Source organism: Cydia fagiglandana, chromosome 2 (genome assembly GCF_963556715.1).
Source record: "Cydia fagiglandana chromosome 2, ilCydFagi1.1, whole genome shotgun sequence".
Taxonomy (NCBI): Eukaryota; Metazoa; Arthropoda; class Insecta; order Lepidoptera; family Tortricidae; genus Cydia; species Cydia fagiglandana.
The window spans coordinates 5,959,643-6,248,000 of NC_085933.1; the positions used below are offsets into that span (position 1 = coordinate 5,959,643).

At 37.5% G+C, this 288,358-nt stretch overlaps 18 protein-coding genes and 2 long non-coding RNA genes across 21 annotated transcripts in view; 12 read left to right on the forward strand and 8 right to left on the reverse strand.

Annotated features, from left to right (window-relative positions):
- The first annotated feature begins 710 nt into the window (after window positions 1–710).
- Window positions 711–41,182, forward strand: LOC134674647 (peroxidase). Its single transcript, XM_063532772.1, has 14 exons — window positions 711–920; window positions 9,744–9,893; window positions 19,093–19,169; window positions 19,370–19,460; window positions 32,602–32,793; window positions 33,041–33,237; window positions 34,006–34,179; window positions 38,248–38,326; window positions 38,908–39,053; window positions 39,463–39,704; window positions 39,941–40,073; window positions 40,165–40,627; window positions 40,709–40,855; window positions 40,942–41,182. The coding sequence occupies exons 1-14, from the start codon at window positions 886–888 to the stop codon at window positions 41,084–41,086; spliced, it is 2,271 nt and encodes a 756-aa protein (XP_063388842.1). The 5' UTR covers window positions 711–885; the 3' UTR covers window positions 41,087–41,182.
- Window positions 41,183–43,830: 2,648 nt separating this feature from the next.
- On the forward strand, window positions 43,831–46,482 carry LOC134674659 (myb-like protein X). The gene is made up of 2 exons (XM_063532782.1): window positions 43,831–44,700; window positions 44,911–46,482. Exons 1-2 carry the CDS (start codon window positions 44,154–44,156, stop codon window positions 46,416–46,418), a joined length of 2,055 nt encoding a protein of 684 aa, XP_063388852.1. The 5' UTR covers window positions 43,831–44,153; the 3' UTR covers window positions 46,419–46,482.
- Window positions 46,483–61,174: 14,692 nt separating this feature from the next.
- LOC134679596 (prefoldin subunit 6) lies at window positions 61,175–61,753 on the forward strand. The gene has a single exon (XM_063538548.1). The coding sequence runs from the start codon at window positions 61,277–61,279 to the stop codon at window positions 61,643–61,645; it is 369 nt and encodes a 122-aa protein (XP_063394618.1). The 5' UTR covers window positions 61,175–61,276; the 3' UTR covers window positions 61,646–61,753.
- Window positions 61,754–62,401: 648 nt separating this feature from the next.
- On the reverse strand, window positions 62,402–81,613 carry LOC134674737 (testin). Its single transcript, XM_063532866.1, has 6 exons — window positions 81,499–81,613; window positions 81,289–81,418; window positions 80,989–81,141; window positions 70,570–70,649; window positions 69,241–69,399; window positions 62,402–64,624 (listed from the first exon to the last, which is right to left on the reverse strand). The coding sequence occupies exons 2-6, from the start codon at window positions 81,416–81,418 to the stop codon at window positions 63,023–63,025; spliced, it is 2,124 nt and encodes a 707-aa protein (XP_063388936.1). The 5' UTR covers window positions 81,499–81,613; the 3' UTR covers window positions 62,402–63,022.
- A 743-nt stretch (window positions 81,614–82,356) lies between these two features.
- LOC134674883 (ras-related C3 botulinum toxin substrate 1) lies at window positions 82,357–96,163 on the forward strand. Of its 2 annotated transcripts, none has more exons than XM_063533040.1 (6): window positions 82,357–82,543; window positions 82,625–82,740; window positions 89,096–89,245; window positions 89,704–89,786; window positions 90,563–90,723; window positions 93,119–96,163. In XM_063533040.1, exons 2-6 carry the CDS (start codon window positions 82,625–82,627, stop codon window positions 93,194–93,196), a joined length of 588 nt encoding a protein of 195 aa, XP_063389110.1. In that variant the 5' UTR covers window positions 82,357–82,543; the 3' UTR covers window positions 93,197–96,163. The 2 variants fall into 2 exon arrangements, with proteins under 2 accessions (XP_063389110.1, XP_063389119.1); XM_063533049.1 differs by having other exon boundaries at window positions 82,365–82,448.
- On the forward strand, window positions 83,398–86,901 carry LOC134674928 (uncharacterized). The gene is made up of 3 exons (XR_010099666.1): window positions 83,398–83,490; window positions 83,800–83,946; window positions 85,956–86,901. It is a non-coding gene; the product is annotated as an uncharacterized LOC134674928 (long non-coding RNA).
- Window positions 84,977–86,063, reverse strand: LOC134674920 (uncharacterized). The gene is made up of 2 exons (XR_010099664.1): window positions 85,944–86,063; window positions 84,977–85,411 (listed from the first exon to the last, which is right to left on the reverse strand). It is a non-coding gene; the product is annotated as an uncharacterized LOC134674920 (long non-coding RNA).
- A 3,534-nt stretch (window positions 96,164–99,697) lies between the features above and the next one.
- LOC134674754 (leucine-rich repeat protein soc-2 homolog) lies at window positions 99,698–103,579 on the reverse strand. Its single transcript, XM_063532889.1, has one exon. The coding sequence runs from the start codon at window positions 103,295–103,297 to the stop codon at window positions 101,594–101,596; it is 1,704 nt and encodes a 567-aa protein (XP_063388959.1). The 5' UTR covers window positions 103,298–103,579; the 3' UTR covers window positions 99,698–101,593.
- Window positions 103,580–106,864: 3,285 nt separating this feature from the next.
- Window positions 106,865–111,359, forward strand: LOC134674900 (uncharacterized). Its single transcript, XM_063533059.1, has 5 exons — window positions 106,865–106,972; window positions 107,445–107,637; window positions 110,254–110,406; window positions 110,511–110,687; window positions 111,211–111,359. Exons 2-5 carry the CDS (start codon window positions 107,575–107,577, stop codon window positions 111,319–111,321), a joined length of 504 nt encoding a protein of 167 aa, XP_063389129.1. The 5' UTR covers window positions 106,865–106,972; window positions 107,445–107,574; the 3' UTR covers window positions 111,322–111,359.
- A 3,713-nt stretch (window positions 111,360–115,072) lies between these two features.
- LOC134674667 (cleavage stimulation factor subunit 2 tau variant) lies at window positions 115,073–121,413 on the forward strand. The gene is made up of 12 exons (XM_063532793.1): window positions 115,073–115,163; window positions 115,272–115,393; window positions 115,465–115,733; window positions 116,423–116,548; window positions 116,916–117,023; window positions 117,362–117,458; window positions 117,719–117,778; window positions 118,163–118,292; window positions 119,137–119,166; window positions 119,724–119,818; window positions 120,177–120,256; window positions 121,107–121,413. Exons 2-12 carry the CDS (start codon window positions 115,330–115,332, stop codon window positions 121,227–121,229), a joined length of 1,182 nt encoding a protein of 393 aa, XP_063388863.1. The 5' UTR covers window positions 115,073–115,163; window positions 115,272–115,329; the 3' UTR covers window positions 121,230–121,413.
- A 2,109-nt stretch (window positions 121,414–123,522) lies between these two features.
- On the forward strand, window positions 123,523–129,623 carry LOC134674677 (protein CREG1). The gene is made up of 6 exons (XM_063532804.1): window positions 123,523–123,656; window positions 123,835–124,029; window positions 124,276–124,430; window positions 126,068–126,187; window positions 127,655–127,736; window positions 129,327–129,623. Exons 2-6 carry the CDS (start codon window positions 123,849–123,851, stop codon window positions 129,482–129,484), a joined length of 696 nt encoding a protein of 231 aa, XP_063388874.1. The 5' UTR covers window positions 123,523–123,656; window positions 123,835–123,848; the 3' UTR covers window positions 129,485–129,623.
- A 12,180-nt stretch (window positions 129,624–141,803) lies between these two features.
- On the forward strand, window positions 141,804–142,283 carry LOC134672426 (activating signal cointegrator 1 complex subunit 2 homolog). Its single transcript, XM_063530321.1, has one exon. It carries the CDS (start codon window positions 141,804–141,806, stop codon window positions 142,281–142,283), a length of 480 nt encoding a protein of 159 aa, XP_063386391.1.
- Window positions 142,284–144,155: 1,872 nt separating this feature from the next.
- Window positions 144,156–147,308, reverse strand: LOC134674687 (golgin-45). Its single transcript, XM_063532813.1, has 6 exons — window positions 147,034–147,308; window positions 146,109–146,596; window positions 145,663–145,800; window positions 145,488–145,549; window positions 144,943–145,327; window positions 144,156–144,319 (listed from the first exon to the last, which is right to left on the reverse strand). The coding sequence occupies exons 1-6, from the start codon at window positions 147,059–147,061 to the stop codon at window positions 144,176–144,178; spliced, it is 1,245 nt and encodes a 414-aa protein (XP_063388883.1). The 5' UTR covers window positions 147,062–147,308; the 3' UTR covers window positions 144,156–144,175.
- Window positions 147,309–148,019: 711 nt separating this feature from the next.
- On the reverse strand, window positions 148,020–149,981 carry LOC134674697 (glutaredoxin-3). Its single transcript, XM_063532824.1, has 4 exons — window positions 149,739–149,981; window positions 149,148–149,316; window positions 148,693–148,961; window positions 148,020–148,256 (listed from the first exon to the last, which is right to left on the reverse strand). The coding sequence occupies exons 1-4, from the start codon at window positions 149,786–149,788 to the stop codon at window positions 148,079–148,081; spliced, it is 666 nt and encodes a 221-aa protein (XP_063388894.1). The 5' UTR covers window positions 149,789–149,981; the 3' UTR covers window positions 148,020–148,078.
- Window positions 149,982–150,393: 412 nt separating this feature from the next.
- LOC134679597 (prefoldin subunit 5) lies at window positions 150,394–152,427 on the forward strand. The gene is made up of 3 exons (XM_063538549.1): window positions 150,394–150,622; window positions 150,721–150,930; window positions 151,679–152,427. Exons 1-3 carry the CDS (start codon window positions 150,521–150,523, stop codon window positions 151,850–151,852), a joined length of 486 nt encoding a protein of 161 aa, XP_063394619.1. The 5' UTR covers window positions 150,394–150,520; the 3' UTR covers window positions 151,853–152,427.
- A 1,058-nt stretch (window positions 152,428–153,485) lies between these two features.
- LOC134674747 (homeotic protein proboscipedia) lies at window positions 153,486–229,364 on the reverse strand. Its single transcript, XM_063532877.1, has 4 exons — window positions 228,927–229,364; window positions 210,885–211,517; window positions 155,555–155,697; window positions 153,486–155,451 (listed from the first exon to the last, which is right to left on the reverse strand). The coding sequence occupies exons 2-4, from the start codon at window positions 211,351–211,353 to the stop codon at window positions 154,036–154,038; spliced, it is 2,028 nt and encodes a 675-aa protein (XP_063388947.1). The 5' UTR covers window positions 211,354–211,517; window positions 228,927–229,364; the 3' UTR covers window positions 153,486–154,035.
- A 50,493-nt stretch (window positions 229,365–279,857) lies between these two features.
- Window positions 279,858–280,826, forward strand: LOC134672433 (homeobox protein Hox-A4-like). Its single transcript, XM_063530333.1, has one exon. It carries the CDS (start codon window positions 279,927–279,929, stop codon window positions 280,824–280,826), a length of 900 nt encoding a protein of 299 aa, XP_063386403.1. The 5' UTR covers window positions 279,858–279,926.
- Window positions 280,827–282,237: 1,411 nt separating this feature from the next.
- Window positions 282,238–284,861, forward strand: LOC134672443 (protein zerknuellt 1-like). The gene is made up of 3 exons (XM_063530344.1): window positions 282,238–282,256; window positions 283,101–283,201; window positions 283,893–284,861. Coding segments are annotated over exons 1-3 (1,071 nt in total). The 5' UTR covers window positions 282,238–282,255.
- A 1,268-nt stretch (window positions 284,862–286,129) lies between these two features.
- Window positions 286,130–287,798, reverse strand: LOC134679598 (homeobox protein Hox-A2-like). Its single transcript, XM_063538550.1, has 3 exons — window positions 287,643–287,798; window positions 287,285–287,351; window positions 286,130–286,847 (listed from the first exon to the last, which is right to left on the reverse strand). The coding sequence occupies exons 1-3, from the start codon at window positions 287,694–287,696 to the stop codon at window positions 286,234–286,236; spliced, it is 735 nt and encodes a 244-aa protein (XP_063394620.1). The 5' UTR covers window positions 287,697–287,798; the 3' UTR covers window positions 286,130–286,233.
- Window positions 287,799–288,053: 255 nt separating this feature from the next.
- LOC134674812 (homeobox protein Hox-A13a-like) overlaps window positions 288,054–288,358 on the reverse strand; it is a 1,792-nt gene continuing 1,487 nt past the window's right edge. The window contains exon 4 of the mRNA XM_063532967.1: window positions 288,054–288,358. This exon is cut by the window's right edge and continues 374 nt beyond it. Within this exon, the coding sequence (XP_063389037.1) occupies window positions 288,149–288,358 (210 nt within the window). The 3' untranslated portion in view covers window positions 288,054–288,148.

The window sequence follows — 288,358 nt, forward strand, 5'->3', positions numbered from 1 at the left end:
CACTTGATCTTGTTTGTCAGTTTGAGTTGTTTGTTTGGGAGTTAAGTCCCGTTGTGCAGTTTGATAATGTTTAATAATCGTGAAAGTTTAAATCAGTGTAGATGATATTTGTTTATCAATTAGATGCGTTTATCAACCTATCGTCACAGTGTAAAAAGTAACAGTGGACCGTTGCCTTTGATGTTTGCGCAAATGCCGACACCGCACAAGAAGACGGTAAGGTTGTCACAGACTTTTAAACAATAACACAAACGTGCCAAACATTTCAAATAAGACACGCTACGCTGTAGTACCGAGCTACTAGTTAACAGTGACGAATTAACGATATATGCAGCTTGGGTGAGCGCGACCCACCCTGCCAATTGCCCTGTCTAGACGGCTTCGTCAAATGACTGTATTGTTTTATAGACTATGCTATCGTGATAGGTATAACGATTTTTTTAATCTGACACCACGTACGAGTCACGAATGAAGTCTGACAATTATTTTACAAATACAAATTGCGCGATCATACTAGACATTGATAATAAACAATGTATAAGAATTCACGGAATTAGATTTACAATTATTATATTACTTAGCAAGGAAGCTATGTAACAAAATCTTGCCTAACCGTAACGCTCGTCGTCTTTCGGCACAAGTGAAGGTCGAGCGCGAAGCTTCCAAAACGTCACAAACGGAAGCAACCGAGGGTTGGGACTCGCCGGCTGGGGGTCGCCACTTTCACGAGCCTTCCACGCGCGCCGAGAGCCCGAGTCGATCAGTGCTGTGACCGGCGCACCGCACGAAGCACGAATCGCGAATATAACAATTAAAATTTATTTTTAATTCGTTTTGTGAACTGGAGTGATCCATGCCAGATAAGATAGTGTTGTGCTCAAGATAATGTGGCGAGTGTGGGATACGAGAATGATAACAAGGTAATTTTATATTTTTGTTACTTTGATTTATTGCAGTTTATTTTATTTCTTACAATACTAATTTATTATTTGGTAATTCCGAATGTCGAAAACTGTCGGATAATTCCGAAATGAGACTGTTATTATGATGGAATTAAGGGTGATATTCATCTGAATTTCGGAATTATCAGACATTCGGTATTACCCGAATACACCTTATATGATTTTTATATTTCAAAGTAGATTATGATTAAGATTTATCGGAATTTTAATTTGACTCATTATTATGAAATTAATTTAAACAATTAAATTCTAATGTATACGTCTTGATAAAAGTGATAGAAGTAGTAGTACAAAATAAGAAAATTTTAAATATTTTGTAAATGTACATTCACTCTCTCGTTGAAGTCTATCGTACGTATAGAGTGAAGTCACGCACACATGCACAGGGTCTACGCGCGCCGCTGCTACGGAGCGTAGCGCGTAGCTTTACTCATTTAAATAAAAATGTTTCAGAGTTTCTAATTGATAATTAAAAGCTAATTATGACTTATAATTTAAATTTTAATTATAAACAACTATGGCATAGCGTTACATTGTAATATTAACGAAACTTAAATTAATATTTTAATAAAATTACTAAACCTTCTTGTACGGTGTGTAAAAATTACGTTTCGGTTTATAAATATACCGGTACTATAGCAGTTATTATAATTATATTGTAAATTGTGAAAGTTATGCACCAATTTATTTTTAGAATTTAATAGAGGCAACGCTTGAATCCGTCCGTCTAATTTCCGCAGTATGTTAGTGTTACTGTTTTAATTTGCATAGTTTACATATTAAGTATGTAAATTTTGTTTAATAAATTACTTAAATAGTCTAGCGACTACAACAGCTAAGATTAATCAAAAATCGGATACATTTTGATTGTTAATTTTTAGGAATTTTGAGAATATCTTAACTACGAGTAATTATTTTCTGATACATATATATATATATGTATATATAAATGTTTTGTGTCAAAAATTTTGCTAGGCAACTGTTATTCCATGCGTTTGGCTAAAAATTATTTAAAATCGTCGATTCTTGTTTAAACGAATATTTCCCAGCAAGCTGGAAATCGTTTTGATATTTTCATTTGGTCGTACATTTTGGGAACGTTAGGAGATCATTTTTTCCTTGGATGGACGAACCACTCGATGTAGATGGAACCCTCCATCAATCACAATGACACTACTAGCAGGGTTTAGTGGATCAGACACTGGTGAAAAGGTGTTTTCGGATTTTTGACATGATTTTACCAAAAATACAGAAATTCAAAATGGCGGCCATTTTTTTACAATTTAGACTTGCTCAGTCCCAGCTAGCTGGGAATTAATTCTTCGAAAAAAAACTAATTTCATTGTAAGTGTGGCCTTGACGTTGAGAGGGATAATGTTTGCGTCAAAAGTCATTCAAATAGCATCTGAAAGTGATTGGAATTGCATGATATTAAAAATTAACTAAACAAAAGGGGTGAATATTATTAGCGTCATTCTTGAACCATACGCAAATGAATGATAATATGATGTTTATGCGTATCAGACCAAAGCTCTAGTGTTATTATATTATATTATATGAAATATAAACAATAAACAATTTAATGCAAAAATATAATGATGATTGCTCAAGTGCGCATTATTTTTAAGCCTTTATAAGGCAGAGGGAATATATTTCCCACCTAATTTTGAACTTTAACTTGAAGGGATAGGGTTCATATTTGCATAATTCCTGACATAAGCCTTATAAAGGGTTAACACAATGTTGAAATTATTAAAGCAAGATATTTTGTTATAATATATTTACTTCACCAATCTAATTGCAATAGCTGCAAGTTGTTTGCAACGCTCGAAGGATGCAATCGGCATTGCTCTAGCCGGCATTAATTATTAGGACTAATCCACTCTAGATTTACGACGTGAAAGGAAGCTTTAGTAGGCGAACTTATAAATCTGGCCGTATATTCACTTGAATACGAATGTTTAGCAATAATGCACTTTCAACGTATACAGAATGACCAAAAAATAAGTGCCAGTAAGTAGCTCCCGTTGCCAGGGAGGTTTCGGGATTATACTGAGCAACTTTTACTATGAGACCAACCCCGAAATCGCGAAAAAATGTACCCTCCCATAGAAGATACACCAGCCAAAATGTATGAAACAGCCAATTTTTTTTTTGTAATTTCGAGATTAGTCTCGTAGTGAAAGTTACTCAGTATAATCCTCTATTTTTTAGCCTGTATACAAGTAGCTCATGATCAAAGCTTCTAATGGATTTTCCTGGATAGTAAGAAAAACACTTATTTATACATGTTAGGACTACGTGAAAATAGTATGTGTAGGTAGTATATTTTCCAAAACTTATTAAATATTTTCGTTCATACCTAATTATCACTGATATGAATAAGTAATATTCAATTCCTAACTTGTCTTACGCTGCGCTAATTAAATTGCGCGTATGCTTTGGTCTAGCTGAATATGAAGTTTGATCAATTAGTTACAGCTAGGTTATCTGCCGTCAGAGCTAGGTACCAAAAGTATTTTTCTTTGTACTGGTTTAAAAGTTAAACATAACACAACACTGCATAATATTTCCATGTTTTAATCCTTGCGAAAAATCAACATTGCTGAATCTACAAAACAGTTTGGAAACTGTTTACTTAAAAAGCATATTTTGTAGGAATTAATATTACAGTAGCCGCCACGAGTTAACAAACCAAGGTTACTAGTTTAAGGTTGTATATACTTAGTTACGAAATATTTTGTTTGTTAAAATAAGAAGCAACCGCGAACATTCTACAAATTAATAATTAATACATACCAACAGAAACCTGTACATAATTTTACATGCCAACAGAAACTTATTATTTTATTAATAAAATAAATAAGAAATATAAATAAATAATAAATATTGGGGACATCTTACACAGACGATCTTACATCGACCTAGCCCCTAACTAATCATAGCTTGGGTACTAGGCGACTATATAAACATAATTGTAACAACCATTATGACTCGGGAACAAATATTTGTGTTTATCACACAAATAAACGCCCTTACTGGACTCGATCCCGAGACCATCGGCTTCGCAGCAGGGACACTACTCACTACCCACTAAATTTTCGTTAAAATAGCATTGATCGTTTTTGTTTCAAAACGACAAATTTAAGATAAATCCATTACCAAAATTTCTAGACACCTAGAGTTGTAATCATATATATAGTTTAGGTGCCTTAAGGAATTTAAACCTAAGGAACAGTCGCGTTAAAATATTTTTTCATAGTAAATGTCGAATAATAAAAAAAATAAGAAATATATCCAATACCACTGATATACAGTAATATTGTTGTCAGTTAAGACACTTATGCTCCAATATTTTTCCACATTAAGTGATCGCCTTAACTGTTTACAATTGACGACAGCCGTGACGCAACGCGGCGCGCGCGCATCTCGACTGTTGACCGCTTGCGCAACCGCCAGAATCATGCGGTTCAACCTAACCGTCACAGAACTGTGACCACCAGATCTCGCACTTACTGCTAGTACGAAATTTGGCGCGACCTAAAATGTACATGTGTAAAACTTCTTGTTTAAGAAGAGGGTCATAAGGACCGAATTAAATAGAAGTTACATTAATAATGTTAAATTATGATCATAAGTCTTAACCTAAATTAGCCTGAGGTATTGAATTTATATTAATATTCTATAATTTACATACAGAGTGTTTTTTCAACCTTTAGCCATAATTGTGAATATAGGTCATACTGAGCAACTTTTAGTATGGGATCAACCCCAATCCCCATACCCCATCATTGCGAAAGCTTTCCTGTTTTGAACGGGCTGTATTTTTCGGGGTTAGGTTAGGTTAGATTAAGTATGTAGATATAAAAATTACTCAATTCGTAAAATGTGGAATTGTCGTAAAAACGACCCGTATATCATTGAACACACATATGCCGCAGTAAATACAGTGTGATTCATGAGACGTGAGCAGGACTAATCCTGCACACTCAGTAACTGATAAATTGATCGATCACCGTCGTATTTAGGTGAAACAACGACACTTTTTCCTATTTTTAACTTTTAGGTGAGTGCAAATTTAACTTTCTACAATCATGATGGTTAGGTACCCTACAAGACCTAATTAATCGTTTGTATAAATATCCGGTAGGTACCCAAAGACTATGTGAAATAAACTGTATCTTGCTATTACTCGTACTTCACCTTTGTATTTTCTTATTGATGCCATTGTTCGTATAACTTTATATACGTCTTATATAAAACGAACCTTCTGTAGAAAAATATAACCTGTGTCGGTCAACGATGCGGAGATTGCCCGCTTTACTGTTCACAACGAGTCCAAGTAAGGTGCGGCCGCGGAATCTGCCTTTCAACCATGTGACCATTGCATAAGAAGAAAGTTGCAGACGATCCTGCTAACTAAACTGCCATAATCCATAAAGTACGTAACACGTACTTAAATAAAATATTTATTTCATATGACAAAAAATAACAATTCATACTTTTTGTTTATCAACGCAAGTTTCGTAATAAAAAGTAGATGCAAATCAACTACATACATGCAAATGATGAAATCAGCAAAAGGATTTGTCTAGTAAAAATAAAATTAAAAGTTCACCCCTGACCGTAGCCGGCCCAAACGTCACAATTACTATGCAGCGCTACCCCGTTGAATTGCCAAGGAGATTTGTTGGACTAGGTACGATCGAAATAAAGATACTTTATATATTTTAAGCATTTAATAACTGGAGTCGGCTTACCCCTCTGCTGGAAAACTTGCACAATTGTGCAAACTTTTGTATGGTTGACATGGCTATTTGTACGTTACGTACAAATCATGTAGAAATAGCAATACATTTCACGTCCCATTCCCCGCAAAAATCGGCAGACTGTTTTATAAAGAAAATGACAGCGATGACATCTCCAAGTTACTAAATGCTCTAAGATATTAAGGGATTTACAGGTATTATATATCATATTGACTAACACGACATGATTTACTGCAACTGTGACTGGCACATTCATCTGTGAGAATAAAATAATACTCATTGCACAACTGCGTGTAATTTGGTGATTCCTAAATCAAACTTGTATTGAGAAAGAATATAACTTACAGTTTTATTGGTCAGGTTAGTAGTCGGCAATAGTTTAAAATGTATCATCGTATTTATGGACTTTCTGCCTTGCGGCTAGGTATTAGTGTTCTTCATTAACATCTTAAATGCGAATAGATTATGGTTCTTCCAATACATTTTAAAGTGGCTGCAATTATAATATAACATAAGTTACTTTGCGTAGTTATTACCCTACAGCTAGTTTTTTTATTTCCTATAGCGCGAAATTATAAAAAAAACATGAAAAACATGTTGCTCTATTATTTAACTGATTCTTTTAACCAACGTGATGATTCTTGGAGAGCTTTTATTTAACAAGTTCTGAAGTGCTAAGCTAGCCCATGCTGCCATAAAATAATTGGAAGCAAAATTCTGTAAATGGACAAGTGCCATTGAGGCCCTGTTCGATATAGATCATAGGTCAGGTCGTAGGTCCATCGCGGATCATCAACATTCGGCGCTCACGCAACAGATCGGTCACTGGGCCGTTATGTAACGTAATTCGAAATTAATTGCGACTTCAAATTACCCTCAAGCGAGAAGAGCCATGACTCATTGTCAGATGATTCGCGTACAGCAGTTATTGAAAGCAAATTTAGGTTTGATTAAATACCAAGTTACAAGTAACTTCCTAGGCGATTTTACCGTTGCATTCAAAAGTTTGTCAGTGTTCGAATTTGCTAGGGATAAGCAAATGGCAGGTCATGTAAGTACGAACGAAGGCGCTAATTTGCGGCTATTAATGGCTTTATGTGCCGTTATCTAAATACGTTGTTCAGCTTAGATAGTTTTATATTGATAAATAAAGTAAATATCCCACTATTCGGCGCTACTGGGCGCTACCCATTGTTGTCACTTTTATTGGAATAAAGTTGTCAAACTTTTATATACTTTGACGATGCCTGTGTTTGAATTCTAATAATGTTAAATTTTGGACGACGTTTATTAAGGATGCTCTTTGTGCATGATGCTTGCTTATGAGTTTTAAAAAAATACCACTTTACACTTTTTTATTGCAAAATTATCTTAATTAAGTAGGTGATTTACCAACATTATTCAGATATAGTACTTAATGTAAAGTACCAATAAAGCCCTAAATAGTCTATCAGGTCAATTCGACTTTTAGTTATTCGATCTGTTTCCGATATGACACTGACAGATCAGTATCATATCGGAATCTGATCGAATATCTAAAAACTCGAATTGGCTTATATTTCTAAGGACATAGCTACTTTTCTCAGGCAAACTGCTTCGTTAGGCTACGCTCGGCGCCGACACATTGATTAATATCAATGTTAGTTTACTTGATATTTATACAAACGTAGTAAACATAATGAACGACCAATTTATCACAACACTATGCAATTGACATTGTCAATTTGTATGTATTAAGTCATAGTAATAATTTTATATGTAGTTGGATAATTTGTTTCGGTATAATATATGTAATTACTTTTAACATAATAACGTGTGTTATTGCCCTATGATCAATGATCATATTTTCTAGATATATGTAGGTATACATATACAGTGCTACCCAATTATTTAAGTTAACTTAACTTTTGGTATCTACCTACTCTACAAAAGAATTTATTATTGTATCGTAAATTTATTAACAACTAAAACTATCGAACATTTATCAATTTTATAGCGAAGGATTTTAATTGGTAATTGTTATGTATTTTATCAAATAAACACTCCATTTCTCAACGTATCGTACCAGTAGAATACTACTTTTAAGGGGGTACACGGTAATAAAACTTTACGATCGGTCACTACGTGACGAGAATTTCATTAGTGGAATTCCAATCACATGCGTATAAGTACAGTGTGGTACAGTTACATTTATATTATTTACAACCGAAGATGCAGACTCTACCTTACTTACAATTTGAAAAATGCCTTGATAATCTAAATAGTTATAAGAATCTAAGAAGTCATCGTATAATAAACGATACCAGCCTGGATATTGTTAAATTATTTTAAATTAATGAATAAATTTTAATTTATATGGCACCAGTACGCCTTTTCACACAAGTCCTAGTCAGCTAAATTTCCGTACACGTTACGCTTACACTATCTATCACCTATTGCCAAGCTCGATAGTATTTGTACACACCCAATCGTTAAACAAAGATAAGTGGCCGCGTCACTAAACCTAATGGGTCTGTTAGCAGCATGATTGGTACCCACGATCTTAGGTAAAAGCTCCAGACTTGCGAAACCAGCGCATAAGCACAAGCTCTGAGCACAGGTGTTCTACTTATACTTACTTAAGAACACACACACGTTGTGGACCGATTTTGAAACCTATACTCGTATACCTATACCAATAGATTGATCTAGATTCTGACGCGTGCGAGATAAAAAGTTGTTCGCATTTACGGACCTACCATATCTATGTCTAGCAAGAATAGCCTCTATATCCATGCAGAAAGATCTTGAACTCATTACTGATTAAACCGACGGCTTGATGTGAGCCATTAGCAATAAATGTCTTATTTTGACATTTCGGCCAGAGCCAGGTGTCGGTGTAACCGTGTAACATTACAAAAATTGCATTTAATTGGGATAAAAAACGGAGTTTAAGTCGTTGTAAACTGTCATTGCAGAATGGTCGAGTTTATTAAGCAGGCCACTGACGAGCCTTCCAAATGGACTCCTAATATTAAACATTCTACGTTTTTGACATACACGGACCGATTTTGGATTGCAGCCACGCTATTTGGACTATTGGAAGGCTCGTCAGTGACCACTTTTACGATTTCATCTATTTTAAGAGCAAGCAATTCAGCGTGAAGTCTAAACATAGTTCGTAGTCTATTTTTAACAGTAGTAAGCTCGGAAACATTCATTTCATAAATATACAGTATTTATTAGCTAACTTAACAGCCTTCGAATGTATGCATACATAACTAACATAGATACAAAAAATTACAAGAATGTCGTGCCCACACACATCACATTTGTAACAGCTGTTAAATATGTGATTCACGTCTTACATTTGTGAATGACTCCAACTCAATACCCATCAAGTCAAATTACATGAATGATGGTACTATGTATGTGCTGTGCACGATCATTATATGGTCTTAAGGTCGCTAGGCGGCTCTTATTGGTTTTGGCTATTGAGTTATTATATTCATAACAACCATGACAGATTTATAATCTGAATACCGCTCCAACTCCTCCACGAAGCCTTACAACTTTAGGTCTCTCCAACCATTCATTCATTATTAAGGTGGTATTTTTATCTGTTATGTTTCTTTTGCTTCGTTGTATCCTGCTTTGCCCTGTGCGACGTCGCATTTTTGAATAAGGGTAAGAGTGACATTCCATTTCCAACTGCAGCTGCAATACTGTGTTCATTTTACTATGGAAACGCGTCGCTGTCATTGTCAATTTCCATAGAAAATCAACAGTATTGCAGCTGCAGTTGGAAATGGAATGTCACTTTAACATTCCATTTCCAACGCCAGCTGCACTACTGTCAATTTTACTATGGAAATTGACAATGACAGCGACGCGTTCAGTACCGGTAGTGCAGCTGCGGTTAGAAATGGAATGTTACCATAAGTCGTGTTCTTTTTCCTACGCGGTAATGGATCTTTGTATCTAACTAATGAAATATTAAAAAGATTTTTTAATAACCATTTTTTTGTTACAGGGCGCTAGTTTTAGCGCTATGGTGCGCCCACACATCGGCGCTGACGCCACTCTCGGCGGCGGCGGACGACAACGAGTGCGCGCTGTACCTGTCCGGGCCGGGGCGCACCTCCGCCTTTGACTACAGCCTCAACCTGCTACGAGGCAACTTGTGAGTACTAATACGTGGAAAATGCATTTGATTAATAAAGAAAAACAGGAAAGAACTACGGCGAGATACAAACTCAGATGAATTGGAAATATTGGCTGTCAACAAGTAATACTTGGTATGTCAGTGTGTAGAGGAACGGACTGCAATCCCGGAGTCGCGAGTTCGGGTCTCACCAGAGACAGTGATATTTTCCATTTTTCTAAACATTGAAGTACTGTTGTGCAGTTGTGTCTGCTCAATACAAAAAATAGTTACGCAAAGCTTTAAACTGGCTTTACAATATGATCAACTGCATTGAAATTAGAGCATTCATTTTGAAATATATTCGATTGCAATAGACTGATATGCACAAAAAATTTACTTACCTAACCCCTTTTTACATCAGCGGTAGAATCCATAGCATGTAGGTAGAATCAGACCAAGCTAAGTTGGCAGCGATTTTGATAGCCCACACGGTGCAAGTGTTATTTTAAACGTCAAACTTCTATGAAATCATGACATTTACTTAACACTTTCACCGTCTGGGCCTTAGCTAGAGAATATAACCAAACGGAGACGCCATGTCTATAATTTTCGGTACAAAATAGTCTGCCGTTTTTTGCGAACATCAAATGTATGCGTAACGTCACAATTGCCATGTCAGATAAACGTCAGTCCATACATGTGGTTGACATGTTGTTGACCATTGGCCGCCTATTTTCGACAGAGGGGAACGCCTGTTAATGACCACTCCGTTTGGTTATATTCTCTAAGGTCTGGGCTATCAAATTCGCTGCTAACATAGCTTGGTCTGACTCTATTAACTATTTATTACGACGAGGAGGGGCAAAAAATTACCGCAGTGATTTAATCAACGAACTGAAGATAGGATATGCGAGATATATTATTATATATTTAGTAAACACACAGGAAAATCTTAAAATTAAACATTTTATGATCCACTAAATGGATTTAATTGTACTTGCTTACATAACTACGTCTCATTTTACAGTTGCATCTGCGTATTTCAGTTTAATTGCAGTATTATGTAATAAAGTTTGTAAATGCAACATTATCTCATTTCTAACTAAGAAGCTACACTTACACGTAACAAGACCTTTAACAAATGCTTCACTTTCATGAGCAACTTCTTAATAATGTCGAATATTGCATAAGTCTGCACCATAATAGAAACAGTGTTGATTAAAGAGCACAGAGATGCCGTCAGAGTGACCAGAAAATAAAAAAACCGGCCAAGTGCGAGTCGTACTTGCGCACGCAGGGTTCCGTACCATTACGTAAAATAATCACATTTGTTGTATGGAAACCCCACTTACATATTTATTATATTCTGTTTTTAGTATTTGTTGTTAAAGAGGCAATATAGAAATACATCATCTATGAAAATTTCAACTGCCTAGCTATCACGGTTCATGAGATACAGCCTGGTAACAGACAGACAGACGGACGGGCGGACAGACAGACGGACCCCTTTTTTTACCCTTTGGGTACGGAACCCTAAAAAGGGCGTTCTGAACGTCGACGACCTTCCTTTGTTTATTCAAGTCGAGTTCGAATCAAACAGTAGATACAAAATACTGATAACAATGAACCATCAAAACTTTCGGCCCGATTCGAACTTTGATATACATCAATTAATAGATCTAGAAACGATATGATTAGATGTGTCAGTGTCAAAAGTGACGTTTTTGTTTGAAGATATCGTTCCTAGATTTATTAATTGACGTATCTTATAGTTCGAATCGGGCAATAAGTTACTCGAAGTGAATCGATAACTTGAAATGAACTTGAACGAATTCCTACATTTTAGATCGCTTATCGTATCACAATCGACTAAGCAACCAGTTGTCAATATCACAATAGTGTAGTACAATGCAAATTTCATGTAACAATAGTGTCAATGTAAATTGTTTAAAACTAGTACCTACTGGTAGTTCGATTAGTGTGTCAACAAGACGAGATTCTTGTCAAGCGATCGCTTAACATCTTAATCGATGATAAAGTTTACACAGTAAGCTATGAGTAAACTAGTCAAGTATAGAATCTAGGTACTACTGTCTAGACAGTACGTACTTATTTTAAATTGTTTATACGACAACGGTTTCACTCACTTGAATTTTTAGTCGCTATTGGCGACATGTTTCGGGCCCGTCGGGGGTCCTTCCTCAGGCTCGAGTGCTCGCGGCGGCTGCAACTCGTGCGTGAATTTAAAATATGTCTCACGAAAGTTTAATATCGACGTACTTATTTCTTAACAAAATATAAAAACACTTTTATGACAAGAAATTTGATATCAAACAGGTTAGTTTTCATTTATCAAAACCACTGAAAGCTATTGCCATGCCCAACACGGATAAACAAACTCACTAACAGATCGAAATTCGTTCATTCGTGCCCTTAACTAGAGCGACAGTCAGCCAGCCAGACCTATAGATAAAAGTGATTCAGGCATTGTAGGTTCAAATGTTGCTTTGTACACCGCCGCAAAATTGCATGGCCATTTTATGAATGAATTCATTTAATAATGTGTCCATGCAATCTAGCAACTCGCTGTTCTATAGTATTACAACTACACTGCCGTATTCGAACTTCAAGATATTCACAAGAGACGACACGTACTAGATCCATTCTAGATACGTTATAGTTTAGATATCAACTAGTTCTCTTTTGCAGCGGAATTCGGGCAACCAATGTCACTTTTACGTTAGATAGAGTAACATATCTATTAGATGTGAATTGGATCTCTAAGTCATATCCTGTGGAAATCGTTCAAGAGTATCTCCAGAATCGCGCAAATGTCAAATTTGACAGGTTAGATCTTAAACATATCATTATCGTATCTTGGTGATGTCTAAAAGATATCTAATAGATGTCTATTTCAAAATCCGAATTGGGCCCACAGACACTTTCCAACGGAACACCGACCGATTTTTGAACTCAGTCTAGTTCTTAGTTTCGAGAACAGTAGAATAGATTTGTGTGGGTTGGACCACGCAGCTTACCGTTGGGTGCAATGTCACCTGCGCTGCGCCGGAGCGGGTTCTTTCTCCGCCGCGGTTGCGTCACGCCGATGCGACGCGCGCGCACTTGACACACTTACCTGGCACCGTTTGCTTCCAAAGCTTTACTTTGCACCAGATTTTTTTTATGAGTAGATTATTTTATAAGTATGTAGGTATATGTATTATCATACAACAAATAGACGTGTGGAATCCATATAAGTTGTTTCACATTTACAAGTATAGACTAATAAATATAGAACCTACAAATTACATCGTAAAAAAAATATTATTTTAATATTTTTGTAACAAATTTGTAACAGACGCGATTCATATATTTCAAGTTATTTACCTGCACATTTATAATACAGGGTTATGTATCGTAATTGAATATACCTAATGTAAGAACATTATATGTAGGTACCTATATTGTAATGACCTATAAACCTAGAATGTGAACTTTTTGGGTGTTGATGCAACTATTAACACCAAGATACTTAAAGGGAATATAACTACAAGTGTGAATAATACAGACAACGTAATATAACAGCCAAAACAAATCGTGCGTAAGCGTGCGAAACTAAAGTAATAACACGCATAACAAACTGTAAAGAATGTCTTTTGTTTCAATCTCTTCGTCTCAATCCGTTTCAAATTTAACTACCTACCTAATCTCAAACAACATCAAGAGCGCGGTCTCGGTTTAATGTCTTTGTTTTACGTGACATAATAGATAAAATTGCTCAGGCTTTACGCCACCAGTTTATCTGATCTTTGGTAGCTTATTCCGTGCCTCGCCAGACAGATTACTGACCTACAAATGTTGTAATGCAAGTACAGTATCAACAATTGCTTTCATCTCGGTCTCACGCATCATATTAAGCAACTTGGACGCTCACTTTCAAAATCCTTTCGCTAACGCTACGTTAACTGTTTAGAACAGGGATTCCCAAACTGTGCGCCGTGGCGCCCTGGTGCGCCGTAGACAGTAAGTAAAGAGGCGCCGTGCGGTAATCCTCCTCACCATGTAACCTATCAAATTTGAAAAGCCTAGCCTGCGCCGCGGACTAAAAAAGACTGGGAAAATGTTATGGGGTAAGCTTCGTTAAGTAACAGTAGTCTGCGTTGTTTCCTTCAATGTCATCATAACATAATATTGCATTTTGTCATCAGTGTTTTATGAATTTGTGCATCACCGGAAGAGTAAGTACCTAATGCCTATTTTAAAGTAAATTCCGTGGGATGACGCACGTGACTAAGTAAACTATATGTACATATTAATAGTAGAGAAAATATGAGAGTGGGAATGTTCTAAATATATTCATGATAATGATTTAATAATATATTTTGAAATAAGCATAAAATGCAATATAAGGGTATGTATTTGTATGATCATCACAATTAACGACCCTCTGTTATTGCTCCACCTTACTATGGTTAGGTGTCCTCTCGACATCCAGATAGGTATACATATTTTATAAGTCAAAACTTCGAATTAGGTATTTTACACTTCATCAGTTAGACCGAGACCATTACCCTATGACAACAAATAATGTGGTTATCGTCAACTTTAACCTCCCGGAGATAAGTGACGAACGGGGTAAAGGTGAAGAGGTAGAGGTTCATTCATGGCAGCTCACGGTACCATTTCAACTTAACACTGAGCTCCTTAACACCTTGGTGTTAAGTGCCGGTACTAGTAACAAAATCTGTGTTCATATTAGTTATACTCATATTTCGTGAGTCATTTACGAAAATAACCTACATCATAGGTCCAAAATTGCTGAGGTACCTATAGTTGTTATGTTTTCCGAATTATTTTTCTCATTGCACCCACATTCGAGAATTTCTGTTTTTTTCCTATGGTTGACTGTTAGAGAATGCCTTAAGGCATTAAGTCCGCCATTTGTACTTATTTTTATTGTGCAAAAATATTAAATAACATAAATAATAAATAGGTGTCAGTTATCGTACAAAATAATACAAAATCGTTTATAATTTTTATCCCATCATTTTTTATTTTGTCGATGTATGAAATTTCTACATGCACAAAATATTAAGATTAAAGGATAAATTTCCAGTTCCGGGTAAAATCAAGTCCTAAGTACCTGACTTACATTTGAGTTTCGAGCTCTAGGAAAACACAATAGAAAATAAGGGTCACCTTTAGCTACGCAAGACGTGGTTTATTTGCTGGGCAAGCTTTTCAGAGTTAACAGCTTCTTGCAAATCACGTCACATATCCACAATGCAAGTATTTCTTGCAGTAGAAAGACTATACATAGTAATTAATCTCACCTGGTCCTAGGATAAGGAAAATAAGACCCAGTAGCTTAAGATGATGTTTGTAATGTACAATTCAAAAGTGCCTTACTTGATAAAGAATATTTTCAATCCATGAAATTGAAACTGATAATGATGAAATAAATGCTCCTTCTGATAACATAAGACACAAGTTGGAAATCATGGTAGAATTTGAAAGCATACGCTTTAAAAATAGATAATAGAAATGTTTAACAACAGGTATTGAACAATAGACTAGGTATTGAACAATTGTTACTCCAATGAGCGTATGCACTTACAGCAACAAAAACCCATAGATAATGAGAATGACATTCTCATGTAAATACCTAGTAAGCCAAAGTTGCTAAATGAACATTTGTGTAAAGTCAATATGCTGTCAATACGGTTCCATCTCAGCATAGGTATTGTGTATGTGTACCATAGCGGCTCACATGTTCTTGAATGGTTATAACGGTCTCCGGGCCATTACCGGGCTGACCTTCTTGCGGCGTTTGACCAGCAAACACTAGAAACAGCAGTCATTATTACTCTAGGGTTAATGGAAAATATCAACAACTGATTCGTAGTGCGGAACAAACAGTAAAAGCAGGCCGTTTAAACTTGAAATTTGCTGAGTCAAAACCTAAACGCGGGAGTTATTAAATAGGTTATTACATATAGATACTCAGATCAAGCGACTTTCAAAGCCGTTTACCTACTTATTAATTACAATATACTTACGTAAATAAAAATGAGAACCCTGAAATATACTTCCCTCCTTATTATAAATTATACGTATAAGTACATTTTACGCCGTGTTAAAAAATCTTAATTTAAATTGAATTACTATCATGCTATTCCTACTTACTGCCGTGGCGCAGCGTCCTGAAGTGTACGATATTGATGTACGGATCATGCTATAATTAAATCAAAAAGAAGTGAAAAGTTACGTACATCTAATATCTTAGAGCGGCTAAGGTGTTCCACCAAACCTCTATCAAGGCGTTAAAGAGCATGTTCAGATATTTTTGAGAACCGCCCCGAAATATCTGATGGTGACCTCAGGTCACAGCTATGAAGGACCTATATATATAATAACCGATTAACCGACTTACTTAGTAGAAGATTTGGTTCAAATCGCGATATCCAATCTAGATAAGACACGGATGTTACGGTTTTGTTATAGATGTCGTAACGAGTGTCGTTACTTTGTTACGGAGTCGTCTGATCCCACGGTATTGCCGGAAACCCCGTAATACGATAAAAAATATGCACAGAATTTTATATTTTGCTTTTGGTTGAAGTTACTGCATGATGGCAGCGTTTTGCTTCAGGTGCCTCTAGTTTTATAATTGTAAGCGTTTTTAGTGATTGACAACTTTTTTTGTATAATTTAATTTTCCATAATTGTCAAGTCAAGGGACTCTGTTTCCCCACTGCTTTTTTATGGAAACCATAATTATAGTAAGTGTGCAATCAACGTGCTATTTCCGTGGTAGTTACATTCCGATATTTAGTAGGTTAATTTTCAAAACCTAACTATTTAAATATAAGTAGTTTCATTTACAAATTAGCACCTACTAGTAGATCTAAATAACTTAGTTCTAAATCTAATCATTTCAACATGTGGTCTTACCTAACAAATCATAAGAAGATCGCTATCACATAGCAAGCTAAAGACAGTTTATGTTACGAGTAGAGAGAGTTACTAGACATGTGGCAAATTATCGTAAGTCTATACTCCGGGTAAGATTAAATTGCCCGTATGATTGACATATTCTGAAACCTCAGTGTTTTTGATACTTCCCTGTCAGTTATACGTACCTCGTGTATTTATATCGGTGCCCTAGATACACCTGTGACAGTAGCTCTTACGCAGTTAAGATGTTTGGAGGATATTTTACTTGTCATCAATATCACGACTATCAAATGAATAACAGGTATTACTTATATTACACTCTTAAATCGAATAACGTGTTGCGAAATCGAAATTGATTCGTACCTACTTTATATTAATTTTCGCTAAAAAAATACAGATACGTTTGTTTCATTTGATCTACTACGGTACACGTGAAAATAAATAAGAATGTCACAGAAAATAATATAGCTAGGATCAGTGGCGTGCAGTGTAGATAAGACTTAAATCGGGCTCTAGAAGAGTCATTCTTGAAGGAATGTAACGCAAACTATAAAAATCGGCAACTTTTTTTTTGGTCATTTTGTATGGACTGCCTACCCTAGTGCCTACCTTTTTTTGTATGCACTGCACGCCACTGGCTAGGATGCATACCATTCATACCAAAATTGGTAAAAACGTGATGTTTATGGGATGAACCAGTACCGTTACTCGTACTAATTAAATCATAATTCTTGCTCTTTTTTTAGTATAGTTCGAAAGGGACAATATCGTTTGGAGTGGAGTGAAGTTAGGAACATATGTAATATCGTAAAGAAACGTAAAACGTAACAAACGGCACGTTTATTCACTGAAAGTAAGTGAAAAATACTCTGCCAACTGATGGTAGAGGCTCAGTATTTTGACTTGGCCACCTTTGTCGGTCGGTATAGGGTTTTTTATTAATTTTCACCTTTGTTATAATTTACCAACGAGTGTTTATGTATCTATTGAAATTTAGTTATTAGGTACAACTCCTTTAACTTATCGCGACTTTTAATAATGTCTGTGAACGTACATGTTGTTACGGTAACGATGAACCTTCTCAATATGCACACAAAACTTACAGTAAAGTAACATGCGATGAATACTCGTAGGTACATGTATTATTTACGAATACCACATTTATAGACTAACTAAACAAAACCTTTATGCCTCTTGACATCAAATAGGCCAAAATTAGTTACCTATAATCCAGTAACTTTGTCGAATTTTGTAACTTGGCTATTTTGCGTCAAATCCGGTAGCTCTGGTTTTTAACAAGCTTGTTTATGATGTTGGCCCAATGAATAATCCAAGTTTGTGACTTCGAGCGCCGAACGCAACTTTGTCAAAAATCGAATAAACCGCAATTTTTTTTAGATTTGGGCGATTATAACCCTAAAGTACTAGTTTTTGGTAGTAACTTCCTAAGGCGTTTTTAAAGTAGACTAAATTTGCTACAATACGACACTAGAATTATCTCTGTACATCTAATATTTTCCGAGATAAAGCCTTTCAAAATTTTATAATTTTACATCAGTTCTTAGCTATAATTTAAGGGTTAGGTAGGTAATTTATATGGAATTCATCACCGCCACGTTCTACAAAATATTTATTTTCAATAAAAATATATTTTTTTTTCAAAATAGGCACTCGTAAATTTTTTTATGGAATATAAATATTTTGTAGAACGTGGCGGAGATGAATTCCATATAAATTACCTACCTAACCCTTAAATTATAGCTAAGAACTAATGTAAAATTATAAAATTATGAAAGGCTTTATCTCGGAAAATATTAGACGTACAGAGACAATTCTAGTGTTTTACTGTAGCAAATTTAGTCTACTTTAAAAACGCCCTAGGAAGTTACTATCAAAAACTAGTACTTTAGGGTTATAATGGCCCAAATCTAAAAAAAATGCGGTTTATTCGATTTTTGACAAAGTTGCGTTCGGCGCTCGAGGTCACAAACTTGGATTATTCATTGGGCCAACATCATAAACAAGCCTGCAAAAAATCAGAACTACCGGATTTGACGCAAACGCAAAATGTATAATTTTACTGTATTACTAAGTGTGTTGTGTGTCTAATGTCTATCGCAGCTGCCCAGTCTCGCTTTACTAAATATGTAACATTTCCTACTTTCGAACGGAAGATGTTTGTGCTGTGGATCCACTTTATTAAAAATCTGCCGCGGGAAAGATAATAAATGCATACTTATTTCATAGATAAAAATGTTAAATCCCATGTTTGTTACAGTGGATACGAGGGTCAACACACGTGCATCACCTATGAAGCTGTTAACCAAGCCTACCTGGACGCACGGAAACGAATTTGTAAGTAAAACCTCTGTATAACTTTTAAAAATACGTAATAAAAATAAAAGTCCGATAGATTAACCGAAGTAGTTATAGATATTTCGCTTAACTTACTCCAACGATGGCCTATGGCCAAAGGGGGTACATTACGAGTATCTCAGCAGCTGACTGTACCTTTTAAGACCGTACCGTTAATTTAATTCAACTCTTGTCCGCAGTGGTCGCTCAGCCCAAAGGCGACTGGAAGCCAGAGGACTTCGCCAGTGCGGGCGAGCTCATTCTTGACATTTCCATCAGTTTGGCGCGAACGTAAGTAGAGCCTTTTACTTTCTCATCAGATAACATAATTAGCTTCGTCTAGACTAGGACTTCTCAAACGTTCTGTGGTACGCGAAAGTATAACTTTCTTAAATACCAAACGGAATAAAAAAAACATTTTTCGTCATGTGGTTCGCAGACGTCTGGGGTACGCTGGGTTAAAAGTTCGAGAAACGCTAGCCTAGGCCGTCTACTTACAATCTATATTTAGCAATTGATAACTAATTAATCAGATAACTTTTTTTCTTTTCTGCTTGAATAGGTAACTAAGAAGAAAAAGATATATTTGAAGCATGCTCCTGAAAATTAAAAAATAAATACTTTGAAAGTCGAACGAGTAGGTATACGATGTAACTAGCAATGTACAAATTGCAGAAATGTTCTCGGAAATTTATCATGTAACTAGAAGAAGTACTTAAGTATAGGTACCTACTTAAATGAATGAAGGCCTGCAATGCATCGATAAAACTACCATAAATTTTCGCCGTAATTACAGTATTGCAAAAACCTTGCGTTGGTTCATTCGTATTAGTTAATACGACGATGCAGGTCATAGTTGAGGTGACGTAAGTTCGTGACTTACCTAATGTCTAACGCGAGTCATGTGATTTGGGATGTTTTGATATGTTCGTCAAAACTGCTTAGAAAGCTTATTTAAGTTACTTAATAGTTACAAGATGCATCTATGGGCCCGATTCGGATTTTGTAATAGACATCTATTAGATATCTTTTAGACATCACCAAGATACGATAATGATATGTTTAAGATCTAACCTGTCAAATTTGACATTTGCGCGATTCTGGAGATACTTTTGAACGATTTCCACAGGATATGACTTAGAGATCCAATTCACATCTAATAGATATCTTACTCTATCTAACGTAAAAGTGACATTGGTTGCCCAAATTGCGCTGCAAAAGAGAACTAGTTGATGTCTAAACTACAACGTATCTAGAATGGATCTAGTACGTGTCGTCTCTTGTGAAAGTTGTGAATATCTTGAAGTTCGAATACGGCAGTCTTATTATGTTAGTTATTAGCACAGTCTAGACGAGAGGGGGTCGCTCGCACCCGATCTGCATACATCACCATCATCGCCATTGTTCGTAGCTCGGTACACGGTCAAGGGCTGTCGGACCACTGCTACTTTTTACATTGTTAAGTAGATGTTTTCAATAGGTACGTTATTATGAAATAAATTTTAAAATAAAGTCAAAATTAGCGCGACATGTTCGAATACATTGGTTACACTGTTACCTTCAGCGCACACTGCGACTGCGATATACGTATTTAATTTTAGTCCCAATATGACCCACTATAATAAAAAACACCACTGTCTACTCATACAGGAGTGAATAAGCTAACGAAAAATTGGAGCCTGAAATACACAGGATCAAAAATGTACAACCAATACCTATCTAATGAGTTTTTAGAAGTATGTACTACGTGCCTATGTATAAAATATAAAAGTACCTACCTATAGGATCTATTGTAGGTAGACAGATTGTGGCCATAGCAAAATAATAAAGTATTTTAATCGTTTAACTCGTTTCACTATAATTAGCAAAATCACTAAGCTTAGGCAGCTTAAAGATTAAGAAGACGGATAGCCCAGCGGTCACGGAACTGCAAATGACCTTAAATAAACGATTGGTCTTTATTCTTATGTGGATCAATTGAAAAAGATCAATAAAACCGGCTGCGAAGGCCAATTCTTTCTCAAATCTACCAAGCTTCTTTCATCCTGGACAGTCTACCTATTCATGACCGACACTGATCACGACGTCTTTGTAAAAATGTAAAAAAAACTAATTACACAACTGGTAAAAAAAAACTAATTACACAATTTTTTTATGGGCAAGGGTTGAAATCGTTCATAAAGCTACAGTCAGACCGAGAAAAGTCTGCAGGGATTTTGATAGCCCACGCAGTGCAAGTGTAATTTAAACGTCAAACTTCTATGAAATTATGACGTATAAATAACAATTGCACTGCGTGGGCTATCAAAATTGCTGCAGGGTTTTCTTGGTCTAACTTTACCTTGAAATTGGTTGATTCAATGATGCTACATGTCATGTGATCACACGGTAGATAATGACAGATTTATTCAGACATCCCTTTTAGCCATGAGATATGAGATCATTGTGTTCTATCAACGAATTTACATATGTTTTATTATGATCGTTATCGGTATTGCGTAGGTATTACGTACCTAGTTATATAAATTGTGAGTCATGGTTGACTACCTGCAGAAAACTTTAATGGAACAAATACTGAAAGCTCCAGCGATTGCAGCGATTGTGGGTTGCTGTTCTGTCGCTCACGAAAATACTAAATCAAATGTTCTCCATATTCACCTATGAACAGGGGCCCTAACGTGAAAAACGAAAATCGAAACTTCTTTGCTGCTTCTCTATTGCTCGAATAGGTATGCAAGAGTGGTAGAGAAGCAAATAAAGAAATTTCGATTTACGTTTTTCGCATTAGACCTTCAGTTCTTATCAAGGATCCAGAGGCGTAACTAGGGGGGGGTTGGAGGGGGCACGTGCCCCGGGCGCCGTCCTAGGGGGGGCGCCAAAATGGGCAAATGACTACCTCTCCGCCTTGCCAAAAGGCAGCAGGGAAACTTTTGTCAGTCGTATTTACCACCACTGTGAAGTGTGAAATGCGGATGGTATTCTGGCCCACAGCGCAAAAGAGAAAGCCGATCTCTTAGGTAGTCTTTTTGCCTCGAACTCGACCTTGAAAGACGACGGTAGCCCCCTACTGCCCACCATCCCGCAGTGTGAATACTCTATGCCAGAAACTTCTATTTATTTAATCGTATGGCAATAGCCATATGGCAAATTACCATCTTATGGACTGTCCAAGAGACTACCTATGCAAATGGATCACTATCCCTTTGTCCGGCAGGCGCATATGAGCCGTAGTAGACGGAACCTGGCCGCGTAGTCACTGTCACACTAATAAGGAAGAGTGATAGAGAGACATACTCGTAATGCTTTTCGTTGTCGAAGCGATAGCGATTGTAACCTTGGCTAGGCCGGCTGCTCCAATAGCTGCTGCTGCTGCTGCATATCGGTGACATGTTGTCTATCGACGACATTCATCAATATGCGGACGACAGTACTATGGCTAAAAAATAACTACATTCCCGTTGCCATGGAGGTTTTGGGATTATACTGAGCAACTTTTACTACGGGACCAACCCCGAAATCGCGAAAAAAAAGTTAACCCTCCCATAGAAAATGGACCAGCCAAAATGTAAGAAACAGCTAAATTTTTTTTCGCGACTCAGGGGTTGGACTCATAGTAAAAGTTGCTCAGTATAATCCCAAAACGTCCCTGGCAACGGAAATGCAGTTATTTTTTAGCCACCCTGTATACAGGCTGGTCCAAACCTTGACGCCCAAAAATTTTTTTAGAATCCTCGACATGGGTTATCAGAATATTCCCCATGTACGAGTATGTTAGCCGATTTGCGTAGTTTTCGAGACTTTTAACTTTTGTTAAGAAATTGCGGGGTGAAGCTTTGCTTTGCTTAAATTATTAAACACAAGTTCTATTTAATAAATAATAATAATAATAAATAATTTCTTTATTCAGACAAATACAGTCCACATTTGTTAGTCTGTTGCTTATAAACTAGGCCTTCTAAACTTTAAAATTATGACTTCTAATAACAAAAAAGGATTTTTTTTACAACTTATGACTATTAAGTATCACTTTTTTGACCTTTTAAAAAACTTAGGGTCTAGCAGTTTCTAAAATAACCAAAAGTCCTTGAAATCGCCTGTATTTTTTATTTATTTAGGCAAGGGCAACATCTAAGCTTGACATGCTTGAACGTAAAACTGTCCTTTTTTCCCAATTCAGCCAAGTGAGGATGCTGTTTTTTTTTAGCAACTGCGCCGTTTATCAAGGATTATGTTACAAAAAGAAACATTGAAAAAGTTCAATAGTTTTTTTAAATAAATTAATTGCTTCACCCCGGAATTTCTTAACAAAAGTTAAAAGCAATAACTAGAAAACTACGAAAATTCGGCTAACATACATACCTATTCTAATAGCCCACGGCGTGAGCAATATAAAAAAAAAATTGAACGTCAAGGTTTGGGCCAATCTGTATAACACATGCCGAGCCAACATCACTCGGTCTGTGATACTAGGATGTCGTGAAAAACCTGTGTCAGGTATCGAGAGCATTCTATCCAGAGTTACGGTGTGGGATCGGGACAATTCAGTTCAATTCAATCCCACCAAGACTCAATTTTGCGCGTTTACCGCTAAGAAAACCTCATTTTTCAAGGCACAACCCTTCCCATGTCAGGGAGTATTGGGAGCCTTGATCGGTGTTGACATCTCCATCAGTGACGTCCAATAATTTCGTAGCCACCTTGCTGGGTAGGCTGCGCTCGTATCCAAAAAAAACTCGGTGTGCTCAATAAAGGGAGGCGATATACTTTACTCTGGGGTAGACTGATCCCATATATTGAGTACTGCTGTCACCTTTGGACAGGAGCACCTGGATGCCACCTTGGACCCTTCAAATCAGTCCAAAGCCGCGCTGTACCTATGAATAGTCTACGATCCCAAATTCACAAGCGATATTGAACCTTTAAGTCTAAGGAGATCTCCACAAAAGAAGTTTATAAGTTTTAAAATGGTCGGCAACGCGCATGTAACACCCCTGGAGTGTAGACGTCCATAGGATGCGGTGACCGCTTACCATCAGGTGGGTCGTAAGCTTGTTAGCCATCGATGTACTAAAAAAACATAGGTACTTACACTGTATTTGTCTAAATTAAAAGTAAACTTTAATAAGCAAAAAAATAACCCTTTCGTTTCGTTAGTTCATTTCGTTTGGGGAGGGGGGGGGGGGGGCGCAAATTTGGTGTCTGCCCCGGGCGCCATATCCTCTAGCTACGCCCCTGCAAGGATCTAACTGCCTGAACTACTCTAGTTCGCTTGAGGCACTGCTTTAAGCTGCGGCAATGACAGCCCTGACCACATGCCAAACCATACGTAAAAGCGAACACAGCCTTACACTTTGAATGATAAAGCCACAAGACGTGATCCGAAATTAGTTTGCTAATAGACTGGGGGTCTAATCAGATTCAGACCAACCGACCTCTTTCGAGTCATACAAATCATACACAGTCACTGACATGCAATTGTGTGAAATGTAATTATGAGAGGTCAAAATTTGTATTAAAAGATGTAGCAACATCGTAATGTATCTAATTTGGAGTTAATTTAAATAGCTCTCCTAATAACGCTTCGACAATACATACATCGAGTATTATTAAACCACTTCATAATCATGGCCATTGAGGGCCTTTATTAGATATACGTATTTTTAAGAGCTTTTTAAAAGCTTTTTTACTTATTTTAGGTACCTATGACGAATATCATTGTTGCGTTTATTGTAGGTGCTCGTACCTGTCTAAATATAAAATTAAACCGCGGTTTGTCGGTATAGCCAACATACCATTTACTCTAAATAATTCACTATTGTCCAGAACGTATTGAGACTTTAAATGCCGTACTGTAGGTGTAGATTCATGATCTAAGTGTCATTGTAACATGTTTGCAAATTGGCCTTTGAAGTGAGCGGGGATGTAAATGTCATCGCGATCGCCGCTACGACGAAGACGGAAGCTAGGCTTCAGACGTGTAATGTAATGACGGTGTAATTAACCTTTTTATAATACCAAATCACTTACCAAATGCATTAAATTTAGAGCGATTAATCGCCGCCAGCTGACTTTATTATGAACATGATTGGTAACTTTGGTGTACCTATGCACAAATTTTAGAATAATTAGAAGCTAAACTATAATTGGGAAAATTTAATATCTTAAAAATACTAAGTACAACTATGTGTTAGACAATTCCAACGCTATTTATGCTATGTTCATTCGCTAAAAGTGTTAGGTAATAGGTAGAGGGCGACCGGAACACTTGACCAGGTGGGAGACTTGCACCATTTTATTAAAAAAAGTGCCAAAATCATATTATTTATTTTATCAGCACTCCAATATCACCTAACGATATCTATATGGCCATGAAACACGCATGCTAAAAAAAATATTTAGATTTTGACACTTTTCTTTAAATAATGGTTCAAGTCTTCCACCTAGGCAAATCTCCCGGATTCCCCCTATTTATAAACTAAAACGAAAGCTAAAAGTCACATTCAATCAAACAGCAGGGTATGTGGCCCAATTGCCCAAGTGGCACATCCCGCACATCCCTATCAATTTTTTTAATTATTATTAAGGACGAGCGTTAAATTACCTACACGATGTGTTGAGATCAGTTGAGATTGATGGCCAAAGCTCTATAAGTCTCGCGCATAAAGAACCGTAATCTAGATTTCATGCGTACGGCGTGCGAGTGTATTCTTCCGAAGGGCAAGCATATCACGACCTCAAGGTATGAGGTACTTTGCCTAACCTCAGAAATGAGGAATGCGGCCTACCCTATTGATTTGAATTTACTGGTTCCTAAATCACCGGAAATCCTACTAAATGCCGTTATGTTTGTATTTAGTTACAGTATATTTATTTATTGGTATTTTATTTATTGATTTGGTATTCATAATTAGGCAATCACTAGACAGCTCTGTGGCTGTGGCTATTTAACCCGGCTACTTCATCATTCTAAATTAAAGATGATTTAAGCTAACGAACTTCATTAATTTTAATTTTTTCACGTTCTATTTACCTATGAATCATCATAATATGAATTCTTGTAGATTGACATGCCTGCAATTTATAATGTAATCTGTATTATGAAATAAATAAATCTAAATCTAATCTATGCAGATTTGTAACTAAACCTACTTATGTAGAAACAACATGTGTGTGTGTCGCTTAACTTCAAACTCGGGTAAATCCATTCGACCCTCTCAGCAAATATCTACCCTGTTACCTTTTCTTAATACCAAAATCGCATAATCTGACAGATGGATTTACCTGAGTTTGAAGTTAAGCGACTCATGTTTTTGTAACAATCTTTTACACGTATAACAAAGATGTACTTCTAAGTAAGAAATATGTATCGATACCTACTTAACCTAAATCCAAAATGACAAACGATGTTAATGTCTCTGAAAATAGGTGCCTCAAGTTATTTTACTAAATAAACGGTCGAAATCCACAATTACAAAAATAGAAAGCATTTAAATGTTTTTGTTTTATTTTAGTGTATGTAAACATTGAAATTATTAGACCATGCATCGCCTAGACAAGGTTAATGCAGCGATAGAACTGAACTCACTGATATCATTGGTACTTACTTAAATCTACAATTAGCGTAGCGTGCCATCTTGAAGGTTACCTACTACTAATACGAGTTTTGCATCCGTGTGATTGGCGTATGTAGGGCACGTCAAACAAACTTACGACTTGTCTATTGTTTGATAAATCCTGTCACACAGCTTCTGTATGCTCGAATTGTTCTACTTTAATTTCCAAAGACGTAATGAGTCATTTGAATTAGTCTGAAGACAGCTGATAACACAGAGGCTTATGCATTGTGACTTAGGTTAAATTAACGAACATTAATCATACTTAATGTCGTAGGTAGGTAAATAGGTTTTAAACCCACCGAAGCCCGCATCGACAGAAACTGACATCGTACATTTCTGGTTTTAAATTTTTTGATCATTACACTCGTAGTATAGGTAAGTACATTTCCGGCTAGATGTGTCGCTTGTAACATTCCATTTCCAACGACAGCTGCACTACTGTCAATTTTACTATGCCCGTATGGACCATTACGACGAAACGGGAGCTGAGCTAAAAGTCAATTTTGAGATTTCAAGCTGAATATACCCGTCGCTCTGACGGGGCGTAACCGCGGCGTGAGAGACTGTATTTGTGTGTGTAATGCACGCACACAGACGCGTGCGGTGCGCCCGTACTCGCGCTCCTTGATTGCAATTTGCATTGTCACTTTTTGTTACTGCTACTACTAAGTAGGGTAATTCGCCAGTAACTGGCCACTTTTAATAACTGGCCGCCCTAAACTAAAAATGAATCCTATTCACCTATAAACAGAATTCATTTTAGTATAAGGTTTCAATAACTGGCCACCTTATACTAAAATTAATTCTATTTATAGGTGAATATAATTCATTTTTGGTTTGGGGTGGCCACTGACGAATTACCCTATTGCGATTGAACTTTTTTACTTACCCGGCTTAAGTTTACGGAACTCGATATCGAATAGGGTAATTCGCCAGTAACTGGCCAAGTTTAGTAACTGGCCACGTTAAGTAACTGGCCGCCCTAAACTAAAAATGAATTCTATTCACCTCTATACAGAATTCATTTTAGTAGGTATAAGGTTTCAATAACTGGCCACCTTATACTAAAATGAATTATATTTATAGGTGAATAGAATTCATTTTTGGTTTGGCGTGGCCAGTTACTGGCGAATTACCCTATTTATGTATTTAGTGGTTAATACTAGTATCAAGTAAGTATTTTTTTAGGGTTCCGTACCCAAAAGGTAAAACGGGACCCTATTACTAAGACTTCGCTGTCCGTCCGTCCGTCTGTCTGTCACCAGGCTGTATCTCACGAACCGTGATAGCTAGACAGTTGAAATTTTCACAGATGATGTATTTCTGTTGCCGCTATAACAACAAATACTAAAAACAGAATAAAATAAAGATTTAAATGGGGCTCCCATACAACAAACGTGATTTTTTTTGACCAAAGTTAAGCATCGTCGGGCGTGGTCAGTACTTGGATGGGTGACCGTTTTTTTTTTCATTATGGTACGGAACCCTTCGTGCGCGAGTCCGGCTCGCACTTGCCCGGTTTTTTTTTCAATAATGCTCAGAAACGAAGTATAGACATGACAAATATAAATATTAACGTCTTTGTAAGGCAGGATTGGACATTCTATAGAGTAAGAGTAAGTGTATGAAACAACCAATTCAGCTAAGACTAGGAAATGCAATCTAGATCTCGCAATTTCGAGATCTCGCTAGATCTCGCACGTATTTTCGAAATTTAATCTAGTTGACAGGAAATCTCGATATATGCAATCTCGGTCGAAATCTCGATTAATATTTTCGAGATCTCGAACAAGACTGAAAGTGATATACTTTGTTTTAAGTAATATATGACCTTAGATTCATGTTGTTCAGGCAGTGCTATTATGTGTCCGGTTTTAGCTCTATTATTCTTACGCAGTTTCTAAGTAAAGGTAAATAGTGGTTTAACATCGATAGCATTTCATACTATCAAATGCTATTTCATAGAAGTAAAGTAAAAATTAAAATTGATTTTATGTTAAATGTCAATTTAATTTGTTGTTGTTATTTTCAAAATATAACATGAGGTACCTTAAATAAGTAGTATGTCGGCGGCATATCGTAAAATCGTAATCCTAGGCGTATCATGAAACGCCACCATTTCCTGATCTAATATTAACCCAGGCATATCACGATCTTCCTTATGAAAAGACGGCAGATCCATCAGAGCAATGCATTCTTTGATATTCCTAGCTTCATAGCGGGCGCACTGTAAAATAATTGATCGAGAAATCATATATTTTCAATGATTTTGTAAATGACTACAGTTATGACTACGGTTATTAGAAACCAATTATAGTATGTTTAATATTCTTTCTAATGGTATGCATCACCAATTGATCAGTAAAATATAACCCGAGAAATAATGATCAGTTGAGGTCGGTCGCCCGCCATTTACGTGACGGAACAAAATTCATCATTACTTTGTTATATTATAATATCATACAGCAATAAAACTTGTTTTTGGAAAGCTAATGAAATTTTTCGTATATTTTATAATAACATTAATTGCGGTAAAGTTATAATTTATTGAGTTAGGCGCATGTTATGTCAGTACTTATGCCATCCATGCACGGTAAAAAAATCATATATTTTAAATATTTTGTAAATGACTACAGTTATGACTACGGTTATTATAAAACAATAATTGCACGTTTAATACTCTTTCAAACGACATGTCACACGAACCGATCGGTCCCATTGGACTAAAGACGTGAACAAATATCAATGCTGGTCGGCCGCCCACTTTTTCCTTCCTTTTTTTCGACACGTCCCCCCCCCCTCCATAAAATAAAAAAAACGGAAAAAAATGCAAAAAGAAAACGGTCACCCATCCAAGTACTGACCACGCCCGACGTTGCTTAACTTTGGTCAAAAATCACGTTTGCTGTATGGGAGCCCCACTTAAATCTTTATTTTATTCTGTTTTTAGTATTTGTTGTTATAGCGGCAACAGAAATACATCATCTGTGAAAATTTCAACTGTCTAGCTATCACGGTTCGTGAGATACAGCCTGGTGACAGACAGACGGACAGACGGACGGACGGATGGACGGACAGACAGCGAAGTCTTAGTAATAGGGTCCCGTTTTACCCTTTGGGTACGGAACCCTAAAAACCGGTCTATTCATATTCTGGAGACCACGAGGAACACGTCCATACCAGTTTTAGGTATTTAGAAGAGATGTCGACGAAAATCGTGAAGGAGACGACTTTTGTTTAATTTGCCTATAGACTATAGGAATATCAGAATATCACACCTTGTGGTTTGCACAAAATGGCTGATGTTCGCTAGGCAGACCATGAAATGTCGGCGTTTCATTATATTCCTAGGAATATCTCGATACGCCCGATTTTACGATGTCTATATGTATGGAATTCTTAGAGATTTTTGATTAAAATAACACATTTTTAGTTACTTTGTCAAATTCGATCTCGTCGAGATATTAATCTCGATCCCGAAAATCTGACTGTCGAGATCTCGAAACACCCAATCTCGATTCGGATTTTTCGTGCGAGATCTCGAATCGCCAATCTTGGTGCGAGATTGCATTCCCTAGCTAGGACCTTAAATTGCTCGACAATTACGGAGCGTGACTGTACCTAAAAATTTTGTAAACCCATATATGAAATAAAATATTTTTGATTTTGATTTCTAATTTGAAATATTAGAATCAAAAAGTTCAAAATAGATTGTACCTATGTAACTACAAAAATGTGTTCCCTCTCAACGCAAAACCCCTTGTGTCTTAGGAGGATCTAGATATTTTCACACAAGACGGTTTATCGATAACTTCTTACATCACTAGATTATCGACATTAAATGTCGACTATTGCCCATCACTTTTCTGGCTGTGTACATATTTAGAAACCAGACTCCGCCCCTAAAATTAGTGCGATAGGGACAACTGCAGCTGAGGCGAAAAATCCTGCGTAAAAATGACAAAAATCGAGGTTTCGTACTCCTCTTTTTCCTCCTCCAAAACTTAACCAATCGTAACCAAATTTGGAAATCTAAATGATTATAAAATTATCTGTGTCGGACCGTTTTGCTTTTTTGGCTAATTGATATCAGTTTTGAATACCACGCCTCTCATTGCGGCATAGTCAATTAGGCCATTTTGGCCATTTTTGAAGGGCTCTAGCGCCTTAAAAAACTAAAATATCACAAAAAGCAAAACGGTCCGACACAGATACTGACAATATTAATCTGTGTTGAAAAAATCATTGCTCTAGCTTCAAAAACCACGGAGGAAAACGAGGAGTACGTTTGTATGGAGGAATGACCACTCCTGTTGGCTCTTACCATTTGCCATTTACCAAAACTACACTCTAGCGAGTGTGGGGTGGTCCCAACAGCAGCTACAAGCAATTTTTACAACTACTTTTGTGCGAGTATGGGCGTTCCAAATTAATGATATCCCCGCTAGTGCTGACGTCTTCATTTATATGCTCAACCTTCAACAGCGTACCAAATATTTGTCTCTGGCCTCGATATAATATGCATTGATAAATTAATTATTATTAGAAGTCGTGTATTGAGACTCATTACCATAAATATATATGGTTATAACTGTTATAGTTACTGTAAATTTCAAAGCCAAACAAAACACATTAAATACAAATTCCAAACTGAATTGGAGACTTTCAGTCAATTAACTTGCAAATAATAGTTGCTGTTGCTGTGAGGATTTCAGGAATAGGTATTGAAACCTACCTCAGGATCATGGCCTAGTTTTTAACCTTTTCATTGACACTTATCCAGTTATGAAGTATTTTTTTGTTTGGCAGCTTACACCACGATACTAGTCGCGTAAGAAATATTATTACTGCTAGGGCTGAACATGTTGAAATAGTTAAACACACTACCATAGGCTGGATAGTTAAAAGTCTCCAACTACATCCACTACAAACCCTTAAATCCCATTTAACAACCCACTATACAGTCTCTATTACCTTTTTAAAATAAGTAGGTAGATATCTGAAAGTAATTAATTGCAACACTTTATTCAAAGCCGTTATATATTATACTTAATTAAAGGAAGCGGTAATCTTCAGGATCAGTTGAATATTTACATTAAATCATACTTAATTAAATGTGCATTCCTTTAAAATATTTTCACGCCTAATTTCAATGATACATTTTAATTAATTATGTAGTCACTTATATTTTTTTTTATTGCTGCGAATTGAAGTAAACGGCAAACCTTGGCACTTGGCATTTGAAATAGGTATCGAATACGAATGGCAATGAGGCTACTTTGTAAATTAGATCTTTCAATGATGTTATTAGATGCCGAGGATATCTAATGGTTACATTATTGGTTACGTTACATCTTCACAGTGTAAGCTATACAAGATTTTCTGCACTAATACGGCAATATTGATTTAATTTAAAGCATCCATTACATTATTTTCAGTTGACTTAGCTATTTATTTCTTATAGTATCTAGAATGATAACAAATCTAAATGTTTTATGGATAAACATTTTACGTCTCTGTGTAATCTGCAATGAGACAATTACACAGAGACGGTTTTACAGACACCAGTTACTTTCTATTCTCAATTTCCATTTTCTCTGTGCAAAACTAAATAAATCTATACAATAAGCCCAAAATCATTTACTGTACATGGGTAGGTCATATAAGTAGTATTAATTCATCGGGACTCATCGGAAGCTGGACAGCACAATGCTGGGAATAGTCCCCTAAAAATATATGTATATCTCTTCTATGCAATCAGCTAGATTTTTTGGGTAAAAATTTACAAAATATTTAACTTAACTTGTTATTTCCAGATACGGCCTTACATACGAAGAGATCGAAAAAGGCCTTCCTCTCATCGATACATCGAGAACGCTCATTCGAGAAGTGTGCCCGCCGGTGTTCTCCCACGTAGAGTGCCGCGCCGGCAAATACCGGCGGCTAGACGGACTCTGCAACAACTTGGAGCACCCCACGTGGGGCGCCACGAATGCGCCTTTCCAGAGGTGAGAGCTTTGAGATTAGATGGCCTAATAATGAGAAGAAACTGCCCGTTGGCATCGCTGGTTAGTAGGACCAGGAGGAGTAGGTACATAGTAATGTCTTCTCACGTCTCCGAGCCGCGTCAGTAAGTACATACTGTAGCTACATAAACTCATTTTTTATATAAAAAAATATATATATCAGCGAAGCTCATGATGGTAGTTCTCCAGTGTACTCTAACGTAGAGCGTACAACTATTTTTTTTTTCAGACTAATCGGCCCGCTATTCTCCGACGGTATAAACTCTCCTCGTATTTCGCACACGGGTCGCGATCTGCCACTGTCTCGGGTGGTCTCCCGCACCATGCACCCTGATGAGGGCTTCCACGACCATGCTGGCACCGTCATGGTCATCGCCTGGGGCCAGTTCATGGATCACGACTACACGCTCACTGGAACGCCTTTAGGTGAGTCTTATTTCTTTCTTATCATTCCCCTTTAAATGTGCACCCTGGATCCGGGTATGTCCTTAAACTACGGCCAAGACCACCGTTAGACGGGCAGCAGCTTCCCTCAAATTCGGTGTACTCGACTGCGATCGCCAACTCGCCTGCCAAGCGTGGCGATTATGGCATTCACCCCCCCATAAGGGGGAGGCCTATGTTCAGCAGTGGACGTCTTATGGCTGAGATGATGATTCCCCATTAAGCGTCAGCAGAACTGACAGAACTAACTCTTTTCGTGACTCTCACACGAGTCACGATTTTTGCTCTCACCCTGAAAACTTCCCCGAGGGCTTTTTCGATACCTAGTTTTGGACACTCATGGCCATCGATTGCCTGAGGCTAGTATATGCAACAAGACAACATTTTTACCGGCACTCCGTTATCAAGCGGAATTCTACGTAGGCATCTACCTAATTAATCATAATCATTCATAACACTAACTCATTAAATATTATTCATGTGTCCATCGTCATTTGATTAATGAAATCAATAAGTTATCTCATGCTACGATAGTTGTGGGTGCACATTTATGCATATTTATCTTTTTTCGGTTACTTACGCATTTTATACACAAATATTATAAATTATTATTATTTTACCGATATTTCACCTCTCTTACTGACAAATCATACTTATTTAGTCATTGAATTAGTTAAACAAATACAGACTACAGGAGGAGGTACTAAGTTCGTCACAATACTTACAGCAGTTCTTTGCCAAACCTCACAGACCCCCGTAACCGTAACGACCCCGAGGAGTGCTGCAAGCGACCCCCGCACCTGAAGCACCCGTACTGCAACGAGATCCTCATCCCTGATGACGACTACTTCTACCGCCTGTTCGGCGTCAAGTGCATCGACTTCGTGAGGGCCTTCCCGTCCCCGAGACCTGGCTGCCGTCTGGGTAAGAACCTAACCAAATATCACCTCTTGCAATGTTCCTGGTAAGGTCTGCAATTAATCTGCCTCTGGATCAGATTCGACGTGTTGCCTCTTTGTCGCAATGTAAATTAGTACGTAAGTGTGACAGGGAGGCAACCGTCGAACGTGCTGGTTCACGGTAGGACATCTGAAGTATAAATACTGCATCTGCGTCCACATCAACAAGAACGACTGACCGGTTTTTAAGTGCTTCCATACGCGTCACGTTCCGTTTATATGGTAATAAAATGAGCAAGACCCATAAGCATTAAGGTTGACTCACGCTAGACCGGACCGGGGCCGCGCCGGAACTTCCGGTGCATCGTTTTCTACGGAAAGCACCACGTGATCATCGATCAGCCATCATAGAAAATGACATGTCTGACGCCTCGCCCCGGACACGGCCCGCTGTCTAGCGTGAGTGATCCTTTAATGACTTTACTTCAGTTAACGTTTTGTATATTTTATTTTATTTTTATTTTATTTTATTCATTTTAGGGATAACAAACAGCTATACAATACAGTGTTACGAGTACATTAGTAGTAGAATTAAAATTAACTTAATGCATAACCAACGACATTATCCACGGATTACAACAAAATTATGCAATGGTTGGCACAAAAAAGGGAAACGGATAATTATTTGATGTACATTGTAGTTAGGTACCTACTTATTTAAACAGGTCAAAATTATGTGCTAATTTAGTGACGTCATGCCTGACGTATATGGTCTAAAGACTAATTAATTATTTACTATAAAATATATTATAAATAGGACAATCAATAAAACGAGGTTTTATCAATTTTATTAGTTATGTAAGTATTTACAAAAATTTGTAATTTGGTCCGAAATTATTACGATATTTTAAATCTCCGGATGTTGCAAATCTTACCAAAAAATCTTGAGCCATAAACGATATTGTACTAATGTTTAAGGCCAATTACCACCATCAATTACAAAGTGTCGCAATATTGCAATAGTAAATTTATTTCGTCAGACTACTTAGGAGACTCAACCGACCGGTCGACAAAGGTCAGTTATGTTTTCCACTTCATGATCGCGGTGTCAACATTCATCATCCCACGTTGAATATCATAATTACTTATCTCCGGTACTGAGCTATGTAATTAATACCTACCGGGTTGTTCCTGGCGCAGAGGTTGTCCATCGCGGTTCAACGCGGTAACGCGGCAAGTGTGATGGGCACCTTTGCGCCGGGGGCGATGCGGGGTGGGTTGTTTGAATAGTTTTTTAGGTTAGTTTAAGTTTAGGTTTAGATGTAATTTATAGTTTTAGATTTAGTAGTTTTTAAGTGAAATTAATGTTTATTAAATTTATATGTTGTGTTTATAATTTAGTATATGTATATCTGTACAAAAATATCCTGATCGTTAAATAAATGGATTAATACCTATTTCAAGAGCATGCGAGCGAGCTCGAGATGGGACATGCCAATCATGCCATGCGTTTCCGATGCATTTGCACCTTACGGACATCGGCGCGATTTGGGAAATGAATTACAGATTACCCGCCGCCCGCCGCTCGCCTACCCCCCCCCCCCCCTACACCTACGGCGGCTTTGCCCGCCGGTACCTTTTGCCGTGGAACGTCACATATCTTTACTAATTCATATCTAGTGAATCTAAGTCATATCGGTATGTTTAGTGAAACACATTTTCGATTGTTACAGCTTGTGGAAAAGTACGAGTAGCTTAGTCGAATAACACTAACACTATTCGTAAATTATTTTGAAGAGTGACGATGCTTAATGCTTATTATTCTTACAATTTAATAAAATGTAATGACCAAAGAGAACTAAAGTAAACTCAATTTGTGTCGTGGGTCGTGGATTAAGTTAAGCAACCCAACTCGGTCAGCTCGCGGTTATTTGCGACATTTCATACCGAAGCAACTATATTGATACGTGAAACACTTCTTAAATGACAACCAAATTCTCATATTTTATTTCGATCCTGAAATAATAATAATAATAAAGCCATTTATTCCGAACTAAATTAAATTACAATTTTTTCTTATAATATATCCCTCAGTTCGGTGTGCCGTAAGGCATAGGCCTCCTCCAACTGTCTCCATTGGGCTCTGTCTGATCCTGAAATACTTAATGTGAAAGTTAGATAATTATAATAAAGAAGTGTTTGTGAAAGCAAATTTAAGCTACATTAATTCGTCATTACGTACCGTACCTAACGTATCCAACATGCCAAAACATGCTATGTCAGAGTTACTTAGGTTACACTTCTCGGTTTATGCCTCTCACTTTAAGTTTTTTTTTACTTTCTTTCAATTAGCATATGTTGTTGTTGTCATTAGAATATATTTAGGTAGGTGTTATACATACGTTTCTGCTATCTCTACTAGAAGACTGTCCCGGGCGGTACTAACTATGTAAAACATTTGCCTTTTCTATTATTTAGCTAATTTAGAAAGTCTTAAAATATTAATCGACTTTCTTAGTAAATCCATATCGCACTCGAATCATGCATGTAACAAAGTGAAACTGGTAGAAGCCCACTCCCGGTGTCCAAATCTATACTAAATCTACTTTGTGTAACAGACAAATGACGATGTTTGTTCAAGATAGAATATACAAGATAAGTAACGGCAATTCGTTTCCATGTCACTTAAAATACACAGATATTATGATATAATTTATTTTGCATAGTAATCTTATGTATCGGCGAAGTTATCTTGATATACAGGGTGATTCATGAGACGTGAGCAGGACTAATCCTGCACACTCAGTAACTGATAATTGATCGATCACCATCGTATTTAGGTGAAACAACCACACTTTTTCCTATTTTTTAACTTTTTGGTGAGGACAATTTTAATTCTCTACTATCATTGTCACCCTACAAGACCTAATTAATAAACATAAAACCTCTTTTACGAAGAAAATAAAATGTCAAACCTGAGTGAGATACGAGTTTTCAAAAGTAACCAGACCGTGATGACAGTGATGACATTCAATTTGACACAGAATATCGATAGTTTACTATTCTAATGTTAGGGTGACCATCCATGTCGTAAATAAATTAATAACTTTTTTTTTCAATACGACTAAAAAATTAACGTTATCCTCACTAATATTGATAGGAAACAGTTGCTTGTAATTTACGAAATGCGCAGTGTTAGTCCTGCTCACGTCTCCTGAATCACCCTGTATACTTAATATAAACTAACTAGAATAATTTACTAGACGTGTGCAATGCTATTAAAACCAATGGAGTGCAGTGCTCGTATGGAGCAGGGTGCTTAATTTAGGTAATAGGTGTTTAAGTAACTTAACAGCATCGTAAAATATAGGAGGTTATTAAGATATGCAAAACACTGAACGAAACTAGGGCAATATTAAATTGAATAATCGAGATGAATTTATTTATAAACAAATTAACCCTTTATAAGGCAGAGGCGATATATCGACCACATACGCTCAATCAGAAATTCAACCATACTGTTTTAATAATAGGGCTCAAAATCGTTTGCATTAATTGAATATTCAACTTGCTTTTAAAATAGATTTTTGAAATGTAGGCTTCTGATAGCTGCAACAAATTCTGCGATAGCACGTCCCTGTCAACGGGCCTTATAAAGGGTTAACGTGTAGGTGTAATGAGTGCAGGTTTATGGTACTAGTGCATCATGACCATGACTCACAGCCGTATTCGAACAATGAGATACGTCAAATACTAGATATTGAAACGATATGGATTAGATATGTCAGTGTCAAACAAGTGTCAAAATTGACATTTCTTCAAACAAAAACGTCACTTTTGACACTTGTTTGACACTGACATATCTATTCCATATCTAGTATTTGACGTATCTCATTGTTCGAATACGGCTGTCAATAGCATTTTCGGCTAGGTACTTATTCTGTACAAATTCCCTACCCTAGTGTTTTTTTTTTCGACGGCAACGGAGGTGGCCTGAACAATCTTAACATAGCCAATCAATAGTAATATAATTCGGAATATTTGGATATCTTACTTACAATTTTTTGATCTGAGTGTTTATTATTGTTCATAGGCTCTCGAGTACCTTTCAACACTCTGACCGGCGCTATTGACGGTAACACTGTCTACGGAGTCACTGATAAATTTGCCAGGTGAGTACCTAATATGGTTTAGAATTTAGATTGTTATTCTTGTGAATGATTTCTAATTTGATTTGACTTCAACAACTACCACCATCAGTGAAAGCAACATCGGCAACTAGGGTTGCCAATTTTACTATATTACTCGTGTATAGTATTGTACTATATTTTGGCTCTCTGTACTATATACTTTTGGAAAAATATATAGTATGCTAAAATACTCTATTTCCGATTAAACGTATATTACACTCATGTTTAGTATTTTATCTACAAGTACTATATTTTTTTGAAATGTACTATATATTTTTGATGCCTTATTCTGGAAAATACTATATTCCACCAAAAAAAGTTGGCAACCCTATCGGCAACCCATCTACCTTGATAAAGTGTCTCTTTGTCAGTTATCAGACATGCCAATATCTGCTAACATCTGCTTTGCACATCGCTGCTGTATTATCTCCATTGATCATGATTATGAATAATTATTCGAGAAGAAAGATATGGAACCATGGTTCCTTTCGCCGCTAGCTAGTTTTGGTTTGATAATGAATTCATTCCTTATAATAATTATTTTAATCTTTTACGTAATACAGGAAACTACGTACCGGCTATGGTGGTCTGTTACGCATGAACCCCGTCTTCACGGAGTATGGCCTCAAGGACCTCCTGCCGCTGAAGCTTGATATCCCCGATGAAGGTTGCACAAGACCCAACAAGAACATGTACTGCTTTGAGGCTGGTAAGTCATTCCTTGCACCTAGAGCTTGGTAAAGTGAGCCCTGTAGTATTTATAGATCTGAGAACCTTCTTACTACTTACTGTCTTACTGATTTTCTGTCTTTGAGTAGGTACAACATTATATTATTCCTTAATAAATGTCCCCTTTCAACCTTATGTAGATAATGACGGACATGAATGATAGGTAGATTTTAGATTAGATTTTATTTTATTACACCTTAGTTTAGGAGAAATCTTTATAATTGGTATTTTATCTTACACGGACTACCGATAAAACAGTATCTCAGAACAACTGCATAGAGGTAGTAAAATACGCTGACGATCGATGATACAATTTGCATCTATGCAAAACCGTTCTATAGAAAACCGTTACCCAGTTTATAAAATCTACAGTAAGTTTTTTTTAATAGGTGAAATTCGAGTCAACGAGCAACTGGTTTTGACTGTGATGCACACCCTCATGGCACGAGAGCACAACCGCGTGGCAAAGGGCTTGGCCGAAGTGAACCCTCACTGGGACGACGAGACCTTATACCAGGAGGCCAGACGAATCAACATTGCAGAAATTCAGCACATCACTTACAACGAATTCTTGCCTATCCTGCTCGGAAAGGATGTTATGGAAAAATTCGGATTGGTTCTCGAGAAAGAAGTAAAAAAAAGTTCTATATGCGTGACGACTTACGTCACATTATTTTTTTCAAGCTTATATTTTATTTATGGCGCTATCCATAAATATGTTTTTCAATTGCATTTTAATGCAATGTATATTTATATAATTAAGTATGTTTTAACATGGCACAAACGCTGGCCTACTATTCAAAATATGTCTTATTCATAAAAAACACGCATATCTTTTCAATGTTCCTAATAATGATTTGGTTTTAGGGTTACTGGGATGGATATGATAAAACGGTGAACCCTGACGTCATAGATTCCTTCGCCTCAGCCGCGTATCGGTTCGGACATTCACTATTGCCCACGGCTGTCGAGAGATGGTCCAAGGCTCACAAGTTTATCGGTAAGTTAAATCGTCAATGTCTGTGTCTCAGATTAGCATCTCATTTGCATACGTAAATTACTGAGCCAATTTAATCTTTCGTCCTTTACAGCTTCCAAGAGACTGTCCGATCTGATCCGAAGACCTTACGATCTGTACAGAGCAGGAGTGCTTGATGAATATGTCATGGGCCTCATGAATCAAGTAGCTCAAGCTATGGACGACTCTATCACGCAAGAAGTCACCAACCATCTCTTCAAGAAGGTCGGCGCTCGCTTCGGAATGGACTTGGTATCATTCAACATGCAAAGAGGCCGAGAATTTGGCATTCCTGGATACATGGAATTCAGAAAGTTCTGCGGTCTCGGTGGAGCCGAAAGTTTCGAGGAACTTCACGGGTCTATGCCTAACGAAACTGTAAACAAATACGGACAAATCTTTGAACATCCTGTGGATATTGATCTGTGGTCAGGGGGAGTGTCAGAGAGACCGTTGCCAGGTTCCATGTTAGGGCCTACTTTCGCCTGTATTATCGCTACACAGTTCTCATATTCGAGAAGAGGAGACAGATTTTGGTAAGTTTAAGAGCCGATATTTTATTTCAAAGTATGTAATGTTTCTATATGTACCCATATTATTAACATTTATTTCCGTAGGTTCGAATTGCCAAACCAACCGTCGTCGTTCACTCCGGAACAGCTGACGGAGATCAGAAAGTCGCGACTTGCGCGCGTCATTTGCGATAACACGGACATTATTGACACCGTTCAGCTCTACCCCATGGTCTTGGCGGACCATGAATTGTAAGTCACCCTTTTTTAACCTCTAGAACGCATAGAACACATTTCATTAAAAGTCGCTTTAGTTAAAATATTAAAACTTTTTGCAGAAACCCGCGAGTACCATGCCGAAGTGGCATCATGCCCTCAATGGACTTCACGAAGTGGGCGGAGCCCGCGCCCTCGCCCTTCCACGGTGCCGCTAAACAGTTTGTGAGTAGCTTCTCGCACAACCCGTTCTTTGGCAAGAAGTAGTCTCAAGCACCGAGTATTAATTAGAGTATTTATGGTCTTTTAATTCATTATTGCAACTTGAAGTTACAGTCCATCACTTTGTTTGAGTTAGGTACTTAACTATTAAAAGTCAAATGTTATAGCCAACTGCCTAAACATTATGTCAGATGCGCAATCGCTAATAAATAGCCGTAAATAGCAGAGCTACCCTAAATTCTCGTGACAGCGACTTTAGCTAACACCGCCAACAAACTGTCTCACAGTTTGGCGAACTATTAGATTAAGGTACTAAATATTGTATTTTTTTCTGTAATATTTTCAATAAAAAAAAGCTAGCGCTGATAATAATTGAGTCTGACGGGTTATTTAAGATTTAAAAAAAAAAGTATTAAAGAGTTATTTTAATGTACATTAAAACGGATTATAAAGTTGCAGCAATGAATTGAAGGACCTGGTTGTAATAGTCATCACGTAACCAGTCTGTTGTTAAGTAGACACGGTCGTAGACACACACATATCAGATCACATATTCACAGTAAATGTATAACTTTTCCAAATGAACATAGTGGTTATGTTGCTTTGTGTTTAAGTATTAAAATATTTTTAGAAGAAATTAGGTATGTAAAAGGTTTATCCACACCAGCTTGACTAAATATGAAGTACCTAAATAATCATAAGAAATACCCGCCCACTAGGTCTTAACAGTTTCAAACATATATACATTACTGTTTTTTCTGACAATTTAGGTATTTAATACCTAATTATCTACCTATCATTTACGTTTCTGACCTAGAGGGTTAAGAGGGTTTATAACTGCCCTATAAGTTCATTTTTTTTAGCATTAGAAAGAACTTGCAAGAAGGTAAGCGATCTTGACATGTCTTTTATTTGAAAAACTTTTATGAAAGCAGAAGAATATAAATGAATCGTATTAGATTCGTAATTGTTACATATTTGCCGTAACTTATTTTTAAAATGTATTTTCAGGATTGTTTACCTTATTTCTAATGCTAAAAAAAACGAACTATAAGTACATTTTTACAAAAACTGTTGAAGTCATAGTTATATCACCACAATTTCCCGTAGATTTAGTACCTTCAGCTTACGCAATTATGTTCATATTGAGGCGACTTATTTATACGTAGAATAGTTAACGTGTACAAAATTAATTAAGGGGCGCAAAGCCAAACGCTTGAATGCCATATTTTTATATGTAGATGAAATATATTTCATAATAAAGAATACCATATATTATACTTGTTAGGTACAGGTACCTACTATTCATATTTTGTAAGTCGTGTTATCTGAGATAATAAAATTAGATGATGAAATAATATATGTATCTATATGAATACAATATAATACTGTTATATTATAAACATGCAAAATGATGACTGATGACAATGGAACTAACAGGTACCTATTATGGTTTACAGAAAAAAATATTTATCTATATACGATGGTACCTACATAACTATATACATACTTATTCATTTATCTGTAGGTAGGTGGTTGTTTACCTAAGTCAAATATTTTTCTGTGATTCACCTACTATGCATTATTTTAAATTTTAAAAATATGTATCACCTCTTTAATACCTGTATTTAGTTTTTAAGACTATATTGATAGCATTTGTAGATCTGGTCGGTTCATTAGTCACATACACGAAACGTACTTATTTTTTTTAGTTTTTGTACCAGTCAGGAGCAGTATTCGATTTATTAATGATTTCTGGTTACATCTAAAATCGGGTAACATCGTAGTTGAGAATAAATCTAGTACTAGCTCCAGGCTACTTTAAATTTCACCCATATGCACCATCACTCACAGTAGAACTTTAGATTTCACCCAGTTTGTTATTTCTTATCTGTTTTATTGGTCATAGTAGTAGAGTAATTTTGTGTTAGAGTCTGGCTACTGAAATTTTACCTAAAGATTTGGCGGGAAATTCAAAAAATCTTGGACTGGTCACACTTTGTGTAGTAGGAATTATAGTTTTGATACTAGACAATATTTTTGATATTATCTGCAAAGGTAAGGTACCTAAGGAAATAAGTTAAATAAACGTTTACGTGCACTCAAAGTCAGCTCACATTATTTCTACCACTATTTAAAGTACAGTCAACGACAAACACATATGTTTACTTTCAAATATGAAGATTTTATAGATATTTTTCAGAACTTTTAGTTTATCCGTATCTTTATTCACTTGTCCTATTTATGAGATTCAGGCATTAATAAATTCACGTAATTAATCAAAGTAATAGGCAAATGTTAGAACCAGTACATAAAGTATCAAACTATTTATAGAGCACCAACCTCCTAATTTGTTTACGTTTGGTTAGGAGTTGTAAACATTGCAGTTTTTCGTCATACAACGCTACACATCGACTTCGCACATTGTCGTAATTATTTACGAGCTTAAATAATAGTTGCCGCACCACACTCAGTATAGAAATTATTAATTTTATTTAAAATAAACCCCTTATAAACCGCAAACAATTTGAATGAATGACATAAATTGACAACTGACTTTTAGCTTTTTTTTAAATCATAGACAATTGGTGATACAACAACGAAATATCTGTCAACAATTTTTGGCTAGCCAGACTCTAACAGAGCATGCAAAAAAATGTAGTATTGTGTAAATATAATTACAATATAAAAGATGTATGAAAGTTTTATATTGTTTTATTATCCCTTTTGTGTAAATACTAAATAGACACTAACTAGCAGGTGAGTTGTGTAAAAATATTTCTAATAATTAAACTCTATTCGCTTCATAATAATATACTTATAGATAAAATTATATTTACAGAATGTAACAGATGCCATAATTAAGGCGGATAGCAATATCACTTCAAATGGAAATGAGACTGTGGAAGATAAATCTGAAGAAATTGTTAGAGAATCAGCCGAATTAGCCCAAAAGCATGACCAACTAAAACCAATAATTCTTAATGCAACCTTGTGTAACAACGATGAGAACAAGACGACTAGTGAATGCATAAATAATACAATCCAAGCAGCACATAACACTTCTGAATCTACAAATGAGTTAAATGATACTAAAGATAAAGATGCGGTAATGCAATACGTAAGTGGTAAAAATGACGACGTACCCTTAAAAACTAGTGGACATATCAGGAACAGTCTTAGAAGAAAGAAGCGCTCTTTGAATCTTGTATTAGATAATATAAGAAGTAACAGTGCCCCAGAAATACTTCACTACGAAACCAGACATGGCCCCAGAGAGAGAGAACCGTTATTACCCATACATAAACTGACGCAAAATAAAATACAAAGTGCCAATTTAGCGGATTTTAATATTGAAACGTTACACGAGCCTGCTGGAAATCTTGAAGCAAATAAGAAAGAAAGCTGGAGAGATAATATCCAACTATCTCAAAAACATCAACCGCCAAAAGATGAGAGTGATGATAGCAGAGAAAAGGGTGACAATTTAGAAGAAAGGAAACCTTACAATGGTGAAAGAGATGACAATTTAGGAGAAGGGAAATCTTACAACGATGAAAGAGATGACAATTCAGGAGAAAGGAAACCTTACATTAGTGAAAGAGATGACAATTCAGGAGAAAGGAAACCTTACATTAGTGAAAGAGATGATAATTCAGGTGAAAAGAAACCTTACATTAATGAAAGAGATGACAATTCAGGAGAAAGGAAACCTTACATTAATGAAAGAGATGACAATTCAGGAGAAAGGAAACCTTACATTAATGAAAGAGGTGACAATTCAGGAGAAAGAAAACCTTACATTAATGAAAGAGATGACAATTCAGGAGAAAGGAAACCTTACATTCGTGAAAGAGATGATAATTCAGGAGAAAAGCAATCTTACGTCAATGATGCAAGTGACGAGTCTATTGAAACAAACAATGATGCAGGAAGAGAAAGAACACATGATTCACATACACGTTCGCCTGAAAATAGCAATGAAAGCTTAGAGAGTGAAGATTTGAAATTGCCTTCAAAAGATGTCGACAGGAAAGAAAATCAAGAAAGTAATGAAAGTAACGAAGACAGCAACCGCAACTCAAAGCATGTTGCGGCGCATGCTAGAAATATAGACAGTGAGGAAGTAAATGACAATTCGGATGAACGTGATTCTCCTCAAGAAAAGAACTCTAAAATTAGTAGAAACTACGACGAATCGAATGAAGAAAATGAAAAACCTAAACATGAACCTAAGCAACTGAATTTTGATGCATCAGACAAGACTGCTCCAAAGGGCATTCAAGACGTTGATTTAGGTGATTTTAGTTACGAGAGAATACAGGTCGGTAAAGACGGCAAAGTTGAATTAGCAAAAGATATATATGGTAAAGACGATGACTCAGGAGAAGAAAAACCGTTGAATGATAAAATAATAATAAAAGAAACAGAACCTCCTCAATCTGAATATATAGAGAAAGTAAATAATGACGAGATCAAACCCGTTATAGAACTAAATACTGAAAGTAATAGTAACGAATATAGTGATGAAAACGTAGATACTGATATAAAACAACCACAAAAAGCACAATTAAACTCAGATGATGCGGGCGTTGAGGATCTATCTGATGCAAAGGAAAATGATAGTGGAGAAAAAAGTGACAAACAAATCGCACAAAACAATGAACAACAAAATGGCAACGTAAAGCAACAATTCGAGCGCATACCTTTGAATTACAAACATGACAAGAAGACTGAAAATACTGAAAATAATAAGAAAGAAAATGAGACACCCACAGATGATTCTCAAAATGAAAAAGACGGAACACTAGATACTTTAATACCCAAAGAAGAGCGTTATGATGAAAAACTAAATTTCAAATTTGACGATGTGAGTATAAAATTACCGGATATAAAACTTCCTGAGGACATTTTGTCATACAATTATGAGAGCTCGCCTTATAAGAAAAGGAATAAGAAAAAACGCAAAAACAAAAACAGATTTTATCACTACAGTGATGAACATAGTGATGAATTTCCCAAAGAAATTTCTATTCCTCAATATGATGATGATGATGATAGAGGGTATTACAAATATGATGATCCTTATGAGAAAAAGCAAGACTACAAAAAGAAACCTGCGCAAGATGACGATGAAGACGACGAAGGCGTGGATTTGTACGAAAAATTTGTGCGTGAAAGATTTGGGAAACGTGGTTCATTTGAAAAAAGATCAGAAGCACTTAGAAACGAAGTGTTCAGGCCATCAGACCCAAAGTTAAGTGAGACAATTCAACACATTCTCAAAAAGTCGGCAGCTAATCTAAAACAAGCCGAAAAGAGTGGAGACCCAAAGGCTGGTTACATGTGGACCTTAGAGTACGGTCAAAATTTATAAAAGTAAATATAGGTCAACAAATTACATAAGTATTTATAAATTAAGTTTTAATTGTAGTCATTAGCATTAGGCATAATACTGACTTAAATAAATTGGAAATTTAACTTGTCTCTATTTTATTTACATCTCATTCTCCTATCATTCTCATCGTCATCTTTGGAGCGGGCGTCGTCATATCGTCGCATGGCAGCATGGCACCTGATACCATCAACATGAACAGGCACTATACGCGGTACAGGTAGGTCGTGTAAATAGCAACTTAACAATAACATATGGGGCATTATCTATGAAAAGGGACCTTATTGTCGATGGCGCTTACGCCGTCCAGCGTCACGCGGCATTGTATTTATATCGGAGCATCGATAATAATGGCGTAAGCGCCATCGACAATAAAGTCCCTTTTCATAGATAACGTCACATACAGGTACTAAAGTTGGTCAAGTAAATCTTGTCAGTAGAAAAAGTTATATCTGCACTTATATATATCTGCAAAAAAAAAAATCTAAGACCTAATTAGAGTAATTGTTGGTTTTTGTAATGTAAATTCTATATGTGACGTTATCTATGAAAAGGGACCTTATTGTCGATGGCGCTTACGCCATTGTTAACGAAGCTCCGATATGAATACAATACCGCGCGACGCTCTGTGGCGTAAGCGCCATCGACAATAAGGTCCCTTTTCATAGATAATGCCCCATATATTGTTATGCTTTTTGTAATATAAACTACGAGCATTTATTGTAATAAGATTTTAGTATAAGATTAAAACTAATTGCTATACCCTGTCCGGGTTCATGTTCACATATGTGTGTACCTTGTATACTTATAATGTTGTACATGATTGCAATGATTAAATGATTAAATGAAAAGCGCCTACATTTTTCTAATTTGCCGCCTTTTTCTACTGACAAGATCTGCCGGCCTAGCCAAGGTTGCAATCGCTATCGCTTCGAAAGCGAAAAACTTTATGTCTCTCTATCTCTCTTCCATATTAGTGCGACAGTGACAGTTGCGTATCGATCGCTACGGAGCGTTAGCGATTGGCGTCTTGGCTACGCGGCCTGCTTGACCAACTATAGATCGTGTCAGTAGAAAACGGCTGCAAATTTGAAAAACGTAGGTGCGAAGGGATATCGTCCCATAGAAAATTTGAACTTTGAGCCTTTTTCTACTGACAAGATTTGCTTGACCATCTATAATAAAAATCAGACAAGGAGCGTATGTACTCGGACAAGATCGCAGAAAATTGTTGGATGCACACTTAAGGACACTGTGTATATTCTTAGGGGAACCTTTGTTTGCAAGAAACATCTTTTTCCTCAGGAACAGTCAGTAAACATTATCTGATCGTACTAAAAAACATACTAAAAATGCTTACGGGTCAAGTGTATATCATCTATGTATTTGCTTCTCTATCGCTCAAAAAGCAACAGTGATAGAGAGGCAGATATAAAGTTTGGCATACCAATTTGTCCGTAAAATGTAGGCAAGATGGTTCCACCCAAAGAATATAATACTCACTAGGAGGTTCCACCTCTTATAGTAGTTTTGAATTTCACGCCTTATAGTAGTTTTGAATTTCGCGCCTTATTCTCCTGACAAACCACCATAACACCTAGGGTTAACTTCTTCGAAGAAAATAAGAGAATAAGAGAATAAGAGATGTTTATTAGCACAAATAATAATAACTAATAACACAAAACTAAAATTCAATTACATAAATATTTGTGCCAAAAGGTCCTCACTCAGCTTATTGTCACGTTGTGTATCCTAGGACACACAACGTGACGCTGATTTTCAGTGAGGCCTACTTAAAGACAAGCTAAAACTAAAACTATAAGGTGGCAGAACCAAAATAATAATTCAACAATGAATATAATAAAAAGGCTGAATCAAGATTTTATATATACCGATGTATCTACTTTTGTCGAGCGCGTATGTGTGTGTGTGTGTGTGTGTGTGTGAATGAGTGTGATGTTTATTTGTTGGCACGGTTGCCTAAGTGCTAAATTTTTTGTTTATTTAACAGAAAGTTCCGGAGTTTTACTTTAAAAGAGGCGACTGATAAACAATTTCGTACTGGTGGTGGCAAGTCGTTCCAGCACTTTGTAGCAGCAAAACGAAAGCTGCCACGGAAGGCAGCCGTGCAGTGTGTTGTGCGGTGTGTTAGTCGTGTTGCATGTCTCATAGCACGTTGGGAAAAGTTTATTTTGTCATAAAGGTATGAGGGTTCTCTATTTTTTATAATTCCAAAAAGTAACGTCGCAAAATGGAGAGATCTACGGGAGGCCATGTTCATTAGGTTGTATTGATTTAAAAAAGGAGTAACGTGAGCACGGCGAGGGATGGGAAAGCAGAAACGGGCACAAGCATTTTGAATTCGTTGCAGCATTTTCTTAGTGCGATATAATAAGCGTTCACAGATGACTACATCTGCGTAATTAAGTTTTGACAGTATGAGCGCCTCACATAGCTTAATGCGCATGTCAACGGAGAGACACTCACGGACTTTGTACAGAACCTTGAGACGATAAAAACAGTTGCGCATTGTTTCCGAGATATGTTTCTCAAATCTCAAAGACTCATCCATTAACAGACCTAAATTACGAGCCTCAACAACTCTCTCTAAATGAGATCCATTGATTGTAACTTGTGGGTTATGTCTTGTAACTATTTCAATCTGTTTCTTTGTACCCAACAACATAAATTTAGATTTAGAGGAGTTTAACTGTAAATTATTCTGGTGACACCAGTTGACTATGCTGGATAAATCATCGTTAAGTTTATTTACAGCTATGCTTGTGTCACTTGCTTTGAAAGATATATATAATTGAGTGTCATCCGCGTATATGTGATACTTACAATTTTGTATATTACTAATTACATCTGCACTATACAGACTAAATAGGATAGGTCCTAGAATTGAACCCTGTGGAACACCTCTAGTGACCGGTAATGTGCTTGAGAGTAACTCAGAGCCATCCTCATGACAAATTTTGACATACTGCGTACGATTACTAAGGTAACTATGAAACCATTTTAGAGCCAATGTGTCAAAACCATAGAAGGCTAATTTAGATAAAAGTAGAGTCGTGTCAATCGTGTCAAATGCGCGAGAGAAGTCAAGTAACACCAGTATTGTTGCCTCACCAGCGTCTTGTGCAGCTAAGACATCATCTACCACATCTATGAGCGCAGTGGTAGTGCTGCGGAGCTTCCTAAAACCGGACTGTTTTTTCGGCAGGATATTATTTGCCTCAAGGAACGCCGACATTTGAACGTAGACAATTTTTAGGGTTCCGTACCCAAAGGGTAAAACGGGACCCTATTACTAAGACTTCGCTGTCCGTCCGTCTGTCACCAGGCTGTATCTCACGAACCGTGATAGCTAGACAGTTGAAATTTTCACAGATTATGTATTTCTGTTTCTGTTTGATAGTGTTGCGGATTGCGCCCAACGCGCTGCGAACTCCGGCAATCTCAGGGAGATGTACAAGGCAACGAAGACCTTGGCCGGGAACGGCAACCAGAGGAAGAAGAAGCCCTTGAAAGACAAGAATGGCCAGTTAATTGTGACATCGGAGGGGCAGCTTCAACGCTGGAGGGAGCACTTTGAGGAGATCTTCCGAGTCCCGAACGACCCCGTTAATACACACACACCTGCTGCCAGCTCGCCCGCACGCAGCCTAGACATTGATGTGTCTCCCCCTACAGGAGAGGAAGTAGTGAAGGCCATCCGATCACTGAAGAACGGCAAAGCCCCAGGAGTCGACCTCATTACAGCGGAAATGCTGAAAGCTGACATCCCAACCGCTGCAAACGCGCTGACGCCTTTACTACGGAACATCTGGTCAGCCGAAGAGTTCCCCGACGACTGGAACAAAGGCCTTCTTATAACCGTGCCCAAGAAGGGAGACCTCAGTGATTGTGGCAATTGGAGAGGCATCACTTTGCTTTCGATTCCATCTAAGGTGCTCTGCAAGGTCATCCTAGATAGGTTGTCGAAGGCCGTCGAACCTCTTCTTCGCAAAGAGCAGGCTGGCTTCCGACCCAACCGATCGTGTACGGACCAGATCAACACCTTGCGCATAATACTCGAACAGGCATCAGAATGGCAGAGGGAAATGTACTTGACCTTTGTGGATTTCGAAAAAGCCTTCGACACACTGCGGTGGAGCTGTATCTGGGACCGGCTACGCGAAATTGGAGTCCCCGAGAAGATCACGAACATAATTAAGGCCATCTACGGGAAGTATTCTTGTAGGGTAACTCACGACGGCCTAGTCTCGGAGGACATACCGGTTCATGCGGGTGTTCGCCAGGGGTGTCTCCTTTCACCTCTCCTCTTCCTTGTCGTCCTCGATGGCATCATGAACAACACCACTAACAGCAAGCGCCGCGGCATAGAGTGGGGACTGTCCAACGTCTTGGAAGATTTGGACTATGCCGATGACCTATGCCTATTGAGCCACACGCGCGCCGACATGCAAGCCAAACTGGACGACCTACGGCGAGAAGCTTCGGAGACGGGACTAAAAATTAACACCCGGAAGACCCAGGAGATGAGGTGCGGAGCGACGAGCTCGTTGCCGTTGCTCATCGGCACAGAGGGTGTGGAGAGGGTTCACAAGTTTACCTACCTCGGAAGCGTAGTGTCGGAAACCGGAGGGACCGAAGAGGATATCGCTTCGAGAATCGCCAAGGGAAAAGCGACCTTCGCACGACTCCGTCCTGTATGGCAATCGCGGAAACTGACTAGGAGAGTTAAGCTCAAGATATTCCAGTCCAACGTGAAAACCGTATTGCTGTACGGATGTGAGACGTGGAAGGTCACAAACGACATCTCACGTCGGCTCCAAGTCTTCGTCAACCGCTGTCTTCGCCGTATTCTCGGTGTATACTGGCCCAAGAAAATCTCCAACGTAGATCTGTGGGAACGCTGTGGTGAGACTCCGATCGACCAGCAGATCAAACGCCGCAAGTGGAACTGGATCGGCCACACGTTGCGAAGGGATTGCGATCACATCCCGAGGCAAGCCCTCGACTGGAATCCCCAAGGAAAGCGGAAACGTGGCCGCCCTAAGCAATCCTGGCGACGGACGATCATCGCAGAGGCGGCGACCATTGGCAGGACGTGGAGCGAAATGAAGCGCGTAGCTCAAGACCGAACGGAATGGCGTAGCACTGTGGATGCCCTCTGCCCCATCTAGGGGACATAGGATATTAAGTCAAGTAAGTCATGTATTTCTGTTGCCGCTATAACAACAAATACTAAAAACAGAATAAAATAAAGATTTAAATGGGGCTCCCATACAACAAACGTGATTTTTGACCAAAGTTATTTTTTTTAAATTAAAGTTACAAGACTATATGGTTGGATTTGGGGTTGAACAAAAGATATTAAAATTTTACAGAAACGGTTTTTTTTTTCATCTCTCTAGCTCTAAAAATAAAGATTTTAGACCCGGGTCAAATTTTTATTTTTAATTTTTTGTTTTTTTTTGTCCAAATCGGTCCCAAAAAAGGTCTATGTATACGGAAATGCATTAATCGTTTAGTACTTTGTACTAACGTCAGCTCAAAACTGAAGTCCATTTTGCTTTATCTCTTACCGTTTTCGAGATATATCGTTCTGAAGGTACGAATTTACGAAAAAACTTTGCTATTAACTCCATCAGGCGCTGATGACTTTTTTGTATGGATATATTGAAATCCGACTCGCACTTGACCGTTTTACATAGATTAATTTTTTTTTGTAATTTCGGGTTAGTAAGTTCGGGTCATGATTTATATGGTAATCATCATCATCATCATCATCATCATCATCATCATCATCATTTTCGCTTTCAGTCGCCCACTGCTGAGTATAGGCCTCTCTTCGTGTACGCCACTTATATACATGCATTTATGTGTATGGTAATATTTAGTAAGTGACATGGCATAATGTATATTGACATAATCTGTCAAACTGTCAAATTTTTTTTTTGTCAAATTTAGTGTAAAGTATTATATTTTGTCATAGTTTAGTACTAAATGTCAATGTTGGGTAATTTTTTGTAGACTGCATTTCTCATCTTAAGGGCCGGCAACGCACTTGCAGCCCCAGTGATCGCTGTGGTCCGAATATCAATGCCTTTGTCGAAGATGTGAAAAGAATAGGTAAGCGCGGGCACCGACGACCTATACAAATTGAGTTAATCAGCAAACGCATGAAAAACTATATACTAAATAATAAGCACAAATTTAGGAACACAGGCCTTGGGATCTCGGATTTTTTGGACAACACTGCACTAAAAAAAAGACAAGAACTAAGGTATACTTTGAGAGAAGCACGCAAGCGTGGTTTAAATCCGACCATAAGACATGAAAAAGTATATGTAAATGGCTATGAATACATTCTACCACAACAGATGCAACATGGCCATAATGATGATGAAAGAAAAATATCGGACTACTTCTCACAAAATCAATCTAACAGCTCAATACCAAAACATTCAGCCCCCGTGCCGGCTAAGCAAGATGAGGGAGAGCCAGTTACTCGGGGCAGAATCGAGCTATCTACTTCGCCGCAAGGACAACCAAGTGAAGACTTTTTTCGTGAACAAAGGTTTTAGTGTATTGCACCAAAATATTGCAAGCTTCTTATACAAAAAAGATCATCTAGAATTATGTTTATCAGAACTATGTGATTCGGGTATTAGCGTAGATGTAATCTGCCTAACCGAGACATTTATTAGATCAGGCGAAGAAAAAAACATATTGTTGCAGCATTACGAACTAGGATCACATTTCTCTAGGAAAAGTAAAAGAGGCGGGTCTTGTATCTTAATAAGAAAAGGTCTGAGACATAAAATTGTAAAACCGATAAACAATCTAGCTGAAATGTTCTCATTTGAATGTTGTGCTGTAGAGATTCCCTCTATAAATTTAATAATAATATGTATCTATAGAACACCGTCATCTTGTTTGAGTCTATTCTTTGAGAAATTAAGGTTACTACTATTTATATTGTCAAGAAGATATTCAAGAAAGAAATTTATATTAGCAGGGGACCTTAACGTCGATACGCTTAAAACTAATAAATATAGTTGCGAGTTATTAGATATTATAAAAAACTTTAATTTGAACGACCACATTAACAAACCGACCCGACAACACGCGTGCCTGGATCACATCATCAGTAATATTAAGGACAGTAATGGCACAGTTATCCCCTTAGGGCTCTCTGATCATGACACAGCCCAATTGTTCTCATTTAAACCTAAAAAAAGGCCTGTGCCACTAAAAACTGTCACTGTCCTTAAAAAAGACTACTCCGACGAAAATGTACGCAAATTTAAGGACAGTCTAAGCAGTTTATCTTTCCAAGATGTGTATAGTGAGACAGACTTAAATAGAGCCTTCGATAATTTCCACGAGACAGTGTGTCTATTTTATAAACTGTGTTTCCCACTCATAAAAATTAGAATAACAAATAGTAATAAACTAAAGTGGGTAACTACTGGACTAAAGATAAGCACAAAAAGAAAAAAACAGTTAAGATTTGCTTTCTACAGGGATAAGTCGACTGAAAACAGAAATAAATACATTGCATATTCAAAATTATTGAGACGTTGTATTTCACACGCCCAAAAGAATGTAAATAAAAAATTTGTTTTAAATAGTAAGAACATATGCAGGGCCTCATGGAAAATAATAAAGAATGAGGCAGAATATTCTAATTTTGACCAGTATATCGATAGCGTTAAATATAATAATCTGACTTTCACTGACCCAACTAATATTGCTAACACATTTAATAATTTTTTTATTGAAACCTCTAATAAATTGAATTATAAAACCTTAAAGACGCTCAATGGAAATGTAGTTAATAATTCCATATTTTTAAAACCTGTATATGAAAAAGAGGTCCACAAAATCATTACCTCACTTAAAAATTCCAATACAGAGGGCTACGATGGTATGGCAACGTGTATTATCAAAAAATGTTGTTCTGAACTAGTTCCTATCTTAACTTATTTAATAAATAGTTCCCTAGAGACAGGAATTTTTCCTTCAAATTTAAAAAAGGCTACTGTCGTCCCCATGTACAAAAATGGGGAAAGACAAGATATCGGGAATTACCGCCCCATTACGATACTTCCTATTATTTCTAAAGTTTTCGAGAAAGCAATGCATCTAAGATTAAGTGAATTCTTTCATAAATTCAATGTTATTGCACCGGAACAATATGGTTTCCAAAAATCGAAATCTACTGCACTTGCGGTTTTTAGCTTAGTACGCGAAATTTCTACTCACTACGACGACCGCACCCTCACTACCGTCCTGTTTTTCGATATGTCTAAGGCATTTGACTTTGTTGCACATGACTTACTTCTGGCAAAACTAGAGTGCTACGGCATCAGAGGACAAGCATTACAATGGCTAAGATCATATCTGGAAAACAGGCAACAATGTGTAGAAATTAAATGCGTAAATGGTTTACATGAAACAGAGGCACACCAATCTGACTATAAATTTAACCATTATGGAGTTCCTCAGGGGAGTGTTTTAGGCCCACTACTATTTTTGGCCTATATTAACGATTTACCGAAAGTGACGCCCCATAAATGTATTCTATTCGCTGACGACATTTCGATTATTGTCACAAATAATAAGATTGACACTATATCAGATCATGAAAATAATGTAAACAACACTATAGCTGCCGTAATTAACTGGATGCAATATAATAATATGCAAGTAAATTTATCCAAGACTAATTATATGAATTTTAATAGTTTAAACTTGACATTAAATATTAATTATAGTGGACATAACTTGGAAAATGCTAATGTTATAAAATTCTTGGGCCTGATTGTTGAGAGTGATTTAAAATGGAATGGACATATCGAACATGTATGTAACAAAATTAATCGATTTGTTTTTGTCATGAACAGACTGCGCGCAACGGCAGATCAAAAAACAGCATTAATGGCCTATCACGGCTACGTGGAATCTGTGCTTCGGTATGGACTGATAGTGTGGGGAAATGGGGTTGATGTTCAAAGGGCTTTCATCTGCCAAAAAAAATGTATTCGTGCCATATGTGGAGTGTGCCCAATGACTTCTTGTAAACCTCTTTTCTCTGAATTAAATATTCTCCCTCTACCCTGTCTCTATGTGTTTGAAGTCTCTAAATTTGTAAAATTGAATATGAACTTGTTCAAGACAGCAAAGGAAGTGTTTCCTAGAAACACTAGGAATACAAACAGGCTTATTGTACCTAAACAGCAAAAAACTGCTGCTTTTAAGAAAAACTGTTATTGCATGGGTGTTACCATATACAACAAGCTACCGCAGCATATAAAAGATCTGCCATATACTAAATTTAAAACAACGCTTTTTAAATGGCTACTGGCAAAAGCATTTTACTCTGTGAATGAATTTATTGTGTATGATAATGTATAAAATTAATTTGCGTCAAATTTATATTATAAATATTTTATTTTCATTACTTTAATGACATACTCAATAATTTAATTATCAATTGCTGGGACTGTATGTGTAAAACCTATCTTGTAAAGTTAACTTATTGTGCATTCCATTTTAGTTTAATTTAAGTTAATGTAGTTAGTAATTAAGTCAATTTAAGGTAGTCTTATTTAGTACAAATTTAATGTATTATAAGGACCCATTTGCATGCTGTCAAAATCAGCTAAAAAGGCTTGGACATGTAACTCTATAACACCTTTATGTAAAACCCTTTTTATGTGCAAATAAATGATTATGATTATGATTATGATTATGATTATGATTATGTGCTTATGTATTTTTGGGCGAGTTTTTGGGTTTCGTATGGGAATATTTGGTACAAAGGGACATGTTACAGTATCCCAGTGTATATAGATCTGTCAAACTGTCAAATTTGACAGTTTTTGTCAAATTTAGTGTAAGATCATATTTTGTCATGGTTAAGTACAAAATAAAATTACTTAAATATTATTATTGAATAGAATAGAATAGAATAGGTAATTGTATGGTAATCATCATCATCATCATTTTCGCTTTCAGTCGCCCACTGCTGACCTATAGGCCTCTCTTCGTGTACGCCACTTATATACATGCATTTATGTGTATGGTAATATTTAGTACAAAGTGACATGGCATAATGTATATTGACATAATCTGTCAAACTGTCAAATTTGTTTTTTTTTGTCAAATTTAGTGTAGAGTATTATATTTTGTCATAGTTTAGTACTAAATGTCAATGTTGGGTAATTTTTTGTAGACTGCATTTCTCATCTTAAGGGCCGGCAACGCACTTGCAGCCCCAGTGATCGCTGTGCGTATGTATTTTTGGGCGAGTTTTTGGGTTTCGTATGGGAATATTTGGTACAAAGGGACATGTTACAGTGTCCCAGTGTATATTGACATGATCTGTCAAACTGTCAAATTTGACAGTTTTTGTCAAATTTAGTGTAAGATCATATTTTGTCATGGTTACAAAATAAAATTAATTAAATATTATTATTGAATAGAATAGAATAGGTAATTATATGGTAATCATCATCATCATCATTTTCGCTTTCAGTCGCCCACTGCTGACCTATAGGCCTCTCTTCGTGTACGCTACTTATATACATGCATTTATGTGTATGGTAATATTTAGTACAAAATGACATGGCATAATGTATATTGACATAATCTGTCAAACTGTCAAATTTGTTCGTTTTTGTCAAATTTAGTGTAAAGTATTATATTTTGTCATAGTTTAGTACTAAATGTCAATGTTGGGTAATTTTTTGTAGACTGCATTTCTCATCTTAAGGGCCGGCAACGCACTTGCAGCCCCAGTGATCGCTGTGCTTATATATTTTTGGGCGACTTTTTGGGTTTCGTATGGGAATATTTGGTACAAAGTGACATGTTATAGTGTCCCAGTGTATATTGACATGATCTGTCAAACTGTCAAATTTGACAGTTTTTTTGTCAAATTTAGTGTAAGATCATATTTTGTCATGGTTAAGTACAAAATAAAATTACTTAAGTATTATTGTTGACAGATACTGTCAAATGGGATGTTGTTTGACAGAATCTGTAAGAATCTTGAAAGTTGAAAGTTTTTTAATAAATATGGATCTTGCCTACGCAGCGTCTTATGTAGGCGAACATCGCGCGATCCCGAAGCGAAACGGCGGGACGCGGCGGGACGCGGCGCGAGGCGGCTCAATCAATCCTTTGATGCCCATAGAAGTGTCCTATGTAAGCGATCTCGTTGTGACCGCGGTGCGGCGCGATTTGATGAATGCTGATGGTCCTCGTTATTATGCTCAAGGCATTAGTCTTAAATAGTAGGTACTTAAGATAAGGTGTTGTATAGTAATCAAAGTGAATGAGGTTCAGTCGGCACGCGTTGATGTCTTTTTAAATTTTGTTTGTTTCATAGGAGTTTCTTTAGGAAATTTTGTTTTTAGGGTTCCGTACCCAAAGGGTAAAACGGGATCCTATTACTAAGACTCCGCTGTCCGTCCGTCCGTCCGTCCGTCACCAGGCTGTATCTCACGAACCGTGATAGCTAGACTGTGTGATAATCTTGTGTGATTTATATAAAAGACAAAATATGTCTCCTAATTTTCTGATTACACACCTTACAAGCAATTTCACATTTGTTATAAAAGCATTTTTTCAAACACAACTCTAAATAAAGCAATTCACATGACAATGAATAAATAATTTAAATTTTAAATGAACAGGTATTAATATACATAATGTTTGTTGACTATTCTCATAACAAAAGAGAATAAGGACATAAGTATTTCTCAAATAAAGGTATTCATGTAGATGTTGTCTACTCGAGCAGTAGAACAAAATTAGTGACCTAGTACTGTACGAATGCTTCATAGAATCTAAAGCACAAATATCATTATTATTGCTGGAAACCATGTTTAAACATGTGACAATTACTCATAAAATCTTTAATACCAGTATTAATATAAAGTAAATTTGAATATGTGATCAAGCAAGCGGGTCAGTGGCTTGTTCCATTGTTATGAGGTGGAAGGCTTCTGTGCCTGAGCCTGGGCTTGCAGCTTCATTTCCATCATCATGCAGATTGCTTCTCGGACCTTTGATTTCTCAATGCCCATGGCTTGGATTTTCTCCATTTGCTCTGTTACAAACTGGGTTTTTCTTTTGAAATAATCTTTAGCACCTTCTATGTCCTGTGAATTGAAAAAGCACACTTGAGTTATGATCATAGACAAACAGAAATGAAAAAGATAGACAAGGCTTTTACCCTGAAGGGATCACACAATATGAACATATATAACAAATGAAAAGTCAATCTTAAAAAGAATGTGTGAGCTTAAATAAATAATTACTATATTCAATACCACTTTGTTGCGTTTGGTGTTGAGATACTGGGGCCGTGGGGTCCAAGCGCACATGTTCAAGCGCACATGTTCTTTTCAAAGAACTATGCACAAAGCTCATCGATTTCACTAGTAACCAGAGAGCTGGCAGCTTTCTCTCTTAGTGCAGTATTGCTATTCAGCTAGGGAATGCTGTCAACATCTTTGGCAAAATGCTGCAAGGGCCTTTTTAGGGTTCCGTACCCAAAGGGTAAAACGGGACCCTATACTAAGACTTCGCTGTCCGTCCGTCCGTCCGTCCGTCCGTCCGTCTGTCACCAGGCTGTATCTCACGAACCGTGATAGCTAGACAGTTGAAATTTTCACAGATGATGTATTTCTGTTGCCGCTATAACAACAAATACTAAAAACAGAATAAAATAAAGATTTAAGTGGGGCTCCCATACAGCAAACGTGATTTTTGACCAAAGTTAAGCAACGTCGGGCGTGGTCAGTACTTGGATGGGTGACTGTTTTCTTTTTGCATTTTTTTCGGTTTTTTTTTTGCTTTATGGTACGGAACCCTTCGTGCGCGAGTCCGACTCGCACTTGCCCGGTTTTTTCTAATACTTTTGATAAAACTGGTAGTATGCTAATTGGGCGAAGTTCTTTGAATTCATTAGGGTTTGGGGTTTTTGGAATGGGTTTGACAACCGCTACTTTCCACTCGTCAGGGAATATTCCAGTCTCTAGAGATTTGTTGACTATGGCAGTTATTGTAGATAGTGTTGTTGGTAGAGTCGTTGATATCATATTTATGTTGAGTCCGTCGTTGCCCTGTGCATTGGTGCCAATTTTTTTAATTATATTAAATATTGTTAATTAATTAACGGGCTCTAATTTAAAAATATTATTGCCAAATTTGTGAAATTCAAAGTATGTCAGATTCGATATGCTAATGCCATGAGTGATTGGGAGCTTCAAAAAGTGTTCATTTATTTTGTCAGCATTACAAAGAGATTTAGGTAATTGATAATCAGTTTTCTTAAAGTTAGCCACGTTTTGTTTAATGTTCTTCCATAGATTGCGGGGATTTTTTATAATATTGATATTGTGATTGAAATAGGCGGTTTTTTCATTTTGCAATGCTGCGTTGACTATATTTTTTAGCTCTTTATAGTACGTTTTATGAGAGTCAAGTTTGGTCAGTCTATATCTGGAATAAGCTTCGTCGCGTGTTTTCATCATTTCCTTAATGGTGTATGTGATCCATGGGTACGAGCAGTCTTTTACGTATGTTCGTCTGACAGGTGCATGAATGTTGAATAACATGAGTAAGCCATGGTTAAATTGCTTGACCATGTCATTCACATTTCCGGTCAAAAGATTATGCAACCCCAAAGAGTGTATATATGTCACAATTTAAATTATCCTGTACAATATCCTTGAGTGGTCTGTAAGTCAAAAGTCTGCGAGGGATTCGTTGTTTTTTTACGTGTATTTCACACGTGAGGAACGCGTGACTACTTAGAGTTGGAATATAATTTACGTTCATATTGCTTACGCGCATGTTGGAACAGATAACATCAATTAATGTTTCACTGTGATTCGTGAAGTGAGTTGGCTGAGCTACATGTTGTGTAAGATTCATATAGTTTAGAAACTCCGACATTTTCTTAGTGGGCGCGCGGCCTTCCTCGCCAGCGCGCAGCCATGTCACGTTGATCGCCATTATATCGACATTATACCTCGACATAGCAATAAGAAACTCGTCGTCAGGGCTGCCAGTACATAAATCTTGATTATGCGATCCTGTGCCCGCAATTATACGAAATTCGATTGCATTATACGAGTATAAAAAAAACTATTATTTTAAATCGATTTTTTAATAACTGGTGAATTTCGGTTTTTGCGGTAAGCCCCCAAATTGCGGGGATCTTTCTCTTTTACTCCAATGACAGCGTAATAAGAGTGACAGATAAAGATGCCCGCAATTTGCGCACTTGGATTTTCGCGGTTATAGCCCGCGTTGACGTGTATTTAAGTAGTTGCCGTTCCATTAAATCGTATAACAGTATTGCACCACTGTTTTTTTAAGCATTGACAGTAGTTTAACATCGGTGTTTTTTTCGTATCCAATTATACCGATTGACCAACTATACGACATGTATACGAAAATAATTTCATTATACGAATTTCGTAGCCTATTATACGATCTGGCAGCCCTGCTCGTTGTGACGCGTGCCAAGAGATCCTGGGTTGAATTTGAATTTCGCGCCTTTTTCTTCTGACAAAGAGAGTGTGTTTGAGTATAGGTTTTGCCTGAGTATATTTTTGGGATAGCTCTCCTGTGTTTTGCCTTTTTAAACGGGTGCCGAATAGTTTTAAAAGCACTGCTCAAATGTCACTGTCATTTTGGTTAAAATAACCTCAAAACCTCCAGTCAAATTAAGAAATTAGCTGTTTAATTTCATTGGAAAGTTAACTATTAACTTTATACAACTTTAAACCAATTTTTACATCACAATGACTGAGGAAATACAAAAGAAACTTCAGAAGGAGGTGGAGATGATCACCAGCGTCCAAAAGGAATATCATAAGGCGGTTTCCCAGAAACAACAGTTAGACAGCCAGTTAAATGAAAATAAAGCGGTCAAGGAAGAACTGTTGCTGCTCAAGAAGGATGCTGAAGTCTACAAGTTGATCGGGCCGGTGTTAGTCAAGCAGGATTTGGAAGAAGCGAAACAGAATGTCGCAAAACGAATGGAGTTTATCACAAAGGAGATCAAGAGAACTGACGGTCACATTTCAGCACTAGAGAACAAGCAGGAAGCACTCCAGGAGAATGTTAATAAATTGAGAAACGATATGGGAAAACTCAAAGTCAAAGCTTGATGAATTAACCTATAACTCCTATAAGTAATGCTATTTCTCTACTCTCCTCTAATATTACGCACTGCAAATGTATTTTATATCGAAATATATGCTTAGTATTAACAATTACTTCCTGGAGTTTTAAATTATTACCTTTAGTGATATTTATTCAGTTTTATAGGTACTCACTCTCTTCAATTAGCAATATGGCTGCAACTATGTAGTTCTTTTCATCCTCTGCTGGGGTGTAGGGCTCAAGTCTCGAAGGGTAGGGAGGAGTCATTTTCTTCCACTGACTCCGGTCCTGGGCAGTTTGGGTATCCTCCTCTACCCCATCCCTAATACACCCAACTCCCATGTAATGATGACATTTTATCCATAGGGGCGGCATCAAATAAAATTATTAATTAGGGCTTGGTTAACTCTTCATGTGCCACACCTACACCATAGCCATGTGAAAGGGTAAGCTTTTACTTTTAGGATCATGTGCTTACACGTCTAATTTGCTCAAATGAAGATTCAAGATTGACAATCCTTGTTTGGTAAAATCCCCTCTCTTTAAGTCCTGAGGACATTAAAGCAAATCCCCCCAAACTAAAGTTAATTGATGACGCTCCACCAACACCTACTGTGTGTGGAGCGTCATCATGAACCTTATCGGAATGCACAATGGTGGACATTGGGGCAGGTTTTTAGCGTTTAGCTTAGGTGGACATTGACTAGCCGAGGTTCAGTTGGAATTGCGCTAGAAATGCAGAATGATAATAAAATGCAGAATTAATATATATATATTTTATTGTACTTCCCAAAACATTCATAAATACCTCACAATGGCACTTTTCAAGGAATGATAAGATTGATAATAATATGAAGTTTCTCTTATATCACTATCTATCACATAGATTGCCATGGCTTTAGAATACTTTGTCTAAACATCACAAGATACCCAACAGCGAAAGCTGTTACGACTGCTTGCTTACTGTTACAAATATGTAATTGACAATTTTATATCTAGTTGCTTGCTAGATGAATACCCAGCTTTATAGTAATCAGTGTCACTATACACTTCATTAGGCAGTCAATTACCTTAAAATGCAATACAAAAATATATTAAGTGTAAATTATGCAACTTGTTTTAAAAAACTTACATGTCTTACTTTAGTACACCCAATAGGTTGATATTTGATAATGATCATCTCCTACACAATATTATGTATAATAATACTTCTACAGTAAAAACCCTTTATAAAAAAGATATAATTTTACATTGTATATCATATAATTGGCCCCAGTAATATTGCATCACACATAAATAATATCTTATGAGTAATTTTAAATGTCATGTAAAAATACCTATCTATACATTGGCATATAAAATCTCCGATGTAGTATTTAAGTCTATTTAACCCTACTCTGAACACATGGAACGCTGCAGAAGGGCATCTCCTGTTTGACGACAAACCGCCCACTCAAGAGGCTCTTTCCGCACATTCTTCCCGAACATATGAAGCAGTCTGCGTGCCAGTGCATGTTACTCCACGACACCCCCTGCTGCTCGGGCCCAATAACGCCGCCGCATGCACGGCAGCGCTCCGCGTAGAACTGATCATAGCACGACAAGCAAATGGGTAAACCTGTCTTGTCATCGGGCACATACTTCTTCCCGCCGAGTGGCGCGTCGCAGTGGTAGCAACAGAAATGTTGCACGTGGAACGCGCGGCCCTCCGCCGCGGTGTACGGCCGCGTGAATATCAGCTCGTCGCAGCCGGCGCAGCGGGGAATCTCTAGCACGTTAGCCAAATCCCTGGCGCAGTAAATTTCGTCTTTGTAGAAGAAGTAGACGAGATCCGCCAGCAGCTCGCCACATTTACTACAAGTGAAGCATTGGGGATGCCAGATAGCCTCTTGACCGGCCCTCTCCGCCTTCACGGCGACTTCGCCAGCGAACATAGACTTCTTGCAGCGTTGACACGGCACCCCCTCGTTGTAGAGTTTCCTGTTGAATTCCATCTCGGCAGGGCTCAGAGTCATCTCAGAGAGCTGATCAATTATTGGATCTATTTGTTCGCCATATAGGCTGTCTTGCGGTGAGACTTGATAGCTCATGTTGTCGGGAGCGCCGCTGCCGGCGGGAGGGTTGTTCCAGTCCGCGGCCGCGGCCGGCGGCGGCGCGCCTCCCGGGTAGGTGCTGTAGTTGGGCAGCGGAGGCGGCGGCGTGTCTTCTTCCGACTGGCTCCTAAGATAGTCCCTCAAAGGAGCCGTCTGCTGAGGCTCCACCTGATTAGGCGGTTTAGTAGTTGTAGAATACTGGGGATTGATCTTCGTAGAGCAAATTGTGCCGCTGTGCTCGGGAGTGGTGGGTTCGTGCTTCCAGCTCCAAATCTCTCCGTTGGGAGCGAAAATAGTTCCCTTTTGGAGCCTGCTGTCCAGCATCTTGGCGGTGCCCAGAACGTTGTTATTACTGGTCGGCCAGAGGTCCGGCATGGCGTGAGCGCCGAGAGCCTTGGCAAACTCGTTGGTCTCCTCCTTAAACTGAGGATTTTTATTGTACTCTTCACGGAAGAGTTTGATAGGGTGTAAGTAGACATCATTTGTGACAGGAATGTTTAAGTCGTTCAGGCTTTTAAGTAGTTTATCGTAGACAGGGCCATGCTCGATAGCACTTTTGATTCTGTCAGACTCGATACGCATCACGTTGAGCTTGTCTTTAACGACGTGACTGAGAATCGGGCTATTTTTGTAGTCCGGCAAGTTGGCAGCGCTGCTGACAACATTTCCCTGTGAGTCAAGAACCAGTTTCTTGTCTGAAGCATTCTTCGGAACTATGTTGTACTTCACGCCCCTGGAAACGTTGGATATCTTCAAAGGCAGAGCGTAGGACTTGGTACCGGAGTGGGACTTGCTGTTCTCGACTGAGTAAATTTCGCCGCTCTGAAGAGGCCCCACTCTGACCACGTTACCCATACCGACGACATTCTCTTTGATGCGCGTAATGTATTCCTGAAAACAATGTAATTTTAATTTTAGCTTTAGTCGTAGAGTACACTTACAATACCAGTATCCAAATGTATGCCCATTAGGACCGCACTCTTGAATGTCTGCTATTTTAATTGATATTGCATAATTTAAGACCGTTAAGACGTATGAACATTTAGAGAATTGCGGTGGATTACAGGCATTACAGCATATGGCCTAGTTGACAGCATTTATTTTTGACGAGCACGGAAACGCATACGGAACTGCGCACACCGTGTACAGCAAACTGTAAAATTCCATGGACAAATTATGGATGAGTTCATTTAAAAAACGGACAACGGTTCGTGAGATACAGCCTGGTGACAGACGGACGGACGGAGGGACGGACGGACGGACGGACAGCGAAGTCTTAGTAATAGGGTCCCGTTTTACCCTTTGGGTACGGAACCCTAAAAAGTGGCCATGCAATTTTGCGGATGGCGTAATTTAATCGGGTTCATTGTTGCCCATAAAGCTTTAGTGGAGAACGACAAATATTTATACGTCTACGGCCAAACAACAATAGCGTTTTCTCTGCTACTTTTACTGAAAGTTCCATAAGATCATCTCGTTCGGTCATCTATCCCCTTTCCTCTAGTAAGCTCTATAGTATTATTCCCCTGATGCCACCTCTACACTATCGGCGTGTGCTACTCTGCAGCGGCGCCACCATAACGAATACCAATGAATTATATGGTGAAATGATGTACCTAAAAGGTACATCATGTACATATAATGTTTATGGCTGTACCTGTGATAGGAAACGAAATAATCGGCATTGAAAGTGGCGCCGCTGGGGAGCATACTCCCCAGCGGCGCCACACAGTACTCATAGATAGAAATGATATTAGCTATTTTTTCTTATGTAAATTGATGTAGTAATGCTGTTTATTACGTACCTACTGAAAAAAAGAATCATTTTGCATTGATTAGTGATTTTATTTACATTTTAATTCCGCATTCCGCCTAAACGGTATGAGTTGTAAGAGAGGCGCGCGGGTGAGCGAGATAGAGATAGAAATTCTTCTTGCGGGACCGCGCTCCCGCGGCCCACTCCTGTTTTCAACAATAAATATTTTTGTTTTTGCTTTCGTTATGTTTCTGTGTCTGTACTTCTGTATCAAAAGTAAAATTAGATATACATATTAAGTATGTTGTATTTTCTATGTTTAAAATTATACACCGTGTTTTTATTGAATTCCGTTAACTTCGGGGTATGGTTAAGTAGGTTTAAGAGAACTAAATGGCATAGTTAATTAAATTTTTTTTTTTGTTTTTTTTAGATTTTTTTTTAAGTTTAAGCAGTAATTAAATGTAGCATATAGCGTTGTTATAACACGGGCATTACATTTAACTCAACCAAACAATTGAAATTTGTGACATATCAATGTCATGTCGAACATCGGTCGACCGAGATTGTACTTATAGCTGGTTTGTTAGTGCACACCGTTGTATGGGGACCTTGCACTTTGTGACTATGCGCTGAAACTTGGCACAGTTGATTGTTAGCTGGTCTTGAGCAGATACAGACCGGGAGACCTCAAGAGCCACGTCTCATTTAGTGGGGGGGAGGGGGGAAGTTCGACGCAGCCGCGCTTCACTTGGAGCAACATTTCTCTAAAACTATACCTATTAGGGCATGTGATATATCATTTTCGGATTAATTAAGGATGAGGAATCTATTTTTGGAACCAAAACAATGCACATACTAACAAAAAAAACAATGTAGAAAAGACAAAAAAATGTATCTTTGATTTATTCATATTTACCAATTATTTTTTAAAGTGTAGTAGGAATCTGGAAACAAAAAATATAGTTATAGAGCTACACAACCTACCTACATGAATAATTAGCATAAAAGTTCCTACAAAAAAGGTCTTTAAAACTTTTTCGCTAGGATCAATATTAAAAACGATATTAAAGTGAGAAAATAAATTCTAAGGTCCCCTTTTTAAATATTTATCCTAGCGAAAAAGCTATTGGCCATCCTTTAAGAGTTATTTACGAATGACTAAAAAGGGGTCATCCATTAATTACGTCACACGTTTAGGGGGAGGGAGGGGGTCAAGAAAATGTGACATATTGTGACATGGGGGAGGGGGGAGACACAAACTTTGTGACGTCACTTTAACTTCATCAGTAACCGAAAATTTATTTAAATTATTTAGTTCGCTGTACATTTAAATAACAAGTTTTTAAAACGAAAATTATTTACGAAATACTAAAAATATAAACGATTGTAGAACAAATTATAAGTAACTTTCCCACATTAATAATATGTTGTATTGAGATCACTCTGACCACGCTTAATATTATTTTTTATCTCTCATGTAACAACAGTTTTGTGTAATAAACTATTTTCTTAAACGTAATAAGTGTAGCTTTATAATTATATTTTTTGTTTTCAGATTCCTACTACACTTTAAAAAAAAATTGGTAATTATGAAAAAATCAAAGATACGTTTTTTGTCTTTTCTACTTTATGTTTTTTTTTTGTTAGAAAGTGCATTGTTTTGGTTCCAAAAATAGATTCCTCATCCTTAATTTATCCGAAAATTATATATCACATGCCCTAATAGGTACAGTTTTAGAGAAATGTTGCTCCAAGTGAAGCGTGGCGGCGTCGAGCTTCCCCCCTCCCCCCCCACTAAATGAGACGTGGCTCCCGGTCTGTATCTGCTCAAGACCAGCTAAGAATCAAGTGCCCAAGTTTCAGCGCATAGTCACAAAGTACAAGGTCCCATACAACGGTGTGCACTAACAAACCAGCTATAAGTACAATCTCGGTCGACCGATGTTCGACATGACATTGATATGTCACAGATTTCAATTGTTTGGTTGAGTTAAATGTAATGCCCGTGTTATAACAACGCTATATATGCTACATTTAATTACTGCTTAAACTTAAAGAAAAATGTAAAAAAAAACAAAAAAATATATTTTTTTAATTAACTATGCCATTTAGTTCTCTTAAACGTTCTTAACCATACCCCGAAGTTAACGGAATTCAATAAAAACACGGTGTATACTTTTAAACATAGAAAATACAACATACTTAATATGTATATCTAATTTTACTTTTGATACAGAAGTATAGACACAGAAACATAACAAAAGCAAAAACAAAAATATTTATTGTTGAAAACAGGAGTGGGCCGCGGGAGCGCGGTCCCGCAGAAAGAATTTCTATCTCTATCTCGCTCACCCGCGCGCCTCTCTTACAACTCATACCGATTAGGCGGAATGCGGAATTAAAATGTAAATAAAATCACTAATCAATGCAAAATGATTCTTTTTTTCAGTAGGTACGTAATAAACAGCATTAGTACATCAATTTACATAAGAAAAAAATAGCTAATATCATTTCTATCTATGAGTACTGTGTGGCGCCGCTGGGGAGTATGCTCCCCAGCGGCGCCACTTTCAATGCCGATTATTTCGTTTCTTATCACAGGTACAGCCATAAACATTATATGTACATGATGTACCTTTTAGGTACATCATTTCACCATATAATTCATTGGTATTCGTTATGGTGGCGCCGCTGCAGAGTAGCACACCTATCGGCGATGATTGTTAATAGTATCATCGGCAAGATCATCGTGCAAGCATCCGCATGATCGCCTGTACAATGCAACCACCCGGCGATTCCCTTTGATGCGTGCCCAAAAAACCGACAAACTCACGGGTCTGGCGATGATAGACGATGCCTGGCGTGGACTGCCGAAGGTGCCCTCTATACTATCGTCCCTGCTAGTCATCGTCTATCACAGGGGTCTCCAAAACGCGGCCCGCGACGTGTTCCAATCCGGCCCGACAACACCCAAAGCGAGTGCCCACTGTCCGGCCCGCGGGAGCCAGGCTCCAGGGGTTCAGCATTAATTCAGAGTGGAACTGGTCCTAACAGCAGCAACCGGACAGGGTGTCTGTCAGTCCCCCGGTGCTGGCCCGCGTAAAAGTTTCTGAGGGGCAATATGGCCTTCAGGTAATAGTACATTATTGTCGAGGCTCGGAAGGAGCTACTTGCAGGCTGAGGATTCGTTTTAAACGGACGACCTTGGGAGTCCGTTTAATCGAATCCGAAGCCAGCAAATAGCCTTCCAGCCGAGTCATATATAGTGCTTGTCTCAAAAATGGTGCAAGAAATATAAATATCATAGAAATATTTTACAAAAGCAACGTTGTTACGTATATATTTTCACAGAAGAGAGCCCTTGCCACCTTTTTATTTTTTTAATAAAAAAATAGAAGTGTATTTTTCTGCCGAAAATACGCTAACCTATTTGAGACAACTAAATAGTCGCGGTACTAATCATCTATTTGGCTGTTTAATGGGCCTGTGCCTTCAATTGATATGGCCATTTCAACTTTTAAAAAGTTTGGAACTCGACAAATAATGGGATTTGTATGCAACATTGCAGTCCCAAAATCGAGACTGCAACGTTTTTAACTTTTTAATTTTTGACTGACCATTAACTAAGCGCTTCGCGACCTATTTTTTAGATGGCAAAGTCGATTTTGCCGTCCATTTTTGAGAAAAAAAGTTTGGAGACCCCTGGTCTATCATCGCCGATAGCGTAGAGGAGCCATGAGATACTGACCGTGTGCTCGGACTTCTCCTGGTCGGTGGCGTGGTTGCGGATGGCGGGCGCCACGTCGTGCGGCGGCAGCTGCGTGCGGAGCTGCGCGCGGCGCCGCCGGGCCGCCTCCGACCCGGACACCGGCGCCAGCGAGCCCAGGCACGACATGTACTCCGACACCTGGTGGCACGTGGTGAACATACTATAACATTTAAGACTGAAAGGTGCATAAGATTAAGAAGTTTATAATTTGATAATAGTTTTTTTTGTTAACCCTTTACCAGGCTAAGGGATATATCTTTCTCACCTCTCTCACAACATAATTACATAATTACGACGGTACCTACTTCAAACATGTGTTCAATTTTCGATCAGTAAGATTCGATTGTCATCTGTGAACTGTCAGCCTGGTAAAGGGTTAAAATACAAATAAACACGCAGATTAGGATCTCGCTCCTTCCGCGCACGATGCGTGCATCGGAATATGGATATCAGCTTATTGTAAGAAATCTAGAAGAGCACCATCTTTTTTTTTTCTTTCCCTGGGCTTCCCCATCATCACAGCTGTTTAGTATATCATAATATACCTACCATACCATCAGTTCTCCATTACCAAGTGCATTAAGTATACCCGGGTAAGATCGGATCGGAGAGTAAGATTGTATGACCGCAATTGCTTCTAAAATAGCAAATATTTTACATATTTTATTCATAAAGCAATATGATAACAATTATTGCAACTTTCACATCACATTTAATTAAAACTTGCCACGACAAATGCAATTCTGATTTGTCAAAATAAATATCCTCTGAACGGTTAGGGGATAGTATTGTATGTATATAATATTCTTTATAATTCCAAGAGATATGCTCAGAATCTCAGATATGATATGGCTAGGTACTTCCATTCCATTGATAAGGATGAACCAAATATCAACGTCATCTCGAATTTACGTCAAAGTTACTGATATATATTTTATCATCAGCATTGGATGTCCTGAAACTCCAGAAGATAATTGTTAAGGTATTTAATTTTATAACAAGTATGAAGTGATATAGTATCCCACGAGCTGTCCTGTACTATGAAGTGATATAGTATCCCACGAGCTGTCCTGTACAAACACATTTTATTTTGTGTATTTGATTTTTTTTAGTTTCAATTATTTTTTAAGCTTTGTTACTGAAAAAAAACTCCAAATATTCGGCCGAGTATTCGGCAAAATCCATATTCGGCCCATCTCTACTAGCCATATGGAATAGGAGCATTCCATGAAATTGTAAAATAATATGATATTGCCATTATCCATTACCAATTTTAATAAATTTATACCAAGTTTAGAGGGAACATACCAACTCAGTAGAAGCATTTGGAGGCACCCAGTCAAGTTTAACAGGCTTGTCTGTCACTCCACGAATCTTGATAAGGGGCACTGCAAAAGAACAATGACATGAAATAAGAATGAAACTCTTATTTTGTACTTATTTACCAGAAGAACATATGGAAAATAGTACAACAACATAAATATTCAAGAAAAGTAGAGTACATTGAAAGGTAATAGTTTGATATTATTACTACTAAATAACCAAGAAGGCTTGATTGAACATATTATAGATCAGTTAGGTACAGGAAAAAAAAAACAAAAGTGGAAAACCATAAAATACAGGAAATGTAGATAGCAAATCTATTAAAATTAATGTTTTAGTAATATGGGGAAAAACTTTTTATAATTAGGACTAGGAATGTTTATTGTGGTTTTGGTAAACCATTGAATTTCCACATGTGGTCTAGCTTCCACGGGATTATTTAACTCTATTATTGTTTTCCTTTTATTAGCCTGTAATATCCTATTATTGGGCAAAGCCCTCCCTATCATTCTTCCACACATCTCCTACTTTAGCAATATAGGCATGTTGACATGAATCGCGAATATATAACTTGTTATGTTTATACCATAGCGGAATATTAGAATGCTGAAAATCATATTTTGCAAGTGTAAATATGCGTAATAAATTAATTAAAAATAATCAAAAGTATTTAAAATAATGCCCAGTATCACGTGACTGCAAACGCCAATCGGAGAGCGTGACGTAATGACATGAGAATCACCACAGACTAGTCGTCAAACCTGATCGTAATCCATACGAGACCGCCAAAGAGTTTGGATGTTCAAAAACTGTATGTATTTTTTATTTCGACAATAGGCATTTATTACGTACAAAAATAGTATATTACTACAGAGGCCGGGACGAAAGGGGTTGCCGGCCGAAGACATATAGACGGCCGAGCGAAGCGAGGCCGGATAGGTCTGAGCGCGGGCAACCCCATTTCCCGCCGAGGTATGTATAGTGCTTTTCTCAAACATGCAATGAAATAAATAAAATAAAAAATCCACGAAACCCAAGTTTTATTTATAGAAAAAACTAAAAGTAAACTACACCCAAAATATAACCAACACGTACCTATATCATTATCACGCGTATGTTTTACACGAGTCGTGTATTTTTACTACCCGTATATTTTCATATATCTTTGATTTTTTCGCCTTGTATCCGTCTAACTGTCGTTTTCGTCACATAAATTTACATAGTCTTTCATTTTGATATCATGTTTCACATAAATCGTTGCTTTATGCATGGAGTAAAGTATAATTATAATAATTAAGTATAATTTCCACACTGTTGGCGAATTTGTAGTTACATTCATTTAAAATATGCCACAAAACTGTTTCTAATAAACTGTAAGCAATTTTTCTTAGTTTCTCAAATAATAAAATTGCCATAAACAACCATATACATACTTCGTCTTTGACTTGGCGGCAGAGGCAGCAAGTTATTTAAAATCAATTCTGCTTACGCTGCCAATTCCAACACCTACGATTACAATTAATATTAATTTCATTATTTCGTCGGAACTCATATTGAAGTCAAAAAATCAACAACGCACCACAAATCCAATAAAACAGAATGAATATTTTTCAACTTTACCTCCATAACAATTAAAAAAATATAACTACGCGTGTTTGAGTAGACCTTTTTACCGCAAACGTTTAGATGAAATATTATAAATGTTTTTATTTGTGTAGTTAAATTTATAATTTAAAATTATAAAATTATAGAATGTATTATTTATTAAGTTCATGTTGATTTTATACAAATAAAACTGCAAATTATAGCAAACATTGTTTTTTGTTTTTTTTTATAGGCGTAGTGGCAGTGTCATTACGAACCATAAATTTCAAGAACGATCATCGACCTGACACTCATGTTGAGTCGGTTAGTTTGTGTGTTGCTGACACGGTAAAATGTGCCGCACGCGCCGCTGCACCGCCCGCGCGCCCCACGCGCGTGCGACCGCCCCCGCGCCCCCCGCGCGTGCGACCGCCCCCTGTCACCTCGAAGTCACGTCAGCGTGCATATGCTGACGTCGCCGGTCAGCCTGTCGCAGCTAACCGGGTCAACTTGCCTGTTAAGGTGAATGAAGCACGGGCTCCACTTAAGGAGAAGTCCTCCCGCACCGATGTGGATAAGGAGGGATTCACACTGGTGGAAAGGAAACGCAAGGCGCGCAGGGCGCCTCGTAAGACTCTGTGTGGCACTGCGGAGCCGGTTAATTCTGGCCTACGAGTTGCGACACCGAGTAAGGCGCTATACGTGTCACGCTTACATTACTCCGCCGTGGCCGACGAGGTGGTGGAGTACGTCCGCCGGAAGACTGGCTTCACGCTGAGGGTGCACCAGCTACAGTCGCGTCACTATGTGCACTTCAGTTCATTTGTGGTGCGCGTGCCGCGGTCGCTGCAGGACACCATCGCAAGCGCGGACTTCTGGCCGAAGGGTGAGGTGTTTCGGCGGTTCCGGGGCAACCTGCCGAACCCTACGCCGAGTCAGACGACGCTACGGAGCCACGCCGTTACGTCGTCGCCCAAATCTAATGTTTAGTTAATTTAATTTTTTATGTGTATTGTTTTTCTTTGTCTTTTCTTTTACTTTGTAGTTTCACAGTGCCTTGGTTTTATACTGTAATGCTGTGTTACTTATTTGATCAATAAAATAAATAAATAATAAATAAAGCAAATACTGCCTCTAGTTTTTTAGGGTTCCGTACCCAAAGGGTAAAACGGGACCCTATTACTAAGACTTCGCTGTCCGTCCGTCCGTCCGTCCGTCCGTCCGTCTGTCACCAGGCTGTATCTCACGAACCGTGATAGCTAGACAGTTGAAATTTTCACAGATGATGTATTTCTGTTGCCGCTATAACAACAAATACTAAAAACAGAATAAAATAAAGATTTAAATGGGGCTCCCATACAACAAACGTGATTTTTGACCAAAGTTAAGCAACGTCGGGAGGGGTCAGTACTTGGATGGGTGACCGTTTTTTTTCTTGCTTTTTTTTGTTTTTTTTTTTTTGCATTATGGTACGGAACCCTTCGTGCGCGAGTCCGACTCGCACTTGCCCGGTTTTTTTAATGGATGAATGCCACGATGCTGTGTCACAAATATCTGTGAAATGAAAATTAAAAAAGAGGACTTTGCCGGCCTAGGCCTGTAAGATGTGTATGAAATTCCATTAACGATCTTTTGTCCTAGCCGCACCTGAAACGTCATACTTCGCAGCCTATTATAAGGAACATAACATCAATATTTCATTGCATGTTTGAGAAAATATTATTACATGATATATGCTGAATGGAACTATCATCGCCATATTGGCTGTCGGAAACAAAAATAAATAAATTTGAAAAGTTATATCTGGGCCCACTATATTTGCGCTCACTATTTTAGTTGGATCATAATAATTCATTTTAAATTGTAACTGTAAGTGTTTTTGTGTGAAATCAGTAATTAGGATTGTTCATTTTTTTTCAAATGTTCTATTTCGAAAACCATTTCGGGATATAAGGTTTTTAAACAGTTTCCGACATTTGCTGCGATATAATAATTGAGGATTGAAGATATTTCAACAAATATCCTTATGACCTTAGTTTGACCTTCTCCTGGGCTGAATGTAAAGTCATTGCATAATAAAAGTTATCGAACCATAGTAAATAAATCCGTCACTCACGTATTGTCAAAGTTATCATTGTCATCGATTGTCATAACAAAATTTTTCAGTTAAACCGCTGCGCTTGTTTGTTACAATTTGATTTATAATTAATACCTAAACAGTAGATTTCATTGCTTAATAATATATCAAAAACCTTGTTCCTATGTGTGGGAATGATTCACAAAAATAATAGTTCCAATCCACGAAGACCTACGACGTGAAAGATGGTGCCGTGAATTAAACTTGGAATACCTACCTACTTCACGTGTTACACACAGTATTGCTGTGAGAATCACGTCGATGTAAGTATAAAATTAATATTAATTTACTACAATTAAGTATTTAAAAGCTCACTTTATTGGTAGGGTCGTGGTATCTATTTATTTTCTGTGGTAATGTAGCCAGAGTATCTAAAGGCAAACCGTTACGTTTAAACAGAGATGGTGCCTACTAGAAAGAAGGAATATACAAGAATACATAGCCATACTAGACGTGCGCGCCGACCTAAAATTTGCCGGCGGCGGCGCGCCGGCTTTTTTGGTCGGCGCGGCGCGGCGGCGCCGGCGTGTGGCAAGTTTTTTCATTTAGGTATTACCTACTAAAAACTGCAAAAATTAACTATCTATAGTTTTTCACTAGCATTATACTTACGCACACGCTGTTCTTGTACATATCCCCGATTCTAACATACATTTTTTTTTAAACAAAAGGGGGGTGGCTGTCTTCCGGCTAGCCACCCCAAACCACTTTTTGTAAGTTTTTTTTGGTCTAGATAGCAAGATATTCGTTAGTTCATGATTGTTCAGGCATTAGAATCGTTAGGGCCCCGATTCCTTAATTTTTTTTAATTTTTTCAAAGTGGGGTGCCTGTCTTCACGCTAACCACCCCACCCCGAAATCAGCCAAATTAACTAGGTATGTCCCAGATTATAAAATAGTTCTTACGAACAGATACTTATCTCTCAAACAAAACGCAAATACCTACCGTTTTGATACCTACACAAAAATACAATGGAGTGACCTTCAACGCGCCGCTCCCCGCACCGCGCGCACCGGCACAACACTAGGGTTGCTGACACTTAGAAATGATAAATAAATACCTACTTAAACAGCGGAGTGAAATAAAAGGAAAGCTAAATCTTAAATTATACCTAATATTCCGATTATGCGTTAGTGTTTGCGAAATAGTCATTTTAAAAGGTCATATGTCCCTGCAGTAACCGCAGTGTTTACGCCGTTTTATAAACCGCGCAATAATCCCAGCAAGAATTAGTATTAAAACTTCGTGTTATTTAAAACCACATAGAGATTAATGTTACACAATAAAGAAAAATAATAGAAACCCCATGAATACAGGTAATTAATTATAAGTTAACCAGAGTAAAAATAAGTTGGCACTTTCCGGTGTAAAGTTAACTTACTGTCGTTAAAATAAACATTTACCAAAATAAATTAAAAATTTGCTACCTATTTCAAATAGATAGATATCTAAAACTATACATTTGTCATACATAATAAACATTACATGTTTAATTAAAGAAATTCAATAGTAGGTAGGTACCTACTACGTAGCTTGTAACTATCGTAAAAATCGACAGTGCGGCGCGCGGTGACGTGCGTACGTGAGCGCGTGTGGCAACCAACTGGCTTGTTTTTCTACCGTGAACGGGAGCAGATTCGTAGGTATAAATCCGAGCTCGCGCGGAGAGTTCCATAGGCCTGACTATGTGAATTCATCGGACGACGTTAGTTCACGTTTGTTCAGGCATTAAAATCGTTAGAATCTCATTAGATTTGCCATAAAAAAATAAAATCGAAAAATTCATATATATGGCCGTGCATCGGCGCGCCGAGTGGATGAGCCGGCGGCGGCGGCGCGTATGAATGGCGGCGCGGCGCGGCGGCGCCGGCGCGGCGCGCACGTCTAAGCCATACTCAAAATTCAGCCTGAAACTGCTTTAAAAAGATATAATTTCTAATTTCCAGGTACATGTTGCAGTTCAAGCTGCAGATATCATGGTGGACAAGACTTAATAAAGAGTTGTGAATAATAAAACATATTTTTGTTTACCTACTTTTTTATTAATTTGGGAAATATGTATGTTTCCAAAAAAAAAATTGTAACTTTACATTAAATGTATGTTTATCATGTTCTGCACGAGCATCTGACAATGATGGCTTCTTGTTGACCATCCAGAAGAGAAGTGTATGGTTTGTTATTTACTCTGTTCCCAGGCATTATTTACGGTCGTAAAGTATTACGACGATTAATAATTAATATGACGTTCGTTTCAATACAAAATGCTCAACTTTGTTCTGGGCCCAAGTGCAGTTACATATCTCACAGCTGTATCTAAATAGGAATCACGATGACCTGAAATAATAGGATATAATTAGCAAAATTGGCATGTTGTTGGCAATAGTAGTATATAAATATGTAGTACAATATCCAAACAATGGTGACAAGCCGGTAGAAAGCACCCACTGGGTGCTAAGCTACCTTTAGCAATGGACGCTTGTAACGATTTTATGAATCCAATCTTCTTACAAATCGAATCAGTTAAAATATATATGATGTAGGTAACTTACATTTGTATTTTTGCTCCCTTGATTTCAGCCAAGTTATGGTTGGAGTTGGATGCTATATGGATACATACTCCAATAAAACTAAGTTATATTATATAACTAACGCTACGTCTTACGTAGGCGAACAACGCGCGAACGCGGCGCGGCGCGGCGCGGCGAAATCAATCCTTTGATGCCCATAGAAGTGTCCTACGTAAGCGATCTCGTTGCGAACGCGGTGCGGCGCGATTTGCACGCGAATGTCAGGCGGCGCGGCGCGGCGCGGCGCGGCGGCGGCCGCTTTCGCCGCGCCGCGTTCGCGCGTTGTTCGCCTACGTAAGACGTAGCGTTAGGCAGATTTCTGGAATCAGCTTTCTCAAATTTATAGCGTAGGTATTTTGAAATTAATGATTCAAAATAAACGAGTTTTCCATTCCAGACGATTGTTATTTATAGAAACACGTGACACTGACATTGTCGACAGGTGACATTACAATCAATTGACAATGACAACTATTTTTTTAATGCTTGTTGTTGCTTGTGCATTATCCTAATCAGCCGACGACATGTAATTTACGAGAAGTCGTATCTCATATTTTCAATAAATTATAAATATTCAACCGAGCCACGAATTACTAAATCATTCAAATTGGTATCTTAAATTAACCTATATTTTCAGAAAATAAAATAAAAATGGGGGTCTAAAAAAAATGAACAATCCTAATTGTGATTCATTTTTGAAATGGTTTTATCATCGCTGAACGTAATATGTATACATATAGTTCGCAAGTAACAATATCATTCAAGTCAAAATCCGTAACTGCAACGTAAGTATCATGTAACAAATATTTGTTTTATACTCTAGGGTCTTGATTGTTGTTCTTTTACACATAGGCACTGCATAAGACATGTGCAACTTGTTATTCATTATTTTAGCTTATATATTTACGTAATAGTGAACTTTTAGAAAGAGAGATAAATTAAATACTACAGCTTTTGTTCTACGCTAGGACTGACATTTTGGCAGCAGTTTGTTTATTTATCTGTTCGTGACGTCACGTGACAGCTTGGAACGTTTAGGCTCAAACTTTAAGCACTAAACTAATTAAGCTCTATTTAGTATTTAAAATTAATGAATAAAAATTTTAAATATTTTTTTTTTGTAATTATTACGAAATGAATGAATGAAAAAATTATTATAAAATGAATACAGTTCTAGAAACTTGTCAACATGCCTATTGGACCAATATTTTCGGAAGTCAACAAGACCTGCTGCCATCCCCATCAAATGCTGCTATTATTATTTTTTTTATTTATTAAGCCTTTTATTCCTTAAATATACAGGGTGGAAAGGCACGACGATCCTTCCCGGAAGTATTAGGTCGTTTAAGCGATACAGAGCAGATTGGTAATGGTAAGAATCGTTAATTGAGTAAAAAATAAAAATACCAAATTTTCTACTTTTTAACTGTGGTGATAACCCTATAGCATGTGCACATGATGGCTAGATTAAGGATCCCCGTCGGGAAAGCTCGGGTCTTTACGCTTTTTTCCGATCGTTGACAGAATCGCAATGATCTATGAATGACGCATAAATGACAAATAAATCAAATTAATGCAAAAATATTACATACAATTTTATTACTTTCTTAGATAATTACTTTTTGCCAATATTTAACACTATCTTCTCTTTACATACGGTGTTCAAATGTACCTCGGTGTCTTATAATGTACGTTGTACGCCGCAGCCCGCACCCGAGCCCGCGCACATTGCCCATGCGATAGTGTAGGTATGCTCTTCGTAATTTTTCCTTCGCAGATTGTCAAAAGCAGCAATTAGCCTTTAATGTCTCATTTCGTCCGCAGTTTCACATTCCGTTTGGTACACCATATCTTTTACACAGCCAACAGATTTAAATAACCACGAGCATCTAACACGGCATTTTTATTTGCAGAATATGACATTAGATAAATAAAGTTCAATGACAATTTAATTTCAAACATCAGACGTCTTGTCTATTTCCTACCACGCAAGAAGGTTTGTTAGTTAGGTATTTAAGAAATATTTATTCTTGATTTATTCTTAGTATTTCATTTTTGCAAGTTCTTTAATCCATCAAACACAACCTACTTGTAATTTTTTTATTATTTTAGATAGTTTCCAATTATTCGAAAATAATTTTGTGAAACGTATTAAGAAACTAAAACCTTTTTATCAGCCAAGGAAACCAGAGATATTTATAAGACAATTGCGTACTTTTGAGTGGTTGTCAATGTCACAATTTGAACTGTCGTTGTAAACAATGTTAATAATATTAAGGAATAACTACTTAATTCAAGTATTGAACAAGTGGAACCACTAAGAAAGCGAAAATCCTGCAACGATTCTTACCGTGTTGTAAGCAGACCTAAGAATGGTTAGATGGAAACAAATTAGCATAATTTCCTGTCGTATACTAATTGTTTACAAGTAAGTTCATTGACCCTGTCACCTGTTAGGGTTACAACAAAGTAGTTTTTTGCACGGATGTTTAAAAGGTCATAATTTAGAAACGGTTGCTCATATTAACATAGTTTCTATGGAGAAAATATAGAGCTTAGGCTAAACAACCCCCCTTTTGCGGAAAGGATCGTCGTGCCTTTCCACCCTGTATAATAGTACTTTTAATTTTTATTTTTATTTGTAATTTAAGGACCCCTTTTGGGTATAGGCCTCCTCCAATCTTTTCCAGTATATCCTATCTTTTGCATCTTGGGTCCAATTAGGCCCAAATATTGAGACAATATCATCTATTGACCTCGTCTGTGGTCTCCCACGGTGTCTGGTACCTTGAGGTCCTTGCCATTCTGTGACCGTTATTATACCAGACTAATGCTGCTATTATACCAGATTATAATTTGATTGTTGTCAAGTCAGTACCATTGGTACCATATGGTACCATTTAACCTGTGGTTGCTGTGGTTGGTCATAAGAATCCTGACAGAATATGTGACGTTATCTATGAAAAGGGACCTTATTGTAGTGATGGGCCAAATCGAAAAAATTTCAAACCGAATAAGTCGACTCCGATTTAAACCCAAATCGGTTTGCAAACCGATTTAGCCAAGTCGATTTAACTTCTACTTTTTAAGTATCAGTAGTTCAAACCGCTTCGTAGTCTTTGAGTTGAGGAAATTGAATTGTCAATTTTACGCTTTGTTCGATCCGATCGACAGCAAAAATTTTGACTTAAAAGTTTTGTAATATTTTTTTAGTTTTGTTGCGCGGTAAATCACAATTTTATAATTTCTAAAGCTAAAACGGGAAAGCACTATACGAGAAAGCAGGAAAGAGCGTGCGGTCTCGTGCGATTTCGTGTCATTGTCGCGAATCGTTGAGTTAGCAAATCGACGCGGCGCAAAACTGCCAAACCGATCCAAGTATACCGCCAAATCAATCGCTTTAAGCCCATGCGAAATTGAACCTTACAACATAAACAATACGTTTCATTTTACTTTACCTGTAGATACCAAGTTTCGACTCGACTCAATAATGGCGGCAATGTGAATGGCAACATTTTTCTTCGTGGTTTGAAATCGATTTGCGTACATTTTAATCCTCAATATGTCAAATGAAAGTGACGCATCAACAAATATGAAAGGATGCGTTTAGAGCGGGTGAACGTATCTTAAGTCGATTTACGGAACACTCACGTCAATTTAGTCGACTTCAGACCTAAATCGGTTTGAAACGATTTGTGAAGTCGAATCGTAACATCGCTACCTTATTGTTGAAGCGCTTACACCTTTATTAACCCCTGGAGCGCCCCAGAATTACCGTAGTATGGAACTCCTATACTAGTTACCAGCACACGTGTCTGTGTAGGGCGCTCCACGGGTTAACGATACTCAGATATAAATACAATGTCTCGCGACACTGTGTACAGACACGACAGATAAACATATAAAAGGTTTATATCACAGATGTGCAACTTGTATTGATATTTCCAGATAATAAACAAACAAGTAAACAAGTTTCATTCTGGGAATGAAACTTTTTCTTAAACTTACCAACAACATATAAGTAGTTAAAATTAGCTCTTAGGACTACAGGTGCTCTAAGTGAACACATATCACACGTATGTGTAAACTAACAATTTTTTAATCTAACTACTCACTTGAAGCTTTCTTGGGCTTGGCCGTCCCAAGGAGCTCAAACTGCGCCCAGCCAGAGAGGTCATCGTCCTGGACGTCGTGCACGTCTTTACTGCAGTGGCAAGAGCGGCACACCTTACGCCAGAAGTGCAGGTCTAGCCCAGGACATGATGGACCTGGCAAAACATTCATTTCTTTAATTGTTGCCACTTAAACAAAACAGGTACGAAACGAACATGGACAACAGTAATTTAATTAACACGTAGTTTACAACCAAGAATATGTAAACAGAATGCAACAGTGTAAGTGACTCCCAAGCTTACCACAGGAATTACAAGGAGCACCAGCGCCGCTGTCGTGCCCGAGCCGGGCTTTGCTCAGCTTCTCACGTTGGCTCTCAAGTTTCGATAACCAAGCCGGCGCTTCAGGAGTTTCTACACATGACTCACTCATCTGAAAACAAACTTCTTTGTCCAATATCCAAATAAAAAACACTTACTGTGAGGAACACAATAATCACCATAAATACTTACGTTTTCAGGATAAAGTTACATTTGATTTCATGCGCGTGACCGTCTGAACAACAGTTTGTAATTAATTATTCCGCAAAATAATCTACACTAATCTACAAAGATTTAAGATTGACAGATAACAATACAGATAAAGTGTAGTTTGACGTTCAACTGGTGCACTGAGTTCTCAGTAGAACAAAATCGAATACCAAGTTAGCCAACTTATAAGTCTAGACGGGAATCGGTCGGTCGATTTGATCAGAAATGTAATTGGAGTCAATCTCCAATTCTGATTTTAATGGTGATATTAGAGCCCTCTAAATTGAATCTTGATTGCCCTCTAAATTGAAAAAAATGCCCCAGAACGAAAATACTGGCCTCACAAATTGGTATTCTTGCGTCCGCACCTCATTTTATCGGTAATATCGGTCATTATCGGCAGTTTAATTCGGCGAGCCAAATTTAATCAGTATGGTGAAAAATTTACTAGTCTGGATACGCCTTAAAATAAAAATGTATTCAGATTAGTAAATTTTTCGCCAATCTGATTCAATTGCCCGATCGAATCAGGACGTGCGAACGCAAGACGCCAATTTGGCTCCCTGAATCTTGGATCAGCGCAAAAGAGTGAGATGGAATGCATCTAGTGATTAATATAGAAGTGCCGTTCGCTTGCGCCGTAATTAAAATAGTTTTTTACGATACAAGTACGAAAATTAGGAAATTCGCAACCGTCTTTCAACGTGTCGCGACCTTGGTGCGGTGCGGTAGTGTGTTATGGCTATTACGATTGGCAGTATGTATTTCATCTCATTATTTTCACATGATTTTCGCGTTGTGGCAGATTACCATAGACAAATACAAATGTTGCTTAATCTGCAGTCATGTCATTAATCCACAGATTACAGAAATCATGATGTCCAGCCATAATCCATCTTTGCTGTGAATGCGTTTCCTTTCCTTCCCAAAAAGTGAGGTTTATTCCTATTTATAGATTTTGTATAAGTTTTGGTGTGTTACTTATAGTTTTCCGTTTGTGATAATTCGTAAGAAACTTAAGGAGAAGGTAAATATTAATACATTTAATGTGTCTTATTGAAATGACTCATAGTTTGGATCTGGTACGTTTTATGTATTTTCTTCGTAGATGTCTTCAGGAAGACCAATCAAGTGCGTGGTTGTCGGTGATGGCACCGTCGGAAAGACGTGCATGCTTATATCGTACACCACAGACAGCTTTCCTGGTGAATATGTACCCACAGTGTAAGTATCAATGTTAATCATATTGGAATTTTACGAAAAGTAAATAATGGACATCTGTTGTTGCTTCGCATTTTATAGAGGCCTTTTAAATGTTCTAAGTAAACTGAATATATGTAGACAAGTGAAAGTTAATAAAAGAATAGTTATTATGAATATTATGGTATACGTATACACACATATATATATTACTTTTTTTTTTTTTTTAATGGCATCGCGCTCCTGGCGCATTCAGCCAAACGAGTAAAACGGGGAAACGGAATTGAAGGATTACAATATAACGGATAATTCGGAATTTTGGACTAGGATCAGGGAAAGGAAAAGTATAATAAATTATAGTTTTATATTATGACGTGAAAGGAATGAATATAATATTTTAAATACATATGGAGAGGAGTCATTAATATGCAGGAGTGAAGTAATGGATGTAGGAAATGGAACTTTTATATCTGACAGCTGTCTTAATAATAAGGAACAATCATGTAGGTTGCAAGCAAAAAATATATGGTTAAGATCAGCGGGATCAGCTCCGCAAATACATGCAGAACTGGCCACGCGATTTTGCAGTTTCAGGTGTTGTGGAGTACATACGTGACCCAACCTCATTCGGATTAACATACTGGTAGCCGGTTTTGACAAAGAGATTTTAGCAAACCATGGTTTGGCAGGAATTGAAGTTTGAATGCTCCGATAGTGTAACCCAGGAGCAGTACCTGCACCCGATGTCCACTGTTTCGTCCACTCCTTTCGTAGGTATAATTTGGGCAGAGCTAATAGGTCTTCAACAACATTTTTAAATGGAAACATGTCTCCACAGCTAATCGCATCTCGAGCTAATTCATCAACTTTTTCATTGCCTTTAATCCCTCTGTGACCAGGAATCCAAGCAATAGAGACAGAATACCCTTGTAGATGACATTTTAACAATAGGCTACGAATTTGATAAATAATTGGATTATGAGATTTAGATTTGAAAGGAAATTTAGATATTGATTGAAGAGAACTTAAAGAGTCTGAAAAAATAATTGTTTTCTTAAGATGCATTATGATGATAAATTCTAGTGCTTTCAGGATTCCAAAGCACTCGCCACTGTACACAGAGGATTCTGGAGGCAATTTTATCTTTTGGTAAATATTGGATTGAATGTGAAGAACACCAATACCAACACAGCCATTGGTGGACATCTTAGAAGCATCTGTATACATATGGTTAGCACCCTGACAGTCGGTACCAATAAAACCCAGAAACTGTTGGTTTTGATCTATATCATTCTTTGAAATACCTATATTCAGGAGAACCGGAGGGACTAATGTAAGAGACTCATATTCATGCTGAAAAATGGGAAGTGTAGAAGAGCTAACAGAGGGGGCTGAAATAGATTTAAGTTTTTGAAAACTTTTGATTAAACAAGGAGGACTCTTGTGTTTCCAATAATTGGATGTAGTTATTTGAAGAAGGAGGCTAGACAAGATAAACCAGAGTTGGTGATTAGAAAATTGGGAGCAACGGAAAAGAAATCTATCACAAAGATATTGGCGTCGTAAATGGAGTGGAGGCTCAACACACTCAACTTGCATAGCATTGATAGGGCTTGAATTCATGGCACCACAAATTATTCTCAGGGCTTTAGATTGAATGCGGTCTAGTTTTTGGAATCCAGCTACATATCCAGGCTCTAACAAAAATGTCCCATAATCTAAAATACTTCTTATTAAGGCATTGTACATTAGTTTCATACAAAAAGGATGTGAACCCCACCAAACACCAGAAACACACCTAAGGATATTAATATTTTTTTCACATTTAGAAACTATGTACTCACAATGTGGGAGGCCTGTTAATTTACTGTCTAAAATGACACCAAGGAATTTAGTTTTATCTTTTACTGAAATGGAGTAATTATCAAATTGCACCTTGATTGGAGGAGGAAATAGCTTTCTAGTAAATAAAACCACAACACTTTTAGGAACAGAAAGTTCCAAGCCATTAAAAACTAACCATGACTTTAAGAAACCTAAGGAACAAGTGACGGATCTACTGGCCTGTTCAGGAGAAAGATTTGGTGAGTAAAGTAACAAATCATCAGCATACTGTAAGACCCTAACTGTACCATTTAGAGACGACTCTAAATCAGATGTATAAATATTGTATAACAATGGACTTAATACAGATCCTTGTGGTAGTCCTCTCCACACTAAACGAGAAATTCTATTATTGTCGTCTATAAGAAGACTAATGGACCGTTCAGATAAAAGGTTTATTACAAAATTACTTAACATTTCTGGAATGCCTAACTTGAGAAGCTTTTCTTGTAACACAGAAACCAGAACATTATCATAAGCAGCACTTATATCCAGAAAAGCGGCTACTACTGACTCATTTTTAGAAAAAGCCAAGCGTATATCTGCAATTAATATTGCCAAACTATCATAGGTAGACCTACCTTTTCGGAATCCAAACTGACTATGAGATAGTAATTGGTTCTTTTCAACAAAAAATTCTAGTCTGTTCTTAATTAAGTGTTCAGCTATTTTTGCAAATACTGAAGAAAGGGCAATAGGGCGATAGGAAGAAACATCTGATGCTGGTTTATTGGGTTTTAAAATAGGAATAACTATTTGGGATCTCCATGAATCTGGGACTATACCCGACTGAATAACTGAATTTACTATGCTTAGATAATAAGAAAGTATGCCATCACTGGCATTTACTAAAAATGAGTAAGGCACTCCATCTTCACCAGGAGCACTATCTTTTAAATTGCTTAGCACACCTTTTAATTCCTCCATTTTAAAAGGGCAATTAAAGGTGGAATCTAAGGAAGGATTATATAAAAATGTTGCAGGTCGGAACACAAACTCTTCAGGGACAGACGAAGGTGCTAGTCTGTCTATGAATTGTTGTGCAAGATTAGGAGGCAGTGTACGCCTTGATGGTTCATTGAATGCATGTCTGAACCTTTTGATGTTGTTCCATACTATGGAAGGTTTTACATTGGGATTGAGAGACGCACAAAATCGTCTCCAACCTTCATATTTCTTCCTACGCAACAATTTCTTGGTCTCACGTGCAACCTGCATGTACGACTCAAAGTTTTCAGTTGTCATAGCATGGCGATAAAGTTTCTCAGCCTCCTTTCTATTTTTAATTGCTTGGGAACAATCCGGATCCCACCAAGGTGGAGAGGGAATTTTATTAATTACACTATTCTTTACAGGAAATACATCATCAGCTACTTCTGTGATCACCCTGGCCAAAGCAACCGAGCAGCCAACTATGTCAGTATCATCTAAACTAGGCAAAAACAACAATTTCTTCTCTACACAGCTTTTGAAATTTTCCCAGTCAGCATTACATAAATTGTATTTAAGCCTAGGGCTAGGTTTCGGAGATGGACGTGTAGATGAAGGAAATGAGACTATAATTGGATAATGATCACTACCAAATGTAGAATCAAGAGTTTGCCAGGTGAAAGAAGATGCAAGTTCAGCAGAGCAAATGGATAGATCAACAGCGCTGGGTGATTCTGTAGGCGCTGTACGGCGAGTTGGAGAGCCAGTATTAAGAACACAAAGATTGTGATCATCTAAGATTTTTAAAACACGAAGTCCATTATAATTGGATACTGAACTGCCCCAAAACTGATGATGTGAGTTGAAATCTCCTAGAATCAACAAGGGCCTAGGTAGAGAGGAAATTATGTGTTCTAATTCGTTAAAAATAAAAGATGATTGATGAGGAATATATACAGAGAGAATGCAGATGTTATTTACAATGGCAGCAACAATTGAGAAATCATCACTGTGAGATGGAAGCTGTACAGATGAAAATGATTCAGAATTCCTGACGAGTAAAGCTACCCCGCCCCACCCATCAGGACGGTCCTCTCTGAGGCATGAATAGCCAGTAGCTCTGAGGAGAGCTCCAGGCTTGAGCCATGTCTCAGATAGGGCAAAAACACATGGATTAAATTTATTTAATAAATGAATTAAATCATGTTTTTTATTGATTATGCTTCTGCAATTCCACTGTATTATATTGTCCATTATTTTTAATTGCAAATGTAAGTGAGTCAATCATAGGGGCAACGTGGGACGGTAAAGTAAGGTTTGGCTTAGACAATAGAGTTCTTAGGGCCTCAATAGACTCAGCGATTACTACTCTGTCTTCTTTTTCTGTTTCCTGACGTAGAGCACAGCCATTTTGAGGAGAAGGGATGAAGTATTCACTTATAATGGCCCGATGTGCAGCCACATCATAGCCATGTGTAGTCTTTTTAACAGAAGAACGAGGTTTCAAAAAAATTGTTTTTCTACTGCTATGGCTAGGAGGGCGCATATTCGAACTTGGGCCTGGAACTGAAGTTTGGACACTGTTACGAGGTAAATCTGATTGAGTATGCGATGGTGACACTTGTGATTTGACCATGTCTGCAAACGATTTCGATATGGCTGGGTGCAGTTTAACTGCTTCTCCATAGGAGATGCAATTATTAGCCATAGTGACTTTTATCTCTTTTTGTCTTACGTATTCTGGGCAAGACCTGTTTGTGGCAAAGTGGAAGCCATTGCACAAACAACAAATGGCATCCTCCTCCTCCACAAGACAGGTATTTCCCGCATGCATTTCTCCGCATTTAAAGCATTTGGGCTTTGAACGGCAATTGTTTTTTGTATGGCCGAATTTACAGCATAAAAAACATTGAATGGTGGGAAAAATGTATAATTCGACAGCAAGGGAGTTGTAGCATGAAAAGACTCGTTTAGGTAATACTTGACCATCAAATGTCAATACGACTGTCTCGGAAGGTTGCCAGGTAGTAGAACCGTTAACCACAACTCTGTGATTTAAACGACGTACTTTTAGTACCTTTCCACACCCAATGGGCACGGAAATGTTGGAAATTATTTCTTCCTCCGACCACTGTGCAGGAATACCACGAACCAAGCCCATACGGGTCACCGAAAATGACGGGATGTATGCCGTAAGATTTTCTGACTCAAGACACGTATCAGTAACAAATAAGTTCGCATCTATGTAATTTGAAAACGACATTGCAATACGTGTCCTACCAATGCGCTTAACACTTCCATTTATAATGTTTTTGAAACCTTTTTTGACCAAAAATTTCCCAAAGGAGACCGGATGTAAAGAAGATTTTGCATCGGTTTGTTTAATTTGAACGTGCACCGTAAAGGGAGCAACATCTGATGATGAAAATAAATTCCTGCCAACCTTGGCGCTAGTAGTGTCATTGTTTGTATTTAATTTATCCGAAGAATTTATGTTAGGCTGAATATTAGTCTTTAAAGGAGCTTGGTTATCTTGTATGTTCTCCTGACAATCGCACGAATAGTCCCCGCCATTATTCTTCCTTCTTTTTTTATTACATGCTTTGCATCGTTTTTGACTTTTATTTCTTTTACGTTCACTCCTGCTTTCCACAGAAGTGTCCGTGTCCATAGCCGATTCTATTGTTATATTACTTCCGACCTGGAGGTTTTCACCTCCAGGGTCGGGGGGATCTTTGTCCCCCATTACATATATACAAGTAAAAACTTACCAACTACGACGAAATCACACTAATTATATATACAAATACAATAATATATACAAACTATGCGAAAAATTATATACAAATTACCGATTCCCTGATCTACAATATTAAAATTGAAATTAAATTTACGAGAAACCTAAAACTTGACCGCCACGTTTCACGTTTCCCGCGCTTTTTCGATTTGACGTTTTTTTTTCTATATATTACTTAGCCTCAGGAATTTTGTTTTTGATATCTCAAACATTGTATGTCACACCTAGCTATGTTCAATGTTTACAAACCTCACTGTCATAGTTATTCTACCTCTTGGTCACAATCCCACTAACAGTTTTGTAACTGGAACTAAAATGATCCAAGTATGTTCAAATGCATGGAAAGATGATTGATTGATGATTGATTGAAAGAATTTTAGTGTAATTTTAAAGTGGTTTATTCACTTAAGTTATGAAAATCTTGTAATTACAAGTTCTCAACAAGTTTAAGTTCTTAGTTCTTTCCCTATTGCATTTTAATTCTAGTCTTTTTTTTTCCACTGAAGCAACTGCCATCTAATCTTCCATCTATGAGAGAACCTAGTAGGGTTCTGTTGGCATGACAGGTTGTCACAAAAGAGTGGGACTGGACTGTTTGAAGTTCTTAAACCCATCAAATGTCCACTCAACAACTGCTTTTGAAATTATTTCTCTGTTCCCCTTAAAACAAACATGAGCAAGTTGTTACCTATGATTACAAATAAATAATTTGTCTTGTCTTGTGTTTGTTTGCACATATTAAATCCCACAATATTACTCTATTCACAGATTTGACAACTATTCAGCACCAATGGTAGTGGACGGAGTAGCAGTCTCTCTAGGCCTGTGGGACACAGCGGGGCAGGAAGACTATGACAGACTTAGGCCTTTAAGCTATCCACAGACCGATGTCTTCCTCATATGCTTTAGTGTCACAAGGTAACTCATACTAAACTTGTTTCCCTTTGACTTACTTTAGATGTATTTTTAGCAAACTTCCACAATGGGAATGGAAAAAGAGTTGCATGTGTTTTAGACTTGTGTTACAGTAGATTGGCTGGCTGTTTGGAGGTACACAAGATAGGCAACTTTTAAAGATTGGCCGACATTCTTTTAAGGCAATATCAGTTTTTTAGTTTTGTGTAGTTTACTTTATTTGAAACATGCATACTTTATGAAACTATTTCTTATATCCTTTTATTTGATCAGTCATTTGTTGAATTAAATTGTTTACTTCCTTAATTTAGTTGTTAAGAATTAGCTCGGTCATTTCAACAACAACTGCATAAGCAGTTGTTTACTAATTAGATTTGTCTCATCTCAACAATACAATGACTCATTGTTAGATATGAATGGTATGCAGTATGAGGTCAACTAATAGAATGGTTTTGTTTCAGCCCATCATCATACGAAAATGTTACTTCCAAATGGTATCCAGAAATTAAACACCACTGCCCTGATGCACCTATTATTTTAGTTGGTGAGTAAAAAAATAAAACATGACCCTTATGTTAACATGTAGTACGATAAAAACCGGGCAAGTGCGAGTCGGACTCGCGCACGAAGGGTTCCGTACCATAAAGCAAAAAAAAAAACGAAAATGTTACTTCCAAATGGTATCCAGAAATTAAACACCACTGCCCTGATGCACCTATTATTTTAGTTGGTGAGTAAAAAAATAAAACATGACCCTTATGTTAACATGTAGTACGATAAAAACCGGGCAAGTGCGAGTCGGACTCGCGCACGAAGGGTTCCGTACCATAAAGCAAAAAAAATACAAAAAGAAAACGGTCACCCATCCAAGTACTGACCACGCCCGACGTTGCTTAACTTTGGTCAAAAATCACGTTTGCTGTATGGGAGCCCCACTTAAATCTTTATTTTATTCTGTTTTTAGTATTTGTTGTTATAGCGGCAACAGAAATACATCATCTGTGAAAATTTCAACTGTCTAGCTATCACGGTTCGTGAGATACAGCCTGGTGACAGACAGACGGACGGACGGACGGACAGCGAAGTCTTAGTAATAGGGTCCCGTTTTACCCTTTGGGTTCGGAACCCTAAAAACGACGATTCTTGCAGCAAATGTGTTATCAAATCATTCAACAGCCCAAACATTTAAAAACGGCTATTTTAAACGCTTAAGCGAGTAGGGATAGCCTTATAAACGAGTATTAGAGAGATCCCGTTTCACCTTCGGATATTTTCCGTTGCTCTGTATTTGAAGTAACTTAAGCCTCATTCATATTCCAGGTACAAAGATCGACTTGCGAGATGACCGCGAGACGCTCAGCCTGCTGTCCGAGCAGGGCATGTCACCGCTGAAGCGAGAACAGGGACAGAAGCTGGCGAACAAAATTAGAGCTGTCAAGTACATGGAGTGCTCGGCGCTAACGCAACGCGGACTCAAACAGGTCAGTTACCCATACACTTGTAGTTGGTAAGCATACCGCAGAAAAAGACATCATGAATGAACGCAGTGGTTCACAGTAGACCTCTGGAAACACAAAGGTGCCTAGCTTACAAGTGTAGGTGAAACAAGTAAATCCCTCACATTTCTGTCTCGTTTTGCTATAATTAGTTCATGACTTGTTCATTAGGGCCGTTAAATATATGGAGGGCTTCAGGTAGCGCGTGCTCGAACTTGTGTGTTATCAACTTATCAGGTTTATGATGAATGAATAAAATGAAAGGAACCAATATGGTGGCGGTATTTCAATATGGTGGTATATACACTGTTAGAAATAAACAGCTGAAGGTAGGAAGGTAAGTAAGTTATCTCGCGCCTGATATGATGTCACGACCAAGATGAGCGACTAGCGAGAGGTGCTGGAAGAACTGGATTATCAAAAGATATTGTTATTATCATTTCACATTTAATGGAAAACACAGTATCATGTATCAACATTTTGTTAATAACTCATACTTCTTTATTCTAATTCCAAACAAATCCGCTCAGTTTAAACTTTCCTATGAAAATTGAGTCAAACACCTTCGTCCCCGACGCCAGCCCCGCCGCCCCAACGTTCACTATCAACGGCATCAGGTGGTCGGCTTCTCCCTCCGGGTGCGCTTCCTTCGCCCCTCTCTCTTCCTCCCACCTTAAAATCCTCTTCAAATCTTCACCCGTGCACACATCCGTCAAGTACTCATCGAACTCCTTATTGACTATGACCCCATCACTATCAATATCGGCTTTACGAAACTCCGCCATGTTGTGGTAAGACATCCCAGAGCCGATTACCGCGACGCCCTGGTCACGAAACTGACGTAGAACTCTTCCTAGCTCGAAGTGCTGCGAGGCGTTTTGGTTTTTCAATATAGATATTTGAAGAATCGGTATTCGCGCGGCGGGGTCCGCGAGCATCATAGGGATGAATGTTCCGTGGTCCCATCCGCGGACCGGATCTAATGTTGCTGGAATACCGGCGCGCGTAAACGCTGCGTGCACGCTGCGTGCCAACTTTGGCGCGCCGGGCGCCTTGTGTTTCCACACGTAACTCTCCGCCGGGAAGTTGTTATAATCGTACACCATCCCGTGCCGCTCGCCTGACGATATCGTCACTACATCCTCTTCTCTATGCGCCGTCACCACTATCACTGCTTCCGTGCGATTAAAGTCTATATATTTCGACACATTCCTTAAGAAATCTCCTATTTCTTTATTGTATTTCTGCCCTAGCACTGGCAATGGGCCGCCTCCGTGGTTCAAGAACAAGGAAGGCGCTTTATATGATTTTGAAATTTCACTAGGACACGCCATTGCAAATGTTAATATTAATATCGATAGCTTCATTGCCTTCGTTATACGTCTTTAAAGCGTGATTATATGTGGGCAATAAGTAAGTGTAGCTACTTATATAGGCTAAACGATATCTTACGGACACTTTTACAAAGGTTGTGTATCATCTCATGATGCCGTGGTACAAATAGAGCTCTACTCCATTAAATTAAAGTTTATAATGAAGTCCGTTTTGGAGTACAACGCAGAAGTTGCACCTTTGACCTCAGAAGTTATCTTATTTGATTTATTGGGCTCATTTACACGGCGCGAGAATTCGCATGCGAGTTTAGACCCAAAACTAACGGACAACTGGGGTCATATCTCCATCTCTCTCACCCTACTCTCACTCGACCACGCGAGCGTGAATGAGAAGTTTTACAACTCCGGTAGTCCGTTTGGCCTGGGTCTACTATAGTTACATTGCGGACTATTGAGGTGACATCCTTAATTCAGCCGACCGATCAAATACAGCAATGCAATAAAAATCGCATGCGAGTTCTCGCACCGTCTAAATAAGGCCTTAATGTGTTTATTGTAAGATTGTGATTTAAATGCATATGTTTACCATGCCAAAAATACATATAATCGATACTTTGTTATCTGTATGCAATTTCACTACATTCATTCGGATAGCGACTGCACCAGCGTTACTGGTGGTACTACTTTATTCAAACCTAGATTTACCTATTCTCCTGAAGCCCCCTCCAGACTATGCGCGTGAATCGCGGCTTCGCGCCGCGATTCGCGCACTAGTGTGGAGGAGGCTTGAGACCCAGAAGCAATTGTTTTGTTTTTGAAATGGGAACCCTTAGTTACACAATAAAGCCGGATACTCATTAGGTTTGCGTAAACCTGCGAACCACGTACACACTATGTTTTTTTGGTTACAGTACATGCAACGGTTACGGTTACGGCTCGCTAATGAGTAGCTGGCTTAAAAGTTCAAAATAGATTTTGGAATATGTACAAAAAATGTACGCAGGGACTTAGGAGGCTATACTTATTTGTCGTTATATTTCTTGCAGGTGTTCGACGAGGCCGTGCGCGCGGTCCTGCGACCGGAGCCGCAGAAGAGGCATCAGCGGAAGTGTCTCATCATGTAAATATGCCAGGACAGCACTGAACGTGACTGCAGTTGAATCTCCAACAGTAATAATCTGTTTCTACACCGGTCACTTGCTCACTAATGGCTCATTTAGACGGTGCGAGAGTCACATGCGAGTTTCATTACATTCCGGCTTTTAATCGGTCGGTTGAATTGGACGTAACCGACAGTCCGCAATGTAACTAAAATCGCATGCGAGTTTGCGCGCCGTCTAAATCAGCCTTAATCCGTTATATAGTGCTCATTCGTGAATACTCGCTTAGTTAGTAAATTAACTGCAAAACTCAAAATGCTCTCTGGAACAGGCGCTATTTCCTTCTCAAATTAAGAAATGGTGGCCAATTTGTTTTTTTAAATAGAACAATCGTGATCGAAATCTCACTATCCAGGTTGTTTACGAATACGAATGGATCAGTATTCAAAATTTGAAATAGAAACCGTTGTTTTGATTTTTATTTATTAGACTGATTTCTTTCGCAAACAATGTCTCATGCTCCAATTCAGCTATTAACTTTTGGCTTTCCGACCTCTCTAGTGAGAAATATTTAATGAAAATTGGTTTAATATCACATCTTGTGTTTATTACATAAAAATTAAATGATGGTTTTCATGAGAGCATATTCAGTAAAAAAAATCTGTATAGGTAATTACCAAATATGTCAAATGTATGCCAATATGATATGATATAATACTTCCTTCCGCAAATTCTTTGAAATTGAATCAGTACCACTCCGTTTTAAATGTGCCATAGACAACATTCAACTTTTTTTATACATGTGATATTCGAATCATCACAATTTATACATTGCTGCAGAAGCAAGCAAATGGTTATGCCAAAGATTTATGAATAGATATAAGTGTCAGTAAATACGTGTAGATATTATTGTAAAGAATCTCCAACGGTTAGAAACAAATTGTTACTGTTAAGAATAAAATGAATACTATTATTTTTGTACATGCAACCTCGATAGGAAGCTTTGAGATATTATATTCTTATGCGACTTCCGAACAAGGACTGACCTTAGACGCTAGTTATATTGACATACTCAATTATATGTTCAATAATTTAGTTGCGAAAAGATTTCCAAAGGACGCTATCTACGAAGAATTTCGAACATTGAACCGCCAGTTCCTATCTCTATCACAAGCGCATCATGATATTGCTGTCCCGTTCGCACAGTGGTATTGTCCACCGGGATCATGGGCGAGACAGCAATATACCTAATTACGCGCGTGCAATAGAGATAGGAACACTCGGGTCAATGTCCGAATATCTTCATGCTAGCGTCCTAACTTTATGAGTAAGCATTTATATTTGTATGAGTTTGAAGAAATATATTTGTTGTGGTTATTTAGGAACGTATCATATGCTTTATAAAATAATCTATAGCTTTAGTAGCTAACAGTTTGTACGGGCGTGCTCGAAATAACCTGTAGGTATGTCTTTTGATACGTATTTTCATTTTGACTTAGTATTTTTACTATTGACAGTATACATTGCAGCTATTAAGTGTTTATCTGTTTGGTTGTTTATAAGAGAGCGAGATTAAAGTGTCCTTAACTTAGACTTGGGATCTCAGTGTATATGTGTGGATCAACTTTTTTGTGTTGTTATTCTGTTTCGTTATCCAGAGGACAATAGTGGCACAGTTTGTTAGAAAAATGTATCATATTTAACATGCTTAAGTATTGCTTAGTCACCTACGGTGCCTAGTCACTTGGTGTGCCTGTCTACTGAAGCGGAGCGATGAGCGAGATAAAAACCCACCAATAGCGCAAAGAGGAGCGGAGATTTTATGCAATTCTATTGGTGGATTTTTATCTCACTCTCCGCTCCGCTCCAGTAGGCAGGCAACCTTATGGAAAGGGCTTATAACTACCACAAAAATGTATGTTTTACTAAATATCTAAATTCAGGACCATGGCAATGCGTGACAAAGAAGTTGATTCACCCATTTATATACCTATAAGCTATAAGAGGAAAAAGAATCTCACAGTAGCATTACTGTAAGGTCCCTTTTTCACCTTATCACAAGGTACAGTACGGATCTATTTGCAAAGGCATGACACATTATAAGAGAAACCATTAAATACAAAATACGGTACGTAGCGGCCTCCTTTTTTAAATATCTTTCGTTAAATTTAATCACGATTATTTAGCAGTCGCGCTAGTGTGCACGTAGATGGGCTCTTATCCGTCTACGGAAGGCCTAAAACATGTTTAGTCAGACAAACCCTGAACACAAAGTCGCTCAGGCGCTTTTGACACCATAAAGCACTTGCTAATGCCAGTCAATGGCAAGGCAAAGTTTCCAGTATATGCAATCTAGACGGATCAAGGACTGGCAACAACTAAATAGGATAAGTATAAAACTTATGAAGAAAGCTAATATATGGGTAATAAAGATTATGAAAAAAAGGGCGCAGCTAACATTTAAAACCACATTATAGTCAGGTTACAACACAGATAGATAAAACACTAACGTACGAAAACTTTCTATAGAATTACGCCCTGAATTTTAGACCGTTAATTTTCTTGGTCTAAAGTTAACCATCCAATTAATTACCCATTAGTTTAAATATCTACTTAACCCAAAGCCGATAGTGCGGGACCTGTATCATACTCGAATGGTTTCTCATGGTAAATGGTGCACTTTCCATGCGCGATTATGTTTATAAAGGTGTTTATCATTAGTCATTCGTTTGAACAAAATATTTTTGTATGCATGAGAACCTAGATTAAGAATAACAAAGCATTTACAATGTATCGTGACGAGTACGGCATTTGTTTTATATAATTTCATAAAATCGTTTTGTACTAGGCCGCTTTTATTTACAGAAAACGCTTTGAAAGTAACGATTGTGTATATAAATAGGTACCTATTCAATTATTTATATAAGAACAAAATGCGCAATTTAATACTAAATCATGTGTAAAACTGCACTTAATAAATTATTGAATTTATTATGGTTTTTTCCTTGTTAACGACATAACCAAACGCAACTTCAAATGTTGGAGGATATTGTACAAGGATGTTATGGTTGCAATAACTTCTACCTATAGGTAGGTAATAATAGTACATTGTGCAACATGGGGCGTAAGTTAAATATTGCAAACGAGAGTAAGTTAAATCCCGACGGCTTGCCGGAGCGATTTATAGACTCGAGTTTGCAATATTATTACTTACGTCCCGAGTTACACACAATGTTTTACATCACACTAGCGATACAAAAATTAAGTATAAAGACAAAAAACTGTTAATTATGGCACTAGAAACTTCATAACTCCCCAGGGAAAATGCTTTTTCTATAACTCCCGCTAAACCTGCGTGCAATTCCACATGTACTGAGCGAGTGTGATGAAATAGTTATTTGTTATACAAGGGTGCAAAGTTGTATTTTACCTGCGAATGTGGAATTGAGACACGAGCAAGCAAAAGCGAAAAAAATAATAATAACGGAAGTAGGTACAGACTCCGCTGTTACACACGATGCGAACTAATACGAAAATTATAAAAATAATCTTCGTCATTAGATACCTAGATCCACGAAAACTTGAGTTTTTGCTGCAAGGAACAATTTTATGTCCCAAGCAAGTGAAATAATTAAATTCAGAATCTTGAGTGAAGAAAAGGGCTCTAAAGCACAAGTGAAAAAAATATCACAACGTTTCATCAATTTTATTGTATTGATATTCTTGTCTGTTAAGCTAAGCTCAAGAGTTCTAAACGGTCACCAGAGTTCTGAACGTGTCACCATAGCACGTAATCTCGGACTACTCGTTGACGAACAGCTACGTTTCGAACAACATGTACTACAAGCTGCTAAAAGCTGTTTTTATAGACTGCAAGTACTTTACCAGGTCCGTAAATACCTTAGTGTTGACATTAGAATAAAATTATGTGACACGCTTATATTATCTAGGCTTAACTATGTCGACACTGTCATTAACGGCTGCCTACTAGCTCGCTCTAAGACACTCCTCCAACGCATCCAAAATGCCTGCGCTCGGTTCTGCTTCCCCATCCCTCCACGGACTCACGTGACTCCCTATCTTAATAGTGGTAGGATGCTGAAAATGGATGCACGACGTTCGTTGCATTTTGCGTCTCTGCTTTTCGGTGTTGTCCATCTTCAACAACCTCTGTACCTCTTTAACAAATTAAAGTTTTCCGCCCGCCCGACTAGAGAAGCCATTCGACTTATCTGTCCGAGACACGGCAGTTCTGCTGCATTTCGTGGCAGTTTTCGCTACTCTGCCACGAAGTGCTGGAATAACATACCCCCGCCTATACGTAACTCCAAGACACTATCCTCATTTAAACTCCAGTTTAGAAAATATCTCTTTAGCCTGCAATTGTCGTGCTCGTTGCGTCCCATGGATTTCTCAAATTGTCAGACATAAAAGTTTTTTATTTTTATTTGCCAGAGTTTTACATGAATTTAAACCAATTTTTCGAATTTTCCGAATGTGACTATAAGTTATATTTATATTTCAACCTCTCAACCTCGAATAATGTCTTATACTACATATATATAATACCTATCCTTACCATCATAACAATTAAGCCAATTTGTAACTTTATTAGTAATTATATTATCAGTATTTTTATATATTTTTCATATTAATATGTTTATTTTGCAATATTGTCTGGTTGCCACTACCGTTAGGTAATTGTTCTAAACTACCCTCCGGCCTGGGGCTCCACAGAATACCAGCGCTGTGGTATTTATACCAGAGCATATGCTGAGTGGTGTCCTTTTGTAGCCACTATAGCGGCGCCAAATTGAATTTTTGTAGTTATCTTACTCCTTTTTTCTTTTCTTTTTTTTTTCACGTTGCTGGTGGACTTGTCTATTTCTGTGTAACATTTACTTAGAAATTACCCTGTAACTAGCTTTAAGTGTTTTAGTGAGTAAGTTCTTCTCTCTCTTTTTTATAAATGAAATGGCGCTGTATGTAGAAGGTTTTTACAATAAATGACTTTCTTTCTTTCTTCTTTCACCTTAAAAAATGTAAACTATAGGTACATATGTGGGTCGCTAGATGGCGCGAAACAACACATTAAAAACCGGGCAAGTGCGAGTCGGACTCGCGCACGAAGGGTTCCGTACCATAATGCAAAAAAAAAAACAAAAAAAAAAAAGAAAACGGTCACCCATCCAGACGTTGCTTAACTTTGGTCAAAAATCACGTTTGTTGTATGGGAGCCCCATTTAAATCTTTATTTTATTCTGTTTTTAGTATTTGTTGTTATAGCGGCAACAGAAATACATCATCTGTGAAAATTTCAACTGTCTAGCTATCACGGTTCGTGAGATACAGCCTGGTGACAGACGGACGGACGGACGGACGGACGGACGGACAGCGAAGTCTTAGTAATAGGGTCCCGTTTTACCCTTTGGGTACGGAACCCTAAAAATGGGGTACTTTAACACTTTGACTGCCGAGAACCCACCTGGTAGGCACTCGTAAAGTAGCTAACACTATCGCACCGCACCAAGGTCATTGTGGGACACACCCATAAGTAAGAGGGAGAAAGAGATATCGCTTTCTCCCTTTTACTTATGGGTGCGTCCCACAATGACCTTGGTGCGGTGCGGTAGTGTGTTACCACTTTAATGTTTGCTCAGATGGCGGACAACCCGCCCAGCGGGTTGTTTTGTACGCAGATATAGACGACCGGTTTCTGGGGTAGTGCGCCGATTTTTTCCCGGTTGCGAAAGTGTTAAAAAAAACGAATAAATATAATCATATTTTATTATATATAATATAATCATGTTTACATAAATTCAAAACATTGTTACCTACACACGGATCAACATTATTAGAACAAGTTTTATTTGAAGACTCTTCATTCAATATCTTTGTAACAAAGCACTTCCCTAATAAAATTTTGGATCAAAGCAAAGTTATGTATTTCATGCAATCTTAATTATTAATTATAAACATTTACTGTCTTAAACATCCAGAGAAATATACGTTCTAATAACATTTTACTACTGGAAATCAGTATTTCGGTCTTGAACAAAGTATGATATCGATTTTCTCTAATTATAATTGCATTGGATTATATTGGTTAAGTATAGGTACATTTTAAACATAAGAAAACAAATAGCCTCACAACAACGTCATGTTTGTAATTGCTAAACCCAATAGGAATAAAAATACCGCTATAAATGCAATTACAGCACAATTTAAGAGAACAATCATCCGGTAACTAAATCCTAACAGGCCGCCGCCTCAACCATGGCTCTTTTTAGCCTTACGCTACGTCTTACGTAGGCGAACAACGCGCGAACGCGGCGCGGCGCGGCGCGGCGAAAGCGGCCGCCGCCGCGCCGCGCCGCGCCGCGCCGCCTGACATTCGCGTGCAAATCGCGCCGCACCGCGTTCGCAACGAGATCGCTTACGTAGGACACTTCTATGGGCATCAAAGGATTGATTTCGCCGCGCCGCGCCGCGCCGCGTTCGCGCGTTGTTCGCCTACGTAAGACGTAGCGTTAGGGTAATATGCCTCCCATTTGATCTCCTAAGATTCAAAATTTGACTGGCTTAAATTAAACACTCCTAGTACCTACAACAGTACGATCGGCGACATAACAGTTTCAACCCTATTGCAATGGAATAAGGTACCTAAAATGCTCAGACTTCTAGAGAAAAAATTGTGCTGATGGTACTTTCTTCTGCAGCAAGTATACAGTACCACAAACATGCCCTTTCGTATCATTACTTATGATTATGTATGACCATTATAGTCTACAGAGAAGTAGTAGTAAAATATTTTTTTTATTTTTTATAGACCAAAAACTCAATGACTAGTATAAAATTTATATCATATCTAACATAGTAAATTTTTGAAATTAAAGCAAAATGTGACCATATGCACAACTATAGTTTATTTTACAAGTCTTACCATAACATGTGCGCATTCACGCTCTGGACATGAGAGCCAGTAAAGCCGGTAAAGATTATTAGCAAATAAAACATTGTGATGTGAGAATAGAACATATCCCATCCAACAACTACACAAATTATATGAATTACACGTTTATTATTAACAAAATGTGATATACACATCTAATATTAATGTAGTATACTATTTATTTTAATGAATACGAAAATAAATGCAATAAAATAGGACAGCACACCTATCAACATTTATGATAGTACTTACACAACATCACAACAAATAAATTGTGACAAAAAATCAATAAATACCTCAACTATCTTAGTATAATCTGGAGAAATGAAAAGTACCTAGTATCAGAAGCGTGAATCGGGCCATAAGCTGAGGAGTTGGGAATGAAAATGAGAAGGAGGGGCATGAGTGACATGGGTTCATAATTTAAGCTCATTTCCTGCTATCTACCATCATACCAAGGGATATTAAACTAATTTAAAATATTCAAATGCTTGTTAAATATAGACAGTACTATCGAAATAACATTAAAGACAGCTATACAAACATGAGCAAGTTCTACTATGACACTTAATATGTACTTCGTACTTCTATCAGTAAACAAAATGATCTTCACAAACTTATTCTACACATGACAAAGCGTTGAGATCCGGCTGGTTACAACATATTACTAAGGGAAGATCAATAAGAACTTCACAATTATGCATGACTCATCACATTATTAACATACTTTCACAAGCTGCAGATGCTGACATCATGATTCATGATTTGATGTTGAAGTACTATAAAACTTCATATAAGTACACAAAAAGTGTTTAGCCCTGTAGAAAAAGATAAGATTATTTTTATGTGTATGCAGCATGATAAATTGATAATCATTATTTTGACATTTGCTTATACAATAAATTGATTGAAACTAATAATTGTGCTTACATAATGATAATATGTAACAAAAAAATTCATTTGCAATTACATAAATTACATTACATAGTATACATATTTTATTTTAATGTTTGCTAAGACAAATAACATTTTAAAATTATCATATAAACAAAAATTACAATATCTATACATTGATCAACATCATTTAAAAAGGTATAACTGTATCTTTAGTACACTTATTAAAATAATAAACAGTACCTTGGGAAGATCTAATGCTTAACATAACTATTTGTTATTATCAAGGAAGCTCGAAACAATTTAGTCATACATAAATAGGTAAGTTTATATTGGAATTATTTAATCAAGGAAATTATATAAAATTTGATTTCCTTCTACCTATTGTTATTAGAAAATTCCTAACAGTTAATACTACATATAATCTTGCTATTTTATTACAATAAAACATGTTTTTCAAATCATAAAAAGGATATTGAGTATACATTTTTACTTGGAACTTGCCTGAAAGTTTACCCCTCACATACAAGTGAAGCTTAAGTGCCCTCACTGGCTGGTAAACAATCATCTTGATATCACATCGCCCTATATGGACCCTGGGACTTCAAATACTGGATGACAAGGGACGGGCCAGAGGACACCACCTCAGGGGGCAAGGCAGTTAATGGACAGTTCTCAATACTCATGATTTGTAGACTAACACATAAAGCCAGCTCAAATGGCAGATTGCATAAATTGGGATTGTCATTTAAATATAGCGACTCTAGGTTCTCAAGAGTGCCAATTTCTTCTGGTAAATACTGTAAATTATTCTCCCCCACACTCAGTGACGTCAGGTTAGTCAAATGCCCAAGTGAGCGAGGCAGGGTTGTCAATTGATTAGACTGTACTATTAATTTTTGCAAATCCTGGAGGAATCCTATTTCATTTGGCAACACTTCAAGTTTATTCTCCTCCAAATCTAAAACCCGTAATTTTCTAAGACTTCCAATACTAGGGGGGATTCTTTTTAGCAAATTATTAGAGAGTATAAGCACTTCCAAGTTCTGAAGACATTGTATGTCATCAGGTAACTTTGTTAACTGATTAGTGCCCAGGTTCAGCTCCACCATGTTGGCCCAGGTACCAACATCCAGTGGCAAAGAGGTCAATAAATTTTCTTTCATATTAAGCTTTGTTAAATTCTTAGCCCTTGTGAATATACCATACGGGATTTTATCAATTTGATTGTGTTCCAAGTTAATAGAGAAAGCATTAGTGAATTGTGCGGGTCCTCCGGCAGGGTAACTAGCGAAAGAGTTACGGGACAGAGTGATACTGGTGAGTTCATTGAGGCAGGAAAGGAGACCTTCAGGGAGTTGAGATATGGAATTACCTTCTACATTAAATTCATCCATATGTTTGCAATTGCTTAGAGTGGACGGTATGGCCGTCAATCTATTGTAACGCAAGCCCAAACGTGTCAGTGACTGGAGGTTCCCAATAGTTTCAGGTATATCTAGGAGATCATTGTGCTGTAGGTCTAGAGTGGACAAGTTTACACAATTCCCAATTTCCTGGGGCAGGTGCTCCAGGTGATTGTGGGACACATCAAAGGTGACCAGATTAACAAGTTTTCCAACACCGGAACTTAGCTCCTTAATTTTATTTTCTCTTAAACTCAACATAGTAAGATTTGTTAGGTTGGCTATGCCATCACAAACCACTCTGATTCTGTTGAAACGTAAGAACAATGTAGTAAGTGAAGTAAGTTTATACACAACTTCAGGTATGTCACTGAGTTTGTTGTGACGTAAGTCTAAAACCTTCAAACATCGTAAATTAGCGAGGGAATCTGGAAGGCTGGTCAGGGAGTTCTCGTTTAATGCTAATGTTTGAAGGTTAGTTAAACATCCAAACTCTGCTGGTAAGGCCACCAGCTTATTTCCATATAAATAAAACTCGACCAGGTGAGTCAGGTCGCGGACATTTGGAGGCAGAGATGTGATAGAGGACTTACTGAGATCGAGTCTGCGCACCCCCTCTTCTCGGCATCGCACGAACTCTTTGATAACATCGAGATCGGCTTGTATGGGCTTGTTCTTCTTGGCAGTGGGCTTGGGCTTGTTGGACTCGGGATGCTTCACAGTTACCACCTTCGGCCGCGCCCCCTCGGTGTTCGTGAGTGACGCCGTCGATAACTTTTTCTCCCTCATGCCGTGACACTTCTCCCGAGGGCTCACTGTACCGATGGAATCTAATGCTTCGGAATTTTCTCTTGAAGAGTTATCCAAATTCATTCCGTTTGTTTTTGTCACCGTTTAGCTTTAACAGCAAGTTTTTATTGATAAATTAAAACACACTTGACATTATTTGTCATCTCATTGGATAGGCAACAATCAATATTTTGTGGTTCCCTTTACGTCTATTACGTAGATTATTTTTTCTTTGTCACAAGGCTTAGTAAAATAGTGCACTATCTTTAATATTTGCGGATTGAATAACTTAACATAATTAGTTTCTGTAGTGGAAAATTAATTGAAAATAGACATCACAGACATTGAAGCAGGCAGTCGCAAATCGGTGAAAATCTACTTTTTTTTTCTTTTTAAAATTTCGGATTCATATAGTTTAGCCATGCTTATACTTCAAACATCTTTTTACATTTTGGCGTTTTACGCAATGACTGAAATAGCTCACAGGCTCACAGAGAGTTCTAAAAGTGGTAACACACTACCGCACCGCACCAAGGTCATTGTGGGACGCACCCATAAGTAAAAGGGAGAAAGCGATATCTCTTTCTCCCTCTTACTTATGGGTGTGTCCCACAATGACCTTGGTGCGGTGCGATAGTGTGTTAGCTACTTAAGCAAGTTCTAAGGCCCCATTCGCACGACAGCTTAAAGCCCGCTCCACACTCGTGCGCGAATCGCGGCGCGAAGCCGCGAACGCGAGTCTAGAGTCGATTTCGCATATCAGCGAACTAGACTCCACACTCGCGTTCGCGGCTTCGCCCGCGATTCACGCGCATAGCCTGGAGGGCGCTTGAAGGTTAGCTTAATTAATAGCGACAGCTTAATGGTGACTCGAAATAGATAATTCAATGTATGTACTTCTTTGTTAAGTTTTATTGACATTTGTTATTGACATTTAGATTTTATTCTAGAAACATTCTAGACTAGTATTTTTTATACAATTTTTTTTTATGTTTGACGATCTTTTTGTGAAATTCTTAGTATTAAATTTGATCTGTATAATAATCCAATATTACTATGGAATAATATTAACTTCAATAAATTGCTCTGATAATTAGCTTAAGATAATATATTATTATGTAAAACGTTCATAAGTGCTTGTTACTAGGCCTACATGAATAAAGTATTTTTGACTTTTGACTTTTGAAGCGTTGCGTTAAAACCCGCCGTTGGCGCTTTTTTACCGTTTTCAATACTTGTGTTCATATGAACGCTTAAAAATCACTTGTGAGTCGTACTGCCACGTACGCATCTAGCCCCCTCCAGACTATGCGCGTGAATCGCGGGCGAAGCCGTGAACGCGAATGTGGAGTCTAGTTCGCTGATATGCGAAATCGACTCCAGACTCGCGTTCGCGGCTTCGCGCCGCGATTCGCGCACGAGTGTGGAGCGGGCTTCTCAGCAAAGCCATACTTTATTTGCTATTACGATGTATTATTTGACTATAGCTTGAATATTTCAGGAATTAGTAAGCATAAGTTGACATTTTTAAGGTGAAACTAATAATAATCTTGACGATTGACACCAAAAATTGACACTTGACAGCCAACTGACAGCAGCGCCGGCGCTTTTTTAACGCTTGTGATATGGAGTGTAGAAGTAAAGGAGAGCTATCTTTTAAGTTGCTAACACACTATCGCACCGCACCAAGGTCATTGTGGGACGCACCCATAAGTAAGAGGGAGAAAGAGATATCGCTTTCTCCCTTTTACTTATGGGTGCGTCCCACAATGACCTTGGTGCGGTGCGATAGTGTGTTAGCAACTTTATGATAAGACGGTTGTAAAAGTGTCCAGCTGTCAGCTTAAAGAATAGTTCGAAATCTCTCCGGTGGCGCTAGTAGGTAGTACCGGGAACTAACATGAATTTAGACCTTATTGACTGAGTGAAGTGCGCTGTCAGTTTTTTAAAATTTTATTAAAAATTTTCATAAAGTGATTTATTTAATTTAGGATTTCCTTGTGCAGTAAAACTAGCCGCCCCTGTCTCAGTACGCATCATATAGACTGCCACCTCTGTTATCTAGCCACCTCGGGCCTGGGCTTACCAGGCCTTAAGCCCCACATTCACACTCCTACCTTGTAGGCCGCCTCGTAGTCCGCCTCGTTGGGTAGGATTGTGTATGGGGGTTGCGGACTACGAGCCGTCCTACAAACGGCTAAACGGTAGGACGGCTCGTATTATCGTATTATCGACTACGAGGCGGCCTACAAGGTAGGAGTGTGAATGTGGGGCTTTAGGGCAAATCCACCGCTATAGGATATATTTTCTATAGTAAAAATGGGAAAAGTTTGCATCGTAAACAGTTGCCAAAGTGGGCGTAAGAGGAAAAAACAGAAAAATGTTACGAAATCCGTATCTTTTTTCCAACCAACGGTAAGTATGTAATTTTCACTACACCTTATAAAACAAAGTCCTCCGCCGCGACTGTCTGTTCGTGGGTTTGAATGTATCTTTGCGATAAACAAACTACTGGACGGTTTCAGTTCGATTTTCATGCGGTTTTCACCTATCAATAGAGTGATTCTTGAGGAAGGTTTACGTATATAATTTGTTGACTATAGTTCGTTTTTTTTAGCATTAGAAAGAACTTGCAAGAAGGTAAGCGATTTTGACATGTCTTTTAATTGAAAAACGCTTTTTAAAATTCAAAAACTATTACTGATGAAAGCAGAAGAATATAAATGATCGTATTAGATTCATAATTGTTACATATTTGCCGTAACTTATTTTTAAAATGTGTTTTTCAATTAAAAGACACATCAAGATTGTTTACCTAATTTCTAATGCTAAAAAAAACGAACTATAGTGCGAAGCCGGTCGCTAGTTATTTAATAAAATATTATATTGTGATTTTTATATTTTTCTTATAAAATTCACAATTTCACTTCAACAATTCTTCATTTTTCTATTAATTCTCAGACTCCGGCACGGTTAGAAAGTTGGAAAAAGTCGTTAGGAATTGCATTAAAAGCAAATGATTATATTTGCCATCTTCATTTTAAAGAAGAAAATATAAATATGTACGAAAAGTTAACTATTAAAGGAGAGCTCAAATATATTCCTACACAAAGAAAAACGCTTAAGGAAGAAGCTGTGCCCACGATTGAGCATCAGTTTATTCCCATTCCCGAACATGAACTCCAAGCCAATACTATTCACATAGAGGAATCTTTCGAACCATACCCCAATCAACCTAAGGACGAGCAGCAACAACAAATCAATGCCGAGCAACAGGAATTATCAGAAGATCAAAATGATTCTAATAATTTAATGGATTATGAAATGATACAACAGGACTTTGCGGAACCATTGTTTAGTCAATATCAGGATACTAATGTAACAATAAATCCAATAGAGAATTTTAAAAGTAAGTTTCGGGCATTTTCGTTGTTGCCGCCTTTTTGGCTACATGCAGAAAATCCTAATGGGCTGGTATTTATGCGAATGGATCCAAAAACTCAGAAGATTAAACATCATATACGTTTAAACGATGATCTAACTGTCACTGTAAGTGTTTATTAATGTAACAATAAAATTCGGTTGGCATGATTTGAATTTGTAACGAAACATAATTGCTATTTAATTGCAGGTAATTTTTCCCAAAAATGAACAATTGCCACTAAATGAGAAAATTAATTCATATGACAACACCTACGATTACTTAAAATCGGTTGAAAGATGGCCTTTGTGCGTTGGTACTCAGATTGACGACAATAAGTAAGTTTTGGTAGATTGTTAACCAAGGGATGAACGCAGTGAGAGTATAGTCCGAGGCTAAAATGATGCCATTCACCCGAGTTAAACACTCTACTTTTCATTTCGAATACGAGGAACCTAGCCCCAAAGCTTGTACTATGGGTGTAGGCGATAATACAACTGTTTGCAGTTGTCTTATGAATATATATACCATAATGTAACAGTTGTATTTAAAATAAAAGGATAACTCGTAAGCCTAACTTTGATTTTATTTAACATTTTTGTCATTCAAAATATTGTATGTAACGGTACATTAAATAGGTCTTAATTCTTGAACCTATCCTATTAAAACTCGACTTTTATGTGTATTTTAAGAACCCTTATTATGTAGGTACCTGTAGATTAAAGCACTATTTATACATAAACAATGGTACAGGAGAATAATAAAAGATAAAAACGAATTTATCTAATATATAATTACATCAATTTTCAGATTTTGTAAAGGTGTGATTATTGGTGATGATACTTACGAAAGAAATCAACAGTACCCAAGATGTAAATCTTGTCGAATATTACGAAATCGTTTGCAGAACCGTAATTCCACTTCAACTCTATTACAAAAAATGGCAGAAGCAAAACGGCGCGCTTCAAATCTTGTACATAAATGCAAGCGTCTGAAGAGGACGGTAAGTCTTATGCCAGCTACATACGTACGATAAATCGTTGCGATAAGACTGTGCAGTCCGACTGTGCAGATAAATCGAACCGTGTGTATGACAAATCGTTACGATAATCGACAATCGGACAATCGGACTGCACAGTTTTATCGCAACGATTTATCGTTACGTATGTAGCCGGCATTAAAGCCGTAACAGACTACCGCACCGTGCCACGACCTTGATGGTGCGGTTAAAATATCTCTTTCACGCTCCAAATTATAGCTACATCCTTAGCCCCCTCCAGACTATGCGCGTGAATCGCGGGCGAAGCCGCGAACGCGAGTGTGGAGTCGATTTCGCAGGTCTGCGTTCTGGACTCCACACTCGCGTTCGCGGCTTCGCCCGCGATTCACGCGCATAGTCTGGAGGGGGCTCTTAACGCACGTACGGCGACCACCTTACGACTATCGATACGTGCGCCGCACCGCACTAAAGTCGCGGTATGGTGCGGTAGTCTGTTACGGCTTTTTATCAAAAACATATTAAATAAATAAATAATAGGGAACATCTAAAGGCCCCTGTACATAATGGGCCAGCGCCGGCCAGGCCAAGGGACGCTGCCATGCGGTAGAATGAGGTAGCAATATCACTTGCTCCCTCTAACGCATAAATGCGTCCCCCAGACTGGCCCACGCTGGCCCATTGTGTACTGGCCTTTACACAGGTCAACCTAGCCCCAAACTAAGCAAAAGTTGTACTGGGTACTAGGCGACGCTATAATATACTGTATTTGTATAATTGAAGACGTAAAATAATACAAAAAGAAACTTGAGCATGAAGTTTTCATACATATTTTTTGAAATCATTTCGAAGTCCCTTAAGGCGTATCCAGATTAGTAAATTTTTCGCCAATCTGATTCAATTGCCCGATCGAATCAGGATCGAAGTGCGGATGCAAATACCAATTTGGCTCGCCGAATTCAACCGCCGATAATGACCGATATTACCGATAAAATGAAGTGCAGATGCAAGAATACCAATTTGTGAGGCCAGTCTGGATACCATTTCTGGATTTTTTCAATGTAGAGGGCTCTAATATCACCATAAATCTAAAATTAGAGATTGACGCCAATTTCATTTCTGATAAAATCAACCGATTTGATCAGTCCCGTCTAGATACCACTTTACTTAGCTGTTGTTTTTTATTCGCACACCCGCTTATAGACCAACAAGAAATTGTAGAAATTAAAAAGTGGCAACATCGTAGTGTCGTCCCTTTCAAATCAATCTAAGAAAACGGGACGACACTACGATGTTGCCACATTTTAATTACTACAATATCTTGTCGGCTTATAACTTTATACATTGTACCTACTTGAGTAACGTTAACGAATTTCATATCGACCGTTCATATAATTGCAGAATATCCAATTAAGAGAGAAAATTTCCTTGGCTAAGGCGCAGTGTGCAAAGAAATCGGATACCGTAGTACAAGCATCTATTTCAAAACTACCTGAAGAATTTCAAAATGCCGTGAGATCATGTTTTGAAGTCGCGAAAAAAAATAATACAAAAGGTCGTCGATATACGTTAGAATGGATTTATGAGTGCATGTTGATACGTATAAAAAGCAGGAATACGTATGAATTTATACGTAAAAGAAATATTTTACCCCTTCCTTCTGTACAAACTTTAAATAAGTATCTCAGCAAAATCAGCTGTTCTGCATATGGATTCCAATCCTCTACTTTCTTTAGTTTAAAAGAAAGATGTGAGGCGATGAAGAAGGAGGAGAAACGAGGAGTTATTTTAGTGGATGAAATGAAATTAAGTGAAGGCGTTTATTTTGATTCTCAAACCATGAAATTTAATGGTTTTGTTGACCTGGGGCAACACACTCCAGATAATTTAAAAAATACAACAGCGGACCATGCTTTGGTGTTCAAGTTTGTGCCTTTTCGAGGTAGATGGGTTCAAGCCTTAGGTTGCTTTTTATCGAAAAATTCATGCAAAAGCGAACCGCTACATAAACTAGTTTTAGAGTGTATTGTTTTAATGGAAAACAGCGGAATTTGTGTTGATGCTGTCGTGATGGACGGTGCACCTTGGAACCGAGGAGTATGGAAAATATTCGGTGTAAATGAAGACACTGTTAGCTGTGAACACCCTTGTGACTGCTCACGACGGTTATGGATGATTTCAGATTTATTAAAATGATTACATTTAGTGAAATGTTTTCGAACATCTACTTTGGATGATAAGCTACAAGAGTTCAAGGTTAATTAAGAGTAATGCATGAGTAATGATAATTTTAAAAATATACAAGGTGTAATTATTATATCTGACCAAACTCTGAGGGGTGAATATGTAGGTCATACTGAACAACTTTTACTATAGCCAACCCTGAAATCACGAAAAAGAAATCGCCTGTTTAATAGAAAACATTGACTCTACTGATTCACCGCAATATGTATGAGACAGCAGATTTTTTTTCACGATTTCGGGGCTGGTCCCATAGTATAAGTTGTTAAGTATGACCTATATATATTCACCCCTCAGAGTTTGGTCAGAGATAACAATTTCGCCTTGTATAAAATGATAATACGAAGTCAAACTAATGTAATATTCTTTTTTCAGTTTCAGACCCCTTACGGAACTGTGAAAAAAAGACATTGGGAAGCGGTATTAGAGGAAGAGAATTATCGTCAGCCTAACTTAAAAATCGCTTACAAGTTAACACCAGCGCATTTGAAACCGAAAGGTTTTCAAGTAATGAATGTTCCTCTTGCAACTGAAGTATGTACCTATAAATATAATCAATAATTTTCATTGATTGTCCGGATTTATTTCGTAGGAATTTCGGCTCATCAAAACTAATATTATTAATCTTATAAAAACAGGTGTTTGGTCACGAAATTTCGGTCGCCATGGCTCACTATCAACCCTATTGCGAGGAATTGAAGGATTCAACTGCAACACAAAAATTTATTGATCTTGTATTCAATTTGATACAAGCTATGTCTTCGCGTATACCAAGAGATGCTCTGTACGTGAATGAAAATTGCAGACGAAGAAAGGTAAGAAATAGTTGGCGATTAAAATTAAGGTCAATGCGGAGAAGACCGTCTATCAGCTAAGTCCGTCTACTCACTATAACATTTAAGGGAAGACCGTCATAAAGAAAGACCGGCCGGACGGTGCCTTAAACCAGAAGTAGCCAACCTTTTAATGTATTTTTGTTAGTAGATACCTCTTATAGTGAAGAATATTTTATGCCGATTATAATTAGAATTAATATAATTATGCGTTGCTGGTAGTGAATATTATGTGTTAATGTTAATATGCCGGAACCGCCGCCGCCTCGCAACCTGAATATATCCCTTGGCACCTATACAGCCTATACTGTAATTTCTAGTTTAATATAAAAATTAGGAACATTTAAAAATTTGTATGGAATATATTTTTTGCTCCTTACTAATATCTGTAAATGTCTACTACTGACTATACTTTTGTGTAGAGAAGCGGCCGTCCCCTTTCCTCTTAATATTTCATTGTATAGCTTTGAATCTTGTTTACTTAATGAAGAAATACTTTTTTCAGGCGATCCAGGAATTTTTAGAATTCCTTGCAGACTGGGAAAAGCTCGAAAAAAAAATACCTGTGTCAAGGAGCACGTTAACTGGATTAAAAGTAACTTGTAAAGTTTTGTGATACAACAAATTGTAGACTTGTGATACAATTTACATATTTGTAAGAATTTTCTACTACAAATTTGTTACTTGTGGTACGCACATTTGTATTATTACAAACTTGTAACTTGACACTTGTAAAATTGTAATTGTAAGTTTTGTGGGATAGGCCACTGTCCTTACATGCCTGTTGCAAAGTTAGTACTATTATAAATGCAAAAGTGTGTCTGTTACCTCTTCACGCTTAAACCGCTGAACCAATTTAGATAAAATTATGGAGATAGTTTGAGACCCGAGGTCCTATATTTTTTATTGAATAATAATTTTGACTTGTTTTCAGAGATTTTTCTCCGTCATGAGATATTCGTGTGGAGGAAACGATCACCCTGATCCCAAAATGTTTGCACAAGTTTACCGATTGGCGTCTTGTTTTTCCCTAATACGCCCTCCGAAAGGTTGTAACGTTTCCGGCAAAGATTTGCTGAAGAACTTACTAGGAGCAAAGGATATGGTAACTGGTTCAAACGAGGCTAAGCAAGCATGGCTGGAAAGCCTCGACCATATACTAGATAATGGTGAACCATTGATTGATGGTTATGAAGACCATGACTACAACGAGGCTGTCACCAGTGACGCGGTGCAGTCTTACATTGCTGGGTACATCGTCCGCAAATTGCGAAAAATCGTAAAATGCAATAATTGTTTGAAACTCATACAAATGAGTCCCAATGAGGGAAAAATGTTAGTGAGAAACGACGTAATCGATAAAATGGATTTATACGGCGGGTTAATTTATGCTAGTGACGATCTATTCAATCTGACCAAAATGATAGAGAAATGTGTGTTAAGAGCAATAAGCAAAGCTTTAACCAATATGGAGACGATCAGTGAAATTACGCAAGAATTACAAAAAGAAACATTGATAAAAGTTGGATGTGCCGACCATTCCAAACAAGTATCAAAAAAAATTATCGATATGTACGTAGTTATGCGAGCCCACTTTCTGGCAAAATATGAAAATAAACGTTACGACGCAGCCAAAACCAAAACTAAAATGAACAGGAAAAATGCCAAGTTATTGTCTTAATTACTAGTAGTTCGCCCCGAACTAAGAACTCGTATTCGCTGAAAACTACTGCGCACACTCAGGTTTTGATTTCCAACTCAATCTCACTAGTGATTCCTACTAATACTTTATATACGAGATTACCGCCACGTGGGATGTTGACTCGACGATCATTGTTGCGATAGTCGTCTCGGATTTTTTTCCGTCATGAGATATTCGTGTGGAGGAAACGATCACCCTGATCCCAAAATGTTTGCACAAGTTTACCGATTCGCGTCTCGTTTTTCCCTAATACGCCCGGTTGTAATGTTTCCGGCAAGGATTTGCTGAAGAACTTACTAGGAGCGAAGGATCTGGTAACCATTGATTCATGGTTATGAAGACCATGATTACAACGAGGCTATAAACCAGTGACGCGGTTCAGTCTTACATTGCTGGGTACATCGTCCGCAAATTGCGAAAAATCGTAAAATGCAATAATTGTTTAAAACTCATACAAATGAGTCCTAATGAGGGAAAACTGTTAGTGAGAAACGACGTAATCGATAAAATGGATTTATACGGCGGGTTAATTTATGCTAGTGACGATCTATTCAATCTGACCAAAATGATAGAGAAATGTATGTTAAGAGTAAAAAGCAAAGCTTCAACCAATATGGAGACGATCAGTGAAATTACGCAAGAATGACTAAAAGGAGCATTGATAAAAGTTGGATGTGTCGACCATTTCAAACATATATTAAAAAATGTTATCGATATGTACGTGGTTATGCGAGCCCACTTTCTGGCAAAATATAAAAATAAACGTTACGCCGCAGCCAAAACCAAAACTAAAATGAATAGGAAAAATGCCAAGTTATTGTCTTAATTACTAATAGTTCGCCCCGAACTAAGAACTCGCATTCGCTGAAAACTACCGCGCAGCGCGCACACTCAGGTTTTGATTTCCAACTCAATCTCACTAGTGATACTTAGGTAAGTAATACTTTATATACGAGATTACCGCCATGTGGGATGTTGACTCGACGATCATTGTTGCGATAGTCGTCTCAGCGGACGGTCTCATAGCGAAGAGTCTCGACCAACACCTAGAGACTGGATCAAGGGTCAGATGCAGGCAAATTGTGACAAAACATTCGCTGATGTTAACAAGAAATAACTCAAAATGTAGTCAATATGATGGGTGCTGAGAAAGGGGCGGCTACAGGGCCTGGGGCCTAGGGCGGCAAAGACTGCAAATCCGCCACTACATTATACATATATAAAAATGTGTTCGGGTGTTTTTTTTTTTGTTTTGTAAGTGTTTTTATATTTTACTTTTATATTAATATTAAAAACGAAAAACAAAAAAGAGCCTTTTATTTCTCGCCGGTAAAACAAACACAATATTATAAACTTAAATTTACATTAGGTTTAGTATTACAATAATATTTAATATTCCTCAAATCAATGTTCTATTATGCTTGGTTATGTAATAAGTAGTAAGTAATTATATTTTTTTCTTGTAATTTATTCTGCAACAACCCCTCCTGTGAGGGTGAAGGCCTCCTCCAGTGATGCTGGTCATCACAATTTCTGTTCTCTATCTTTTTCAACTTACATATGTATATCAATATTAATTTATATATTGGTATTAAATACCTACAAATACAAATAATAAAAAGCTAATAAATACTCTTATCGGGATTCGAACCCGGGACCTCCTGCTTCATAAGCGGGGTCACTACCGACAAGGCTAAAAGACCGTCAATAATTGGTTCACGATGCACAGTGGCGCCGCGGCGCGGCCTATTTAATGTTTTTGAGGGACACTTTTTAATACATGAAGATTGTTTTCCTCATCTCTACCTTCCATAGCTTGTGAGAACAGATACACAGAGTTCCGTATGTTCTATTCAATTTGACGCCAACGCTCAACGCCGAAAATCGAACAGTGCTCGATAAAAAAGCGCCGCGCTTAAAAACCGCCTTCGTGTGAATACATACATGGTTATCCATTTGCGTCATTCAAACGCTTTTTTAACGCGCGTTGAAAAAGCTGCCGTGCGAACGGGGCCTAACAATATCCGATCTGGCCATATTTAACCCTACAAACCAAGGGATCCGTAGCAGATTGGGTTGTATAGTCCGATACCAGATACCTTTGCTTAGCGATCTTTCATTAAAATATTCTTTCCACATATCAAAGCATTTCTGTTTCACTCCATACAAAAGATCACTGTGACATGGCAACCACTTAGTAACAAGACCGTCCGTTACCGCCTCTTTAGCGAGACGGTCTGCCGCCTCATTACCCAATATCCCAATATGTGATGGTACCCATTGCAAAACTATGGCAATTTTATTTGCTTGCAAGTTACGAATTGACCTTAATATGCTATAGGCTATCGGTGCGCCTCGATAGTTTGAGGTGCATCGAGCCAGGTGTTGTAAACCGCTTCTTGAGTCTGTAAACACCACAAACCTACCAGTTTTGAACGATTAAGACAGGGCTTCAGCAATTGCCAGCAATCGTGACCTTCAACTGAACTAAAAATATTATTTGGAAAATTTATACCCCGTTTTAAATACCGACTTGAACAGCTTGGTATTTCCAATTAATATCTCTATCTCTTTCTGCTCCAAAGCTTACCACGAGTGCAAGAATAAGTAATAACAAATGCGAAGCTTGCTTGACGCATGTTTGACAAATCACACTTGACACTGACAGAGTCGGTCAGTGAGTGTTGTTTGAAGTGATTACAGAATATTGAAAGCCGGAGAAAACTACGATTTTAATTACTATCGTGATTTCACAAGTTTGTTTCCTGACTTATTAGTTTACAAATATATGTTTTAATATTCCCAACTTATTAAATGCCTGTGTATTTTCCTACCAACAACTATGCAATTGCACTACATTTCAGGTTATTTGAGAAAAGGACGCCGTCAATTTAAGTTCTATATAAAAGTAAATCAGCAAAAATGGACAAAAGCAAGGAAAAGGAGGAACAGAGTATCATGGATAAATCCATGAGATCCGTTTTTGGTACGTAACTGTTGTAATAATTTCATTTGCCCGGTTGGAATTGAATAATAATAATTATTTTTAATTTTTAGTTGGTAATATACCATATGAAGCAACGGAGGAAAAGTTAAAAGATATCTTCAGTGAGGTTGGGCCAGTGCTGTCATTCAAACTGGTGTTTGACAGAGAGACGGGCAAGCCGAAGGGCTATGGGTTTTGTGAGTATAAAGACCAGGAGACGGCCCTCAGTGCTATGAGGAACCTCAACGGCTATGAAATCGGTGGCCGTTCCTTGAGGGTAGATAATGCGTGTACGGAAAAATCCAGGATGGAAATGCAAGCTCTAATGCAAGGGCCCCAGGTAATTCTGTTACATTTTTTAGGGTTCCATACCCAAAGGGTAAAACGGGACCCTATTACTAAGACTTCGCTGTCCGTCCGTCCGTCCGTCTGTCACCAGGCTGTATCTCACGAACCGTGATAGCTAGACAGTTGAAATTTTCACAGATGATGTATTTCTGTTGCCGCTATAACAACAAATACTAAAAACAGAATAAAATAAAGATTTAAATGGGGCTCCCATACAACAAACGTGATTTTTGACCAAAGTTAAGCAACGTCGGGAGGGGTCAGTACTTGGATGGGTGACCGTTTTCTTTTTGCTTTTTTTTGTTTTTTTTTTTTGCATTATGGTACGGAACCCTTCGTGCGCGAGTCCGACTCGCACTTGCCCGGTGTTTTTATGTATTCAAACCTAGTAAGGGCAAGTTTTTATTATAAATATAAATACATTACATAGTTTAGAATATTAATTTTTTTACATTATGCATATCTCATCTAGTAGTTGCCCAGCAGAAAGGTTTAAAAAAATGGTCAAATTATAATAATTAAATTATTGTGGTTTAATTTAGATTTTTGTTGGTAGTTATTTAAATTATATTGGTGTATTAGTAAGTGTGCTGTATGCATAATAGGGTTTATTTGATAGTCCAGAATGATTTGAAAACCTAACAAAATTCAATGTATTCTGAAACCAGTATTCTATTCTAGGTAGAGAATCCCTATGGGGAGGCAGTGGAACCAGAGAAAGCCCCTGAAGCCATCAGCAAGGCTGTGGCAACCCTGCCACCAGAGCAGATGTTTGAGCTGATGAAGCAGATGAAGCTTTGTGTCCAGGTGAGCAACTAAGCCTTCCTCATTCTCACGCTGGACCGGAATGGCGAAGGATTTTGCCTTCAGTCAGTGCACATTAGGCGCTTAGATACTTTGGCATCTATAGAATGCAGTGTCGACTAGCTAGTCTTAAATGGCACTTAATTTGAATTCTTAAAAAAACCCTAAACTAACCCAACAACTTTATATGATGCACCACCATTGTTAGACATGCATTAACAAATTCTGTACAACATAAATAATATTTTCAAGTAGACTATCAATGAACAAATATTAATTTGTGTTAATAAAGTTCTGTTGTACAGTTCTGCAGTAAACAATATTTTTGAATTAACTTATAAATATTAATATCATCATTAATATTTTTCAGAATAATCCAACAGAGGCAAGAAATATGTTACTGCAGAACCCGCAGTTGGCATATGCATTGTTGCAAGCCCAGGTCATCATGAGGATTGTAGACCCGGCCACTGCTGTTGTAAGTATAGAATTTCCAGTGAATCAGGAAAAGGCAGTCACTGGGGGCCTTGCTCTTGCAGGGACTTTGCATTAATACTAGCCACTAGTAATGCTGTCAGGTGTCTCCTATAGGTTTGTTACTCAGCAGATAGACAAAATGGTCTCATGTAGCTCAAATAGATACAGAAAATCCCCACCGGGCACACATCGGAATTGGTGTATTCATACGAATCATTCCCATCTGTCCCCGCCTCGTGGCTCAAGGGGACAAATGGGAATACACCAGACCATTATTGTTTACAACTGATCAAACTTATCTTAAAAACTGTCTTTATAACAGTGTAAATATTGTTTCAGAGCATGCTTCATCCAAGCAATCCCGTGCCGCCCGTCATTCACCCTGGCGACAAGGTGCCGCTGCCGAACCCTTACATGCCCAGCATGGTACCTCCAAGTAATTGCTTTCAGTCAACTTCTACTAAATAACTTGATTAAGTAAATAACATTCATTATACTTGCCGCAAAACTAAGTGGCGAGTCGCCCCGCCCGCCTGGCGGCTGTTAGGCATACCTATTGAATGGTGTGTCGTAGTCGTCTTCTTTGGTTGTCTGTTGTCTGTCGTGAACTGTCATTATTTGTCTGCTATTGCATGACGACCCAATTATTATTAGAAAGTCTGCATGGATGAATAATATTCCGTATTTCTATTATAGATCAACAACCGCAGCCGTTGTTGGCTAATCCAGTACCGCCGCCGTCTAACCAATACAACCGTGAGTATAGTTTACAAGTTATTATTTATTAAGACAACCAGTACGAATGGAGGTCCAAGGGGGAGGCCTATGTTCAGCAGTGAACGTCTTATGGCTGAGATGATGATGATGATTTATTAAGAGCCCATCAAAGTGTACACTAGCGCCACTGCTAAATAATCGTGATTATTTAGCAGTGGCGCTAGTGTGCACGTTGATGGGTTCTTAAATAAAAAAACAACAGTATTTAGCAGTTTTATATACTTACATGTAACTTTACAGGTGTTTGGGCTATATTAGCCACGAAGTCAAAAGAAGTAAAACTAGTCGTCAGCTAAATTTTTGTCTCAATATGAACGCAACGGTGTAATTAGTTGTGATATTATCTACTCTGTGGTTGCACAGCGCGGCCGCCGCCGGCAGCGATGGCGGACATCGACCTGCGCGGCGCGCGCGCGGCGGCGCCGATCCTCGACCAGGACATGCGCAGCCTGCCGCCCATGCCGCACCCCGTGCCGCCGCCCATGCAGGACAAGTACGTACACTCCGTTTGTTATTCTATGACTATAGTTCGTTTTTTTAGCATTAGAAATAAGGTAAACAATCTTGATGTGTCTTTTAATTGAAAAACACATTTTAAAAATAAGTTACGGCAAATATGTAACAATTATGAATCTAATACGATCATTTATATTCTTCTGCTTTCATAAATGATAGTTACTGATTTTTTAATAAGAGTTTTTGAATTAAAAGACATGCTTAAATCGCTTACTTTCTTCCAAGTTCTTTCTAATGCTAAAAAAACGAACTATAGGTATACCGGCGTTCAAAAGTGCATGGAGATGTTTCAACCGTAATATTAATGCATTACGGTCGACATCTATCCAAGCACTTTTGAATGCCACTGTACATCGCGGCAGTGCGCGGCATATGTATGTGTACAGTCACCTGCAATAATATGTTACTCTTAGGCGGCAAACATATGTGACACTCTCTTATGGCTCTAATAATAAGATTGTGTCAGATATTTTTGCGGCCTTCGTTGTGTAACATATTATTGCAGGTGACTATACAGTCCTATACAAAGTAATGCTGCATCGCATCATCTCATATTGTACAGTCAAGTGTATAAATATGGGTACATATAACCTCAAATATATGTCCCATAGGAGGTCTTAATTCGCTGATATAAGAGCTATGGGAAATATTTTTGAGTATGATGTGTGCACCCATATTTTTACACTCGCGGAGCGGATCTGATCTTTAAGACGTATTTTGTGAAATACCTATTGTAACATTTCTTTTAAAAATGTACGTTGAACAATAACTAAAATAATGATTTGAACAATAAATCTTACAATTAATATTTCTGTCCCAAGTTGTGCTCCCCTTGTGGAAACACAAGAAATGTAAGTTGTTCTTAGACTTCCAGTACAGTACCATCCAATTTTCTTTCGTATATTATTGTTTTAAATAGCCTTAATACTGTTTTATTATCGTTTCCTTTTCACGTTTAGTGGTGTCTTTTATAGTTTACTTTTAATCTTATAAAATGTTTAGTTATTTTTAAACACACAAGTGTATTTTTCGTACAGTCAGCACCAGAAGTTTTAAGAAATTATCGACATTTCTCAGCGTTACACATTCGCCCTTGATATCCCATCACGATTACTGTTAACCATTTGTCGAATGACCAGTGTGAAAATGCAGACAACAGACGTGTTGCTTGTATAGTTTGTGCGTTTTTCTCGTATCTCGTACGAGTTCAAGATAAATGGCGAGTTGAATGATGAACGTCGAACAATGCGTTCTTCATTCGCCTCACCCCGTGCGCGAGTGTAAACCACAACATTAGAACAATCAACAACTAACTTAAAGCACTTCGTATTCGTAGCTACTTCCGCCGCTGACTGTACAAGTTAGTATAACTAGCCACTCTAGCCAGCCTAATTAATGTTTTTCTCAGCTCGTACCCCCGCGACCCCCGCCTGGCCGGCAACTTCAACTCGGACCCGCGCGTGAGGAACGCCGACCCCCGCACGCAGCCCAAGATGCCGCAGCGTGAGTAATCAATAGAAAAGTGTATTACAAAAGGGAGTAAGACGTAAAATAGCTTCATTTGTTGGTCGCATTTATAGCGGAGTAATGAAGAAACCTAAAGGTTGTCTCTCTAATTTCGCTTCATAGCAAAATACACTAGATATACACGATTGTCATAATTGCGTTTTTCAAATCGAATTAAGTAACGAATATCCATTCTGTATCTTTTGCTTCGATAAAAACCGAAAAACTCCTTCGAATTTAAACTAGCTTATTAGATAGAAGAGTTGGTGGAGGTAATTTTTTGTGTCATTCCAGACATTCATTAATCTTTTAACGTATACCTGACCTAGGCCTATATCATGTTTATTTCTCACAGAAATGCCGCCAGGAATGCCGAGCGTCGCACAGGCTAGAACCATACAGGGTATTCCTTCCGGAGCTTCTGATCAAGAAAAGGTACGCTTCCATATCATTTCTATTCCAATGCTCATAAGGTTCAGATTTTAACAGTTTGACATTGTAGTGTCATTTTTCTGTGTAGGTACAGGAATCTTAAATATAAATCCTTCGTAAAGTCAAGTCTATCGCGACATATTTATTTTATAAAGAAGGCTTAAGGCGAACACGAAAATAAACTTCGTTATCTGCCAGATTTTCTTTTTTACCGTTCTAGCCATAGAGAGGCAGATAACGAAATTCGATGTTCGTGGGTTCGTGGTAGGCCCAAACAATTCTGACCTACTGCATAATCTATACTCAGTGTCATTTTGCAGTGGTTCCCAAAGTTGACTGGGCTCCGATCCACCTAACAAATACTGCCACATTCGGGACCCACCTCTTCGCAGTCTTAAAAAGGGGACATGAAATACTAATGTTAACACTCAGATTCGCTAGTAGTTTCAGGGCCCACTAAATATTCGCGCGCGGCCCTCCAAAGGGTCGCGACCACAGACAAAACATCCTCCAGACTGAGCATAGTCGCGCTACCCCCTCTGCCACGCATACGGTAATTTTACTCCATGTTCGAGTCGAAAGTGTCTTTGTGTGACGTCCGTGTCTTTGAACGGACCAATCACGGCACGGGACTTCGCTCACCTCGTCCCGCGCACCGCCGCATTTTTGGCATCATCGGTTGCATGAAATAATTGCTCTAAACTCGGTGTAGAGGATTCCTAGTCTATGGTCGCGACCCATAGTGTGGGAAATGCTGAACCTTATCTCGTTGCAAAAAGGTTTATTACGAATGTGTCAACGATGGTGCCGAACAATGATGATGATGATGATGAATAATGGTTTCTTTTCGCAGGCGGCGCTTATAATGCAAGTGCTGCAGCTATCGGACGAGCAGATCGCACTGTTGCCGCCCGAGCAACGCGCGAGCATTCTCATGCTCAAGGAGCAAATCGCAAAGAGCACGCAGCAACGCTAGTAATTGCTACATTGCCCTTTGCCCTACATTATTCTATCTTACCATGAGTTCTTTATTCGTAATAAAATAACTAGCAATAAGAAAACAACTGCGTAGCCCATATATTAATTCTGATTAGCTCTTCGAGATACCGCGAAGAACAAGCGAGACGTATTATAAAATTAAATAAAAACTTCAAAATTAATTTGTTTTTGTTTTTACAGTCACCTTAGGCCACCGTATCAATACCTGAATAAACATTTTTCAAGGTGTTTATCATTGAATTTAATAACATTTTAAGTAGGTAAGGTAAATAATCTGCCATTTCAACACACCTACTTGCATATTGATAAAGAGCGAGTGCGAATGTGTGTGACGGTAGCGCAGCCAAACGTAGGGGCGATTCAACGTCTGCCGAAATAAAATTGCATACCGATTTGCATGCAACTCCATATATTGTCGGGTCAGATACACAAATACTAACATGATTTTGACTACCTAATCTGCAGCACAGAATAAATAATAGTACTACCGTACAGAAAGGAAGCTTCCTACAAAACCGAAGTTTGACAGCGGTTCAGGGTCGAATCATGCTATCCCTTTCTAATATATGACACTATCCCTTTCGGCTATTTAGGGTTGTCAAAATTCAAGTGATTATCTTATCTGTGGTCGTGCACGCAGAAGGTAGTCAAGTGGTGCCAACCCTAATAATTGCTCGGAGCAATGCTGAGCCGAGCGGAGCCGAAATTGACCGATTTCAGGAGTTTCGCACCCCTGTCTGCAGTACGAGCTACTTATTAAATAGGCCCTTAATTCACATTTTATTTTAAGATAAAAGGCAATAAAATGTTGTGATTACTAAAAGCAACTAAAAGTAAAACAAAATTGCAAGATAAGGTATCATTGGTGTTATAGGTCAATTGATTATTTATTATCATCCGTACGTGACGTTTTTATCATTATTATATCAGTTTGAAATACAATCTAAAATTCGGGATAGATTGTCATTTGACTAGTAGCTTTTCGACGGTTCATAGCTGAAGAGAAAAAAGGTAGGTAAGATTTTTCTGAAATGATTCGTGAAACCGCCATCGGAACCGTGAATTAGATCTGTGTTGACCTTTTAATGCAAAACTATATAGTTACCAACTGCATGAGATTTTATGTAAAGGTTTCTTTCCAAATTGTCATTTCTCCCCTAATACCACTAAGGTTACAGACGTTACTGTACTAGGCCGTATAAACGTGAAAGTTTGTACTGTTTGGATATTTATTTATAGTTTGTTCCTCCATCACGCAAAATCGGCAGAACTGATTTCGATAAAATTTGGCACGCATAGCATATTAGTGTATCTCGAATTTAGACAATTTAGTACGATACGCAGACAGAGTCGCGGGTAGAGGGTAGTTAGTATTAGTATAAAGTAACGCTTTCTATTGTTTACGTTTTTGGACTGGTATTTATAAAAAATCTTCATGAATACCGTGTTCTGAAAATCTTATAAAATACCTACTTACCCACTGGAAGTTAAAACCATTATTTGATAGTTACATGGTTATCTATGTACCTATAGTACCACAGAATAAATAATAGTACTAGGTACAGTAGGGCTACCGCCAATACCGAAAATCGTCAATTGCGGGGATTTTTCTCTGTCACTCTAATTACGCCTTCATTGGAGTAAAAGAGAAAGATCCCCGCAATTTGCGAATTTCGGTTTTCGCGGTAGCCGCTCAGAAGACTCACTCTCTAACAAAACGCGTCTGTCACGATCAGCACAGATATGGCCGCTAGGTGGCGACAGCGCCACGCGAGGCTTATGGCAAACCCCAAAATTGGGGTCGAACGGATAGGAAAGCGACGAAATTGCGGAGTGAGCCACGCCTGCTAGTACCTACCTATATTAAATTCAAATCAAGGCTATTGTTTTACTTTAATGAAATAAAAATCTTTAATTGTTCACGATTTTCAAAATTGCCGCATTTTTAATGAAGCATATTCCCGGCTAGATTACAGTACTCGCTGCTTAGCTGGGGAACCCCCTACCTATACCATTTCGCACCACCTACAAAAATAATTGTTAGGGTGGCCACTGCTGCTTCGTTATTTGACTCTATATTGCTCGAATATGCAAGAATAGAGAGGCAAACAATGAAATTTACATTGTAATGGTTGTTTTGCTACGCAAATAAATTGAAAAAAATGTTTTATTTAATATTATTAACTTTTATTCCAAAATCAGTGAACGCGGCCACAATTAATTGACGTTTGTCACTTGTTTCAATTCAACTGTCAGTGACGAGCGCGCATCGCATTTTCGTACGCAGTAAAAATACAGCACAACAAGTTGACTTCGAGTTTGAGTCGTATGACTTCGCATATTTTATTTTTACGACCCAGTGTTTCGGTTTACTTAATTAACAACACACGTGCCCAGTAATCCGGTTAGTTTACTATTTTAACTTAACTTGAGGCATAAATAGTATTGCTTAGCTACAAAATTAAATCTCAAAAAGTTTAACTATCTCGTAGAATTAATTTAGTTTTTTGAGCATTTATTTGACAGTACCTTATTGCTTGCATATATATCAAGAATTTAAAGATTCGACATTTAACTTTCAGTGGCATAAAAAAAAATGAAGTTCACGCTGTTTTTATTCGTGACGCTGTGTGTGCTGAATTTCTACGTAAACGGCAAATGGACTGCACGGGAAGCAGCGAATGAGATTCCTACTCGTAGGCCATATAAATATGGTTCTGATCCACCACCGCATACTGAGCTTATTGCTATGGCCAGATATACGCTTCATAATGCAGGTATAATTTACAATAAGTATTTCCTCTAGAACTAGATTGTACTGTAGAAACTTTGTGATAATATTACTTACTGTGTGTTGTATCATTATCCTGTTTCTGATTTCACATTTAATTCCTTACAATTTAACATTGCCAAAATATATACCTATGGTTTAAATATATTGAAATGATATACTTTTTGCAGGATGATATATTCATTAAGTATGATAATGAGCAACTAAAATATGTAAACAAATTCCTTTTCAGATTGGGCCTCTATCGCAACTGTATCCGTGTTGCCTGCTATTGAAGGTTTCCCATTTTCTAATGTGAAATCAATTGCTGATGGATACATTAAAAACTCAACTGGCATTCCTTATTTCTACATGTCACCGTTAGATTTTACTGCTAAGGATTTATCGGTAAACTATTTTTTAATTCTTTAACCTCTTTAACGGCTCATCATAAAACAAAAAATTTGCTGTCAAATTTAATCAACAGTATTAGATTTTTATTTATCTAATGAAACAAAACAAAAGCAACTGTGTTCTGTTAAAATTTCATTGAAGGTAATTTGTACTAGCATTAAGACTGGAACGCTACAGGTTAATGTCTCATTTCATTAACCGACTTCCAATTTACTAAACTTAATTTATACAGGGTGCCCCCAAGACCATGGTAAATCATTGGGCACTGTTAGAACAGCTCATAAGCTATTGATAGACAAGATAGGGATATGTAAGTTTACCAATTTTAGTAGTTTTAAAGTAATTTCCAGAGTTATTCATAGTTGTAGTTTCTGTATAACTTTTCCTTATAAGCTTGTTCTTTAATTTGTTCCCTAATTAACCATGTGCCAGGTTTTTTTCAGACAAGCATTATTAGTAATCACCTAAAGTTACATTTTCCTTAGTAACATTTCCGGTGGATACTACTAAAACCAGAATAGTACATGAATCAGGAAGTATTACAGAACAAGGTCATATGGAAATACAAAAACATTTCTTTTTATATTTCGGAAACTTCTAAAAAAATTTGAACTAGGTTTGAGCATCTTTATTAGTAAATATAATTGTTTGCCTTTATGCAAAAAGCCATCTAATGATCTTCCACTTATATTTTTTATACACTTATCTTGTTTTTTATTATTATTACAGCTTTATTTATTTCAGCGAATATAATGTTTGTTTATATGTTGTTGTATTATTTGTTAATTCTTTTCACTGATCCCTATTGGGTAAAAGCCTCCTCGAGTCCCTTCCATTGTTCTCTATCTGTAGCTAATTTCATCCAATTTATTCCTGTTTTTCCAACTATTTGAACTATGTCGTCTGACCAGCGCTTCTGTGGCCTTCCTTGATGTCTTTTTCCAGGTGGTCCTGTCCATTCAGTCACAGTCTTAGTCCATCTTTTGTCTGTATATCTTGACACATGACCAGCCCATTGCCATTTTAGACGCAGTGTTTGTTTTAGGACATCCACAAGTTTAGTTCTTTTCCTGATCTCTTCATTTCTGACTTTATGTATTCGTCTTAACTTCAACATACTCCTTTCCATGGCATGCTGACATGTGGAAATTTTATTTTTTATTGTATTTGTGTATGTCCATGTTTGACAACCATATGTCAGACAAGGTAGTATGCAAGTGTCCATTATTATCTTTTTTAACTTTGGATGGTAGTCGCCTTTAAGTACTTCTTTTTGTGACCAGTATTTTCTCCATGTGTTGTTTATTCTTCTGTCGACTTCTTCTTCATTTTGTTTTTTATTGAAGGACACTTGTTTGCCTAGATAAATATAGTCATTTACGTACTCCACTTCGCTTCCATTCACTTTTATTATCCAAGTTTTAGAGTTGGTCATTACTTTAGTCTTTTCTATGTTCATGTACAGTCCGACGCGCATGCTCTCATTTGCCAGAGATTGCATCATTTCTTCTAGTTTCTTTGATGACTCGGCAAAGATGACAATGTCGTCTGCAAATCTGAGATGACTGAGATATTTGCCCCGTATCCACTGCTGGACTTATCTTGTTTATTACTACCATTTTCTTTTATAGAAAAACAACCGCGCAACAGTACTTGTGAGCTTAGAGGAGACAAGATACTGTGAGAGCCAACAATGGGACCCTGAAGACCCTCGCTGCACCAGACTGATGCTCACAGGTATCATGAAGAAGGTAAGCATATTTACACAATCTGAATTTTCATACAACACACTATTTATGTGTTTTTAAAACAACAAAACTTTAAACAATGTATTAATTTAATGCATCATCATCATCATCATCATCTCAGCCATAAGACGTCCACTGCTGAACATAGGCCTCCCCCTTGGACCTCCATTCGTACCGGTTGGAAGCCACCCGCATCCAGCGTCTTCCGGCGGCTTTAACAAGGTCGTCCGTCCATCTTGTGGGTGGACGTCCTACGCTGCGTTTGCTAGTCCGTGGTCTCCACTCGAGCACTTTTCGACCCCATCGGCCATCTTCTCTGCGCGCAATGTGGCCTGCCCATTGCCACTTCAGCTTGCTAATCCGGTGAGCTATATCGGTGACTTTAGTTCGTCTACGGATCTCCTCATTTCTGATTCGATCACGCAGAGAAACTCCGAGCATAGCCCTCTCCATAGCTCGTTGAGCGACTTTGAATTTTGAGATGAGGCCGATAGTGAAAGACCACGTTTCGGAGCCGTAAGTCATCGCTGGTAACACACATTGATTAAAGACTTTCGTCTTGAGGCACTGAGGTATGTCGGACGAAAAGACATTACGTAGTTTCCCGAACGCTGCCCAACCGAGTTGGATTCCGCGGTTGACCTCCTTCTCGAAGTTGGACCTACCTAATTGGACTACTTGTCCTAGGTAGATGTACGAGTCAACAACTTCGAGTACCGAGTTCCCAACAGAGACTGGGATGGGCACAACATTGGCATTTGACATAAGTTTCGTCTTGTCCATGTTCATTTTCAAGCCCACCCGTTGTGAAACTCGGTTGAGGTCATCGAGCATCATGCTGAGTTCCTCCATCGACTTTGCCATGACTACGATATCGTCGGCAAACCGAAGGTGAGTGATGTATTCGCCGTTGATGTTGATGCCAAGTCCTTGCCATTCCAGGAGCTTGAAGGTGTCTTCCATTACGGCAGTAAACAGTTTCGGAGAGATAACGTCTCCCTGCCTTACGCCTCTTTGCAATGGAATCGCCTTCGTGCTCAGCTCCTGTACTCGGACCGACATGGTGGCGTTACTATACAAATACTTCAACACTTCGATGTACCGATAGTCAATATGGCATCTTATGGCCGATAGCAATTTAATGCATATATATTTCAAATAGTTCAGAAGTGAATTTTTGCATAAGATTAATATGACTTGAACCATACCTTGAAATGCTAAGGTTGAAATTCTATTGTGTATGTATGTGGTTAATTGGAAAAGGGTTACCAGGGGTAATAAAATATAATTATTAATTACATACCTAGGTATAGGTATATTGAAAAATTTAATCGTGATCGTGACAAAAACCATGTTTCTTAGACAGTAAGTATCTATACCTCTGCCCTACATACATGAGTACTGTCTTTCTTTCTCTAGTAGATACTTGTTGGTGAATAGAAGACTGTTTCATTGCAATATTATCGGCAGGTCAAGGAGGGCACCCCTGAGTACACTTTTGCGAAAGGCGCGTTGTTTGAGCGGCATCCGGCTATGGCTAACTTCCCCTCTGGTATGTATTATTATGACTATCATGTATCAATAATAAGAGAAGAAAACAAAATCGCAGTGGCACTCATTTTCGCGGGACCTCCCAAGTTGTTGCGTTCGTGGATGTGACCTAGTAAAGGTAGGTTTACAAAATATATACCTACATGATATCTATAGACGCAAAATAGGCACGTCGATTTGCGGAAAGTGCCCAGCAGAACTAAAACTACTATTTTACGACATGTGTAGGAATAAGCCGAATTAAAAATTCATCGCAACAAATGCAAAACGGTCTACGGGTCAAATGTCACTCCCATTCCAATATACCTACCTACTCAAAATATACGTTTCGGATATATTCGATTCCCAACCATCAACAACAATTTCATACGAGCAAATTTATGCAATCATGTACTGTTTGCCTCGCAACATGTAAGTCACCTTCAAAAGTCTATTGTGGTGCGTGAATCATTAAGAGAACTTTTTAAAGAAATTAATATTTTAACTGTAGCTTCCCAATACATATATGATAGTATTATTTATGTTGTTAAGAATCTAGACTCCTTCACTAAGAATTCTGATGTCCATAACTATAATACTAGAAATAAAAATAAGCTTGCTATCAGAAAGTTTCGTGTTCGTAAAGTACAGAAGTCATTCGTTGGGCAATGCATTCATTTTTATAACAAGTTACCTGAGGATGCTTTAAGATTACCCTTTCCAGCTCTTAAGAATTACTTTAAAAAGTCATTGATGTTGAAGGCTTATTACAGAGTCGAGGACTACTTGACAGACAAACATGCATGGTCCAAACCAGAAACTGTAATAACGACAAGTAGCAATTAAAAACATTGTATTATGTGTAGAGTTAAAGGTGACTCAGCTCAGGTAAGAAAGCACATCAAATTGTATGAAAGCATCTCATAACAATCAGTTAGATTCATATAATATGTATTCTCATTTCTTTTATTGATTTTATTTTCTTTTCCTTTTGTAAGATTTGATTTGTTTTCTGAAAGAGCTACGTATTTGTGATTTCATGTGCATATATGTTTATTTTTTATATCAAATTCTATAAAGTTATGTACTCACTGAGTATAATTGCATGAATTCTATAGTAATTTAAATTGTATTAATTACTCGTAATGCATGTTAATTATAAGATGTAATAATGTTTTGAAAAGATGTGTCCCGCCGAGTTTGTTGCCGGTCCCATATTGGGATACCCTCCTCCAATTGAGGGGGGATTTAAATCTTCTCGGGGCAGAGGTGTACGGTTGGAGCCGGTAAAGGTTTATTTGACGTTCATAAGCGCATTGTAATATGCCTACTTGAATAAACTATTTTTTATCTTTTATCTTTATCTTATCTTTATTGACCGCACGCCGAATATTGGTGAATTAACTTGTTTGTCCACTTTAAAATAAATCAGTTTTATTTATTATGCCGGGACGAAGGATTGCGGAAGAAAGGGTCTATAGTTGGGGCCCATTTCTTGACTTCATCAAGAAATTCAAGGATTCAAGGAAGTCAAGGATTCGATTAACTATTGGTTCTCAATAAATTAATTTTGCAAATATTCGTGTTAAGTATTTTAAATCGTCTGTTACAGATCACGACTGGTTCGTTGCGAAGCTGAAAATTGCCCAAATAGCAATGGTGGACTACTTTGGAGGTGCAAAATATATCCCTGTTAAGGATTATCTCGCGTACAACTACACACAAATCGTTAACACGTCAAGAAGTCAAATCTTCAATGACGAAAGTTAGAATTTTACAAAAGTAATCTACACATACCTACGTAGTACATGTTATTTTAAATATTATAATGTAACAAAATGTGATATTATGGAAATGAACCTAGAAGGTTATTTTTATAAGGAATATGAAAGAAAAACGTTTTTTTTTACCAATTGTTTTTTATTTAAATAAGATTATTAAACATACAATTGGAATTATATACTTGTAAATAACGAAATAAAAGCACCATTTGGCATTCACCCGTGTTGGGCAATAAGCCAAGTTTCATTAATTACCTAATACTTACATTTATATAACAAGCCATTAGTCCTATCTCACCCACCAAATTGCTTTCATAATTACATAGGTTAATCGGATTGTTTTTCCTATTAATCGATGTTAAACAACGTTTTACAATCGAGTAAAAATAGCATCAAGTAGCAAAGAAAATAACAATTGGTCTAAATACGCAGTAATAACTTATTGTAATAGTAATTATTATGCTTTTAGACGAGTGAGTTAAGGTTTGCAATAAATAACAAGTTGTAAGTTACAAAATTCTTCAAGTCAAAAGCATTTATTATTTATTATCTAAGATATATAGATGGTCAAGCAAATCTTGTCAGTAGAAAAAGGCGCGAAATTCAAATTTTCTATGAGACGCTATCCCTTCGCGCCTACATTTTTCAAATTTGTTTTTCTACTGACAAGATCTGCTTGACCAAGTTTAATAGTTAATACCAGGTACCAACGTAATTTCTTATTTCAAATACCTACTATATCTTCGCACCGTCATGCGCACTTTTTTAGTCATGTCCATATAGTCAAAGTCGAAAAAGATGGTTTTTAGTCCCTACAAACAATAATCTCATTCATTCATTAAATTCAATTTTTATAAACTTGTCTAAAAATTAAGGTACATAAGGTACATCGAATGCAATTATAACTTTACTGCGGGATCTATAATTTATAGTTTACCTCTAAAATCTAACCCCCTTATTCATAAAACTTTACAGGACTGATTTATGTTTTGTTAAATTATGTTTTATCTCTTACAAATATGTACATAAGTTAAAATGACAGTTAGGATCATTAGCTAATAATTGAGGTTTGTAGCGCGTTTATGCATAAGGGGGTAAATCATGTTGATTGCTCAAAGTTGGTTTGAGTTGATAATTTTTGTGTGCGTCAGGTATATGGTGTATTCGGGTAATTCCGACTACTTCAAAATGTCGGCTAATTCCTGAAGTCACCCATTATTCACATTAAAATATAGTCCATTTTTAGTGTTCCGTACAAAACTTTGTTTACGGAACACTTATGGGATCACTTCGGTCTTGCAAATCAGTTAAATACGTTTTTCTCAGAGACCGTTTGACATAGATACCTAATATTTGGAACAGTTATAGCAATTACCACCACTCATATTGTAAATAATTCAAAACTGCTTATTTCTTATTAAAGGGGGAAATTTAGGGGGTTGAGAGGGGTAGGCTGAAACTTTTTTCATTTGTAAGAATCGTGTGGGGTACCATTAGAAAGCTTTCAAAAAATTGAGTCGATGGACTGATTTTGACTTCATTTTAGACTGCAATAGTTTCGTCAAAAAATGCATTTAAAGTTGCAAGTTTTCATACAAAAATTTTCACCTCTGTCCTGGCGATTTTCGCGAAAACTATAGCTAATAGGCAGCTGACCAGTCAATACCCAACTTGAAGAAGCATGGAGACGGCGGGAAAATTATCAGCTTAACTTTATCTTTATTAGTTTTTGAACTGGGGCCTGGTCTTTGGTTGCTTAGGGCTAGCTAACTAATGCTTACACTGGTCATTTCATATTAGGCAGAGTAGCTTTAATGAGAAAGATCCTTAGTTAAAACTTTGGCATTGAAATTTATGACTTATGTCTTTGACACAAAGTTTAATTCTGCTTGCTTATTTTTGTGGGATATTTAATTTTATCTGAATAGCCTACTATAAGTATGAGAGAGATCTACAAAATATTTACAACCTTATTGTATTGCAAATAAAGATTAAATTTCGAACGGGCTTTCCAACCAATGGACTAGGTGTCTCAAAAATATGAAAAATTCAAATTAAGAATTCCGTTCTTCACTGTCGTTGTGTTTTTTTTTTCACAATATGACACATAGAGTTTGTAAAGCGTATAGAGATAATAAAGTCATTTAATATTTATTTACAGCTATGGCCTCATCTATAGGTTTTATTGAGAGTATCTGATTCGTCGAAACAATATACACAATATTCGGAAGGCTGAGCTCTGCGTAGGACCGATTCGAAGGTCCGAAGCGTCCGACAGGCGCTTGCCTCCCGTAACTTTTCCAAGTATTTTAAACATAGATATATAATATACAAAGATTACGTCTAAGCGAGCTGTTACTGTTACCACTTTTGTTTAGTGTACGATTAACAATGTGGCCCACCTTGTTGTAGCCATGTCGATAAACTATCGACATTTCTTGCAATTTTAATTTTACTTCAAAGGTTTAACGATACCTAAAATGAACAAAAACACTTTTATCGTTTATTGTGGTTATCAGATCACAATTTTATCGTCACGTCACGCCCCAGCAGGGAACCAAGGGAAAGTTCAGCTATTATTTAATTAAAATACATAAATACCTACTAAAATATGTGTTCCGCAATAATTGAATTATTTTATTATATCACAATATATTAATTATCCATTAGCATTTCAATTATGTTTAGGTTTAACGAAGATATTGAAGCTTCAATTAATCGCTATTTCGTTCCGCCAGGCGTGGGCGTGGCTCACTCCGCTTTGCTACAGGTAGCTAAAAGTACATCCGTTCGACCCCAATTTTGGGGTTTGCCATAAGCTGCGCGTGGCGCTGTCGCCATCCAGCGGCCATATCTGTGCTGATCGTGACAGACGCGTTTTGTTAGAGAGTGAGTCTTCTGTACCTAGTACTATTATTTATTCTTTGGTTCCGCTGTGTAGCGTTTATCGATATATAACATTATTAAAATCGAGTTTTCACATCCCTAAAAGAGCACACATATACGTTTTTACGCACACATACACAACCTGGTTTCACCTAAAACGATAACACCTTGATTTGAAGTCCATCTTGTCAACAGTATGGTTGTCCTTTTTTGACAAACGGCATTTTTAAAAGAAAATGGAGAGAGAAATTATACTAGTTGCTGCGCCGTCAAAGAAAACAGGCAACGTTGGGGCCTTGATTTTAAAGTACAAGTGTCTAAATCGCAAGATCCAAAGGCTGAAGTCGCGTTGGGCCGAAAGCCCGAAGCATCCAGGAGGTCAGTTCTAAACACAGGTCATTAGTACAAGTGTCTAAATGCGAAGGCCGAAGGCTGAGCTCCGCGTAGGGCCGAAGCCTGCAAGATGTCAGTGGTTAAACACAGAACTGACAGGCTGTACGCTTCGGGCCTTCGGCCCTACGCGGAGCTCGGCCTTCGGCCTTCGCACTTAGTCACTTATCTTATACTATTGTTCTGTGTTTAAGTACTAACATCCTGGACCCTTCGGGCCTTCGGCCCTACGCGGAGCTCGGCCTTCGGCTTTCGCATTTAGACACTTGTACTATTGTTATGTGTTAAAGCACTGACATCCTGGACGCTTCGGGCCTTCGGCCCTACGCGGAGCTCGGCCTTTGGCCTACGCATTTAGACACTTGTACTATTGCTCTGTGCACGCGGAGCTCGGCCTTTGGCCTTCGCATTTAGACACTTGTACTATTGCTCTGTGCTAAGGCACTGACATTTTGCTAAAGCTCTGCCTTCGGCCTTCGCACTTAGACACTTGCACTGTTGTTCTTTGTTTAAGCACTGACATTCTGGACGCTTCGGGCCTTCGGCCCTACGCGGAGCTCGGCCTTCGGCTTTCGCATTAGCTGTCTACACCACTTTTCACGTCAACCATAGCGCCTGTGTCCCTGATACCGCCTGTCTCCATTTTATTTTGTAATATTCCGAATTCCATATTTACATATGTTGTTGAAAGTTTTTTCAGCCACCACAAACAAATTTTGTCTCAGAATTAATGATATATTAAATATGTAGTAAAAACTACAAGGGTTGCGAAACTATATGGGTTCCTATAGGGTACCTAATTGACGAATACGGTATCCTAAAAACAGGCAAACAACCGTTGTAAAATGTAACGATGCGAGCGGTACACATCGTGAACGTAATTTAAAAAAGCGGGTAATAATATATATATCTCTTTCGCACTAATATGTCAGTACGAGCGAGATGCATAGAAAGTAAATTACGTTCACGGTAGCGTTTATGTCAATACCAAACTGATGGTATCCGTACGGAACACTAAATGCCTCGAGCTATCTCGGGCTTGGCCAAATTATTGGTATAACCCGACAGTTTGAACTCTTTGGAATTACCCGAATATATAACATAATAAAATCTTGAGAAAAGGGAAAATTCAAAACTTAATAATTTTTGGAACACCTATATATTATCAATTCCGTAGCAGTCCTTAAAAAGCGACAATAATGCCATGGTGGCGTAGGAATTCCTCGGCTTGCATTAATTGACTTATCTCTTTTTTGGTTTAATAAGTTTAATAAAATTAGGTTCTCGAGTCTCCACTGACATCAACAATGCATTGAATCGAGATTCTCCAACTGAAGTTTAAACCTCATTTACATAATTATTATCATCGATGTGTTAAACATTGATTTAAATTTTCACGATTTTTACTCATTATTAATTTATTATTCACAATCGACGGGACTTAATTAGTAAAATTATGTTTTAAATTTAGCTCCGACGTGTCGAGAACGGCGTATTAGACTTATCGACGCTTAAGAATCAATACTGTCTAAGTAACAAATAATTTAAAATTTAGACAATTATGGCATGCTATTCGTTGTTTTTTTCTGCACCTAACTGCAAGGTAAAAAACGTCAAAAATGTTAGTTAGACACAAGCGCGAGCGCGGATGCTATGTCTTGTGGTTAGACAGTATTGATTCTTAAGCGTCGTTATGTCATATTTGTAAGAAAAAAATTGAAAAAGATGAAACTTATGTAATGGACCATTGTCATTAAACGGGTATTATAAGAGGCAAAACACACAATTCATGTAATTTTAATTACCTAATACCAACATTTATACCGGTCGTCTTTCACAATTTAAGGGGTTACGATTGTCATCTATTCATTAAAGAATTGGCCAAGATTAAGGGAAAGTTAACCTGCATTCCCAATAAACAAGGACAAGTATATTTCATTTAATGACAGCGTTTTACACAAAAATAAAACGCTAATTAAATAACTTACCCTATTCGGAACCTAATAATAATATTGAGAGTGGCAACACCGTTGTCGGTCGTATTGTCCTTTTCTAGCATATACGTCCCTCTCTCTCCCACACTCCCACCACACAGCAGTTTGCTTTTTGGCGGTTGTCGCAAAAACAAATTTCCAACTCATTGTCTCAAAATTATACATATTTACACCAGGCAGGATTAAAACTTTAGGTTCCGAATAGGGTAAGTTATTTAATTAGCGTTTTATTTTTGTGTAAAACGCTGTCATTAAACAACTGTACCGCTATTCGGAACCTAATAATAATATTGAGACGTGTTTGTTATCGCCTGGTGGTGGGAAGACGCCAAGCCAATGTGATTATACATGTACTTATTATGTATATTATGTAATATTATTATATTATGAGTGTTTAATTAATTATGCAGTACACCCTTTATTTTAACACCTGTGAGGAGAGAGGTATTTAGTAAAGCATACAATTTGATATTCCATTATATTATGATACTAACTTAACATTTTATAAGTATACGTACTTAATGTACTTATAATTGTTCAAAAAGAATAAGTGAGTCACCACAAGGGTGCTATACTTAATTACTTAAATGTATGTGAAAACTAGGTAAAAGAAGATGTGATAAGTCAGTCTACTCTTCAAGGAGCATACACATCTGTTATAAGGAGTAATGTAATTCAAGTATGAAAATATAAGTACTAGAGTAATTTTTATTTATAAGTCGCAATTATTATCAAATTTGATAATAATTATCTATAATAGTAAAGTAAGCAGTTGCAGGGATATAACAAGGACAGGACATTTCTTATTTCCAGAATCCCTCGGGATTAAGTAGACGAATATTTAAATGATTCGTTATATCACTATCACCACAAACAGAGTTAATAAAATTAGGTACTTATTGAAATGTCATAGGGAATCACTAAATTTATTTAATGACTGTAAGCCATATACTTGGTTATAGGTTATAGTTATAGCTATAAAATGCATTTAACCCTTTTAAACGCTTTACTAAAGGGAACGCAAGTCAGTGTACATAAATAAACCTTGCTTAAAAGTGTGAAGGTTACTATGAGAGCTTAAGCCACAACACTCATGTGTTCACTGCGATGTGGCACTAGTTATGACGCTTTGTGGTGTTCTTGTGTAGAATTGCTGCAGAACTTTATCAATAATATTTGCAGTCATTCTAATTAAATTCATGTTTAGCTACCATAACCTTAATTTTACTCAAAAATTTGTATATATGTAGTAAGAGTAGTTTCTTAGTGGTTTACTTTATCTGGTGCCTACTGGTAGACATAAGCCTTAAAACTTTATTGGTTCTGACCGCTAAAGTGGCTTAATTCCTGTAAACTATTCATAGACATTGCTTAATTCTGAATATTCAGTTTTCTCTATTCAGTGTGTAAATTATAAGGAATCAGGTACTTAATTCGAAACCCTAGCTCATCGCATAGGTGCTTTTAACCGAAATACAAATTTATGTGCTTATTTCGTGATTTTACATTATTTGCTGTGGGAAACCAGGGGGTTCCCTACCATTTGCCGGGCGCCTGTGGCCCCAAAGCCAACAGCGCAGAGGCCCTTTAAGAGGGAGCTATTTTATCCAATGCTAGAATCAACACTTTGTCGAATCTATTAGATATTTAGGTATACTTATCCTCCTTATGAACTAAGGATAATTGTTACTTGTTTATATTTCAATAATAGCAAGATTGTAAATTATTTTATATTCTGAAATATAATATTACTTAATTTGGGCCAGTGTACTTTTCTATACTATATCTCTGGCCTACTACCTACTATAGGTTAGTCTAATAACATCCCGCCCCCTGGGAGGCAATATACAGAGTTCTTGGATATATATTCACGATATCGCTAAGTCTGTGGACCTAATTTTCCGACACTTGACTGCATGAAATTATTGTGTACATTTTTTACAGGTCTCGAGCAAGAAGGGTACCTATATATAGGTTCAGGTCCTTAACTTGTGGATTTGGTAATAGGAGCAAGACACAGACGGGGTGTAAATTAATTGATCCACCATGTTTCAAGAGATTCATGTGCATTTATGCCTTCAAGTTACACTGTACAGACAGACTATATAACTCTTTTGCAGAGTTTTGCCAACATATTATAATAAATGACTGCATTTGTTTGGGTGTACTTGTTCCACGACAAAAACATATTTATATATATTACAATGTATTTTTGAAAAGTACTCGTCTTTCAAAATAGCTTCGCCTTTTCGAAAGGCTTGCTGCTGTTTCACATTGTGCAAAGCAAACAGTATCGCAATGCTATAATTTTGTATAAATTGAGAACTAGAGGGTCATGCCCTAGACGTGACCGCCCAGAAGTTATACTAGAATCGTTCGTGCAAACCATTAAGTCACTGTTTATTAAAAACCTTATGACTGGGTACATTACATTCCACGGTGGGTACATTTGTTAAACGTATAGTATCAAACTATGACGAATAATGATAAGTGAATTAAGTGATAACAATATTTGGTCCGTGCATAGAAGCACGTGCCCTTGAGATTAGTGCATGGGTAGTTTAAAATTTAATCTGTGCATAGGAGCACTTACGATCAAGGTGATTCGAATCCTCAAGGTTCACAAGGCAGACATAAGGGTGTAAAATAAAGCATTCATAAACGCCCCGTTAGGTCAGTTTTGTATATTTTTATTTCCAACATGCTTGTGCAGCACATGACAATTTTCCCATACCATGCCAGTCAGGGATATAATAATTAAATAGGTAACCTTGGTTATGTCGTGTACCTACATAGGTAGGTACTCGTAAAAATGTTAACTGAAAGACTAGTGCTCTCGAGGCAAATATAATTTATATTAATTTCTAGTCTGTTATAGCAGGCATAGACTTCAAAGGTTTTTAGATATTCATAGGGCCGCTAAACGGAACCCTTTGTACACCTTGAGCAGGCTGTTTGTGCTCTTGTAATTTTATTTTCACACCATGAGTGATATTAAACATAGCTTATTTCAGAATTGAACCGTAAGCTATGTTGTGTCGTGAGCTTAAGTGAGCCTGATTTAATTAGAGTCCACAGATTATCTGGACCTTGGAGGATTGACCACACCTTATTCTAAATATCAATATTCTTCCTGGGCTTATGGTCGAATTTAGGTGACTAAATCTCTTAGTGTTATCCATGCCACCCACGTTATGAGGCTTAGCGTCTCCAGACCACAATTTTATATTAGGGTGCAAAGATTTTTTCATCTTTAAAATAAAAATGAGTCGAGATAGGCCTGGAATCTTAGGTTATTTTATACCTATTATATTATAATTTTAGAAATGTTAATTAGTCCAATTTTGGGTTTAGCCAATAGGGTGTCCGGGACCCTTAAAATAGATTGGTAAACAAAAATGAAACCTCGAATAACGAAGCCTATTTCGACTGATTTTTACCCAGAACATTATTTTGTTAGAACCCTTTTCACTTGTCCTTTGTCCAAAAGGAGGTATTTACATATTCATCTTTGTTATATTTTTATGATTGTGGCCTACTCGCTCGCCTGTGTTATGACCATATCATTTAATTTCTGACATGCCTTGCGCAGGCTTATATAGGTTGTAATATCATCATCAATAACTTGATATCAGTTTGTGAATGAATCAAAGATTCTTTGGCACACCTTACGCAGGTGGAAACATGGCAGCCTTGCGCAGGCTTAAATAGGTACACAACATATTGGTTTCATCACAAATAACTTGACGTTAGTTTGTGACTGAATAAAAGATTATCTTAGGCACACCTTACGCAGGTGGAACCATAACAGACATAACTTAAGAATATCATTCAAATGAAGTTTATGGGTAATATTCCCTTAGTTGCGAGTTCTTCGCTCGACAAGAGGAAAGGATTTACTTTAATAGGCACTTTTAGAAAGTGTCATTCACGGTGACGAGATTTGCCATAACTTAACTTTAACTCTACAGTTAGCGAATATAATTTGAAATTATGAAGCAAACCATGCGTCTTCGTCAATGAATCAATCTAAACATTCCCATATCATTAATGCCCTTTCAAGTCACAGGCTTCCGATTTTATTTAAAACGTTTACAAGTGTAGGTACTATTTATGTAGGTAGGTAGGTAGGTAGGCTTAAAGATTGACCGTCTTGTATGTACCTATAGTTATTTACATATAGAATGAATAATCAAGTTATTCAAATCCAAAATAATACAAGCACATATAGCAACTACATGCAAGAGTTATTTTAAGCTGTTAGTACCTGTTATTTATTTAAAGAGATACCTATCTACCTACATTTTAACCTTTTTTTTTTTTTTTTTTAATCAAAGATCAAGTTGGAGAGATATAAATTGATAAGGAGTGAAATACTTAAGGATTTCCATGTCATTCTTGCGCAGAGCCATGCTAATCTCTCTCTTTATCTAGTCAGACTTAAGTTTACGTACTGCCGAAGTACTCACTTTCCACAAAAATAAATGCAATGCTTGCGATGTAGGTTTGTTCGTTACCTTGTGTCCCTCAGAGCGGAAATAGAAGCCCCGCGAAGCGGGGCTTCGTCGACTCCTAAGCGGGTACACGTTATTTATCAGCAAGTTTATTACCAAACAATTTTGCAATATTATATTTAACCCGGAACGGGATAAACCGACAAGTTGCTGATAGATACTTGGACAGATAAACCCTACACGTCTATAAGCTTCTACCTTAATACGTAGGTTCTATGTAACACGTATTAACTATCCGATCCTTTCGTATTCGAAAACACAAATCACTTGAAAACTGAAGGATATGCCTCCACACATCACCATTTAAGTATTATACCTAATTTCAACCGTTATTATAGACACACAAAGATTTAAAGTGATAAGTAATAAGACTCAGAAGAGACTTAATGTAGGTATATATTAATTAAATTCTAATGGTGACAAGTGCACGCTTTACCAGCTCGATGTGTTTTCTAGCATTATGTGTTTTAGTATTTTCATTAGCATAGCCACGGTGCGCGCAGGCAGCCTTTGAAAACTTACACATTACTATTCCGGATCGTTTTTATTTGCTAGATAGTTTAACGGACACTAAATTTAAATGTTTATTTCGAACGGCAAAAGCCGTTAGAAACTGTTTTTCAATATAGTCAGCTAAACTGGGGTACAAATTCAAAAACTCACCAGCAGTTTAGCTTCACGACCTTCCAGATGGAAAAACAGCAAGCCAATGAGTTGGAAATTTGTTTTTGCGACAACCGCCAAAAAGCAAACTGCTGTGTGGTGGGAGTGTGGGAGAGAGAGGGACGTATATGCTAGAAAAGGACAATACGACCGACAACGGTGTTGCCACTCTCAATATTATTATTAGGTTCCGAATAGCGGTACAGTTGTTTAATTTAGAGATTAACGAATACAGTCTAAGGTTTATCGACTCGTATAAATTCATGTCAAGTAGCTTGGATAAACTCGCTTCAAACCTTTCACGGCAATTCAAAATACTACCACATTTCTTACCACCATCCGATAATCGTAAAGAGAGTGAGAAGTATATAAGGATACTTACGCATAAGGGAGTTTTCCCTTAATGAGTGACTGGAGCCGGCTTGAGAAAACTGCATTACCCCCTAAGTAGGGTTGCCAGATCGAAAGGCGCTAATATCGGGAAATAATATCTATTTTTCGGGATTTTGGGACTTAATTCGGGAAAAAAAAATACATTCATATTAAAGTGATTATATTAAAAACAACGATATTTTACATTATTGGCACTACGTCAGCTCGCTTGCTCGGCGACAGTTCGGAACTTGAAATTATTGTTTTATAACGTGAAGCTGTTTTTCGGGACAAGTTTCACTTTGTCGGGAATCGGGAACACATGCTAAAAATCGGGAGAATCCCGCCAAATCCCGACCATCTGGCAACCCTACCCCTAAGGCCACTTTCTGTAGGTACTTAGCAGCCTTACCGATTAAAATATTTCCGATGAGGATTACCAACATGCAAAGATGTTTGGGGCGCATTCAATATTAGAACTCTGGGTGAATACTATATTTAAAGACTGATGTTCTATAATTGGCTGAAGTGTTTGAAAACTTAAGACAAGCGTGTATAGGTGCGTATGAATTAGATCCGTGTCAATATACAATGCACCCGGTTTGAGTTAGAACGCAATGATGAAACATTCTTCGGATGGCTAGAATTGTTTACGGACTATGAAATGATTCAATTTATAAAGAATGGTAGGTATAAGAGGTGGCGTCTGTCAAGCGTCAATTCGCTATGCTAAGGCCAATAATATATTTACGCATGGAATATATTAACAACATCAACCCTCACAGAACAAGCCTAGTTCTTAGAAAAACTTTCAACTTTGCGAAGTACGAAATTTCGTTATTGACGGAATTGGTCTCCAAATATAAGTTAATTATAGAAAAAAAAACGACGCCGTGACTTGCGACGATAAAGAAGCGGCATGGAATTCAATTGCGCAGACCTTTAATGCTGCTCCTAGTGCTTCAACGGTCAGGTTAGCGAAAACCTTGAAGCTCGAATATGAGAGAATTAAGAAATCCGTCAAGAATAAAATAACCGCGCACAGTCAGGAGTCCAGCTCTTGATTGATGTGATAGAAGACAAAGTTCTGTCTATATGTGCGAATATATCTGGATTAGATGCTCGGAATGACAGTGATATCTTTACTGGTATGTATCGGAACCTTACCAAGGCATTTGATTTTTTTTTTGGCTCCTCGAGCTTTTTCATCACTGAATATTATTTAGCTAGCCGCGTCCGGCTTACAAAAACGTTGTCAGACGAAATTTGGAAAGTTGAAAATGGAACGCACAGTCGCCCAGATAAGACGCCACAAGTCAGCGCCGCCCATTAATGTCCATCAACAACAACAACAACCTTTGGAGACGTAGTTCAAGCAGCAACAACAATCGGCGCAGCTCCCGCATCAATCCGAGTCTCAGATTGATAATGCAGCATACATTTACTTTACAACAATTATATTCCCGTACAACCCAATCCGGCCGCACAGATGCATTCTAAACAGGAACAACCCGATCCGGCCGCACAGATGCATTCTGAACAGGAACAACCCAATCCGGCCGCACAGATGCATTCTGAACAGGAACAACCCAATCCGGCCGCACAGATGCATTCTGAACAGGTACAACCCAATCCGGTCGCACAGATGCATTCTGAACAGGAACAACCCAATCCGGCCGCACAGATGCATTCTGAACAGGAACAACCCAATCCGGCCGCACAGATGCCTTCTAAACAGGAACAACCCAATCCGGCCGCACAGATGCATTCTGAACAGGAACAACCCAATCCGGCCGCACAGATGCATTCTGAACAGGAACAACCCAATCCGGCCCAGATGCATTCTGAACAGGAACAACCCAATCAGGCCGCACAGATGCATTCTGAACAGGAACAACCCAAATCGGCCGCACAGATGTATTCTGAACAGGAACAACCCAATCCGGCCGCACAGATAGATGTCCTCTGAACCAGAACACGTGCAGACCAATTCCCAGTCACAACCGTTTACTGAACATCAACCGCCGACACCGTACATCCCCTAGCCGCGTATAACGAGTGACTCGGATATACCCGCCGAACTACTAGAGTTCATAGAGCCACAATCACAAACAGGCACTCGTCACCTCGCTAATATCGCCCCTCAAAGCTCCCACGCTGCCGTCTACAGACAGCTCGAAAGCGGAACCCCCAGCAGTAGAGCCAGCACACCCCGACAATGAGAGCAAAAACAGTTCTTCCAGCAGCTCCAGTAGCAGCAGCTGCTCCGAGGGCGAGGAAGAGTTTCCCTTAAATTTTCAATTGAAACTAAAGCGCCAAACAGATTGTTTCGAAACAGCGTTTGAGATGTTTAAGAAGCACTGTGGTAATTTCACGCATACTCGTACACAGGAAGTGAAAATCGACATTAATTCAGTCTTCTTCGACAAGTTAATGGATAATGTAAGTTAGTCTGTCCATTAGACAATCCAACGCAATCGAGCAACGAGGTAACAAACCCTCCAGGGTCAGGGTCAAAAATGTAAAAAAAACAGTATGTGTGTTATTACCATTTGTACTTACCTAATGTATTATGTGTGTTTCTTGTTGAATGTTATTGTGAGGTTGTATATACTCGTATTGTGTTGTGTATAATCTTGCCATACGATAAATAAATAATATAAATTTGTTATTAGTATGTTTCATTTGACTAAATCAATCTAGCTCCAAACTAAACAAGGCTTGTACTACTAATAGGAGTGTGAATTTTAGTGAAGATGGAGGTGAATCTTCAACTCCGGTAATATATTATGCTCTAAATGTCTAATTAGAACTTAACATTGATAAATTAGAGAAAGTCATAAATGTCATAATTTTATAATAACTTTTTTAGGTTGTGCAAGGAATGATTATTAAAGAACCCAGAGACAATATCAATACGAGGATACGGAGGAACCCTCAATAACAGTAATATATTCAAAATTTGTCATCTATCGTGGTGAAGCCTGCGCGGAAAAATTTATACAGAGCATTCGTAAAGACGCTGATAAAATTATAAAAATCTTACAAAAAGTCGTTCCACCAAAAAAACAGCGGTGCTAACACCTCCGACCAGTGTATTCTAAAAAAAATGGTAAAATATCACTTGAAATGAGACACTTAAAACACACACTTTTTCAAATTTGCCGCCTTTTTCTACTGACAATATCTGCTTGATCAACTTTATATAATCCGTCGATGTCCATCCGTCCATAAAAGTCAAAATTCATATGAAAATATGAACCACATAAGGCGATGTCGCATATTGTTGCTGCCAAGTTGATGCAAACTTGGCCGATAAATTTACATAATAATTATTGCGAGTTATACAAAATAGTCATAGAGGTCAAAAGGTTAAGACATATTCTCAGAGCGACCTTATAATAGAAAACCACCGCGAAAGTACCTGAGGAACCGCGACGGTTAAGTGGTGTCTGGAGTTCCGCGCACCTAAAGCGATATTTTTTCTAGCCAAGCTTACAGTAACTGCACCCATTCATTGCAGTACACACACGAGGCTATAGGTCTTCGAGTACTGCTGCGCTACATTCTACTAGGTAGAAAACCACCTCGGAAGTAAGTACTTTACAGCCCCCAGAGGGTTGGTTTCAGTGATCTATAAGCCTGGAGTTCTGAGCCTCTAAAGCAATATATTTTCTACCCAAGCTAACAGTCAGTGGCGTAGTGTGAAGTAATCTAGTCCTGGGCGAAGTCGCATCTCTGATGCTCTTTTCTTTCAATATGTATTCTCAAGGTAATGAAAATTTTTGGCACCCGTGGGGCCCCCTTAGGCGCGACGCCATGAGCAGAGGGCCGGTTCGCCCCGCCTAGTAACGCCACTGTTTACAGTAACTGCACCTTGCCGTTGCAGTGCACACACGAGGCTATAGGTCTTGGAGTGCTGCTGCTACTGTTATACGCGTGGTGCACCAACGCGTTCACAGGTTCCTCGCTCACCTTCTTTACTTCTAAAGGCATGGCCATTATCTGAAAGAAAATGGATCAATAAACTATGGACGAAAAAAACAAGACGGTTGTCCGACTATTGAAAATGGCGTTTACGTCAAAGAGAACTATCATTGTGAATCTTTAGGCGCCTAAGGTTACACCTTAGGTAGGATAACGAGGATTCGGTGATTTTGGTGAGATATGCAGTATATCTTTCTGGTGGACAATCGTGAATCGTGACTAATCGATAGTACTGATGTTTCAGTTCACCGCTTTCATACCCCCAAATCAGGTGAGTCGGTGACTTCGGCTAATTCCGATCCGAATGTCGAAAACTGTCGGATATTCCGAAAAGGGCTGAGCTGCGCAAGGGGGTATTATGATAAAGTTATGGGGAATTTTCGGAATTATCCGATTAATACGAAATTACCCGAATATACCTTAATGACAAATAAACTTGAATGGATTAGAAAAGTATACAAGTTTTTTTCATTCTTGCGCATTTGATTCCACTGTGTAAAGAAAGTTGTATGACTAATTTTCGTTCCCACTATTTATTGTTGACACAAATTTATAATGATTTTTGTGTTGATGTTTCACACAAGGCATACCAAGTGTAACAAGTGTTATATTTATGTTTACAAAAAATGTTAATAACTCACATTCTCAGCATGTTTCTCGCCATCCGTCTCAGTCGGTAAATTATCGAGATAGCTGATATCGGGCTTCTCATTAGAACTGCTAACATTCTCTGACAATTTCAAATTGACCAGCGCTAAATCAATTATATTTGATGAGTGTGGTATTGTAGTGTTCAAGTTAAGGTTCCCAATCGGTTGGTTGTATACTTTATTGTTGCCCACATATTCTGAAATGGCGATGTTCTCGAGCCACTTCTCGTGGAGGCTGTAAAGGTTTTTATAGGTGCATACCATCATGTCTCTAGTCCTGCACCTCTCGTCTAGCAGTTGTTTTATTGCTTGTTGTAAATTTACGGTTTTTTCGTTGAGAACTTTCTTCCAGTTTGCTAGCTCTTCCACCATCAGGCTGGAAGGAATAGAAGTATAGTTAGCGAGTTCTGGAGTGTGGTATTTACCTAAGGAGAGGATGCCTTGCAACTTGGTGGACGAATTAATTAAAGGTGGTTTTGGAGGAAAGCGAAAAGAACATTGAAATTACAAATGTTAACTTATTATGGTATGCATACCTGCTAGCAAGAAATTTGCTTCTCCACACTTCACATTGACCCGCTAACCATTCTGTTTGCTCCTGTAAGCAAAATATGAGTAACTATTATTTATAAACAATAATAATGTAGAGTTCAGAATAAATGGCTTTATAAAAAAAAACTAATACATTTAAATTTAAGCAATAATACCCACTTGATGAGTTGACAAGTGCTGAGCAGAGTTCAGCAAGGCATCAGCCAAATGCTTCTTGTCCTCATTGAGTGACTGCACCTGGATCTCTAAATCTTCACCCATGGATGCCACTAGCATTGTCTTCAATTCTTTGTTCACCTGTAATAACCCAAAAATAACAATTAAACACAATGGTATCTCAATCTGTTTGCCAATACATGTTCGCTTATAAAGAATCAAAAATTCAAATTGAAAGTATGCCAATGGGCAATGTAGCCCAGTATTTTGGATAATAGGTGTACAATTCATTCATCCAGAACATTATAATGGTCAGAAAAGGATATTATAAGAAAAAAAAGCTTAGTAAAGCTAGTTCCATGACTTAATTTCAAAGTGATTTATCGCATTGTCCAACAGTCCACTGACTGATAAATAATAAATGAGCATACAAAGATTAAAAAATATACCTGTACTTGCTGTTTCAACTGATCCTTTAAAGAGTCATTCTCTTCCATCAGTTTGTCAATAGTGGCCTGCATTTCAGCTTTCTCAGGGTTATGTTTGTCAGGTTCTACTGAGCTAGAAGATGTTAACTTTGGTCTCGGCTTGAACTCATTCAACTTTGTGTCCATTTGCGACATCTGTGATATAAGTACATTGATGTCCATGTTATTCTTGGATTTCTTAGACTTGGAAACTGTTTGAGGCACTATTGGCTTCACAGCCGCTGGATAAGGCTCATAAGGAACAAATTTGGGGCTTTTGGAATTAAGTTGCCTTTTCTTTTCTGCTCTAACAACACTGGTGGGGTAAACCTGGATAAGTCTGCCTGGGAGAAGGGTGTCTTTACTTCCAGTTCGAATGGTAGACTTCCCAGTAACTTTTTGCACTGCCTCAGTGGCAATTTCATCTGATTCCATGCCATCTCCTGCAGTCCGTGTTTTACTCATGATTTCTGTAAATGGTGTTAAGAATGTAAATACATACTAACAAAATAATGTTACCAGTGTTAAGGACATGTTTGTCACTTAAATCATAAATAAAAGGAAACTATTTTCACTACTTTCAGCAATTTAATTATTTCTGCATATTTCTTAGACAGTTAACGAACTACTTAGGCAATCAAGTCAAGATTATTGTATTCTATGGAGGTCAAACATAATAGCATCACATCACAGAAACTTGATTGAAGATAACATATCACTGTCACAGAATTTAAGTAGGAATGCTAAGATAGAAGAAATTTAATAAAAGGTTAAAAAATTGGTATATTCATTATCATCATGCATGTCGCAATGCTGGGCTCTCTTTCAACAGGGGTTGGGCTACAAACCAAAACATTACCAAAAAACAGGTAATCATATTTACTCAGAACTCGAATGGTTTACTTACTAGGATGGAAAGGAGTTAATTCGTCCATGGAGGGAGTAAGAAACAGAGACAGTGGAAAAGATACGTAAATTATTTTTTTAACACTTGGCTTACTTAAATGGCAGTAAAACAAACTAGTTTCTTTTCTGACGTGGACGTAAAAAATATGATGATTCTACTACTGAATTGAATTTAGTTAAGATATAATTAAACACATTTCACTTCCACAACATCACGATTTTTACAAACTTATTATTTACTAGCAAATGAAACAAATATCGTCCTAAAATACATCGTCAGAAAAATAGGCAGTTTACATTTGTCAAATTGTCACACTGACGCTCAATGCAACCAACATAACATCGTATGCTGTTTAAGTCAACCATTTGGACACTACTAATAATTTGGTGTTGAATACTGGAGCGTGCTTTAAAAAGGCCTGAAACCACAGCCTGTCCCTTTCTAAAGCCCCCTCCAGACTATGTGCGTGAATCGCGGGCGAAGCCGCGATTCGCGCACGAGTGTGGAGGGGGCTTTATAATTAGCCGTTATAGTATACTTGGTCAAGCAGATCTTGTCAGTAGAAAAAGGCGCGAAATTCAAATTTTCTATGAGACGCTATCCCTTCGCGCCTACATTTTTCAAATTTGCCGCCTTTTTCTACTGACAAGATCTGCTTGACCAAGTATAGTTGGTCAAGCCAATCTTGTCAGTAGAAAAAGGCGGCAAATTTGAAAAATGTAGGCGCGAAGGGATGTCGTCTCATAGAAAATCGCGCCTTTTTCTACTGACAAGATTTGCTTGACCAGCTATAATAAGGTTAACAATGATTTATTATATTGATTGTTTACTTTGCCTTTATGTAGCCTTAGCCCTTAACACAGCCTTAATAATTTATTTTGGTTTTCTATAGGTACTAACGAGAAAAATAAACGGCCGTTCTGTAGGTCGAGGTGTATAGCATCCATGAGTTTTCAAAAATATTTTTTTATAAAAACAAAATGTGATTTTATTAAAAGCTTTATTGAAATAAATAAAATCCAACCATGTAGAAAACAACCATCATTTAAGCTTTCAGAGTTGCATCTAACTCTCCACTGGCTTGTAGTTCTTTGATTATATCTAGCCCCCCGATCAGTTCACCTTTGACATAAAGTTGGGGATAAGTTGGCCAATCAGAGTATTCTTTTAGGCCTTGACGGACTTCCTCGTCAGTCAGTATATCAAAAGTGCCATATTCAACCCTGAAATGTAAACAATGTAACATGATAAGATAATTTTGGTGTGCCGATTTATATTTGTTATCAGCAACCCAATTTGATCACTATTTAATAGTGATTGCAATTTTATCAAGCACCTTATCTACTCAACTCAAACACTTGTTAATGGAAATATATATTGTAATCTTTTTTGATAAAATAAATTTCGTCAGACAATAACAATGCCTTTTGCTAATTGCAGTGAAAACTGCCTATTGTCAAGCCTCAGGACACAGACTCAATGCTCCACACACCTTGCTTGATAAAATTCAGTAAAAGACGACAGGGATGCAGCTATACAATCTCACTTCTATGTATTGCTGTATCCCTGTTTTCGTTACGGTGTGTAAAGTGCTTTATTCCTGGCAGGCTTCATTCTGTTCTGAGCATATATTGTCAAATAAATAGACAGACTACATACCCTGTTCCATTCAAAATCTGAATCAAGGTCCTACTGAATCCACATCTAGGAGTCTCCCTGTTGCCTTTCATGAATACCATTACATTATGTTTGTTGATAAGTGCCTTGAGCCTCTCTTCTAATGGCTGCTGTGGTGTTGAGATAGCAGGTGCAGCCTTCCCGAGGCTGTGAGCCTTCACTTTAGATGTTATTTGAGCAGCATCCGCACCATCCACTCTGTCCACTTGTGATCCATTTTTGAATAAAATTACAGTTGGTACTGAGTCAACCTAAAAATCAAATTAGGACTTCAATTTTCAAAAATTTTATATTTTGACTTTAACACAAGCACCCCATTTACAATACAAAACCAACACACCTAGCATGTTCTTGGCAGTGAAAGTGTACTTAACAAAAAAAGTAAACTTAACATGATCATGATTCAAGTATGAAACAAGAATTTGTGTTTTCTATACCTTATAGTTCAATGAGATTGCCGATAGTTCCTCTGCATCACAAACACAGAATTTAGCTCCACTAGCTTGTATTTCTGGTAGTTTTGAAAGTTCGTTGAGTATCTCTGTGACATGGCCGCATTGGTCTGACCAGTCAGCCGAAAAATGGATTGCAGTTAATGTATGAGATCTGTAATTTAAAAAAAAATACAGTTTTAGCATGCATTTCTAAGCAAGGAGATCGACTGTAAGCAAATTATATATTTAATTATATGGATGAGTATGTTTTTAAACGAAAAACAATGAAGTTTTGCAGATGCTGTCATATGATTATTCATACAATTACATGTTTACATAATAGATTAGCATGGTTTGTGAGCTTGACCTCCAAGAGTTATCATAAAAACGTCATTTGACACAATAGTGATTTCTTACGCAAAAAATAATGCATCATATACAATGTAATAATTACTTCAATAAATCTTAAGAAAACGTTTCTAGAAAATAACCTAACCTGGCATTAAAGGTCACGACGAATATAATTTATTTGTCTTATTACCCACACTTAAATAATCTTTGTTAGAAGTAGTATTTCATAATTAACCCACTAACCTTATCAAATTATGAAAGTTTTCCGCGGAATCAACATTTGTAACAGACATTTTAAAGTTAGGTTACTTCTGTAAGTCCGGTGTACAAGCGCAGATCGATAAATTAAACTGAGGATTATAGCACTTTTGGAAGCTTGTGTATTCACTCAGAATATAATAATTACATTCATGAAATAACTTCTTCCTTCGAATTTATTTTAAGGAATAACACAACCAAACAAAAGACTACGTGACGGTGACGGCCGACAATTGTCAAAACTCGAAATCGAAATATCCATGAAATATCATTTGTCAATTTTGTCAATCAGCTAACTTCACTTCGTGACATTAAGCCCCCATTCGCACGAGAGCTTTTTCAACGCGCGCTAAAAAAGTGCTTGAACGTGTCCGCACTCTAAATTCGATTAACGACCAAGGCATAAAGTCGAAAATACAACAACGCTCGATAAAAAGTGTTAATAAATACATATTTTTCCATTTGAGTAATTTAAACGCTTTTTACGCGCGTTGATTAAGCGCTCGTGTGTATGAGGCCTAAACGAACTTCACGTCGCAATTGCTCATGGTAGCCAACATAATTAATGTAACAGGGATTAATAATACAACGTTTTATTTCGTGTCTCAAACACGACTGTCAGCTGTCAGTGTCATTCGGTTTGGTTATTGGTTTTCACTTCACACACGGCTTTTCTTTTGTGTGAGGTTAATATAAAATATGCCCTAGTAGCATCTCCAAGTAATATTTGTCTCTAGTTATTGTATTGGTCTGATATTTTTCACATAATGGCGTCAGTTTCTACCGCTCCAGCGCCGGGTATGCACCAGATCGACTTGTCCAAGTTAAATCTTCACCAGTTGGCTCAGCTCAAGCAGCAACTAGACCAAGTGAGACATTTCTTATGACACAAAAACGTTACATTTTTACTATTTAATCTTATATTGTTTGCAGTACTATATGAAGTCATCTAATTTTGGTGTTTCAGGAGCTAAATGTCTTCCAAGATTCTCTTTCAACACTAAAGATGGCTCAAGGCAAATTCGTTGAGTCTGGCGAGAGCGTGGAAAAAATTACACCTAGCAGCAAGGGCAAGAGTATTCTGGTACCACTAACAGGCTCCATGTATGTGCCCGGTACTATAGCAGATACTGAACATGTAGTAATAGATATAGGCACAGGATATTATGCACAAAAGGTGAGATTATTTTTAAACTATTCTAGGTTTAGATCTTGGATACCATGCTTATGTTAAAAGTAACAAAGTTTTTCCTTCATATATATTTGTGATAAAGTTAAGAAGCCACTAGTTGGGACAACTTGATAACTTAGCTTTTAGTTCAATAATTCTGTAGAATTACAGTGGTATGAATCTGAAATATATAAGACTATAATAAAATTTAAAATACGTCTAAATAAGGCCCCTGCAGCATTTTGCCAAAGATGTTGACAGCATTCCCTAGCTGAATAGCAATACTGCACTAAGAGAGGAAGCTGCCAGCTCTCTGGTTACTAGTGAAATCGATGAGCTTTTTGCATAGTTCTTTGAAAAGAACATGTGCGCTTGGACCCCACGGCCCCCGTATCTCAACACCAAATGCCACAAAGTGGTATTGAATATATTTGAATATAGTAATTATTTATTTAACACTTTCGCAACCGGGCAAAAAACGGCGCACTACCCCAGAAACCGGTCGTCTATATCTGCGTACAAAACAACCCGCTGGGCGGGTTGTCCGGCATCTGAGCAAACATTACGAGTGCCTACCAGGCGGGTTCTTGGTAGTCAAAGTGTTAAGCTTTATTCTCACATTCTTTTTAAGATTGACTTTTCATTTGTTATATATATTCATATTGTGTGATCCCTTCAGGGTAAAAGCCTTGTCTATCTTTTTCATTTCTGTTTGTCTATGATCATAACTCAAGTGTGCTTTTTCAATTCACAGGACATAGAAGGTGCCAAAGATTATTTCAAAAGAAAAACCCAGTTTGTAACAGAGCAAATGGAGAAAATCCAAGCCATGGGTATTGAGAAATCAAAGGTCCGAGAAGCAATCTGCATGATGATGGAAATGAAGCTGCAAGCCCAGGCTCAGGCACAGAAGCCTTCCACCTCATAACAATGGAACAAGCCACTGACCCGCTTGCTTGATCACATATTCAAATTTACTTTGTATTAATACTGGTATTAAAGATTTTATGAGTAATTGTCACATGTTTAAACGTGGTTTCCAGCAATAATAATGATATTTGTGCTTTAGATTCTATGAAGCATTTGTACAGTACTAGGTCACTAATTTTGTTCTACTGCTCGAGTAGACAACATCTACATGAAGAATTACCTTTATTTCAGAAATACTTATCTCATTATTCTCTTTTGTTATGAGAATAGTTAACGTTTTATTAATACCTGTTCATTTAAAATTTAAATTATTTATTCATTGTCATGTGAATTGCTTTATTTAGAGTTGTGTTTGAAAAAATGCTTTTATAACTAATGTGAAATTGCTTGTAAGGTGTATAATCAGAAAATTAGGAGACATATTTTGTCTTTTATATAAATCACACAAGATTTGAATTTTAAATTGTAATGCTTTGTACCTTACAAGAATATGAAATGTGTGGATCTTTTTTGAAGGTGACTCATTTGTGCACCCTTCATTGCATTATGGAATTAATAAAAAAAAGTAACTTGTATCATATATTTAATTTTAATCCTACACCAAATATTTATATGTATAAAACACCTAGTCTAGAAAAATGGTGCTGTGGTCTATGGCACGATATTCCATGCGCTTTAAGGGAACCTTTAGCGGTCGAAGGGTTAATTTGTTTTCTTATAAACTTAATCCCAAAGTCTTGCTTATTAAAAACCAGTTTTAATATGTACAAGAAGTCTCTTAACTTTTATTACTTACTGCATTTTTTAAAGGTTAGGTACAGAAAGGATATATTATGCAGGAAGACAAAAAAGCAAGGTGGGTCTAGGATAAAATAAATAAGGTAGTCAATAAACGTTGTGACACCAAATGATTTATTTTTTTAATAGGCCAAAATGATAGCGCTGATATCTACAATATAATGACTTACTGTAAACTATCTTATACGTATCTACAATGTCTTATACCCACAAAACAATATTACCTAAATAAGGCAACGACTATTCCTTAGAATTGTAAACAATTTTCTAATAATAGTAATGTAAAATCAAATTTAATTTAAATAACTGTTTCTTACCATGAACACGCGTTGTGTTGGATACAAGATAGTTTTAATTATATTATCGTAATGACAACTGTACATTGATACCAATTTCATTTATGAACAATGTTAACAGTAGTAGGCAAGCTGCAGATATCTAATGCTGAGAGGTACTACCGGGAAACGATCTGGCACATTTAAATGTAGGTATTCTCGAAAACGTAAGTCCTAGAGTATTTATACATCACAAATAATTTAATAATATATATATTATAAATATTATTAATTGCGCCCGAGGCACATTTGTGGTGACATCACATGAAGCCTTGGTACTCATTAATCTCAGTGTTAACGCCGTTACGTTTATATTACGCCACAAGGCTTAATCTGTAGACTGCAACAAATGGGGAAGCCTATTAACGCTTCTGTCGATACTACGATCCTCAGCAGTGAGCGACGTCGGTTGAACAGAATACCTGAAGTCACATGTTAAGTACCTACATACATACATCACTCTCCTCCACTGTGACGTCTCAAGTAAACGGTGTATTGGTTACTTTTCTAGAGATTCCCACAAGTGTGCAACGCGCTTTAGCGTACAAAGTTAACTCCAGCTTAACACTTAAATACGTTTTGTATGCGGTGATGAATCATCTACTACCAAGATTATTTTTATCCCAAATATCGACTGATATCAGCACCTAAATTACGCAATATTATACGTTAAAAATATGTATTACAAGGTATTTAAACTCCTAAAATATAAAGTAGTTCACTAGGTATGTACACTTTATTACATTAACTTTAACTTAAGCCTTAAAATATTAACCATTGCCTTAGGCGAATCTACACGTACGTCGGTCTATGTATGTAGACACAGTATCCCTTAATTATAAGCCTTTTATTGTACATTATAATAATTCCCGTTCGCTATAGGTCACGCAGCGAGAGCCGGGGCGGTTACTGTAATTACCTCGTGTACATACTTGAGGCGTATGAATAAGAGGAAACGATTGGCGCCCGGTCGCTAAGGCCCATTGCCATAGGGCACTACGTGTGGTTACACGAACAGATCACTCGCCTGCTCGGCGAAGTCCTTGTCTCATATAGTGTAGTACTCCGGGGCAAAGTCGTTGGCGAGGTTGCTCAGGAAGTGGAAGTCCGAGGATGAATTGGAGTTGTCGCCGGCGCCCGCGGGCGCCGCGTGCGTCGCCTCATAGAACTGCTGGAAGGAGCCGTAGCCTTCGCCGCACTCCCCCGCGTAACCCTCGCCGCCTGCACCGGCCGCACCGCCCGCGGTATATTGAGCCCCGGCTCCGCCAGCTGCTGATGGCTGCTGCCCAGAGTACACACCGCTTGCCTCGTAGTACCCACCTTTGGCGTACTCATTTCCATGTGAATTCTTTTGCGCCTCGCTTCCATAATAACCGTGCGGGTGCTCGTGTTGTGAGCCCTCGTGGTAATGGTACCCGTAATGGCTATTAGCATAAGCCATGGCCTCAGCCGGATAGCCTTGGGCCTGGTCGTATCCTGGGTGTCCGTATCCGACTTGATCCTTTCCGTACGCCGCCGGGTATCCATAGTTTTGATACATTTCGTGAGGGTACGCTTGCCGGGACGCTATACCGTTAACGGGTCTTCCTGATGATGAACTCTCCTGTCTAGCGTGTTGCTGGTTCCGTGCGTACGCGTGCTGCTCGGCATGCACCGCTGCTCCGTAATTGTCGTAGTTTCTATTACTCTGAGGATACTGGCTTATTTTCCCTACAAATTGTTTTGAATCCATGCGGAAGTCGGGGTGAGGCACAAATTGTCCCGGGGGTGCATTGCCCCTTATGACGTATGACGGCATGGCGTTGGGTACTGCTTGAGGATGAGGCGGACCGGGAGGCGCGTTCGGGGGCGACGGTCTCGGGTAGTGGCCGAGAGGACTCTGGTGCATGCTAGACGGTGTGCCCGGGGTCGAGGAAGGTGTGAGGCTGACTGACGAGTATTTAGCGCCATCCGGTAGTCCGACTGAGCCGAGGCCGTCCTTTGAAGATGACGGAGAGATTTTGCACGCCGTGGCGTCTAGTGATGGTGAGCGTTTCCTTGATTCTTGTTTGATTCTCTTGGCTAGGCTTCGAGGAGGTGCGACGACGGATGCGCCCGGTGGATGAGCGTCACGTGAGTCATCCTCTGCTAGCTTATCGAGCGAGGAGGAGGAAGCGACGCTGGAAGCACCGTCACTCGCAAAACTGTTATTATTGGTAGCGCTGGGCGTGTTGTTGTTGCGTGTACGAGAGGCCAGCTCCGGCAGATCTTCTGCAGGCGAGCATAGCGCCCCTGGTGGCAGTTCGCACCCCTGACAGCTCTTCTTCCCCGACAGGGGTCCGTCGTCATCAAGGAATTTATCCAGTCCCATTTTGGAGCTCTTGCCACCTTCGGATGTGGTCGAGTCTTTGTCGTCGCCATCTTCGCTTTTAGTTAGCGTTTGTCTCTTGTGTTTCATGCGTCGGTTTTGGAACCAAACCTTTACCTGAAAATAAAAGAAATACGTTAGATAAATACCCTTACAGTAATTACACGGTGGTCTTATTTTATCCTTACATTTTTAAATAGAATAGAACATCGGATTTTACCTGTCTTTCGGTGAGGTCTAAGGAGGCCGCGATCTCGATTCGTCTCGGACGACACAAATACTTGTTGAAGTGGAACTCTTTCTCCAACTCCAGTAGTTGCGTGTTTGTGTACGCTGTCCGCAATCTTCGTGGCAGACCATTCTCTGTAACAACGATATTTTTTTTTATGAATTATGATCTCTACAATATAGGTATTACATGGCTATAAGTACATAATAATAAGATAAAATCATGATAAATTACTTTGCGTAAATAGTTTACTTAGAATTTAATAACTTTGTTTTCAGTGGAAACAAAAGAATATCTTGAACTTTTTGTTGTCTTCGCAACTTTGATTCTTGCGGTATTTTGCGAAGCGCCATAATTTATGAAGTTTATAGTTTGCTAGTATAGTTGATTATAAATAATTCCTGGAAGCTTTCAATAATAGATGGCGAGGTACGCGGGCGCGCTTTCCTTTAATGTAATAACTTGATCGCATGTTAGAGCACCGCCCTTGATGCCATTGTGTCGAAACGTTTTTTATTTTACCACAAAATACGAATTGGAATTCGAAATTCAAATTACAAAAGGGCGGCGAATAATGGGGCGATCGCGTTTGCGTGACGAGCAGCCAGGAGTTGTCGCGTGGTTGTGCGGTCGATATAGTATTTAATAAGAGGGGGTAGGGGTTAGTTTGCGTTGTGTTATGGTTGTTGGAGCGTGGTAGGGTCGCTGCGCATGATTGACAAGGAGCGTCAGGTCGCGGACGCCATTGGCCGGGGGAGCTGGCAGTCAAACTCGGAACTGCCCTTCGGTTCCACATGAATGCACCAGCGTATGAACATGGTGCTAAAAAAAACTTTTTACAAAAAAAAGAAAAACCGACTTCAAAAAGGATGAAATAAAATATTATCCTTTTTAAGTCTATGCGTTACCAACTGATATGTTTGAAGTCGGTGCCAAGCCAACTTTTGAAGCATACCATGATTTTGGTGCGATTCGATAAGGATGTACGTTGGATTGCCTTACAATGAACATACTTTCTGTAGGTACAGTCGACGTTAAAAATATGTTTACACTTTTCGTCTTATTACAAAGGAGTAAGGTGCAAAAGTGTATAATACATATCTTTGACGTCGACTGTACCTAAGAACACGCCTCAGAACACACGATCAAACCTTCTTGGCACAGTCCGTACCATGTTGTCGGCACGCAAGCGTGGGATTGGGACTGAAGTTATTTCCCGTCCCTTATTCAGAGGACTACATTTCAAAATATAAAACAATTCAAGGAATTTACGTTCTAGCCAAATTTCACCTAAAGCGGTTCAGTTGTTTAGCCATGAAAAGACGACAAAGAGGCAGACAGAATTACTTACATATTTATAATAGTTCTAATGGTACAGTTCTAATGGGATTTATAGTCATAAAACTGATTATTTTTGACGGGTATTCTTTACTACTTGGCTTGGCACCGACTTCAAACATATCAGTTGGTAACGCATAGACTTAAAAAGGATAATATTTTATTTCATCCTTTTTGAAGTCGGTTTTTCTTTTTTTTGTAAAAAGTTTTTATTTTTCCATTTTTAGTTTTAACGCATTGTTAAGAGCGCGACGCATGAATGAAAAACATCATCATGATTAACACTAAATTCGTGTAGTACCTACTTTACTAAATATGTAATCTGGAATTTTCTCGAGTCCGTCTGGGAAATTATAATTCCTGTCACTACACTAAATCCACCCTCCGCCCCGCCACTGACCCAATCCCTCAACCCCCCCGATCACTCAACCTCATAGCGTATCAACCCCTGATCCATGTACCCCTCAGCCCTGAACCAGCACCCCTTCAACCACCATTACCCGACCCCTTAATCCCCGACCCCTTAACTCCTAACCCTAACCCCGATTAGTAGCCTTACCACCTTACCAAGAGTTTGACATTGATTTATTCGCTAGCGTGTGTGTAACTTACTTTCTTTGCATCTCGCTCGTACCTACTGGCATATTAGTGCGAGCGAGATGCATATAAAGTAAGTTACGAAGACGTTAGCGTCGCTAACTTAGCGAATATGTCAATGTCAAACTCGTGGTAAGGCTACACTTGCACTACATCAAATTGGCGGTGTTCGGAAGCAACTGCTCGAGTTACTTTAGAAAACACCGAAATCACTTTACACGTGCCTTTAAAAACTGAGGAGTTCCCTCAATTCCTCATGGATTCCATCATCAGACCAGAACCAAAAATAATACGGAAACACCTTGGAGGCAACTCCTTCCAAACAAAACAAGAATTACTCAAATCGGATCACAGGTGCCGGAGTAATCGCTGAACATACTACATTTAATAAATCATCATCATTATCATCAAAACAATCGTCATCATCAGGTCTACTTCATCAAAGTGGTGGTTTTCGGGAGAAAATGCTCGAGTTGCTTAAGAAAACACCCAAATCACCATGCATGTGCCTTTAAAAATTGAGGAGTTCCCTCAATTCCTCATGGATCCCATCATCAGAACAGAACCAAATTAAAATGGGACCAACTCGGAGGTAGCTCCTTTCAAACAAAAAAAGAATTACTCAAATCGGACCACGGATGTCGGAGTAATCGGTGAACGTACATAGAAAAAAAAAAAAGCCACAACCGAATACAGAACCTCCTCCTTCTATGAAATGGAAGTCGGTTAAAAACGACATAATTCTATTCAATTTTTTTATACTTAATTATTATTTATTACTTAATTAATTCAAATCAATCATTTATTTATAAAATCTAATATACCTACAATTTAGACGCTTACGAAGAGAGCAAAAATAAAGAATCTATTGAATCTAGATTTAATTATTTTTTTGCTTTTTCTGCTCGCTTCTCGTGTAATTTAGAACGCCAAAAAGCTCTAGATTAGATTATAGATTTTAGCCTGTGAGAAAGTTCGGTTACATATGAGAAAATAAATATAGGTACTAATAGTTGGTCAAGCAGACCTTGTCAGTAGAAAAAGGCGGCAAATTTGAAAAATGTAGGCGCGAAGGAATATCATCTCATAGAAAATTTGAATTTCAGCCTTTTTTCTACTGACTAGGTTTGCTTGACCGTCTACCTATATCTATAGTATAATAATTGGTTCGTATTGTCCCGAATGCGGACGCTGTCGTTGCAGAATTGCTGGCACAAGTGAAGGGGGACTGCATAAATTAGAACAACATTACTAAATTATAAGTTAACTGGAGCCGAAACTCGATAGCCTCTGGTCAGTGGCCGAGTGCGGACAGTTGGTTACACAAGTGTTTCAACGCATTACGTTTAGACGTTAATTAAATTAGTGTTTTAATACAATTATGGATCAGACTTGTAGCTATATTTTATTGCCATAAAAACAATTTTATATTTTGGGTTATAGTTAGGTGTAGGTATAGAGTAATATAGCAAGATTACAATTTATTACAATTAATACTAATATTATTAATCACGGTGCTCTCTGAATATCGTGTTAAAGACAGGCAAAACTTCCTTATTTAGTTGTTCAGTGTTAATCAAATTTCGTAGCGCTACGCCGTAGTCATTAGCCGAGGGCCTACCACGTAAACGAAAATCAAAATTTCGGTAGGGCCTTAAGTACCTACTTATATATTCGCTGTTTGACAGCGAAAACCGAAGACCACAAATAGTAACGTTTGAGCTCTACATAATATTACTACACATTGCATGTGTTAGATAAGCAGGACTTTTGAGCGTGAGCCTGTGCAGGGGACGGACACGAAAGATGCAAGTTGGTAAGTTTTTGTCGTGTAATAGGGCCGCATAATTCCGAGAGGCTCGTATAATGTTCGCATTATCGCGGTCCACTTCCGCGCCACTGACCTTTCGGGAAACTTCGGTTTGAATTCTGCGACAAATCAGTGGTCGTACTGGTCGCTATAAAAAGGCAACTTGTAATTTGGGTAGTAAAACTGGTGAAAAACTTATAACAGGACCTTCGATTTGTTTTAAATGTGCATAGATATGTCAAATTTTCGTTGGATTTCAGGCCCCTCATTTCCTCTGAGCAATACAAATAAATTATAAACGAATTTATTAAATGAAGTAAATACATATGAAGTCTCAACATGCGAAGGCGTTTAAATTCGGGCGCAAACCCAGCAGTCCAGGTAATAAATGACGTGTTACAGGCTTGTTTAACCCTCGGCAAGATTTACGGCGGATTAAGGGTCACTACATCACTTAAGTCAAGAGTCGCCGTGTCCGGCGGACACCGGGGTGAAATGGAATGTTATTGAAATGTTTTTGGTGCCGTTACAATTTGCATACGTGCTTTTTCTTGATATTTGTATTTACTGGTTTTTTGTAGTATAAAGACGGGACATGTTAATATATAATAAACAGAATATGCAAAACAATAGCACATATAGGTACGCTAAATTGAAACTATCCTAAAATAATAGATGAACAATAAATATAAATATAAATAAATAAATAAATATTTTAGGACATTCTTACACAGATTGACTAAGTCCCACAGTAAGCTCAAGAAGGCTTGTGTTGTGGGTACTCAGACAACGATATATATAATATACAAATACATACTTAAATACATAGAAAACACCCATGACTCAGGAACAAATATCTGTATCATCATACAAATAAATGCCCTTACTGGGATTCGAACCCAGGACCATCGGCTTCGCAGGCAGGGTCACTACCCACTAGGCCAGACCGAAATATGTAGTATAAATACAGAATATTATATTTAATTTAACATAAAGACACAGTCAGCTCCCAAGATCTAGCTAGACTAACACAGCTACATAATAAATCTCAGACAATCGATATTGTAGAAAATGTAGAATGTGTGATATGAAAGTACCTATATGCAGTCAAGGTATTTTTTTGACCTACAAATTTTAAATGGCAGGGAAAATTAAACCAATTTTCCAAAGTTCATGTATATAGTAGTATACCCTATAATGGACGTGGAACCAGTAATGGGACAAAAAAACATAATTCCTCTAAAATAAGTATCTAAAAGTAGTTTATAAACACTGGCTGTATATTATCATAAATAAGAGTCCTAGAGCTGTTTCAGTTTGAAGTTTCATTAAATTTGGTTGCTTTTTAAGAAATTGGCGTCAACCCAAAAGTTGTCGTGTCACTGAAAAAAAATACCACTACGAATTCTTAACAACTTCGCTAAGAGAGGTGAGGTAATTTATTAAATTTTAATTAATTAATACTTGATGAAAACTAGAATGTGTTTTGTTAATTGCATTTACCATGAGATAAGGTATACAACACACCTATGTTGTGACTCCACAGATGTAAAAAAATAGTGGTATTTGGCCCAATCCCATTATAGGAGCTATAAAACTGCGTACCTCCTATGATGGGACAATTGACAGAATGATGCTTGCCATGCCATAATTTCATGTTTAAATAATACAGAAGTAAAATGTAGTTACGAAATATGTCAATCAGGAGGTATTGTCGGACTTCGGATAAATTAATATCGTTTTTCTAAACTTTTATTTAACTTGCCCTGTTAGTTAGTGTGGGTCCAATCTTGGTGGAATTTGAGCCACTTTACGATTTCCGATTCAGTTGAAATTTTGTGTAAGTATCTAATTAAGTATGCAAATCGAATGATAATGCAATATTATGATAACATGGACCTAATCTGATGATGGAGACAGGTGGCCGTGGGAACTTTATCGCAATAAACCCTAACTAATTGTGTTTGGGTATATTAGAATTGTCTCGATGGATCTAATACAATAATAATTGGCTGTGGAAAGAAAAATACATTCAACGATAAAAGCTTATACCAAAAATTGATTTTTTTGCCGTAACTTATTCCCCATTTCAATATTTTATACTGTTAGAGCAATGTCCATTATAGGGGGCCCATTACTGGATCCACGTCCATTACCGGGGGCCCATTACTGGAGCTTTGGTGTCCATGACTGGAGAAAAAAAGCATAGTTTTAATTTGTTAAATGTGTGGAAACTAATTGCAGTATCTTTGGTACAACACGCCTAAAACATGAAAGACGGATAGGACTTTCACCTTTTAACACGCTAAGCGGTATACCATTTACATGTACTTATAAGGGAAATATCATAAATACTCCAAATTTCCTCTTAAATGTCCCATGACTGGTGCTGTTACTATATATATCCAATCGCTATTAAATGCGACCAAACAACGATTCAATAAAGCAACCTACGAAACAAAAGATTTCCGACAAAGACGAATGTATCGAGCCCAACAACAGACCTATTGCTACAATTAAGTGTAAACTACTCGCAGTGCGTGGAGAAGAGCCGGAGGCAAGTTGAAATAATTAATCAAGAGCCGGTAAAGGATTAATTAGTGTTGGGCAGTTGGCGGTCGACCCATTAGAGCGATCGACGCCCCTCGCTCTAAATGTCGTGGCCACATTTGTATTGCACCACGTATTGGAAGACAGTCATTGTAATGTTTGTAGACAAGTCTAATAGTCGGAATCGCGCTAAAAGATATTCGCAGTCATATTATTTACAAAAAACGCATGTGACACAGACAGACGGTGTACCCTTGTTTTGCCGACAAATTTTTCATCGAATATTATTTCATCGACAACGATTCATCGAAACCTTAGTACTAGTAATATTGTTTGGCGTTATTTTGTTACATATACTATTTATTTCAATTTTTCTTACTGCGTAGAAATACTATTCAACGAATATTACTTGATCGCTGATTCTTTTCAAATTATTTTAATTGGCACAACTACTAAACATTGCAATTAATTTGTTCGACGTATTACTTTAATACATTTTTATATGTCGTACTACCATTTATACATTTTTCTGTTGTAAAAATTTTAGGTTTCGGTTAGGTTAGAACTGCGATCCCACACAGAAACGAACGGCTATCAAAGTCGGTTTAGGTTAGGTTAGAACTGCGACCCCACACAGAAACGAACGGCTTTAAAAGTAGGTTTAGGTTAGGTTAGAACATGTGACCCCACACAGAAACGAACGGCTTTCAAAGTGGGTTTAGGTTAGGTTAGAACTGCGACCCCACACAGAAAAGAACGGCTTTCAAAGTAGGTTTAGGTTAGGTTAGAACTGCGACCCTACACAGAAACGAACGGCTTTCAAAGTAGGTTTAGGTTAGGTTAGAACTGCGACCCTACACAGAAACGAACGGTTTTCAAAGTAGGTTTAGGTTAGGTTAGAACTGCGACCCCACACAGAAACGAACGGCTTTCAAAGTAGGTTTAGGTTAGGTTAGAACTGCGACCCTACACAGAAACGAACGTCTATCAAAGTCGGTTTAGGTTAGGTTAGAACTGCGACCCCACACAGAAACGAACGGCTTTAAAAGTAGGTTTAGGTTAGGTTAGAACTGCGACCCCACACAGAAACGAACGGCTTTCAAAGTAGGTTTAGGTTAGGTTACAACTGCGACCCTACACAGAAACGAACGGTTTTCAAAGTGGGTTTAGGTTAGGTTAGAACTGCGACCCCACACAGAAACGAACGGCTTTCAAAGTAGGTTTAGGTTAGGTTAGAACTGCGACCCTACACAGAAACGAACGGCTTTCAAAGTAGGTTTAGGTTAGGTTAGAACTGCGACCCCACACAGAAACGAACGGCTTTCAAAGTAGGTTTTGGTTAGGTTAGAACTGCGACCCTACACAGAAACGAACCGCTTTAAAAGTAGGTTTAGGTTAGGTTAGAACTGCGACCCTACACAGAAACGAACGGTTTTCAAAGTAGGTTTAGGTTAGGTTAGAACTGCGACCCCACACAGAAACGAACGGCTATCAAAGTCAAATATTACATATTGAAATAATTTTATGAGTAATAAAATGTATTAAATGCAATCCAAAATGAAATAAGAAAACCCGTAAAGAAATACCACGATATAAACTATACACGAAATAACTCGAGTGCCAATTAATAGTCCCAGATTTAAATTTACTAGTATCAATTCTTCGACGCAATGACTTGTCGATGAAATGAAAATACTTGAAACGTTGTCTTCGAAATAACATTCGATGAAATGTCTGTCGGCAATTCAAGGGTAAACCCAGACAGACACTATACCACGTTCGGTTTTTACGTAATACCTACTAGAAATTGAAACAAATAAAAGATCGACCTAGAAGGACATTAATAACTTGCATCTTGCTATGATAAGCTGCCGTGCTGCCGTCAGGTACTAACTGAGCTATAGTTAGATTATTTTTTTAAAAACGTGGTCGCCATAGTCGTGAGCAAGTTGAACTCGTATCTTGTATAAACATAACATAACATAACACATAATATCAGCCTTCAGCGCGCGTGTAAAGGTGGCATACACGGCCCGCCCTGACAAAGCACCAAACATTTATTTTGAATGTTGCTGCAACGGAAAAGTTACCGAAGGGAGGGAGATTTTGCTGAGAAATATTACGTTATGAGGTGTGAAAGGCATAAATGTAAAAATTCAATATTTCTACGAGCGAAAAGTAAATTTTTCCTCAATTTTGTGACGTGAACATTGCCGTTACGACTCGTGAACGGTATAAAATGATTACTGGGATTTAAAGTGCTTATCATCGCAACTGGCTCAGGTGAAAGCATCTCCTTGTGATACAAGAGACTTCAAGTGGAAAACTACATTTACTCGTATTTCGGGTGTTTTCTTTATTAGATCGTCTTGGAATTTAGTACCTAGGTACTTATTTTGTGAAATAGTTGTCTTTTTTGATGACAAAACTTTGCAAATATTGATTGTTCTGACATGCAGCTGCATAATGTAAGACATTGTTGTACGAGTAGTAGGTATTACGAAACAACAGCATATCTCCGCTTTGACAAGCGTCAATTATCGCTCAAGAACTAATTGTGCATTTAATTGTGTATTATGTGCGGGAGAGCGGGGACGGCGTATAACTATGCTCTCTATATGATTTTGGACACATTTTGGAGCGGGTTGCCAGGCTAATGTTGAGCTATATTTAAGAAAGCGACCGTAGCACAGTAAAGGAACTTCGACAGATTTTTAGAAATCAGCGTAACTGTCACAATGACACGACAATCGATCACGCCTTGTTTCCGATTAGCTGTATCGCGGGATTGACGTAGTCGCATCAATTATAAGCGGCTTACAGGAGACAGATGTAAGACGTTCAATTTCGCGGGGCCGCTATCTGCGGCGCATCTGATGCGGTGAATGCGGCGGGTTGCCTAAGACGCCTTAATACTGGTTGTCTCTGACCTTGGGGCTGTAAATGGAAGGGTGAGTTCACTTCTCGAAAAGAAACTCTAGGTCTACAAACACTCAATTTTTAAATTAGTAAGCATCAAATCAGTAGACATTAGATATTGCAAAAAAAAAACAAAAATGTAGGTAATTGAACAAACCAAAAAGTTAAACATAGTTTCTCATATCTACAGATCAAACTATACCTATTCCATAAATTGCATATAACTTAGAATGCTACATTATAATACATAGAAAGTTCGCAATAAATCCAGTAATCGCGGCTGCTCCACCTTCATTATTCTGCAGTTATATTTTGCATAAAACGCTTCTGTTCTGCATTAATTTGGAATTAAAGTTAAGTGGTGGGTATGCCGCCATACTGTGTAGGTACGAGTGTGTGTGTGTGCCTCTACTCGTTGCATGGCGTCCATCATGTTTTAGTTTCCACTTGAAGATGAAATCAACGATTACATATAAATAATAATAAATAAAGGGAGATAAAATATGTTTAGGGATATTTGCTGAGAATCTAAATGAGCAAATCAAATACAAAGATAGCGATTGAGAGTTTTTGAGGGCCTACCGCGGACATCGAAATTAGTTATCTGCGTCTTTATCGCTCGAATATGCAAGAAAATAACGAAATTTCGCTTCTCGGCAGGCATATTGATTCTTAAAGGACTCTAAGACTTAACCACCCCACGAGATGATAAAAAAAATCAAACAACCGGCTATCCACTTGCCTATAAATCAATGGGTAACTTAATATTAAAGAAATTATTGGACTACAATAAAATATCAATTGAAAATTAAATTTACATCATTTTTCTTTACTTTTGTCGAATTAATATTTCAATACCTAATCGTCACTCACTACATACATTACGATGCAATTTTAATGGACGGACGAATGTATCCCGACCCTTTCAGTTTTCCCACAGATGGCAGCACTTAATAAGTTGAAACGTATCGAACCTTCGGCTAGTGCCCGAAATCCATTTGCTTGATACAGAAGGTTATTAAAAGTTGTCCCCGGGACAGACAGGCGGGAGTTTGGACGAGTTTGACAGCTCCCCGGGACCCCGGTTCGATTCCGTCGACGAGAAAATTTCATTAATCCCGTATTAAAAGTTTATTTCCTAATCGTGTTACGGGCATTCGTGTTCCTGTAAGTTTGTCATACAAATTTTGTAAAAAGGTATTCATTATTCGAAGGCACACACATTATATTTATAAAAAAACATACTTTACACGTTGCAACCAATTGAAAAAAAAATCCTGTTCTTTCAAGCCATCTACAGCAGATACCTACACTAACGTCCTCTGTCCATAGTGTCCATCATTATCGAATGTCGCTACATGTGCATTATGAAGTGTATATATTGAGTGTTCAAGCAGTTCAAGCTTCATTCGGAAATGGAAATCGTCATAATAGGCTCGTTTTTATAGCTCTTGATTTTGAAGACCTAATTTTTTGCTCATTTCTTTGCATTAAAAACATCGACCTTTACTATTAGTACGGCCATAAAGGCGCCACGGAATATGCAAAGAGCTTTAAGACTGGCGGCATTTAATTGCCCTTGAAAGGGGACAAAAAATAAACGGTCGGGGACGTAAATAACGGTGCACTTTTCATAATCGCAATTGTCGCCCGGAGAATATTTAGAGCGCAGTAAAGTGCGGGGGAAGAAAAACCCCTAGTCGTAACAGATAACATGATGTTATAGCAGATATATTACTCTCGAAATATGTCAAAATGTGTGGTATAGTTGCGTATGTCACGTGATAAAAATATTAAAAAAAAGAGTAAATTTCGTGATGCTGTGTGCATAAATGTTATAGAGTCCGGTTAAGCTAACTTTGCATTGACTTCAAAAGAATAAAGTGCGGGAGTGACATTATAAACGTAATTTTTTCATAAAAATTGGACATAAATGATGACATTGACACACATCGTCATTGCAAAAACCATGCAGAGTTAGCTTGGTCAGACTGTATAATCCGAAAAGCAGTGACAGACGGCTCGATTCGGAAAATGATTTCTACTAGACTTCAACAAGTTACGATATGGATAATTTAAAGATATTTGTAAGATAGATACGTCAAATTTGACGTTTCCGCGATTCTGGAGGTCCTCTTGAACGATTTCGACAAGTTATGACATAGATATCCAAGTCACATCTAGTCGATATCTAATGTAGATCTAGTTGAGCTCTAAATCGTCTCTAGATCTTGTGATTATCTCGAAATTCGAATAGGCTTGAGAATAATTATTAGAACTACAGCTCAATTATTCCAATTTCCAACGTGGGAAACATTTTGTTTTCACATGCTGATAGACGTGGTTAGGTGACGGTAACAGCTGCAGCAGTATCTGCTTGACCTTTAATAATCTGCGGTTGGGGACACTTTAAACGGCTTGCACAAATTCAAATGTCGTTTAAAATATTTAGGTATGCAATGTCTTTGCAAACACGACCTTCATGCAAACGACTAAAATAGTCAGTCAATAGGCAATAGTCAAAGACAGTGGGAACTTGCCAAAAGTTGTTGCTAAATGCAACTATGCGATGCAAGCAAGGTTGAATTGGTTATTGCAGAATAATATTTCAAAAAGCTTAGTTATCAATAGTTTAACGATGTTCGTAGGTTTTCACCTCCTCAATTCTCATGTTTGAATCTTTGGGTTTTTAAGTTTCAATATTACAGAGTATGAAATTTTCTGAAGGGTAGAAATCATGTCATATCATACGACATAAAACGTCAAAATCTAACGAGTATAATTTACGTGTCCAAATTGAGGAAAAACCTTGAAAATTACTTCAATATACACTCAGCGTCAAAAAAATCGCACATCTTAACATTTTTCTTTCAAGTGGAGTTAAACCTTATATTATATAAGGCAAGATAAGACTATGGGACCTTATTTGAAAGGTTATGAAACCCTCTATTGGAAAATGTCGTAAAATGGACGATCTACTCCATACAAAAAGAAAGTTTTCAGGAAAAACGAATCGACGTGTATTCAGGTTAAAATTGCAAAGAATAAAAACAGTATAAAATCAACAGATTCAGAAAAAACAAACTTAAAACTAAACTCAAAACCAAGTGCTGCCTCCTCTTGCCATCCGAGTAGTTTCCATGTGATCAGTCATGACTGTCATGAGTGCCACGATGCGTTTTTGAGGAAAGTTGTTCCACTCCTCAATAATGGCGTTTTGAAGCCTGTCGAGAGTGGCAGGAGCAGGATCAGACGACCGAACCCGCCGGTTTAGCTGATCCTAGTGATGTTCGATTGGGTTCAGGTCAGGGCTCCTTGCTGGCCACGGTGATCCCAACCTCCCACAGTTAGTCTCACACAACCAACACAGTGTGACAGCGGGCGTTGTCATGCATAAACTGGAAGTTGGGTCCAACAAAACCATCATATGGGATCACATGCTCCTCCAAGAATACCGTTATGGAACGCCGAGCAGTCAGGGATCCCTGGCTGTGACCACCTTCAGTGCGGGAAATGCACAGGAGATCAGTTTACTCGACGATCGAAATGCCGCCCCAGAACCTGCGAGATCCGTCCCCTAAGCAGACGGTTTCTTCAGTGCAGGCTTGCTTAAATTGCTCTCCCTGCCTCCTATACTCCCCCCTGCACCTATCGTTGGTGTAAAGGCACACCCTCGTCTCATCGGAAAAGAGGACATTCCTCTATTATTCAAACGTCCAATCTTCGTGCAGTCGGCAAAATTGCCTCCTGGCTATTCGATGCTATTGCTTTAATTGGGGGCCTGTAGCAGCTCTACGGGGCAACATCCTCTTCTCTTCCGGCTTTCTTCCGACCGTAGAGATGCTTACCGCTGTTTTTGGAGCTGCTTGAAGCTGTTGCTGCAGCTCAACAGCCTCGGAGAAACGGTTCTGCAAAGAGTTCGATACAATGTACCGGTTGTCTCTAGCGGTAGAGCAGCGTTGTCTTCCAGATCCAGGCCTCCTGATGTAACCACTCTACGCACTCGGAAACCGCTTATGTTAAATCTTTCAGCAACTTCTTACTGCCATAGTCTTGTTTGCAGCAGTGCCACCTCTTGAGCTGCTCCTTCTGGCCTGGTATCCATGTCCAAGGGTTTTTTCTTGCTGTAACGGTTCATTAGTAACCTCAGTGACTTCTGCAGAGCGAATAAACCGTAACTAACCTTTACCCTCCATTTTATACCCGTCCCGGATTGCACAACAACGGACCGATTAAAATTGGATCTCGACCCTTTTTTAAACAAAACGCTTATGTTCGGCGATGGTTGCTTTTACGGACAATGACGATTTATCTTCTTAAAGTTCATTAATTGCGCTTTCAAATGATACCAATATTGATAAGGTACAATGCATTAGATAAGAGCTATATTTGCTTGAAACGATTTTTTGGCGAGGTGCGATTTTTTTGACGCCGACTGTATTTTGCAAAACCTAAAAATACCTTATGCATGTGTGAATGCATGCCTTGAGTAGGTACAACTGTCATTTGTTTTATTTTTGAAACGAATAAATACATACAGGTATTTGTACAAAAACTATACTTACCTAAACTTTTATGTTTTCAAAAATTTCGCAGTCAATAAAACTAATGATAGAAACCTCAAGATCGGCTTACCGCATAACCCCCGAAGAAGCGGTGGAATAAATTTTATTTATCAAATAAAAGGATGGCGCGGTCGTTTTTCACCGCGGGACATTATCGCTTCTTTTAATTATTATCCCGCCAATATTTTATGCGACGTTCACTATGTTTCTCCATTTAAAACACAGGAGTCTCTCTTGCGGTTTAAATAAATAAAAAATATTTGGTAAAAACCGAAGAAAACTGTAGTTGTAGGTGCTAAGACGACATTGATTTTGTATCATGAAATATTAAACATCTTCGTATGTGTTCATTTATTATTTAATATAATCGTAATTTTTGTTGTACAAAAACAAGTCAAAAAAAAATATATTCATTTATTTATATTCTATTTATTTACATTAACGCAAACGTATAAAAAACATTTAAAAAACCTACCAAAAATATTATTACCTACGGATTTTCAGTTTTGCAAACTCCTAGGTTGGATAGGTATGTCATCGTTTTTATAATCTACATACCAGTATAAGAAATAAATATAGGTATACATTATACATACACAACTAAGCCTATAAGTATTAAAAAATTGTTAACATTGTACATTTATTTTATTCCAAGGCTATAAAATAATTATCTATCCTTACGTTGCACGTTTAAAAAAACAAAGTAACGTTTTAATTCTACTATTAGAGCCTGGGGCGGCCCCAGCGGCCGAAAGGAAATGAAGGAAAAAAGCGGCGGAAGCTGCGTCCCCCTCGCCCCGGTCTCCCCTCCGCTTGTGGCTTTTTAAATGGAAATTTATTGTTAAACACTTCGTCAATGCTCCAAGTAGCAGGTTTAAGAATTTTATTTTACCTAGTGCCGTATTGAGGATCAATGGGGCCTCTTGTTTTGTTTATTGCGGCGTTCGGTTTTGGTAAATGATGATGATTTTTTGAAGGAAGTGTATATACAATAAAACAAATAACATACAGGCAGAAATTGATTGCGAAGAAATTAATAGTCTAAGAGAAAAACTAGTTCTTGGATGTACACACTGTTTCAATAAACCTTGAAGTCAATAAAAACTTTTTACAAAAAAAAGAAAACCGACTTCAAAAAGGATGAAATAAAATATTATCCTTTTTAAGTCTATGCGTTACCAACTGATATGTTTGAAGTCGGTGCCAAGCCAACTTTTGAAGCATACCATGATTTTGGTGCGATTCGATAAGGATGTACGTTGGATTGCCTTACAATGAACGTACTTTCTGTAGGTACAGTCGACGTTAAAATATGTTTACATTTTTCGTCTTATTACAAAGGAGTAAGGTGCAAAAGTGTATAATACATATCTTTGACGTCGACTGTACCTAAGAACACACCTCAGAACACACGATCAAACCTTCTTGGCACAGTCCGTACCATGTTTGTCGGCACGCAAGCGTGGGATTGGGACTGAAGTTATTTCCCGTCCCTTATTCCTTATTCAAGGAATTTACGTTCTTGCCAAATTTCACCTAAAGCGGTTCAGTTGTTTAGCCATGAAAAGGCGACAAAGAGGCGGACAGAATTACTTACACATAATAGTTCTAATGGTACACTTCTAATGGGATTTATAGTCATAAAGCTGATTATTTTTGACGGGTATTCTTTACTACTTGGCTTGGCACCGACTTCAAACATATCAGTTGGTAACGCATAGACTTAAAAAGGATAATATTTTATTTCATCCTTTTTGAAGTCGGTTTTCTTTTTTTTGTAAAAAGTTTTTATTTTTCCATTTTTAGTTTTAACGCATTGTTAATAGCGCGACGCGTGAATGAAAAACAACATCATGAGTAACACTAAATTCGTGTATCTACTTTAATAAATATGAAATCTGGAATTTTCTCGAGTCCGTCTGGGAAATTATAATTCCTGTCACTACACTAAATCCATCCTCCGCCCCGCCACTGACCCAATCCCTCAACCCCCCCGATCACTCAACCTCATAGCGGATCAACCCCTGATCCATGTACCCCTCGGCCCTGAACCAGCACCCCTTCAACCACCATTACCCGACCCCTTAATCCCCGACCCCTTAACTCCTAACCCTAACCCCCGATCAGTAGCCTTACCAAGAGTTTGACATTGATTTATTCGCTAGCGTGTGTGTAACTTACTTTCTTTGCATCTCGCTCGTACTGGCATATTAGTGCGAGCGAGATGCATAAAAAGTAAGTTACGAAGACGTTAGCGTCGCTAACTTAGCGAATATGTCAATGTCAAACTCGTGGTAAGGCTACACTTGCACTACATCAAATTGACGGTGTTCGGAAGCAAATGCTCGAGTTACTTTAGAAAACACCGAAATAACTTTACACGTGCCTTTAAAAACTGAGGAGTTCCCTCAATTCCTCATGGATTCCATCATCAGACCAGAACCAAAAATAATACGGAAACACCTTGGAGGCAACTCCTTCCAAACTAAAAAAGAATTACTCAAATCGGATCACAGGTGCCGGAGTAATCGCTGAACATACTACATTTAATAAATCATCATCATTATCATCAAAACAATCATCATCATCAGGTCTACTTCATCAAAGTGGTGATTTTCGGGAGAAAATGCTCGAGTTGCTTAAGAAAACACCCAAATCACCATGCATGTGCCTTTAAAAATTGAGGAGTTCCCTCAATTCCTCATGGATCCCATCATCAGAACAGAACCAAATTAAAATGGGACCAACTCGGAGGTAGCTCCTTTCAAACAAAAAAAGAATTACTCAAATCGGACTACGGATGTCGGAGTAATCGGTGAACGTACATAGAAAAAAAAAAATAGCCACAACCGAATACAGAACCTCCTCCTTCTATGAAATGGAAGTCGGTTAAAAATGACGTATGCCACTTGAAAGGATAGGTACAAAGAGCCAATAATTAAGGATATAGTAAAAGAGCCCAAAATAAATAGATTTAAAATCAGTCTAAAAAGGTATCTCCTGAATACTCTATAGGGGATGTGTTACCCTATGGTGTATTCAAGATATACCTACCTATTTCAACTACGAATGTAAACCTATTCTAATTTTTAAATTTAATTAAGTATAGTATTATAGTATACTGAGACTCCACAGTCAAACTAAATGTAGTTTTGTGGAGCATTGTATGTAACAATAAAGTTGTACTTTTAGTATAATAAATAACTAAAATAAATAAATAAGTAGGTAGATCTAATTAAATATTGTTATAGATATGTACCTACATACGGTAACCCGCAGCATGAGATAAATTAAATGCATAGCTAGATTTTTCACATAATGTTACCGTACTTCCAGAGCTGTTCTGCTATGTATGTAATATAAAAGTCAATAAAGAGAGTAAAACCACAGCGAGCATTAAGTTCGCTAAGTCAGAAGCATTCAGTTCAGTTAAGTTGCAATTGGCTCTCCGCATTACTCAGCGGGGTAAGTGAACTTTCAAAAGTCAGAACTCTAGTTAATAAAATTTACTTCAACCAAAAGCTGGCCGCTTTCCCCACAATTGAAAAGAGCGAGGGGCGATAGGGCACTGTAAAAGTTAAACCTAATTGCCCTTAAGACATATTTTTAATTTCATTGCTCCTCTCTTAGTGTTTACGAACTTTGGGCTGGAAGGGAAGGGTGTAACTGCCATTTTTACGAGATAAGGTCACGATATTCCAAAGTCTGAAGTATTTTACCGGGCATTAGGAGCTTAGAAAGATTTGTTGAGATTTATGTTTGTTTTAATTTCTTTTAAAGTTTTGTATTGTAGGCATGTTTATCCGTTAGGAAATTAGATATACATAGGTACCTACTTAAACACATCTAATCTACATATATACCTATTATTTAGACTAGCATAAAATGTTTATACATATTGGTAAGAAGAAGTTACTGAAGGTGTCATAAGAATATAACAAATACATAAGAATTTATGACTAATGGAGGTACTTACATACATTACAATTTTTTTTCCAAATCTTAGTGATATTAAATTTTGATATTAGAGTAAACTTAGATAATAATATACTGTACATTCTGCAGCAGAAATTACCTTATAATTTTTAACAACAAAGTTGTGTTCAGATCATTTGGAACATCTAGCCCACTTAGGTTATGTTATGCCCTCCGGTCACTTTATTTTGTGTTGTTGCAAAATGTGTAAAAAAAGGAAGTACCTTGTCTTTTCGGACTAATTACATCAAACGTTCTTTTCTAAGTCCGGCGGGGCGCGCCTCTGCTGCCCTGGGCCATGAGAGCACGTGGCACAAAGCGGTGGCCGGTAGCCATCTCCTTTGTACCGTCTTCCACATTCATTCAATCTGTCATTTCATTTTCATAAATGAATCATTCTTCATTTGAATTCGGCTCAGAATTGTAAGATTTTTTCCTTGGCCGCTGACCTGCCCACCGCGGGGGTCGTGCGATGACTGATGATATTTTAATGGTTTATTTTTCTTTAACATTCTTATCACCAACTATTGTAGTTGCTGGCCGCAGACCGCATAAAGACGGTTTTTTTTCTGCCCGCCGCGTCTGGTTAGTAAAGTTATTTATTCTTGAAGTTTTCTGAGCGTGCCCATTATTTCTTATCGATGACATGCAAGGCAATCATTAGTTTCGTTTTTCAGTATCGATTCAATAAAGAAAACTAAGTAAATATTTATTTAACCTGAAATTGTAGGTATTAAAATGATTGGTCTATTTGAATTCTTTACTTATAAAAATTGTACTTTTTGATTGACTTGTGTTGCTACAGCACTTAGGCAACGAAGTTTTATTATTTTATTCGGCCAGGAAATCTAACGTAGATCATGAAAAGAAAATAACTGTGCTGCGTTTCAAATCAAATCAAATGTGATAATCATTATCGTAAAGTAATTATTTATGTTCTCTACAGGTCGCAATTCTCAACGGATCTCGTGAAATTTTGTGAGCAGGTTCGATGATTAAATATTTTTTGTCGATTCCGTTTTTGGAAATTTTTACAATGGCGGAGGCATGGACGTTCGCGAGGTTTACAGTTCAGTAAAGTAATAGGATAGCGGTAGTAGGTAACGTAATAGGATACTAGATGACTAGATTTGTCAATAACAAATATAGTTAATGTACCAAACCGTCCATATATTCCCGTTAACTTTATTTATAGAGCCACATTTCTAAGTAAAACATCTACGTTCCGTAAACGGCGTGCCTCAGTCAAACTGTCAATAGATGTCGCTGACAGTTCTGATGAATGAGCATGCGCCGTTATGCGCAGGAGTCATTAGCGGGGCGAGATTAAAAGGAACAATCTGACTACTGTCCGCGGACAACGGAACGGAAGTCTATACAAGAGTCGGTATGGAACGTTTCATCTATTTTCACTTCATTTGTCTTGAAATTAATAGTAACCGGTTAAGTAGCCGGGTTGCGGAGATGAGTAATTGTCATAGGTTAAGTGGCTATAATATAGCTAGCTTTTACGAATTTACGATTTGCGTGGGAACTACCTAGTATGATTTAAATTTTAACGATATTTTTCAATTGATATTCTAAGACTGAAAGTATCTCTACTTGGCCAGTTTTCAACGAGGCAAGAAGTGGTCCTCTTTTATACCATTAAGTAGGGATGTTTAACTATGTTTTATACATGTGACTTCTATTTATTAGTAGTTGCTTCAAAAGCCGCACATTTTGCATGTGCAATTATTATTTTATTCTCATGCAATTGTAAAATAAATAATTATTTTTAATATTTATTATATAAACTTTCCTGGACTTAAAATTATTTTATAACGGTAAATATGTCGGGCTATGACAAAACATCGTTCCATTTTTTGCCATTTGTAATTGATTGGAATCAGCGTCCGCTAGAGTTAGACCAAAGAAAAGTCTGCAGCGATTTTCATAGCCCACGCAGTGCAAGTGTTATTTTAAACGTCAAACTTCTATCAAATTATGACGTCCTTATAAATAACATTTATTGGTCTCATCATCATCATCATCATCATCTCAGCCATAAGACGTCCACTGCTGAACATAGGCCTCCCCCTTGGACCTCCATTCGTACCGGTTGGAAGCCACCCGCATCCAGCGTCTTCCGGCGGCTTTAACAAGGTCGTCCGTCCATCTTGTGGGTGTTTATTGGTCTAACTCTAAGTAAATACTTACTTTTATCGACATCTATAGTACTTTTCCATCTCATGCGGCATATGTCGTGGCATTTGTTTTAAAATCTGAATAAGCAATATCCGACGCTGTTTATTATAAGAAAAGTATTTTCTGTGTTCTAAATTCGACGGGTTGTCGATTGACGGGTACGAGCGTGAGGGCATGTCCTACACGAATTCTCTCGATCTGTTTATAGAATCAGTGTTAAATATTGCTAAGTAGTATCTACATGCTTCAATGACACCATAGATCGATCGATATATTTAATTTTAAATTTATTTTCCCAAAAGTATGGTACATTTTAAACTTTATATTAAGTTCGCCAAACTACGTTTGACGGCGAAATGATGCATTCATTTTCAACGTTAGTTTTCTTACGCACAATATACCTAATGTTCAATAGATTACGTAACAAAATTCATTTAAAGAAATAACTACATTAACCTATTATTTAGGTTACAATTAAAGCTTTAATTTTATCTAAGAATTCTAAGAATATACATGAATTGTACCTATGTTCAATTTTATACATTTATGACTAAGATGGTCAGTTGGTCGCCTCTTTATCGTCTGTCACCATGCCTGTCGCGTTCCAACAAGTGAGTAAGTGCGAAAGTGACGCATGAGCGCATGACACGACAGGCTATAAAAACGCGACCATGCTATCGTTGCTGATTTCAAGAAACTCAATTCGATTTACAAGCGACTATTATGTGGAGGTAGCTTATATGAATAATAAAATAATACAAATACCAACATATACGATATTAGCTACACACCTGCTACAAAACTTTCATTGTCGATAAATGTAACACTGTAAATAATTCGACATGCTAAAGCTAAAACAAAACGTCAAATCAACAAACACTGTAAATAAAGTGTCGTACCATGCTGCGCGCGTCTGTCCGCGCCTCGGACGTCGGATGCGACGCTTATAGCACGACAATTGACAACGGCTGATAGCGATACACGTGTCGCATCGACTTGACGACACAAATGGATACTATTGGGACATGTTGTTTCAAACGAAAAAACCTCGTGTCGCGTCGTGTGAAAAGTCGATGTCGGGTCAAGCTGACAGGATTTGTGACAGAATGTTGTTTAAGGGGGTCTCTATTGTTTCCCATGAAGTTTTAAGTCATAAATAATAATGTATTGTATGTTCACATTTTCGTTAGTTTACATTTGGTTTTTCTCAGAAACGCGTAACTTTTCAGGATTGCCACAAAACAAAGCTAACCTAACCTATCTATAGGACCTACGAAAATCCTGCAAAGTTAACGGTTTCAGAATTATGATTAATGATAATCTGACAATACATTACATTACGACTTTCAATAATTATGTCAAACAAAGGGACCCCCGTTTAAGGACTTGGATGATTTTATTATCGAATTCAGTCCGATATAAATACGTCGATAGCGAATGGCAGAATTGGATTCCTTGGCCCAGTAGGTCATTCACATTCAAATTTGAACTGTCTATAGAGCTCATAAAAATGTAACTACTATTTTTAGAGGTCGTACCGACCTCGATATGTCGCGAAGAAAGTTTTTATTGCTGCAAATAATAGGATTCATAAAGGGCGCGGGTGTTCGGAGTTCGCATGATATCGTATCGTGTGGAACTTTGCCGAAATTTGTCGCAACTTTCATCGAGCTGGGTTGGGAACTATCTGCGTGTCGCTTACAGGGTTATGATAAAAAAATATTCGAAAAAATTGGAGATGATACCATGTTTCTTTACTGAAATCTTCGAGAATCATTGACCGAGATTTCTTATATGGCCGAGCAGTGCGCGACCATAAGGTTTGGTTCCAGAATGGTAAGATGATGGCCGTCATGTTGAATTTAAATTATTTTATTATATCAATGTCTGAAATAATCGTCAGCCCAGTGGCTATTTCTTGCATCCTTACACTTTAGGTACTAGGTACCATTACTTTATTAAAGCACCAACTTGCAAACTATTAAGAGGGCCGTCGTTTAAGTGGCCATCAAAGCGTGTTTAGATGATAAGTTCTCGAAGTATGCTTCATTAAGGGTGCATGTGCCGGTGACGCGGTGTCCGAACTCGGCCCGTTTCGCGCAAGTGTTGCCAGTGTTTAGGGATGGGGGACGGGAATATTCCCAACTCAATGGGAGACGTGGGAATTTTCGCTACCTACATAATATACTGTATAATACGCAAGCCAATATTTAAATAGGTACAATAGAATATCAATGATTAATTACTCTTTATGTCAAAAACCTTTAATAGGTATACATATATGTAATACAGGAAACGAATTAAATTTATAAGGTTTTACAGGGGGCCTCATAAACAAGTGATGTTTTTAACACTTTCAACCAGTAAGCAATCAGTACCTATCGGTTTTAAATACAACGGATATTGGTTTTGTGAAAAGGTTAGTGGAGGGGAAAATACAAGCGACGCCAGCGTACAATATGGTGGAAATATGAACTTTTATAGGACGACATCTTCATAGCAGCTGCCAATTGTCAAGTAATCAATATGTTCCACTCCCACGCCCACTAGGGCGGCGCTACAGTCATGCAAATTTTATGTAATATCGATATTTAGAGAAGAAAAAATTAAAAAACATAACTCAGATGTTTCCATGTTATTATGGCATTTAACAATCTCTATAAATACTTTATTTCAAATAAACTATCTATGTATAACATATTGAATATAAAATAACTTATTAAAATAAACTAAAACTACAAAGAAATTAAAATTAATACTAAAATAAAAGAAACTTACCTATAAAATAAAAACCTAATTATAAAAAGAATACCCCCTCTAGCAGGTCCGCCTGTGGCATGGTACCCATTACGCTGGCGGCGTTTCCTCGCTGAACCGCCAGGGCGATTCGTTGCGAGAAATACGCGCCAGCTCTGGGATCCCCTGTGGCGTCAATCAGCCGTCCCGACAGGGCCCTCACAAAGGCCTGCATGTCGGCTGACCAAGGGCCCAGTGTCTCTACCGCGAGCGCCGCAAACTCGTAGTCCTTAAGTAAGGACGAATATTTGCGGCGCTTGAGAACCTGGGCCTGGTCAGCCGCGCCGCCGGCCTGGGTGCGGGTCGCCTGGATATGGGACTGTGCGAAGGTATCTACGCACGTTGCGTCCCACACCAGGGCCCTACCTAGTTTCCACGGCACCAATGTGGCCCCGTCGGGGCGCTTGCCATCGTCCCTCGCCATGCCCGCGGGTTCGAGAATCGCAGGCACAGAGGCGGTGGCAAGCGACCGACGGACCAAATCATTAATGGTACCGTGGCGAAATAGGCGGCCGGCGCTTTTGGGGCATGAAAGGCCATGTCGGCCCAGCTGATCGACGATTTTGCCACAGGCGCAAGTGTGAGGGACACATATTTTGGACCCAAGCCTTAAGCATATAGCTATTCTCAAGCTACTTGGGTCCAAAACGGTGCCTATTTGACGGGAAGGGAGTGCTCGTAGCCAATGGCCCGACTCGGGGGCTGATACGGCTAGAATTCGGGCACGTTCGAATCTCACGCACAATCTCTTATTTGGCGGATGTTCCCAGGAACGGTAATGTTCCCACTTCGCATCCCTAGTTTCGGCCATGGAGTGGACTGTCCGAACTTTCCTCCTGAATATTCCTCTCGCGCGCGGCCACTTGTTTATAGCCATTGCTGCGGTAAATTTAGTCCCGGTTTTGCGGGTTCGCAAGTTTCCGTGAATGCCCTCTTAACTGTCGCCAGATAAGATTTAGATGCGGTGAAGGAGTTAAATTTTAGTAATAAAGCGAGGGGAAATTAACTTTATGCGCTTTTATGTGGCGTATGGTGCCTTTTGGGATAGCATTTTTGACGTTGGGTTCTTTTTGACCAAAACTGCAATTAGGACACACTTAATCTGAACAAGAATGTTTAAAGCTAGGATTAACTACCTAAACTTAAAACTTAATTGATCAGATAAATTTACATTTCGTTTAACAATTTTAATGATATAGGTACTATATAATTAATTAATTACCTATTAGTAGAATATCCTTTCTGCAGGTTGTGTTTGTCTATAAAATTACGCCACGGTTGTTGTGTTGTGGATCAAATATTTTTAGAAGCGCAAAAGAGTAATAGGTATATAACATGGTTCATGATCATCTTAAAAATTTGACAAACAGTTGTTATTGGTTTGTCCCTATCTATCATTTTCAAAGAGAGAACATTTAACAATAGGTTGCTAATCAGTTTTATGAATAAATGTGTAAATCAGTAAGAATGATTTCTTGTTGATACGAGTACATAGTTGTATAGGTTCACTTACTACAAAATCCTCCAAAATTGATTTCATTTATAAACCCGCCTGTCATGTAGGACCGAATACATCATAATCTATAATATAACTAATATTTAAACACAAAGTTAGCGACAGTGTTTTGCTCAACAAACAAGAGTTTAGGGGTTCGGTAGTCCATGACACAACACACAGTGGGTGTGGCAGAAGGTTGTAAGTTGGCTTGGAATCAGATTGAGATGGGACCTTTTAAATCAGGGCTGGAAGGGCGGTAAGTGCAAGTCACTGGTATCAATATCAGGCATGCTCGACGGCTTTTGTTTCAGTTTTTGCCGCGGGGTTTAAAGTTGCGAGCTACTGGACGGTTAGCTACTGTTTGCTTAGTTGGAAGTTAGGATAGAAACAAGTCGCATATTTTAAACTTACGTAGGTTCACTGTAGCATTCTATGTTATTAAAAATAAATATTTAGATTTAAAAAAAGTTAAAAAACATTATTAAGTAGGTACCTGCCTCTCTTCCATTGATAATTTAATAAAATGTACCCGTCGTCGAATCGTTTAGTTACTCATTCCTGCATATTAGTATTTTTTTTCTGTTTTTTTATTTTATGTTATATTACATGTGAAATCAATATAATTTTAAGATAGGTACGTCACTCGTAGTTCGTACCTATAGGTAAGTACATAAATTGTTAATGTGAATGAATTTCCATCAGTGTTTTAATTTTCACGTCCAACTGCGTGCGTGGACTCTCACGAGCTCCTTGTAGTCTAATGGCAGTCTACAAAACATTGCTTGAATGATACCGCTATTCGAGTAGTAGGTAATCAACTAATCATACGTATCTACATATTGAAGTATGTATAAAGATTATTTATTTGTAGATGCATGATATTAGCCAATAACGCATCTTCTTGTTGTGCTTATGGAAGGTACCTTATTGAAAATATTCCAAACTATTTTTATGTCCTAAAATCTAAAGTTTTGAATTTTTTAAATTCTTTGTGGTATCGACAATAAAACAGGTATCTATCTGTATTGTTTGAATGGATTCTTTTTAATGCAATTTTTGGCTAAAATTGTATTTATTTATGCACTTGTTGGTCAAACACAGTGTGTATGTACTGCAATAACATCGGGTAAAGTTTGTATAGTAACTATGTACTGCGGTAAAATCGGATAAAGTTAGTGTAGAATACAACAATCTACTGTAACCACCCAAACCCACGTTTCTATTCATCTGCTACGGTATTTCTACAATACTTTACAATAGGTAGTGAATGTTGCGCGGTAGGCGCGGGCCAAGGCCCGTTACATTTGCATGGGGTACGGTCGGCACTATCGCCATGTAAGTACTTATTGTACGGCTTTAAAGTGACATTCCATTTCCAACTGCAGCTGCAATACTGTTCATTTTCTATGGAAATTGACAATGACAGCGACGCGTTTCCATAGTAATATGAACAGTATTGCAGCTGCAGTTGGAAATGGAATGTCACTCTAATGCGGCCAACAGTTCTGTGGCGCGACACATTCCTCATAGATTACATGTTTTTTTGTGGTTGGTGTGCTTGGAGACGTGAATACGAGAAATGCATTTACAGTTGAGAAACCGGTCTATCACTTATTTTGTTCTCTTATTTGTTCTTACCAGAAAATTAAAGATAAGTAGCTATTTAGATTTAAGCTAGTTATTAATTTCTTTTAGTTGTACCACTGTATATATATTGTATGTAAATAAATGATTTGTATAGTAGCTAATCCAAATTTAAGGAGGCCCTAAAGGTTTATTTGTTTTAGCATTGAAGAATAACTACCGATTAAAAAGAAAAACAAAACAAATTGTCGTCTTAATTAGGATTACAAGTCGATCATGTGCACACACATTATTTTTTTCATTTGACTAGAGTCGGACCAACAAAAGTCTGCAGCGGATTCGATAGCCCACGCAGTGTCAGTGTTATTTATACGTCATAATTTCATAGAAGTTTGACGTTTAAAATAACACGTGCACTGCGTGGGCTATCAAAATCGCTGCAGACTTTTCACGGTCTGACTCTACCTATATTGTAAGTGTTTATTTAATCTCTTACTTTTTATCTCCAGTACGGAGGTCCCGGTTCTATTTCCTATTCAGCTTGCTACGCTGCTTTACTAGCTTAGAGGCGCGATTCGGAAAATGAATTAGAGATTAACTAGACACTACTAACTTATTTCCCGAATCGCGGCGCCAGCCGTCTTAAGGTACCTTTTGTAACGTCACATATCTTTACTATTTCATATTTAGTTAGTCTCTAATTCATTTCCCGAATCGAGCCGTAGATATCGTAAATCTGGTCTTCCATCTCTTGGAGCTTTGGACAATTCTGTCCACAAAATCATACTTGCTTTGGTTTTTCTGCTTACCATACACAGTGAGTATGCACATTTGACCCCAGCGTTGCGTAGATTTCTCTGTTTGCAAATAAAATGCCGGAGCGAGCGACTCTACTATTGAAATGTTTTCGTTGATTCATAATATATGTTATCTGTACATTCTTAAGTTCACTACGAGCTAAGAAGCAGATGATTTTTTCATCTGTATAATTAGTATTTATCAATTTAAGAAAAATCTTATTTGAAACTAACTAGTAAATTAATGTAGGTATCTATATAATTTATTCTATTGCAACGGATTAATATCAACGAATTAGGTATCCACATTGTTGACTTTACGTCCGTACGAAGTTGTAACCAACTTTATAATCACTCACATCCTACATAGGCTTATTAACTCCAAATTGTTTTAAGATTTGAGTTTAAATGAATTTGACAGTTTTGTCACTGGGACGTAAGTTCAGGAGTCAGGACATAAATTATATTACTCTTCGATCAGGACGTTTAGACTCTTTGATCAAGAGAAACATAACGTCAAAGTCACGTAAAGCTAAACCTGACCTAAGTAATGTTTAACAAAATAATTGCTTTTCAACAAATAGAAAACAACAAACAATTACAGAGACTTTTGATAAATGACGGTCATATTTTCTTTTTATGACTTATACTTGGGTTGAGCCAGATTTTAATTTACACAATTGTACGACTTCGATTTTCCTGCAGTTTTAAAAGGAACTTATCAGTTTAAAGGAGGGAGATGGAAACATTTATATAACAACAAGAGCGAAAAGGAACATCAGAGTGCAGAGGGAACGTAAAATAAAACAGGGGAAGAAAGTTAAGCGTCCGTGACTTTTCAAGATTTTTTTCGACGTTTATTTTTTAAATTTTACGCTTGCCTCCGATCTAACGTCCTATATAAAGGAAAACGCTTTCCGATTTGTCTTTTGTTTTCCTCTTTTCTGTGCGTAGGTATTTTATTCCATTTGTTTTAATAGTGAGTTTCCGACAGATGAAATATGCATTAAATGTTGACAAGTTATTATTTACCTATTGAGTAGAGACGAATCTGAAATGATTTCTTGTTAACGTATCCGAGCGTAATCATTCTGAGATATATTTACTTTCTTTTATTTTTGTCGGTCTCACGCTCTAGAATATAGAAAAAACGAAATGAAATCTATATTAGAAACAGTAATAGGTTCATAAAGCAATAATGAAAGTAAACTTCCGAAACCTCTAATTACACCGGTCGGGCGTAGGTAAATAGTACGAGCCGCGTCGATCATCCATCACCGATAGACCGGTCTTTGTGGCCACCGACCAATTACTGGCATGAAAATTAAATTCACGAAATCTAATTAAGAACAAATTGTTTTATTTATTATGATGCGTCGGGGTCATTTGTTCCTGTCGCGTTCGGCGCCCGGGGCGGGTCCTGCCCATCAGTGCACCGCCGCCTCGCCGGCTGTAAGGGCGTAAGTGCAGTTAGATACTAGTACACATTCGACCCTTTGTTTTGTGGATGTGTAGAACTTGTGGTCTGCTGCGACCAGTTCTGGCGTCGCTGGAACTTGGTACTGTGACGCAATCGGAGACATTGCCCTTCGACTTCTACTCTACTCATGACTTAGGTTTATCAAGTTAAATAGGTATGTATGTAATCAAAACTTTCAAATCAGCATTAATCTTAAAATACATGATTATATACCTATGCAATTCAATTAAAAACATGTACCGGGACCTAACTTTAAATAAGTATTTAAATCAGTTAAGTGGTCTAGTTTTATTAATACTTAATAACCTATCGTTAAGTGGATTGTCCCACTTTAAAAAACATGAACAAAGGTAAACGGCCCCAAGTTCGTGTTAGTACGTTATTTCGTTAGTTTTTTTTCTGGCGCAAATAATAAGGAATTCAAATATCTTTTATTCAAATTATACATATGAAAAAAATCTGTATTATTTAATCTCTTCAATAAAATGATAACCAATATTTTAGTGATTAAACTAAGAGTAATACGACGGTCGAAACAGTTAGACGGCCGCGAATAGCTGTGTTGTATGCGTGCACTTTTTTTAGGCGTAAGGTGCGCGCTCTCACTTGTTAAGCTTATAGGAAGGAAAAGCTAAACCCATTCGAATAAAAGTTTTTGGGAGTGTTTCTGTGGGTTCCTTGGTAATTGATTTGATAAGAAAAAAGATTGAATATATGCATATAAATAACTTAAAATTGCAATAAATCGACTCACGAAATAGCGGTCATTTTATCTTACATGTGTCTCCTATTTCGTGCCACTAACGAATCAAGGATTTTCTAGACACATTTTGAGTGCTTGTTTTTAAATATAACAACAAAGATAATTAAAAAAATAAATTAGAAAACAATTAATGTATTTCATGAAGTTTCGTATGAGCGAAATTCGGTATATGTTTTTTTCACTAGAATTCTCATAAAACGAGTTTGAATGTGACCCGAGTTAAAAATTTTAAGGTATGTTCCACGTATTCTCATATTAACTACTAGCACAATTTTATTTATTATTGAAATTTGATTTATTTTTGTGTATGTTTATTTTTAACGTATAAGATAGTAAATTATTTTATGTAAATAATTATTATTTTTTATTTTTTTTAAATTCTATATATTTTTTTTTATTTAAAATAAAATAAAATAAATAAAATAAAATAAATTAAATAGTATGACTTTTAATTAAGTATTAAAGTACCCATATGGTTTACCTCTAAGTCTTAATTCAACCATTAAAGTCGACGAGTACAAAAAACTTTAAGCTAGCTCTCAATTTAACCTTTTTTTTTATTATTATTATTTATTTGACCTTACAATTATTCGTAAGTAGGTAAGACCGTTAAATATTTAAAATGATTATCAGCAAATTATCAATTTATCACCAATTACTCTAAGAAAACTTTATGCCGAAACAGGGGACACGAATTCACGAATTTAGGAGCTGACCTAAATTTGTATCACGAAATGGGAGCCAAATAAGAGGTTCACGAAAAAATTCATATAAAAAAAAGTTTCAACTAAAACCCTACAGTTTATACATTAAATTATTAACAAAGAACTAATATAACATATTCAAAAGCTTTCAAGGTAATGATATGCTTAGTAATATTTTAAAAAAATACACAAACTCTCAACTCACTCTCAAGAGCCTTAACCTGCCGAAACAGGGGCCCTTTACCTAATATTGATTAACAAGGTTCTTCATAAATTGTCTGTTAGTAGTCTAGTGCTTCACGAATGTATGTTACTTTCTTATTCATATGACCGCTTATAAGAGCCGTATAGGCAAAAATCTTCCAAGAAATATTAAAAATAATATAATAGTTAGGGCCGGTATGACGTATGTAGTGGCGGAGGGACGTAATGCGCTCATTTGTTACGGCCGCGAAATGGCGCTCGTCCCGCCGACAGCAAGCACAAAGACCGACAACGTTTTATTGTCGAGATTGCTTACAAATGGATAACATATCCGACTTTGTGCGTCTTATCCCTGAAGTTTGGGATTTTAATGGTGGCCTTGGATAATGTGGGAAGGTTGTTTGACTGGTTGCGTAGCAAAATATGGAATTATATTTGACAACATTTTGGTTACCTTATGGGTTACATGCGTTCACACACACAGTGTCACCACTGAAAGTTGTTGATCGAATTAAAGTTCAGTCTTAAAATATAAAAAATTGTCCGCGGACCTAAGTTAGTGAGTTAAGGACTTAAATATGGTATTTATTCGTTGTTAGATAGGTACCTTTATTTTTTTTATTTAGGGACCTACACAAGCCGTGTAAATAAAGATGTCAAAGAAAATGTAATTTTTATACCTAAATACGTTATTTCTGTGTTACTTAGATCCCATATACAGTACCTATATTGAACTGAAATATAGTTAGGTAATACTAATCAAATATAAACGAAGCGCTGACAACGAAATATCCTTATAAATAATGGTATCACATTTATCAATACATTGAACAGTAGCCGCGTCCCGCTGCGTAAACCTGTTAATAGAGTCCCGAGCGTCACGTCCGGCGCGTCACGTCACGTCACGGCGTCACGGCGTCATCCATCACAGCCGTGGCAGATGAGCGATAATCTCTGACCGGGGGTCACTGCGAGTGGTCAGGTGATGATGTTAGATTATAACGCCAGTTTCGAATGCCGTCAGGTTGTAATAAGTGTTACTTTTGTAAATATGTGTAATTAATGCATGGTATTTTATAAGTCCCTTATAGATAGAGTACCTAACTAAATCGGACGATGGAATTATTATAATCTTACTAGAAGTTTTAAAAGTAATGCTCCACATACATACATGTTTTACATACATTTTTGAAAAAAATATTCAATACAAACCTTAATATTGTCAAGTATTGTCGTGCAATGTTGTATATGTTGTTTATCGTGCGGTTAATTAAGTTCCCGACCAAAGTAATAAATACCTATATATTTTGCGAGTACCGTACCTTATGCGTGCTGAAGGGTAATATAAAATTCTAGAGTAATTTTTTTCTAATTTTCACTGCAATGATAATTTCATTAATTTCAGCTCCTGTGACTTGTAAAACAATATTTACAGTTATAATATGTAAACCGATGGCGGTCATAAGGTCAGATGGTCAGATTGGTCAGACGTGGGGCCGGATTCGCGTGATGGATGGGACCGCGGCCTTTGGTATCGTGTCTGCAGTATTTTATTCACAAGCCTGTTGCTAACTAACCTTGTTCTTGATAGTTAAAGTTAATCTAGGAAATTAATCATTTGTGTACCATTATATTGTGAGCAAGATTTAAAAAAGAAAACAACGGGCTTAAAGGAAATACGCGATTTTATGTGAGTATAACATGCTGATATCATACTCGGCAGTTTAGCGTTCTTTGTTATACAACTGATAATAATATGTATTGTCTGTTTTATAATGTTCAAGAAAAGTCGCCATTTTCCTCGTAGCTTCCAAAAGTTCGCAGCAAAAACTTGGCAGCTAACGCAGCACGACATTATCGTAAGATTGAAACAGTGGCCGCGGCCCATGTCCCGTTCTGCTCCGGACAGTTCATTTTTAATAATAAATGAGACGAAATCAAGACATGACGAATAAATGAATCCAGAACTTGACGAATAAATGAATATGGAATATGATAAATGGAAGGCCGGGATCCCTCGCGAAGATTTTTTCTGTGCCGCCGTCCGAACGGAAGACGCTGGCTTTTTCCCTTTGTAGCGGGAGCGGGACAAGTTAAGCGTTTTTTGGACCGAGTCTGGCGGTGTGATATTTATCATGTCATAAAAACGTTAGATCTTCAATTGTGTTCTTACGTTGATTCGACCGCTGGATGGGTTTTGAATCAAAACACATCCTCTTTTTTTATCGTTGGTTAAATTATAATGTAAGTAGCCACGAGAGAAGAGAACGTGTAATATTTGTACCGATTGCTGTAATCGAATTAAATTCGAATAGGTTAGGTATTTGGTACCTCAAATTATAAAGATTAGGATGCTTAAGTATGCATGTGGGTAATTAATCAAATGTTTGGCACATACATAAGAAATTTGCATGGCATTAATCTGAAATCAAGGTGCGTATCTAAATTCGTCATTACTAATGCATCAAACACACGTCTCCTATAAATCTCCAACTCCTCGACGGAGGGAACACGGTTGCGACACTACGCGTGACTCGTACGACTCTGCCGATTTAATCCCGCGTACGTAATCCACTGCACCAGTCACTGCCACGTGGTTCAATGATAAAGTACCCAAGCAGATTATGCAAATTCTTAAAATTCAAACCCTGTCCCATTCTAACAACAGTCGCAACTCTCACCCCATCCCTGTCTAGCGCGAGTGCTCCGCGCACCCTATGACGGCATCGTCTGATGGATGATGCGTTATTCCAATAACAATTTGGATATCTATGTTGAATGTTTGAAAGATGTGCTCTACATGAATGTGTTTGATGCGCTCGATATCCTTGATGTGTTTACGAGTAGGTAATTTTGTTGCGTTCGAAATTTGTCGTATGGAAATTTATACGCAACCATTTCAGTCACGGGCCGTCGTAGTAAAATGCGGAAGTTTTACGGTTTTTGTATATAAAGGAGGATATCATTTTTGTATGAAATAATCTTACAAGTTAGGTAGGCATGTTTCTCATAAGTAGGTAGTTCCCCAAATTTAAAATTTACTTATTTTGTATGAGATTAAGATTTACAGGTATATTTGCAATCATTTAAAAAGCATAACCTCTGCCTTGCAAGGATTCTAAGTGTCACTTGCACCATTCCACCAACCCGGGGTTAACCGGTTAAACTTGGACTTACCATAGTTACCAGTACAATTTAAAACTGGATTAACGGTTTAACCGGTTAACCCCGGGTTAGTGGGATGGTACAAGTGGCGCTAAGTGGTCTAACAAAAATGTAACCCGCAAGCAATTGCAGAGAGAAGTACCTACTTGCCTCTATACGCATTTTACCTTCAACCTTCAAGAAAATAACAATATAATGTTTTATAGATGCCGACATGTTGTTTTATAAAGCTGAATGCCAATGAACTTGAGGCTATTAAGGCGTCCACACGCAGCCCGCGGTGAGAAGCGTGTGCGCAGCGCTGCACCAATAAAATCAAAATGATTGCTCGAGCCCGCCCGTGAATGTCCACTGAGACCAAATAGACATAAGTGGTCATGTTCAGGACATGCATTCTAAATGCTTGCAAAAGAGCAGCCAGGCCGAGCTTTTAAAAAAACCATTGTAGCGTGACCTCCTGATTAGGAATAACTATGCGTAATCGTAGAGCGCTCTTATACTGGTTCGTCGATCTGATAAAATTGTTCGCACTCGGAAAGCTATTCGAATGGCAGCGCCTGGAAGCATATACAACGTTTTATAACTGAAATGGTAAAGAGGCGGACTCTTTATATGATCCCTGGCGTCGTAACATAATCCAAACTCTCGCGTCAAAAGATCTTATAACAAACCCAACGTATGCAACTTACGTCTGTCTTCTTTTAAAAGAAATAATGAAATTCATTTTAATACAACCTAGACCTCTTTCGATACTCGTTTATAAATTGCCAGCGATTAATATTTTCTGTTTAAGCGATGGGAACGTACTTAGGTACTATTTATGTCGGACCTTTTCAACGGGCATGTAAAGGGCACCTTGTTTTTAATTATAGGAACTGTTAAATTACTCAATATGTTTTTAAAAGCGTTCCGTAAAAACGTTTCATTTAGTTCTCAAACCAATACTTCTGCTTGAAATATTAAAATGAGTAAAAAACTTATGACATACTTTTTAATTAAATATTATAAATAAACAAAGATATCAGCTAAGATCACAAAGTTTCATTAGCTAATTAATGGTATGCATAAGATTGCATACCATTAATTAGGCAACGTCTCCATACTCCAAGAGCTCGGCATCAAGCAGCGTCTATCCTCCATCGTTCAGGCTCGCATCCTCACTATCTTTGGACACGTTTCTCGACGTGGAGATGTATCCATAGAGCGACTGGTGGTGCAAGGCAAAGTAGAAGGTACCCGAGCGCGAGGAAGATCGCTCATGAGGTGGACGGACCAAATAAAGGCAGCAATGGACGGCCCCTTGCACGAATGCGCTAAACGCGCAGCCGTCAGGGAGGAGTGGAGGCGAGCCGTCAAAAGTGTCACAAAGGGTGACTTCCAATGATGACCACGACCGCTCTGTCAAGAGTGACCCGATCATGAAGAAGAATAAGATTGCATACGTACTTAGTTACATACTTAAGTACATTCTTTTTTGCGCTTGTGATACCCCAAGGCTGATTTGTGGTAGGTATATCTTTCTATTTAGTAACTCAGTAGGTCTGTAGCTAACTTTATAAAATAATTGTGGTTAAAGTAGATTATTATAAAGTTAGCTTATCCGTAAGCACCCATTATTCTCTCAAAGACTAAGTTAAAGAGATATTTAAAGTAGGTAAGTATTTAAGCTGAGCAAGTCATACAAATCCACGGTGTTAGTTATCAATAAAATTATTACAGTACGCATTCAATAAACACTCGTATCTGTGCCAGGAATTGGTAAATATTTTCCTTGTTGTTAGGCCCCATGATATAGTTAGACTAGAAACGTCTGCAGCGATTTTGATAGCCCACGCAGTGCAAGTGTTATTTTCAAGTTCTATGAAATTATGACGATACTAATATACGATAAAAATTATGATATTATGATAACACTTGCACTGCGTGGGCTATCAAAAGCGCTGCAGACTTTTCTTGGTCTAACTCTACCTATTTGTTGACAATAAACGATTATTGCTTCGTGACATGACTCCCGTTCAATCGTCTCATTTGTCCGCAAGTCCGCGGTAAAGAGAACGGAATCGTGTCCGCAGCAAGTCATCAAGCGCTCACAGAAACGCGTTGACCGTTAGTTTTTATGTCAGTGCAGTAAGGTTGACAATCGCACAGATCATGCCGGTACGGGCCGCGGGTTCCGTAATAACTGGCCGTGCGAACGGAAACCTCATGGCTATCACACATTTCAACAGTTTCTTGCTTTGGAAAAGGAAAACTACTTTGTCATAATGCATTGTTAGTCAGTGACATATCTAGTGATAATGTCACTGAAGTGTTAATATGCGTTGCCGGTTGAGTTGGGCTAAACAAAATAATAGAGCATTCCGAATTTATACGTATCACTGCTGAGTTTTACATATTTATTTAGCCACGCCAAAAAAAAAAAGCATTGAAAAATTGGTTTATCTCGGAAATTTGGCTAAAGCCAGAAAACTAACTTATTTTCCAAATCAGGAACACACATTTTCAATCCTTTGGGGCCTAATCTATCCTATCCTTTACTTTTATAGCAGACATTTATGAAATAGGAAACCGATCTCAAATTCACATAAAACAACTTAAATTCTTGTACAAATGCTTGTACGTGAATTAGTAGAGTACGGTTCAGATGTGCTGTATCTACCTTCTTGCAGTATCATGCCGGCGATAGAGTAATTTTAGAGATGGATTTCTAATAATGACACTCGCGTGATCTTGAGACTAACGAGACACCGCAGTTAGATATAAAAACTTTAAATACACCCCACGGCTAAGTAACTCGTCTCCCACATGACAGTTCTTGTCTCAATTTCAGCTCAAAGTTGACAGACGAGAGTTCGACACACATGTTAACCAGGCGTTGTCCAGAGGTGTTATTGTCAGTGTTTAACTAGCGCATCGCCTCTGACAAACTATTTAACTAATACGCGGAACTGTTACAGATCGCGAGATCACCTTACACTGGGTTGCCTTCGTATGCACTTGCTATGCGGTGCAAACAGCAGGCCAAACCCGTGATTCAGCAGTTTGCTGACTTTTGGCAGGACCCACGTTAACACATGCATGACGGAGGGCAGTGACTTGCGGAACGCCTCGGCAAGTCTGCAGCAAAAATGGCATAACTTGACATTGTTCAATGTAGTATAGAACAAAATGGTGGGAACTGATAAATTTGTATAGCAAATTGAATAAATGTAACTGTGTAACTGTGAGCACAATCAGCAAATTATTAGGTACTGAATACATGGCAAAGATACTTGATTCGTATTTTATTTGCTTGAAAACAAATGACTATTTAAATCTGCAGTGTCACCGAATACTCATCGGTTCCAATTAAGATCATGCAAGTGTTATATACAACACTTGTGTGGAAAGCGGAGTGCGGCCCTCGTAACACCGCTTACGACTTCAAAGTTTGCGTAAATTTCGCAAAACATATAAGTGTTTCTAGGCAAAACCGCAAATTCTGCAATACTGGTCGAAAAATATACGTGCACGTTGAATAAAGAATAAAAAAGCACAAACCGAGTTGGAGCTGTGTGTGTAAGTGTGGGTAGGCAGCTAAACGCAATATAAAGTGTGGTTGTCATGGCATGTAGGTAGGTGTAGGTAGAGCGCCCTCTCCCCGCGCGGTCATTAGTAACAGAGCCCCGCCGCCGCCGAGGAGAAAGTATGATTTTACTCCTATAAAGCCGTATTTCTACTCCATACAGAAATTCGAATACGCGTGGCGAAGTTCCCGGGTTCCGAGAAAGGACATGTGGCGTGGCGGTTGCTTGTACATAATTCGAAGTTTAAACAATCTCAATATGGCGGGGCGCGTTAATTTTCTCCTTGCGACGTGACGGCTGCGAAGCATGAGGGACATGAATATGGGACTGCAAAAACTTTGAGCTTTCTTGTCGCATGTTTATAATTAAAATTATTAAAAATGATTTCCATATTTAAGCTATTATATTTATAATTTTTTCTTTAATGATTGTCAAAGATTAGTGAGCATTAATTATGTAAATTTTATGATATTCGTAATAGTTTTGTTTCAATAGGTACCTCTTAGAATATCAGTGTGATCAGATGTATGATACCAAGTAGTAGACATAATCAGAAATCCGTTTTTCTGATTAATGCGCCTACATAGATCAGTTACGTCACAGTGTTTGCCAAACTCAGTATTGCAATTACACAACACTTACCACAAATGTAATAAAAAATCTTCCCCGTGACCAAGAAGTAGGTGGATGCCACGTAATAAAATATTTGTTTTAAGTGGAAAACTCACATTTGGTGGGGTCCCAGCTGAGTAATTAGTGCCCACCACGTGGCGAGGGGAATAACCGGCACAAAAAACGCGTGTTCGTGCGTATCACTACTACACAGCCGCACTATACGTGGAACCATTAATACACCAAACTTTTCTTTCTTTACTCTTTTATTTTGGGAGTTTCGGCCGTCTATGACCATTGAAATATATTGCAATGCAAGTCATGTTATATTAGCAATATTTCTAATGGCATGAGATATCTAACAAAATATTCTATTCCATAGTTCTGTTTAGGTGCAATCTTAATACCTACACTGGGTTAGAATTTGTAACTCTCTCAACATCAAGGAATCAGTTTTAATGCAACAGTGTTAGTCAGTTACAACATGTTTAAATAATCGAAATGCATGGCTAAGTTTACTAACTTCTTTGTTCAAAAACAAACGGCCCGATTCTAACTTTAAGGTACGTCAACTAATAGATCTAGAAACGATATGGATTAGATATGTCAGTGTCAAATGTGACGTTTCTTCAAACAAATACGTCACTTTTGACACTGACACATCTAATCCATATCGTTTCCAGATCTATTAATTGACGTATCTTAAAGTTCGAATCCGGCAGTAAATACGTATGTATGTACTTATATTAATATGTAGGTACATACCTATCGGTAATAATGAATCTTTGGGTGTAACGAAACCCATTTGAAAGGTTCATAGTAGGGACTATTTCGAAGATTCTGTAATTTAACCAAGAAAACCTCCATTATTTCTATAGCCGCCTGTTCTCAGGCACCAGGTTCGACTAAACATCTGCGAAATCCGAAGTTACGTTTTAAACCGGCTGTGGGTTTATTCCGGAGTAATCTGCGCCATGCAAATGCTAGAGCGCGGGAGTCGAGGTCGTTGGCACATCGATTTTCGATTTGCTCCCGGTGCAGCACAAGTGGGTCAAGAGCTGCCCGGATCAGGACCGACACGGTGAAACTTATGGAAAACTCAATCGGGATTAAAATAAAACAGAGTCATGAAAAAATGTTGGCATGTTTAAGACGAACAGGAGCTGAGTTTTAAATATTTTAGGTAAATATACCCGCCTCGCTAAAACTAATGCGATAAGGACAAGGCAAAAAATCCCGCGTGAAAATCTCAAAAATCGAGGTTTCGTATTCGACTGTTTCCTCCTCCAAAACTTAACCAATCCTAACCAAACTTGGAAATCTAAATGATTATGAAATTATCTGTGTCGGATTGTATTGCTTTTTTGGCTTATTGATATCCGTTTTGAATATTACGCCTCTCATTGCGGCATAGTCAATTAGGCCATTTTGGCCATTTTTGAAGCGCTCTAGCGCCTTAAAAAACAAAAATATCAAAAAAGCAAAACGGTCCGACTCAGATATTGAGAAAATTTATCTGTGTTGAAAAAAATTATTGCTCTAACATCAAAACCCACGGAGGAAACAGTCGAGTACGTTTGTATGGAAAAATGACCACTCCTGTTGGCTCTTAAGACAAAATTTACAGTATGCTGGAACATTAATTATTTAGTGTTTGTTGTTGGGTTTAGCAAAAAGTTGTTCCCGATTTATTTGATTGGACTAATGAGAGAGTTTATTGATGGAAGTAACTAAGTCATTTTCTACTCTAACATATTTAAGTGCCATCGTATACGCGCTCTGAAGTCATAAAACATTAATTAAATTAGGTAGCTAGAGTCAGACCAAGAAAAGTCTGCAGCAGTTCTGATAGCCCACGCTGTGCAAGTGTTATTTATACGTCATAATTTCATAGAACTTTTCTTGACTTTTCTTGGTCTAACTCTAGTATAGAAAATAAGTAACAAAAACTTAGCACGGCACTTCGCGTATCTGCATGCTACGCCGAGGAAAGCTCATGGTCTCCAGAAATGAAATGTAACCTATTGATAGAGAAATGAGGAGTTTTCAACTTTTCATTAGGGTGCGATCGAAGCAGTTAGAGCCCTTTTATTATCTGCTCGCCTCTAAATTGCCGAAAAGAAATTCCTCCCCTGGAAAAAAGGGGAACCGGGGACAAAACCTTGTCCTCGAGTTAGCTTCCAATGGCGCACCGTTATTTAAAAATCGAACTCGATAAGAGCCGGAATGTTTTTATTTTTCTAAATGGCCAGAATTTATGTCTTCTTTAAAGTAAATATTGGAATCGATGGCACATTTCAATGGAAGGTCTTTGATAAGGTATTTTTATGTCAGTCGGGACATTCGGACTCTGGGAAATGTGACGTTCGATTTTCGGTAATGGTCAACTGATAAGCAAATGACGTCGTTATTGAGCCTGCTTTAGTTTGTATCGTTTTCGTTTCATTTCATTTCCTTTTGACGATTGACCTAATAAATAACTTTCATCCGCAGATGAGACTTTACGATTCTGCGGTGTAGTAGCAAGTTTTTAAGGATATTGAGGCACGGGTGTAATGAAATTGTATCGGTGATAATCAGATAGCTTTCGTCAAGTAATACATTAGGGCGGGGGTGGCGCGGATACAGATTCCCCCGCGGCTGATAAAGAATTGAGGGTATTAAACGATTACAAATGCTTCGCGGTTCAATAAACAAACCACTGGAGGAAACCGGAGGATTCGATGAATTGCCAAAATGACTACGAAAATGGAAATGGAATGAGAAATGTATCGCTGTTTCATAGGTGTTCACTGCAAGTAAACTTAGTTAGTCACACTTAATGACTAAATTGAATAATTAATTCAATTACTGAAATAAGAAATAATTTCACTTTAGCGACGTCTTTCTAAGCTAACTATAGCCGCCCAATTTGACATGTCAAAGAGTGGCACAGACAAATTATACATCATATGTTCATAAAAGTTTAACGTTTATTGTAACGTTCCCACACTCTAGAATCTGCAGCAGCAGAGCTTGCTTGGCCGGCATGACCCGACTCTATTCTAGTGAAAAAAAAAAACAACTGAACTATATTAAACGCATTTAAGAAATTCTAGCTTGCCAACAACTAGAATCGGTTTTGAAACTGTGAGAAAACGAGTGATTGAGAGGGGAAATAGACTCGCTCTTTAGATGTAGAATAGACAGGAAAAAGCGCATTACGGCATCCACGATAAATAGTCTCCAACTCACACTTTTCAACTACCTACAGAATCAAAGGTACAAAGTGAGGTGACAACTTCAGATAAGGCCTTCACCCAGTCTTATTTATGTAGCCGGCATCCGATTGAGAGGTCGGTGCTCGGAGGTGCTCGGTGGAGTTCGGGGCCGGCACATTTCCACGAGCCCACTTATCTACCCTCCGAGCTTACATTTTATTTCCGACCCGTGCTTCCTACCGTTTGATTGTGAGCCTTTACCAACTACTCTTGCATATATTACAGAATATACAAGAATACTTTTCTTAGAATTTAAATAGGTTCGGTTCGATAGCTACTGTTGATCTGCCACTTTTCCCAGGCGATTGGTAAGAAAGTTGAGCGGTGATTTTTTAGTAGAATGAAGCTGAGTTTTGAGACTAAAGCTAGTTTACATATTACGGTAGACCTATAGCTGAACAGTAGATTGTTAGTCAAGGAATGGAAATACCTGTGTAGTGCGAGGTATTTTAGCGCTCAAACGGAGTGAGAGCGTTAAACTCTCTACTGTTTATTTAGAATACGGGGAAATTTAAATACATGTGTATTTTACGAAACATGACTAAGTACTTATAACCTTTTATAGTATTTCTTAGGGTCTTTCTTAGTGGTTAGGGGGCTTTCATATTTCATTTCGAGTAAAAGGATCTTTATTTATCCGAATGGAAATTACATAAATAATCTATTTAGAACCGAATTTTCATTGCTCATCGTAGAACGCCCTAGGGCCGGAAAGTATTACTTTCAGTCCGCTTCATAGATTAGTAAAGAGCCACTTTCAGAGCATGATAAATGAAAATTCTTTTTAATCTCCGGATTAAACGAATTTGTTAAATAAACTAAATGTATCGTAAAAAAGGAATGCCGAAGACAATAAAATCGAAGCAGCGGAATATTCGAGAGGTATTTTTGAGCGGGGACATTCACAAAGTTAAATGGGTTTACTGCAATCAGGCTGTTGCGTAACAGAATCAGATAAAAATATATTAGAATTTTGTTTCACGGTGTTGCGCCCCGAGGCCGCGACTTGTTTTATTCGATGAATTTAACACAAAACTTAAATAATATCTACGATGTTGAAAAATATTTCCGGCTTAGGAGTTTGGTATAATTAGCTTATAACACGAGGTCTATTGTTAATATTAAAAAAGTATTTGATTTAATAATTTTTAGGATATAGAAAAAACATACCTGCAATATAATTTGGGGGTTTGTCGATATTTAAATTGAAAACAGTGACTGATGTGGGCATAAGTTAAAGATTCATTATAACTTTTTTTTCAATTGACTGCACTTATGGTTGTTATAATTTTTAACACCAATCCAAAATATTTTCGGGCATATAATTACCAATTTTTCTTACAAAGATGGTAGGTATTTATTTCGTTTTCGTCTTTCTTGCTGAAAACAGGGTACATCTATAGTGTGACACGAGTACTTAAACGTTTTCTTTGACTAAATCGATTTAAAAAATTAATTCGAACAAGCAGCGCCACACCAAGCCCTCAGTTCCTTTCACGACGATTTTTACACTTCCGCGTTTGCATAGATAAGCAAATACCGCGCGTGATGGATATTACGGCGCACCTTACATCATTTGCGTTATTACCTGAGGGCGCAAGCGTCTTATGTCGTACTTCTAACAACGTAAAGCCACATGTGACTAGGGCGTATGTGGACATACGACTTTGTTCCACCAAGAGGAACGATATCTAGATGTTCCCCTTAATATGCTAAAATCAAATTAGTTCCAACGCGTGATGGGAATCGATGGCACTCTCGATATTGCGAGGGCGGCTTTATTTGAAGCAGACGTGACGTACTTTAAATTAAATGCCGGTGTTCGAGCCATTGTTTTACTGTGATTGTTTTGAACTAGTTAATTTGTTCCCACGAGTGGTAATGCTTGGAATAAGGTCAGTGGACATTTTTTTCATGGTATTTTGGGAATTCGATTTTTTACCATGGTGGTGTAGGTATTTGTATTGTTCTGAATCATGTTAATATTGCCTCCCATTAAAAGAATAACCACAAGTGTGGCAAATTTTAGAAGGTCCCAAGTATTTTTAAGTTTATTTTGTCATTATTTTTAGTATTATCATTTAGTTTACTTTGTACAATTATGTTTAAGTATCTTTAAGTTTTAATTTTCTTAAATGTAATTGACCATAAGTGTTCCGTAAAAGTCCCGACGAAAGGAACGAGTGTTAAAAACAACCCTGGTGGTTTGTTAAAAAGTGTGCATGTTATCGACGAGTTTGATATACCTAATTAACGTCACGGATTTCCTATGAAAATATGTATTTCTCTTGGCTAGCAGATTAACTAAGGCGTATCGATGTTATCGTGCAAGTTTACGAACAAGTTGGGAGTTCTGAAAACGCCAATTTCCTGTGAGATTCTTGAGAGCGTTTATCTAGGCGGGGATCGGAGCCGTCAGCGGTAAGTCGCGGCTTTCATTAGGGCGTTAGCAAATTAACGCCCTCAGCCCTTCAGCCTGCGGACGCTGTCACGTTATTGCCCTTGTTAATTGTGCCTCAACATCGTTATTGCACGCTGAAGACAGCTATGAGAAGGCTAAAGTAGACAATTATACATACTTGTAAATATATGAGAAGTGCTGGGTAAACAATATTAATCTATTTTACGACAGGAGATAATTTTCAATTTTATATTCAAATACCATAACTTCTGTACCACAACCTTTGGATATGAAGAAAATGTTTAGATTAGGCTATTTACTCATTGGAATGTGAGAGTGCAAGAATGCTATGCGTAGCCCACGTTTGTGCCTAATTTCTGCCCTTTAGAATCTCGATTTGACATTGCCAAGAAAATAAGCAAAACAAAATTGTCTTTTCTTGTTTTTCCCCTTGATTCGTTAGATGTTGTTTTCGTAAATTGTCCCTTATTTGACTTTGACAGAAAATAATTATTGTGGATGAAGAACAATGCAAAGACGTCCAATTTAGAAACTATCCCACAACATGTCCCAAAATACTTTTTGTAACAAAATATTCCCTAATAGTGTCCAACGCGTATGTTCCAGAAATATTGTAATATAGGAATTTGGCAAAACGGCCGTTTATGCAGCGTCGTTGCGGTGACGGAGACTAATGACGGATGCACTAATAGTCGTTCGTCACGAGGGGGATAAGGCGTGTTTTGTCTACCATCTACCATCGATTTGTCTTTAAGGTGTTTGGAGACGTTCCGAAAATGGACATGTTATGTTATGCCAAAAACGCTGTAATACATTTTTCTTAACATTGGCTGTAGGGGTCAATGAACTACTTCTTGTTGTTAGTCTGTCCAGTTATCCAGGAGACAATAGTGGTACAATTATTTATAAATGAATAAAGTTCATACTAACATACTTAGTATTTAACTACTTAGATTACCTATAATTAAAATAGCTTAACAACCACAAATGCATATTTGATAAATCGATATACCATGAACTTTGGGGTTTAACAGTGACTCATGGGACCATTACCATGGCATCGATTGAAGTAAAGAAAGGTGATAGGTTAGAAGCTTAATTGTGGAACAATTGTATGTTAAAGGACTCTGCGGCTCCACCCGTATCGGTTTAGTCAACATAAAAAAGATTTATATGTAGTTGGAACATGACATGACATGTTATTCGAAAATCTACGGTACTGTTATTTGCAGACGACGTGAAGCTGATCATGGCAGTTAAATCCGCTAGTGACTGTGAAAACCTTCAGGAGGACATCGACGCGGTCTATGAATGGAGTTTGGGAAACAGGCTATTATTTAACATTGCAAAATGTGAGGTAATGACCTATTCTCTTTCTTCCTTGCCTCTCTGCCATTATGGCAGGGAGCACAATGGCCCGCGTCGAAGAAGTTCGTGACCTCGGAGTAATATTCGACTCGCGGCTCACATTCCGGCCACACATACAGGATGTCACCCGCAAGGCGTTTCAAAGGTTGGGCTTCGTACTACGCAATGCTGTCTCGCTCACTGTAGATGCTACGCGAGCGCTATATGCGGCACTCGTAAGAAGCATACTCGAGACAAACGCTGTAGTGTGGAGTCCACACGAAAAGAAGTATATCCTGGCACTTGAACAAGTCCAAAAGAAATTCCTTCGCAACCTGTATAAGAAAATACATACATATTACCCCTTCATGTACCCGACTAGATTTCTGCAGGGACACTTAGGCTATGACTCACTAGAGCTGCGCAGAAATCTAGGACTGGCATGCTTTATAGTTAAGGTTTTGAGGTGTAAAATAGATAGCCTTGGCCTCTTAGAAAAGTTTCTTAAACTTTCTGCACCTGACGCGTACTGTAGTAGACGGAGGCGCCCGCCCATATTGGCCGTAATGCACTCGCGCACTCGTCTGCGCGTACACTCCCCCGTACTGCGCGCAACTGCGCTCGCCAACTCCTTACTCGCGGCACTGCCTGAGAGTGATTTGTTTGCGACTGGGACAGGGAGGCTGATATCTGAATGGAAGGGAGTGCTTGAAAGGATGCAAGACAGATATTCGTAGATGTAAGTTAGTTTTAAATTAGAAAATAAGTAGTTTTAAGTTATGAATCTATGTAACGCTTTGGCGCAAGCTGTAATGTTATATATAACTTGATTCAATAAATAAATAAATGACATATAAATCTCATAATACGAAGGCACACAGTATAACTACCTTTTAAAACATGCACTAAGAGTTTCCATTCACGTAATAAATTGAAACCATTCAATTGCATGTCCAACATCGCAATAAACAGCGATTCTATCTAAAACTGTGACCGCTGCTGACACATAGCTTACAATATCAAACTGCACAACGGGACTTAATCGCGTATTTAAGTTTTAAGATTTACCTCCGACGTTTCGAGGACGGGGTTTCGACGTTCCGAGACCACGGGGACAACGCCGTCCTCGAAACGTCGGAGGTAAATCTTAAAACTTAAATACGCGATTAAGTCCCGTTGTGCAGTTTGATAATGTTTAATAATCGTGAAAGTTTAAATCAGTGACATAGCTTACAAATTGGCGCAATAAAACATTTTCACGACAAACATTAAAAATAATTCATTTCTAAAGGTCATAATTGCATAAAAAATTCGGTCTCATACGCCTCTTTACGGACACACTTGAATCAAAAGATCAAAGGTATTTAAAAATGTCGCATCTGCGTACGAGCGCAAACTACACATACGCCGTTTTTCCTCACACTCTCATTCAATAAATCGTAACTACACTACTTTTCGCTGCACATACGACGTTTATAATTATCACTAGCATTAATGTAACGACACACATCATAACAAATGACATTCGTGTCTGCGTCAGTCAGTAAGGGCATTAGCATAAATAAAACGCTTGTACACGTTTATGTAGTTATTCGTTACAGTTTTTGGTAAATTAAATATCAGGGATGGCCTTTAAGTTTCGTTCATGGTTTTAATCACGAAATGGAAGCACTGGTACAGGCCAAGGATGAAAATTAATTTAAGATAATATTTTCTATTTAAAACGAATAAGGAAATTGATTAAGTGAACTTCACCACAATCTTGAAGAATAGTGTAACTAATTATATATTGTCCTATTTTTAACATACATATTTTCATATTAAAATACAATTTTATCGGTTCTATCGCGAATTAATTATGTTACCTTTACTTATATGTATTTCCGACGTTTAGATGCAGGTTACACTGATCGTGACTGCGGATTAAGTCGGAAATAACGCTAACAAAATTAATGTGTTCAAAACGTGAAAATATTAAAAGTTATATAAATTTATATTCATGTGTTATAAAAAAATACAGTACACTACGAAATGTATCTTGATAACTTTAATCTCATGCTTTGATATGACCGATGTCAAATTGCTTTTAAGGTAAACTATTTCAAAATCGATCACTGACGTCTCAGCCTCCCTGCTTTTTCGTAGCAATAGCAAGGGAGCCTACGGCGTAGCGCTACGGGCGACGTCTCACGATAGTCACGATTAAGTATAGAGGGGCAGTGGCCGAGGCAGTAGACTGGTCCATTTGTCATACACCATTTACACATACATATAAATATGTATTATAACGTTGATCAATGTATGCAGACAAAATACAGATGAAATTTTTAATTACAAAACATATGTTAAAATTAAAATTGTCTTATAACTAGTAGAGCATCAAACAGAACTTCCAATACAGATATTTTTTCGTTTTGAATGGGAATTGAATAGAATTGAATGGTAGGTAATTTATTGTAAAAATCTATATATTTGTAATATAGATATTTACATAAAATGTTACTATCTATCCAAGTCTGAGATCCCAAACTCTTCGGTGATGTAGTTCCGTCATGTTTTAAGTTGTTCCCCTGCTAGTGAGGGCCTCAAGATTAATACGTCTCGCAGTAACTGGTGCAACAATTTGTCTCTATAAACGTTGAGTCAGCGGTTACCGCGACGCGCGATTACCTCCCAATTTATTGTTTAATTCCAAAGCCAAGTTATTAATAACGCGGGATGATTAAACCAAGACGCGGTGATTTATCGCGCGAGTGTTAATATGCGGTGTTGAGGTTTGGGATGTGATTGCTTGATTTTATAGCTAGTGTTAATAGTTGTTATTATATAAAATTGCGGAAAACATTCAAAGCCAGCGATCGTGCTACTACGATCAGGGAATCAATGAGCAAATGAATACACCCGTACAAAGTAAAGTAAGTACAAACAATATTAATGAACATTTATGAACGTTAAAGAAACTAAATATAAAGAACATTTAAAATTTATAAAAAAAGAACATTTTAATTTACTTAAACTAGTTTGTGTATCGGATCGCTAAGGACAATGTCAATCTCATTAGAATTAAATATTTAAATATATCAAGCTAAGTAAGATGACTTATTATTTAGTTTGGAAAACACACATTGAGTACTTATTTATTTAATATAGAACCATGTCCAGTGTCAAAATAATAATAATATTTATTCACATACTTTTGCTCTCCTAGTTTTCAATATATGAATAAGCAATTTAGAGAATTTACCCGACTAAGTATACCTACGGTTTAAGTATCACGACGTCTTGCATACGTAGTCGCTCGGGATAGTTTGTTTTATCAACAACATTTACGTAGTAAGTTGGTTAATTACGGGCGGGCTTGTCCGGAAACCGGACAACATGATACACAGCCACCCTCGTCTCAGACAAGCTTGTGCATGTCTCCAACTCCACCGCCAAAAACAACACATCTCCACACCCACCCATGCAATACCCAACCTAAATCCCTCAATGTTAAGCTCAAAGTCCTATGCACAAAAGCATTACATGGATTGTTACAGTTGATAGCACAGCAGTGACGCTACCTAATCTACGCTACGCGAATACGTACTCAAAGTTTAAGGACATATTGTTCAAAATGTATTGTGCTTACGTGACAATGGTCGCGATATGGGGTTTATGCGTGTAAGATGATGCTTGTTTGGCAAACTCTTGCTGATATGATAAATCAGTTTACAGCCACCAAACAACTCACTTGAGATCGAGGGGAGACGCCAACGATCCACCGTCAAATGAACAATCGCATTTTGAATACTTGATAATTCTATTAGTGTTTAGGGTTGATAAATGTATGTGGTAATCCATTAACAAAAATTTGAATAATTCTACAATTAATGAAAGTGTATTAAGAGTTTTGATGAGCAGGTTCTCTATATAGAATTCACACTGGTTAAGAAGCGGTTGATACTGTGTTCAAATCCTGGTATGAAATGAGCAGTCTTAAGTGAATATCGATCTAGGAAACGTACACCTAATGGTGTAGGTTTTGCCTCCAACATCACAAGTTTAAGTGAGTATTTCAACATGTATTTGCGGTCTAACAAACAAAGATGACTGTGTTGAACTAAGTACTATATCCAGAAAATAAGAATAACTATTAATATTTATTACGATTACAAGTTCGATTTATGAACCGGTCTACCGTCGAGATCACACCTTCCATTGAAAACCAGCGATCTAAAACGGCTGAGCCGTCTCTGTCCCACGACCGCCCACGCAGCTAGCGCCATCCCACTCTAATAGGATTACCGTAGACCGTGGCAGGTAAGTGTCGTTAATTGCCGTAAAAATCTACGCCGACAATGGCAGGACAAAAGCCGGCGCCCAGTGCGCGGCCGCCCTTAGCGAAAGTGATTTATTGATTTCTTCATGACGGCTTAGGCAGCGGATTACGTATTGTTTGTTTGTTTGTAAGTCGGCGGCTGCCGTTTGACTGGACTAACAAAAGACAGAACAGGTTCAGCTACCTGTTTCTGATAATAGTAATGTGACCTAGTCATCTCCGACTCGTCTGGTCACACGTCAGTCATATGAAACGTGAACCGAAAAAAATAAGTCGGACGTTAGTTTATTTTTTATGCGGTAGCCGCGGTCATGAATCGGTAAATGTATTCTCTCTGTAATATTTTTACAGACAGCGGCAAAATTCTTATTAAAGACTAGACCAATGTTAATTCTTATCAGTTGGCTCCCCATGGAAATTTCAGTGTTATCAAAACTCCATAATTTTAAACCTCGCTGAAATTCTACTCATAATAGCCAAAAATTATGATAACCCACATAATTTCTCTAATCACAACGTGCGAATCTGTCCAAGAGTCCTGACCTAATGCACCGCGATCTGTCGCACGTATATTACCCGGGAGCAGGAGCGGTGATAAAAGGCAGTTCATTCCCATTTGGTGCGCGAGCGCGGGAGCGTTGGTTTTTAGAGCAAACCAGTGTATCCTAGACATCCGTAACTATACTAAACCAAAGAGCGTACGTATACTGGTTACACTAAGCTCTTAACTCGCCAGTGCTTGGTTAGCGATTGGAACGCCATCCCAGGGCACAAAAGGGCAGTCCACGCCATTGATTTATCGCTCAGAATGATGTAGAGGTGAAAGTGTTACCGCGCGTAAATCAAAACCGATGTATTGACAGCCAATGAATACTGTTATTATACCGCGAAATAATTGTTTATGAACTATTAGCTACTGGAAAGATTTAGAGCTATTTGAAAGATTTATGGGCGATTTTATCACGTTTGATTGGTTGGCGTTCGTTTTTATTTATCTTTTGTTTTTGTTATAACTATAGATGGTAGGTGGGACGGGTCTAAGTAAATAATGAACTTCAACAGGCGATAAAAGTGAGACCGTAAATAACTATTCTAATTTCTTTTACATAATACGACTGCATCAATTTTTATAATAAACTTACACGCGTATTCGGTAAACGAGATAATCACAAGAGACGATATAGAGATCAACTAGATTTACAATAGATTGACATATCTAACTTACAAATGACTATATCTTCTCGATATCGTATCTTATTCATCTCTAGATGATCTCTAGTGTTAAAGTTAGAATAGGGCCGTTAGTCTACACTATGTCTCCAAATCGAGCTCGTTTTACTATGGGACCAATCCCGAAATGACTATTTTTTTTGGCTTTTCCATAGAAAACATCGTCTGACTTGCCAAAATATATGAAATAGCCAACATTTTTTCCCGATTTTGGAGTTGGTCCCAATAGGTAAAAGTAGCTCAGTGTAGCTAGTAGAATCGAGCCCTGCATTTAAAGCTCCATGATGGGAGAGACTTTTAATATCGGTATAGAATATACATAGGTACATAGGTACCATATAACAGCGGCAGGTAATATTTATTTTCCTAAAAAGCGTGCCTTTTTCATAGCTCTTAAATATACTTTGTAAATGAATCTTGCGGTATTTTCGAAAAGAAATCGTTGAACCCATCCATAATTTCGTCGAGGTGATTAGTCGTGTTGCATAACCAGTAATTGCTGTTCCCGTTTTAATTCACCTTAATAGGGACCCGGGGACCTCCGATGTTCTTAACCTCAAATTTACGGTCATTTTTCACATAAATCAAAGGGAGCCGGTCGGGAGATTTATTAAGCGGACCACAATGACCGACAAGGATCAAACTACCTGCGTTATTGCGTAACCACGGTTTTGCAAATTTGCAACCATTGCGAATTTGGTAGATTTATGACTTACTTTTGCAAACGAAAGTACAAGTGTAAATACATACATTGGTATTGACATTGTTGGTAAAATCAGCTGCCTGGCGCCAGCAGTTTCCTTAGAATATTGAGGGTTATTGTTGTAATAGATTTCGTATTTGTATTATGTATCTTATTTATCATATCTGTGCATTCTTTATTATTTATTTAAAAATAAAAATGTGGAAGCCAGCAGTGGATAATAAATAGGAAAGGACCCAAGTGAGCGGCATAGTAAAGAAAAGGTTTAAAAAATACTTAGTAGTGTGTGGTTACGGTCTAAAGAGGCTATTTATAATTAAATACAAGTATGCATGTATCAAATTCAATATATAGGTATGTAACTGATTTTTGGTCATGTCCAAAATATTGATGCCAGTAACTTAAGCACGTAAAGTTAGACAAAGCTAAGTTGACAAAGATTTTGATTAGATATTTTAAACGTCTAACTTCTATAAAATTATGACGTTTAAATAACGCTTGCACAGTCTGGGCTATCAAAATCGCTGCCAACTTAGCTTGATCTAACTCATTTTATGAGCACCCGATCAGAGTAGCATATAAGAAGATAAATACTGTGCCAGAAAAAAAAGCCAAATATCACTTCTTGCGTTCAATATTGACAACTTTAAATAAGTAGTAGATCTCCATGTAAGTCCTTCCAAATACGCCTGTCGAATTATATATTGGTAGCGCTCTATTACCAATTGAGCGTTTAAATAAATAACGCCATGTGCCAATGCAAAGACACCAAATGACAGAGTTCCCATGTCATCATCATTACGTATAAATGGGCTCATATTACAGTGAATATTTCAGTTGTTTAGTTACAGACGGATCTAATTGGGGACGCACGCGATCCGGTGACGTGTTTATGTACTTATCTATTTCTTATTTATAATCTTTTATTAGTACGCTTTTTTTCGTAAATTGTAGTTATATTGAGTGAGACTCACTCGTCTTCTTAGGTAAGAATATTCCTGTAATCTAATCTTTAAGGCACGGAAAGTGACACTTCCCTGCTAGGGACGACTTACGGTAAACTATTTGAATTTTGGACTACTACAATGATATGGGACCCATGAGGTGCTGTATTTATTATTAGTATTATCACGGCCACAACAAGTTCAAAGAGGCCTAAAATTTTTATTGACTGTAAATTCTACGTTAATCGATGGAATATCGCATTCTATATTTTATCTCATTGCTTGGTAATAACAAGATTATAGCTTCAATTACGTAAAAATGGCGCCATTCAAAGCAGGTGCCATTGCCAGCGCAGACTCGCAGAGCAATAACGCTGTCTTAGCATTTGACTGCATCAGTTTAGTGAAGTTAAAGTAAGTAAAAACATATTTATCTACGTACTGCACTACAAGAAACAATTTGATACATAGAATGAATATATTATTATGTGGACAACATCATAATTAACTCCAAATGATTCTGAATTTCTTTGCTTTTATTTAATAACCGACAACTGTATCAACGTGTATCATTTGATACAACATCTTGCGTCAGACATCAAACAGGCCGAACAAATTGAGACAGTGCAGTACACGGAATTGTATTAAAGAATCGGAATGATCGATCGTGGCAGGGCGTTTTAATTCCGAGTCGAGATGGCCGGAGGCGTGGTTCCCGACGATTTGTTTTAGCTGCAGTCGAATAGGTGAGGGAAAAAATGCCGAGGAGCGATGGGAAACTTTAACAGGAAACTCGGCCTTCATAGCGCTTATTCGTAGATTTGGTTAGGTATGGATTATTAGGAAATCTGATTCATTCAGGTAGGTTTGTTTAATAGTTACACCGATCACCGTGATAAATTAATATGCAGATAGCCTAGAGGACTTTATTATGTTATAAGTCTAAAATTTCTGCTTGTTATAAAACATGTAAGTACCTAACTGACATGATTGAAAGTTAGAAAACGCTGGCTCCCTAGCAAACTTTTGATTAATCCATTATAATCAAGGATAATTTATTTTATATTTTTTGCTGTAGGTACTCTTTTTAGTCTGCTTGCTGTTTTCTTATTTTGTTTTAAACTTTATAAAACACCTGTACCTGCTTACTACCTAACACAAAGTAGATACTTTAGTAGAGATATACATACATATACAGGTATGTTGGAACTCGTGGCTTTTAAAATATCAAAGCGAACGCAGACGCAAAAGTGCCACCGGATATCCAGCGCGGAAACGGGTGGAATAGACGAGGAGCTGTCACTTAACGGAATCAGTCAAAACTTGGTAAATCCAATATCTAAGTTTAGAGCGGGGGCACAAACGCCGAGCTGCATAGAGGATGCGGCCTTACCTGTAGCGGATATCACGATTTATTTGTAAATGCGAAATATGCACAACATCGAGTTATTTTCTTCAATTAAATGTGAGTTTAGAGGTAGATCGCAATTAGAAGCTGAATATTGTAAGTATTTTGTAGAGAACTGTAAAGTCATATGACGATATAAAAGGTACTGTCGTCATTTTAAATATCACTATCACGACCTATTCAATTTTAGTTTCTTACACAACCCCTACTTAGGTTTCTATATGTCATATAGGTACTATATTTAACAAATTAATTAAAACATGGTGCTGTATTAATTAAAATTTCCGTGAATCTTAATCTGATGAACACATGAATGAAAAAATAATAAAAATTTAAAATAAGGTCCTCGACATGCTAATGCCCAATAGATGACACCTTGCTGTCACCTCTATTGACAATGACTTAAGTTTCAAGATGACATGTACTGGAACCGCGTCGAGCACCAGTACGTTTACCTAACCTAATATCTTACAAAAATTTGAAAGTACGTCAAGAGATCTCGGGATTGATTTCTCGCATGGCGCCCGCTTCCGCCGGCGGCGTGGCCCGCCCGCGTGCATCGCTCGATAGCGGCGACAGTGACTGATTACCCCCAGTTCACGGCCCCACTATCTCAGTATAAAGTATAAAGTTTGCTTATAAACATTTAAGGTGAGGGAATTCTTCGAATGCATATTGATTTTAAAGTTTAATCTGTCCTAGTAAGGAATATGCTACGCTAAATTTTTTTTGATTGCTAAGTTGGTAGAGTGACGAGATGGTACCATTGCCCACACTCTTAACTGTCCATCGGTGGACCTTTCTAACTACAAAAGGCATAAAGGGTAAGGTAAAGGCATAGGGGTTGGTTGTGCCTACCTAACCCAGAGTCGCGAGATTAAGTCTCGCTCATCATATCTTTACTTACATGTTTTAAAACTATCTCTTGCTTAGGTAGTCTTTTCTAACGATTTCTTGTTCCCTTGCGTTATGGCAAAAAAAATAATTTCAAATATGTAATAGTCATAAAAATCTCATATCAATTCAGCGGTATTTCGTCTTGACCAATTGCGTGTAAAAGCAAAAGGGAATGTGATAATACATTTCAGCGCGCAAGCGGTGTAAGTCGGCGGCCGGACGGCGTGTTAACACCGTGTCGAAGAGGCCCCCTGCTGAGGCTGGCAGGGGGCAGAGCTCCTGCTTGCGTTAATCGCGGTGAACATATTAGACTAAACCTCTTTCAAAAGGACCTAAGAGTTCTTGAACCTTTTAAATCTTATGGCGTTCCAACACAGAAGTGTTGGAACGATTAATATGGCCATTATTACGTTAATTCCAGATTATATTTACGTTTTAAGTGAATCGATTTTAAGTCTTTATATGTGTGAAATGATATAATATAATTAATTGGTAGTCAACGTTAGTTCTTACGAATGGCGTTAGTGAAATATTAGTATGATGATGCTTATCTGTATATTTTTTTACGTAATCAAAGTAATGCAACATTACGCGATCAGCAGCATCAATGGACCAGAAGGAGTACGGGCAAAAGATTTGTTCATAAATAATGCACGAACATCGATTTGCCACACCTTGAAGTATAAGCCTCGAAGTCAATTTTCTCAGCTTTGATGTACTGACATGACCCCAATATTAAATGTTCCCGCGCCGCGATTGACACAGGAGCTGCAATTTGCCGCATGTAGAGCATGATGTATCGGCCTCAGGTGAGGCCCGTTCCCAGGCGCGCCCGACTCATGATGATGGATCATCTCATCCCGCTTTGTCTGACCCGCCGTTTGTCCCGACGACAAATTTGGGGTCATTCCGTCTTTGCTTTCGGCTATTGTTACTCTAATTGTGCCAAAATACCCCATAAAAAATAGGAACTGTTCTTTGTCAAAGTATGTTTGTAGATATAGCCAAATCGGTGCCACGCAGTAACGCGCGGTACGCTACGGTCTAAAATTGATGGAGTCCAATATTTAAGGCGAGTTGTCAAAGAAGATTACTACTAGTTATAGTTAGCCTAAGGAAATTCAAATGATACATGTCTTTCTGTTTTTTAAGACATCATTAGTGAAGCGACATAAATCCCACATAGCAAGATAGCATGTTATATGAGTTGTCAGCATGTAAATTATGATCTAAAAAGTTCTCACTTATAATTTGTGGTTATAGTGCATGTCGAGTTCCGTTCCGTTAGAGGAGTCGCGGCGGTCGGTGGGTCGGATAATGCCCGGCGCGGGCGCTCCGCCCTGCGCCCGCGCCGCGACACCACTCCCACCGACAACAGTTACCCATACAAAACGTCGTGAGCCTCACAATTCAATATATTTCAGAGTAATTTGATGTTCATTAAAGAAACTCTGGGACCGTGAACCAGAACACAATGGTTGAATGGCCATTTGTTGCTGCCGTTGAAAGGCACAATAATAATTCCGAAGTAGTTATTCACGCGGCAGTTAGGCGCTTACGAAACGAAACGTCGTTTCGTGATGGAGTAGCCATTTCGTTGTTAAGTGACCCACCGCGATGGTGCGGTGCGATACATATTCCCTCTAAGCACGCTAAAATAAATGCATTACGGTACTGACCTTGCTGGCTGTTTTTTCTCGTGGTCTTTTTCTCTTTCATCCAAGGGTATTCGTGGACGTTGAGGCCGCCGCCCGGGGAGGGCAGGTCGGGCGCGTAGCTGGGCGGCGTGTGTTGCGGGCTCAGCTCGCCGGCGCCGAGCTGCGGCAGCGCGGTCATGAACTCGGCCATGGACGGCTGGCTGTTGATGAAGCCGGTCTCGGTGCAGGTCTCGAGCATGGGGTGCGGCGCGCCGGCGGCGGTGACGGCGGCCAGCCAGAAGCCGTTGCCGCCGTGCTCCATGCGGTCGGGTGCGGGCCCCATGGGCGGCGTACTCCTGCTCTTCACGGCGAACTCCTCCTCCATCTCATCGCGTACCCCCATGCCTCTGACGGGCTGCTTCCCTCTGATGGCGGGAAACTCTTCGCATTTTATCTTGCGCACGAGCGGGTTACTGTCCAGCGGCAGCGCGGTGTTGCATATCTCTTGCATCGCTGCCAGTGCCGGTGACGCGGAACAACCAATGCGCGATCATTTACGTGACGACTCTGCCTTCCGTTTGGCCTCATGCGTTAACATTTTCGTTTACGCATTGGGATTGATATAACTGCTTCCTGAAGCTAATTTGTTTACTTCCAATAGCTGCGTCATTATATCTGTAAAAGAGACCGTTAGTTAGATGAGAGATAATGTACATCATGTTTTCTTAGCCTAAAGTTTACAATTGTGTCTAACTCAGACAGAAGAAAGGATATAATTCATGAAGATAGTCATCAGGACTTTTTGAGATTACTTTTTTCAGAGCGAGCACTGAATAAGTAATGCTGTTAAGTACAAGGCTTTGTCTAATAGTCCCAAATTGTGAAATTAAACGCGGTCAGGAGGCTGTTCGCGGTTATTTTGCAATTATGCGAGCTCGTCATTACGTGGTCTGTGTCGAATAATTTAAGCGTTTGACGTCGTGATGAACTCCCCAGTAATGAGTGCCCGAAATTGTTTATTGTTGCAATAAACATTATGGAGCGTAGAGCGACGAGACAACAATAAAGTTATTAAAATTGTTATGAACTGGTAATCGCATGATGGGTCAATGTGTGGGTTTATCTAAATCGTATTACGCATGGACATTATGAGCATGTGGCCTTCGTGTGAATATTATAGGTTTCATTACCATGGTCCCAAAAATGGCATTTACGAGTAGGTATCCACATCAATTCACGCGTCAAAGGGCCCGATTCGGATTTTGAAATAGACATCTATTAGATATATTTTAGACATCACCAAGATACGAAAACGATATGTATAAGATCTAACCTGTCAAATTTGACATTTGCGAGATTCTGGAGATACTCTTGAACGATTTCCACAGGATATGACTTAGAGATCCAATTCACATCTAATAGATATCTTACTCTATCTAACGTAAAAGTGACATTGGTTGCCCGAATTGCGCTGCAAAAGAGAACTAGTTGATATCTAAACTATAACGTATCTAGAATGGATCTAGTACGTGTCGTCACTTGTTAATATCTTGAAGTTCGAATACAGTAAAGGTTAAAATAATAACGGTTCTGGACGAAGTTAGATGTAGAGTCATATAACAAAATATTAGCTACCCTATGTCAGTGGATCAAAAGTTTCTTAAATTTATTTTTTAACAACCCTGACTGGTACAGGTAAGTTAGTACAGGTAATTTAAAAAAATGTAGAAATGAATCAAGTTTAATAAAAAGTACTGTGTCTTTTATAGGTAATGTTTTTTACGAAAAATGAACTCATTGTCTCGGTAGCTACCCGTATACTCGTAGCCCCTTTATATATGTATATGTACTGCTAAATTGCCCAAATGCATCGTTAGCTTCAGTTCATAGCAACTTGCACATAAAATTAGTTATACGACCGTTAAATAAGCCGCCAGATTTTACTCTACACATCGCTAAAATAGCGCCATAAACAAATTCATAAGTAGGCCCTGCTCTCGTTTTTATGCGTTTTTAAGGGTCCCCCGAGGGAATACAGGAAAAGTGAAACGCGGCGTAAAACCTGCACCCCGTCGCGAGACAAGAGGGATCCCCAAATTTAAGACTACCTTGCTATGCAAATGGAAATGTCTGAGGCAAAGCAAGGATTCTTTCGTGGGGGATATATCCCAGCATAGTCAGGAGTGAAAAATTTTCCTGGTTAAAATATAATAAAAACTACTACAGTAATCGCATTTTATTTTTACCAGACAGAGCCGCACATTAAGAATACAACAGATTTTCATAACACAAAGGAAATTACATTTCATTGCTCGTTCGCATTCTCATGCGGGGCGTAGACGGAAAATTTTAATTCAAAACACAGAGCAACCCATACGCATTAAAATAGGTTTAACCGCCAGCCGTTCCATTTTCAAAAATAAAATAAAACAAAAAGGTGCGTTCCCGCCATTTCTCTCGGGCGCGCCGCAAATTCCAGTGGAAAAAATCGTATTTCGAACGCGGTCTGAATTTTAATTGACATTCGGTCTGGGAGCCGTTGCGGGGAGTCGCGGACGTTTTCGAGTTTACATCTAGGCGGTAGGGTGTCCACCAGTTGCGGACCATAAAAGCGACGCCACACGTCCGCGCCCTAACCGGGTGCCTACGTGATAAGAAGCAATGAAATTTATTTTAGAAAAATATATATTTTTCTTAAATAATTAAAATGTATGATGACACAGCTTGATGAATCTTGTATATCAAGATATATCGAGATCGATTTGTTGCATTTTTGATTCGCTATTCAATCGAGCGAACTTTATGTAATTGGCTCCTTTTATTAATCAGAAACAAAAACTAGGCGAAGTTAGCCCCAAGCTCTATCTTTTTCTTGAGAGCGACACACAATACACATATTGCTCAAACCATCGTCAGAACAGAAATGATACGAACGTTTTGGTGTGAGTGTGCCAGCAGGCGTAAATCGAGGTTAAACACAGGTACAGTCAAGGTACAGTTATATGACATTCAACCATCCTCTATCTTTTGTTGTATTGTCCAAAATTTGCATTTTTTGGATAATTTGCGTATTCGAAAGGTGCCAATTATCGAGTCTCCGTTATTCAGATATCAGTCAGAAGGCTGTATCTCTTTAACCGTAATAAGTACATGATGATAGTTGAAATGGTCACGTTGATAGTGGGTACTGCTATGTAGGGTAGCTTATCTTATCAATCCGCTATTATATCAAATAATTTAAATATATATGGTATTTTATTCTATTTTTTTTATTCGTAGGTATCGTTTATTTTTCTACAAGGCATAAACACAAATCTCCTTCGCTGCGAACTCCTATTAAACTGGTTCATATGGCGAGAAATCCTGCTTTGTTCACAATAAGTACAAGAAGTAAATAACCCTGCTTCCATGTCGGGCCTCTAACTAGTGGTTAGGGTCCAATTTGCCCGCCGTAACGATTTCCTCTTCGGGGAATCGAATGGCGTGCGTCCGGAGGCCGCCCACTGTTCTATATAGGGTACTATGTATTGTGGTGAACAGGTTTGCTGACCACGAGTATTATAGATTTAGGTAACACCTTAATTGGTATATATGTAAACGTGTACAGTAAGTACATACCTTATTTTCATGCCGTTCACAACTGTTCACAACAACTTCTAGATATGTTGTTTCTTCAGACTACTCTACTTGGTTTTGATAATTCAGATTTTACACTTCTTTTTTTGAATGTCTGTTTGCTAAGTCCATTCATTTCCTGCATGAATTTTGTTAGTTTTTTAACGAAACATCACAACCTACATATATGTACATACTTATAACCTAATCATTACGATTTGGTACAAATTGTGCCCTCTCACTGATTGTAGGTACCTATATAAAATTGATTACAGCCACTCATTTCCCTTGCCCTTGAGCATAATTTCTATTGTAACAATAATTTTATTTACACAAAATAAGCCATAAATCATAATGTCTAATTTATGTACGTTTAAACTCCGAGATCTGATAACTGCAAATGAGTGATACTGTACCACGAGATATGAATGCGTACGTTAATAGTGTCATTGTTCTCTTCATATATGTTGGAAAATCTACTTTCTGTTAAGCTTTTAATATACCTATGTTATGGTGTCTTTTACGATTTTTGAAATTAATAACGCATACCATATAAATAGGTAATAAGGTTTCTGTTGACTCAAAACACTTTGAAAATAAATTTCAGGTCTGTAACTGTAACTCTATCTTTACTTTCAACACCCATCATCATCATCTTCCTCGCGTTATCCCAGCTTTTTGATACGGCTCATAGGAGCCTGGGGTTCGCTTGCCAACTAATCCCGAGAATTGGCATAAGCATAATAGTTTTTACGAAAGCGACTGCCAGAGGCGAAATTAGGTATTTTTGGGTTTAGTCCGGTTTCCTCCCGATTTTTTCCTTCGCCGAAAAGCGATTGGTAAAATCAAATGATACTTTCAACACACATATTTTAAGTCAAAAGTAATCACTCTGAGAACAATTAACAACAGCTTAGGGCCACTTGCACTAACCCGGAGTTAAGCGGTTAAACCGTTAATTTAGTGTCAAATTGTACTGGTAACCATGGTAACTCCAGGTTTAACCGGTCAACCCGAGGTTAAAGCATTGATGCAAGTGGCGCTTATGTGCATAAAATTAATGATGTTACCGTATGAGTAATAATTAGGTTTTGTAGTCCTTAACTTTGGGTACCTAGGTTCATCGAAGGGGCGTAACTCCAATTGCCTCGTATGATCCACTAATACAGTCTAGGGACTCAATAGTTATTCACTTCTTAACAAAGGACGACATACTTTTAATACCCACCTACTTTTAGAAGGTCAATAAACGGCCTGCAAATCTGAAACTGTCATCATCATCATCTCAGCATATATACGTCCAACTGCTGGGCACAGGCCTCCTCCCGAAAAACTCATTGATACGAGCCGGGGTTTGAACCCGCGACCTCCGGATTGCAAGTCGCACGCTCTTACCGCTAGGCCATCAGCGCTCTTACACAGCGCGCTGAAACTGTATAATCTCCATATACGATTTATACGAGTATACCGAATGGTGTTTCTGCTGAATTTACGTCGGCGTTCACAAACTGTGACATTGCCAACAATTTCCTCTTATTCCCATTATTTACTGAGCGTCTCATGCGATTAGTATAGTTGTTGTATTTTTGTGCTGCTTAGACTAAGTATCAGGGTATTTTATTTATGGCAGTTTATTGCAATCACATTTCACTGATAAGACCTCTGTTGCTTCCAGAAAACAGACTCTTTCACTTTGCATTTTTGTATATATATAATTTCTTTCTCTGCGTCTTATCTCTTGTACTCCTGACAGAATGCTGCATTTCCTACGTTTCATAGCCACTAAAACACATTTGTTTTATATTTTTGTAACATGTTTTGTGCCTTTTGCGTTGCAAACTTTCAATTATGCTTTTGAGAATTTTTTGTTGTTATGGATCTCGAGGTCACATTTATGCTGGATTTCTCAGGGCAAGTGTAATCATGCCTGATGTTTATCGGCCGAGACATGTAGGATGCTTGTCTCGTGCTCAGTGCATCGCGTGCGAATGGGTTAATAGCGGACAAAACGTCTCTTGTCTGATGAGGTAATTCTGCAACTGCGACAGATATAAATCATGCGAGAAAATCTGCCTTTATAGAATGTTCAGACCAATTTAAAAGAAGTCTGAAGTGCCTATCTTCTGCCGCGATTTTTGTTATTTTGTGATACTTTCCGAACATTTAAAGATTTTCGTCAACTATATTCGCCTGGGCGTGGTCGATTTGAGCAAAACTGACTTCTGTGAGATTTCAATTTCAATATCTTAAATTTAATGTCAAAACCACATGTCAAAATACACAAAAATAAAATAAAATTAAAAATACGTAACATAACTTACACTATAAATTAAAAACAATATATACAAATGTCATAGGAATCTTTACAAATTAATGTCAAAATAGTAATAAAAATAAAGCTGTCAAAATAGATTGGTGAAAACTGAACAGTTTTAAGGATGTTTTGTTCACAAAGAGGACAAGAATGACAGTAATAATGCGATAAGATAAATAAATAAAACCAACGAGAACTAACAGCAATGACCATGGTTCCAATTAGAATTATCAATGAATGGAAATTTATAATTCTTGCTGGGAAATAACCTTGAAGTAATAAAACGATTTTATTGTTTCGCATTCTTAGATACCAACTAGAGTTTTTTATGCACGTAAGTTTGTGATTTTGAAGATGTTTATACAATCATTTGGTGGTTAGGGATTTGTTTAAGATGGGTATTAGTTGGATACATCTACAGTCAAGGAATTTAATTTATGTACAATTTTATATCTTGTTGCCATGACCGTCTTTAAGAAAGCTACAAGAGATCTCATATTATTCCTTGACTGTACCTAAATATTACACAAATATTCCAAACGACAAACATTCAAAACAAAAATATGTGCATAGAAAATAACAAAAAAATATATTATTTGATTTCAGTTAGGTACCGACATGGAAACATAGTAAAACGTATAAAAGACAATAAATAAACCTTACGGGCCAATATCACGCACTACTGACAAAGTGAATGTGTGTTGCGGAAGGTATTCGTCATAATGTGCCCATAAACGTCTGGCATCGCCCGTATTCGTGATGGATCGCGGGGATCGCGGTGCCAGGATTTAGTTCATTTTAGTTGTTGAGGATAGTTCAAACAATTGCTTGGGACATGCCTACTTATTGTAAAGCAATAACAAAAAGGTACTTTGAGTGCAAACTGAGGCCTAAATATGTAGTTTAAGAAATTATATCGTTGTGGTGATTGAATGTGGAACTTGTGGAAGGTTTCTTCAGAATCAAAACTAAAATATCTTTTGGGTTCAAATGTCTTAGATTGCATATTAGTTTTCATATGTCATGCTCTGAAAGTGGGTCGTTGTTCTTTTAAAAGGTGCGCAGAAAGTGATACGTTTATGCTCTAGTGCAGAAAAGTGGTGTACTCCTCTGCGTCCTCGTCCTACTTACGAACAGCTGGGTGGAAACAAAATGGAAAAATAATGTCTTTATATCCTCGCCTGGTACAATTGCTAATTGTTTAATTTTACTAATCCCACGTTGATCATTTTTTTATAAAAAAATATGTAAGTGAATTGTTAAAAACAAATTATTCTTGATTTCTTTCGTTGAATTCTATTTACTCGATTTCATAAGGCGGGAACCAAAAGGAATACACTAAAATATTTTTTAACCTCAAACTTGCGTAAATGAGCAAAGGCAGAATCTTATACAGCCACAGTTAAACGTTTTTACGATATTAAATTGATTTTTAAAGTTATTTAGCATTATATTCATGTAAATAAAATAAAATACAAGATATAAATTACTTACCTATATTATTAATTAAATTGTTATTTAATATTTAAAATACTTTTATTATGTTACTACGTGGCCGTGGTGCCGCGCACCAAGGTCGTGGTGCGGTCCGGTAGTCTGTTGCGGCTTTTAGAACGAAAAAGTATAAAATTAAAAAGTAAGAGGCAATCCCGCTGATTTTCATCCTATAATGAACAAATCATTTTAAGAAAAAAGCGCGGGAAACGTGAAACGTGGCGGTCAAGTTTTAGGTTTCTCGTAAATTTAATTTCAATTTTAATATTGTAGATCAGGGAATCGGTAATTTGTATATAATTTTTCGCATAGTTTGTATATATTATTGTATTTGCATATATAATTAGTGTGATTTCGTCGTAGTTGGTAAGTTTTTACTTGTATATATGTAATGGGGGACAAAGATCCCCCCGACCCTGGAGGTGAAAACCTCCAGGTCGGAAGTAATATAACAATAGAATCGGCTATGGACACGGACACTTCTGTGGAAAGCAGGAGTGAACGTAAAAGAAATAAAACTCAAAAACGATGCAAAGCATGTAATAAAAAAAGAAGGAAGAATAATGGCGGGGACTATTCGTGCGATTGTCAGGAGAACATACAAGATACCCAAGCTCCTTTAAAGTCTAATATTCAGCCTAACATAAATTTTTCGGATAAATTAAATACAAACAATGACACTACTAGCGCCAAGGTTAGCAGGAATTTATTTTCATCATCAGATGTTGCTCCCTTTACGGTGCACGTTCAAATTAAACAAACCGATGCAAAATCTTCTTTACATCCGGTCTCCTTTGGGAAATTTTTGGTCAAAAAAGGTTTCAAAAACATTATAAATGGAAGTGTTAAGCGCATTGGTAGGACACGTATTGCAATGTCGTTTTCAAATTACATAGATGCGAACTTATTTGTTACTGATACGTGTCTTGAGTCAGAAAATCTTACGGCATACATCCCGTCATTTTCGGTGACCCGTATGGGCTTGGTTCGTGGTATTCCTGCACAGTGGTCGGAGGAAGAAATAATTTCCAACATTTCCGTGCCCATTGGGTGTGGAAAGGTACTAAAAGTACGTCGTTTAAATCACAGAGTTGTGGTTAACGGTTCTACTACCTGGCAACCTTCCGAGACAGTCGTATTGACATTTGATGGTCAAGTTTTACCTAAACGAGTCTTTTCATGCTACAACTCCCTTGCTGTCGAATTATACATTTTTCCCACCATTCAATGTTTTTTATGCTGTAAATTCGGTCATACAAAAAACAATTGCCGTTCAAAGTCAAAATGCTTTAAATGCGGAGAAATGCATGCGGGAAATACCTGTCTTGTGGAGGAGGAGGATGCCATTTGTTGTTTGTGCAATGGCTTCCACTTTGCCACAAACAGGTCTTGCCCAGAATACGTAAGACAAAAAGAGATAAAAGTCACTATGGCTAATAACTGCATCTCCTATGGAGAAGCAGTTAAACTGCACCCAGCCATATCGAAATCGTTTGCAGACATGGTCAAATCACAAGTGTCACCACCGCATACTCAATCAGATTTACCTCGTAACAGTGTCCAAACTTCAGTTCCAGGCCCAAGTTCGAATATGCGCCCTACTAGCCATAGCAGTAGAAAAAACATTTTTTTGAAACCTCGTTCTTCTGTTAAAAAGACTACACATGGCTATGATGTGGCTGCACATCGGGCCATTATAAGTGAATACTCCATCCCTTCTCCTCAAAATGGCTGTGCTCTACGTCAGGAAACAGAAAAAGAAGACAGAGTAGTAATCGCCGAGTCTATTGAGGCCCTAAGAACTTTATTGTCTAAGCCAAACCTTACTTTACCGTCCCACGTTGCCCCTATGATTGACTCACTTACATTTGCAATTAAAAATAATGGACAATATAATACAGTGGAATTGCAGAAGCATAATAAATAAAAAACATGATTTAATTCATTTATTAAATAAATTTAATCCATGTGTTTTTGCCCTATCTGAGACATGGCTCAAGCCTGGAGCTCTTCTCAGAGCTACTGGCTATTCATGCCTCAGAGAGGACCGTCCTGATGGGTGGGGCGGGGTAGCTTTACTCGTCAGGAATTCTGAATCATTTTCATCTGTACAGCTTCCATCTCACAGTGATGATTTCTCAATTGTTGCTGCCATTGTAAATAACATCTGCATTCTCTCTGTATATATTCCTCATCAATCATATTTTATTTTTAATGAATTAGAACACATAATTTCCTCTCTACCTGGGCCCTTGTTGATTCTAGGAGATTTCAACTCACATCATCAGTTTTGGGGCAGTTCAGTATCCAATTATAATGGACTTCGTGTTTTAAAAATCTTAGATGATCACAATCTTTGTGTTCTTAATACTGGCTCTCCAACTCGCCGTACAGCGCCTACAGAATCACCCAGCGCTGTTGATCTATCCATTTGCTCTGCTGAACTTGCATCTTCTTTCACCTGGCAAACTCTTGATTCTACATTTGGTAGTGATCATTATCCAATTATAGTCTCATTTCCTTCATCTACACGTCCATCTCCGAAACCTAGCCCTAGGCTTAAATACAATTTATGTAATGCTGACTGGGAAAATTTCAAAAGCTGTGTAGAGAAGAAATTGTTGTTTTTGCCTAGTTTAGATGATACTGACATAGTTGGCTGCTCGGTTGCTTTGGCCAGGGTGATCACAGAAGTAGCTGATGATGTATTTCCTGTAAAGAATAGTGTAATTAATAAAATTCCCTCTCCACCTTGGTGGGATCCAGATTGTTCCCAAGCAATTAAAAATAGAAAGGAGGCCGAGAAACTTTATCGCCATTCTATGACAACTGAAAACTTTGAGTCGTACATGCAGGTTGCACGTGAGACCAAGAAATTGTTGCGTAGGAAGAAATATGAAGGTTGGAGACGATTTTGTGCGTCTCTCAATCCCAATGTAAAACCTTCCATAGTATGGAACAACATCAAAAGGTTCAGACATGCATTCAATGAACCATCTAGGCGTACACTGCCTCCTAATCTTGCACAACAATTCCTAGACGGACTAGCACCTTCGTCTGTTCCTGAAGAGTTTGTGTTCCGACCTGCAACATTTTTATATTCGCTAGGGGTTATTAATCTTCACACATGTAAAGTCTCCGATTGCAAGTAAGGCCTAAGGAAAATAAATCATGGCCGTAGATCTAAATATTAGGTACTTCCATTAATGATTTTGCGATATTGCCTTCTCTTGTTTGGTTTCCTCGCATTCGATATGAAAAGTAGAGTGCTTAACTCGGGTGAAAGGCACCCATTTCTGTCGAGGCAGTTTGGCGCTCGAACGCAGTGAGAGCGCCACAAGTCCGAGATAGAAATGGTGCCCTTGGTTAACAATCTACTATTTTTAGAGACAGTGCAACCTCTATAAGACCGAGATTTGTCGTTTTTTATTTACAGGTTAACTTCTGTACGTTATTTAGTTAATATGAGCTACTAGATAACAATGTAAACAAATACGATTAACTACTTAACGTCGTTTTGTATGTTTAGGTTGTCACGTAATCACTTCAAAAGTCGACCAGCATTTGAAAACAATCTTGAGCAAGTGTGCGAAAATAGTTTCATTTTAGTACTTTATTATAACAAAATATATTCGAATGAACAGTTAATAATGATTAATGAACTGTTAAGCTTAAGATGAGAATGTTATATGTAAAAATACCTATATCTTGTTGAAACAGGGACATTTGTCATAATATGTTTGTGTAGGAATAGGCTACATCATGATTTGTGATGGATTGCGCGGGAGTTGTTGCGAAAGTGTTGGATTTAATTCATTAAGCGATGATGGTATGGAGGGATAGTTGGATGTTGGTACTTACAGCGCGTTTGTGGAACGAAGAACTATGTAATACTTCTTGATAAATAATGCGTTATTATTTTATCATCTCAACTCAAAGAATACTATAAAAATATCCATCAGTACCTATTACCTATAACTATTTATAGTACATATAAGTATATCTTATATGTGGTAGGTTATAAGTATAGTTTGCATTAATATAACTATATCAATAAAAAATCAATAAAAATATATTTCAGGCAAAAAATACCCATAGGTACATAAAAAACATATACTACGAAATAAAATTAATAATAAACTTGAAATAGGTACATGTCAACAAATAATACAATCACATTACAATTTAACTAAAATTACAATTAATTATTTACATAAAATTATATACCGTGCCTCTAGATTCCATATGTAGGTCATAGTGTTCTAATCGTGCTATAACAGTGCAACAAAAATTTGTATTAACAGTTGTTAACATGATTTTTTTTTGTGTTTTCATTAAGATTCGTGCTATCGGGGTTCTACTGTACTTTAACAGGCAGATTTTTTTATTGTAGATGTTGCACTTATTTTTATTTAATTAAACTGCAAAACGTAATTCAAGACCAAAAAAAGTAAGAAATGTTGCCACTTTTTTACTATCGCGTCTTGTATTTATGTACAAATAAGTAAATAAAAATACTTTTATTTAAAAAAGTAGGAGTAAAATTACCAATGAATAAATTATCTTAGCGTGATTATTAATTATCAAAAGGAATTTATTTATAATTTTACAAACAAATTATTGCAGTGGCAACATTGTCTTACTTTTTTTGGTCTTGAATTACGTTTTGCAGTACAGTACCTAATACTTGATATAGGTATGTACTCTTTTTAGGGTTCCGTACCCAAAGGGTAAAACGGGACCCTATTACTAAGACTTCGCTGTCCGTCCGTCCGTCCGTCCGTCCGTCTGTCACCAGGCTGTATCTCACGAACCGTGATAGTTGCTCAGTTGAAATTTTCACAGATGATGTACATATTTCTGTTGCCGCTATAACAACAAATATTAAAAACAGAATAAAGTAAAGATTTAAATGGGGCTCCCATACAACAAACGTGATTTTTGACCAAAGTTAAGCAACGTCGGGAGGGGTCAGTACTTGGATGGGTGACCGTTTTCTTTTTGCTTTTTTTTGTTTTTTTTTTTGCATTATGGTACGGAACCCTTCGTGCGCGAGTCCGACTCGCACTTGCCCGGTTTTATTTACAAGACAATATGATTGAGAATGAGCATCAGCCTGTATCTGAACAGCAGTAATTACGCGTAAGACGCGGTGTCGCGCCTCAGATTGAATCGTGATGGATCACCAAAGGGGTGCAGCGAGTTTGAGAATCCGGGTTTGTATTTGACGCGCGGAAATTCATAGGCTGACTAGTGTCTACAATGAAACTGTACAATATTTTAAGGGTTCCGTACCCAAAGGGTAAAAACGAGACCCTATTACTAAGACTCCTCTGTCCGTCTGCCTGTCTGTCACCAGGCTGTATCTCATGAACCGTGACAGCTTGACAGTTGAAATTTTCACAGATGATATATTTTTGTTGCCGCTAACAAATACTGATAAGTACGGAACCCTCGGTGGGCGAGTCCGACTCGCAATTGTCCGGTTTTTTATACTTGTAGAAGCTCTTTTGGATGTATGTTATGAACGGATTGCTCGAGTCAAATTTTGCAAGCTAAATTAGACCTCTCTTCCAATTTTTCGTCTAAACTGAAACTTCATATAGATAATTGTAAGTTAGGTGACAGTGTAATATTATGATACCATCGAGCACACAGGACACAGAGGATGGACACAGGAGGTGGCCATAAGAATCCTCTTTGGATTTGTTGGAATTGTCTCGATGAGATTAGTTGCCTGTGAAAGAAAAGTACTTACAGTAAACGATAAAAGTATGCATCAAACACTATTTATCTGGCAAAAACTTATTGTTTTTGTGTAGGTATTATGTGTGGGTAATTCGCCAGTAACTGGCCACCTGCCAGTAACTGGCCACCCTAAACTAAACATGAATTCTATTCTAGTAACTGGCCAGTTATTGAAACCTTATTTATAGGTACTAAAATGAATTCTGTTTATAGGTGAATATAATTCATTTTTAGTTTAGGATGGCCAGTTATTGGCCAGTGGCCAGTTACTGGAGAATTGCCTTATATAAAATAAGATCAACGGCTTCCTAGCCTAGTCGGTGGAGACTCTGCCTAAGAAACCTGGAGGCCCCGGGCTTGATTACTGGTAAGAGGATTTGTTAGTATTTTTATCACAGATATTTTATTAATGTTAAGGTTGGCTTCTACGCATTTTAGTATTTATATAGGTCGTCTGGTACCCAACTAATCATAGCTAGTATTATGATTAGTTTGAGGTTACGAGTAGGTCGAATATCTATCTAAGATTGTCCTCAAGTAAATACTTCTTTCTATTCGTCGCCACATCTTAAATGAAAATGAAAAATGAAAATGAAAAAATGAAAAATGATTTATTTAGGTATCAAAAATGCAGCTTATTACATAGTAGAAAGGTATTACATTTTTAAAAGTATTATATTGTTAGACAGCCTAGGAATAGTGTCCTGAGCCCTAAACTAGGTAAACCTGTCTTATAGGGATCAGGGATTAAACCACCGCTAGTTCTAGCAATGCAGCAAACGTTGGTCGGGAAGTATACACAAGTTAAAAATTTATACCGAAGGTCTGATCGCTAACATATAGGACTAAACATATACAATGCAACATTTATGGCAACAATTTTTATAATTTAACACGGATGATAGAAATATGACATTGCCCTTAGACCAGTATCAACTATATATATACTCATCTGTTTATACATTTATATTTACCGTTAGACTATTACTATTATTTATTATACCTACTGCTAAGATAATTACGTAAGTGTGTTGTGTGTGTGTGTTTATGTGTTGTGTGTGTGTGCTTGTATGATGAACTATACCATGATATATTATATTATTACACATATATTGCTGGTTTTTGAACAACATAAGCCCTTATTTACATAATACTATGACTGTTAAAATACATAGACATAATATAAGAACTTCAGTTTTATCAAGTGACCGCCATATTCCACACCATAATATCACGTAATTCATAAACATACAAAGCAGCTTCATGCATAAACACGAGACTAGAAGTTCCTTATGTAACGTGCCGCCATGTACGAGCCATTCCGCGCGTGCTGTAGGCCACACGTTACATAATGTATGAGCGTGGTGTTTTGTGAGCTAGCCTCCGCTCCATGTTCGTGGTTTTAGGGATGTATGGGTATGCTCTTGGTTTAGTGTTTTGGTAATTGAGTTATATATTTTATGTATAGCTCCTTTGGTCGGTTTTTTTAACCTCACACGCATTAGTGGCGTTCGTGGGATTTGTTGATTTTTTTACATAACCTCTTTATGTAACATAATGATCATTTCTTATAAGCCATCTTATACTCACTTAATTCGTACAATAAATTATTTGGTTTGTATTTATTAGGAGAGTAAAAAAATTCCGTACAAATTTTTAAATGCGCCTAAGTTTTATAATAATTTAAAAATCTATAGAAACCAAACGAAGGTATATAGGTAATAGGTACATAGCTGTGGTTAATATACATCTACGTCATTACGTTTGGAAGGAGAAGCGTTCACGTGCCGTCGTCTACTTTCGTGGTAAATTACACATAGGTAATTTTGAACACATTGGCCAGGGGACATTCACACTAGACTCTTCGTGTATTTAGTAGACCCAATGGTAAATCCGGCCAAAAAATGTTCTTTATGATTTTCTATATTATTATAACTCAAATTATCTAGGTATAATTCTAAATACACCCAAGAATTAGTCTTAGCATATTCGCAGATGTGCTATAGATACTTAAATTTCTACCCCCATACGTCCCCATTCGAACTTTAAGATACGACAATTACCTAATTGATCAAGAAACGATATGGATGTCAGTGTCAAATATGACGTTTCTTCAAACAAAAACTTCACTTTAGACACTGATACATCTAATTCATATCGTTTCTAGATCTATTAATTGACGTATCTTAAAGTTCGAATCAGGCAGTCATTCATAAATCTTAGGAAACCTTTCTTAAATTTTATCTCTTTCTATCTTTCTAACAAACAGAGATATCAAAATTCCTAATAGGGACGGACTAACAATTTATTGTATTTGTCAGACGATTATGAATACTAACGCCATAAAGACACTTCTCCGCAACTTAATCTAGCTTTAGGTCGTACTCTACCTCATCGAAAACTGGGTTTAGGGACTGATTGTCGGTAGGTATATACAGTATTCAAATTTTCCTCCTCGTGGAATTATCTAAAATTGTATACACATGGCTTACCAATATCGTGGGTATACCGGGTGTGGCCTGTAATATGAGCAAAAAAATTAACTGTAGGCTGTACTCCTCATACTGATCAACATTTGTTCAGCGACTTTTGAAAATAACTTGTACTTTGATTTTTAATACACTTTAAAGGTTATTCAAAGACGCAATGTATTCCGAATTTTGTTATGATTAAGGCATGACAAGCAACGTCAAACGTCAATCACAAATGATATGGCATGGCGATGGCGTCCATTGAAGATCATATTTTTTTGTATAAAAAATAGGAAGTCTAAATAATTTACTACTCTACTTCATAATTTTTAAAAGTTGCTGAACAAAAGTGTCACCGTTTGAGGAGCACAATTTATGCTTTAATTATTTGCTCATGTTACAGGCCACACCCGGTATACAGTATTCAAATTTTCCTCGTCGTGGAATTATCTAAAATTGTATACACATGGCTTACCAATATCGTGGGTATATACGTTCACGTGATACGGCCGTCGGTGGGCGTGTCCGCGTACGCCCAGCGACGGAGGCGGGCCCGCACTCTCTAGATATTTGAATTTGGACTAGACTGAGCGTTTGTCTACCTACTTGTATGTTGAGTTATCTACCTACTTGCATGTCAGGTTTGAAGCAGATGCGTGTAGCTACTTACATCTACAGGCAGGCCCAATAATGCGTCGATTTTTTTTACTGCAGTATAATATAATTAAAACGATTTTGTTTGAGTATCAAATTGAAAAAAAAAAATTCTGTTTTACTTAAATAATTGTATAAAGTTTGGATGCATATATGTGTGCTCGCTTGTATGGAGATCATTGTACGATACGATTTACGAGTAAGTGTGTATCTGGTTTAAAACTATACGAAAGCGAATATTACAAAGTTACTGTAAAATCGAGTTTAATCATGTTTTCAATATAAAACAATGCTTAGATATTCATGAAAAATATAAAATATTTTATTCTGCTAGCTTTAGTCTGTACGTTTTTCTAAGATCAAGTACCTACGGCATAGTAAATGTATGGCGAACTTGATCTTAGAAATCGGACAGGCTATAACGATCTTTCAAATTCAAATCGAAGTAAAAAACCTTTCGTCACATGTATTTTAAATGTGCCTATGGCACAAAATGGGTGTGTTTTAAGTGCATTATGAACTCTTCAGAGGGCTACATAGGTAAATCAGTTATAGAGCTAAACAAAATGCGTTATTAATTAAAATAATTGTCTTATACTAGGGAATGCAAATCGGTTATTTTCGGTTATTTTTTGTATGGAAATAATTGGTTATTAACCGAAACCACGGTTATTACCATACAAAAAATAACCGATTTGCATTCCCCATCTTATACCTACCAATCTAAAGAAAAGTGACGAAGCCCTTGGACCAAGTCATTGGAGGATGCTGATGGTATTTTCTTCAGTATATACCTATATTATAATAGTGTGACTACTTAAAAAAGACAAATCAAAAATATTTAATAAAATAATTCAATCAGTTCCCTTAATTGTAAAATTTTTCATAAGATCTCTGTTAGGTTCTATAGCCTATACTCCTATAGGATACATCTGTAAAAAAATATCCAAATGGTATAAAATGTAGGTAATTATGGTCAAATTACAATAAGTAAAATAGTTTCACATTTATTTTAACGATGTTTGTGTGCAATAACTAACAATAACATAACAATAATCATATTTGTTTATCTCAAACGTAGGCCGAAAAATATTATTGTAATGGTTCGATTTGTGACCATATTGATACGATCGTAGGACAGGACGTGGCTTCAAGTACCTAAAGGTATACTGCATAATATAAATATTATGTCCACACTTATCTAAGGTATTCCAAACAACTGTCATACAAAGTTGGCATAGTTGCTCACATATCAGCATACACTGAAAGAAAAGGATAACAAAAACACACTCAGAATTACAAAAATAAACTTAGTCCGAGGACAAGGAGAGTCAACTAATAGGAACAAATTGACTTTTGCAATTTCTATTAGTTCTTGCAATTTCTATTATCTGTTTGTTGAAATTAGATTTAGGATTACTGAGCTGTTTGTAGAAATAAATAAACTTTACAGAAATAGTGAAACGTCTATAATTATTATTACTAAACTTTATTTTTTCCCCCAGTACAGAACTGTTTTTTAATTCCTGGTTTAGTTTACTAATGATTTTTCTCTCAGTGTAGTTAAATATTTAAAAATATAGTAAAACTTGAATCAACCCGAAATGCAACAAAAGTACCTTTCAGTGTTAAGGGTACCTAGTTTTAGCATATAATTTAGGACCGTTCATTAAATCCACTCCCTATAGTAGAGCATCACAAATTTCAAGAATTAGGTTCTTACCTAGAAACCAACCAGAAAAAAATTACAACACTCATCATACACAGGAACTATTGAAACCAACTTACTTTTCAATTTAATTTCAGTTTTACACTGACGTACAGTCAACACAACTTCTTTACAGTCATTTTAACTATCACAACACTTCACTATAAACACTTCCTCGTAACAAATCCACTGAGTACAATGTCGTGTATCCAAACGCCACCATACGGGAATGTCAGCAAAAAATATTCATCTATAGAAAATTGTTATCAGTGGTATCAGAATGTCAGTGTGGCGTGGCGACTGTCAACTGTCTACTAAACGAATCGTCACCGCTTTCGGCCCGCCATGCCCACCGCTCCTCCCGCCGGCGACCGAAACGGTGCAACTCATAAAACCAAAAAACTCAATTTCATCTCTACCATGCTGCGTTAAGATCAGTAACGTAAGCACACCCCTTGGACGTTACGTTTGGGCAACCAAGCGGAACGTTCGCTTACTGTATCGTCTCTACTCTTCTCACTCACGCAGATACCAATGCTTTATCTCTGTCGTTGACGTTTTAGAGTTTTAGTTTTAAAACATCGAATTGATTTGGTATTAGTTATTGTTTTATTTTCTAAAAAAAACTTGATTTAAAATCTTGTCTCCTAACGTCCTAAAGGAATGAAATTCTTATTTTTAGTGACACGGTCGTGAGTTAAAACATGTAGGACTGAGCTTATTGTCGCGCGGTCTCTTTCGCTCTCGTGTTTCTTGTTTGTTTCACGTTGCATGATTCGGCCAATAGCATTTACGGAGCAACCCACCTTACGGCAGATAAACTACCGCGGAATAATGTGCTCTATCGCTCGTGAATAAAGTTTAACTTTTGAGCATAATAATTTGAAGTTACCGGCGTTTGTCACGCAAGAGTTCTAATTTTAAATCAAGTGTAGGCGGAGCTCTCGTGTTCGAGCTTTTGAATTGAAAAACAGAATGTCTTTAAAGAAAACCTGTTTTGTGAAACTTAAGCCTTTTACTTACGCGGGTTTTAAGTTTAGCGTTGTAGCTACATACGACGTACCGCGTCTGGCCGCAGCGCTCCGTGCCAGTCGCTGAAATGAAGTAAAAAACTTTAGTAACCGGCTTGTCGGTATTTTCCTTTTGTTGTTTGATTTTCGGGGCATTGCATGAGAAATGCAATGCAACAATATGGCGTTCGCTTTAGGTAGAAACTTTTCAGAGCTCCAGACGTCGCCAAATATTCCATTCTATACAAATTTTATTTCTGCGGAACTAACGAGTTTTCACCTTGATTTTTCAGATCGCTCTCTCGAAGTCGATCGCGGGTCGTTAAGGTGCAGTTCCAGTGTCACCGGTTAGGCCTCTCCGTCTGTGAACTCATTAGGGCTGTCGGTCAAGGCCTCAGCCTCGAGGTCGCTGCGGTGGGTGGCCGCCTTAATTACACCCTACGATTTAGGACTTTTTCTCGGCCATTGTACGGCTGAGTCGGTTGTTGGTGGAAACAGAGCCGTATTTAGCTCAGAGGTTTGTTGACCTTGATTTGCCAACAATTGATTGACGACTTTTTTATCTCTTTTGTGGCATTATGGTTTTTAAACCGTGCCGTACCGTATCGTTATAATGTTGTAATACCAACGCATGATGGTATTAGGTACCAAGTAGCAACGTAACAACGTAACAACCAACAAGTGTAAAAATATGTACAGCCAACAAGTGTAAAAATATGGGTGCACGTATTATACGCAAAAATATGTACAATAGCTCTTAATCTTATGTCAGCGAATTATTAAGAACTATGGGACTAACTATAGTCTATAATAGATCTCAATTAATCATAAAAACGACGAATATTCTTAATATTGAACTTGGCTCTCATTTCACATTTATGTTTTGATGGGATATAAACTACCAAATTCATCGTATTCAGAAAAAATATTTTCAAGCAAAAGCTGTACAAAAATAATGCCTAGATACTGTGGTCACTAGCATAAAATAAAATGTTAAGAATCCCCCAATGAATATTCACGAGCCGACTTAAATGGAATAATTAAATAAGGCAAAAACTTATTTCAGTATTCTGCGGAGATCCGGTCATCAGCCGCGTATTCTGGTCCCGTTCTGACCATTACTTGCTACCTACATAGTATACCTACCTAAGTGAGTTTTATGTACGAGTAACCACAAATCGTCAACTTTTTTGCGGGCTGTTTTACTAATTCAATAGGTACGACATAATGTAACTCCATGATTGATGTTTTAATATTTTAAAAGCGCTGGTGGCCTAGCGGTATCAGCGTGCGACTTGCAATCCGGAGGTCGGGTTCAAACCCCGGCTCGTACCAATGAGGTTTTCGGAACTTATGTACGAAATATCATTTGATATTTACCAGTCGCTTTTCGGTGAAGGAAAACATAGTGTAGTGTCCCCTATGGGTTGGAGGTCAGATTGCAGTCGCATTTGTAAAAACTAGTGCCTACGTCAATTCTTGGGATTCAAGCGGACCCCAGGCTCCCATAAGCCGTGGCAAAATGCCGGGATAACGCGAGGAAGAAGAGCGTTTTAATATTCTGACTGTACGGCCATGAGATCGTTACTTATCGCAAAAATTAATTAAATTAAATTATCATCTGTCACTTTCTTGAGTAGAATAAAATTGGTCCCCAGGATTTGACGTGCTGATACCTGCAATTACCGACCAATCGCCATTACCTCCATGCTCTGTAAAGTCATGGAAAGGGTACTTAACGGCAAACTGCTGGCATACCTCGAAGCAAATGATCTGCTCAGTGACCGTCAATATGGCTTTCGCCGAGGTCGGTCTACTGGGGATCTTTTAGCGTATGTCACGCACTGCTGCGGCGAGGCCATCGAGAGGAACGGTGAAGCGCTTGCTGTTTCACTGGACATCTCGAAGGCCTTTGACAGGGTTTGGCACGCAAGTCTCCTTAGCAAGCTTCCTGCTTACGGCATCCCTGCTGATTTTTGTAGCTGGCTATCTGATTTCTTGAGTGAACGGTCGATCAGAGTAGTTATTGATGGCTGCTCTTCGGACCTCATGGCCATTGACGCCGGTGTTCCTCAGGGGTCTGTTCTCTCCGCAACCCTTTTCCTGCTCCACATTAACGACATGCTGCAACCCAGCATTGTAGGTTATGCAGATGACAGTACGGTTGTTGAGAGATATTTGGCTAGTGCAGGGGACAGCAGGGAGGATATACGTTCACAGAGAGAGGCCATGGTTGAGCGAATGAACTTGACCCTTAGTCTCGTTTCCCAGTGGGGTGATGACAATCTGGTCACGTTCAATGCCTCCAAAACGCAGGCGTGTCTATTTTCCGCAAAACGGAGTCCATTCGACCTGACTCCTTCTTTCCGGGGTGCATCTGTACCTATTACCGACAGCCTGGAACTCCTCGGCATGGAGCTGAGTTCAGTCCTCGGCTTCGGCAGCTTCATTGAGTCTAAAGCACAAACTGCGGCCAGAAAGCTGGGCGTCCTAAATAAGGTGAAGCGATACTTCACACCTGGACAGCTTCTAACACTTTACAAAGCTCAAGTCCGGTCGTGTATGGAGTATTGCAGCCACCTGTGGGATGGCTCAGCTAAATACCAACTCGCCGCTTTGGACTCAGTGGAGCGCAGAGCCAGGAGGATGATTGGCGACAAGAAGCTAACGGCTAAGCTTCAGACTTTGGCCCATCGGCGGAAAGTCGCCAGCCTGTCGGTATTCTACAGGTTGCACTTCGGGGAGTGTGCCCAAGAGCTACACGAGCTCATTCCACCGTCCCCATTCTACCATCGGACTTTTAGACGCACGGCCGGTTTCCATCCTTACTTGGTAGATATTCCGCCAATTCGCACTAAGCGCTTTGCTTCTACTTTCCTTATGCGCACTGCCAAGGAATGGAATTCCTTGCCGGCGTCTATATTTCCGTGCTCTTATAACCCGGCAACCTTCAAATCAAGAGTGAACAGGCACCTTCTGGGCGAGCTCGCTCCATCGTAGGCCACGTCTACGCCTCGGCTAGTCTGTGGCCATGAGTAAACCCATGCATAATTAAAAAAAAAAAAATATTTTTAACTGAAACTACCCACACCCAGTAGGTATCAGTTGATCGGACCTAGCTGTTCGGATCTAGCATAGTTTATTGCCGGAGTCTTCTCAGCTAGCCTAGGTTTAGCAACCCAGCGACAAAACTCCCATTAGCTTGAATGCCTCACAACAGTCACTACACCCTGATCAGGTTAAGCGGCGCTAACGCTCCCACCGCTCGAGCCCGAGCTGCTCTAAATTGCATCATATTGGAGTCTGATGATGTTGATATATTTGCTGATAGTGCTGGTGTATTTTACAGGAAGCTGATAAGGTGCATAGATAATATAGATATATAATGTTAATCCCTGATCTCACTATTATAAGGACCTAGATGTTAATGTTGCAATGTTTGTTCTTCCAATTTTGAATCTTAAATGTATATACCGCATAAGTGCTTTGGTGCTATACTGTTAACTTATGTGTAAGTTTTTAATAAATAAAATAAAATAAACTGATCTCGCTGGTGTGCAAACTCAGTTGGAGTATTTCAGTGTCGTAAATTCAAGTCTAGCGCAGAAGGGTCCTAGATTACTCCCAGTCTACCTTTCCCCACACAGCCCGATCACTCTATTGTCCCAGAAGTGTACAGCCTAAGCCAGGATTTAAAAAAAACCTGTGTCAGTATCTCAGATACCTACATCCTCCATACGATCCATGTTGCGTGCCTGATCTGCGTCGAAACACCGCTCTTATAGAAATAGAAAATATTTATTTGGCGTAAAAACATACATTAGGTTCAACATCAAGTCAAATAGAGAAACATACATCAAATAGGATGCCGCTCAGCATAAGCACTGCTGCTAAACTGTAATACACCGCGCTGGTTTTCTTCTCCATTACAAGAAAAGTCACCGGCCATTCCTCATTTCCTACGGAACCTAAGCTTTGGTTTAATAAGTTTCAAACATTTATAGTAATGAAACCGATGTAATCGTGGCCCGTGCTGTGATTAATGCTCGCAGCAGCTTAATTAAAGGGTAATATGCCGTAAGTAATTGTAATTACTATTGTAGCCGCTTAGCTGGTGTGAATTGCAATTACTGTTGTTTAGATATTAAATAATGGAAAAAATCTAATATACGTTGTGTTTGTATTTTTAATTAGCGTGAATAGCTAACTAAATAAATAAATGAAAGTTTAGACTTAATAAAATCATAAACGATTTCGTAAAAACTTACCTACCTACATATATACATAAATACAGAGATGGACCAAATCTACCATAGATGGATCAATTAAGTAAATGAATATAACTAGGTAGTATAATTATGTTTACGAGCATGACAATTGTGACTACAGAGCTATATGACGGTCGTTCTCTCACACAATGATGGATGTCATTCATTTAGTTTACGGTTCCTAGGTATCATTTGCTGCAGTTTTCACTGTACTGTTTTCAGTTCTAGTCGATTTTTGATGATTTAATTTAACATGTACATATTTATTTACCTATCTAAGCTTAAGTGGTTGTTATGGAATAACGAACTTTCGAATTCATTGTGCCTAATTCGTCACAGTTTTTGAAAAGAAAAGTCTACTATGAAAAGTAATTCACAGAAATTCTAACAGTATTACAAAATAAGGGTATAGTTTTGTGAAATATCCATTTCCCTAACTTTGAGAGATGCACCCTTCGCATTCGGCGGCGCCGGCGGTTCCTCCGGTGACCGCAAGTGTGAGGTATAATTTGGAGCGACATGTGTCCAAAGGGTTGCGCCTCATTAGCGTCAGATGCTCACGTCCGCAGACTGTCAACTGTTTAACTGTCATAAATTACGGTGTCGGCTCGTAATCTTGCATGATCAGTGTTAAAAACCCTTGAGAACTAGATTTCACAGGGGCAAAAGTTTTGAGAAGTTCTTTAAATGAAATTGGTATCGCCTGTTCTTGGTTCTGCAACACTGCAATTTAGTTTGATGTCCAAATTTCACACAAGATGGCGCTGTTACAAACGCAAACTAGGTAACGTTAGTTCATCATATAATATACATATAAAACGGTCAAATAAGAGAATAAATTATTGCAATCATTACCATACAATACCATGGTATTGTTAACGTAGCAACTTCTTTAAACAGCAGAAGCAAAGCTGCAGCTATGTATGACATGCTTTTGTATACCATGTTTACGCAGTAAAGTATTAGGTACATTGCAAGTTTTTTGAAGGGTCGGTAACGCGCATTTAACATCCCTGGAGTTGCAGGCGCCCTTACGCTACGGTGATCGCTTACCATCAAGCCAGCCGTATGCTTGTTTGACACCGACATGGTATAAGGAAAACAACAAAAGCGCGTCCATCACAAGCCCGCTGTTGCTGATTCGTGTTGGCTTTTTGTATCGGACTCGAAACATGTTGGTGTGGCTGATCCTTTAGGGCTGATTTAAGGTGAAAGTCCATTTCCAACGACAGCTGCATTACTGTTCATTTTACTATGGAAATTGACAATGACAGCGACGCGTTCAGTACCGGTAATGCAGCTGAGGTTAGAAATGGAATGTTACCATTAGACGGCGCGCGAACTCACACGCGAATTTAGTTACATTGCGGACTGTTGATTACGTTCAATTCAACCGACCAATCTAATCCCGCAATGGTATGAAACTCGCATGCGAGTTCTCGCATCGTCTAAATCAGCCTTTATTCTAAGATGTGCAGGTGACCTCAGTCCCGTTTCCCGTTCCTGTTCCTGTAATTACCCTGCGTTTCCTGTCGATTTGCGCTCACCTGTCGGCACCGCTACCTGACTGACACAGGCCAAGAAATTAATTGCCTACCTTGATTAATAGTAGTCAGAAATAATTAAAGATTATTTTGCACGTCGCTGCCCGATGCAGTGGTGATCGAGGATTCAATCAATCTTGCTGGTGCAGTTTCTACAGCAATAATATATTAAAATAATATAATATATTAAAATACAAAATATTATTTACGGCGCGATTCGGGAAATGTATTAGAGATGCACTAGATATGAAATAGAAAAGATATGTGACGTTTCACGGCAAAAGGTACCATTGCCCCGGCTGAATATTGGAGCGGCGTTAATAATAGTGCAAGCTACAGCTGCCATAAGGTACCTTTTGCCGTGGAACGTCACATATCTTTACTATTTCACATCTAATGCATCTCTAATTCTTTTCCCGAATCGCGCCGTTTGTTTAGGTATCAACTACAGCTAAGGTTGCTAAATTCTCTTTTATTCCCACACACACACACATTTCTCTTTTATGCACATTTTTACTTTTAATAATTAGTATAGAACTATAGATCTACATTAATTCATAATTTCCATTGCATTCAAATGCATAGGTACCTATCAAACCTATCAAAATTGTGTTAATATAGTGGACTGACTGGTCTGTACTAACGTTAATCTTTAATTGTAACCATGTAGCCAATGAAATATTTAATGTAAATTATCTAGTACCTAATCTAGTATTCATATTCCAAACACGCAGGTACCTTACGACGTCAAACAGTACCAGGCGTGTCTCACTCCGCGATTTCGTCGCTTTGCTACAGGTAGCTAAAAGTGCATCCGTTCGGCCCCAATTTTGGGGTTTGCCATAAGCCGCGGGCGTGGCGCTGTCGCCACCTAGCGGCCGTATCTGTGCTGATCGTAACAGACGCACTTTGTTAGAGAGTGAGTCTTCTGTACTTAGTACTATTATTTATTCTGTGACAGTACATAAGATGAAATGCTTCCATTGCATTCCATTCCATACTTCATTGGCAAAGAGCTCGGCTCGAGGCAAAAACCGACAAACGTACAGTCAGCGTCAATAGTAGCAGATAAATCAACGCGCAAAAGTATCTGCCGCCCTAGAATATGTATCTAAATATGGATTTAACTTTATAGTTTGCATGCAAAAGTATCTATCACAATCTAATTGTTCTACACATGGAAACATACTTTTTGTTAAGCTAGTAGAGAATATACTTTTGACGAATAACTGGTTCCGAATATTTTTGATGATCGAATTTAAGCTGTTGTGAGACATACTAATATTGAATAATTTTACGGTACGGTGCGCAGTACGCAATACACGGCCGTCGTGAACGCTGCTCGCACTGTTAGTGCTTGAGAAAGGAGACCTAGGCTCTCCGAAACATGTCGCGCGAGTGACTAAAAACAAGTGAGTCTAAACCGTAAAGGTGACAGTCCATTTCCAACGACAGCTGCATTACTGTTTATTTTAGTATGAAAATTGACAATGACAGCGACGCTTTCAGTACCGGGAGTGCAGCTGCGGTTAGAAATGGAATGTTGCCATAAAATTATTCAATTTTTGATGCTGTCTGTACCTACCTGGTTTCCACGTAAAGTATATCTTAGAAGCGACGGTTCTATAAGTAGATACAGGTGTAGGGTATATGCACCTAGTTATTACTTGCACGGGTGCATCGCAGGGTCAGTGCACCAGCCTGCAAGGCCTCAGCTTTTTATACCCGCGGCAACCGCTTATTTGCCACCATTAATCATTATTTCGGCCCAGCGTTCGACCGACGTGCGCTTCACAATTTGAGAAAATAACCCTTTTTTTGTACTTTGTATTACAGTTTGCAATAATACGAGCCTGTGGAGCGTGATAGCATAACAATATTTAAATTACAAGTTTCTGAGTCGTCGCTATATACTCTTACGCATGTAACGAAATATAATCAACGTTTAAGGTGCAACACTCTGCAACGGTAACTACTTAAGTAAGGCTACCCAATGTTACCGTGTTTCATAATGTAATTACAAAAGTTAAGGTGACGCTCGGATGTCAACTCCAGCTGCATTAAGGTGACAGTACATTTCCAACGACAGCTGCACTACCGTTGCGGCGTTACTGGTGCGACGTTACTGCAGCGGCAACAGCGGCGGCGACTACTGCTGCTGTTGCGCCTTGCAGTCGCAGGAACGTTCATTAGTTGCTTGTCAATAGAATAGAATAGAATTTCTTTATTTGCCAGAATACGTATGGTACAAGATGACAACAGAAAAGGTTTTACATGTAAGTATCAGTATTCAGTCGAAGACACGACATGCAAATAATTGACATTTTAATAATTGTATTTTAACATAAAATAAAATAAAAGCACAATATTGAACACTGGTGGAGCGCTGGTGGCCTAGCGGTAAGAGCGTGCGACTTGCAATCCGGAGGTCGCGGGTTCAAACCCCGGCTCGTACCAATGAGTTTTTCGGAACTTATGTACGAAATATCATTTGATATTTACCAGTCGCTTTTCGGTGAAGGAAAACATCGTGAGGAAACCTGCATACAGCTGCGAAGAAATTCAAAGGTGTATGTGAAGTCCCCAATCCGCATTGGGCTAGCGTGGGGACTATAGCCCAAGCCCTCTCGCGCTCGAGAGGAGGTCTGTGCCCAGCAGTGGGACGTATATAGGCTGAGATGATGATGATGACGATGACATATTGAAAAAAGTTAGAATATTAAAACAGTGGGTGAATTTTTCATACTTAAAAAAACAACAATGTCATCCACTGTCAAGTTATAGCAATGTCAAGTTATGAATAATGTCAGTGTCGTGCCGCTGCAGTTATGAATAATTTCAGTGTCGTGTCGGAGCTGTGGTCAGAAATGGAATGTTACCTTTACTATTGCGGCGGTGTTGTTCGGCACCGCTATATCTGTTGATTTCCGTGATAAAATGAGTGACATTCGCCGCCGCATTACTGCCGCAATAGTGCTGTTCAATCCGTCACTCATTTTGTCAAGAAAATTAGCAGACAGCGGCGACAACAACAATGCCGCAATCGCAATGAAGCTTTAAAATCGCAATACAAAACCAAGAGCCCGATTTTAAAATAACAACTTGTTATGGTTTTGATCTTATTGTCATACGACCTTATTATGAAATGGCGACCTTATTAAGCAATTATGAAAGAATAAAGAACGCTCATGTTGATTGGTGCGTGCGGAATGAAGTGAAAGTCGGGCGTGAGATGCTCCCCAGGTCGTCAAGGTCGTATCAAAACCATTTCAAAATAACAAGTTGTTATATCTGCATCAGTCTCTTGGTTTTGAATTGCGATTTTATGGTAAACAGTGGCAATTTATTGTGAATAAATTAAACCACTTTTTTCCGAGAATGGTTGCTGGGTTACTAAATTCTTAAAAGATATTAAGCAATTATTATGTTGCTTGAGGATATTATCAGGAACCACACCGGCTAAGTATAAGCTGCCTCCTCTTTTTCACCGCACATTTGCGCTTTTCATAATATTTTCGCTACTAACGCAAAATCGTTGTTTTCATACTGAACTTTTACACGTTTTAATTGAGTACTATCAAGTGATATTGGCGAAGGATTTAACACGCAAAATTTTAAACAAAAGTTTATTTTCAGAGTAATTTAGATTTTTTACCCCGTCTCTTCTCTTTCCTTTAATGATTTGAAGCGACACGAGTACAATCGGACAGTAGTATTAAAAATTTACGAAGTAATTTCTAATTAATTAATATAGTGGCTCTGTGAGCTCTTGAGCATAAACATATAACTCAATAAATATATAGATCAGCCATTATGAAAAAAAAAACTGAATTGACAAAAAAAATATTTCATCATCAAACCTGCTCACAAAATTTGCACGAGAATCGGTTGAGATTTACGACTTGTAGAGGAGAACATTCGAACATACGAAAGCAATTTTGCCGAAGCTGAAACGGAGACCTTCGGTCACGGTCAGACACTTAGATTGTTTAATCAAATAGTCCATTGTTAATCCTACGGCTAAAAGATCTGCTAACGTGACGGCGGGCCATAAAAGCGGGAGATCTAAACTGCAGGTGCAGTCTACTGCACTATAACTTTGAAAGGAGCGCTTTCCGCCCGAGGCCAGGAAACCAAAGGATAAACTGTCATTTTTTGATTTTTGACGCCAGGAAGGTGCGGTGTCCGTCCGTTCTACGCCTTACCATAAGCAAATCAAATCATATGCATTTTTTCCTTAAAAATTGTGTTCAAACGTGGTCCTTTTTAGGGTTCCGTACCCAACGGGTAAAAACGGGACCCTATTACTAAGACTCCGCTGTCCGTCCTTCCGTCTGCCCGTCTGTCTGTCACCAGGCTATATCTCATGAACAGTTATAGCTAGGCAGTTTAAATTTTCACAGATGATGCATTTCTGTTGCCGATACTAAAAACAGAATATAATAAATATTTGAGTGGGGCTCCCATACAACAAACGTGATTGTTTTATCACTTTTTTGGGTAATGGATGCCTTCGTGCGCGACTCCGATTCGCACTTGGCCGGTTTTTAATTGTTTTAAAGACTCCATGCTGGCCGCGTAGCCAAAATGCCAATCGCTAACGCTTCGTAGCGATCGAAATGCATCTGTCACTGTCGCACTAATATGGAGGAGTGATAGAGAGACACAAAGCGATTCGATGGCGAAGCGATAGCGATTGTCATCTTGGCTAGGCCGCCTGTGCGCCAAACTGCGGAAATGGCTAGGAAAATCGATCGGAGGTTCAATATGTCACTGATTTAATCAAGAAAATTGACAGTGACAGCGCTTGCATCAGGGCACAGCAGTAATGCCGCAGTAGTAATGTAGTTGCAGTTGTCATCCGAATGTCACCATAACACTTGCTAATTTCAGATCCACATTTTTATTTTTGGTACCTACGTAACGTAAGTGAATAAATGTATTAGAAGAAACATCTGCATGCAGTGTGGTCACGTTTAAAGCCAGCGTAGCTTCCGCTCGCTTCGTGGCTTCCCTCAAATATACGAAGGGGCCAGAGGCACTTTAAAAGTCTGAACTAGCTTCGATAATAAAGTACGCCGTCTTCCTATACAGTAAACATGCGTTCCTCCACTCGGGACTGGGGTGCTATTCGACTGCCCAAAGTGACAGTGACCTGAAGTACTATGGCTCCTTAAAAGTAAATTTTAAAGATGTGGACAGGACCAATAGTAGAAGGCACTTCCAATTTTACATTCTGTCCAGTCAAATTAATAATAGTACTTTTCATGGTTCTGAATTTCTGATTCTCTGCAATACCACAGAATAAGTAAGTAATAGTATTTTCTCAAACATACAATGAAATATTGATGTTATGTTCCTTATAATAGGCTGCGAAGTATGACGTTTCAGGTGCGGCTAGGACAAAAGGTCGTTAATGGAATTTCATACACATCTTGCAGGCCTAGGCCGGCAAAGTCCTCTTTTTTAATTTTCATTTCACAGATATTTGCGACACAGCATCGTGGCATTCATCCATTAAAAAAAACTAGAGGCAGTTATTGCTTTATGGTTCGTAATGACACTCTGCCACTACGCCTATAAAAAAAAAAACAATGTTTGCTATAATTTGCAGTTTTATTTGTATAAAATCAACATGAACTTAATAAATAATACATTCTATAATTTTAAATTATTAATTTAACTACACAAATAAAAATCTTTAAAATACTTCATCTAAACGTTAGCGGTAAAAAGGTCTACTCAAACACGCGTAATGATTTTTTTTAATTGTTATGGAGGTAAAGTTGAAAAATATTCATTCTGTTTTATTGGATTTATGGTGCGTTGTTGATTTTTTGACTTTAATATGAGTTCCGACGAAATAATGAAATTAATATTAATTGTAATCGTATGTGTTGGAATTGGCAGCGTAAGCAGAATTGATTTTAAATAACTTGCTGCCTCTGCCGCTAAGTCAAAGACGAAGTATGTATATGGTTGCTTATGGCAATTTTATTCTTTGAGAAACTAAGAAAAATGGCTTACAGTTTATTAGAAACAGTTTTGTGGCATATTTTAAATGAATGTAACTACAAATTCGTCAACACTGTGGAAATTATACTTATTTACTCCATGCATAAAGCAACGATGTATGTGAAACATGATATCAACATGAAAGACTATGTAAACCTTTGTGACGAAAACGACAGTCAGACGGATACAAGGCGAAAAAATCAAAGATACATGAAAATATACGGGTAGTAAAAATACACGACTCGTGTAAAACATACGCGTGATAATGATATAGGTACGTGTTGGTTATATTTTGGGTGTAGTTTACTTTTAGTTTTTTCTATAAATAAAACTTGGGTTTCGTGGATTTTTTATTTTATTTATTTCATTGCATGTTTGAGAAAAGCACTATACATACCTCGGCGGGAAATGGGGTTGCCCGCGCTCAGACCTATCCGGCCTCGCTTAGCTCGGCCGTCTATATGTCTTCGGCCGGCAACCCCTTTTGTCCCGGCCTCTGTAGTAATGTACTATATCATACAATACCTACTCGTATATGTATACATAGCTGGTTTAAGATACTAATAACCATATGTCAAAGGCGGACTTAATACAATAGGTACATACGATACAGCTGTCTTCGCGTCATCTTGACAAATTCTGTTACTATTTTAAGACAACCTAGGTTATGTAACGTACTTATCAATCTATATTGTTTTTCCATTTATAGGGCGAGTTCAGGTTTAGTGTGCACTACGGCATAGCGACTTCGAGATCCGTAACTATTAAGCGCGTTCTATACTCATTTCCGGCTATATGGAACCCCTGGATCTTATCCAGTGTATGCTTGGCTTAAGGAACATCGGTGGTGTTGAGCGCGCAGTGGATGCGGAGGGGCGGGGCGAGCGGGGAGGGCAACAGATGCGTTGCATTGCCGCGGCAGCTCGCGAGGCAGGGACGTACTACAAATTACAAATTATAAATATTAAATTTAACATTTAAATTTAAAGGTGTGGCTAAAGTTGAGCATCAATATTGTTTTGCCACATATCTACCTACTTAAGTGACACATACCTACGTGAGTACGAAAAGCAAAAAAGCAAAGACGAAAATGTTTTTTTCTAGAATTAACAAAATTTTTTTTGTAAAGGTCTCGTTTAAAATGCTCGATTGATGATTGTACTTACTTGCGAAGTAATAGTTAAAATGGAGGCCTTCACCATGTAATGAGTGTTAGTTGATGCCGACACTTAACATGCAAAATCCCTTAACCAGAAATATTTGATTGTTGACCAAAAATACTTAAAGGACTTATTATTCAGAGACGGACCCCTTATTCGATCCCTTGACCCAATATTCGACCACGTCGGTTTATTGAACCTGACTATGTAGGTAGATTAATTATCTTAGACGTTTGTATACTATACTATATACTAATATGCTACTAGTATTTTGGAACTATTATTTTGCTACTAGTAATATGTACTAGTATTGTGTGACTCTAGGTACGCAACGTCTATACATAAACGACTGGATAATTGTTATACCAGTATATTTTTGTACATAGGTATTTTAGGTATATTGGTTAGGTTTATAATATAAAGCTATTTTACGGTACTTGAAACAGATACACGGAAGTAAAAACTTGATTAGGCAGAGTTCGGCCCTGGCATAAAACACGAGGGAGCACCGATGACAAAATACAAATTTTATTTTATTAAATTCAAAAAAGCCTTCAATGATTGATAGGAGCCCGACTGCAGGCAATGAAACGGCTCATTGCCTTGCCGGGCTCTCGATTCTGCGACTATTGCATCAAAGGGTGAACTTTTCTGTCATTCTTGTTTCCGTTCCACTGTTTTAAAAGTTGATAAATAAAAAGAGTACAATCACTAACACCAATTGTTTTGTTCTTTAACATGTATAACAACATTAACAACACATGCTATAAAGCATACCGAGTTTCAACGAATATAAATAGTAACGACTGTATACGCATTCGTGTGTTGGACAACGAATAGGTACTGTAGGTACGTGCAAATAAAATAGAGCAAAGAAAAATACTCAACCAATGCGTGATTTTGTTTGAAAATTATTTAAAAGTGGAATTAAATGACATAAGCACAAATACAATACATGTGATATACCTAGCTGAAATTTAACCACGTGGAAAACTTTCTAATTCGTACCTATCTAATCTAAACAACATCTTCAACCTGCGCACCCAAGACTCAATTTTTTATTAAGTTACTGAAAAAGTTACTGTTATTAAAACGTTTTAGCAATACGCAGACATGTTCCGTGATGTTCCGCTCTGCTTTAAAGTCCGAACACGACACATTCATGGAGCACTCGCAATATTATCCATAATAAAGCGTCCCCAAGAGCTCCTAACACCTAATTAGCGATATAAAATACGTCCCCGGCCGCAGAGCATTGCATTCGCAAACGCTATAAAACGCAAGCGCTACCCCTTGTTTATTCCAGTGAGTTTTAAATTAACTGTGTGAATCCCGAGGCACCCTCATGCGATCCCGGCTGAGGTATTTTGTAGAGTTCTACTTGGTGACAGCAGTGGTGGCCGAGTGGATATGACGTCTGACTTTCAATCCGGAGGTCGCGGGTTCAAATCCTGGCTCGTACCAATGACTTTTTCGAAACTTATGTACGAAATATCATTTGATATTTACCACTAGCTTTTCGGTGAAGGAAAACATCGTGAGGAAACCTGCATACATCTGCGAAGAAATTCAAAGGTGTATGTGAAGTCCCCAATCCGCATTGGGCTAGCGTGGGGACATGAGAGGAGGCCTGTGCCCAGCAGTGGGACGTATATAGGCTGAGATGATGATGATGATGACTTGGTGACAACATATGCATCCCTCTCTATGATGGTTTTTTTTTTTTAGAAAATTAAATCAATTAAATTATCTTAAAGCGGATCATAAATAAGTATATTGGGTAGTTAGCATGTTTGAACTAGGTATACCTATATATTTATATGTAAAATAATAAAATTAATAACAAAATGTCAACATAATTAAAAATATTAAAGTGGAAAAATTACAGTATTTTTAATTATTTATTTCAACTTTATTGCACGGTAAAAAAATGTACAAAAGGCGAACTAAATGCCAGGTTTTTTCCACTTTTAAATTTATTCTAAGCTTAATAGCATCGTTCGCAGACGTTTTGGCTTGCTAAATTAAAATAATTAACAAAAATATGGAACTTTTGAGTAGAGTGTACGCCATAGAATTAGATGACAAAGAACAACGGTTACATATCAGAATACCGAAAATCGATTTACCTAATGTTGAATCACCTATGCTCGTTTCACCTATTTTTTTTAATACCTAATGATCAATTAACCTAAGCTCATAACACCTAATGAACGAATTACCTATTGCACGTTTCACCTACAATTGGTTTACCTAAGCTCAGAATACCTATGCTCAATTCACCTAAAGTTGAAACACCTAATACTCGAAATACCTAAAGCTAATATACCTAATACACGAAACACCTAATGTTGATATACCTAATGCACGAAATACCTAAACTCGGTATACCTAATGATCGAATTGCCTAAAGTTAACATACCTACTGCACGAATTACCTAAAGTCGGTATACCTAATGATCGAATTACCTAAAGTTAATATACCTAATGAACGAAATACCTGAAGTCGATGCACTTAATGAACGAAATATGTACCTAAAATAAAAAATATAATTATTGTTCAGTAGAATATTACTAGGACATACAACATCTAGTATACATTTTTTAGCGAAATCATTCAATTGGCTATTTTTTATTATAATATAAGGTCTAGTCATTTATCAGAGTCGAGATAGGTGCGACGACGAGTAAAGCGAGGAGGAGCGTGTTAGGTTAACTGCGACCAAACAGTGCCAAAACCGACTTTTATTTCATCGTCGATAACTTACAAAAATTAAGTTTTTAATAAGATAGGATAAGATAACTAATTTTGTATCAGACTTACAAAATCATTCTACTACCTAAAAAGTAGCGTTTCAAAAAGTGTATTTTTAAGTTGTTATCCGAACAAACAATTTCTACTGTAAGATTGGGAAATCATACGAATTATTGGGTGGAGTTGCCACTTGATCATTCATTTTGTTCTAGGTATATAGACTTTAGGTATTCCGTGCATATCGACATTAGGTAATTCGTGCAGGAAGTATATCAACTTTAGGTATTTCGTGCGATAGGTTTAACAGTTTTAGGTATTTCGTCCATTAGGTAAATCAAGTTTAGGTACATCGTTCATTAGGTATATCAGCTTTAGGTGTATCGTCCATTAGGTATATCAGCTATAGGTGATTCGTGCATTAGGTATAATAGCTTTAGGTGAAACGTGCAATAGGTAAAACGTGCATTAGGTATATCGTGCATTAGGTGTTTCGTCCATTAGGTTATTTGAGCTTAGGTATTATAAACTTAGGTCAGTCAATGTTTAGGTAAAATGTTCGATAGGTAATTTAAAAATAGGTGAATCAAGCGTAGGTGATTCAACATTAGGTAAATCAGTTTTCGGTATTCTGATATGTAACCAGAACAACTGTCAATCTTCAAAAGTGTGACCAAAAATGAAATGCAAGTGTGTGCGTAAATTGTCTATGTGAGATCAAAAATAGTGATGTCATGTTACAACATATTTATAATCTGTCGATGTTTGATTGCTTTATCGACTACTTTTTCAAATGTGTTATTTTAAACACTAAAATTCTATGACGTATAAATAACACTTGCACTGTGTTTGCCATAAAAATCGTTGCAGGCTTATCTTAATGTAACTCTGACTGTGTTGAAAAGTGAAATTATCATGACACGCTAAACATGAACACCTTCAAAAAAGTATAACAATCGTTATTATTTGAAGTCGGTTATAAAAAATAATATCTTAATGATGTCTTGTGAAGAAATAATTACATAGCTATTTTCTATTTTAATATTAGCTATTTATATTGACTAATATGATAAAATATTAGCACGGAACGGAAGAAAAACTTATAATGAACTGTATAAACCGGCTTCTTACACTTTTTACGCTGTTAATTTGACAAAATATCATTATGAAAATTTCGCTCGGAATATCATAAATCCTCTGAAATGAGTATTTGCTTGGATTATTTGGCCCTGTGATACTGCAATCCGGCACACTACAAGACACCATCTTCACTTAATATTACTTTATTTAATACTTTTCGTCCTAATCCGTGTATATTTTTCAATTTGAAAATTACCGTGATACGCTCTTGGCCGTCCGCGGCCGTCGTCGAACTCAAAAGTGGTTACGTTTTCTCATTGGTAGTCTGACTCTTCCGCACTCATGGGATATTCATATACGTGATGGCTTCCCTTTCGCACACTTAAGCTGTCTGTCAAGCGTGTGCGAATTCTAGGTCTATGGTGTACGCTTTTGACAGTCAAACAGTGGGTGGCAACTGCAAAGTTTTGGGTTAAAAATAGCATTCCGGTGAATTTTTAATCCTTCTATTTATTCTTAGCTTAAAATAGAAAGTGGCAAGTGGAACAGCGCAATGTCCAGCGGCGCCACTCCGTTATTCTTGTAAACAACGACGTCTGATATATCTTGGCGCGGTCAGCCTCCCATTAAACCTTTTCGCAGCGCCATGTGTCGCCTCATGTAAATTATTGTAACAATTATGAGAGAGGACAATTTGTTTAATTGCCAGGATGCTTTAAGGGTTTCCTCAGAAATTGTAAATTAAAAGGCATATATTTATTACGGAAAGAAATATTTACAGTTGCATATAATTTCAATTCGGTGGCAATATTTAATTGAGTTTTTCGTATTTTTCATAAGCTAGAGAATAACCAAAAAAATACGTTTACGTTTTTGCAGTTAGAATTTAAGAGGACAGGGCAGGATGAAGGAAAGTTATTCTTATAAGAATTACTCTTGCACTCATATACTTAATTTTTAGTAACAGACATACAAATACGTAATGTTGGTCAAATGCAATAGAACTAGATAATCGGGTATAAACCAGAATATAGCTTTGCCATGGAATAAACCATAACATTTATAAGTACATATACATATAATCTAATCTGTTGTAAATATGAAGTGTCCTTATGTACTGCGCATTGCGTTATCTAGATCGTGATTATATTAATAAGTTGGTAATAAAACTTTTACTGTACCTACTTATTAATTTTTGGGGTTCCGTACCTCAAAAGGAAAAAAAAAACAGAACCCTTATAGGATCACTCGTGCGTCTGTCTATCAGGCTTATTCGGATTTCGAGATAATCACAAGATCTAGAGACGATTTAGAGATCAACTAGATCTACATTAGATATCGACTAGATGTGACTTGGATATCTAAGTCCTAACTTTTCGAAATCGTTCAAGAGGACCTCCAGAATCGCGGAAACGTCAAATTTGACATATCTATCTTACAAATATCTTTAAATTATCCATATCGTAACTTGTTGAAGTCTAGTAGAAATCTAATTCATTTTCCGAATCGAGCCGTATGTGTCTGACCATTCCCCCCTCCCTTTATCTCCGAAACTGCTGGGTCTAAAATTTGGAAGAAAATACACAAAATAGTTCTTTACCTATAGGTGACAGGAAAACCTATTAGAAATGTGCAGTCACGCGTGAGTCGCACTTAATTACGGAACCCTTAGTTTTTGATCCAACCCCTACGGGTTTTTTAAAGACATTTTATTCACATTCCACAGAAAAAATACATTGTTATCAATTGAGTAATGTACGGAACCCTTGGAACGCGAGTCCGACTCGCACTTGACCAGTTTTTTTATCTAGTTGTTAAAGGAACTACTCGCATCTAGTGGTGTTTGAGTGTAGATATGTACCTATAAAACAAAGTCTTCAAACAAAATACTCACGGCTTACGCTATGACGCACTTACGAGTATACATGCACACTTATGTTCGTCAATATGAAGACATTACAGCCAAATTAGCCTTTCAGTCAATACAGGCTGAAATGTTTGTTTACTCAAGTCAAACAAACCACTTTCTTCTGTTTGTCTTCAGCCAATAACATGTAATTTTGACTATCTTCAGTAAATATCGGGTGCTACTAATGTGTTCATTTGGAAAATTATTCGGGAAATTGTACGCTTATCCTTGAAAACTTCTATGCATTAGAGAGGTGTAATAAAACGCCAACTTTTTGTTTAAAAACCAATCTGTTAAAACCGTAATAGGTCTGCTCAACACTTATGCAAAACGGAACAAAGTATGCCCCTCATATCATTAACGTCGTTCGAACTTAATCGAAAATTTTACAATGTAAAATGAGTTTTACTACTGAAAGTTAAGGTTGAAAAAGGTTTGTGAATGGTTTGAGAGTAAGAGCAAAGAATTGACATGTACACCGCACTTCAATTAGGCAAATGGGATAGGGCTCAAAGGGATTAAATTAATTAGTAAGAAAGTTTCGCTCCGTTTCGTAGCGGCGCCTTTGTTTGTCCCGGTATCTTGGTTTTGTTTTTCCAAGCAAATTAATAGGACGTTTTCCATTGGAGTTTAGTTAAAGTGGTTCCTTTGAAGCGTGTATAATCAAGTTTCAATAGAATCACTTTAGAAGAAGCTTGAAGTTGTTTTATTACAATCATAGTCAATAGACGACCGGTCTGGCCTAGTGGGTATAGTTACCCTGCCTGCGAAGCCGATGGTCCTGGGTTCGAATCCCAGTAAGGGCATTTATTTGTGTGATGAACACAAATATTTGTTCCTGAGTCATGGGTGTTTTCTATGTACATAAGTATGTATTTATCTATATAAGTTGTATATCGTCGCCTAGCACCCATATTACAAGCTTTGCTTAGTTTGGGACTAGGTTGATCTGTGTAAGATGTCGCCAATAATATGTATTTAATAATATATATATATATAGTTGAATAATAGTTAAACATATATATAATAAATAAATTAAACATGTCTAAATTTTATTAATGGGGCGAAATTGCTTAAAATTTCCTTAAACCAGCCTAATTTATTTTGATGGGGCTCACCTATACAAATTGGCTTGGAATTTAGGTACCTACCCACGTACCTTAACTTTTTTGGTCGCTATCTCATTACTCGGTCGGTTCAGTATGGTTCAGTCGGTGGGAATGGTGGGATTTGACTGTACCAGTACCTACTCTTATAGTTATTGAGGTACCTATGTATCGAAAAGGCCTCTAATTCATCGACTTTTCGCGATCAGTCAGATAAAAAGTGGTAGATTTATTATGAATAATATATTTTGTCGTATATATTATGCAGTAAGTATATGGCTACATATAGAAGTAAAAGTAATTCGCAAAACTAGTATCTCATAAGACCACACTCCAATAGTTCATGACACACGAAGGGCATAACAAACTTCCGTGAAATGGAGTAAAAGTAATTTGGCCTCGGTCAGTCCTGCCATGTGGCGGTCCCAGCTTCGTTCCCGGGGGACGTAGCAGGAGTGTATTTACAACTGCTTACCAAACACGAGCAAGTGGAAATGTCGGCACCCAGTTTAAGTATGGTCTCCGATCACGTAATGTATCAGTTATCATAGAGGTCACGTTACAGTGGATAGGTATAAATCCGTTTCACCTTGCTTTCATGCCAATAGGAACAAATGTCCAGCAATGTCACGGCTATTATCTGACGATATATCTTCCGTTCGCGTCAATATTTTACTTTCCGTGAATTTCTGTACATTTGGGAGTTCATTAGATCCATTTATCAATGCGATGAGTTCGTATTGCTGACGTTGAACTGATTAAGTATTTCTAAGTAGATTTTTTCCTAACAATTTCTGTATATTGATGCTATAACATCCGATATCGAATTTATTTATACTACAATACGGTCTTGCTCGACAAGTTTAATTAAGTTACGCATTCAAATATCTTAGCAGTCACATGGAAAAATATACTTTATTGGGCCCATAAGCTAAACCAAGCGATGATAAAGTCTCCAAAAAATGAGAAGACCTTTGATGTGGTAAAAGTAACATTTCTGTCATCCGACACCTCGGGTCATGCATCACCGGGCCGAGGGCAGACAATTTTATAAAGTACGGGCCCACGCGTCCCTCACGGGCCGGTCATCCTTTATTCAAATAAACCCTATTTTTATGGAAATCCGCATCAATATCAATTTCCGAGCGATTGTTGTGAAATAAAGGGATGACCCTTCGGGTCCAGAGAGGTTGTCTACTTAACTATGTTAAAGGATCTTATAAGAAGTTTCTTGGGAAATATTTATTATTAAGCGAGTAGAGATTTTTCTTGTTAATGTTTCTTATGTCTATAGGTAGTTTAAAGCTTTTTTATATATTTTTTTCAGTTTATTAGGTAGATATATTTATATTTGTGATAAAACTGACAAACTCAAAAGTATTTGAAAAATCTAATACACGTACACGAACGTATTGTCAAGTTATTTTTAACTTAATTCGTGTCAAGTGTAGAATACAATAGAGTGCTTAAGAGCTTAAAATAGAAAAGCCGAACAATAAACCTTTCATTTCAACAGTCCCACGTAATAAATTCCACATAATAGAAGGAACGACACGACCATTTACGGGCCAGTAAATAGCCGGGCTGGGAAACTGGAGACCGCCACTTTACATGCCCGTTCCGCGCTATGATTACACATGATTACGCCGTCACCAATCTCGTGTTCGTTCTCCACTTAATATAATAAGCCTCGCTGAATCCTGGATCGAAATCGATGCTATTATTATATCCCGTCCCATTTATAATCAGTACATTACGTAGTCTCGGCCGCCCCAAGGCGGCGCGGTAATCGGTCAATTATCTATAATTTTCAACCATCAGTCTTTACCTGGAGCGGGCTAGATTCCTGGGACCTAGTGATGGTTACCGGTTATCGATCTAATTGGTAAATTATGTAGGGTGTCGTCAGGGTGCAACGAAAAAATTATACGACTTTGCACGCAGCAAAAATGTATGCGGATCAAGGAATAAACCATCTAGGAGAACTACATAAAAAGTAGCTTTTAAAATCGCATTGTGACTAGAAAGCCTATTAATATAGGTACTAGATAAGAATATTTCTTGATAATTTGGGCTTAGTGTGTGAGCTGTTATAATAATATAGTTCGTATTACTGCATTTCTAAAAAAACATGGTTTCCGTAGGACTTATCTTAAAAAATGTCTACAGTATAAACTCTGTTTTCAACACTGTCAGAAAATCAGAAAAAAATATTTAAGAGAAAACATGTTGTTTGTGTTGTACTTTGGCACAAACCTTTGCAAACAAACTATTTACTGAACACTGATTTAAACTTTCACGATTATTTAACATTATGTATTTACTGAACGTTTTTAGTTTTCATTCTAAATTGACTTTGTTGATTTTGCGTGAATTCTTAAGTTCAGAATAGGTACCAATTTTAATTCCACAGGCAGCTGTATGGGCATGGAGTAATTTTAAAACAAAACAGGTTTGAGTAGAAACCGAGGCGTCCATTCGATCCGCCCCCAGCGGCTGCGTGCGCTTGCGTCTTTTATTTATTACTTTTTTTATACACCTTTGATAGTCTTTTTCCTATTGGCTGTAAGAAAATTAAACGTTTTTTTACCGACACGGATAAAATTTATAGCAGGTGTAATACTAGGTTTATTATCTACGGCATCGATCGATATTGGGTATTGGTCGATGCGATTGGTCGGCTGTGATCCAATAGGGTTTTGACCACGGTGTGCCGGTCGGTTACATGTTTCGTTTCGTTAGATAGGTACTCGTACCTAATAGATACTAGGTATACCGTATATACAGGATGTCCCAGAATTCGACTTCAAGCCGTAAACGGATGATAGACCAAGTCATAACAGTTATCATAAAAATACAAAAAAAAACCAACTCATGTTCTTTAAAAATTATGGTCACTTTAAAAATTCACTAAAAAATCCACACCCTGTAATGGTTCTTTAACTCTTGTTACTACAAATTCCATAATTTATTCTAATTTTTTTATTATTGTGTAATCTTGAATAATTACAGGGTGTGGATTTTTTTAGTGAATTTTTAAAGTGACCATAATTTTTAAAGAACATGAGTTGGATTTTTTTTTGTATTTTTATGATAACTGTTATGACTTGGTCTATCATCCGTTTACGGCTTGACGTCGAATTCTGGGACACCCTGTATACTGTATAACTTTGTTGATAGATAGGATTACGATTGTTTATCAGCTTGGTCTCAATTATACTTAGTGTGTATTGTAATGTAAGAAACTTGTGAATTGTCAGGTTCCGTAATATCAGAACTTACCCACTATTATTTTGTACTAATCAGGTTAGATTTAGGGTACTAGAGTGTGTGAAGAGTATAGCACTTGAGTTGCCTTGAATGTGTGTAACAAGCTAAATAATATAGACAAAAGTAATAAAAACAGCATAAGAAGAAAATATCATCAACTCCTGAATTATTATACCTACCTATAATGATTATTTTTAAATGGGTACCAGTTATTACTTTGTTATCTATGTGTGGTTATAGTATAGTACTGAGTTTCGGCGTACCGAAACGCAATCTTGCGTGACCAGAGGGCGTGGCGTGCGATTAAAATACTGGCCCGCCAACTTTTTTATTACATAAATCACGCAATAGGTAACCTTATGATAGAGTAGTAGGAACTGTAATGAACGCAAAGGTAAACTGGTGGGCGAGTATTGTGATCGGCGTGAGCTCAATCCTCGCGAATGGATTTCGAAATTCAATCAAAAATTCTTCCTTATCAATGAGTTTAATCTCTATTTTACTTAAGTTAAAGTTTATTTCTTGTTGATCAGAATCTGTCAGTACCTAGAAAACGTAACGTAGTTTTAAATATTTATTGATAGGTAGGTACCATTTTAGAGAAAAGATGTACGTTTCACTTCTAGGTATAATGTAAACATAGGTAGGATAAACAGGGCAAGTAGAATTAGTATAGGTATAGGACAATGAACACAATCAGTTTTCTTTATATCCTTTTGTCTTATAGCTAATTTTATTCGTTGAAAATACCTCTAATTCTAATAATATGTGGTACCTTTAAAGTGAGGAAGATGTTTAAGTGTGTAATTTAGTTTGGCAATAATTAACATGGTTCCCTACAAATTTTCACGTTTCGATAGAGAAACAGCCATAATTATATTTCCGCAAGTCAAAACACTTTTATTTCCATTTAAAATAAAACTATCTTCTCGCATGTATTTTCTATCATACCTTATTGTTTCTTGTTAGGATCGATGTTAATGTTAAGTCGACTTCGGTAAACCCTCTTGATGTTCGGAAAGTCATTTAACTAAGTGATTTCTCCTGTAAAATACGAGACGATCCACGTGTTAACATCAATATAATTGTTTCACCACGCATGTTACCTACAACACCTTGCGCCTTTAAAACTAAAACGACTTTATTCAAGTTTAAAATGATCTCTAAATTCAACTTAATCTCGATAAATAAATATGAGCTTCAAATGTTAGTAGTTCACTGTTGATTGGGTCCTTTTGTTTAAGCGGCGGCCTATTAAAGGACATGAAAACCACCGGTTAATTTTGTTAGAAGCAAATTAATGACGACATTAGTACACGTCGCGCGCCTAATGTGATTCGTGACAAAATATTGACACCTCCGGGCCGCGGGCGCACAAAAACATGAATTAAATGAAACACAATAAAATAAAAACATTAACTGTCAAGCAACGCATTTGTCTAGAGCGAGACTAACTCGATTAATACGCTGCGGTAAAATATTTAGGGGTCATTGGATCAGCGATTCGTCTTTGTCGGAGGTTGTTTTTTAAATCGTGTAGGTATTCGTATCTCGTAAATAAGTACATGGTTCAAGAACGATTACTTAGGTACAGTTTACAAACCGCCTTAGTAATTTTTATTAATTTCTCACAGTATATTTTTTGTCTCAAGTAAAATATAAATTGATGTTGTATAATTTTCTGGTGGAGAATTGGATTTTTGTCGATTGTTTGTAGTTCTTATAAGGATCTTCTAACAATATCTGATATGAAATATTAAGCAACTCTAGCACGAACTACGTTATTACATTTTATATTATACTAATATGTATATTGAATTTGATGCATTGGCAAGCTGATTACGCGTTTGAAGAAGAAGTTGGTAAACTAATAGGCCAAGAAATAAGAAGTTATAGAGGGAAATGCTAGGAACACAATTTTAGACTCCGTAACTTTGTTTGGACTAGTTAGGAGGTGAACATATCAAAAGTCCCCGGCCGTAGCCCCGGTGCTGGGGGGGAGAGGGGGGAAAGAAGGTCTCATTTTTCGGTTTTTCACTAATATCTTGGAAACTATGCGTCTTAGCGACATGACTACTGAGACAAACCAAAAGCTGATGAAAATTGTTACAAGTTTTATTCAGTCAAGTTTTTCGATATCTTGAATAGTTTTTGAGATATCCGCTCTTGAAAGTTTATTTAGGGCTTTAAATTTTATCTTGATATCTACATTAGTGAAGCTGCTAGGCCGTGTTTGGTATCATTTTCGTATAAATCGGGGATGCTGAATTCATTTTTGGTATCACATTGACACCATTCCTAAGAAAAAACATATAAACTTTAAACAAATAACTTTTTTTTTAATTCCTCTTCACGCTTAAACCGCTCAACCGATTTAATTGTAATTTGGTATACAGATATTTCGAGTCCCAAGACAGGACATAAGATACTTTTTATCTCAATAATCATCCTTTAAAGTTGTGAAATGGAGTATGGGGGAATTCAACTTCATCGACGAAACTGAATTCCTGAGGTTCATACTGCTTAAGGTAAGGTTTGAAGTCATGTTAGGTATCATTTTCATCTAAATCAGAGATGTATACCATCCTAAATTTCACCTAAACCGGTTCAGCGGTTACTGACTCCCCATACAAACTTCCACTCCACTTTTCACATCCTCAAAAGATGATTTTGGTTATAAAAACTATCCTATGTCCTGTGTCGAGACTGAAACTATTTCTGTACCAAATTTCAACGAAATTGGTTCAGCGGTTTAAGCGTGAAGAGGGATTTTAAAAAATATATATTTTTTTAATTTTGTTTTTACTTCGGAATAGTGTCAATGTGATACCATAAATGAATTCAGCACCCCCGATTTATACGAAAATGACATCAAACATGGCCTAACAGCATCACTGATGTAGATATCAAGATAACATTAAAATCCCTAAATAAACTTTCAAGAGCGTCTATCTCAAAAACTATTCAAGATATCGAAAAACTTGTTTAGATAAAACTTGTAACTAATTTTATGAGCTTTCGGTTTGTCTTAGTAGTCATGTCGCTAAGATGCAAAGTTTCCAAGATATCAATGAAAAACCGAAAAATTCGACCTTCTTACCCCCCTCTACCCCGCAGCACCGGGGCTACAGCCGGGGACTTTTGATATGTTCACCTCTTAACTAGTCTAAACAAAGTTACGGAGTCAAAAATTGTGTTCCTAGCATTTCCCTCTACAACGTTTTTTGAGCATTCATTTCCTGACCTATAATACAACTACTAAGTTAGCAGTTCTCCAGTGGGATTGAAATCCAGAGGCCCTAACGCGAAAAAAACATCAATAATTCTTTATCCGAAATCTCCGAAATCCGAAATTTTTAATTTTGATTTTCGCGGTAGGCTCTCTGCTCTCGCGAGATGTTTTTGTTTCGCAAGTGGATATAAATAAATAATAAATAATAAATAAATATTATAGGACATTTTTACACAGATTGACTAAGTCCCACAGTAAGCTCAAGAAGGCTTGTGTTGTGGGTACTCAGACAACGATATATATAATATACAAATACTTAAATACATACATAGAAAACACCCATGACTCAGGAACAAATATCTGTATCATCATACAAATAAATGCCCTTCCTGGGATTCGAACCCAGGACCAACGGCTTCGCAGGCAGGGTCACTACCCACTAGGCCAGACCGGTCGTCATGATATGACATCATTTAGCAATTTAATACTTTACTGTTTTTGGAAACATTAACCTTGATATTATAGTAATTTTACGGTTTTACTCACGTATATTTCTAGGAAACTGAGTGAGTTTTTTCTGTCGGAAAAGTTTTTATAGTTTGTCTTATTCCTTTTTTAATTGCATATTAGTGCGACACAGACATTGGCGTTTCGTTCCCTATGGAGCGTGAACGATTGGCATCTTGGCTACGCACTCGTAAAGGTGAATTTAAAAGAACATACGAATACATGCGATGACGTATGGATGCAATCCATCGTCGTCCACCGCAGCGTTAACCCTTCCTAATGAGGTCGAACTGTGCCTAATAGAATTAAACATTCTGAGGTAAAGGTTAATAAATTGTAGTGTATGTTTGTAGTAAATTTCAGTCATAGCATTTTTAGTAATCGTGTAATACTACCATGAGCAATTTGATTATTTTAATTATCTTGTAACCTAAGGTGATTTAAGAACAGGATTTTTATAAAACAGATTGATTTTTAGGCCGTGCTCAGATTTAGGGCGCAGGCGGGTCTTTACAGAAAATAGGTTGATAATAACATTTTATTTTGTTCAATTTTAAATACTGTTGAATAGTCTGGCTTATTTGTAACCGGACTAATCCCAACAAGGCCTAGTTTCCCCTCTTGGTTGAAAGGTCAGATGGCAGTCGCTTTCGTAAAAACTGGTGCCCACGTTAAATCATGGGATTAGTTGTCAAACGGACCCCAGGCTCCCATGAGCCGTGGCAAAATGCCGGGATAACGCGAGGAGAAGACTCTGGCTTATTTGATAAATGTACTGATTTTAGACCTAGCGTTTTCTCGGCCTAGGGCCAGGGTCCGCTTTCCTGCTCAATCTTCTCCACTTTCCCCGGTCTTCGGCATCCATGGCATCCATTTTTATGAGTTTACAACACAAAATATTCTACGGGTTGATTTCTGTTTGGCAATTTGATTTAAGTAGTGACCTAATAGAAATATCTTATAAGATTTTATATATATTCTTATAATATATCTTATTAATCTTATTATTCTGTGCAGCCTAATGGAACATTTTATGCAGTTCCAACACTAAACGCGTGCTTACCTATATTATAATAGCTGCTGCCTGTGTATTATATATTAGGTATGTACATACCTTCACATAGGATAGGGTGTCGTACGAGGCGACTAAGTCCACAAACGAAGTAAGAAGCTATTTTGTCACAGGGGAGATGGTCCTCTTAGCATTGTTTTGCAATCCATCTAGGAGAAGGATACTCCAAAATAAAACCCGGAATGGAGTTGGAGGTCCAACCTGAAATATGCGGCAGATTCCTGCAGCTGACCTGTCTCCACACGTATTGGCTCGCCTTTCCTGTGGCATAAGACAATGAAGTCGAGAGGGTAATGCAGGTGCTGGGCATCCCTGCGTTTCCTTAATTCCGTCCCAGGCGGTGTAATGTATGTTACACCATAAATCGTCTGCAATAGACGTAAAGGCCAATGATGATGTACATATTAAAAAGCCATGCCATAAATTTTGCATAATGAACTAAACTAAAGGGGTTTCCTACCTAACTTTTAGATTTTGTTAAATTATACATGCTTATTAAAATCAAGCATTAAATCATTCCATACAATTCAGTTTATAGTTCTATACAATACCGTTAGTAATTTCATTACTGTTGATGCGTAAATTTGTATGGTGGTACGGTCAGCCAAGAAAGTGGTTTACCACTTTTCGACTCTATCATCTGATTGATAGAGTCGACAAGTGGTAAACCACTTTCTTGGCTGACTGTACAGTGGTGGTCAGGCCGAGGCGTGACCTCAACGGCGAGCCGTGAGAACGCACCGCCGCACCGCCTTAGACGCCCACAGTCAACGTCTACTAAACAGTGACGCCAGCCCAAACCATTGACTTCAATACGCTAAATCAGCGGTCGGCAATGGACGGCCCGCGAGCCTCCCTGACAATGTCTGATAAAGTCATAAATATTAACAAAGTACGGCCCGCGTCAACTTCTTTAACCTTTTGGACGCCAATGACCGATATAGCCGCACCGCAGGTTCAACGACAAAAACCTATTATTCGGTCATAGACCACAGAGCAACATAGACCTACGTGCATATGCATAAAGTTCAATTTCAGTTTTGACATTTCGGTGACGTGGCGATCGTACACGCACAATTATATTGCTGTCCTGTGCTGAGCGGGACAGTAATATAATTATACGCGTGCGTTAGCGATAGGAAATGGCGGGACAATGTACGAAATCCCTCGTGCTTTTCTGAGTCCTTACTTACTTCATTTACCGCAAAACCCTTTAAGTGAAAATGCCAGTTCGTTGTTACCATTATTGTTCGAACTACATAACCAGGTACATTGTTTTGATTAAATCATTTGATATGTAAATTAATTGTTGACTTACTGTTATTAGGTTGTAGACTATGATTGGCTTCCCGCTCACAACAGTCACGAACACAAGAACTGGCGGCGGCTCGGCTTCTAACAAAATGGTTGCTTCGCTACTTCCAATACTTACTTAATGTACTTACATCATACACTTACTTACTATTCTTAATACATATCCTTTTATAACAAACGCGGTACTTATATACTACTTATATGGGTACCTACATGGTACACTTTAATAAAACTTATTTGTCAAATACGTATCGTAAAGTACGAATCGGGCCGTATTATCTCACCGATAATATTATCTAAGATAAGAAAACTTATTTGAATCCAAACACACGTCAACTCTTTGATAAAATGTATGTTGTAAATCGCCAATGTAACTAAAAAGCATTTTCCACTTCTTCCATACTTCAGTAAGTTTGTTTATTCTCGTTTAATAGATAAGGCGAGCTTGGTGGCTTATGTGCTCGGATCTGCAACAAAAGCCTTATCCTCGCCTTTGTGGTACACAATGCTACCTTCTCTATTGTAAGTATGTACTCGGAATAAACTCCTCACGTGTGTAAGTATCGTCGAATGTACAAGTACTTGACGAGAAAGATATGACACTCTCGTGTAGGTACTGTACCTAATCGTGAATGTTAAAATTAGTATTCTATTCTCGTGTATATGTATTGAATAAACTCGTATTAGGTATAGGTACTAGGTTGGTAAGCTTCACTTTTCAAGTCAAATGCAATAATATTGGGTATAGTTTGTGCCTTAATTCTCTTTGCTTGTACATAAAAAGGTCAGTTTTGATTACTCGAGAGAATCTGAACGCTGAAAGACGTCGTTCATCAAGTATATGCCCGTAAATGACTAGATTACCCATAAACAGAGAGACATGAGATCCTTTCAGGCTTATAATTGTTCGTCTCCCCACGTGAGGGCCGACCCGGACATCTCACTCCCGATGACTCAGCGCTCGACCTCGATTCGCGGCAAAGCCTCCGATTCAAATCAGAGATTTCAGGATACCCGATTGTATTATTCCAGTTTCCTAACCAAAAATCCAATTGTGTTCGAATCCCTTTCGAGAAAATCCGAAGTCCCGCTGAGATTGCCTGAATCGAACCTTGGTGGGAATGAATAACCGCGAATAATACGATGTCATCCGCCGTTATTATCTAACAATGATACAGTGCTTTTGCGATAAAAATCTCGAATAATAATCGGCCAACTAGCGCGCCGCAACGCGAGGCATAAAAGAAGATATCATGACAATTCAGATAATGGACCGCTATTAAAACAATTACGTGTACATGATGTGTTTATTATAATGTTTGTAAACGCATGAAATTGCTCTGATCCCGGAAGATTATAGGTAAAACATCGAAAATTACCGGATTTTGAAATAACTATATCAATTATGCTCATCTTGATAACAGAACAATAACACAAGTAGTTTGATACCTATACGTGTGTGAAATACGTTATCTTTCATAGGTTACATGGATTGTATTTGAATTTTATCACTAAATCATAAATCAGCTTAGATAATTTCTTAATTAATTACCTATCTATTAAGAAATTATTCATCCACAGTATTTAGCGCCGTGTATTACCTAATGATCTAGTAATTATTTAGAAGTAATATTCAGAAAAGTATATTGTGTATATGTATACGCAATGTCCCACCATTATTGCATCGCTGCAAATTACCGCAATTAAAATAATGAATGTAAAGTGAATATGTATGGGTGTGTCATTTGAATGATAGCTTAGCGATTATTTTTCACTGTGCAAGTAAGAAAGTCATTATTTAATTTACTTAATTAGAATATTCCTATTTTCAATGTAATGCAGGGAAATTGTTTATGGCCCAGCAATAGAAAATAAGTATGACAGTAACATAATATGTGATATATGTATTCAAATAAGTACAAACTGAGGATAAAATTTGTTTCATCGTCGGTACATTTTATGGATAAGACATTTCTATTAAATAACGGGTAGGTATACTACGAGTAGCTTGGACTTTATGTTTTGATTTTCTACCTTAACTATTTCCATCTTCCTTAACTTAACGTAATAATGTTAAGGTTGAAAATCAAAATCCCTTAATCATAAACTTGAAGCAATAGTGGTATAAGGTGAAACATATAAGTTGATATTACTCTATTTGTGATAATTATATATCTACCGAGTTACTGCGTGTCCTTATTGAAGTCTCACCCTCCACTCACGGCATTCGATTAATACAAGTAAATGATACAGCAAGTATGAAGATGGAAGAGGATTTTGGAAGCCTACTTCGTCTCTAGCCAAATTCGAAATTATTTTTGACACTAACGACTTTTTTGTGGCATTACCAATTATACTATAGCGCCATTACATCTTATAATGTTATGGATTATGCAAAATTTCATACTTAGTTCGCCGACGGTTACAAATAACTAGTTGTCATCGACGTCGCTATACCTTATGCGATTTTATGAGGATAGCGAACCACCAATCTTTTGGATAATAAGATTAATAAGTACGTGATTATGTAATAAGTTAGTAGTATAAAACGATGCTGTCTATCATCTATCTCACAGGGATTTTTGTAAATCAGATAGGGTACAAAAGCAACCTCGAACACTAGGACTAGTTTTAGGTACCTCCATGACATAAACAGCGATTTGTTGACATCCAATTTATTCCGCTGTCTCAATTAGGGCAAAAAAAAAACAAAAAATCTGTCAAGAATTGAAAATTATGTAAATCTTCTAGCCATATTTCTCACTCGTAATAATATTAAAAAAATATTGTTCATTCTGTAGGGGTCAAAGCTCGATGCTGAGAGGCCTGTGTTCGGCATTGGGACATTTATCAATTTTATCATACATGTATACCAGGCTGATAATAAATATTATAATTATGATAATTTTTCCAGGGAGTTAAATTGGGTTTACGTATATGTATAGCCAAATGGCCTTCTCACATTCTCTTAATAATTAGTTCAGCGACTCATCGATTCATCCCCTTAAATGGTGACAGCTTCACCGACGCCAGGGTTGTTTTTAATATACTCATAACTTTCCCTTTCATTTCCTTACAAGATACCGTGTCAAGTTTCTAGCTCTGCACACAAATCTCGGCCCGTTATCTCTAGGTAAGGGTGCTGTTTAGTGACGTCATCATCATCTCGGCTCTCAATTGACATTGTTCGTGTGTTTGCGCTGTGGTATGGTGCGCGTTTCATGGATTGGTTAGTGGCGATATATATTTATATATTTTTTACAAATGTTCACTATTACGTTTTAAGTGATAAATGCTATAAAATAGAATTCGTGGATGAGGCGAAGCTGAGTCTGATAAAAAGACGAATCCATGAATTGCTATTCCTGCCGAGGCACATAACAGAGTTTTTTTTTCCAAAAATGTGAGGACATAAAGTAAAATAATAAAATGTTTAAAATATAGTATAATATGCGTAACTCGATTTATATTCACATCTTGTTATTTTATACATATATATTTGAGTTTCACCATAATGAAGAACATTCTCTACTATTTTTGCTACATGTTCACCTGAACATTTCCTAGCATATTGGAGAAAATAATATTTTTGTTTATGTAAATTATTTTGTTAGTCATTATGATATTATGATATTATGATTTTAATAAAATGCCATTATGTAGGTGTAGCGAGTGACGATGTTTAAAGTTTACCTACAATTCTAAATAAATTGACTCCTCGTTGATAACAGTTCTGAGTTTTTGTTTTGGGTATGCAAATAGTAAAATAGTAATTAATAGTAGTAGGTATACGAACTATGGTGTAATGAGGACACTTTGTATTAAAGTTCAATTGGTTATAAAAAATATATCACGCCACAGTAATACAAAAATGCAACTTTTACTTTAGTTTATTTAGATTTAATTACCAAGCTTGACTTTGTTAATACCAAATTTATTTTCATCTCATATTTTAGGCCTGGGCGAGTTAAAATACCTAACTTAAATATTATAAAAAAAAGTTAAAGCGTCCTTTAGATAGGTTGTAGTCGTATGATATTAGCGTAAAAAAGTGTTATAAAACTTATAGCTAAATGTGACATCATACATACATACTTAATTATAATTACGCCTATTTCCCGGAGGGGTAGGCAGAGACCACGGATTTTCACTTGCTACGATCCTGACATACCAATACATGTGACATCACATATATATTATTATGTTAATGTGGAGATTAAGCATAACATCCCATACGAAGCCTTTTTAATAAAATGTTTCATTAAAAATAGCCACAACCGAACACCTACCTACTAAACCTCCTTCGTAAAATTGAAGTCAGTTAAAAACATAATACTACTTATAACCGAGGAGTCAATCCTAAACAGACTTACTATCTCCACATCCCCGCGCGGTGTAGCACGGTCATTTATCACTGGGCGCAGTGCGCGCATTCCAATTCCAACTATTGTGCACCCGGAGAGTACACTCTTTATGCACGAGCTCCGAGCGACCAACCTGCTTTTAAATTTGCAGCAAAATGTAAATGTTAAAATGCTGTCTAGGACGTAAAAATAAGGCACCACGTAGCGTAGTTTGAAAGAAACATCTATTATTTTATAAAATTATTATTCCGAAGGTCGTTGATTTGACGATTTACGGAATAGGTACCCACTTAATAGTTTTATTGGCTAAACATAATTTCAGGCTAAATTACTAGGGCATCCTGGGTTAGATCGATATCTTGGGCGATTTGGATGATGATAAGGTCCAGCCCAGAAAATCAAGAGTTTATAAGTAGTTTAAAATACCTATCCTATAAAATTCTTGAATATTACTTGATTATTTCTACTGCTATTACGTACAGGCCTCCTCATAACCGAGGGGGATTGATTGTAGACCTATTTTGTACTTGATAGAATACATAAAATAGTAACAAGAACAAATCTCAATTATTTAATTATATCATACAGGGTGGAAAGTCGTGCCTTTCCACCCTGTATAAATACTTACTGTGACTTGTGGTTGAAATATGACACGAGCACGCACAACACCTTCAAAAGCATAACCGATCTCACCAAGCAGTCATTTTTAGAGGTTCCTCACCTTAGGGAGGTACCCCGTATTGATTAGCCGTTAATAAGGGTGTCGGATATCGCATGTCCCGCGGAAGGAAGCGAGGTGTCGTCGATTGCTCGTAAAGTCTCTGATGATAACACAAAACAGTCTGCTGCCATCCTTGAATATCGGCTTGTATGATAACGGCTAAATATTGTTGTAAGAAAACTTTTTGTAAATCATAATATTAACGGGAGATCAACACGATACGTCAAACGTCGCCACGTTTGACGTATCGTGTTGATCTCCCATTGACATGGGAAAAATCATAAGTTCTCGAATATGTACAATGTCAAAATTTGACATTAACAATCCACAGTTAGGGTGACAAGCAAACCAAACCGAACCACCCTTAGTTTAGAGTTGAGCTTTGGTTGTAGCAAATGATGTTATCCACCGTTGATGGAATCAACACTCAGTATGCAATAAAATCAACTGTTGATTTGTCGTGGATGCGAAATCTGACAGTTGTACATGTCGAATTTGGCCCATGGTGTGCATTTATTCTGTCTTTAAGTAGGTAAGCTGATATAAAACTTTATATGTAAAGCCGACCACTGACTTACAGTCCGCCGGACGATATCGGCCGGTCAGTTGTTCGGAACTGTCAAATTTTTGTTCTAACTGACAGGCCGATATCGTTCGGCGGCCTGTTAGTCAGTGGTCGGCTTAATATGTATAGTGTAGGGGGAGTCCGGGAGAATTGCACAGGTGGGATACTGGAATAATTTTATAAAATAAAGTGCTACAATCAAAATATTATACCTGTTGAAAGTAGTCGATGAAACGGACGGAATATCTATTTTACAAACGTTATTTACGTTCAGACTCTTAAACAGAAATAAAAAGCAACTCAATCCAGCAAACCGTTCCCACAAAAACGCTTTTAAACAACTAACTGAATTAATAAAAGAAAGCCCAAGAAAGGGTAAAGGAAATTATAATCCTTTCTTTTAAAATGCAATGAGGTGGTTGTAAAAACGTTTGCGAGGAAATTTAAAATGCGCCTTTCCTGGCAATTAGTGATCCGAGTGAAATTAAAACAATGAGGAGGCTGGGCTGCACGCAACTCATTGAAGGGGAGCGACTACACTCCTTTTCTTTGGAAGAATCGTACCATGGACTCTTTTATCGTTGCTTTCTAAATCTGTAACAGCTGGTTGTTGCAGACACTTTTTTGGGGATATTTTCCTTGAGATTTGCGACAGTATTTGTATTTTTGTGAGGGTAGGACTGTTATGACTGTGCTCGTAAGTAGATAGTTGAGTTACTAATTTATTAATTAAGTACTATGTCCTCACCGATTAAATAATTATGTACCTGTTTAAGTTTTTCATTACATTTCGTTTTCGAACGGTATTATTATCTATGATAAGGCTTAGGGAATTTCTTATGTTTTTGAGTTTTATCTACTACACGGTTTATTATGTTTATACACTTAAAAGTGTAATTGAAGCATGCATGTTATATTCGGCAAAAAACTGTACCTTCTTATATTGATTGTGCTGGTTTAGTTATATTTAAATACTTATGTATTTTGTTTGTTGTGAACTTTCGGTTGTAGGTATGTTATCAACCACTCATTCACGTACACAGCCCCTATTAAACCGAACAAGCCTACTGATCCCGACTCCACGGCAGGTCTTCTTGTTTTTGAGTCTCAATTATCAAATACTAAAAAGCAGTTTACCTTCGATCCGTTAACCACAATTTTAGACCCAATATAGAAAGCGTTAACGGTGAAATTGTGTTGAGAGTGTTGTATCGTTTAATCCAGTTCAGTTGTGAGTGTGGTAAATGGCGATATAATGACACACGCGCGCCACCGGGCCACGCCGCGCCACGCTTTGCCAAGCGGGGACTCAGCATGCTAATATGGAACATGAATATTTATAAAAAAAATGCAAGTACAAAACAATACGTTTTCGATTTGTGGTTAATCTTTTTATGAAACCTTCACATAACAATGTGATATGAAATTCCACGTGTCACAAGTGCGGAAAAGTGGAACGAATTACCTATTCGCACGTGTATCGTATAACGTTTTACAGTACATATGGCCCTTTAAACTTATGACATACGCACGAAAAGTGCTATTTTACGCACTAGTGTGGGAAAATGGGACCATATGTACTGTAAATTGAAAAAATATTCAATTTTTGGATAAACCCAGGCTTCTTTACTTTTAATTAAGTACCTACTGACTGTAGGTTGTCAATTTGTCCTTGGCCTTACTGTCCTATTTTTGGATGTAAATTTTACTCAGTTTTACTTATATTTAAATTGTAATAAAAAAAGCACAAATATTTTCTATAAAATTATTTTTTAACAGAATTCTATGCTTATGAAATATTGCACATAAAATATTACATTAGGGATGGGTAGATTGTTATTACTATACCTACTGAATCTAAATTGAAGGGTGACCTAGGATTTAAATTCAAATGGCATTATCTAAAAACTGTCAGCACGCCGCGAGCTTGACAGATCGCCGATTGTGTCACCCTCCGATGGCGGGGTATCAATAGATAATTTAAATTCACGGGGTAGTTACCTCGAACTCCTAATGAAAGATTGTATGAAATACGCATTTATATTTAAATAGTTTAGTACTAAGTAATGTTTGACAAGTAGGCAAGCCTGACAATGGATTATTAGATATTTACGTAAGACGTACAAAAAATAAATACTGCCTTTTAAAGACTCCCTCTCGATTTATATACTTGGTTGCCGAAGGAGGGTATCAAAACTGACTTTTATTTTATTAATTTAAAGTTATAGATATTGGGAACTATAATTCTTCTTCTAAACTGTTTTTGACGCATTAAAATAAGAAGAATTTAAAATTAAATTAGTAGGTGAATGTAATCAAGATCACAAAAACAATCTAAGCATGAAATTTTAAATGCACATAATTTGAAAGGCAACCACGATAGCAAACAGAAGGAAAATATTACAGGGAACTTTACCTACATTTTTAAAGGAAGTTTTCTTTATCCTTCGAATAAATCGAAGGTGGGGGGAAGTTGCCGGCGGAAGTAGAAATCTGTTGTTTTATTCATGAAAAAATAAAGAAGGGAAAAATGTGAAATGCCAAACACTTTCTTTGCGCTTTGTTAAAGTTATTACAACTTAAACTTGCCAGCGACATCTAAAAAAGTTACCCATAAATATAGTTCCTTATAGCAAAGGCTTAAGGCAGTTGACAACAGACACACCGGACAAAAATCTCCTAACTTGCAAGTCATTGGTTACTTATAATGATTAGGTATGTAAATAGTATAGGTATAGGCAACCTGAAAATTACGTTTAGGTATGATCCGATAGTAAAATTTGTAAATATGGGATGAAACATCCTGTATTTTGCCATATTTGTGAAGACGCTGTCACTAGAGTGGCTGACAAAGCCTCACGCACCGTATCTATTAAGCGATGCAAATTTGTTGTAATCCTCCGAGCGGTGCCGAGTGAAATATTTAATTTTCATAAAGTTTACATTATACTGGGGCTGAGGAGCGACTCGAATTCTGCCGTGTTAAGCTAAAATAACTCAACACAGTAAGAGCTCAAGATACTACAGATTCTGTAAGGATGTATACAAATTTGTATCTTATCCCACTGATGTAAGCTTCAAAAGATAAGCATTGTCATAGACGAGATAATACACGAGTCTTTTTAAAAGTAAAGGTATGTTGTTTGCGCACTACGGATTATAAGAAGTTTTCAAACTTGTTTTATTTACTTGATTTTAGTAATTTTTTTTAAACCGGGGACAGCACCTCGCTTTTAGTCTGTCTTTGTCTTTTCAGTCATTGTGCGGTGTTAAGTGTAAATGAATCGTAAAATAAATGCAATTAAAACTTGGTTATAAAGATTGACGTTTAATACAAGTATCAAGTACTCTTATACAAATATTAAACTGACGACCGAAAACATTATCTACCATCCAGCATCCAAACGCACGTATAGCTCCATTAAAATGGCCGCCGATTGTTATTGGAAACAAAACAAAAAATAAATTCGATCGCCTATTGTTTCCGATCGGCATCAGCAACCCGACAGCAAATTTGCATATCACCAATATTATATCGTCACGCGAAAAACGTATCCCTTACGCCTGTGTACACATGAATGACGCGTGATGCTGCCGGCCTGCCCTGACGTCATCCATCATTCCCGTGGCGCCTGCACCTAGACGAGTGACAGCCAAGCGGCGGCCGCGGGTGGATAAAACTACCCAAGCAAATGTAACTCTTACGCTAACCACGCATAAAGTTTGATTTTCAGTGTAACTAATGAATGCAAGGTGGCACCCCACCTCCCCGCGAGCGAGGGAGGATCCCTGTCAAACGCTGGCAAGAGTTTGACAGACGCGGGCGCGGAGTATTTGACATGAAGGGGCTTGTTTGATACGGGGGCTGACAGGGGAGGGGGGAATTCTGCCCGGTCATGAATAGGCAATGGGCTCGCTTTATTTATAAAGACTGTTGGCCTAACACGGGCTCAGTGAACTTGTGCTACGAAAATAAACACGTCATCCATTGAAATTAGGATTTTTGCGGGCGAATTAACTTGATATCAGTCTAAAGTTACCGGAAGTGTATTGTGATTTACGCTGCGACTAAAAATAAAGTTCTAACCTCGAAACCGCAAGAAAAACACTTTTTTATGGCCATTCATAATCTTTAACAGGAAATAAGTGGGTGTTGTAAATGACGTTATCAACGAGCATTTAATTCAAGCAGCCGCAAACTTCTAACATCTTGTTAGGGGGATAAAATCCATAAAAGACACGGTAGTGGCTGGATGCGGGGCAAGAGGCAACGTTCGGTACAAAATTTGATTATTCCGCGAGGTTGGCCTATCGCCAGCGTTCGACTATTTATCAAGAGCTCTCCGCGCCCGACGGTTTACAAGGATACTAATCATCGACGACGGATCGCTATAGAGTGGGTGCAACTGTGACAGTGGATACGTTACTAAGAAATCATAATTGTACTAAACATTAACCATTGAGAACGCTTTAACTAAATACCAATCTTATAAGGTTCTAACCAGCTGAACATCCATTGACGACCCGGCGCGCTTAGTGGTAGCCAATTTCAATTTATTTGTTGACGCGTATTATATTTTCAATTACTTGTACAACGTGAATAAATTTTAAGATAATGCTTATCATTATTCAAGATATTGTGTTTTTATATAGATTTATATTAACTTGTACGGAATTGTTACATCTATTTCATGATATACTCGCAAGATTGTATTTTGTTTTTACTAACAGTGGACTTAAAATTGTAGCAGGCACGTTGTAATATAAGTTGTGGTTAGTTCTTATGTTGATTTTTTTGTAAAATATTGTTGAAAAATCTAAATAAAATAAATGTTTAATCATATGTCATATTATTATTGTTTATTATTCATAAACTAAAACTTCAATGAAAAACGATGAAGAAGATTGTATACTATTGTATAGGTATGTATTACGTAAGTATTTAACTACAATACACAGAAAATTAATACCTAAATATAAAATATAAGTGATAATAAGATTAATAAGCCAATAAGAAAAATTCTATTAAATAAAAGGATATGGTAAGATCATCTCCTATCATTATATTCTGAAGTGAATTTTATAGCATTGTAGGAGTAGCATGATTCTTTGTGAGATATAAATCACATTCTGCATCAAAAACGGCCCGATTCGAACTTTAAGATACGTCAGTTAATAGATCTAGAAACGATATGGATTAGATATATCAGTGTCAAATGTGACGTTTCTTCAAACAAAAACGTCACCTTTGACACTGACACATCTAATCCATACCGTTTGTAGATCTATTAATTGACGTATTTTAAAGTTCGAATCGGGCAGAAAATCTGTGTGACTGGAAAAAATTACGATAAGAATCATCAATATTCATTAATAGACGACCGGTCTGGCCTAGTGGGTAGTGACCCTGCCTGCGAAGCCGATGGTCCTGGGTTCGAATCCCAGTAAGGGCATTTATTTGTATGATGATACAGATATTTGTTCCTGAGTCATGAGTGTTTTCTATGTATTTAAGTATTTGTATATTATATATATCGTTGTCTGAGTACCCACAACACAAGCCTTCTTGAGCTTACTGTGGGACTTAGTCAATCTGTGTAAGAATGTCCTATAAAAAAAAAAAGTTGTGATATTTCATAACCTTCTTGGATTTTTAGGTTATTTGGGAATAAAAACGAATACTTAGGTTCATACATGTAGATATCTAAATAGGTACTTATTAGAAAAAGATTATCAAACCAATGAAATGAGTAACTTCATTTAATCAAACATCAATGTACAATTTGCATGGAGCTGTTAATATACATAGTAACTCATATTTTAACAGCTAATTACAAAATGAATGCTAATGAATATTTTTTTCTATTAAATTAATTGAACTCATATCATTAATTAAGTAATGTCATTTTAGAGATAAATATGTACGGGTACGTACATAGGTAATTAATGAAATGACAGTGATTTCCCATTTCGCATTCCGAGCAAAGGGCTGTAGTTCTAATCGCTTCTAATCTAAAGCGCAGCTGCAAGCTCAGCCAGCATATCTGTGAACTCTGGAGGCGTATTCTGATTGTATTAACAGGCTAACAATTGGATCTGTATTTGTATTGGATATATTATGACCTGTCAGTATCATACGTGACGTTTCTTGTTGAACTGGTTCGAACATTGTCTGGTTTTGACACTGGCAGATTGGATCGTATACATAACTAATTCTGTTATTATTTACAATCAAAATATTAATAAGACTCCGCTGTCCGTCTGTCTGTCACCAGGCTGTATCGGTACGGTACGGTTCATGAACCGTGATAGCTATACTGCAAAACGTAATTCAAGACCAAAAAAAGGAAGAAATGTTGCCACTTTTTTACTAGCGCGTCTTGTATTTATGTACAAATAAATAAATAAAAGTACTTTTTTAAATAGTAGGAGTAAAATTACTAATGAATAAATTATCTTAGCGTGATTATTTATCAAAAGGAATTTACAATTTTAGAAACAAATTATTGCAATGGCAACATTGTCTCACTTTTTTTGGTCTTGAATTACGATTTGCAGTATAGGCAGTTGAAATTTTCAGAGATGATGTTTTTCTGTTGCCGCTATAACAACAAATACTAAAAACAGAAAATAATAAATATTACGTGTTTTTTTTGCCGTTTTTTGCGTAATGGTACGGAACCCTTCGTGTGCGAGTCCGACTCGCACTTGGCCAGTTTTTACTAGTATTCCAGAGTGATCAACTCGCATGCGGCCTGTGAGCTATGGTAATAACGCGCTCGCGCATAGACGAATGTCTAATTTAATTATTCTTATTAAGTAATGACAAGCGCGTAATCATAATTAATTACAATTATTAAGAAGCACGAGCTTGCCGGTATTAATGTTGTGTGAAATTCCGCCTATGATTCCAACGGAATGCAACATTTGTATTAAGTAAACCATTTGCAGAATAAAGTATGAGTCAATGCGGCCAAAATTCGCCTGCCGGAAATTCCGTATACTAATATCGTATTTTTCTTATTTTTTTTTACACCTATTTTTGTCTGCTGTAACTAACAGCAATCATTGTTTGTCAATGAAGATAATACATTACGTTATGGTATATAAAAAGATAACACTAACTCAAAATCGGGTTTTTACTTTTTTCTCCCTTGAGCCAGGCGTGGCTCACTCCGCGATTTCGTCGCTTTGCTACAGGTAGCTAAAAGTACATCCCTTCGACCCCAATTTTGGGGTTTGCCATAAGCCGCGCGTGGCGCTGTCGCCACCTAGCGGCCATATCTGTGCTGATCGTGACAGACGCGTTTTGTTAGAGAGTGAGTCTTCTGTACCTAGTACTATTATTTGTTCTGTGCTTGGGCGTAGAACTCATCTCACGATAAGTCGATAATAATATGAAATTTACTTATTAATGTGATCACGATTTCATGGAATCTAGTACATTAATTGACTTTACAACGCCAAATGACTTAATACAATCTCCCAAAGCGGGCATTTGACCTACACCGTTACACTCAAAGCCGGCTTAACCCACCCAACGTTCAGAGATCACATTACAAAACCAAATAATGGATTATTACAAAAGCTAACATTAAAATGAACCCCTTGAGCACGAGCGCGTCAGGGGTGTTAATACAATGCCTTTCGCGAGTCGATCCGTCAGGCGAACCATATTTATGAACGAACCTTCTGATAAATATACTCGTATCTATCGATTCTGGTTTCAACTATAGCTGGAACAGCTTTTAAAATGGGTATGGCTATTGGCATTTTAAAATCGGTCACTTAATTCACAAAAAAAAATAATATTGGAATAAATCTTCACTCAAACTTCACTTCAAAAAAAAAATGCTTAAGTTTTTCACGTTCACATGTAATTAATAGTAGATAAATTAAATTAAGAATTAATAGTATATGTACCTAAACTAAACTATACCAAGTTTGTAAACTGATAAGGAAATAAAGAGGCTTTTTTTTATTTTATTATTATTTATAATTCACTAATATTGTCACCATGCGTAGGTAGTAGGTACATGATCTTACAAGGTCTTGATTACTTTATAAGTTGAATCATCTGGCATTCGCAACGTAACTTAGAGGCTAACGAGGGTAAGGTTACCAGAAAAATGACATCAATCAAATCCGTATTATTTGTACTGGGGAAAAAATACACACGCGCTTTTATTATGCTAGAAAGAATATATATCACGGAAATATCACAATCGCATTTTGAAAGCTGAAAGAAAGAGAACAAAATCTCGAAATTGTTCGTATCATAAAATTTAGCTTTTATAAAACTCTTTCTAGTTTTACATGTATATAAAATGCATAATTATTGATGCTATAAAGAATATTTACCTACTTATTTACATACATTTATACGGGCCAGAATCTATCATAAGTAATGATATTGCTTTAAAGAAATGACATTACTAGTGATGGTGACTGGAATGACAGCAAGCACCTAATGAAGCTATATTGAATAGGTATCTTGATACCGTATTGGAGTTATAGCAATTAAATGACACTAGAAATAACATTACTATTGACAGTGTAATGATTGGAATGATGGAATTACGAATGACGGAAAATTAAGTTAGGTACCTACATATTAAAATACACTGGTACATGCGAGCGCTCGACTCTCCTACGCTCGATAGGCCATATAATTACGTCGCCAGGGTTGCTTCCGCGGCGTTGTATGATTTATGTGCCGCGAGATTTCGCCGCGGGCCCGCGTTTCCTTTGTCGCGTCGGCTTTGTGGCAACCCTCGGTAATAGACAACCGATGATTCGATTTTGTAATGAATTCGGGTCGTAGAAATATTGCGATTTTTGAGTTTATTTCTAATATAGATACCTACAAACACCTGTGGAAATTTCAATTACAAAAATAATTTTAATTACTATGATTTTATTTAAAATTTATATTTTCAACACGTTTTATTGAGACTCTATATGCATTTACGTTAGGCACTTTTGTGTAGGTACGCTTACATTAAAGACCGACCAACGAAGTAAAAATGCAAGTAGGTACATATGAACTGTCATACAGGTGGACAGCGATACGGTATCTTTTTCTTATGTACGTCTCATATTATTTTTTGGCAGTTTTCTGTGTATAAGTTGAGCCCTAGAAATGCCCACAAAAAACGAATCTTACTAAAATTAAAATTAGTCAGCTATATGCTATCATTAGCACAATTAGCGATTAACAGAGTTTAATTAAACTCACGAACTAAACAATAACTTCTTACTGTACACGTCTTATTGGGTAAAGGCCTATAAGATGTGTATTTGTGTATAGCAATAAGTAGGTACTTTTTCTTTTGTAAAATATGCAGTACATTGTTTTATAGTTATTATTTTACAACTATACGTAACATATACACAGCTTAAATTCAAATAAATCGTAGCTGAAACCGTTAATAGTTGTGCCAGGGGAGGGTTTAATAAAACAAAGGACAACATGTCGCGGCTGATCGTTCGTCGTGTCGTGTAATGATGCTCATTTGTCAAAGGATCCTCTTTATTGCTGAACTAGGCGTTACACGCGAATTTGATCGAGTGAAACAAAAGCGTGACGACTGGGAAATATAATTGTTAAAGAGTAACATTAATTAATTATATTAGCTGGGTCGTTTTCTAAATAAGAAATGAGGTGGAATTGCAAAGCCCCTTCCTTGCACTTGCGTTTTATAATATTGTCATTAATAAAGTAAAATCTGGTTTAGAATCGAGATAAATCAGAGTGCTGAAACTAACTTGAAATAAGTACCGGGCTGTTTCGAATAAAAAAAATGTTACAAATATTAACGTGACGTGAGTTAAGTGACTAAAAACTAATCTGAAAGCCTAATATGCATGTTAGACGTATTTTAAATTAGATTGACGTAAAATTGTATTGGATTAAATGCACGTTTAGAAAGTTTCAATTGTCATATTTTTTTCGATATTCAGTAGCAAGCACGGGACTAAAGGCGAAGGCTAACTGCAAAACAAATTTAATAAGACGCCTAACCCTCTCACGCTTTTAATCTCACCGTTATTCACCTTGTTATTTTCTCGTAAAAAATCGCTTCCCATATTTCACTGGAGAGAAATTGTAATATCGCGGCGCTCCTCGTCTTAATAAACATTTTTTTCGACGTCGCATGAAAATGACATTCAGGCGTCACGTGTGACATTGATGAAAAAATATAAAAGATATGACGGGATCGAGCCGACCCTAGTATATGAACACCCGGAGACAACGCGAGGGAACAAGGAAACACGATCGGTGAAGATATCACTTGTCTATGTATAAACACGTATACGTGCATAGATACTTATAGCTTAGCCTATCTAACTCTAAAATGGGACCTACATGAAATATCAATATGTATTATATATTAATAAATTGTCCCGAGCCCTGCTTGGTGCATAGGCAGGTACCTATATAAATGTAAATAATGAGATAAAATCGTGTAAATTATAAAATAAATCAATAGGTATAATAAAAGTATAATGTACCTACCTATGAACTAGTAAGTTTCTTCGAACAATGCCCTTTAATAGGCATACGATATTCAACTATTTGCATATCATGCCAAATACTTTACATTTAAGGGGCTGTCAACTGACAATAACCTCACAGAGAATCTCCGATCTCTCACGCGCGTTTTAAGTACCCTGGTGCGAAGGTTGGCCATCACCATCCAACCATACAACTTGGTAACGTGGCAAATGTGATGCCCACCTTTAAAACCGGTACCTACAACTCGCATTTATTAATTTAGATATATTTATGTTTCGTTTTTATGACTGTATGTACCTACCTTTAATTTGCATGAAGTATTTTATATGTATTTACAAAATGCTTTCAGTAAATATGTTTACCCAGTTATCAAAAACATTTCTTTCCCTATCTGTTACCATATCAACCTGGTCGCAGTGTCGCTTAGAGCTCGGAAGCGCCGAGCGTGGCAGATGTGCCGCCGGTTGTGATTGTCTTGCCACGATGATTGATGATCTCCGCCGATGCCGCTAGGGCTGCCACTAACATTCATATTTAGAAATACTAAACATATTTCTAAATGGAATTATAAAATTTAGACTAAATAATATGGCTCAGTGACTCAAAGAGGGTCTTGGCCTCCGAAACGAGAGCACGCCACTAAAAAAAGAATATTGATAATAATGAGAACTTGATGTAAATGAGAACTAATAATAAAATTGTTTCGGTTTTTTATTTTAGGTTTTTTCCGGGTGCCCTGAAAAGCAGTGTGTCGGAAACCTAAATAAATTAAACAAATAAATTAATGTAACAATATGACACGATTTACGCTGAGCAGCATCCTATTTGGTCACCAACGTATAATTTATAAGTATGTACATATATTGTATTTAAACTGGGTCAAGCAGATCTTGTCAGTAGAAAAAGGCGGCAAATTTGAAAAATGTAGGCGCGAAGGGTTATCGTCTTATACAAAATTTGAATTTCGCGCCTTTTTCTACTGACAAGATTTGCTTGACCGTCTATATAAGTATTGTTTTACGTCTAATAAATATTTTGCTATGTTAAAATTCTTTTTTATGCTTTATTTTTATACCACTTCGTCAACAACCATCAGAAGGACCGTGAGATAGTTCTATCTCTATTTTCTATAGACGCTATCATAACAGATAAATGTAAAATCTCGAATTTCTCAAAAATAGCAAGTTTCTAAAACAAAATTTAATAAGAACGTAGTATGACTCGTTGATTCATATTATTATCAAGTACATGTGTAGGTACATTTGTGAAATAGGTATTTAAGTAGGTAAGGGATAAAATGCAAGTAATGGCTACTTAAAACACAAACGGCATGTTTATATATACCACCTACTGCAAAACATTTACGGAATTTAAGAAAACTAAAAGCAAAACTACATTTTAGTAAACAAAGTCGTTAGTAAGTTTTTTCCAATGCAAAAGTAGCTATGGAATTAAAGCTGCGCATAATACAAAAATGGGATCCTATCTCATCGCATAATAATTGATTGTCACAATGTAATGTTACGCATAAATCTCTTTTCGCATATTTTTTCTCCAGCTGAAACAGAAAGTATTTTCCAAAATATTTCGCATAGGTTGTGTAGAATAGGGTAGGTTAAGTTAGGTTTGTGTTATAATTTTTCAGAAATGTTAATATTTCCAGCACAATAACAATTATGCGAAATGAGTTTGATGCGTCACATTACATTAGGACACTCAATTATTATGCGACCCGATATGGACCCTACAAAAATATAACAGGGATTTTTGCAAACAGGGATTATCCCTTCCTTCGTAGTTTGATTGACATTCTATCACAATTACTCTGCGTTCATGTTCGGACTCCGCCTCCTATTGTCATTTTTGATATCTGCTATCTCACTCGCACTTGATTAGGTGCGAAAGAGATGTATGTACGGAAGAATGTAAGTTAAAGTTGATAACTAAATTATTATTAACATTATTGATAAGATTAAAGGTGAAAAGTGAAAGTTGAATATTATTTAGCTAAAATTATTATTAAAATATTGCACATAGAATAGATTGTATTGTTGTTTAATAAAAAAATAATATACCCATGTCTAGGAAACTTAACTTTTATACCTACATACTTCATTTCACATTTTGTTAAGATCCTTAATTCACAAGTGATTTACTCACTCACAGCATTCATAGTCAAAAGTAAACAAAAAATGCAATAAAAATATAGGCCGGCGCGTGTGCCAACCCTAGCTCACTATTCAACTCACGTTTATTCAATATAAGCAAACTCAGGCATATGCCACAGTAAAAGTAAGTACGTACTTTGGCGAAATATTTCTCATTCGTCAATCGTAACCGCTGGAATGATTTCTAGAAAATTTCATAAATATTTATTCTGGAATATATCATAATGTAAAACGAATAGCGGTGTGAAGGATGACTCACGTTAGACCGGGCCGTGTCCGTGCCGGAGCTTCCGGCGCTTACTTTTCTATGACATGACAGGTGATCACGTGATGCTTTCAATAGAAATCGATGCGGCCCGGACACGGCCCGGTCTAACGTGAGTCATCCTTTACGCATATGTTATATACTATTTTAAATACCTATACCATACATTACCTACGCGTAATGAACGAAAGACGCAGTAAGAAGTAAGCAAAATAAAGTACAGAAAAAAAAAACAGCGAAAGCAGAAAACATATGATCTTACAAACATTTCATAGGGAGTTTTATTAATTACCTATCACTTATGTATAGATATGTATGTATAATTTTATAAATGTTTCACAAAAATATTAAATTAATTTTAAATGTTGACTTGATACACTAATGACTAATGACCCGCTATCTGAATGCATTGTCTCAACAAAAGATTATTTTGAAGTTGTAAGACCACCAAGATAAGACTGTTTACACCCGAACGGACACCCTATTGTTTTGAAGCATACCATGTCTTACAATACTATTTATATTTAACACTTACAAATTATTTTTTTGCCTAATCTTGCCACTGTTCAAAGTCCAGAGAAAGTGGAATACATCTACAGTTTGAGGACAATCTTAACCTAGCCTCAAAATAAACAAAGCTACAATTGGTACTAGGCTATAATATGTATACCCACTTACTTAAATAGATAAATATGTACTTAGATACAACATACATTTTAAAACAAAGCACCCATAATTCAAAAAACTAATATTTTTGTTAAACACGCAAATCAATGCTCTTACCCGGATTCGAACCCAGGAGCATCGTAGGCAGGATCACTGCCAGTTATCTCTAAAACATATAGAAATATAAAAACATAAGAGGTACTACAATAGTTACAACTGTCATTATGTACTATTAGGTGTTAATATTAGAAAAACACTCAAATAAACTTATGATGGTTAAGTACGGTTATTATATTAAAATTAGAGTAGCAATTAAAGCCCTATAAAAGTTAGAGAAGCCGATAGACTCCAGTAGTTGATGTTTCGACAGCAGTTTTGACAGGCTCTAGCAACGTGAAGATATCATGAAAAACTAAAATGGTTTCTTTAAAGTGTAAATACACAACTGTTTATGATATATAAAAATACGTTATGCTTTTTTGCAGTATTGTTTTCTACTGGTATCGGTTGATTAAGTATGATGGGTTTAAGTATTATTATTATATTACGACTATTTCCTTGTACCTAATTGGATAGATTAAAACTTAGAAGAATACCCAAATTAAAAAGTGTTTGGATACTAAAGGCTGGAAGCCTAATATTAGAAATACTATATTGTTTATTTACAAATAGTTAAATGATTTTATACTAAACTTGTAACGTAAGTAAGTATTAAAATATATAAAATAAATTAGATTCACACTTTGCAGATAAGGAAAACAATATTCAAAATAATTACAAAAATGTCTTATCAATTCGTAATCTTATTGGAGCTTTCGACTAGTTTGCTAATCACCCCCTACTTACCAACAATAGAAATAGGACACTATAAAACCTGACCCTAATTAGTACACACCATTACTTACTCTTGGACTTTCGTACCGAACGTTCCATACTTTATTGAATATCCCTGTTACTTGTACTTGGTAATCGAGTATGTCTGCATCGAAGTCCATTCCTAGCCAGCCGGCCAGTACACTCCAGATGTACCGGTACGGTAACGGTATCAATGAGACCAGTGAAGAGCAGTGGAGTCCTGATACAACCAATGTCAATGGAGATCCTGCGGTAATTATATTTTTTTATAGTAATTTAGAAATTCTATACTTTTATTAAGGCGAGGTTTTCCCAAGCTGATCTGTGTTGTGTTGGATCGATCTTCTTGTATGTGTGTATAGGTAGCTACTCCAGAACAAAGAAAATACGATCGGGTCACTCTGTATTGAAGCGACCTTTTGATTTCACCGACTAAGTCTTTAACTCTTTACGAGCAATAATCCTGATTGTATTATCTATTATTAACCGTATATGATCTCTAGTATCCGACACATTTCAATGTGAGGGTAACATTGGATATATGTACAATTCCTCACGCTAAAAAATGGCGATAGCACACGGCTAATTCATAACAGTTTATAACTTTTTTTTCGTAAACTAATTAAAGTTTCTATTACAGCCCCTACAATGGACCACCATCCCGCACCACATAGTTCCGGTGAGTTCCAGTGCATCTTACGACGGTCCCAAGTTCTCCATGCCAGGCGTGCACACGCCCATCGACCTAGACGATCCCCACAGCTTCCCTCAGATCAACGGCTCCCAGAACGGATACAGTATGCTGAATACCCCGAGAATAACTCACGGCATCAACGGCTCTAGTGTTCTAATGACTCCCAGTTCACAAAGCCCTATGCTCAACGGCAGGACGTGGATGACCCCTGTATCCAGCACTAGCCAGTTCATGAACCGCGCCCCAACTTGGAACGTTACCAGAACAGGCGGCGTCAAGAAACCCAAACGTATTCGCACAGCTTTCACAAGTCAGCAGATGATGGAGCTCGAACAGGAGTACGCCCGCACCCGCTACCTAGATCGCAGCCGTCGGATTGAACTCGCCAAGATTTTAAATCTCAACGAGCGCACTATCAAAATCTGGTTCCAAAATCGTCGTATGAAAGAGAAGAAAGATAGAGCTGAAAGCATGGAGGACTCTGAAGAGACTACGGAATCATCTCCGGAGCACGGGAACATGCCGATGCAAATGTTAGTCCCTCACGACTTTCCTACGCCGGTGGCTGATGCCCTCTACAAGCAGGAAGGTGTTTATTTGGAGCCGTATCCTGAGACTTCGACACCGCTGCCGATGCCGACACAGTTGCCCCTGCCTCATGGTAGCGACAGTCAATTGATGAACGGGTATACATATGAGTATCCCCAGGATCACCATTTGGCTTTCGAATACCGTCAGATGCAGTTACAAGAGGAAGCTTCGGCCTACGGGAGCGAGATGCAGGAGGTGCAGATGTCTCCTCAGTTCAAGGAGGAGTCTCCTCAGAGTGAGGATCAGGGAATTGTAACCACTATGCCGGTGACAGATGTTCAAAACACTGATATATCATGGATTAGAAATATTTATCCTGACGAGGAATGTTAAGTTAGGTACTTATTATTATTTATGTCATGTGAAATGGATTTTGCTAGCAAAATTTGTAAATATTATTTATAAAAATAAAATATTTTTTGACTCGGAACGTTTGCAATTTTTATTATGACATAGTTACTGGAAAAAGACGAGTAGTATGATATTATGTCCATATTACTTAATATTCTCCATACCTAAATTAATGATAGATATTCTTCAACGAGGTAGGTAGCCTACATTACCTACATGTTTAATCTGCATGCAAATTAACCGATCGCCTACTAGATTTTGGCCATGGTAACTTTGTACAAACTTGGCAGGAAGAATACATACTTATCCGTATAAGGTCCATGCTTGACATTAAGTACTATGTCAATGGCATGAAAACTTAACGTGGTCCAACTTTATAAGTATTTGTTTTCTTTTTAACATTCGTAGATAAAGCTCTGCTATTGTACTTTGCAAACTAATTTATGACCAAAAACTAATATCTAAGCCACATATGTTCTTACATAAATTAAATAAAACAACAAATAATAAAATTATGTGTATGTGTATTTCGTTCAATAATATCTCCAGTATCCGGCATCTAAATTCTACTAATAGAATTGAAAACGAGTGGTCAATACCACTGGATTCCTAATTTCTATCACTCGTATTTCAAAAATTAGCATTTCGCCGTTCTCCACCGATTTCCGAGTGACGAAATCGAGCGATCGAAATTCAAAAATCGGCCCCCTTTGAACCCTATAAATATATCTTCTAAAGTACAATTCTACAGTTGAGGCACTTAGATACTAGAGTAAGTAAGTATAACGTATTTATCTTTCATTTGACATTTTTATTACTTTATTTGTACCTACTTTTTTTGTTGGTTTAAGTGTGTTTTTGGAATTATAATTGTTGACATGTCCGGTCCTGCTGTTATTGTATAATTTTAATTATGTGCATGTATTAGTTTGTAAGATTTTTCTAAAATAATATCATATTGTTATAGAAATAAATAAATGAATGAAATGAATGAATGCATTAATGTATAAGTTATTGATTATTATATAGTATATTTTTAAAGTACATATAAACATTATATATGAGAATAACACTAGCATGCGACGCCATCTATTGAGGGACGCGGCCGACATCACGTACTTTGATGCGCTACGTAGAAAAGGCAAGTCCTGGTCAAAGCACTTAAGTAATAGCTTTATTCAAGCATTCAGCATATCTGACTACTTTATGACACTGGTTACATTACCTTCTGACTAAAACAATACATAAAACACTAACAATACTCCTTATGTCCAGGTCTACACACAACTTTAGCTACATGAGAGTTTTTCAGTTTTCCGCCTACGTGTCCACTCCATACACTACGGTAGGCTTGGAAGAGTTTCATCGTTGTACGCGTTGTGACAAGGCAACGCGAGATGGCGCAAAACAGAGTGAGGTATTTACAGGCAACGCAGGCAACAAACATAGTACCTTAAATAAATTAGGAAATCATAAACTAGTTCAAAGATTTCAAGTAATAAAAATCGAAACATTAGGATTAGGGTATAGGGTACCTGTATTACAAAAATACCTTAGTTAAAAAATAAAGGTACCATAGGTATTATAGTCTACATACATCATTTTAATTATTGATATGCTTAAATATATAGCGTTTGTAGAAAATATACTGTGGGTACTCTCGTAATGTATTCCTACCCAACTTCTAGATGTTATAGTTGAAAGCCAGTGTACCTACGAGTATTAACTATAGCGTCTAAAATACTGGGTTTATTCTATTGCAAGCTACCTAGTTAAAATCTACTTAGGTACAATAAGATTTAAAAAGTATAAAATTAATCGTTGTTGGTTTAACTGTGTATTCAATTAAATCAGGTTTGTGATATTTACCTATTTAACTGCATTAACCTACCGAGCTAGATAGTTAAGTGATTAAAAAAGATTTTTCCCGGATCCCATTTCATGTTTTGCGTAATTAATAAGTTACATTGATTCCAAACTTTAATAAACTTATAAAACCCAGAGATGATTCATAAGTACAATGAATGCGACCCATGCTACCAAATTATTTGTTCAAATCAAAGTCGATGATATTGAGTAATGGAGACTGCGCTACTTAATGTGTATTAAGCACCGAATGATTAGTTAATTAATATTTTACATAATTAATTAATGTATTTGAACCAAACGGTATAAAAATGACCTTATCAATTTCTTTAATTTAGTCGCTTTGAGAGTGCTGGGGATATAACCTTGTTTTGACGTGTTTTGTTCTAGTGATCATGAGATACCTGTGTCTAAATCAAGCCGGGCCGAGGATTCCACACCAGGCTGAAGCTATGGCTGAAAATACATCGAAAAGAAAGATTGACCAAACTGTAAGTTGACTTATTAATTTCGGTAATCTAAAATGCACTAATCACTTTTGTAAGATCATGTATGAAAGTAATTAGGCAGTCAATACCCAATGTATTATCAGAGGTCATAACACCTTTTGGCTGTTCGTATTAGTGTAATGCAATTAGATACCTAGTCAATAATTTATGATTGTATGGATCATGTATTAGAAAGTACCTAATTTAGAGCAATGAATTAGGAACGACTGCGATAATATTTTCCCCATTAGTTAATGTTGCGCGATTTCACTTGATTTCTAATTTAAACACTATACCTATACGACTAAACCCGAATCTAGAATATTTTGAGGTCATTCAGGCCGTATGTTCCTATATAGTTTTCCGATCACAGACGATCGAATGATCAAGCAAAATCAGCTTATAGTGACGTCCAGTTCCGTAAGATAATTATATAATCAGGGAGCTCTCTTATACTGGTTTTACTGGCCGTCCGACTTGTCTAAGGGAATAATACCTAGTACAACACTCTGAATGCTAAGAAAAATGAGCTCTAAGGTACCATTCGGGTGTCATAAAAAAACCTAACCATACAAACGAATGTGGTTGGATTTTGTTGTTAATAATATATGATTTGATTTACATTGGTAGAAACATTTATAATTTTGGTCACTATTATTTTTAAGGAATACAATTATTTTGTTTATATTTCCAGATGGAAAACTACGATATGTCTGAGGAAAGCGTACCGATGAAGAAGGCAAAACGATTCCGCAGCGCCTTTACCACAGAGCAGATCAAGTACCTAGATGCTGAATTTAGGAAATATCCGTACATCGGCAGCGCCCGACGCAAGGAGGTCTCCAGTGCACTCAACATCCCCGAACGAGCCGTCAAGATCTGGTTCCAGAACAGGAGGATGAAAGAGAAAAAAGATGTAACAAACAACAATACCGAGTGCGACGAACATAAACATTCCAGAAAAATAGACGCTGCTAACGATCAATTAAATAACGAGTGTACTGTTACATCAACTAATAACAGACATTACGCTTCATTACCACTAATGTCAATCAAGAATGAGCCACCAAAACACACCGACATTGCAATAAAAAAGGAAAATGAATCTTTCCCCACAAACGATAATAAACACATTCAAAAAGGAAATGAAGATCAGCCTTCGGCAGAGTTTTCAACTGATTTGTATAAAAAATATAACATCTTTTTTGGAAATCAAGAAGTTACCCAGCCCAAGCCTTTTCTTGAAAACGTAGTAGCACCAAAGTCACCTACAATGCAAAGCCCTAAAAGTGAAGTTAGCTCTACTAGTCTTTATGAGAAGCTGCCGCATGATCTGTCAAGCAAAAGAAAACCTCAACAGATACAGAGTGTTGTGCAGAATTCGCCAGGAGGATATTTTCCTTTGAACTTGAAAAAATATTACACTGAACCATCGCTTCCTGTTGGAAGTAACATGTTATGGAAGCCTATTCAAATGTTACCAATAGTTCCGACGGCTGCGTCGAGCTCGGCGCCTGCGCGGGCTAAGGAGTGTCACTGCGAGTGTAGATGTCACCCAGCGTCGCCGCCGGCTCCGGTGCTGCTGCAGCAAGGCGCACCGAACCCTTTGGCTCAATATGTACTCACTGCCTTACCTCTTCCAAACCCATATTATAAGTATTGATGACAAACGACAAATATTAAAAGAAAATTAAAATAGATGATTTATACACCTATATTTTGAATGATGTTATTACAAGGATGGGATACTTCCCAAGAGTTCCGTGGAACTGATACTTTTTTCCAAATATTAAATCCCTTTTCACAGTTCCATGGAACAAATTGGAAGTATCCTAAGGATTTAGGTATATAGTTTTCTCCAAAGAATAATTTTATAGTTTTTAATTATTAGTGGTAATTTACTATGTGTATTAAAATAATAATAAATAACCAATTTCATAGTCTACTTTCATTTATTCAAACATCAAAATATTTAATATTAGGTATATTAAAAATTAACATATACAGAAAAAAACTGGGAAAGTTGCTACTAGCAAAATAGAAAAGCATTTCAAAGATACAAAAAGTAGAATGTCAGCAAAAGTAGAAGATAGAAATAAACAATATACAGAGAAACCCGTTATTCTTAAATTATTTGATCATTATTTGTACATTTTATGATAATCATACTACATTCTTACATTTCATTTAACATTTTATATTAAATAAAAGTTATTAAATATCAAAAAGTAAATTGCTGGTGTACATAGTATTTCTTAAATATTAAAGGAACTTCGTACAAAACGAAGTTTAAGTAGATAATTTATTAAATAGTTATAATATAAAACATCGCCACCATCAATTGTTTGACGTACTTATCTTTTTATATGTATTTGACTTAAATTCTACGTTACTAATAAATAACCGGAAGAAAATAAATAGCATGCGTGAAATAAAAATAAAACTATGTTCTTATTAATAAGTAACTGCTAATAATACATTTCGTTGACAATAATTTAAAATTAAGTTAATAAATAATGGCTAATTTATTTGGCATGCAGTGTAATATCTAAAAGAAACTTCGGCACGAAGTGTAAGTACGGTAAGTACTTAGTTAATATAATATATGTAAATATTAGTAATTTAATATGATATTATAAGTAAAATTGTCTTACAGTTGAATATTTTCATGTTTATGTTTTATGCGTTTGTTATTTAAACTATAAGTTTACTAATAAACAACCATATAAAGATAAAAAGCATTCTTTAAAATAAATTAAATCGATATATAATTTATATCATGTTTTTTTAACTGTTTTGATACTTACCTAAATTCAAAATTAAAATGATATTATCAGTTAGTGACTCAGTATTGTACGCAATATTATAAGTAGATAAGAATGAATATATTATTGCAGAGATGCAAAATGTGACGATGAAAGTAGGTATGGGGACACCAATATACACAAATAAATTAAAGTATTATAAAAATAATCCAAGTGTAAAGTTCTGAAAAATCACTGGCAGCACTTAATATTCTACCTTTGTAAAACAAGTTAAGCTTGTTGCAGGTTATAGCAGTTATAATCATACGACTTGGCAAACCAACTGTCCATTTCATAAGCATTTTGAGCTTGGTTATAAGCGTTACATTCTACATTGTGGTGGTTGTCTATAGGATAATACTGAGTCGGATAAACACAAGTATCAACACCGAAACTGGGGGAATTTGGCTCATATCCATATCCATTATTATATCCATTTTGATAAAATTGTCCAGTTGCACTATCTTGGCAATAGAACGTAGGAAACTGATACTGTTCAGGTTCGTAAGATACCCCGCTATTTTGGTAGGGAATGGGCTTTTCGACATTTTGCTCCGAGCGATCATTTGTTACGAGTACTATTGGAGACTGACAGCTTACAATGTCGGCTGAGGTGTCGCAGCTGGATTCCGAAGATTCTTTCTTTTCCTTCATTCTCCGGTTCTGGAACCATATTTTGAGTGCCTTGTCTCCTATGTTGAGGGTGCCTGCGAGTTCCTTGCGGCGCTTGGCATCGATGTATTTGGTGGTGGAATATATCTTTTCTAACGCTCGGATCTGCTCGGATGAGTAGGCCGTGCGAACTCGCTTGGGTTTCTTCCTGATTGTTTTTTTGACGTCGGCACCTGATAACATTCAAAGATTCGTTAATACCTACCTACATATTATGACATAATGCCATTAAAATAGGTCGCTTTGAAAATTGACAGTCCCGTCTTTAATGTTTTATACATATTTCAGTTCAACTCCATACAAGACAAACATACATAAAACTATCTGTGAGCAGTAGATTTCGAAAACCCCCATGGCTCCGCGATAAAAATATCCAAAAACTGATTTAACTTATTCACTCTCTGTGAGGTGACCAATTGAACATATTATACCTACCTACTACCAAATTTTATTAAAGGACAAAACCCCAAATCCCGAAAAATTAATTAGTTATGAATGTTTTTTATATGCAAGTTGAACTTATTTTTACAATATAGCTATAGTAGCTAAGTATATTGTAAACTAGCTATTAAAATCTCATCTCCAATTTGAAGAAAAAAAATTTACCTACCTCGGACAGAAATACGTTGATTTTCAGGCCATTTCCCGTTGAATGGCCTGTTATCCCAGTCTTGAATCTGAAATGGGAATACACAGCGTTTAGGTAGATAATTATGATTCATAGAATCTAAAGTGTCCCAAGTCGTATTCACACTTTTCTAGTTTTAGTGAACTAACGTAGAACCTATATTTATTTAACTATACCCAGTCATGTTTTGGAAAACTTAGGTATAAAATCACCTACTACCAATAAGTTTGTGAATATTTCTTTGCCGTTTAGTTAAAAAACATGTTATAGCAATTAAAACGTTCTTCAATTCAGAAACTAATTTTTACTTAGATTCCTTTTAACACTTAAATGTACTTACCTCATTCGTGTTACATAATGGAGTCAATCCGGTCATCACTAGATTTTGAAACATTTTTCAATGGATTTCGTTTTAAATATGATTAGATGAGTTTTTGTTTCGGCGGACTTCTCGTGAATAACTTAGGTGTTAAGATGTCCAGTAAATTCAACTGCGTCTGCGGATTGTTTAGTCAAAAAATACCTTATCGACATTAGTCTAAAGTTGATAATTCTGTGTACATGTTTTCTGTGTATGTAGGGTGTGCATTGAATATTCTTAAAGAATACCCTCTTTTACTGTAACTTATTATTTACTGGCAACATTGGTGATACGGAATTAAGATAAAAAATATGTGCATTAAATAATTATTTATTTATTAAATTGTGAAACTTAAAACTACAATAATTTAACTAAAAATCTAAGAATACATTATGTCAACACTGGAATAAAATATAATATATTTATATTTATATAACTTATCGAGATAGGAGAATTACAAAGAACCTTTGAAACCATTGAGGTAATTAACAAAAGTGTTGAATATCTAAAAGTTGCCTAAGGGATTGTTCGGGATCCGGTCGTCTCCACTTGGCGGCATCTTCATCAGAACAATCCGAGTTGGCAGCAGGGGACACAGGCTCATATTCCATTTTCAACACATTTTCTACTACGTCTTCCTCGCTCAATACGTCGCAGTCAACTTTTTCACCGACCAGTCCATCGATGACGCTGAC

Bases quoted from the DNA above. Each gene is read 5' to 3' on its own strand.
- LOC134674647 (XM_063532772.1), top strand. From the start codon at position 886: ATGTGGCGAGTGTGGGATACGAGAATGATAACAAG. The intron at 34,180-38,247 runs GTAAGAACCTAA...TATTGTTCATAG, and splicing joins GAGACCTGGCTGCCGTCTGG to GCTCTCGAGTACCTTTCAAC. The intron at 39,054-39,462 runs GTAAGTCATTCC...TTTTTTTAATAG, and splicing joins CATGTACTGCTTTGAGGCTG to GTGAAATTCGAGTCAACGAG.
- LOC134674659 (XM_063532782.1), top strand. From the start codon at position 44,154: ATGCAATACGTAAGTGGTAAAAATGACGACGTACCCTTAAAAACTAGT. The intron at 44,701-44,910 runs GTGAAAAGAAAC...ATGATAATTCAG, and splicing joins TGAAAGAGATGATAATTCAG to GAGAAAAGCAATCTTACGTC.
- LOC134679596 (XM_063538548.1), top strand. From the start codon at position 61,277: ATGACTGAGGAAATACAAAAGAAACTTCAGAAGGAGGTGGAGATGATC.
- LOC134674737 (XM_063532866.1), bottom strand. From the start codon at position 81,418: ATGAGTGAGTCATGTGTAGAAACTCCTGAAGCGCCGGCTTGGTTATCG. The intron at 81,142-81,288 runs GTAAGCTTGGGA...ATGTTTTGCCAG, and splicing joins TGCTCCTTGTAATTCCTGTG to GTCCATCATGTCCTGGGCTA. The intron at 64,625-69,240 runs GTCAGTATCTCA...CATTGTTTTCAG, and splicing joins AGGAGAAGTCCGAGCACACG to GAATACATTACGCGCATCAA.
- LOC134674883 (XM_063533040.1), top strand. From the start codon at position 82,625: ATGTCTTCAGGAAGACCAATCAAGTGCGTGGTTGTCGGTGATGGCACC. The intron at 89,246-89,703 runs GTAACTCATACT...GTTTTGTTTCAG, and splicing joins ATATGCTTTAGTGTCACAAG to CCCATCATCATACGAAAATG. The intron at 89,787-90,562 runs GTGAGTAAAAAA...TTCATATTCCAG, and splicing joins TGCACCTATTATTTTAGTTG to GTACAAAGATCGACTTGCGA.
- LOC134674754 (XM_063532889.1), bottom strand. From the start codon at position 103,297: ATGAATTTGGATAACTCTTCAAGAGAAAATTCCGAAGCATTAGATTCC.
- LOC134674900 (XM_063533059.1), top strand. From the start codon at position 107,575: ATGGCAGAAGCAAAACGGCGCGCTTCAAATCTTGTACATAAATGCAAG. The intron at 110,407-110,510 runs GTATGTACCTAT...TTATAAAAACAG, and splicing joins ATGTTCCTCTTGCAACTGAA to GTGTTTGGTCACGAAATTTC. The intron at 110,688-111,210 runs GTAAGAAATAGT...TACTTTTTTCAG, and splicing joins AAAATTGCAGACGAAGAAAG to GCGATCCAGGAATTTTTAGA.
- LOC134674667 (XM_063532793.1), top strand. From the start codon at position 115,330: ATGGACAAAAGCAAGGAAAAGGAGGAACAGAGTATCATGGATAAATCC. The intron at 115,734-116,422 runs GTAATTCTGTTA...ATTCTATTCTAG, and splicing joins CTCTAATGCAAGGGCCCCAG to GTAGAGAATCCCTATGGGGA. The intron at 120,257-121,106 runs GTACGCTTCCAT...TTCTTTTCGCAG, and splicing joins GAGCTTCTGATCAAGAAAAG to GCGGCGCTTATAATGCAAGT.
- LOC134674677 (XM_063532804.1), top strand. From the start codon at position 123,849: ATGAAGTTCACGCTGTTTTTATTCGTGACGCTGTGTGTGCTGAATTTC. The intron at 126,188-127,654 runs GTAAGCATATTT...TATTATCGGCAG, and splicing joins TCACAGGTATCATGAAGAAG to GTCAAGGAGGGCACCCCTGA. The intron at 127,737-129,326 runs GTATGTATTATT...CGTCTGTTACAG, and splicing joins TATGGCTAACTTCCCCTCTG to ATCACGACTGGTTCGTTGCG.
- LOC134672426 (XM_063530321.1), top strand. From the start codon at position 141,804: ATGCATTCTAAACAGGAACAACCCGATCCGGCCGCACAGATGCATTCT.
- LOC134674687 (XM_063532813.1), bottom strand. From the start codon at position 147,061: ATGGACGAATTAACTCCTTTCCATCCTA. The intron at 146,597-147,033 runs GTAAGTAAACCA...CACCATTTACAG, and splicing joins ATTAACTCCTTTCCATCCTA to AAATCATGAGTAAAACACGG. The intron at 145,801-146,108 runs GTATATTTTTTA...GGGTTATTACAG, and splicing joins AGTTGAAACAGCAAGTACAG to GTGAACAAAGAATTGAAGAC.
- LOC134674697 (XM_063532824.1), bottom strand. From the start codon at position 149,788: ATGTCTGTTACAAATGTTGATTCCGCGGAAAACTTTCATAATTTGATA. The intron at 148,962-149,147 runs GTATAGAAAACA...TTTGATTTTTAG, and splicing joins CAATCTCATTGAACTATAAG to GTTGACTCAGTACCAACTGT. The intron at 148,257-148,692 runs GTATGTAGTCTG...TTTACATTTCAG, and splicing joins CAGATTTTGAATGGAACAGG to GGTTGAATATGGCACTTTTG.
- LOC134679597 (XM_063538549.1), top strand. From the start codon at position 150,521: ATGGCGTCAGTTTCTACCGCTCCAGCGCCGGGTATGCACCAGATCGAC. The intron at 150,623-150,720 runs GTGAGACATTTC...TTGGTGTTTCAG, and splicing joins TCAAGCAGCAACTAGACCAA to GAGCTAAATGTCTTCCAAGA. The intron at 150,931-151,678 runs GTGAGATTATTT...TTCAATTCACAG, and splicing joins CAGGATATTATGCACAAAAG to GACATAGAAGGTGCCAAAGA.
- LOC134674747 (XM_063532877.1), bottom strand. From the start codon at position 211,353: ATGCAAGAGATATGCAACACCGCGCTGCCGCTGGACAGTAACCCGCTC. The intron at 155,698-210,884 runs GTCAGTACCGTA...TCGTTGTTACAG, and splicing joins GAGAAAAAACAGCCAGCAAG to AGAATGGTCTGCCACGAAGA. The intron at 155,452-155,554 runs GTAAAATCCGAT...TTTTATTTTCAG, and splicing joins TAGACCTCACCGAAAGACAG to GTAAAGGTTTGGTTCCAAAA.
- LOC134672433 (XM_063530333.1), top strand. From the start codon at position 279,927: ATGCCAGGCGTGCACACGCCCATCGACCTAGACGATCCCCACAGCTTC.
- LOC134672443 (XM_063530344.1), top strand. The intron at 283,202-283,892 runs GTAAGTTGACTT...TTATATTTCCAG, and splicing joins AAAGAAAGATTGACCAAACT to ATGGAAAACTACGATATGTC.
- LOC134679598 (XM_063538550.1), bottom strand. From the start codon at position 287,696: ATGTTTCAAAATCTAGTGATGACCGGATTGACTCCATTATGTAACACG. The intron at 287,352-287,642 runs GTAAGTACATTT...TTCCCATTTCAG, and splicing joins CATTATGTAACACGAATGAG to ATTCAAGACTGGGATAACAG. The intron at 286,848-287,284 runs GTAGGTAAATTT...GAATGTTATCAG, and splicing joins TCAACGTATTTCTGTCCGAG to GTGCCGACGTCAAAAAAACA.